At 41.8% G+C, this 288,358-nt stretch overlaps 4 protein-coding genes and 2 long non-coding RNA genes across 7 annotated transcripts in view; all 6 read left to right on the top strand.

The window, feature by feature from the left end:
• Window positions 1–706, top strand: part of LOC108902014 (PI-PLC X domain-containing protein 1) — a 2,464-nt gene extending 1,758 nt beyond the window's left edge. For both annotated transcript variants that reach the window (XM_018703726.2, XM_018703719.2), the window contains 2 exons: window positions 1–173; window positions 279–706. The exon at window positions 1–173 is cut by the window's left edge and continues 11 nt beyond it. In XM_018703726.2, the coding sequence (XP_018559242.1) occupies window positions 1–173; window positions 279–508 (403 nt within the window). In that variant the 3' untranslated portion in view covers window positions 509–706. The remainder of the gene's footprint in view (window positions 174–278) is intronic.
• Window positions 707–37,794, top strand: spata20 (spermatogenesis associated 20). The gene is given in 17 exon segments (XM_018703694.2): window positions 707–990; window positions 2,213–2,341; window positions 2,420–2,484; window positions 2,697–2,851; window positions 2,946–3,089; window positions 3,470–3,671; window positions 3,772–3,902; window positions 4,467–4,571; window positions 5,265–5,339; window positions 6,721–6,933; window positions 7,158–7,350; window positions 8,647–8,815; window positions 13,851–13,923; window positions 13,925–14,060; window positions 19,724–19,923; window positions 21,988–22,068; window positions 36,796–37,794. Coding segments are annotated over 17 exon segments (2,460 nt in total). The 5' UTR covers window positions 707–793; the 3' UTR covers window positions 36,988–37,794.
• A 14,478-nt stretch (window positions 37,795–52,272) lies between these two features.
• LOC127139181 (uncharacterized) lies at window positions 52,273–56,954 on the top strand. Its single transcript, XR_007809179.1, has 3 exons — window positions 52,273–52,349; window positions 54,958–55,075; window positions 56,660–56,954. It is a non-coding gene; the product is annotated as an uncharacterized LOC127139181 (long non-coding RNA).
• Window positions 56,955–61,881: 4,927 nt separating this feature from the next.
• Window positions 61,882–63,797, top strand: LOC127139186 (voltage-dependent T-type calcium channel subunit alpha-1G). The gene is made up of 2 exons (XM_051066269.1): window positions 61,882–62,659; window positions 63,287–63,797. Exon 2 carries the CDS (start codon window positions 63,294–63,296, stop codon window positions 63,624–63,626), a length of 333 nt encoding a protein of 110 aa, XP_050922226.1. The 5' UTR covers window positions 61,882–62,659; window positions 63,287–63,293; the 3' UTR covers window positions 63,627–63,797.
• Window positions 63,798–139,816: 76,019 nt separating this feature from the next.
• On the top strand, window positions 139,817–274,840 carry cacna1g (calcium channel, voltage-dependent, T type, alpha 1G subunit). The gene is given in 37 exon segments (XM_051066268.1): window positions 139,817–139,923; window positions 152,687–152,820; window positions 168,491–168,588; window positions 181,659–181,818; window positions 184,084–184,378; window positions 184,933–185,025; window positions 185,157–186,060; window positions 186,860–187,260; window positions 198,420–198,571; window positions 199,603–199,788; window positions 202,312–202,426; window positions 203,445–203,600; window positions 206,514–206,579; window positions 213,990–214,083; window positions 215,211–215,392; window positions 215,929–216,018; window positions 216,020–216,265; window positions 216,764–216,943; window positions 217,183–217,283; window positions 221,706–221,829; window positions 225,432–225,470; window positions 225,472–225,501; window positions 227,789–227,973; window positions 234,086–234,212; window positions 235,057–235,182; window positions 235,285–235,374; window positions 235,578–235,791; window positions 253,096–253,247; window positions 255,466–255,575; window positions 257,740–257,873; window positions 259,222–259,292; window positions 260,636–260,714; window positions 261,105–261,226; window positions 261,609–262,040; window positions 268,204–268,411; window positions 268,644–268,813; window positions 272,404–274,840. Coding segments are annotated over 37 exon segments (7,170 nt in total). The 5' UTR covers window positions 139,817–139,830; the 3' UTR covers window positions 273,415–274,840.
• A 3,428-nt stretch (window positions 274,841–278,268) lies between these two features.
• The window catches only part of LOC108901981 (uncharacterized), a 14,309-nt gene continuing 4,219 nt past the window's right edge, over window positions 278,269–288,358 (top strand). The window contains exons 1-4 of the long non-coding RNA XR_001963989.2: window positions 278,269–278,438; window positions 278,923–279,076; window positions 279,326–279,364; window positions 283,999–284,027. This is a non-coding gene — a long non-coding RNA (uncharacterized LOC108901981). The remainder of the gene's footprint in view (window positions 278,439–278,922; window positions 279,077–279,325; window positions 279,365–283,998; window positions 284,028–288,358) is intronic.

Below are 288,358 nucleotides of genomic sequence, written 5' to 3'. Positions count from 1 at the left end.
CCTGAAGCGCTGCTGGGACCAAGGCAGAAATGTCATAGTTTCATATGATTATCCTGCAAATCAGCACCCTGAGATATGGGGTAAAATAAAATATTACTATGGCAAAAGTATGGACCCTGCAAAAGTTGAATCAGAGCTCTGCTGGGTTTTGGAGACACCAAGGCCTAATCCGTGTGAGTTAACTCTTTTCCATCATCTCACTGGGTTGAATGTGCTGCTAACAAAGACAGAATGATGATTTCTGAGCTTTACTTGTGCCCCATCCCCTTGACCTGCAGCTTTCTTCGTGTGTGGCTTGAACCTGACTCTGCCAGATGATGCCAGGATACTCAAGTACATCCTTCGCCTCTGTGACAGGTTCACCAACGTTGTGCTGAGGAGTCTCCCAAAGCTGCTGAACTGGGTGAAACAGCAAGCTTGCAAAACACCGATGAACATTGTTGCCTCAGATGTAGTGACTCGTGACAACTTTATCCCAACAATTGTCCAGCTCAATATTTCCAAATAAGTGGAAAAGGGTGGAAAGGGACCTGATTTGTGATTTATTCTGCTACTTTAAAAAAAAGTCTGTTTATTCTCTTGATCTCTCTTACTCCTCTGGTGTATTTATTACAAGATCTAACACAAGCGATTGTTTAGTATTCCAGTTCCTGTTGATGCGCCATCATGTGTCAGTTTGTGATATTGCAATAAAGTGTTCACCTCACGCCTGGAAGTTTTGGCTGCTCTGTGTCAACAAAGTAGCTAACGTTAGCTTGCTGTTGTAACTAAGCCACACATTTGGTGGATTAGGATGTTAAGACTAGCGTGGCGTCGGTCGGCGTCCAGAAATAGCCCCGTTGAGCCCGCACGCCTTTTAACTACAGCTATTTTGGGAGCAGACAATTCACAGCAGAACCCAGGGGGCAACATAAGGTGTTTTAGACTTACTCCCCTCCCACCAAGCGACAAATCAGCGCTCCTCCATCCCCAGCCGGCCTGCTATCACAGGTAAAGCCACCTCGGCTAATAGGTTGCTAACGCTAACGCTAGCTGTGCATTACTTGCACAAGTCGCAGTAAACGAGTCTAATTTAGCAACAGAATTCATGACATGTCGGGTGTTATGTTGCTTGCCGCATGGTAGTTGCTGTGAAGATTGTGAACATGCTCTCGGACGAATAGCAGAGCTTACGCGGAACTCCTATACAAAACATACAATTTAACATGTCCCTATCGTTAAATATTGCCACCAGACACCTCTCTGTGAACTAAGACATTTAACGAAGGTCTAAATGCTTCGTATTTCAATTCGGCATAGCTACTTAACCTACCAAGTGTCAGTGATTTTCAATAATTTGACGGATTTTCTCTCTGGTTTGCTTGGTGCTCCTACATCCATCCTCTGCTAACGTTGTAATTTAGCTAACTCCTTGTGGGTTTTATGTAAAAAAAATAAGTTAGCTATGTGTCAGTTTGATATATCTATTCAGCCGAATTAAAAGGAATGTTCTAATATGTCGGAAACGTGTTCAGTCATGTTTTCTCGCGCACAAATATTTGCCTAGAAGTAAAGTCACTTAAAATCGAGTAATACTGACATGGAGTTCGACATGTCCAATGGCTAATAGCTACAGTGCTTGACTGTTAGTGCAGCTGTAGTAGAGAAGTGCTGAACAAGCTTCTGCAGTATCAGCTGACAGGCAGTGATGACACTTTGTTTTGATAGTATGCATGCTGGTTAAAGCAACTTCAGGCAGACAAATGTATTGTAGTAAGGTTAACGTTAGCTCTCTCAGTTTTTTCGAGTATGATAGCACGAAGATACACCTGTTTGACAGCAGACATTGTGACTAGGCATGGCAGGAAAACATACAGCTGTGTAAATAACATTAATCAGCAATGGCTCTGTTACATTTAATTGTAGACAGCTACATCAATGAGCAAATATACATAACAGCAACTCCATTTATTACATTAATTATTACATTTGCTGCTATGACAGCAGGTCTGTTAAGTGATGTATTAGTGCATGGACTTAACAGCTGTCTTTTTCAGTATTCAGAATTGCAACAGTAGTTCAGTCAATGACAGGTGACAAACAATAATACAGCCATTTCTAAAAACATGTATGAAAGCACTAAGATAATGAATTGCTGAGCCAACTGAAGGCCCACAAAAATGAAACCAACAAAAAGAGATTCAGACTCTGTGTGTGTTGTTTGTGTGTCCAGTCCATCTGTCTTCATGAGTATGGCATCGGGGGGTGAAGGTCCATCCTCCACCCCTCACAGACACACCAACAGGTTAGCTAAGGAGAGGTCGCCCTACCTGCTACAACATGCACACAACCCTGTTGACTGGTGAGTGACTTTAACGACCTACAGATATGCACGTTCTGAAATCTGATATCACACAGATTAATGTGATCTTTGTATTAGGTATCCATGGGGACAAGAAGCTTTTGACAAAGCCAAGAATGAAGATAAACCCATCTTTTTATCAGGTAAGAAGCTGCTTTTACTCCGGGTGCTAAGAGTTCTTTCTGTTTCAATTTGGGGCCACTTCAATCTGAAGTTTCTCATGTTTCAGTGGGAGAATTTATTACATGTTAACATATGTAAATCATACCTAGACACACCTCTGATATGAGATGACACTCACATGACTGCATACTGACTTATCTCCTGTGAATCTCTGTCTCTCCCTGACCACCAGTGGGTTACTCAACGTGCCACTGGTGCCATGTTATGGAGAGGGAGTCTTTCGAGGATGAGGAAATAGGCAGAATCCTTAGCGACAACTTTGTCTGCATCAAAGTAGACCGAGAAGAGAGACCTGATGTGGACAAGGTCTACATGACCTTTGTACAGGTATGCTTAAATTTATCATTTCTTATTCAGGTCTCTTTAGTTTACTTTTTTCGGTCAGTACTGTCTAATGACTTTTGGTTGCTCATGTCTGTAGGCAACAAGTGGAGGTGGAGGATGGCCCATGAGTGTTTGGTTGACCCCTGACCTTAGACCTTTCATAGGAGGCACCTATTTCCCTCCTAGAGACTATGGAAGTAGACCTGGACTCAAGACAGTCCTCAACAGAATCATGGAACAGGTAAAAAAAAAAGAAGCTTTTTTGTGTGCATCAACTTCATTCCTTTACTCGCCAAATGCTGTCTCCAGCAGTGGAAAGCAACACTGTTAAACAACTAACTGTTAAACAGGCTAACTGTTTCCTGGCTGCATATTTTACAGACAGAATTGACAGTGGATTCAATCTTTTCATGTAACGCTCAGCAGGAGAATAAATACACATATTTCCTGAAATGAAGTGAACAAATCCAAATCTATGTCATCTTCAAGTGTGTGCATGTTTATGATGCACTCAGTGTTTACAGTAATCATTTTTAATAATAGAATTATGTATTTTACTGTGAGCCTCGTCTACCATCTTTCTTATCCTTACATATGACAAGTATGACTTATGTTCTTCAGTGGCAGAATAACCGTCCTGCATTGGAGTCCAGCGGGGAGAGGATCCTTGATGCTCTAAAGAAAGGCACAGCTATCGCTGCAGACTCAGGAGACAGTCCTCCTCTGGCCCCAGACGTTGCTAACCGCTGCTTCCAGCAGTTGGCCCATTCTTATGAGGAGGAGTACGGAGGCTTCAGAGACGCTCCTAAGTTCCCAACACCAGGTAGACACAACAAAAGTCTGAATGTTCATCTCACCTGTTGAAACCTCGCTGTACCTCACTCTTTTTTCTCTGTCTTGGTCTCTCTTCCTCACTCCTGTAGTAAATCTGATGTTCCTCATGTCTTACTGGTCTGTGAATCGCTCCACCTCTGAAGGGGTCGAGGCTCTTCAGATGGCCTTACACACACTCCGCATGATGGCACTGGGAGGCATTCATGACCATGTGGCACAGGTTCATACATGTTTGTTCTAGAACTGAGATTATTAGTTGTTTAATTGATTAACTACTTTGATTATCAATTAAAATGTTAATTTAAAAAATGTGTGTCCAGCTTCTCCAATGTGAGAATTTGCTTGTTTTCTTCGACATGTATGATAGTAGATAACAATGATAGACATATACTTTGGATATGCAGTGTTAACTAGATAAAACAACATAATTTGAAGGCATTATTATCAGATAAATCAATATTATTGGTAATACTGCAAATAATTATATGTTGCAGCTCTATTTTGTTCATGCACAGACTGCAGATGAACAAACAGAACTGACTGACTCCACCACAGACACAGATAGATGTACTGTATGACTCTTCCTTTGACCATAAACATGAACTTTAGTGATCAGTTCATTTGTTCTGTTCAGGTTAGATATGCTCAAGTCACACAACAAGAGAGATGGTTATGTTTCCAGGGCAATATAGTACTGGCTTTTGTAATATAGATGAGCTAATAGACAGTATATACAGTATCTCTTTAATTGCTCTCTTTATGTCTCTCTCTCTCTCTCTCTCAGGGTTTTCATCGTTACTCTACAGATTCCTCCTGGCACGTTCCCCACTTTGAAAAGATGTTGTACGACCAGGCTCAGCTGGCTGTAGCCTACATAACTGCCTCCCAGGTGTGTGTTTGTGTGTGAGTGAGAGAGATTGTCTTTATATCTGTGGCTGTGTGTGTGTTCTTTGCCTGTCTTGACAAAGTAATTATCCTTCCATCATTCTGACGCTCTTTCATCCAAGTAATTTATCGCCATACTACCCTGTCAGCAAAAACCATTGGTGTACAACCTGGCAAGCGATTTGTTTTGCTTCAGACTACAATACAAATTCTCATAATGACAGTGAAGTTGCTGTTACACACACATATTACAGTTGGGTCATTTTTAAGGATCTTTGATTTCCATTTCTACCAGTTTTCACAGAAAAAACACTGACGTCTCTAAAAGGAGTAGATCGATTCAGTTTGAGTTCCCACTACCTGTGGACAGTGGTGAATTAAGATGCAGTGAGAAACTGTAATCTAGATGCTAAGGTTTGTAGTTTTCTCAGGAGTGTAGGCTGGGCTGCCCTGCTTTTCAGTGGACAGAGGCTGAGATACAAAAAGTTAATTAGGACACAAGCATGAAGGCATACTCGAACTCAGACACACATGCTGTACATTCTCGTGTTTAATGAGGGTATAGATGCTACCTCAGCACTCTCATTGAATGCTGCAGGTAATATCCTGTATATAAATCACATGATGTTATCTTTAAGGTTATGTTGAGGTTGAATCATGACTCTTAGCAGGTGTGTGCTATGTGTTTCTTTTTCAGATATCAGGTGAGCAGCTCTTTGCAGATGTGGCTAAGGACATACTGCTCTACGTCTCCAGAGACCTGAGTGATAAGGTGAATCATCTACAACCTTGTCACCACTTCTTAGTGTGTACATGAGCATTTTCTGTCTTACTGATTTTTCGGGAACCATGTGTCCTCCTTACTGCACCAAGGTCTAATCTAAAGCAAGCATTAAGAAAATATATGGAATGGAAGTCAGGCTAATGTTTAGTTTGGTGTTCATATGTGGGTTAGTGTTAATGTAGTGTTTGGGAATGCATGTTGGCAATGGCAAGTCATTAAAAATAGAGCAGTACAAAGTGTGGGCTGCTGTCACACTGTCTGTTTTCGCTGCTGAAAATGCACAAACATTAGCTGTACATCCCACCGGGAAATACTAAGTGTGCGTATTGTGCGTGTTTGTGAGCGTGCACTGTGTGAACACATCCTCGAGGGGAAGGGCTAGGACCCCGCTGACAAATAGCCTCTTAAACCCTTGCTCTCTTCTAAGGGTCAACCCTTTTTTTCCTTTTGATTAATGAGTCGACAGCAGCGAACGGGGCACACAATTAAAACCGCACTCGTTGTAATCATTATATATTCCCCAAGATTTATTATGTAATTATAGGTTAATGAATTAATGCTGCAAAGGTAATTTACTATAGACTCCATGTTTTCTTTGTGGTACAGTGGCTGGGATCTTCCCTCGGTGAGGAAGTTCTCATCATGACTGTAAAGATATTTCAATTCTTAAATGACAGTTTAGTTCTTTTTCAGGGCCTACATAAATGCTATTGTGTGCACAGTACAGTAATCAGACTCATGAAAGGTGATGGTTCAATTCAATACAGTCAGTTTTGGCTTTCCACTGTGAAAATTCAGTTCACTCAACACACTTGTGACGAGTAAAAATTGATGTTGCAAGATGGGGCATTTTTCAACATGTTGGCCTTAGTGGAGGTATGCACCCTACTGAGTGTTTTTGAGCTTCATCCATACTGTGGACTCAAAGTTTGAATATTTTAGACTCTGCTGCACTGAGTTTGACCAATATTTTTAGGCCTTTCTCTTGCAAGTACTTCAGCTTTGTGTCCGAGTAAATTGCTGGAGTATGCCCTTACTTTTAGATTTAGATTTAGATGGTTTCTCATGAGCTGTTTGGTGAAAAAGCAGTCCAATAATGAAGACTTATGGTCTTGATGTCCTGAAGTTGTTTTTATTTCTTTGATTTCAGCTGTAAAATGCTTCATGTGTTGCATTTTTAACTAGCTCCCTGAAGCTGGATTTCACCCATAAACATTTCAGAGCCTCAGTCAGAGGGCTTTTTCTCATTCATTTTATTTACTTGCCATTAACCAGCCATTTATTTGTTTCATGTCAAATCATTTTGCTATGAACCAGCAGCTCTAACTCTCCTTTCACCTCCTCCTTTCCTGTCTGTTGTCTGAAACAGTCGGGGGGCTTCTACAGTGCAGAGGACGCAGACTCTGTCCCAGCATCGGGGGGACCAGAAAAGCGAGAGGGGGCTTTCTGTGTCTGGACAGCCTCAGAAATTCGGGAGCTGTTGCCAGATGTGGTGGAAGGTGCCACTGGAGCTGCCACTCTGGCAGACATCTTCATGCACCACTATGGGGTCAAGGAGCAGGGCAATGTTGCCCCAGAGCAGGTACTTTTCATTTTTATTATGTCATCTGTAGCAACTGCAGCCTTTGCTTGGATTCAAAGATGTGATCATATACATGAAAACAGTAACACATAATAACACATTATTCAGACAACATTTTAAGGTGTTAAAGCTGGCCCATTAAGGCATTATCATGACAGCTGTTGCAGTCAGTGTGAGTTCATTCCTGTGAACACCCTCTCATCTCCTGTACTGTGCGTTGCCAGGACCCCCACGGGGAGCTGCAAGGCCAGAATGTGCTGATTGTGCGTTATTCAGTGGAGTTAACGGCTGCTCGCTTTGGCATCAGTGTCGAGAAAGTCAATGAGCTCCTGGCCTCTGCCAGAGCCAAAATGGCAGAAGTGAGGAAGAGTCGTCCACGCCCACATCTGGACACCAAGATGCTGGCCTCATGGAATGGTAAATGTCTACACAGGTTTACACTGTACTGGAGTGTTATTTTAACGTCCACTTTTACAAATTTACTTTACAAACTGAATAGCATTCAACACCCTCTATCCTACATTTGGATGAGGAAAAACTCCCCAAACTGTCTCAGACAAACTGTCAGCCATTGGGATTTGTTGCTGTTTGACAGATGATACACAAAACATCTAAACATCCCATCTGAATCAAAAAAAAGAAAACAGAGCAAAAGTTAGAATTTAAAGTAAAACTGAAAATTGAAATATGTTGAGTTTTTCTGGAATATGTATTTAAAGGTGTTATATGTAAGGTTTTGCTGTCGCTACCTTAATGTTAGCATTAACACCTGTTTACCTACCAGTCTTGAAGAAACGTTGCAAGTTCAGCGAACTTCATTCCTTATTCGCACAGAGCTGTCTTCAGTGATAGAAAGCAATGTCAGTGTTGATTCTTGTTTTGCTCCTTTTTCTATTCACTTTTTTCCTACTGACGTTAGCATGCTAACCAGCCAGCTCCTGCCCATTCTGTCTCATAGTACCACTTTGTGATGGTGAGTCACTGTAGTGTCCAGTCTGTCCTTAGTCTAACATTAAAGCCGTCATAACCCAGGCTCACTGTACTCTGTATGTGTAAGTCTGACTGTCGACTTCCAAAGAGTTATACACATATTTATCGTCAGCAGTGTGAAAATGTGTGTAGAGTATTACAGAGACACTCGTTGTCACTTTGCATTAGTGTGATGCCAATTTGGACAACATTGTTTGTCCAGCACATTGTCTCAGATGTGATTAAATACAAGAACAGAGAGCACACCACACACACATAAACACACACTCGCTCACACAAATTTCGCTCCCAGGGTTGATGTCTCAAGACAGTGTGTTAGTGAGGTAATGAGGCTCTGCGATCCCGAGAACTTCCCAATTAGACACAAGACTCTCCTTCTCCTCTCTAATGAAGAAACTCCTCCATTAATCACCTGTCCTCGGCTGCAACACTTTGAAGACCAGGCTGTGCTCTCACTGGGCTTTGATACGCTACATGAAAGAAAATTGGAGGGAAAAAGGGAGGAAGGAATGAATCTAGAGGGGAGAGAGAAGGAATGAGTGAGAACAAGGAAAGTTCACAGTGTGGAGAAAATAACTAAGCTGGGACTGAGGTGCGGCCACACACTGGTGCCTCAGTGGAGGGAGGACATGTGGTTTTAGGACATGTTGCTGAATAACAGTCATTTTTTACCTAATCATCCCACCACAATCACCAACACCTTCTCTTCCACTTCCTTCTCAGGTCTGATGCTTTCGGCCTACGCTCGTGTTGGAGCTGTGCTGGGGGACAAAGCCCTGCTGGAGAGGGCTATGCAAGCTGGCAGCTTCCTCAAGGAGCACCTGTGGGATGCTGAACAACAGACCATTCTCCGATCTTGTTACCGTGGAGACCAGATGGAGGTGCAACAGATGTAAGAGCCTGATAAATTTTGGTATGAGTGCAGTGTGTCTGCACTGGTCGATGTGCTGCTCTGGCTTCCCACCATTGTTGTGGTGAGAGAAGACTGGATTGCATGCTATAGTATGCAAATGCACCAACATGTCAACATGCTGCTCTATTGTAAACTTTTTTTCATGTACATATTGGTACCATATTATCGTGAACAATATGATATGGCACAGCACTACCTTGATGTCCTTTAAAAAAAGAAGGCTTTTGAAGTTTTTGAAAAAAGACAGAAATGGACATTGGTCATTGAAAGTGCTTGGATTTATATATTGTGCAAAAATAGGGATTGATTTTCACTTTTAGCAAATCAATAAAGGTTAAACATTTGAGAGGTGTTTATACATTTAAGCCTCTCGTTCTCTGTAAAGCATGCTAATGCTCATTATAAAAGATCTTGGTGTTGTAAGAGTAATTAACCTTGTGCTGGGTCTCAAACTAAGCTGCGGTGGGTCATTGAATTCATTGAATTCAATCCTTGAGATGCCCTTGAATTTGATGTTTAAGAAGGTGTGGGAACCTTGGTAAAAGCTGTCTTGATGATCTTATCCACCAATTTACTCACATGCTCATATATATATATATATATAACACTGAAAGGTGTATTCATTCTGTGATTGTTCCCTTTGTCGACACTTGGTACACATTGTATGTTAAACCCCATAATTGAGTTTTGTTTTGATAAATACTGCTGCAGATTCTGTGAGGACGAGTTTGACTCTTAGTGCAGGAGCAATAAGCAGTTGTTGTACTGTGCAAGGATGACTGGCCATTTATATGCCAATAGGAAATGAGGCTTTCGGGATGAATGAGGTTACAGCAGGAAATCAGAGAAGACGTTGACATGTGCTGTGGTAACCTGGTTACTGTAAAACTGTGTTTGCATGCACAAGTCTGTAATTAGATTTCTCCTCTTCACTCTATCATATATTTGAAGCAAGATTGTCCATATTTTAAGTGGATTATAGGTGCCTGTTTTCCTGGTCAAACCTTTTGGACTGACGGCACAATGAGAGAGAATATGCAGTTTTTTCTTGCTTGGTGCCTTTGTTTGAATTTTAGCCTTCTCGTAATAGCCTACTTATCAACTAAGGAGTCTAAATTATGATTATGTGTATTATTAACATACACATTCACATAAATACACACACTCCTGTTGATTGTCCAGGTGTCCCTGTTCTGTTGGCCAGCCCTGCGCCCCACTTACAGTGAATGAGTGAGTGTGAAATGCCACAGAATCAGCAGAAAAATATGCCAGGAGTCCCACAACACGCATGATGAAATGCATACAGTTTTAAACACACGCATGAACAGAAAACACACTTGGCCTTGTTCCATAGCTTCTGTCTCATTCATAATTGTCTAATTCAGGATGGTGTCAGCACTGAGAATGCTTACCAGGGTCCTTTTCTCAGGCTTGGTTTAGTTTTCACACGTGGGTAAATCACTCTGTCATGCCAGGCACATATGGGCCATGGACTAATTTGCCAGGAGGAATGGTAGGTGCTGAGACTAACTGGGTTAATAGGCTGTGGAGTGTTGAGGAGCTGATGCCATAGATTTTCAGTGGCCCTCACCTGGCACAGTGTGATTGAGACTCTTACTAGTGTCTTCGGGGAGCAGAGGGAGGCCTGAGAATGGGCCGACTCAGGCAGGAACACTGCAGATGTTGACTCACTCTTAACTTGATTTATCAACATTTTTGGTCATACGCAGTCTGTTTTTACCAGAGATTATATATCAATGAGTTCTTTCTTCTGCAGATTCTTTAGTAATGATGTGTGAGTGTCTACAGGTTGTGTGCTTCTGTTTTGTCCACTTATTTTATTTATATTAAACAAACCTTTGTTTCTGCTAGAAACACATAACTTGGCTGTTGAAACTTAAATGAATTCTGTAGGTTGAATTCATGTCACATATCTACATTACATGGCCGAAAGGTTATACACACTTGAACAAAGTATGTGGTAGTTTGAACTCTGGGCATTATTATGCTGCTGCACATATGGCTGTTGGTTTCTTAAATCATCCACACCAAACTGGGAAAACCATTTCTTTGTTTGCCCATGTTCATGATGAAGCAACATTTCACCCAGTGCAACAGTGTCCCTGCCTCATGCTTACACTTTAATACAAAAATACAAAGTCAGTCATAACATTGCCTTTAGAGTGTATCCTGTGGTCATTAGGGAGATGTAGTGAGCATTTTGAGAGAAGACATTTGTCAACAGAAGGCAGAAGATAAAGTATTAGGTGTCACTGCTTGGCTTGGTGCACAAAGAGCAATTAGATGAGAAATACAAGAATGTGAGACGAATTCCAAGGGTCTCCAGGTTGTCAGAGGAAAACAAACACCAGCTACGTTTTCTGATTAATGGGGGAAATATATTTAGATGTTATGGCACCGCGTAATGCTTTAACAGTACATTCTGTAGCACAAGCAAGCGTATTAAATTATTCTCTAACATAAAGGTCTCAGCTGTTGTAAAAATGATGGGACTCAAGGTGTCTATGTGATCCATATCGTGCCAATAGGCTTTTCCTTCTAAGGCTTACTCAAGAGGAAGTGAAGTAGTTGGTATATGAGAGAACCATTATGAAGCTATTATTATATAAGTGTTATAAAAGTTCTATGATACAGTAGACGGTGACAAGGCGTTTTATCTTTGCTCTCAGGAAAATGATTCATTTAACACGCACTATTTAAGGTGTGAATGAAAAGGCTGTAGAGTATTTGTAAAAAGCTTTGACATTTTTGTGTTTGTGTGTCACTGAGGCCCTCTTGAAGTCTTGTCTCAGGTTGCCATTCCTGTGGTTGGAGTCACTTCAGCCAGATGACATGTCATCCTGTGAATGAGGAGGTGTCCTTTGGGAGGGGAGAGTTGTCAGGAGCGGTGAGGATCATGCAGGTTAGAAAAACCCAGGTTTATATATTTGGAAGAGAAAGTAAAGGTGAAAAAGATTCAGCTTTGTCCTACTGCACTTTTTCAGTGTAAAAGGTTATTGCCTGCATTTCAGGTGTACTTACTTTCAGGTTTACTTCCAAGTAAACAGCTGGTTTATTTACAACCACATTGTTGTTTCCCTGTTTGGCCTCATAACAGTGATGTTACTGTGTTGTCAGATCTCATGAATTACCTTGGTGAGTACAGTGGTATTGCAGAAACTATGTAATGATGAAAATAAGAACCACATTCTAATAAACCAGAATTTTCCTTTCAGATTACTGTCTTAAGCTACTGTGATTTTTCGCACTGTGATGGGATCTCCCCACAGTAAAGAACTGCTTTATTCACTGTGTGGTCTCAGACAGTTCCCATAGAAAGCTTCAGTGAAACTGCTACTCTCTGTCTGAGGTGGGAAAGCCGTGCATTTTCCAAACTGGGTTTTTTCTGCTCTCCAGCCATTTGGGGGCGGTAATCAGTCCATTACGGGTTGGCAGACCAGAATGAGAGATCTCTTTCTTGGTTTTGGTTTAGGAAGAACCGAGGATGAGGACTAACTGGTTGGTTTTGTTAATCAGCCAGTTAGTGTGGTTCACTTGCCCACCTCAGATAAAGACCCCCACACTTGTGTGTTAGTGGGGCTAGTGATCTGACTTTTCACTTTGTACCATCATCAGCTTGTGTTACACTTGATGGATCTGCCAATACGCGAGGGCCTGTGTGATGTGAATTTTATCAGAGGATGTACGTGAGGCTCTGTGTGGATGTCTGTGTACCCTCTAATTTGCTGGGCCAGTTTGTGTGGCCACAACTCCACAAGGACACCAACTGTGAACACACATGTCCAAGTTCCTCCAAACAGAGTAGAAATATTAATAAGAACAACTACACATCCATGATATGTGCAAGGGATAATGTGGATTTACATAAAACTGACAATGTCCTGTTCTATGCAAGAGTGCTTGCTGTCTCCTTTCAACTTATGACTCCAGCACCTCTGTCCGTCTGGGAAAGATAGGCCCAGTTATGACTCCTCATCTCTTCATGACCTCCTCGTGCACTTCATCTCCTCTAAAGCCTCATCCTTTTTTCAGCCTCTTGACCACCAGCCACCAGCCTCACTTGACACAGCACTATCTGGCTTCCTGTCACTGTCCGTTCCCCTGCACTCACCTAGATTGGGTGCCATTGTGGGAACTGAAGGGGGAGAAGAGGCCCTGAGGGGGCTTGTTGTTTGGCATTAGAGTTTAGAAACTGAGTCAGAGTTAGGGGGAGAGTTTGGTGATACAATACTGACACTTGTCTTGGTGCTGTGTGTCAGTCATGTCAGTCACTCTCAACTGAACAATAAATCCCATAAATCACATACCAGTGACAGAGAACAGGTTAGAAGATTGGTGTAGACAACACTGCAGGTGCAGAGAGGACTTCAAGGAGAAAAAGAACAAGTAGAAATGAAAATATGATGTTGGATAAAAATTGAAGAAATGACACAGGGGTGAGACAGATGAAGGGAGAGGTAGCACAGTGACACTAGAGGGAGCTGGGATAGTGTAACTGCAGTTAGATTTGTCTAATTACCATCCTGCATCACTTGAAGCTTAAAATACTGTTTATGCGCAGTTATGTGTAAACATAAATGTCTAATGCCTTCGATGACAAGCACAGAGAAGGCAGATAAGTAATTTCACACAAAGAAAAATGCTTGAGGGAGAGATTACACTCAGTGTTCTGTGTGTATCGTAATGTAGCCAAGTACTGTCCCAAATAAATCCTTCAGGCTTTTTGTTGTCTCACTTTAAAGTGAATTCTTCTGGGTTTCTCTACTGTCTAGATAGAAAACATAGCTTGATCTTCTTCAGGGTTCATAAAGAAGCATTTGGTTTATAAAACATGAGCAAAAAAAACAAGAAGCTGAACTAGTTCACCAACAGTCACACCATCTCGACAGTTCTCTCATTTATCCAATGTTTAATTCTTAATGAAAATGTCCTCATTCTGGCATTTCTCCCACTTCTCTGATTCTCATTTCCCCTCTTCCTCTCTGTTCTCTAGATCTCCACCTATCTCCGGCTTCCTGGATGACTATGCCTTCATCATTTGTGGCTTGTTGGACCTGTATGAGGCCATCGCTGCAGGCAGAGTGGCTGCAGTGGGCTGAGGAGTTGCAGCTCCGGCAGGACACGCTGTTCTGGGATGACCAGGGGGGAGGCTACTTCTGCAGCGATCCCAGCGACAGCACTGTACTGCTGCAACTCAAAGAGGGTGAGGGATCATAGAGTGACATTGTCATATCAGCAGTCTAGGTCTATTCCCTTTATGCTAATCAGATTAACTACCTCAGTAGTGAAATCTCATATGAGACAGCATATTTTTGTTCCTTCCCTGCTCTTACCACAGCAGTACCAAATTTTGACACCCAACCCTCTGCGTTACAGGCATTGACATCGTGCCACAGTCTGGTCTGTGGGGGAGTGACAAAAAATCTATTCCAGTAAGAATTACGATTCTAATTGGAATATGCAAACACACAAACTGCTTCACACACACACACACACGGAAAATAGGACTTAATAAACAAAGTGAGAGTGCATTACTTGATAAAACACAGCACGAGAGACGAGCCAAAATGAAACAAAGAAAAACATAAACAGGGATAGAGGTCTATAAAGAGGATTGTCTATAAAAATCTGTTTTTAGAAGCTGTTAAAGCAAGTATACAGTAAACATGAGTTTTTTCTTCATTCTCAAAGAAGACAAGGGTTTTGTAATTAGCTTTGCTAATGAACTGAGGTATTGTTAAAATGTCATATCACCTATAGAATACACTGCACTGAACTCTAGCACTAACAGATGAGCTGGCTGACCACCACGCTCTGCAGCAAAGACTCCCACCCTGCTGGTTTGGCCAGTGGGTGAAATTTCATATATTTTTACATAGTCAGCCATAGTTTTTTTTTTTTCTTGAGCTAAATGCTAACTTCAGCACGCTAAGAGGTGTGCAATGCTAACACTCCCATGCTGTCATTCAGTCAGTATAATATTTACAATGTTCACAGTCTTATTTTTCTGTGTCAGTGTTTGTCACACTTGCTAATAAGCACTAAATGCAATGTGCAGCTGAGGCTGATGGGAATGTCATTAGTTTTGCAGATGTTTAGACAGCACTAGGAAAAAAGTCAACAGATCACCAGAAGTATTGCAGGTCATCCTGAGGGGAACACGAACATTTAAACCAAATTTAATGGCACTCCATCCAACAGTAGTCTGGTTAAGATGTCTGCTTAAAATAACAAATGTTAACTTATGGTGGTGCTTTTATGAAAAGTCAGGGGCTCAACAAAGTCATTAGGATTCATTCTGTGGGAACAACAAATGTCCATGCAGATAGTAAGAACTTGGACCTGCTTGTAGTAAGTTAGTAAGATTCATCCTTTGGAGACCATGAATGTCTGTGCAACATTTTGTAGCAATCCAACCAATAACTATTGAGATATTTCAGTCTGGAAGTGGTGGACCATCAGATCAAGTAGGAAACAGTAAGGTATTGATGCTACTGCTGCTGGCTCTAATAAGTTGAGAAATGCAGGGAAGGATTGATGGACAACTGAAGGATTAACAGTATCGCTGCAGCATTCCTCTGTGGCTTAGACAAGTTCAAAGATGGATGGATAGCTCAGACAGATGAATAAATACAGACTTTAAGGCGTCCACTGCACACAGTCAGATAATATCAACACATCGACGTAATTTGACCACAGGAACAAAAAAAGCATGAATAAATGGTTGTAATTTATTTGAACAACAGGAATGTTAATGGATGGGTGTAATCATTCATTCATTCATCTATTCATCCATCTCTGTCTCACCTGCCTCTATCCTTCACCTCATTGATTGATCCTGAGCTTAACAAGATGGAAGGTTCTGCTGTAATTTTGGTGCCAGTTTCACTCCATTGCTACGCTTCAACCACAGGAGAGAAGGGAGGCAAGGATAGGTGGATGGATGGATAGATGAGTAGCTTCAGGATAAAAGAGGAGAGCAGAGGAATATTGACCTCCAGTAATCAACCCTCACTCACTCAAGTCGAACTCCTCCAGCATGAAAGAACTCAGACATGACTCTCCGATTCTTCAGCTACTTTGATCACCAGACCTGTCAAATCTGTCTCCATTCTGTCTCTCGGTCCATCTGCATCTGACAGATTGAGACAGGGCACACAAGGTACAGTAGGAATCTGAAATCCTCTGTCTGCCTCTGGCTCATCTCATTAACATTTTTACTTCATATTTCATCAATTTTTTTTTTATTCACTGCATTTTCTTTCTTTGTGTGTTGCCCTCAAATGTTGCCTTTCAGTTCAGTTCTAAGCTGCACCACTGCCATAAAATACAGTGAATTTCGATACCCTTCTTGCTTCCTTCTTGGAATGAATACAATCTAGAGCTGTAGTTCATGTTGGCCTAAACTGTTCTCTTCTCTTTGAGGATGAAGAACAAACATCAGAATGGGGAAAAACGATTGTTACGCCAGATGAGCTGGTTTTCTGATACTGCTGATCCCAGGTTTGATTTCTGCTAAGGCACAAAGATGGTAGGGTCAGAACCGGGCGTCGACAGACTGAATCTATGAACCCAACTAGAACAAGAACAAGCTGCTGGTGGTGTAATGATTGTGGAGCATTTTTTCTTGCCACACTTGGGGCTCCTTAATACCAATCAATCATGGTTTGAATGCTCAGTCTATCTGAGTGTTGTTGCTGACCATGTGAATCCCTATGATCACAGTTCACCATCTTCTCATGACTGACCCTACCCAGTATTAGTGTGGTGTTGCTTGCAGAGTGTATATACTATGACAGATATAACGAATAGAGGTCAGCATCATCAATCTACCGTACATCTCTTTTCTAATGTATGATGATGTACAGACAGTCTGCTGTCTTTACAAATAAGTACGTCTTTTATTCAGTATGTAGTTTAACATTGCAAAGCTGCATTACCTCACAGTGCCTGTGGCTGGATGAGAGTTTTTGTAGCAAAAGATTGATGGGATATAAATATAAATGGGTCTGACCTCAACATGCACTGCAGCCCTTCTTCAGCTGCCAGTCCACTCCTCCAACTGATGGCTGCTGGCAGTTCAGAGAAGCTGACACATTGTAGACATGCAGACATTTACCTTTGATCTGTCAGACCAAAGTTTCCAATCTGGATTTAGTTGCCTGTTTCTTTTTGTTTTTACTCTCGAGTTACTCTGTCTGACAGTAACCATCTATTTTAATGGCTTGTTTCTCCCACTTGTATTTGTATTCTTTTTCTCTTGTCACCTCTACTCAGCTTAATATCTTTCTCATAATACAGTATGTACTGGCAGTAGACTGGTCTTTTCCCCATCCTAATGGATCACATACTGTGTCTTTTCTATTCTCTTGCCATTGTTATTGTATTTCTGCCAGTTGGAAAGTAAGAATCATTTTTTGTACAGCCAAACAGGAATAAAAAATCCATTGTATCCAGAGCTGCACTTCATGGTTCACCCCTTTTGAGACTAAAATTATACTTCCTTTTTGTGGTTTGTATAAGATAAGTTTTGTATGTGTTAACATATAATCTCTGCATAAAGATGTAACTTGAAATTGAGAATTTTATCTGGAACATTGTCAGTTTTAATGTTCCAGGTGCCACAGCTCTATATTTTTTTCACCCCAAAAAAAAGAATGACACACGCAAACTCATGTGCCTGTGACAGAGAGCTTAGTGCAACTAGTTCAGACAGAAGCAAGATACCACGGATGGGAGGGGGGAACAGCGAAAAAGCTAATAGTTATTCTTGTTAAGAACTGTTGACAGATCAGAGATGACGGTTGCGTGTGTGTGTGTGTGTGTGTCCGTGTGTGGCAGTTTCTGTCCCATCACACCTGCGTCTGTGTGTGTTTATCAGAGCTGACGTGTGAGAGGTTTCTCATCTGAGAGGATTGACTGTGCCATTATGGTGGCGGCGCTGTGTAGGGTTGAAGCCCATTAGTGATGCTACAGCCGCTGCAGTGTGGATGCCTGTCCCAGCAGCGCAGGCTGTCACCGCAAGACGGATTACCCCACCACACAGCCACTCCACATCTTACAGCCCTGCTACACTCCCCTGTGTGTATTTGTTTTGGAGGAGTAAGGTTAAAATGATATACTGTATCTGTTCTGCTTTTATTTAAAAAATCAGCTCTGTTTGGTAAAATCCTTTTTTGCCTCCTGTGGCTAAGATGCTCATTCAGCTGTATTCCCATTTGGCAGAAGGTGAAAAATTTAGGATACGTCAGCTCGAGGCTACTTCACTTCAGAAACATCGGTATTAGTTTAGACTTTAAAAAAGTGGTGTTTTAGTGCAGTGAGTGTGTTTCTGGGCTAACTGCTTTGTGGCTCAGTCTTTGTGTGTGTGTGTTTCTGAGACAGTGTGGGTATATGTGTATGTAGTGGCAGGTCTGTCACGGCTTGAAATGTGTGTATGACCTCCTTCCGTAGGGCTCTTTAAGAGGGGAGATATGTGAAATGAGGGAGGTGTACAGATTTACTCGGTCAGCCTCTGTGTGTGTGTGAGTGTGCGTGTGTGTGTGTGTGCGTATGGTGAAGCATTATTGCCACGGGACTCGGGAAGAACTGTAACATAATGCAGGATAAAATGACATTATTTCTCCAGTTCAGTCATGCATGGCTGTTCATGTGCGTCTGTATGTAATTACAAATTCATGCTTGTCGTATGAAATATCGCATATGTAGTGTACAGCACAGTTTGCGATTTGTGTGTATGTATGTGTGTGTGTAATTGATGTCACACACACACACACACATTCAGGAAAAGGCATCAGGGTAATGTTAAGCAGCAGACATGTAGCGAGGTCATAGGTCATGAGAAGATCACCTCCAGGCTCTCCCTGGACACTGATAAGACATAAGGACCAATCACTTAACAGGGCTAAGTCATGAGGTCATCTGTTAGTCCCATCACATCACACCACACATTGTGATACTGTGATTATTGTTTACTGGGGGAAGTGATAGGATTGCATAGAGTGTATATCTTAATTTACTAGTGTGCTATCTTTCCTGTTAGTTCGATCAATTGTAACAGAAAGTCTAACAATTTGGACCAGATGCATCACATTTGTTACAAGATTTATTACTTGTGTCTCATGAAAGAGTAGAGACCTAATATCTGTTGTGCACCCATCCTGTTTAACACATACATCTTCCTTTTGGCTCTGTACCATCATCTTATTTTATCATTATTTATAACACAACTCTCTTTTGTTGTGTAGACTCAGTTGCTTTTTGAAATGTTTTGCCTCTACAGTATGTACAGACATTAAAAAAAACCCTACAGCAGTGTAGGTGCAGACAGTTGAAGCTTCACCAATCAATATTTTTTTACTTTTAACAATAGATCAAAGAATTCTCTCCGCCCGGTCCAGCTTACTCGCCTCTTTTAGCTCGTTGTTTTGGATGTAAGGTCTGTTTCCAGCTGTTTTCAGAAAACTGACTACCTATGCAGCATCATAGTGCACACATGAAAATGAAATACCGACAGGCTGCTGAACACACTGGTGCAATTAAGAGATAACATGCAGATATTGATTCATGAGGACTAAAACATAGAGAGAGAATATCGATGACCAGAAACAAAGAAAAGAATGATTCTGTGTATCTGCTAGAGTTTTACTGTTAGTTGACAAGTCTTTGCCAACACAGTAGCCAGAACAATTTTATAAGGGTAATATACACTGATGAGCTGAAGCATTATGACTGTTCTGGGATATATAAGACAGTAAATGAGCAGTCAGTTATCATAGTCAATGTGCTGGACACAGGAGAAATGGGCAGTAAAGACGATAACTGTTGAAGCCTGATGAAAACGTTGTGAATCTTTGTGTCTCTCAGATCAGGACGGAGCTGAGCCCAGTGCTAACTCAGTGTCGGCGTCCAATCTCCTGCGTCTGTCCCACTACACCGGAAGACAGGAGTGGCTTCAGAGGTCCCAACAACTGCTGACGGCATTCTCTGACCGTCTGACCAGGGTTCCCATAGCTCTGCCTGAAATGGTCCGGTCTCTTATGGCCCAGCACTACACTCTGAAACAGGTTATTATGGGTACTCTATGTGCGGGTTCAGGCACCAGAAGGATTTCATTTGTCCTCTGTGTTCACACCTTAAGCCTCTAGTTCCTTCAGGTATTTTTCGAGCATTTTGAGTGTTTTAATAAATAGGTAGGATAGAAATAAAACCATTCCAGCTAATTCTATAGACACGTAGTCTACTTGTGGACTGTGGTGACCATCTGAATATCTCTATTTGGAGCTAAATGGGCATCTACTACTGTACTGTTTGTCTGTGTTAACCCAGGGGTTAATCAAAAGCATTTAATCCAATTGTTGGACTGGGACAACTGAACAACCATTATTGTGAAGCTCTAGCTTTCTATGGTGAGCCCTGAAGGCCACCTTAGCCTGGGGAGTGGGTGTGTTTACCTGGCTGTTAGCCTAAACTCATTTTCATGTCCGCCCACTGGAAACAAGTGTTTCTGCTTGCCTGACAAATTGTGTGAGAACAATAGACATTCCATTTACCAACAAGAAGTGAACCAAATAATACACAGCAGCTGAACAAGAGGCTGGTGAAACAATGAACATCCCCATATTGGCTGTGCTGACTCAATACCAGTATGTATTGAAGGGGAAATCAGTGCAAGTAAACTAGGCTGCTACAGCAGAGGACTGTTTCTTTAACAGTAAGAATATTACTTATTTGTCAGTAAATGTTTCAGATTTTTTTCTGGTTCCTATATTATTGCTGCAACTACAACATTTTTCAGTAGTGATGATGAAGTAAATATTTATAATTAACCAAATGTGGCCCCTTATTGATATGGTGTCAGAATGGTGACAAATACTGGTCATAATTCAATCAGAGCGTATCTTGGATTATATATAAATGGATTATATATAAAACAAAGGTGCTTAGTTTTAAGTATCTTTTTTTACCTCTATTTTGACTTTCATGCTTCCATACTTCTGTGAGATTCACAGCAGATTGAACATACTATAGGTTTGAAATTTCTCTTACTACTGAGAAAAGAAAGCAGCAACATTCAACATGAGATTCACAAATGTGTTACAGATTTTGGTGTTTTAGTTATTTTTTATGTTATTAAAATAAAATAAAAATATTCTCACTGTGCACGCCTGATAACAATTGCAGGAAGTCAATAGTCACCACTCTTGGACACTTCTTACTGAGACCCAGCATCCTGTAAAGACTTCAACAGATAGACAGATAGTCACATGCCAGAATATTGTTATTATTAAGTATGTCTCAAGATAAAATTGGCATTTTAACCTTTAATAATCTCTATTCACTTATATGCTTTTTCTACCAGAGTTGCTGCATCTCAATGAATAATTCTCATCCAACTATAACTATGGTTGGAGGCTCAAAGCTCCGTGATATAAACCCTGCTCAGATGAACCTCTGCTTGCAAAGATCTCTCCTTAGACTCTGTAATATGTTAACTTTTTTTTAACCTCAGCTGAACTGCTATAGGTCATTCGAGGACAGTCGACAGCTCTATCTCAGCTCTTTACATATACGCACACTTAATCCCTGGACATACTGACTCCCAGAATCTTTTTTTCCCTGTTTTAACAGCCATCATGCATCTAATGGGCTCTATGAGCTGTTGAGCCTCAGTTATATAAGCTGTTTTGAAATATTAACACAGTTAGCCCGAAACCACTGAAACCAGCAGATACTAGCAGAGCACAGCAGTTACCCCAAAGTTTCTTGGTCACCCTAAGAAAACTTTTAGCTTGAAAGCTTGTGCAATCAAAGGAACAAAGAAGGAGATCAAGGAGGGGGACAGTTAGCCTTCTGTCCATCATATATGACCTGCAGAGGATGAGTCGAGGCAATGAGGCGAGGCTAACGAGCTCAGGGGCGAGGCAAGGTGAGGCAGTCCCAGAGAAAACACCTGCCTCCCTTGTTACTGCTACAAATCCAGTACTGACCTCTATCACTTCCTCTCCCTCTCCTCTGCAACCTTTCCCCTCTTATTTCACTCTATCTATACTTTTTCATCTCGTTATCTCTCTCTCCTCCTCTGTTCCATTTTCCTCACTTTTTCCCTCCTCCACTTGTATTTTTTTCAGATCGTGATCTGTGGCCAGAGGGATGCCCCAGACACCACAAGCCTTCTAGCAGCAGTCGACTCACTCTTCTTACCACATAAGGTAAGTGTTTGAGATCCTGTGTGTGTGTTTGTGTGAAAGAGTGATGCATCATCTTGACAAACTCGTCATCAGGACAAACATGTCATCAATCCCTAAAGCAACCCTGACAAGAAAAGATGAACTTAGAGCACATAGACACACACTGATTTACTTCAACATCAGTACCTTTATAGTGGCAGCAGATTCACACTAACCTTTGAAACATGCACACACACAAACGTGCACACACAGATGCAGAGTGGGACTGACCTAGAACAGTGCCTGGGGTGTTGGCTGGTTTAAGTGTGGTTCTTTAAAGGTCAAGCTGAGCTCCTCTCTTTCCTCTCCTCTCTCTCCTCTCTCCTCTCCTTCCTCTCCTCTCCTCTCCTCTCTCCTCTCCTCTCTCCTCTCCTTTCCTCTCTCCTCTCCTCTCCTCTCCTCTCCTCTCTCCTCTCCTCTCCTCTCTCCTCTCTCCTCTCCTCTCCTCTCTCCTCTCCTCTCCTCTCCTCTCCTCTCCTAGGCATTAGTTGATCTTAAGCCCTTTTCTAACATCTAAATGCCTAGTGGCTCTGCAGTTGCAGAGATTCTGAGTGTGTGCTTGTATGTGTGTGTGTGAGTCTTCCTGCCAGCCCTGACACAGGCTTTTGGTTATGAATTGGACAGCTGTCAGTCTGAGTCAGACTTACATTCTGTATGGATGCCCAACATTTATGTTTCCTATGACTAGCAGTTAGCCTAGCTCAGCATAAAGACTGAAAGACCAAAACTTCTTGTTCTTACACTTCAGTGTTTTAATGTTAATTAGTAAACTTTACAGGTGCTAACAGGTGGGTTTATTTTAACCTTTGGACAGAGCCTGGCTAAGCTAATCGGCAGTAGACTGTAGTCTCATTACTTAACATACACATATGGAAGTGGCATCAGTCTAATCATCTTTCAATGCATATTATTTATTTTATATTAAATTTTGTAATGCATCTTACATTTTGAAATACTGTGTAGGTTATAAACTCATGATTACATTCTTTAAGTGTGTAACCCTGTGAAAAGGTTGTTTGATGAAGTGGACCTCCTCTGCTATACTAAGCACTTTCTTCACTTTTATTTGTTTTGAATGCAGTTTGACTATATTGATTACCTTATATTGGATCCTCTGTAATGTGATTTTGACTCCATTGTGGCTTTATTCTTTGTTTAGTTGGTCTGCAGGTTGCAATTTTGGCTTCTGCTGATTGTAGTGGATCACAAAGAGTAGCAGGAAAAAAGCAAATCATGTCCACTCAGATTGAGATTTATTTTGCTTTTATAGACATTTCTGCACAGGAAGTGAGACATGAGGATGAGATCTGCATCCAGAGTGAAAAGGATCTTCAGTATTCTGAATGTGTGAGACTGCTCACTGAGTTCTGTTTATTCCACTGACCCATAACTGAAATTAGATCAGTAAATTAAAGCAGTGATTGTCCAGTAACACACTGCATCTCTCTCCCCCTCTCTCTTTTTCTCACACACACACACACACACTCAACAGGGCCCTATTGAAATATAGATGAGTATTGCAGTATCAGGCGATGGCTGCAGTAACATTAAGCCATTGCAGATCCCTGCAGAGAGACAGAGACCAAGACTGAGCCAGATAGAGCCATTATCAGGATGGATCTATTATTAAGCAAGTTGTACATTATATACTGTCGCATCCAGCCTGCACTGAAATAACAGAAATAACACAAATAGTCGGGGTCGGTAAGGGTCTTTATTTTTTGTTGAAGCCTTCTGAAACCTGCACTTACCTTGTACAGGCAAGTATATTAGGTTCAACAACCTTTCTCAGTGAAATTAACAGAATGTAAAAAGTTATTTTATGCATTAAGTTCAAACCAAAAAGAGCCCAGCCTGATGGAAGGCTTTGCCCTCTGTCTGTTAATGGTAGAGCTGAAGACACAAGAGGAGTGGATTTAAGACCTGATACAGTGAAGGAGGAGGTGATAGTAACCACAAGAAAACATTTGGTCTTCACCAGCAGGAAGAAGAAGAGATACACACTTAAAGTAGGATGAGAGTCGGTGTTACTCCCAGCTGGAGAATGCCATTTCTTTATTACTCCAGATAACTTTACTATTAACTTTATTAATGGACTGTGAGAGAGAGAGAGAGAGAGAGAGAGTGAGAGAGCGTATGCACTTATGATGTGCGCACATGTGTCTTTGTGTGCAGAATCCAAAAAAAAAAGAAAAGACTGTTCTGCACAGATTTGTTAGAATGGCACAACAGATCTAGATTTTCCTCTAATGAGCCTTCATTGAGCCTCAGAGTGAGATGCGGGGAAGCTGGGGAAGTCATATACAAGACAGGAGGGAGTGTGTGTGTGTGTGTCTCTGTCTCCAGATGTTGTGAGAACAGCCGGCCATTAGTGGCAGTAGCAGCTATCTTGGCTAGGCTGAGATGTAACACACACACACACGTGCGGGCGTGCACTCATTCTCAGGGATGAGATACCATCCTCCCAGAGGAATAGCAGCACTGCCTTCAGCAGCTGTGAGACACTATCAAAAACACACACTAGCAGGCAAACACACTTTCTGATGTATGTAGGTCCACAAGCACATATCCACATACCAACAGATCCAACACATACACATATTCTGGTACATATGCACATATGCATATTCATATCACCACACATGTAAACAGAAGATGTCACGTGTATGCTGTGAACACATACAGACATTACTGATGAGGGTAGAATGCAGACAGAGAAAAGAAAGGTTGCACAATCAGTAATGATTAGTTGATTGCCAGGACCTTTAGTCTGCATCAGTTTTTATCATCGGTTAATTGACCTTTTGTTTGTTTGCCGCCAGACTTCTTATCTGTTGGTAGACACACGATTCATACACAGTTCACGCTAACAGTTGCTGTTAACCATGGCAGTCATAGTCAGTCACACGATGGATCCTTTATTTCAGACAGAGGTATTTTTGAGTTGTAGCTAGGTAGCTAATTTAGCTAACTATAGCTCCATGTGCTAATTGAAAACACTATTACCAGCTGATTTTTTTAACGTTTCTAGCTTATATAAAGTTTCTTGGATAAGAAGCGCTGGAATGAACCCCACAATGACCAGGACTGAGCTGTTAACATAATGCTAGACATTTTTTAAACATGATCTAGAATCGCACAAGCTAATGTAGCCTAACCAGCTAATGATCAAGTTGTTCTTTGGTCTTTGAAGTAGCATTTGGTTATTGCTGGGTTAGTCAGACATGCAAACTGCTAACAAAATGCAGCTTAAGGTAAAGCAGACAAACACACTGTTTAATCTATTCCTTAAAAATATGAGATTTAGGTTGAACAGAACAAGTTTTTGAAGACATCACCTTCCCTGGCCTTATGGAAATTGTGGTTGGGACTTTCCATCATTTTCTTACATTTTCTACAGTAAAAGATTAATTTAGTTATCCAATATACTTAAGAGTTAATTCCTGGTAGTAATCAAAAAGGTACTAAAGATACCCAGAGAGCCACAGCAAAAATAGATAAGATAAATTGGAATAAAACCAATTATACTGGTGGAGAATGGGAATCTATGAGAAAGATGAAGGATAAAGTGTATGATGAAGTCAAGAGGGTGAATTATATAAGCACTAAGGGTGGGAAGAGATGGGAGGATGTTAACTGAGATAAACGGAAGCGGTATAAGGAAGAGTGAGTGAGGGGATCGTGCTCCATGTTACATTAAGTAGCTATGAGCAGAGAACATGTCTAATTTAAATCCAATTACTCCTCGCCTGTTTACCTGGTTTGAGGCTGGTGTGTGCTAATTGTGCTGAATGAGGTGCTCAGAGCCCAACTTATGCTAATCCACACACACACACACACACACACACACACACACTGAGATCCTCATTTAATTTATTTACTATTGTAATTCACCATGAGACTCTGTGCTTCTCAGTTCTCTCACCCCTCAGAGCTTCTGCTGCACTTTTTGCTTGTTGTAATCAATTAAGGCCCTAACAGTCATGCTGAAACATCTTGATTGTAATTGCTGCAATAAATTGTGGTTAATTTTTCTATTACACAGAAATATAGCTTGATTAGAGCTGGGTCGAGGTTTGTTGATTGCAGAGGTTCTGAAATTTTAAGAGGTTGGGAGTTGGAACACAACTAGAGAAGCAGTCGCAATTATTCCCCTCCCCTTCTCACACTCACTGTGCCTGTTTCTCTGCTCTCTGTGTGTGTTTCTGTTCTTTCTGGCACTGGAGTCTCTCTTTTTTTTTTTTTTGCTCTCTGTCTCCCTCATATGGAAGTGTGAAATGATATATGAAAGGTATCATAGAGGGGAAACAGTCAAGGATGTGGGAACAGCCAGGTAAGAGTGCTGTGGTACAATTTATCACCTTATCTCTGGATATATTCAGCACTCAGTAATGTTGCTGAATGATAATAAGTTACTAATTTAGAGATACATTTGTATGGAAAGCTCAGTTGATTTTTTTTTTTTTCCTCATCAGTGTCACATGATAAATGACAGTTGATGGCTCTCACTAACACGACGTGGACTTCCAGTGAGAAATGGCAGCTAAATGACAGTCGAAAACAGTAACCTGGACTGTCACAGTAACTGTGTCTACTTGGGTCTTTATTGGGCCTCAGCTGGTTGTATTAGCTCTTTCTCATGATAGTGAATTTAATCATTTTTAGATTAACACTGGATTTTTTTTTTTGGTGATGGTGGTGAAGTGCTAAAATACTGTGAGAGAAACAAGCCCCTACTGTTTCTGTGACACGCTCTGCTAAGCTCACTTCTTGCTTTCTTCCTGTGTGATTTTTTTTTTCTTGTGTGTGCGTGTGTGTGTATACACAATATTTTACACTCCAGGATCATCCAGGTCAGTGCCATAATCTTGGACAGATGTTCGCTAAAAGTGTGTGAAGATAAAGGTCTGTCAAAGATTGAGACTTGGGTCTGCTTCAACTGTGGAGATTAGTGTAAAAAGTACTGTGTACCACCAGATTACCCCCAATATGTATATGAATATAGTATCTAGAACATTGAACAGACAGGACAGGACAGATTTTTCTCCTGGGATTAAACCTAAAGTCAACATCCTGCTGCTGTTAATGATATCTGCATTAAAAATAAGCTGCTGTTTACTGACTCAGGGTAGATCTTGGTAGAAAATAGCATCATATTCTCAAAACCTTCAAGGTGTCTCTCTGGTTTTCTCCTTGGAACACATTTACACAGAATGGAAACCATCCAGCATTAAACATGATGGCTTACATTAATAGAGCATATTTTTCCTGTGTCCTCAAGGTTGTTCTGGTAATAAAGCAACAAAGCGTTTGGCAGTAGCATTGACAGTGGTTCAAAGTATGAATTCATGTCAGTGCAAGATTTACGTGTGTGGTCTTTTATGAGTTGAATAATGTTTTACAAGGACTGTAATTCCCATTGTGAATTCCCATTGTTGTTAGGCTGAATGCCTCTTGTCAGTGCTGCTTATTAATCAGTCTCAACTGTGCTTTAGCCCCAAAAACCATTCCAAGTAAGTCTTTGTTAGACAGACCACCCTCTCTCTCTGGAGTGTACTTAAAGAAGGAAACTGAGTGGATGCGAAAGGGAAAGGTGACAGTGTCTGTGGCAAGTGTTAAGAAGGACCACGAGATACTGGTGTTAGTGAAAGATGCAGAAGGATCTAAAGGTATTACAGGGATTTTATGGGATTTAAGAAATTCCTGTAAGTAGACAAGTTTCCTGTTTATTCCTGCTTCCCTGCCCCCTCTGCTTCTCTGCTTTCCGTAGATGGATGGAAGGGAGTAAGACAGTGGGGAATACAGGAAGAGAATGAAGGAAGGGCTGTGGCCTTTAACAGGAGCGAGGGTCCTTTTTGAAAGAGTCTGTCGGGGGAAACGACTGGGAATCACTAACAAGACCTCAGAGACACAGGGAAGAGTTGACAGGGAGGGCAGTCGGAGGAAGGGAGTGAAGGAGATGGATGTAGCCTACTCAGAGGCTAACCAGCACTGGTAACAATGCAGTTCAGAGGAGGATTAGAGATGGGAAGTCTCAGGGTCCTCCTCCGTGACCTCTGACCTTGCTCACTTCAATCTGCTGCTTTTTTTTTAACACCTCCGCTCCTTTCTCCTCTCCATTACAATCCCTCTCTCGGCTCATCAAAGGCTGCATGTGTGTGTATTTGTGCGTATAGAGTATTGTGCACTAGGAATTGATTCTCCTGTTCTCAGTTAATGACCTGTGAAGCCCAGTAACCAGTCAGAGAGCAGAACCCAGGCTGACTGACAGCTGTGGGAAAGGTCCCAGATGGTTCCTGTCGCAGGAGAGTGCTTTCCAGGCAGACTATAATGCACTCAGATAGCTCAGGCAGCTCTTTTTCTAGTCCTCCTATTTTGCACGCCATCACACTTTAAAATTCACTTTCACACAGACAACACTTATCTCGCTCTATTCTTCCTATACCTGCTAATCTGAAATGTTGCATATCCCGTCATTGAGTGATATTTCCCCCCCTCTGTCCCTCTATCTAGTAATTCCACCATGTGCCAGTACATCCATAAAGCTGGGGGAGGTGCGTGTACACTCAGGATCCAGCAGAGAGTAGGACAGCTTTAGTGGTGTTGTTTGAGATATAATCCTTTCCCCATGGTTGTATCTTGCCTGCGCGTCTGCTGCAGTCGTCCTACGCTTATCCACAGCTCAGCTTGGTAAATAAAACACACGCTGAACAGATAAGACGCCGTGTGCACACATGCATTTACACACACACAGTGTTGCAGATGCCCACGTGTTTGGCTTCACTCTGTCGCTCTTTCTTTATCTTTATAGGCTGTAAATGTTTTCCTCTGATAGAATCAGGGATGTAGTCAGGGTTAATGCAGTTCCAGTCAAGTTTAACCATTGTTTTATTTGTGAAGGAGACTTGGTTGGGCTAAGGGATTGGGGATGGGTAGACATTATGTTGTGTTATGCATTTTCAAAATTTGACATTTTAAAGTTTGTATCACCCAGGATATGTTTCCCATTCAGATTTGGAACAGTGAGTGAAATGAAGTAGCATTTGTAACTTTTTAAGGTTGTGAAACATAATGAATAAGCATAAACATAAGACTGTAAAACCTTCATGTTAACTTTTAGAACCAGCTCTAACTTAACAGTCTGTGTGGCCAGAAATAGTGGAAACACACTAAACTCATCCAATATCTCACTGGCAGGCGAAGGTAAGGAAAGCAGTTCTGAGCAGTTTGTTCACTGACAGTGCCAGGACTCAGTTTGGGTTTACATATTTTCTTATACTGGGAGAGTGTCCATTGAAGAACATCCTGCAGTAACATTTCTCTGAAAATACACACATATACTATACATGCAGTTCTCACTTCTTAAAATAACAGTCTGTATTTCTATCCGTGTTTTGTATACTCACATTTACTTATATATGCTGTGTTAATGTGTCCATCATTATTACCAGTAGTGGCTCTGCTGCTGCTGCTGCTGTGTTTACTGCTCTCTCTCTCTCTCTCTCTCTCTCCTGCTGCATAAAGCTCATCCTGTGCATCTTCCTCGCTTGTTCTCTCATCTGAATCTGAGGAAAAACTATCTCATCCTTTAAAAAAGAAAAGATTCAGGCATTCATAATGTACCAATCAACTGATCATTTATCTAAAATCAACTTACACATAAACTTTCAATAAAATATAAAGACTTAACTGAGAATAAAATAACGAGTACAGCAGTATTTCAGCTTTAGGTTATATTGATTTTCTTGTTGCAAAAGACCTAAAACATTTACACCCATTTATAGTACAGTATGACTCATTGGTTGTACTGTTCTATACAGTTTACCCTTTGATCATACTGAACTATAATTTGGGATACATAAATATTTTTGATTGTTAGTTAAGGCCCACTGGTTTATTTTTGAATCAAATTTATGATTTAAGAATTCAGTCCCCTAATTACAGAAGTTACAGTATTAATTATGCCATAACTCACATTTTAATCACTGTGTGAACAAACTACAGCAGGTTATTATTCGGGATCCCACAATTATGCTGGCAATTATGACAACTTTTGCTGAAAAATTTAGTGGGCTAATTAACGTTAATTCAGTGAATAATTGAATGTAATGAATGAATTATTGGCTGTTTTCTAGATAATAATGACCTACAGCTGGCAGCTAATGAATAGTTGCTGGAATATTTCAGTTAAACTTTAAAGCACCTCATATCATTGTTTTACATTTGTTAGCCTGATAGTTATGTAAGATTTAGGTCTAACATTGATGTCAGCTGCAATTATAATATTGGTCAGAAAATATAACAAATTATTATATTTAATGTCCTAACATGTCCTTATAATAGGGCATAAATGAATGTTTTTCAAAAAACAAACAAAAAAAGTATAGATCACGTTGCTAGTGTCATTAAAATACAGCATATGTCTCAGCACATATTCTGTACATTACTGTAGCTAGTGCACAGATGACCTCCTCCACAGTGTGATGTAACAGCCCTTATGTCCTGGCTGCAGATACTTTCACACATGACATAAGACTCAATTTCTCTACACCTGCCTAAGTTTCCTGTGATGAGTCGGAGAGAAAGCTGAGTTTTTGATCTTATTTGTAATTTAAGCCTGCTGTGTGTGTGAGAGCTAATGAAACACCTCTCATGGAGTCCAGCAGGCTTTAATCTCACACATACAGACAGTCACTAGTGGTTCTCAGGGGTCATCACTGTTCATCGGCCTTTCAGCAGAGTGACCCTGACTATATAACTATGACCAACTGGAACAGGAGCCAAGCCCTGTGGCTCTATGCTGTTTATGACAAAAATTATTTTGCCCTATTTTATTTTCAAGAATGTGATGAAAATATGTACGACAAAAGAAAACATTGCTAACATTTTAAAAAAACTGTTTCATAGCTTAACTGTATGAAAATTAATTTGGATTAAATCCAAACAATGCTGTATTTTCAAGGCTGATAACAGTTTAACATTAAGCACAATTTTTTCCCTTTCACTACACAACACATAATGTTTCATAAGGAGTCCTTCAATTTGTACAATATGTACTAGGTGGGAAGTTTTCTTGTCAGTGCTTTCTGAATGGTTTCTAAACTGTCTCAAATACATCTTCGGCGTTTCTCCTCTGCAGTTTCATGTTACTTACTGGCAATAGTGGTAGAAGAACTTAGATCCTTCACTTAAGTAAAAGTTGCTGGACTTATGACAGAATACACTGTTACAAGTAAAAACATTACCAGCAACTCTGTTAGGCAACTACAGTAAAAGTATCCCTGCAAAATGGCCTCTGTCAGTGTTACATCATGGAGGTCCCCACACACAAGTTATTACCTCATTCAGCAATGTCAATGTAATTTTTCAGGGCTCTCCTGTTAGTTTTGTTGCAGGAGTTTTTCCCTTGTTGTTAGTACATGATGACAGTTTGAGAGAACTGTGTGAAAGATATAGAAAGAATAGCTGTAGGTGTTTTGAAAGGTGGAGCACTGGGAGCTAAACAATTCAAAATCAAGCTGCTCAAACCCCCAGATATTACGACTGCATAGTAACCAGAGATTGGTCAACCTTTTGCGAGGTTGCCTAGGCGATGGTGTCCTGAAATATCAATGTCCTTTATAGCAAGTGAATCAGAAGATGTATTTATAAAAATACCTGCAGACACATTCTTCTGTTGTAATACTCAAGGGCCACTGTAGCACTGTGCCTGATGACACGATACTTGCTCTTTTCTATCCGGGATATTTCCAGACATCTGGCTTAGTCTTCGTAACACTCATATGTCAGATTTGATCTCCTTAACATTTTGAACTAGGCATGACTTTTACGACTTTACCAAATGAGAATTTCCTTTCATCTTAAACGCAACATAAGCTGATGAAGTATGTCGTAGGTGTCAGGGCCTGATTGAGGAGAGGGGCTGTTAATTCTGCTCAGACACTAAGGCGTCCTCACATCTCGCAACAGACGCTGGTGATTTAGTGGAGAGGGTCCTGTAGAGACTGTCAGCAGCTGAAAACTGATGCCTGGTGTGACAAAGGACAGAGCACACCGCCGGAACAGACTCACCAACTCACTCTAACTCAGGGGCAGACAAAAGGCAGAACAGTAACATACACAAGTGCTTCTCCAGTGCACATGACCATAGAAGTTAAGTCATGGATAATAACAGAAAACATTAATTACATTCACGGTTAAAAATAGATTTATTATTATTGATTATTCCCATTTAGAATAGGGTTTATCCCATCAATGCAATAGAGGATTTTATCTTGAGATTTTTTATTCAAGTACCAGTACGATAGAGAGCTGGGCAGAGTAGAGTTTTTGCTGCAGTAACTTCCACCTCCTGTCAAATACTAAATCCCATTGGATGCACATTGTGGAGTTCAATTTGACTTAAATTGAGCTTTGGCCGTTAACCTGGTGGAAAATCAGTGTAGTATGAACTGAGTGTGCAGCTGCTCTCTCCACTGGAAATAATGGCCCAGCTCTGCACAATGTTGAACTAACTGAGCTTTTAGTGTGAAAGCGCTGTTAAATGCCACTCCACAATCTGTAACAAGTACCCTGTGTAGGAGCATTAGTTGAGTTTCTCAACTCGTTTATTCAGTTTTCCTTTAACTTGTCATCTACCAGCACAGTAACATCAAATGTTGCCAAAGTATTGTGAGGTTGTGTTGCTGTCACACATTAGTCTGGGCAAGAAGCTGGTTAGATGTATGGGACTCCTCACTAGTCAGTCAGAAGCCCAGTGGATGAGAGGTAAAGGAAGTCCACTTCCCTTTAGCTTAGCACCTCTAGATGTACAATGATGTATATCACTAAGAGTTAATATACCTGACTGGAAGTTTTCTGATTTCTAATAAGAGGGCTGTTTCAGTCAGATCAGTGTAACACTCAAATGATGTTGTGATATAAACCTGTCTCTGCTCCTGGTGAAAATTCAGACAAGTAAATGAAGCTGATGGTGAGGCTGATGGTGAAGCAGGTCTCAACGGATCTGGCCCGGCTGCTCTGTCGCCCATTTTAGCATCCAAGTGTGAATGTGTGTGTTTGTTTTTGTCCTGGGCCGGTGGTCCAGATGCCAGGTTCTTATGATGACTGAGCAGGTCCCTTCATGTTAGTGTGTGTGTGTGAGTGTGTGTGGAAGACAACACAGCAGAGCGAGTGGGATGAGGAAGTAAATCTCCTCTTGCCTGGCTGCACACGGCGCCGTTCGCAGCCACTGTCATCACTCTTCCTCAGGTATGACAGCGGCTCTCAGAGGTGTGCGTTGGGTGTTTTCCTCGTGTTTCTTTGGCACTACTGCGCTGACAGAGGTCGGCCTGCGAGTCGTGTGCGTACTAGAAACCGAGGAGGGAGAAAACATTAAAATGGCTCCTGAAAATGTGTGTGTGTGTTTGTGTGCGACTGTCAGCACAGGTACACTGTGTTCTTTTAAAGTGTCTGAGCTCGACTGGTTTGGCAGAGTGAGAGAGGGAGAGTGGGAGGGAGCTGTCAGTGTAGGGACATTTAACGGGTGGGAGTTGTGTGTGTGTGTGCGTGTTGATGTGTGTTGGTGTTTGTTTCAGGGTTGCCCAGTGTATGAAGGGATTAACCCTGTGGGAGTTTGACTGTGCTCTCATGTGTATCCAACTGTTCTGTCTGCTCCAGCTTCACACACACACACACACACACACACACACATATTTTGCAGTGCACAGCATCCAAGACCACACACTCTGCACTCACCGCATCACTTTCACAAAACTTGTATATACATTCACACATAATGTGTCTCCCTATCTCTCTCTCTGCTGCTCTCTTTCTCCATCACTCACACAAACACACACACACACACACACTCTCATCCTGTCCAGTCCCCAGGGGGTGTGTATAGATAGTGTTGTTGTGACACAGACAGGCTACAGCGTGACCTTTAAGTTGAGGGCGTGTGGCTGGATGTGGTCTGGACCCTGGGAGAGACTGCATGAAGCTGACAAGCAAGAGGAAGAGTCAAGACGGAGAGGAAAAGGGTTCAGCTTGGCAGGGAAATCCTCCTCCTGTCTCCATAGCAACGGTCACACCATTATGACCACATTCCATCACACTCTTTACCAGTCTTCCCCGTCTGCATGAGTGTGTGTTTTAAAGCCTAAAAAATGTGTACAGGCAAACCTCTGCAGCGTTCTGTGTGAATCCATAGTCTCCTGTGTTTCAGGAATGCTGTTATTTATGCCCTGAGCTGTGTCTAACAGGTGTTTTTAGCATCACTGCAGAGAATAAGATCAGATAGAACAGTATCACTTCATCATCCCCTAAGGAGGAATTATATTTACCACACAGCACATTTAGTAATAGAAGCAGAAATACCTCACCGCCACCTAGACCATCTTCAATGACAGGAGACGGCCACTGAGAGGTTCTTGGCATTAGAAGTGCAGATGGTTAGCGGCACAAATGAGCGTCTAAATGCCTGAGTGGAGCACTTGGGGCGCTTCGAGACGGCTGTTGAATGAGAACACGAGACTCTTTGAGACAGGATGGAAACAGCTCTGCGTGATGGCCTGATGGTGAACGCTGGCTGGCAGGCCTGCAGGGGACAGAGGAGACGCGTCGACTCTAATGGCCAAGGCGAGAGTGAGAGTGAGGGCAGGAACATGCAGAATTAGTGGTACCTGAGATGCCTCTGGGCTCTTTTAGCTTCCAAGACTAGTGCTGCTATGATATGAGTTTTGGCACTAATATCAAAATTCTACTGTTTCAGTACTTTATTTAGATAAATCAGATAATAACAAGACTAATGGCATGTCTTCACACTAGCATGGCTAAAAAAAAAAAGATAAATTAAAAATTAATGACAGTTAACACTTGCCTGAGCTTTCATCCATATTACATGGTCATCCTCAGTAGATTTAGTTTTTAGTTAAGATGATCCAACTTTGCATGATTCTGAACAACCTGTTGGGCTTGACAGTTACAAAACAGCTGTCAACTCGAGGTCCATTAGATACGTCCCCAGCATCAGCCAAGCCTGCAGTCATCAGTATTTGCGTACCATTTAATGCAATTACATTGACATTGACATTCAGTCTATCATACTCTGACGTACATGTCATGTCGTCTTTGGCAGAGCTTCGCCTGGGATGACATGTATCACCGGACCTTTCTCCTCATTCTGTCTTTCTCTCTCCTCCTCCTCTTCCTCCTTTTATCACTCTGTCTGCGCTCGTTGTTTACGTTGTCATTTTTCGCTCCGTTGTGAACCAGGGGTGGTGTGAGGCCAGGAGGAAATGACATGTGTTTGACAGGAAGCCTCTGCAGGGATGGACAGGGCAGCCCTCTTTAACTTCGCTCTGCTGCCTGTCCAAGAGCACCAACACACACACATCCTTGTACACCTGTCTTTGTGGGGACTCCTTACCTTAACCTTAACCGTAACAACTGAGTGCCTAACCCTTACCCTAACCCTAATTTTAACCTAATTCTAAAACCAAGTCTTAACCCTCACACAGCAATTTAAACTTCAGCATTTTGGTCCCTATGAGGCTGTTGGACCCCGACAAGTATAGTGGGCTCCCTTTCTTCAGACCCCACAAATCCAGTAAACAAGCCCACACATACAAACCGATGTAAACACAGGCTATCTCGTTCCATCCCCTTTTCTTGTCACCCTGAGCCACATTCACACACTTGTCAATAAATTCATACATTTAAATGATTCATGTGTTTATTTTTTGGGGGGGTGGGTTATGACAGGGCAACACTGGTGTTGTGTCAGTGGAATTTAGGGTCTATTTGCAAACCACTTGTGCTTCAGGCAGGACATGTGAACCACATATCCGTCCACACACACTATTGTCTTTCCCCTGTTGTGGGCATGAGACCATGGCAGCCGCTGACCCACGACTCAATGTGTTATTTTTAGTGGGTTTATTTTGGTTTTGGATGAGTATGTGTGTTTGTATGAAATTATATGGCTGTGTTACTGAAAAATAGAAAGTGATCACTTTAAAACTGGGGTCTTTCCCCTGATGAGATGCTATACTTATACTACTACTAAAAAATATTTTAAAGACCTGAACAAACTGACTACCTTGCCCATTACATTAACATTCATCCTTGGTGACTGGACCACTGCCATACAGAGACAAGAAACATAAAACTGACAATCCAATCTCTCAAACCATTTCCAAAGATAGTCACAGACCCATTTGGCTTATTAAAAATAAAGTTAAATATTGCTTCTCCTTTCTACTTATAGAAAGTATGTAAATGAAAGCATATAAATCAGTCACATCGTACAACAAATAACTATAGAAGGTAAAATTAATGTTATATGGAGTCCCAAAACTGACAAGCAAAACACTTGATAAAATAAATTAGTTTTACTCATGTATCCATCTCATTTTATTTTTCAACTGCTAGCTAATGCTAATTTCCTACTTTGTTCCTGTACTGCATACTGCTATAACATTACTGTACTGTCTTCTTCAAGGACCTCAGTGGTTTATTTTATCAACTGATAGGTGGTCTAGAAAAAGTATAAACAGTATACATTTATCTATTTATTTAACTAGCAGCATTATTTATTAATGTAATGTAATTGCTACTTTTGCCAGTTTTGGGCTTCCATATTGGAGATTGTAAAAAGGTGAAATAAGAAATGCATATTCTTGACATATTAAACTGACACCTTTTTTCCTGCATGTCACCTTTGGTCAGGTCTTGATGCTCATTGACAGCGATGAGAATTTCCTGTGCCAGCGTCAGCCCGTCCTCTCCTCCATGTCACAGCAGGGTGGTGTCGCCACAGCCTACGTCTGCCAGGACTTTACCTGTTCTCTGCCAGTCACTGACCCCCAGGAACTACGTCGGCTCCTGCTGGATGGGACCATGGAGATGGGGACAGAATGATTTCAGGAGGGGTGTGATCCTCAAAATCTGCAGCCCCAGCTTAGCTTCTTTTTTGCTGTTTTTGGCTAGTGAGTCTGGCTTTGCCATAAAAGACCACCAATGCTTAAAAAGGTTGATATGCTACATTAGTAGGAGTATTTACCACAGGGTGACTGGGGCCAGACCTGTAACCAGCCTATCTTTTGTTCGCAATACCAGCTAAGTATTACCTCAAATATCAACTCAAGTTTCTTCTTAGCAGGCTTTCTGAGATAGTCGATCAATGGAGCCATTTTGAAATTCAGGTGTACAAATATGCACAGCAGCAGTGCAGCATACTGACAATATTTAGCACTTGTACAAAATGTCCTGTCTTGACTGTTAGCCCAGAAGTAAACTACAGACCTTTAATAGACCATAACCAAGAGCACTTGGATGAATTGAACCAACAGTATTTTACAGATGAACCAATCTGCACTGTTGTCCTTTCCTAGCCCCGTGTTCCAGCTCATCACATGGATCTGATAGTGGAGTCCTGCATGCTTTGGTTGTGTGTGTGCTTGAGCATATAAAGAAGGTTGGTTTGCAGGTTTGTATGTATCCATGTACATAAATTTGAAAAGTTTATCCTCGCAGTGAAGGAGCTGCTCTCTAACAAGCCTCCACTGACCATCTGCTCTCGCCCTCGTTTATTTGTCTGTTGTCTCGGATTCTTTTCCGCTGGTGCAGATACTCGTGTCTCCTGACTTTTGTCTTGAGGTTTAGACGACAACAATGCACAGCATGTACACGCACAATCCTGAATAATAAAGGTATTTCTCTTATAAACAGTGTCCATTTCATTTTTGGATGCTTTGGTTTCTGTTTGATATTGTTGGCGGCTTCTGTCTTGAGACAAGGCTTTATAAGTGAATCACTCAACGCCATTGAAGAGGCTCCTTTTTTTAGCTTTAAGATTTGGGGAATACTAGAATAAACGACAGAGTAAATTGTGTCATTTTTATGATGTGTTCTTTCTCTCAGTCCAGGACGGGAAATCTCCAGCAGGAACACAGTGAATATGTCTCAGCAGTCTGCCTTTCTCTTCTTTTGTACTATAAATAATCATCATACAGCGAGAAACCCACTGTTGTGTATTCTTTTCCTTGTCTTCTCCCTTGCCCCAGCGGGCTGGATGAAGGTAATGTAAACTCTGTGTGACTGTGTTGTAGCGAGAAGGGGCACATGAGAGAGCGAGAGACAGATGGACTGCTATTGTTGAGGCGAGGGAGTTTGTCTCGGAGGGTCCCGCTCTGGGCTGTGGAAGCGAAGAAGAGGCAACGGGAGGAGGGACGGCGTAAACGTGATGCTTCCATCGTGACACAACGGCAGCTTCGCATCCCTCACCTTGCCATCCCATCCACCAACGTACTGCAAGAACCTAGACCATCTGCACTTGTTTACTTCTCTCTCTCTCTCCCTCTTTCTCTTTACTTTTGTATGCAAGCCCTCCTCCCCTCCTCTCCCTTTCAGATTTGGCGAGGGCCTTGTCGCCTCAAGAATGAGGGAAGTCATTTTGGCAGACGGCTGCTTCTGTGGAAGAACAAAAAATTACCAAGAGAGACAGAGAGGAAAACAGAATGAGGAGAAGGAAAGTGAGGAGGAGAGAGAGAGAGAGAGAAAGGCAAGAGGGATTATCCTGTTCCATTTTAGCATCGTCATGTCCCGACCTCACTTTTCTTGACCTGTCAGATTGGGACCATCACGGTTTGTGTCCTTTTTCATGTATCCCCATCAAATGGCTCCATCCTCCCCTTCCCTCCCTTGGTGTCTCACCCTATCATCTCCCACCAGGTTGGGACCCGTCTATCTTCGGCTACAGACACACTCTTGTCTCTGCTCCTCAATTCCTCTGCATTTAAGCATGTTGGAACAGCTGTCTTCTGATTTATTCAATCGTTTTTCTCAACACACACACACACATGTACACACACCATTTGTTATCCCCCTCCCCTCTGGAATTCCATCACTCCTCTCCTCATTGTTCCGCGCTAATTGTTTTGATGAGCTGCGCAAGCTAAATTTTAATTAGCACTGATATTAGCGTTGACCCCAGCTAACCTTTTGGCCCGCTAATTATTGAGCTGTAATCTGCATGCCACAGATCAGTGATGACACTGATGACAACTTAACTGTCATAGAAACATACAAATAGCATCATTTCCCAGTTTAAGAAGGTGTGATCTTAGACACTTAACAATCAGAACAGAAGTGGCAGTGAATGATGTGTGTTTCTACAGTTTACATGCCATGATTCATGCTGACCATTGGTTTCCAACCGAGGAAGTGCTGCAAATGCTGTCTCTGCTGAGCTAAGTGTTTGCCCTTGAATAGGTTGAAGTAGGTTGGAGCCACTTCATATAACATTTATTCTATTTATCACTATAAATGATAAGTAGAATTTTGAACTGTCCTCTGGAAGCAATTAGAAGCCAATGAAGGGATGCTGACTTTGAGATTGTGTGTCTGCAAATTAAAAGCTCAGCAGCTGCATTATGGACCAATAAAAGATTATTTAGTGCTTTACTGAGAATATAGAGTTCCAATAATCAAAATGGGATGGAATGCATGAAAAACTGCAGATTAGGTGCAGATGGGCCCATCGCTAAGAGGGCGGTGTTGGGGTGTTATTGTGATTATGATTATTATTACTATCATTAGCTGTTTGTAGTGTTATTTCACTGTTGTGTTACACCCCACTCTCCTGGTCTCCGTCACCCACATTAGGCCTATCGTTTTTGATATTATTGTGAGCAGCATGAGTTTTCCAGATGGTTTCTGTAGTAATCTGTTTGTAGGCCTGGTGATCTGTTGTGTCAGAAGGTTTGGATCAGGTTCAGCGTCTCCAGCACGGACAAAATAAATTTCAAGTGCAGCTTTGAACTCTTTGAACTTGTTAAATTTAAATGACCCATGTGTTCTATTGCATATTCATGACTATAGAATAGAATAGAATAGAATAGAATAGAATAGTCTTTATTGTCACTGTTTCAAAACAATCAAATACTATGTATCTTCATCTAAAGCCATTTAACAAGAAGGCAAAACAAATACAAGTTGAGGAGTTGAGGAGTTGAGGTAGCAGTCATCGTGTTATCCTCTAATTCTGCTGACTCAGACTGTAATTTGTTTTCCTTAATTAGCGAATCCACAAAATACAGTGTTGAATGAGCTTGAGCTTTAAGGTCAAGCAGGACTAAGATAAAGCAAAAGACAGAACCCCGCCCCACACCCAGCTCTAAAACCAGATTGGAAATATTCAACAGGCTGTTGGAATTCAAAGCAAAGATATTTTTTTTTTTTTTACGTTTGTGCATCATAATTGTGTTCCCTGTTTTAAACTGGCATCAGGTTTGTGATGTTCCAAATGTGTGTGTGAGCGTGCACATGCTAGATTTAAGAAAATAGGCCCTTTCTATAGTGTTTGCAGGTTTGTGGGTATGTATGATGTAATCTCATTATTTCCTGTGTGCGTGTTTATTTCATGATTCTGTCCTGGTTTTGGATGGAAACGTTATTGAGTCATGCCAGTGTGTGTGTCTATTGTGCTTGCTATCAGATATAGCTGCTGTGTTTCAGTCTGTCTGTGTGATAATGAGGCCACAGGGGGCTGAGAACAGCGACACACTAACTTGGAGAGAGGAGAACATTCAGAGGCAGAGAGTGGCTGTGGGGGGAAACACGGATGCTCTTACTCTCATCTGTTGTCTCTGAGCTAGAAACCAGAAACATCTTTAAAATTTCTCTCTAGTCTGATGTTATTTTTCAGAACGCTGCGCAGCTTCGCGACTTCATTTAGGACATTTAGATGTTAAGTTTCTCTTCAGTGAAAAGTTTTCTGTTACCTGTAAAAACTGGAGGTGCAAAACTGTCCCTGTGTGTATGTGCACTGATGTGAAAACAGTTAATATATCTAAGGTAAGTAATCACCGCTCTGAGTGTGTGTTTGTGGGTGTGTGTGTGGTAGTGTGTGAGATAAGAATAGGTATCCCACCACCAGTGACTGTCTGATAAGCCCAAGAAACTCCACAAAGAAAATCAATACCTCTGCTCATCAACCCAGGCTTGGTGCCATCCTGACAACACACAAATCCAGACACACACTCACACATACACCCCCATAAAACAGAGAGGAGGGAGATGTGGAGTCCAGTGGAATCCAAATGTCTTGATGTACCATATATCCTCAATGTAAATGAAGCTGTTGATCTGGTGTGGTTGCAGAGTGGTTTCTTTTAGCACCAACTGCTTTATGCACGGCACAATATCAGTCCACTTTCAAAGAAGTGGGGCCTCTGGAAGAAAAATTTGCATCAGACAACACAATTTTTAGTTTTATCCTGTGCAGTATCTCATAGTGTGAGACAACCAATTCCACATCTAAGAGGCTTCACAAGACCATGACGAGAATATCATGTCAGAGCCTGTCTCTCAACTTTAAGACAATGTCCCCCTCCATGTTAGCAGCTGGGACATGGGCCAGAGGTTTGGTTTTAGGTATTTAATGGTATTAAAAAGGGGGTCTGACATCATGATTGATTGCTGTGATTGACTCATCATTGGGTTGGGTGTATGGGCAGAACCTTGGTACTTTGGCTCCACACAATCTCAACTGTGCTCCAAATGACAGCACCAGCAGAAGATGGCAGTGAGAGCAAGTGGAGATGCATCATCCATCTTTATATTAAGTCACTGGTTCATCACTACAAACGACCCCTTTGACATTACACATTGTGATACAATCCATCATTAGTAGAGGAATATTGATTAGTGCAGCTTTAAAGCTAATACCAAATTTGACCACTCCATTTTTTGCTGTCATCCTGCATTGAGGCTCATATGAAGCATGGTTTGTCAGAATGCCCAGGGTGATGCTGGGAATGATCGATTGGAGGCTACTGTTGTGGGAGGTGGTGATGGAAGTGAAGAAAGATCTGTCTATTCACATCCATCATCACTGTCTCTGGAGTCAGCGAGAGGGGTAGAAAGATGGAAGCAGACACAGCGTCATGACAAACAGCTATAAATCCACACATTTCCTCTTCACAGCACCGTACAGTTCATGGCACTAAAACAGTGTGATGGTGAATTTATATGTCTGTCACCCTATTTCTCACTTTCCTAACTTCTCTGTATCTCTCCCAGCTTGTCTTGTTCTCTCTCTTGTGACATTTTGCAGCAGTATTTGATCATGGCTCAGGCTCTATCAGAAGCAGCAGCATGTCAAAAGCAGTCGAGCAGCGGAGCGCATCCAGCCACACAATGTGGAGCCGGCTGATGGCCAGGGTGGAGGTAATAGAGTTATCGTCACAGTCTAGATGAACATGAACATCAGTAAGCAGAAGGTAATAATATCTGCGTGTTATACACTGTGTGTGTTCTGTATGTCTTTCCAACACTATGATCTCATCTGTACTCTGGTTTATACGGATTAATATGTCAGCTGTGGTCTTTTCACGTGGTTGTGTGAAGTCTGTGGTCTGGCTGGAATCTCTAGGCTAGCAGCAGCTGGCTAGTAGTCAATTGTCACATAATTAGCCAATTATATTGGCTGTAGTGGCTCCAAAGACACTGATTAGTTAGAAGTTGAATGTCTTCCTCCTCTCCCTCGCACAAAGCTCTGGTTACAAAACTTGACTGCACACTAAACCTGTCATAAGTCCATGAACGCCCACACCCAATTTTTTTCCCCTGTCATAGCTTGAAATGTACAAGCTTACAGAATTAAGATGACAGATACAAAATCTTGTTTTCAAGGAAACTTTTTCTGGATATATCTCATATTTCCATGAGATTTTTAGTCTCTAGAGGACTTGATATCTAGCACTGCAGCTAGTGAAAATGTCCACTTTGCAGTGAAATAATGTAGCTCTACGTTTCCCAGATGGACTGGTACAAACTTTTCCAGCATCACCAGGTCAAAATTTCACTCTTTCCAATACTTTGGCTTCTGACCAAAGACCTGCAAAGCTGCTGGTGACAGATAACAGGCTAATGAGGAGGCTGGTAAACATTACATCCACTAAACCTCAGCATGGATTTTGAATTTAAAGGTGAAGGAATCCTCTTTTTAAAATGTCTGTGGACAGAGTGTGTACTTTTGCTTTTCCTCTCTCATGAGCTAATACTGTATTAGACAGTTCATTACAGCTGAATATTAGCAGCTCAGCTCACTTGGTCTCTCTCAGCACTGTGTGCAGGTGACACCCACGAGAGAAGTGATAATATATATGTGAGAGGACACAGTAGCAGATGGGACAGAGTGAGGAGAATGGTGCAAATGAAAGAAGGAAGAGTCACCAGGTCATTTATTTAGAGTGACACCGGCAGAGAGGAATATAAGGTGGGTTGCCAAAGAAAACACTGTATGGAATTTTATTACTGTACCTCAGATTATTATAGTTTCAGTGCTGTGTAGAATACTGGCTGTCTCCCTTTTGAGGTGGGATCTTTTATTGCTCCCGTTCAGTCACTTTGTGTGAATGTTATCACTGCCCTTCTGTTGTTGTGTTGCCTTTTTCCAGCTGCTACGCTGCACCATAAAGCTGCCCAGTGGATATAAACTACTCCGGCAGAGATATTATTAAACAATGTGAGCAGAGATTCCTTTTCCCTCATGAGAGCAAGAAAAACCATTTCAGAGCCACTACACCAGTCTATAAATTATACCATGAAACCTAATGTTTCTCACACAGGTGTATTTTTTAAACACATACAGCTTGGGCCTGTATGGAAGCCCATTTCTGCCAAAAAAAAAAAAAAAAAGAAATTTCTTTAAAAGCTAAAGAAGTAGTTTGAATTTGTATTTTTATTTGGCCTCTTGCTGAGAGGTAGATGACAAAATAGCTCACAAAATTTATCTCATGTCAGTATCTAAATTTTTTTTGTGAACCAATATCAGAATCAGAATCAGACTTTATTGCCAAGTAAGTTTGCACATCCGAGGAATTTGTCTTGGTATATTGGTGCTAAAGGACAGTTATAGTAAAAGAAAAGAGCGAAGAGCAAGAACTATATTTACAAGGAACGTAATAGTTTTTAAAGTTTAACTGTACACAGCACAATGTAATGTGAGAAATAAAGAGCAAAATAAACTACGAAAAATAATATGACAATATGAATAAAATTATAGACACATCTTAAACAGATGTATACAAGCAAACAAGCAAGCAAGGGGGGAAAAAAGATAACATCTTGTTGCAGAAATAACGCAGCAATCTACAAAGTTGAGACCAAACATTGAATCTCCAGTACAGCTATGTTAACTTTCATTTTCACACAGACTGCAGTTCATACTTTTTGGGCAATTTCACATGAGCATACCAGGTATCCTAAATATGAAGGTACAGCCAGTTAGCTTGTAGCTGTTGATCAGTTTTTCTTTTCTTTTCCTTGCTGTAACGGGCTTCTGTTGGTTTGCCACTTGTCTTTTGTGCAGTGTCTTAGAAACAGACTTGCATTTGGCATTTGAGGTCATAGACACTAAAGCCATGTGGCATCAAGTTTCTTCAAGGTCATTCAGCTAGAGTAACTCGATCACCATCAAATGGCTCTGTGCATTCAACTCCAGCCAAGTTTAATTAGAGCTGCTATTGATTAGAGTTTGCTCCCATTGAGAACCTAAGTTAACAATGTTTATAGAAGTTAAATTAATGTAACTTGCCTGCATTTTACTGCAAGTCACTTTTGAAATGTGTGTTATGAAATTTTAACACAGACATCATCAAGAGAGGAAATTGATCTCATATTTTCTCATTTGCCTTGGAACAGAAGTGCATCAATCTTTGTGTTTTATTTTTACTGGATGAAAAACAAATTCCTAAAAGGCCTCGACCGGAATAGCAATTAAGGTACTCCAGCTGTATCTGTGAGTCAAGCATGTTGCGATTCACTTTTCTTTTAATGGACAGTAAAAACAGATGTCACTTATATCCACTTGTAGCTGCTGATGGGATGAGATGAAAAGAAAGAAAGAAGGTGAAGAAGAAACATGAAAGAACTAATCAGCATTTTATCAGCGAAACAGAGTGAACATGCTCTCTCCATCTCCCCGTCTCCTGCTTCTTGCCGTAGATTTATCATGCGTTGCCAGGCCCGTTTGTGTGGTGGGTAGGGAGGTAACTAGAGCAATGGAGGCTGAGGGGGAACAGGGCGACTAGTTCATCATGTTAGCCTAGTTAGATGAAAGCAGAGAGAAAAAGATGCTCATTAAATCCTTCCTTCCCCTCTGCCCAACTCCACATTTCCCCATTTTCCTCCCCAGTTCCTTCCTCTTCCCTCTTACTCAGTGTCACAGTTTTGCGTCATGCTTGGGCAGAGAAATATACGCAGTTGCACAAGACAACTGGGTAATTATATGTTTCCTGCTGCTCATTTCGTCCCCTAAATTGGAATCAATGTCACTCCTGGTGAAAGGTAAAATCTGCCATCACTCATGTCCTTTGTGGTCAGTACTGGTTTCCCCATTCACTGAGGTTGTCTTGGATTTTTCATGTTATCTGTTTTGTATTTAACTGATATATTGCTGTTGTTATGCCAAACATATCTCCCTTAAATCAAGATTTTCTCTTTCAAAATAACTTTTATCCCCCAGTCTTATAGTTTTACATGCACTGGATTGCACACACACACACAAACACACAGGCTCAAGTATCATGTCCATGCCCTTGACATTTGCTCGACATTTGATGACATTTGTGGACACATGTAAACTGCAGGATTTGAGAGTTTATCAAAAATGGAAGGGAGAATAGTGATGGGCAAATGTCAACAGGCTCCAGCCATCTGCTGTTATGGCTCCAGCACTGAGGTGGACTGCACTGTGGGACAGTGTGACGCTGGTCGCTTGTGCTGAGTCATGACTCAGAGTCAGGGTGCTGCTTTGGGGGTCAGTCTGTGTCTTCTAATTCCAGTTTATTTTAGTTTATTTGGCCATCATTTCTATCAGATGTGATAATATTCTCTATTCTCACCAAAGTAATTGAGGTCTGGGAACGTAATTTCTCATTGTACAGGAATTCTGTAAGACCTTAAAACTGTGGCAAGTATAATGGATCAAAGTTGGAAAGGGAAGTTTGTCTGTAAACAATCACTGGTAATGAGGCTTTGGCAAAAGTTCAATAAGGAAGATCTTTTCTCTCACGCTCTGGCTTTATTTCCCTATGGGTAGATTTCAGCTTTTTCTTCTGTTCTAATCTTCTCTGTCACCTCTGCATTATCCTGTTGTCAAAGTCTTTACATTCATAATTCATAATTCTGATGTCATCACAATACAATACAGTTCTGTCCTTCTGTCTGTCAGACAACCATCAACCATCTGCTGGCTTCACTCCACCACCAGAATAGAAGATGAAAAATAACCAGAAGAGAAGTAAATGTGCCACAGCGGAGACTAAATATTTAACTGTAGTTTGGTCTAAAGATGATATCAATAGTCAACTTGGAGAAAAAAAAGGTAAACAATACTTAAAATGTATAAATTATTTTCTGAGAGGATGATCGAGAGGGTAGCGAATTGACAATGTGCCTGATGTCAGATGCATGCCTATCTATAAACCAATCATTGTCAAGTACAGGGTGACGCAGCGTGCAAAGGTAATGACGACAGGACATAGATATGTAATCCAAAGATCTGTGGTGAGCTCACAAAATTTCAATGTGAAACCAAAACTAACAAACTAACAAAAACGTGAACATTCAGCTGTGAAAACACCCTACAATGCAGGTTATAATGGACTGAAATGCACCTGGTAACACCTTAAAGTGGCATGGCGTATTTCATTTGTGTCATTGTGAAATAGGTGGCGTTGGAAAGTTTGTTGCTGGATTTGTAGGTCCTGCAGTAGCTTTTGTTGGCTGTGGCTTGTCTCATTTGTTGCACATTGACACAAAGGGAAAAAAACTCTATTGGCACTGCTTTTCATTTGGCATGGCAGGGTTAGATAAAATTGGATGGTGTGATGCTCAGAGCTTACTTCCCTCTATTTGGGTTCCAGTCCTCTCTGTTCCCACAGCAATAACCACAGTTGAGCACCAAAACACAAAAGCAAAGCATAAGCATAGCAAACACTTGCTGCTTGAGTAAGGAGAAAAGAGAGATGGAATGGTTCATGAAATGAATAAATATTCAATGGAACAATCGAAAGGATTTTCAGTAATGTTTAGAGAAATACAACCACTGTTACATGTATACACACACATGTGGTCTGGCATCATTTTTAACTTTTGATTGCTGAAATAATTTTAATTGTAGAGAAGTTAATGTACCATAGCCTTGCATGCAAGCCCCATACAAGATTCCTTATCAGCAGCAAATCACCTCAAAGTGACATTCCTTTTAGAAGTTCCTCCTACACTGTCAGTGAAATTGCAACCAGCTAGACCCCTCTGATGGAAACGATATTAAGAGATTTTGTATGACAGATGCCGAGACAGACGATTATTGCTAACATATGGTGCTTCATGATTCAGTCCCACTGTAACTGAAAGACCAATATAGACATGCAGCGTGGCCAAATTCTTTAAACAGTCTCACACCCACTCATCAGGGGAAGGATTAAAGCTTAGATACGATGAGGAGTGCTGACGTTGTGACAAAGAGATGGGCTGCCAGGAAGAGAGCAACCATCAGATATACTGTGGTTTCTTTTAAGCCACACTAGGGGTGTAGCTCCAGAGATGGCAATGGCAGCCTGTTGGTCAGCCACCACTTTGGTCCTGTCTAAAATATCTCAACAACTGTTGGACAGATTGACATGAAATTTGGTGCAGACATTCATGGTTCCCAGAGGATGAATCCTAATGATTTTGGTGATCTCCTTACTTTTCATGCAGTGCCACCATAAGGTCATGTTTTATGGCTCTGAATGAAATGTTGGCTAGTGGTTGGACTGCTGTGAAACTTGGTGCAGATATTACCCTCAGGATAAGTTGTAATTCTGGACTGATTTGTCCAGTATTCTGGAGAGAGCTAATGATTTTCCCATCAACCTCAGCTCTGTTTTGGGTTTAATGCTAAATCAACACACTAAATAAGGTGGTGAACATATTAAACATGTTCACCATCCAATCTCAATACCCACCAAACATCAGCAGTGTTAATGAGCAAATGTTTGCATACTAATGTAAAACTATACAGTGAACATTACACCTGCTAAACATCAGCATAGAAGCATTGTAATTGTCACGCTGATGTTAGCATTTGGCTGGAAGCACCATTGTGCCGATGTACAGCCTCACAGAGCTGCTAGCATGGCTGTAGGCTCTAAGATAGGGAGGGAAAGGATAGATGGATGATTACAGACTGAATAAGAAGAGATGGACAACATTATTACACTCAAATTGTCTTCTGCTTTGGAAGATACTTGCCTATGAATGATGGTAATGAGCGGCTAGATAATGTGGATAAACTAAAACTGTATGATCTTTACAATCAAAGTTGCTGTTGATGATTAAACATCCTGTAAAGTAAATATTAACACCGAGCAGTATGCAGTATGATCCATCTGTAAGTGCAAGTCATTTTGCTAGCTTTGATCTGTCTTTGTAGGAATAGGTGGCCTTGCAGTGCCCAGAATGCAAACAAATAGCTTCTCATTAAATCTGAACTCCTCTGTGATTTACTGCGTTAATTTTTGCACATGCATACGCAGATAACAACTTTGATATTCTGTGAGCCGTGCGGGGTGTATTGATGATTTGATTACTGCTGCATTTCCATTGACTGGCTGTCATGCTTTACAGCTGGAATGGTTCCTGTAATGAGAAGACACATGCTGTACTGTGCACAGATGAATTCTCTTCACTGCCTAGGATTCTCTGGAGGTTTGTTTCTCAGCATCGACAGGATGCAATAATTCAGATTTTATTGAAAGTATCAATTTGACTGTATACATGGGAGATGTGCTACAGTATGGTTAAGCAAAAGTCGCCTGCAGTGGGTTTAACAAAGCTTTTTTAAAGTTGCCTGACAAACAAAACAATGAGCTGAAAGATGCTAAAAGTTTTCTTTGTGGATTTGTTAACTGTGCTAATTAAGCTTTAAAGGCATGTTCCGGGAATGTCTGTGCGACTTTTGTCATACTCTTGCCCAGAAGAGTAAATTTCCACACTGGCCTGCATATATGTTTCTTGTTTTTGGGTCAACATCCCATAAATCTTTTCTTGCATGAAACATGAAATACTTCCACTGAAGTATAAAGTAAATCACAATTTTCTGGACCTTGTCTCATTCTCATACTCTCACACTATCTGGCTCTTTGACATATGACATTCATTGACAGAGGCTACTTTAGAAGTTGGACAGATGATTTAATCCCTGGTTCATTTCTGCAGTGAGGACATCAGGAGAATTGTTCATTTGTCACAGATGAACCCATAAAACCCATAATGCTATATTCTATGCAGGTGTCAGCGCTGGAACAGGACTCTCCTTTCAAAAAGCATATCTGATGTTATGAATATGTAAATGTCTGGTTCTTTTTCAAATGTATTTTCCAGATACCAGTAAGAAAATATGGGGTAAAGAAACTGCCAAAAATAAATTGGAATTACCCTTTCAATTCTTGTGGGTAAATGGGTGTTTCCATTGTTCTACCAAGTTACACAAACTCTTAATTTCACCCATAACCCATTACATAATATCTGCTATATTTAATGACGGAACTGAGGCTTAAACCTCAGCAGGCATGTCACATCTGCAAGCTACTTCACAGGCTCCCAGCTCCTTGAAATAAGATTGATAAAGTGGAAGTGGAATTCCTTTTTGATGAGACATCTAAACTCTAAACAGCGCTGTGACCACAAAGAACATGGATAAAAGCTGCAGATCATTTTTCTTCTGGACATTTTGCAGCAGAGAGCAAACACTTGCGTGGCTTCTTGCTATTGTGGCCGTAACTCTCTCCAGACCGTTGAAAAAGAAGCCGAAGGCTAGCCAAAGTGTGGAAACACAGACACACACACCATTCCTGCCTCCCTCTCTCTCCTCCTCTCAGGTTGATGAAGTGTGACTGCTCTGACAGGAGAGACCTGCTCAGAAAACTCACTGAGGAGCAGGTTACACCCTCCATACTTCCAAAGAAAACACACACACTCAGACATCCAGGAATACCTCAACTTCATCTCATGGCATCAGTGCTCTGTGTGTGTGTGTGTGTGTGTGTGTGTGTGTGTGTGTGTGTGTGTGCGCGCACGCTCCAAGCCTGAGTTTTCAGTGGCTTATGGAAATGTTCTCCCACCTACGATACCACATCTGTTCCCCTGGTACCACTGCCCTCCTTCCCTCTGATCTGTGTCCAGATGGCATTCCTATGTGGTCAGTTTCATCACAGTCCCATGATGAATGAGACGGCGTCATTTACATAATAAACTGCTGGAGACACAGGAACGAAAGGAAACCCACTTGAACTCTGGACGCCCATCTGAACTCAGTGAGACACCCTTTGTTCCTCTTTGGGGTGAAAAAGACACATTTCCTGTGCTATTCAACAAACTATGTCAAGAGAAATAGAGTTTAGCACTATTAAATACAGTGAGACAGACATGTATGTATTAGTGAAAGTAAGCTTGACATCGCATTGTATGTGTAAAATAAAGTTTATACACAATGTACTAGTGAAATTAGAGTTCTCTCCACTTTCTTTGTGAACTAGATCATTTCTAAATCCCTAAATTAATGTTTGCCAGGTAGTTTCGCCATCTTTTTTTGTTCTTTTATGAAACAGTACCTTTTTTGTTAGAGTGAGACCTAGGAATGGCACGAGTCCAATGGTAAATATAGGTTTGTATATAGGTTTGTCGACAAGATAGTACCATTTGCCAAGAAACTTCATGTGCATATTTATGGCCCTCACAGGATGATTCTTAACAAGTCTAAAGCTGCCTTTATACTCTGTCCAACTGCTCGTCAGATACTGGATTGGAAGGTCCCTCGTTCCTGACAGGTCCTTTGTTGGATGGGGGAGGCCAGCTGTGCACAGGTAAGAAAGTAAGCCATATCTATTTGTATCAGTTTCATATGAACAATTGAGTGCAACATTATGAGTGTCTTCTTGGAGAAACTGTCTGAAAAAGCACACCATTATTCCTGTTTTTAAACAGTTTAGCATCTCTCCCCTCTGACATTCGGCTTTTAACACTGGGAACCATGGCTGTCTGTGCAGAAATTTGTTCTAATCCATCCAGTAGCAAGTCAGATTTTTTCCCATTGATCAGCACATGGTTTATGAGAAGATATCTTGAATTCAACAGGCCATTTACAGTGTATATTCCCTCAGCCCCATCAGATAAGATTTCAACTTGAACACAAGAAATTCCTAAACCTAACAGGCCAGGCACTGCAACAGCATTAGTGTTCACTTTTACTCCAATGCCACTTAGTAAAAACTCCTTATTTTTAAACTTGCAACTGATTTTTACCAAATATCCACCTGTTGGCATGTGTTTTTTTATATAATGGAGTGCCGTGAACATTACAGCGCCCAGAGGCTGCCAGTTGCCTTATTATAAAACCTGATGAAACGATCTGTCTGTAGTTCTAAATTGGTCTGTTGCAGTGATCAATGCAGTCATTATATATTTAGGAGGTGAGTAAATCAGGGTTATTTCAGTAGAGACGACCAACAACAACATTACTTACCATCATTATGCAGCTGCATACACATATGTCCCAGATCAGGTAGTCATGTATAAGTCATATGGGTCTAATATGACACATGTACAGTAAGGTGGGTTTTGAGTTTTACCTTGTTGCCACGATACAGTACGCTAGTTTCAGGGTTAGTTGCAGTGTGTTGCATACAGGTCAGGTGTGACCTAGACAGCATACTGCTTTGTGGTTAAGTTTGGCCTGTTTGTTTTTGGGCCATGTACAAGTGTTACTCAGCAAGACAGCTTTCGAGTTAATTTCAGCTTAAAGCATGCGTGCTAGATGTGGTTATACGCCAAAACCTGGTCAGAGGGTGATTCATGATTACATTACAACACGCTGTCTATGAACCAAAAATTGCTCGTTTATAGCCCTGTCACAGACAGAAAACATGTCACAGTACTCTCATTAGTTTGATATCAGGCTACTGTTTAGAACTCTTGTTTTGATTTTTAACTACTACTACATGATCTAATGTTTTGGTATCACTGTACACTGATCCAGTGTTAAATTTCAATCATTATATATTTGAGGTGATTGATAGGGGTAGATTAATAAGAAATATCAAGCTGAGTTGCTATTAGTAACCAAAAAGATGACTGATGGCCCTTGCTGGTTGAACCTGTGCATCTGAGGACTGCCTGCCTGTGAGGTTCTCTCTCAGAGGCTGGACTGAGAGGATTCAGCTAGCCAACTGGTAAATAAATACCACTTTTAAATCTTAGTAAGTGATATGTTTCATTAAAACGATAAGGAAATCACATAGTACTTTTGCAGTTAGCAGAGCCTCGTAACGTGGCTAACTGGAAAGCTTATCAAAGCGGGTAGTGTAGCGTTTTAGCGTCAGTTTGGTTTGGTTAGGTAACGTAGCGTTATTAGTTAGTAAGCTAACACACGGAACAGCGCTAATGCTAAGCTTAGCCTGACCACAAGCTTAAGCCTGATTCATTGTTTTGTTGTTTACTAAGAATAAATGTTGAAATTATGAAAAATATCGAACTTGTTTAAAGGTTCATAGTAGATATAACAAGCTAGTAGATATGTAGATATAGTAGATATAACAAGCTAGCGGCTAAAGTGTAATCACTCTAGCAAGTAAACATAAATACTGTCTCTTAACAGTTAACATATGTGGTAGTTGCTGGGAGTAAATGTTAATTATCTATATAAGAACGAGTTTGTGTGGTGCAACCCATAGTAATTTAGTGGTGTGTAAATATTAAATTTATGAACTTGTGAATTTTAAGTAAGCTACATTTTAACTTATGAACAGCTGGTGCAACTAGCTCCAGAACAGCTTTAAAGCTTCCACATCTCTGCAAACTCTACTGGAGGGATGAACAGCAGTCTCCCAAAAGAGATTTCCTCATTTGATGATTTAATGATGGTAGGGGAGAGTGCTGTCTATCCAAACACTCCAGTAACTGTTGAATTGAGATGACATCTGGTGACTATGAAGGTCATAGCATGTGATATATGTCATTTTCAAACAACTCTCTTACTTTACCTCTCTGTGTATTCAAAGTGTACTACTTAGCTATGTAGTAGTTATGATATGTATGGAGCTCATAGTTTCCTTCTTTTATTAACACTAAATCAAGTGGGCAGACAAGGGGAATGTACAGATTACAATATGGCAAAAAGGACAGGATCTGGTGAACCATAATGGTGGCACATATGGAAACTGAATTACTTGGAAATGTATACATGTCCGCAGACAGAAAGGATGCAAGCAGTCTCTCCCTCTTACCCCAAGTTTTTTCTTTCTCCTCTCTCTCTCTCTCTCTCTCTCTCTCTCTCTCACACACACATACACATACTACTCCTTTAGCTCCAACACTTTTCCATCATTCAGATAATTCAAAACACCCACCCGAGCCATCACGCAAATGGAAATATTGATCTCCTTTCCAGTCGCTCATTTAGGTTGGGGAAATGGCTTGAGACAAATGTGAGGGCCCCAGTCTTTTATTTAATCTCCACTGGGTAGCATACAGTATATACAGTCAAAACGCTGTCTGCTATTTGTGACGTGCGGGATGGAAATGCAAGGGTTTGGTCAAACTAAGCACTGCGGGGATGGTTGCCTAGAGGCCTTTCAATCATGTACAGGACATAAACACTTTCATCTGTTTTTCTCTTATGATGAAGAGGCTGAGGTTAAGGAGGGAAATTACACTCAGATGATTACTGAGTGTTTTTTCTTTTTTTTTTTTGTTAGTTCTAGATTTTTGTGTGTTTATGTGAGTGGCTTGTAATGTTTTTCTTTATTGTCCTATTGTGTGCCTGAATGCATTCCTCAGTCTGTATTGTGTTTATCTGTGTGTGTGTGTGTGTGTATGTATTTGTGTCTGATTAGTGTGTCTGTGTGTATTTATGTATCTGCTTACTGTGTGGGTGTTTGCAGACATGTGATAGGCAGGTGAACAGACTGCTTGTCAGATGCAATTGGCAGGTAGCAGCTGTAGATCATTTCTGAGGTCAGAGGTGTAGAACACACACATGCCCCACACACACACACAGACAGTGTCAGACTTATTAGTACGTGTCCCTGTAATGAGGGAATCCAAAAGGAACTCCCTTTGGACAGGTGTCTCGATAAAACTAGACAACTACATGGTGGAAAGTTTGAGTTCTAAAAGTTTGAACACTTATATGAAAGACAGAAAGGAGGCAGAAGTTTCAAAAAGTCATTTTCTTTTCTCCTTAAAGACAGTATTCATGAAATATAAGAAGTTGCTAAGCAAGAATGTGTGTGTGTCACTGTGTGTGTTTTCATTGTATATGAAAAATGTGTGTCAATGGTTAGTCTACCAGTCAATACGTTCACCCTGTGGGAGTGATCAATAGCCGTGATTGCTTTTCCTTTTCCTGTGTGAATAGGCACAGCCAGCTTTTAACCCATATAACCAGACTGCGAGCATCAGTCTGAACGACTGACACTTGCACTGTGATTTCTCACACTTCCTGTCAGACAACATCAGTTAGCAGCTGGTCAGCTGAGGACAAGAAAGCTCTTTCCTGGATTACATAATTCTCCCATTAGATATGATTCAGTTTGTTAATATTTCTTTTGATGTACTATAGTGTCAGTGTGCTTTATACAATAGACTGGATAAGCTATTAGCCTGGATTAGCTACTAAACCAATTATGTGAAACTAGATAAATTAGAGAACATGAATGGCATTAGTTTTCCATTTGGGAAATGTCTCAACAGCTACTGGTAGCCATGAGATTTAGTATGGACATTCATGATCCCCAGGGGATGACTATGACTTTGCTAATCTCCTATGCTTTCCTTTAGTGCTACCATGGGTTTGACATTTCTGATGACAGCCGACCTGAGAGACGGAGACCAGACCTCTGGACCAGAGCAAAGAGTGTGCTGGGTAAAATGTGGAGTAAAGAGGCGACATAAAAAGGTATGTATTCTTTTTTTACAATTGGCCTTAGTATTTTGTAATATTATTTAAAAAACAGATTTCTATAGGTCTGGTCTCTGTCTCTTGGGTCAATGTTCAAGCTCTTCCACTTAGCACTCCTCCTTTAGGCCTGGGAAACTTCTGTTGACAGGATATGGTGAGCATGGTAAATACTGCAGTCAAAACATCAACATGTTAGCATCATAGTGTTAGCAATTAGCTCAAAGCACTACTGTGCCTAAATACAGTCTCATAGAGCTGCTCGTCATGATATATCCACAACACACTTAAACATACATTATGAATTTGCATAGGCATGATACACACACACTTGAACTTGAAGAACTTGATTAAGAGACACGCACAGTTTTAGTGTTGTTTTGTAGTGAAAGTGTGGGACTGTCTCCACATACTCTTATAAAACCCTCTCTGCTCTGAGCTATTAGGAGCACAGGCTCCAAGGCAGGGGCCCCACATAGCCCTGCCTCACCCCAGGGACAACAGCACGTCCTGGGTTGACTCGCTAAGACCCCCAGTGGGAGTGCGGAGCTCTGTGGGAGGCGACGCTGACAGAGCTGGAGGTCGCTCAAAGAGGAAAGAGATGAAAGGCAGAGGCAAGGAGGGAAGCGCTGAGGGCCCCCGTCTGTTTCTCCCTCTCCTTTGTCTCAACTTTTTCCTCAGTTCTCTCTCTGTTTTGTCATGTCGCAATAGCAACTTCTTGTTATCAATTTATGTTTGTACAAAAAAAAGCATATTTAATTAGACTCAGAAAGGGGAAGAGGGAGGGAATCAAAGAGAAAACAAAAGTAGAGTGTGGATTTCCCGTCTCCAGCATCTATCTATTAGTCATCATCGCACAGCTTTGCTGAACTACCTCTTGTTCGACTGCATCTACTTCATCTTAAAGTCATTCTTCTTCTGCTTGTACTCCTCCTGGTCCTCCTCCATCTGCTTCTCCATCCTACATCCTCATCTTCATCGGCTCCCTCTTTCATCTTCCTTTCCCTTTTTTTCCTTTGATGCCTTTTCCTCCTACCACTCCTCTTTTCACTTCCTTTTCCTTTGTTTCTACTTTGGATATCTTCTCTTTCTTCTCCTCTTACCTTTTACACCTTTATTTCCCCTCTTGTTCTAGTCCATCTCCTATTCTTCACCTTACCCTCGGCCCTCCAGTCTCCTTTTTTTTCCTCCATGTCATCACATGCATATAATTTATGAAGTGTTGAAAATGTTCCTTTCCAAGCTGCTCTGCTCTGTAACCAAGGTTACCAACATGTGAATCAGTATCACTGAAATCACATGTGATTTTTTTAGGTGGGCAAGCAGGGGTGGAAAAGCTTCAGAGTCACAGCTTTGTATAGTCTGGAGTCTTGTGTTTAACATATTTCAATTAAAAGTGATTTTTGTTTCTAAATGACAGATATTGTTGTTGACCCTCTTCGGGCTTCCATAACACACCCGCACACACACATGGACACACTACATGAGTCACACAGGAGTGCAGTGTATTACTGTATTGTTTTGGATTGCATGTGGGCTAAAATAAACTGACATGCTCGTTTTCTTCTATTTATCTTTCAACAGATAAATAGAAAAGTGAGACTAGAGGCAATCACCTCTTCCGTCTGGTTGCCAGCCCTGTCCTGCCCAGCAGCTTTGTCCAGCCATGTGAATGTGTGTTTGGTAAGTGTGTGTCCTTGTGTATTGACTGCTTTCAAGAAGCAGTCAGGCCACAGTCAAGCCATATCCCTCAAATACTATACAGGATGTTCTTGATGTACTTACTGCTATTCTCATATTTCTTACTTGTAATAATTTACCATTTATTGTAACTGATGCCATATCCCAGTAAAATGTTCACACACAGTGTAGTTGTTTTCCTGCCAAACTATTTGATTTTTCAGTACATTACCTACTTTTGTGGTTATGTTTATGAACTCACAGCACTTGGTTAATGTGAGGGAAAGATCAAGGTCCAATTTAATGAGGAAAAAATTCAGACACTACGTTTTTATTTTACACTTAAACAAAACCACCATCTTTCCCTAACCTTAACCAAAGTGCTTTTGTTGCCGTAACCTAACCGGGATTTTGAATTATTGTGAGAGCTGTGCATTTTATAGGCTGCCATCCACCCAAACCACCTCCCGGTGATTCTGCTGGTGGATAATAAATGTAGTGCTTCTTTCATTCAAGAAATATGTTGCCTCAGAACATCTAATCTAGCCAGCAAGTATGTTTCCTACAAAACATTTTTTGCTTTTTCAGTTTTGCTGTATAGAAATGTAATCTTTAGGAGACAGGGTTTGAAAAGTGTACCTGTTCTGTCAGATGTGCATGAGATGAATAAATGAAAAACATGTCTAGAATACAGCGGACATAGATTCTTCTTGTTGGCATTTAAGGCTTGATATGTCCTTGATCTCTGCTGGAGATCCACTTCATATAATCCTTCTGTTGCAAAAGTCCCCTGAGAGTCGTAACTATCCATGTTAGCTAAAAGTGAATGATGAGATAGTGATGGTCAATGTGTCATTTTGGTTCTGTCCCTTGCTCTCCAGTACCTGACCCCTCCCGCATCATTATATACTATCTCGCCAAGGCTCTATGAATCAGTTTGCCCCCACCGGGCCTCCATACCCCATATTTCATTTTTAAAATGTTCTGTATGGGAGAAGCCAGGCAGAAATCAAGACTTTAGATACCCTTTAAAGGCACTGAAAACCTACTTTTAATCTCAGTCAATGATGGGGTCAGTTTTGGTCAATTCACATGAGAGATTTACGTATTTGTGTTTATGACCTTGGTTTTCTCATTGGTTTGAAGTGGGCTGGACTCAGTTGGAAAAAGGTGATGTCACATATTTCCATGCACTACTCAGAGTTGGGTAACATTTGAATTAAAATCTGACAACAGTTGTGTGGTTGAAAGCTTACTGGATGTTGCCAGCACTATCAGTCAAATCTGATCAAACCACACCTTCAGAGTTCTTGTTAAAGCAGATTAGCTGAGTTTGTGAGTATAAAACTCTCAATAAATAGTAACCAAAGATGTTTTTATCTGATTCTTAACTTTGATCATGAAAATAATGTTAAAGAAAAACAGATATGATTTGAAACTGTATTTTCAGGGGCTTTAATGTCTAAATCAAAATATTATCAATTGCTAGCTGTAAATGATTGCAGGTTTGCTGGCAGTAAATAGGAATAGGCTGTTTGTCCAGAGAATGAATACCACAAAGCTAAACAGCATATGTGAATAACAACTTCCTGGATTTCACAGCAACCACAAAAATCATATTCCACTTCTGATGATTTTATTGATTAAAAGGAACCAGCTTGACATATTTCAACATGCTGTCAGTTGAATTAAACTGTTTTTGTCCTTATTTCCATTATGGTTTATTGACATCTTCCCTTGGTTAGGAAGGTGTAGTTGCTAGATTTCTAGAGACAGAACAGAGCACATAAACTCCTGTATAACATGTGTTTCCCATCAATACTCTTTGCTTTATCAGTTTTTAATTGTGGTAGTACATGAACATCCTAGTTACTGAGAGGTTACACAAGCGAAACATGCTGAAATATAACCAATAAATGTCCTGTGGCACCTTTGAGAGAACAACTCTGATTATCATGTCAGTCAGGAATCCCAATTTCATATTAAATAAACATGTTGCAATGGACAGAGGATTGATCTTTGTGTGATATTAAACTTGACCCAACTGCTGCATCAAATCAAAAAGCAGAGGTCTGCTCCTAATTCTTCTTTTATGGATTGTGACTTTTCATGAAAACAACAGCAATCATTTGCTTTTAATGTCCCTGTGTGATTGAATGAAAAGAAAGGATGCTCGGCTGCAAAAGGAACTCATAAGGGCCTGTTTGTAGCAGAGGTACAATAAAGTATAGAGTGATTGGACAGCCTCTTGTCCTATAGTGTGTAGAGTTAACTGTAAGAACAATATGGGACCAAGGAGAGATAGGATGACTAAATGATCAATATAGTAATTACCTCTTCTGGACAAACCTCACTCCTAGGAGTCTGTAGGGGAGAGGACTGATGAGGGTTGAGCACACACATCACACACACAATCAACGATTATCAGGATGTATCACATAATTGACATAGTGATGGATTTATAGTTACATTAAAGTGGTAATGTACAGATATATATTCCTGTAGACAACATCTCTTCCTCTGTCCCATCTCAGGGGAGGTCAGAGGTCAGAGATTCTGGAGCTGGAAGGGATTCGGTGACATGAATACAGGTCATCTTTCTAAGATGGGGTAGAAGGGTAACACTGCTGCTTCCAGAACAGATATTATGTCTAAAAGATCAATGACACTGATTTTGTGAAAGCTCCAGTGTCATATGAAGTTTGGGATATCCAAGAGTTTGATTTGATTTTCTGCTGATGATGCTAGACTTACCAAGTGAATACAAATCTGTTGGGAAGATGAATGTCTGTACCAAATTTCATGACAATCAATCTAATAGTTGTCAAGAGACACTAAAAATACAAATGACAATATCATGATGATGCTGAAGGAGAAGTCAGAGAATTGTAAAGTGACCATTTTTGCCTTAGGGTTGTACTAAAGGGAAAAAGTCATGAGGTTCTGGGGATATGACTGTATTGTATTTGTTCAGTGCTTTAAACAAAATCATCGGCTCAGTGAAAATATGTAAATGGCAATGCAGTCAATCCAGTAGCTGTTGAGATATTTCAGCTAGACCTGCCAATAAGACACTAGACTGACTTTGCATCCCTGGAGCCTCACTACTTGCATAGCTAAGTGCAAAAGGTAATAGCAGCAACCAATATACCTACAGTACTTAAACTGAGGATATGGATAGGTGCCTCCCATCAGTGGAGGAACTTAGACTTTCTCAGTGAGGTCTGTCGTTGCAGTCAGCTGAAGGTGAGCAGTAAAGAATGAGCTGTGTCTCTGTGTAAACAGTGCTGCCGGTCAGCAGGCCTGTGGAGTAGCCATGAGAGAAACTTTTCCCCTGGAGAGCTGAGATCAGTCACTCTGATAAATTGGGGTCTTAGCTCGAACTGGCCAGCACTAACAAACATCATTCATCAACCCCTCATAAACACTCGCCTTGGGAAGTGTTCATGGGCACTCAGTGTTGAAATGCTGATGCTTTCTTACATTTTATTAATAATAAATGCATAATTGTATTGCTTATTATTAATGAATGTTGTATTTGTACTTATCGGTGTGCTTTACCTAGAACCTGGTCTTAATTGTATTCTACTTTTTCTCTTCTGTATTCAGAGCAGCGCCTCATTCCTGCCTAACAGGTACAAGCAGTGTTCAATCAATATGTTTTCATGGGTACCATGTTAAGATTGTGCACAATTAAGTAATCAGTCCAAACAAGATCTATCGACAGGATAGTCACGCCCTTCTTCTCGCTGCCTCTTCCTGTGTTCACATGCAGGTGTTTTTTAGGTCATGTGTGCACGTGTGATTCTCAGTCTTCATGCTTTCACAATGAGCAATGTGTAAGCAGGCCAGTTGATTAATATTTGCTACTGCACAGGAGCGCAAGCTGCGACACATGCAACAAAAAAAGAAATTGGTCCTCCTCATTGATTTACTCCTGCTCTCAGATCAATGATCGTACACTGTAATGAAAACAGAGTATGCTGCTGCTATGTTGTGAGTAATGTGTTGAGACTGTGTGTGAGTGTGTCAGAGAGTCTTTAAAACACAAAAGATAGTGGACAGCATTGGAATTCAGAGACACCATGCCACTTAAAAACTACACAGTACAACTATTTGCTCTGCCTCAGGCTGTATCACTCCCTAAACCAGCTTTATGTACTATGTGTGTGTGTGTGTGTGTGTGTGTGTGTGTGTGCGCGCGTGCGAGAGAAGAGAGAGAGAGAGGAAGAGAGGGAGAGATGGCTTGGGGAAACATCTTCCCCTAGTGGCCACCACTATACATGTCAGAGCACTCCTTCAGAGCCCTGCATCCCCCAAATACGTCAAATAAATAAATAAAGAATCTCACTATTATTATTATTATTAGTAGTAGTAGTAGTATTAGTAGTATTAGTATAAGTATTTTCCATTTCACGTTTTACACAGGTGAAAAGTTTTAGTTTTACTTTTGTTGAATTTCTATAATGAATAACAGCCAGTGCTAAGGGTTCATTCTCTGCAGATGTGATCATCTGCTGAAGTGCTCCCAGACTGGACTTCAGGGGCCTCCTGGGGTCCCTGAGGCTAGTCTGGGAACCCTCTCTGTACAGTGTGGGATAGTTTAGCTTTATAGTAACTTTTCTTACCACACATCTTGCACAATAAGTACATTTATGACTGCTGAATTCATATTTTGCTGTAGCTTATTATTTAATCAACAGTCACGTAAAACTTATGTCAATAGAAATCTATTGATCAGGTTTGAGGTCTTTGGTTTAGCTGGGATTGACAGGTTCCAACTCCATCATATACATGCATGTATATGATGGAGTTACATTGCACCATGTGGTAACTTTTTCCCCTCAAAATTCCCCATAATAAAGCTCTGGACCAATCACACAGCAATGTTGCTAGATGCAATCACTCCCTTGCTTCTTATTGGCTGACAGTTGACAATAAGATTCCAGCTGTTTCCCCCCCTCCTCTCCGATGTACAACTTAGACTGACGTCTACCTCAGCCAGTGAGAAGGGCTCTCTAAGTCAGGACGCGCTGCGATTGGCGCAGAGCGGGCTCTCGTTGGGCGGGGAATGAGAAGTTAGGATCCCCCATCCAGCTGTGTGAGCTTTGCTGATGGACGGAACCGACCGAATACAGTCTGGAGGAGACAAGAGTGAGAGCAGGAGCGGCCGGCTGGTCATATGTGCAACAGTGGAGAGGGAAGCTGTTGGTGAAATTTAGAAAATATCATGTCAATGTCTTTTTGACGCCTGTTTGTTGTTCTGCGACAGGATGTGCAGCAGCATCTCCATGGATCTTTAAAACACTGATGCGGGATATTCACTTCAAACCGCCTGTGGATGCAACGGAAAGTGCTGGATTCTTAATTTAAAGGAGCAAAAGCAGCGGAGGAAAAACGCGGGGAAACGAGTTAATTTTCGTCATTTCTCATTTTTTGGGGTTTGTCCATCAGCGCTGTGGAGGAGGAGAGAATCATAAAGAAGTTTGTGCGGGGCGTTAATATTTTAACAAAGGCTGAACGCTGCTGAAGTAGACACCTCACCGTTCCTTATTTTATTTCCAACGGGGAGATGATTATGAAGTGTTTCTGAAGCCCCTGGAGAGGCTTGTTGGACACCGGAGACCGGAGCTCGGGCGCACCGCGTCTGTTGAGACGGACCCGCGCGGCAACGCACCACCTGGAAACTATACGGTCCACCAGACGCACCAAACCCACAAGACCCTCTCCTCTCTCCTCTGCCCCCTGCTCCTCTCTCCTCTCTTCTTTATCTCTCCCCCTCCTCATTTCTCCTTCTTACCAACCGGATTTTTTTCCTTCAGGCTGGTGACTTTATAGCCACGACAAAAACTGATCATGCGATGACTGAGCGCGCTTTGGGCACATCTACCGAATCCAATACAGGTAAATAAAAATGTAACGGAAAGATGCTCCTGCACTCTCAGAAAAGCAAATCACTTCTAAAAGGACTGTGTTGTTGGGAGATGATTGATGCTGCTGAAGTTTGGAAACGAATGATAACCATCGCAGGCTGTTGTTGCTGAGGAGAGAGAGATCTTGGCATTGTTTTTGATGAAAAGAAATGCGAGCCCCTCTTGAATTTTGGGGGGGCTCATTAGGAGCTCTATTCTGTTTTCCAGCTTATGACGGCAAATATATACTCAGTCGATCTGTAGCCATAAAAAACAATCTGCTTTGTATTATATTCAGTCTTTGAAATAATTTTTCGATGAGGTGTGCGCATATTTTCCTAAAATAAACCTTCCATCCTCACCACTGTTTCATCCAATATTTAGATTTAATTGTGAGCCTATGTGTTGCAGCAGAGTGTTTTTCACTATATGCAAAGTTGGTAGATGTTGTGATAAAATAAAAATCTGCAGATTTTAGTGCTTATGTTTTCTAAATCTTAATGACTTTGCTGCCATAACGCGCCCTGCTCATGGTGCTGCAGACACGTGAACATTCCCATGGTTGTCAGCTCTATTTACTGTATCTAATCATATGTTTGTGGTCGCCTATTGCCTGCAGGAGGTGAATGATGGCCGAGGATGGGGGAAATCTCTCCGGGGTCCCCGACGCCAGGGGCTCGGAGGGTCGCTCCTCTCTGCCGAGGACTTTCATCCGGCTCAACGACCTGTCCGGGGTCGGGACAGGAGGCGGGGAGAGCGGCGAGGCGGTGGTGGTGGAGCCGGCGTCCCCGGCGCCCGACGGGATCTCTACAGGCGGGGAGGAAGCGTCGGCGAGCGGCGGAGAGAGCCTGCCCTACCCCACCCTGGCCCCCGTGGTCTTCTTCTACATGAAACAAACCACCCGGCCTCGGAGCTGGTGTCTCAAGATGGTCTGCAACCCATATCCTTTTACTTTATGAGACAGGAGTCTGCTCATGTTCATGCGCACATGCGCGCGAGACTTCCACCTGTAGCAGGTAAGAAAACACCTGCTTGGCTATGCAGCTTTTCCAGTTGACCTCGAAGAGAAAGCACGAGACCTGCTTAGACATACCGGTTTAAACATATATCTGTGTGTGTGTTGATTTACCCGATTTTAACAAGCCTCATGACTTAATATTTTTACAAAAAGATTGCATTTGAGTTGTGTTTGTGTGACACAGATGTGTGCAGCTGCATCCACAGGCACCTGACAGAACGTGTGTGTGTGTGTGTGTGAGAGAGAGAGTGACAGTCCTCAAGTCCACGCTCCCCAGCTTCACTTTTCCCTCATCGCGCTCTGATTCCTCTGAGCTGGTGTTTTCCTCAGATCAATTTTTCATAACGACTGTGAGTGATGAAAATCTATTGACCTCACATGACTGGGCCTGGCCTACAGTGAGAGGCTGCGCGTCGTAATTAGTTTATTGATACACACCTGGAGTGGCTGTTAATCGAGTGGTGGCCTTTGCTTTGGGGGGTGAATGGCAAGGGAGGGGTGGAGTCTATTCATGTCACAGAGCCTTATTGAATCTTTCCTGCCACCTGAAGTGTATTATTGTGTGTTATTGATTCATAAGTGTACAGACCCGCACTGATTCAGTTCTCTGGAGAGGGAGGAAAAAGGAGGCACTGGTGACTGTTTTCTAACTCTCAGTGTCTGTCTTGCTCTCTCTGTGTGTAGGCAACGTACATGTGTGTGTGTGTGTGTGTGTGTGTGTGTGAGGTCTTGGTGGTTGGATGTGAGACAGCTATGGGAAGGAATGTCTCCTTGGCTGATGGTGCTCTGCTCTGGAGGTTTCAGACAGCCTTTTGTTTTTTCTCTTAGGTGCTCTGTGTGTGTGTGTGTGTGTGTGTGTGTGTGTGTGTGTGTGTGTGTGTTTTAATGTCATTCGGATTACCTCTGTTCCTTCCTCCCTTGTCTGCCTCCCTCCCATGCCTCCTCCTCGCTCTCCCCATCCATCCCTTCTGCCTTGTCTGTTGCTTCACATCCTACACTTCTTCCTTTTCCTCATTAGTCACTGTTTTAATTGAGATGCTAAGTCGGTCAGTATCTCCGCCACTCCCTGTCCTCTTCCCCACGATCGTTGTCTGAGATGCCTCTCGCACTTGCTGCTCTTTTTTTTAGCCCCCCTCCCCTCATCTTCCTCTGTTGTTCTCCATCCATCTTTCTTTCCCTTCTTTATTCTGTCCCAGTCTCCCAGCGATCACAGCTGATTTCCATGTCTGTAAATGTCAAATCTTTAAAGGTCTTACAAATAGACTTTTTTAGCAGCAGGGGTACATAAGTCCCCTGTGGCTCCTCAGGGAGCAAAGGCGATCCTTGATACTATTATCCAAGTCAGGGGCTCTTAAACATTTTCATTTTACAGACCCCCCATTTCAATCCCCACATTAGGGTAGCACATTCCCATTTGATAAAAAAAATGACTTATTTGGTTTGACCATTATTTATTTATTTTTTATAGTGTATAAGGTTTCATTAAGTGACTGTAATATATCTTATCTTAAGTCTAGAGGTTTTGCCATTGACAGTGATGGATGATGAGGTAGCCCAGCTGCTCACTTTCATTAACCTGGTTAAGAAGTTGCTGAAGTTGTGTGATAAATCCTAAACCAGTCAGATTGGAACAGTTAAATTTTGCCGTTTTTCATCCACCTGAAATTTTCGCATTAGTATCCATGTAAATTTTTGCTCATACATTTACACAACTCCTAAACTGTACCGTATGCCAAGTTTATGATAATTATTGTATGTTTGCTGTAATGAGACCCTATGTATGATGGATGATGAATAGCGATAAATCAATAAATGTGGAATAATTCAGTGTATTTTGCAGCAATGAAACGAGAAGAGCAGCTGTCAGTTATTTTCCTAATTAATGGAGTTAATTGGAGTGGATAGTTTGGTCTATAAAATGTTATGAAAAGATGAAAAATGGCCGTCACAGTTTTCCTAAAGTCCAAGGTAACATCTTCTCTTTTCCGACTAACATTATGGAGACATTATGCGATTATTTGGTTTTCAACACCTGGTGATGCTGAAGTTGTACCTGACATCAAGGTTTTTTGTGATGGTGGCTAATTCTCTTTAATTAAATCAGGTCTGTGATCGAACGTGGATCTGTGTGGCAAAGTTATGCAGCCTCTGCTTGGAAATGTAAGATGGATCTGAAAAGAGCGCAGGGTGAATTTATGAATGTGTTTGAATGTTCTTCTATATTTGTTTGTACATGTGTCTCTGGGGCTGTGAGGATTGTATTTAGATGTTCTCTGTCTTCTCGTTTGCCCTTTAATGTGTATCTGTACTGATTCAGGGAAAGGTCAGCGCTTCTGTAATACATTGTGACGTTACTGAGATCGATCTCTCTCTGTGCCCCCTGTGTGTGCGTGCATGTGTGTGTGTGTGCGCTCCACTGCGTGAATCTGTGTTTACTGTGTGTCTCCAAGAGAGCAGATGTACAGTATCTTTAGCTGTATTTTTAACTCTTCGTCTCTTGATCTGTGGTCCTCCTCTGCTGCTGCCTCTCCACACCACGTCTCTCCCTCTCTGCTCTCCGGTTCGAGAATTAATCCTGCAGTAGTCTCTCTTTCTCCTGCTATAAATACATCCACAGCACACCACCCAGAAGCCAGCTCTGCCTCAGCTCTGATGCACAGAGACTGCTTCCTCCGTCTGATGCTGTAGAACAACAACACAGGAAAACCCGACTGATCTCAGGGGCCAGAATCTATTCTAAACAGGCATATCCTCGGTAAGCCCTTGGCCTCATGCGGCCCGCGGCCATTTTCAACAGTCTGAAGTAATTAGGACCCCTGGATACTCGCTGAGGTATTTAGGGTCTAATTGAAGACCCCTGGGGTGTACGCTCTGAGTGATGTTTTGCCCGGCACATTGCCTGTGTGAAATTCCCTCTGCTGGTTTTGCTAATGATTCCTCCAGAATCTGTGTATGATAGAGAGTGAGAGCTTTTGTGTGTGAGTGAGTGAGGTTGTGTAAGCAGCACACACACACACACACGCACACACACACACACTTCCCTAGGACTCCCGTAGGTGTCTCCTCTCTGGCGGGGAGCTGGATGTTGTGCCAAGACGGAGGAGGAGGAGGGGAGTTTGGGAACTCGTCCAGTGCTCTCTATCCTTTGCTCACACTGATTTAAGCAGAGGATTACACGGCCCAGAACAGTAAGGGAGGACACCTGGCCAGGCTAGGTGTTTGTCATCACGTTGAAATAGTCTCATTGGAAGGCCGACAAAACCACTCGTGCTCGAGGGAGTGCAGGGATTTTGGCGAAATATGCTACTGATTTGTTTTTTCCTCCTGTTTCGCTCTCTTGCTCTGTATTTCAGCATAGTGGGCTTTCACATTTGTTGCTCGTTGCTCTGATGCGTCTGTCAAATAATGGAAGCCGAAGCGAACACTTACTTAATCAGCAGAAAATGTCTCCTGCCCTCCCCGTCGCCTATTTTCCCCTCTCCCCTCCTCCTCCTTCTCCTCTTCTGCTTCTCTTTTCTCCCGGACCCCTCGATTTTTTTTTCCTCCTTCTGGAGTTAAAAGCCTCACGTTGGCTGGAGAGCGAGGAGGGGTGTGTGTGCCATCTCTGACGGCCTCCAAAACCAGTAGAAGTAGAAGAAGAAGGAAAAAAGTAAAGAGAAAGAACGGGGTCTCAGTTGGAGAGCCGAGTGGGATTTCAGAGAGCATTTTTTAAGAGGTGAAAAAATAGGTCTGTACCCGCCAACAACTTTACTTTCATATTTTCTCCCTCTGCTCCCCCATCCCATCCACCCCACCCCCGTCTCCCGGTTCCTTGGAGAATTTCAGACATTTTCCAACTTCTTGCGGTTTGATCTTCATTGCAAATTCTATCAGAACTCCTATCATAGGTGTTAGAGGATACATACCATGCGTGCGTATGAGTGCATTTTCTGTATTCTCTACTGGAACTGAATCTGTATGTTCTCCTTAACTCACTGGGAGGCTGACATGAACTCTGCTTATACACTGAGAGATCACGTTTGATGAAGAATTCATTCACTTTACTGCGCAAGGCCTTTTTAGTGTGTGTTTGTGTGTGTAACAGCGTGTGTGTGTGGGTGTATGTGTGTGTATGAGAGAGGAGACATAAGCCTGTGATTCATGTGTCTCGCTGAGCATGTGATGTGACTTGCATGTATTTTGCATGTAAAGTGCTTGCCACAAGGGATGAGTGTCTGTGGTGGTGGTGGTGTGTGTGTGTGTGTGTGTGTGTGTATTTGTGTGTATATTTAGAGTTCCACACACGATCATATTAAAATGTAACTGGTGAATCTAACATATGCTTATCCTGAATTTCTAAAAGGAGGTTCTTATGTAAAACTCAGCTAGTGACACAGATGAATCAGCTGGCAGTGTCCATGCACACCAAGCGTAATATAGATACTGGCTGCTTTATATGTATTCCTTTTTGGTTGGCTTTTGATTAGTTGTTATCAAATCAAAAATAGTGAGTTGTTGATCAATCAGAGGACACTTCTGTTATTTCTTTACATATCCAGTAGGCACACAGCAACATCATCCCTTATTTGGAGTTGGGTTTTTGGCCACCTGATGAATTGACTAGATGTCAGTGTTCACCAGTGTGTCTGTTGTGTGTGGCAGGTAGTATAAAATGACTTTTGTTTCTTTTTTGGCAGAAAACATTTCCCTGATGCTCTTGGAGATGAGATTGATGAAAGCTGTGAGAGTCAACCAAAGAAACAAAATAAGCAAAACAATGGGCTGAAAGGTGCAAAAACACTCCATACACCTGAGGGAAACTTTTCATTTGTCACTACTAGTGATACACATGGTTATTTGATTCATTGTTAACATAGAAATATTAATCGTTGCAGCTTTAAATTAAGTTTTCACATATCTAAAACATGAAAGGTGTGAGTCAGTGAATCATTAAACAAAGGGGCTATTTTTAGAACTGGCACAAGTGGTGCATCATATAGGTTAAAATCCATCTTAGAAGAAGCAGAGACAGAAAGGCCACTTTCCTCACCAGGATGCAATGCAGCAGGTTTTTCTCATTTGAAAACCTCTCACTCTGCCATTACTGTTCCTCTCTGCAACAAAAGCCCATTGGCAAAATACTGTGGTGTATTCTCTGGGGGTTGACCATAAGTCATTTTGAGCAATGTAGGAAATCATTAAGAAGTTTAGATGTCATGAGGGAAAACAGTCTAAGAAATATGTAGCTATCCTGTGGCACCTTTCACTGAGCTCACTGTTACATTTGTTGAATGACTGGACAGCTAGAGAATGAGACCCTTCTGTCTCACTTTGCATTTTTCCTTTCAAGATGGAAACTAAGTGGTAGAATGAAAACTTTGATAACTGCCAACCAAAGAACTAATGAGAACACAGCTACGGGCTAAAACATTCAGCACTGACTGTAGCTGGTATTCATGTAGGCGCGTGTGTGTGGGTGTAGGGCTTTGTTATTGTGCTAGAAAATCTTTGTTACATTCAGAATTTAATGTTAGCTGGTAGGGATTTATCGCCGTTAGTCACAGAGCCTTTGCTCTTGGCTTCAGCTGAAGGAAATGACTGAGTGTTTATCATATCCCAATCCAAATATCAGTTGCAATATTTACCAGAATAATTGCAATGATGTTTTGTTTCCCATATCGTGCAGCCCTACTGTGTGTGCTTTAAACCTAACTAACATCTGTTTTATACACACTCAACACACGCTCTCAGGCACCAAGGGTGTTTGAAGAAAGTGAAGGTTCTTTTAGCATAATGTGTTGAAACAAATCCAGACACTGATTCACTGACAACAGTGATAGATCAGTTTACTGGCAAAGACAAACTCCTGACACACTATACAGTATGTGTGTGAAATTCAGTGATTCAGCCACCGCCACGTTGAAAGTGCCAATTATTGATGAATAACAGCACTGACAATCAGAAAGAGATGGCAGGAGAGCGAGAGTGAGGCGGTGAACAGGAACGAGGCCGAGGCAGAGCTCAGACTGCAGTAAGGTGTGAGTAGACGACTCAGTATGAGGTCTGTTCTTAATGAGGAGCTTTGTTTAAGCTGTTAAACTGCAAACAGACTGAGCACAAAGAAGGGTTTTCTTTCTCTGCTTAGCCTGCTACTCATTTTTCTACTCTCTAGTGCTGATTGCTGCAGTGCTATAGTTTCAACCTATAGTCAGCTCATTAAAGCATTTACATCTTCTGTTGTGCACACCTGGCTGTTTTCTTGGGAAAAACCCTCTTTGAAAGAGATCCATTATTATGTTTTACAGTAAAAACGACAGGGTATGATTCAGCTCAGCCAAAACATTTCTCTTTTGAACAAAAATGATGGCTGCATTTAGCTTCCTGTTGCAAATCTTTGCTACTAGTTCCTAATGGGCTCGTCTTCAAGGAACTATCAAGGCAGAAATCAGAGGTTTAAGCAAATGTTTCTATATGTTACTGCTCCATTCAGCTCTCACTATGGATGTATTGATTTTCAGCAAGTATTCAGCTTCATTGACTGTAGCTAAACATTAACTGTGAAAAAGGCGAAGTAGAAAGACTGGAATTAATTAGTGAATAGAGGAATTGAGAGCAGCATTTAATATGACATGACTCTCTGTTATAAGGATAGAATTAATCCAGTGGATGTGTGCAGTATGAGTTATAAAACATTTAACATTTGAGACATTGTAGTAGGCAACAGGTAATTCCACCTGTCCGATATTCATGTCTGCCTGTCTAACTTTTACATCTGGTGAAAAACATTAGGAGTCCAGTCTTAACACTGAGAAAAGAATGATTCTTGAGTATTTTAGAATCACTTTCTGTTCATTGGTAAAGCCACTGTGGATTTTCTGATTACCCGCGTAACCTGGTTTCTCTGAGTAACCAGGTTACTTAAGTGCATGTAAATGCACTGACTGTGTTTGTGGGCTGGGCCCAGCAGCTGCCTCTGACTGTGTGTATGTGTGTGTGTTGGCAGGGGAGGACTTGCTAACCTGATACACACCCGGTGAGACTCCGACCACAGTGATTCAGGGGCAAACCGCAAACTCCACTGTAGTCTGCCAGACAGCAGCGGGAAGCACTCTCACTGTCTCTCTGTATGTTGTGTGTGTGTTTGGATGTGTGCATGTTTTTGGTGTTTCTGAATGTTTTTTGCTCACATTTTGATTAATTTATGTACGAACATTGATGACATTGTGTGCCTGTTTGCCTGTGTGTATGTGTGGCAGACAGAACTGAGTAGAAATGGCTATTGGTGAACTGGCTATTTGTGGAGGTTCAGTGTTTTCTGTCTGTTCTTAACTGTTTTTACACACTTGAGTTTTGTTGCGTTGCTTCATTTTTCTTGTCAGACATGTGTTGTGCTCTTTCCACCCCCATGACTCTGGTGGCCTAGTTAACAAATTAATGTGAATCCTGTAAAAACCACAGGCTAGCTCCCCAACGGAGGAAACAGAAGGAGAGTGAGAGGAAAAGAACAGCGGCAGAGGAGTCTGATGACAGGAGGTAGTGAAATTGAGAGGGAGGTAGGGATGGATTGTAGACTTTTACAGATGTGCTGTCTTCAAGAACTCATCTGTGGCCCTCTAAAAATCACTTCACAGTTTGTGTGTGTGTGTGTGTGTGTGCGCCTCACCCGCTCATAATCTTTGTTTTCGCCTCCAGCTCCAGTTTCAAGCCTCTCATATTGTCTGTGCTTTTAGATGCACAGTCACGTGTGTGTGTGTGTGTGTTTGTCTCCAGACAGCAAATTTGTCACTGATTTTCAATCAATTATTTGTACAGGGAGAACAATTAGTGCAGATAAAACTCGGCAGATAATTACTGCTGCTTCAAAAAACAGCTTTGTGTGATTAAGATGCATGAAAGAACAAAACAATTCTGTCACTGTCATCTGATGTTAATTGTCAGGAATGGCGGTTTGGTTAGATGACTGGTCCAGTTGATTGTTAGAAGGTTAGCTGTTTGGTTAGGTGACTAGTTGGATGGCTGGGTGTTTGACTAGTTGGGTATTTAGATGGGTAAATGTTTGTTTTTTTGCTTAGTGTTTAGCTAGTTTGATGTTTGGGCAGTTGGTTGGGTGGTTGGCTAACTGGATGGATAGGTGACTGGTTCAATTACTTGGGTGGATGGGCATTTGACTGGTTGGGTTGTTCATTGCTTACTTGACTGGTAGATTTGTAGGTTGGCTGAGTATTTGATTGGTGAATTGTTTGAATGCTTGGTGGATGCTTTGCCCGTCAGGTGGTTGAGTGATTGGATAGGTGTTTGACTGGTTTGGTGGTTGGTTGGTTCCCTGATGCTTAGTAGATTTGTGGGTTGACTTGTTGAGTTTTTGATTGGTTGGATGTTTCGGGTGGGTAGATTGTGGGTTGGTTGCTTGGCTGATGGTGCGTTTACTGGTTGGCTATTTGATTGGTTGCTTGTTTGACTGGTTAGCAGGTTGGTTGACTGCTTGCATAGCTAGTTGCTCAACTGGTTGGGTGTTTTGTTGGTTGGTTAATTGACTAGATGGTAGATTGATCAATTTGATCTACTTTTCCATAGGAGGTGAAGTTGGCAGGCTACAATTTATAGCTAAAATCATTGAAATAGTTTGATGAATAAATATACAGACCATGAAATAGTTTTTCATTTCTAAAAGATTAGTCTTGCAGCTTTTGATAATGCTAATCACCTGCCTTCACTGAACTTGGAACGTCTAGATCTCAAGTTTAGTCCTAGAAACAAGTGTTTCCATTTGATATGTAACTATAAAGATGAACACATATAGATGGATACACTCCACAGTCTATGCACATATATAGCGTACTCAGAGGAATGATGAGATGACCTTTCTAAATTTGCCTTATTTTTACTCTCTTCAATGTGTTTTTTTTCTTCCTCCTCAGCCTCTCTCTCCTTGGGCTGTTCCGTGAGATGGCTGTAAGTTTATGTAGGACCCAGTCCAGGATTTTCCTACCAGCTTTTTCTCATTAGGGTATTGTAGAAGACTTGAGCTTGGCTGCACAGAATGGCAACAGAAGGGGGGTTGGGGTACAGAAGACAGAGGAGGATGGGGGTGGGCTTGCTATACACTTACTCTTACACAGCAAAATCTCATTGGCCACCTGAATCGAGTTATCTTTAACTGTCTTACCACTGCTGCATCGGTCCAGTGTCATAGCCAGTACCTCAGTCTCTCTCCTTCCTCCTTTACTTCTCCTTCATCCCTACTCTCCTTCTGATTCTCTCTATCCTGCTGCCCAGTTCAGTCTTCTCATACTGTAGATCCTATTTCCAGACATAGTCAGTCTTTGACTTCTTCATTCACTCATTCTCTTTTTTACAGCTAGGGGAATTGTTTTTACAGTCCTCATCTGTCTTTCTTTTCCATTTTTACACATTCTTACTCCACCCTCTGCTCATAGTTCCTGTGATAACTACATCTCCCCCTCTGCAGCCCCTCTTTTCCTCAGACAGATTGATAAGTCAGTGACCAGCACAGCAGGGGATACCATGTCTGACAGAAGTACCCTTTTTAGGCTACGTTACTAGCTAGGGACTCAGGTGGCATTGACACACACCAGACCTTACCACTGGCCTTATCTCCATACCAGCACACACACACACACACACATACACACACACACACACTTCTCAAGGGACAAACATGGCAAGCATCACATCAGATCAGCTCACTGTGGAGTTGCCAGTATTGACAATAATTCAGACACGTACATCTTTCTTGTCACCTTCTGTCCTTTTTTGTCTCCTGCTCCACCTCTCCCCTCCTCTCTCTCTAGCTCTGTGTCTCTATCTCAATCGCTCTCTGTCAAGTCATCAGGACACTAATCAGGATTTTCCCGCAGCAGGACCGGGTAGTCTGGGGAAGGAGCGAGAAAAAAAGAGAGATGTCTTATTATAGATAACAAACGAGGGATATAAATACCTCTGGGGGCGGGAAACTTATATAAGAGTCATGATATGTCCATTGGCCTCTCAGCTCGCCTGTGCACGAGATCCTGTGTGTGTGTCTGCATCTGTGGCCTGTCCATAGCCTTTTTTATTCATATCTTCTATATGTCCGCTGCTTGTCTCCACCAACAGCTAGAGCCTTAATAAAAATCTCCTGTTAATTTAAATGCAGTGTATTATACAACAGCAGATTGCATGATAGTCATACACTCAATTAGAGTTCACATTCTACAACGTGCCTGAAGCCTCGCTGCATCATTTAGCACAACATGTGCAGTAAGCCTGGTTTGTTCCAGTTAATATAGATACAGTAGATGATGAGTGGAAGCCAGTGAACCTCACCAGCTATGTCTGCACAGTGGACTGACCACCAGAGGGGACGTGTGTATGTGTGTGTATAAGAATGTATGTTTGTGTTTTCAGTCATTATAGACGGGTTGTTGTGTCTAATCCTCCAGTGCTGTGGTGAGTGTAATTAAGAAATGGCCTACAGAAAGAAGGAGGCACTGGTTTTTAAAGCCATGTATCGATGAACATATGGGATGTGTGAGCATGAGTGAGTGCTCGGTCATCACAGTCGACTGCTACGACCCTTGCCTGATCAGCGATTGTCCTGTCACAGCGTAGCAACTGTAATCAGGCACAGGACAGGTTGAGGGTGAAGTCTTTAGTCCAAATCTAAAAAAAGACGAGCAAATGTGTAAGCAAACCTGTGTGTGATCTTCCATTTTCTTCATTATATCTACTATAAACAGACGAACACTGCAACACGCAACACAAAAACAATGCCATTTCTTTATTTCTGTGTCTTCTGAAATGGGTGAGGATGTTGATTTTTTTTGCCTCAGTCTTTTAGCATGGTATTATGTGTGCAGCCATCAAGTGCATAATAAAGGCTCTTTTACTGGATTCCTATTTTAGAATGACTCAGCTGGAAACTTTAAAAAGTCTGCTGGTAACAGGGCTTTCAACCAACTTATGGAGCTAATGTTACAGCTGATAACATCTGGCAGTTGTCATTTCAGCTGGCAAAATGATGGTCACTGGCTAGAACCGAGAAGCCTGCTTTTGTCTGCTTCTGTCTGAAATCAAAGACCCATTGTTTCATTATGTGGTAAATCTGCCTCGATTATTTCTGTCAACTGTATGTTCTGTGTGAGAACAGAAAGCTTATACAACAACTAAAGAGGCAGAGGGCTTAAAGAGTGGTCTGTAATCCTTGTACATTTAACTACAGGGGTGACCCACGGCCTTGCATACGAAGCTTAACTGTACATACAAATGTAGGTTAAGTGTGTGTATGTATATTTTCTATATGAAGCTGTCTTGTGTTCAGCTATGTATGGGAAAGTCTGTGTGTGTGTGTGGATGTTGTCTGTGTACTTACTTTTGTCATACTGTAATTACTCTGCTTCACTTCAGTGCCCTTTCACTGCGATCCGTTTTGCTCAGGCAGTGCCTCTGACATGACAATAGACTGTCTCTCTCTCTCTCTTTCTCTCTCTCTCTCACACACACACACACACACACTATCAGGCTCTCTCCCCTCGGTGCTTGGCCCAAATCACTGTGACATTTACAGTTTCGCAGCCATTAGAGCTTAATGTCCCTGGGGTGACTGTGTGATAGTAGCTGCTCCAGAATCAGATCACAGCATTTTGTGAAAGTGCCAAGCCTCGGCATCCTTGTAAGAGCTACACCTGCGCTGGGATCAGCTAAGGAGGGAATGGGATCAAGTCCCATGAGTCTGGAGCTTACCAGATTTAAAGGCGGTTACAAGGTCAGGTGAAACAGGTGTAATCTGTTAGACTGGCAAATAGAAAACTGTCACAGATCAGTGAATTAGCACCTGATGATAGAGTCATTCTTCTGAAGGGGCTCAACAGCAGCTGTGTTTTGCCACTATTATGAACGTCATGTGCGTACTGGAAGAAAATAAGATGGGTTTGTATGTGGCTGGTGTATCAGCTGCATTTTTTAATGTCAGAAAAATGGAAAAGTTATTTTAAGTGTGTTATTTTCAGTATAATTTATGGTTTTGTTATTTTGTGTCCAAAGAGGTTAACAAAAGATTTTTTGGTACATGTACAAGTATTGAGGCTAGAGTTTGCTGACAAAGCAGGAGAAGCACAGATGTAATTAATAACATTAATATTGGCTGCACTCTTTTATGTGCTCCAGTTTCAGGGCCCTGGTATTGAGCATGCTGGTTCACTTGCTTGGCTTACTGGGACGTTAAATAGAACAGAGGCATTGTTATGTTATTAGTTACATCCGTGCTTTACTGCTGTGATAAGTCAAACTGTCTGCTGCGAAGATGCTCTTATGCAGGTAATTATGATAAAACTGAAAATGCAAAATCAAACAGAAAAATTCCAGCATAACTGAGTAGTTTTTTAGGCCATTTCCACCCACTGAAGTGCTGTGCTGACCTTTTTTTTTTAGATTAACTTGCACAGGACTATATCGAGAGCTTGCTGAGGTTACCAAACTCCATATACTTAACTTTTACAGTTGTTACAACAAAGTGTGTCAGTAAACCTTGCCTATTTTACACACCCAGCAGACAGAGAGTAACGTTAACTTTCATTTGAAGTCTGGGTTCTGGCTGCCTGATGAATCTCTTTGCTCTGTTTTGCTCTCAATCAACTTGCTAAGGGAAATATTCAGCTGTTTAGCTGCTACTTTCTTAATTATGTTTCGAGCTAGCTGCTAACTCTGTCTGCCTGTTGGCTGGTGTTGGGCAGGTTGACAGTGGGTTTGAATATGTATTTAATGACAGTGTTAAAGCTAAACCAACGGTACATATGTATGTGCAGGAAACCCTGAGCAGAAAGACGCCTTTTGCAAAATACGTCCTTTAACAACTCCTTACTGGCTTTAATTAAATAATCATCTCAACATATGTTAAATATATTATGTAATATATGTTGTACATGTTATATTCTAAAACAGAATTCACCTTACATTTCATACACTGTACTATGTCAACACTGCTTGGCTTTATTGCTTTATATGAAGTCATGCTAGTTTAGTAACTCAATTGTGAAGCGAGACATAATGAAAAAAGTTGGAGAGGGTAATAAGAAAATATCTATATATCTTCACAACACTCACACAGCTAAAAGAGCTCAATAGAATATGCCAAAATCTACAATACCTGCATCCCACACAGATACAAATGATACCTAAATGCAAACAGTTTGACCATCTTCCTCCATCACACGTATTGCTTTCTGAGGCTCCCACACATTCATAAATGTGACAATATCATTTCTGGGAGGAAAAATGCATGTGCTCCACCCGAGGGTGCAGACCAGCCCACATGCAGGATGAGAAAGAGAGCGAGATCTGCTTTTTGTCTTGATTAATATTTTCTCTTAGTCACCACTATATCATCCTCCCTGTTCCCTCATTTCCACCCTCCCCTGTGTGTGTGTGTGTGTGTGTGTGTGTATAACAAGTGTGCATGCTGTTGCGTACCACTCTGTAAGATCTGGTCTTTATTAGTCTTCATAGTACCATAGGCTAACACAGCATAGCTTGGCCTGATATACAAGCACATGGGGAGGTCTCATTGCTCTGCTGCATGTGTGCATGTGTGCGTGTGTGCATGTTTATGTGTGAGTTTTGCAATCATCCCTGGGTAACTACATAGAATTTGCAGATGTAGACTTAGAGGGAAACCCTGTCTGATCCTTGGAGAGGTGTGTGTGTCTGTTAGTCATGTGAAACAAGCCAGTGCTGTAGGTTTGTTTGTGCAATATGTAATCCTGTGTGAGTGTGTGTTTACCTGTATTTATGCATTGCGTACTTGCCAGTCCTTGCCATATGTGTGATTGTGCGTGTACAGTGAGCCTGTGTTTTTTCATCATGTGTTTCTCAGTAGTGGCTCAGTGGGCACATGTAGTCTAGCTGAGGGTGTGTAGTATAATTTCTACACACACACATATACACACAAAGTGGAGGGAGGGGGAGCCTCGGCACTCGTGGTGTCGGTGTCCCTCGTTAACATGCTCTGTTCAGGATTTCCTACAAGATGTGGCTACAGAAACCAGTTCCAGACTCCTCTGTCTCTCTCTTCTTTCCTCTCCCTTCGCTTCCTCCTTGTCTCTTTTGTCTTTTGAAAAAAAGAGAGACACAGAGAGGGAAAGAAAGAGAGAGAGAGAAGTCTGCTTCTAATTTAACTTGCTCCCTGGCTGTCCTCCTCTGGGTCCTAACTCCCCTCTGTGTCGAGGCAGGCTGCCAAGTGCCTCTTTAAGAAAAACACAAATTAAATTCATAAATAAAACCGTGTGCCTGTGGCTCACAGGGGAGCTCTGGCTGTTTGCTTTTATCCATCTCTGTTCTCGTGCTCTTGTTTCTTAATGTATCCAAATATACTTATTGTTCACTTTTGCTGCTCATCACACTCTTACATTAGTGTGTTACATCTTTATAATGAAGTTATACATATCAGTGTTTATTATGAAAGACGATGGTCATTATAGATAAAATCCTTTATTATGGTACATGTAATTTCATATTGCTTGATATCATGATGGTATAGTGTTTAGAGATAAAATAACAAATGGAACTGAATGCCTAACAAATTCAGGTACTTCATTATATTGATGCCAAAATCTATTAAATCAAATACTGGCATACTACTTATTGATTTATACTATTGCCTGTAATGACTTAATACAGCCAAAGCTATTACACAGATACTGTGTGTTTACATGTACTTTCTCCGTAAACTGATTTTTTAAATATCATGAAAACGAGAATCCTTGTGACCGTAAACAGGGTAGGGGGAAACCTGATTTTCCATCCAGTTTCTACCCAGGTAACCAGGTTTCTAACTAATATTTTACAAGTATGCCTAAAGCTGAAATGAACATAAAGTTGCTTGTAGAAAACTAAATAACTTGATTTCCACCTCTGAATTCGCACACATTTGTGCCGTGAAGTTAATATCGGTGTGAAGTTGTGTGAACTTAATCTTGGGGGAGGAAACGTTTTTAATGAAAGTCGCAAAATTTCATCTGCAAAATGTTGTTTGTTTTCTTATAATATCCGCTCTTGCAATACAATATCCCCTTATATTCACTGGTATGGCAAGTATCATGTTATATTGTTATATTTCCCAAACCAACCACCAACATTTCTTTGTCTCATTAATTGAAACACCTAATATTCACCACTGTCTCACACCTTAGAACACATTTTTTTGTCCCAAGTCCCATTTGCTTGCTGTCAGACATTTCAGCTGGATAAGCTCATCCAGTCAAAGCTTTTCTGTTTGGCTTTGTTAAATGAGCATGCATGGATAAACATGTTGTTTCTGTCTGCCTTTTGCAACTTAATCCAGGATGCCTGTCAACTATTCTTGTAGCAATATTACATATTTTTATTTGACAGAGTGGCTTTGCTCCCGTGGTACTCCAGAATAAATTTGCATGGGCACGTCACAGAGAGCCCAGAGAGCTGAATCTGTAATACACAACTATTACATGAACATGAGGTCAGATAAATGAGCATGCATGCAGTGAGTGAATATGCTGAGGCTGCATTCCTGATGCTAATACAGGAGAAGGCCAGGGAGGTTTTGCAAAGACGCTGGCAACAAAGGTAGCAGGCAAGATATGGTGTTGTGCAATGGGTGACAATGGGAGAGCCTGTTTGATTGACATGGTTCTATATAGCCTACTTGGAAGGTTTATGAAAGATTAGACTTAAAAAGCTACATTTCCCCTATCAGAGCAAAAACCTCTCAAAGCAAACTGCTGCTCCTTCAATGGTACCTGTCCCTCAGACATATGGCTTTTGTTTCTACCAGTCTCTTGGGGTATCTTCATCTATCACACTCTCATTACTTTATCCTCTTCCTCCCTTTTTGCTCATATGTTGTTTCAACTAGCATGGCTGGAGTCTGAATTGCTTTGATTGAAACTTCTGAAGGAGATTGAGAGAGACTGAAAGTCAACCATGCGGAAAACATCATCTGCTCAGCCTTTTTTTTTCAACTCTATTGGTGAAAAAAATCATGCTTTTGGCAGATTTTGACACTTGAGGAAAACAATTTAAGTGAGGAAGAGAAAGAAGATGGATTGTGTTGAGGGAACAGAGAGCAGAGATGAACAGGAGGCAGAGAACAATTTATATGAATTTAATATTTGTGTTGTTCCTTCAAGGGCCTGGAGATCATTTCTGATTTCTGGTTTGGTTCAGTGGAGCAGCTCATTGGTCATTTCTCTATTAGGGCATTGGAGAGTTTATCTTCCAGCTTTCAGTGAGGCCTCTGCTGTATCTTCATGGCATGGACTTGGTGGGATCATGTTCACAGCTTGTCTGTATTAGCAAAGCTAATGATAACACTGACCATCAACAGACTGTCAGCATCTGTGTCAGTGCTTGCATTATTGAGGACACCAACCCCATTAAAGCAGGCCATAATTGGACATGTTACATATCATCCCTTGAGAGTAAAGGGAGTCTGTTATCCCTGGAAGTATCATCTTTGACACCTGACACCTGATCCAAGCTGCCTGTTGTCCCTGGACTGAACATGATACTTCGACCTTAGAACTCTGACCTGCTGACCTGACCCACTAGACACACACACACATTTACAGTACATTTTGAAAAGTTATTTTTCATGCCTTTAATGGACAGGATAGTGAAGAAAGACAGACTCACTGCTCAGGGCGCTAACGGCCCATGTGGTACCCGCCCTAACCATTCAGCTGTTGGGCTGCCCCCACATTTACAGTACACACATCTTACCCGACACCACTCAGAACACTAGCATTACTTAACAGCTGGGTAATGATATAACAGTTCAAAGGTCATGTAGCTGGAGTTTATAGGTTCTGTTTCCATTTTGGTTTTAGCTTGGCTGAAGACTGAGAAAACTAGTTTTGTCCAGTTTAAACAACACATAGCATGCTGATGAATCAAATTTATATTTGTTGGCAGAACCAGGTTAGCTGTTTTCTCCTGCTTCTATATCTTTATGCTAAGTTAACTGTCTCCTGGCTGGAGCTTCATATTTAGTGTGCAGAAATTAGAGTGGTGGTGAAGTCTATTTCTCTGTTTCCATAAAGAATTACTCCAATATTTTTGAACCTATTTTTTCCCATGTTTTTGGGTAATGGGGCCAGAAATCAAGAGCGGTGGCAACTGGCAACTATGAACAGCTGCTGCACTGCAATCCAATGGGCAACTGTCCACTTCAAAATACAACAATCTGAGAGACTCAGATTGTTTTACAACATTGTGAATATGAATGCACTTCAACTTTAAACTTTTGAAGTGAGACCTCTTCAGTATTTGGATCATGCAGCACATGAAAAATACGGGCAGGCCAACAATTTTCAGGTTGCTGCCACAGGCTGTGACAATTCATTTGGCCACCATTTAAAACATTTGTGTTTCTGCTATCTCAGACAACAAAAGGTGATTACAAAATGAATGAACTGTGGAGTTTTATTATTTGAGTTTCTACCTAATGTTGAAAGCTAAACCTAACCTGATTTAATGAGGGGTTGGAAAGGATTCAGCCATGAAAAGTGGAATCAATTCTGGATTCAGGTTTGATAAAATTCAGATCTACCCTCAACTCTCCTTATCAGGTTTTGTCAGATTGTCTGCTCATGTGTGATAGCTGAATGTAATTATTCATCATGCAGGTATGTATATATTTAATTCTACCTACTGTTTGTTATCAAGGTTGGCAGTTCTTTTGTTAGTGGCTCTCAGAGTCCTGGGATTCTCAGGGGTCCTTGAGGGGAAACCCCAGTATAATGAGGAATTGTTCAATTTCCTTATACTTCAATTAAATCCAAATTATCCCATTTAATGAGAGCATAAGAATGGCTATTGTAATCATAAGTTTCCCTCCCACCACTATTATCTCCCCCTGTACAGTGCAGACAGTTACAACTCAACAACACAAATTTTCCCATATGAGTGTTCCCTAGGGCAAAACTCTATCAAATGGCAGACTGTAATACATGTCTATTTTGGGGTTCAGATGAAGTGGGCTTGTGATTGGAACACTGCTTGTTCTGATCTACAGAGCAGCTGGGAAAATGAAATGGGTAATGCTCCCTCCTCCCATGTCGATGCGGTTCATAGCATGAATGGTTACATTTTCTCAACCTACACAAAGACCACCATCAATCAACACTTCTGTCATCAAACCTGGAGTTAGGATATTTTTTTTACATGATAATAGTAAGGTATTTATTTCCCTGAGACGGACCATGCCTGGCTGTTTGACTGCGATAACATATGAAGAGTTAGATCACGGCCCGTCATTCGCTGCCAAGCCACAACTGCTTATCACCAGTGCATTTGAAACACACTGTGCTGATGTTGTACACCAGTTTGGGAACAGCGGCGTGTCATTGGAGATTAGGCCGCCGTGCCGTTCTTTGGCCATAATGAGCTGCCAGACTGATGAGCGAGACTGAGACGTCTGGGCACTACAAGCACTCTTATAAATCAGGCCCCGCTCTGAATTATTCAGTACATCTTTACCCCAAGGAGATTGAGAGGGGGAGGGATAAAAGGGGGAAAGAAGGGGATAAGATACAGTATGACCACCAGGGAAGAAGCAGAATGAAGAGAAGATGAGAGAGGAGGGAAAGAGGAAAGGGCAGAGGTGAGAAATTGCAAGGCGAAGAAGCGCTGGAGGCTAGGACAGGATGAAGGGAAGATGAGGAGAGATGGAGGGAGGTGTTTGGTACTCTCAGCATGGGTGAAAGGTTTCTAAATTTGGTGGCGTTTTTTGAAGCAGAATAAACCTCACTGGCTCTTTATATGTTCTTTTTTAGCCACACTAGCAGTAGGCTCTAAAGACAGTCCACAACTCACTTTTAACCACTGGATGCATTGCCATGAAATGAAATGATGAGTGCCATACATACAGAATTGGAAACATATAATACCTAAATTTCAACATTTCACAAGAAAAATAGAATTGAAATCAGTGACCGCTGTGAGAAATTGCTTTGGTACAATTGCTCAACATGCCTTTAGGAGGATAAAATGATGCAGCAGAAGAGATATTGAATATTGTAGAGATATTGAATGATTCTTTTTCCTTTGTCACAATCTGGCGCCTGCATTACCCACAGTGCAACTTGACAGCCAACAGTTGGAGATTTTGAGGTTTCGCTAGTAGTGACATCACATTAGCATTAGCATTGTACAGCTTCCTTTGGAGCCACAAAAGGATTGATACAACTTTTTTGACATATGCAGCAGTATTCCCCCACACCTGTAAACTGCCTCTTACATCTCTTAACACTCTCATGCTCCTGACATGAGAAAGACTTATTACACTGACTTTACTGTGACTGCTGAAGAATAAAAGCACATTTAACGTTTTGTTTTCTCTTCGATGAGGATTACAGCCTCACAGAGCTGCTGGCGAGGCATTAACTCATAGCTTGTTATTAATAAGCTGCAAACTGGTCTTTTGTTGAATTCAGTAACCTTTCAGCTGCAGCCTCTGACCACTTCAGCCTTTTTGACCTTTGCTGACAAGCCTTACTTTTTCTCCATTCATCAATCTTTCAATATTTGATCCTCTATCAATCCCTTCTTTCCGGGCACTCTTATTTTCCTCTCTCTCCCTCCCCTCTTCTCTCTCTCAGTAGCTTTTTTCCATCTTTCTGGTATGCTACCTTCCCTCCTCAGCCAGGGTTGCTATGGTGATGTGAGTTTTTTTATATACTGGGAGCTTCTTCCAATTTTTTTTTTCTCCCTCTTTTTACTGGTTTTTCTTTTGTCTTTTGTTTCTGACTGGCTGCTTTCCTATGCAGAGGATGCGGCCATTGTTAAGCCTCAGAGGGCTGAGGTGTTTCACAGCTATGTGTGTTTATTAGCTGTCTTTTTCTCTGAAAGAGCCTGAGGGTGGGTGTGGTTGGGAATAGAAAGGACAGGTGTCTCTCTCTCTCTGATGTGTTCTAAACGCTCCCATCACCTCCACACGTTCCTCTCCTCCTTCTTTTTCTGTTCTGCCATCTCTTTTTTCCAATTTCAAGTGGTACTGTCCTCCCTTCATTTAGCTCTCCTTACCTGTCCTCCGCTCTTTCTCTCTCCTTACCGTCTACCTCAGATCTTCTCATGCATCCACCCACCTAACACCAGCATTCTCTCAGCCAGCCAGCTCATTGAAATATACAGTATGTGTATGTGAAATTCACCAGCGTGCATGCACAGTGGTCTGGCACTCGGTGCAGTGTGTGAAGCTATCTGTGTATCTGTCAGGGTTTTGTGGGCGCAGCACACTGCCACACAGGGAGGCAGGGATGGAGCGAGGAGGAGCAGCGAAGGGAAAAGGGGAGAATGCTTTTTAAGAGGGTGAAAAAGCATTTAGGAAAAGAGGGGAAACCCCGTCTATAGGGAGAAATGTGGGAAACGAGGTTTGGCACAGAGAAGCTAAAATGAACTGAAGTGAGCTGAGTCATATGAGATAAGATTAAGATGAAACTTAGTTGTTCCCTTTGGGGAGATTTGGTTTGCCGGCAGCAGCGCAATTCATTTTACAGCATGGAAACAGCAGACAAATAATACAATCACAAAAGCAAGAGCAGAATATAAACAGTTTGGTAGATGTAAGAGAGTCACATGTATTGTTTTAATTAATGCACATCTGACTCAAACACAGTGCATGATCTAGGATCTTCAACTCATGTTTAACTAGACTTCACTGACCACCTCCCTTAGTTACTGTTGCTATGCCTGTCCAACCCTGTCTTCTACAATTATGTTTATGTACAACTAATTTGCAAAAGCAAATACGTTTTGAAAGAAACATACACTGATCAGCCACAACATCAAAACAGACTGACCTGCTGGGGCCTGGACACTGGACCTTCAGGGATGTCCTGTGGTGCCTGACACCAGGACATTGGCAGTGGATCCTTTGGGTCCTGTGGGTTGAAGGGTGGATGCTAAGACTCAAGATTTCCCAGCAGAGCACTGCAGATTAAATTTTCTGTTACCGTATGCAGCGAGGAAATATTGTTAATTTACATATTCGTATAGTTGCATCTACATTGAAACTTGTGTCAGTGAAATGTTTTCCACCAGAATATCTAATCCTCTGCTACAACATCCACATGTTGTAACTGGATTATTAAACCTTTAATGGTTATGTTTAGATTCTCACAGCACTCGGTTAAGGTTAGGTCTGGTTTGGTCTTGGTCTGGTTTAATACAGAAAAGCTTCACAGTAACTTCAGACACAATGTGTTTATTTGCATTTAACCAAAACCAACATCTTTCCCTAACCTTAACCAAAGTGTTTTTGTTGCCTTAACCACAGATGGGACTGTGGATACGAGCCTTAGTCTCGGTACTGACTGTCAGGTTTGCCAGCTGGATTTGTCAGCTGTAACTAGTTAGCTAATTAAGCTAATGTTAGTTCCATGAATCGGTTGAATAAGCTGTATCCAGCTGTCTTGTCAATGTTCCCAGCCGACGGATTTTTAAAACATGAAAAGGGATCTTAAATATGGACTTAATGACTACATACATGATGTCGTGCTAATGCTAAAGCCACATTAGGCAAAATGTCAGCATTCTCACTGATGATAAAGAAGACATAGAAATAAAGAAGCAAAACTAATGTTGTGTTGCTGTGTAGTGCTCAGCCTGTACTCGACAGAAAAGGCTTTCAGGATGAGAACTAACTGATGGGTTTGGCAAAACAGCTGCTCGTCTTACTGCTGAATCAAATGAGTCGAATATGTTGGTCAAGTTGTCACCTAAAATGGAAGGTCACCAAGACACACTTATTCGTACACACATAATCACACACACTGCAACAGTACAAGCTGTAAGAGATGGACACTGATGTATGAAAAGGCTACTCAACACCTAGGAAGAAACCTTGACATGAAATCAATAAGCTTTAGGGTGTAAGGAGATACTACCACTAAATGGAAGATCTTATGTTGGAGTGTATATATGGTAATACCTGTGCAGGGATTAGATATCAGTCCAATGTCAGAAACTAGAGTATTTACAGGCTTTATACACATTAAAATGATGTTTTTTGGGGGATAATTGATCCCAAACCATTGTGCTGGATATTTTGAGATCATTTTTAGCGCTTGGAATTTTCTCACACCAGTGTTCCAACTGATTTTAGCCCAAATCTTTTGCTTTTTAATACATTTATTGCCATTAAAATGAAGACTGAAAAAAGAATGAATGACTAAAGAGAAGAAAAGCTGTCAGAGTGATGATAAAAAGCATTCTGACAAAAGTAGAGAAAAAAGAAAAGGTAGAGGTCGGCACACAAAATGGAAGAATTGATGAAGTAGAGAAATACCTGCGTGTGTTTGTTTTCTGTGTGAGGGAGCAGCGTGGTTTGACCTGCCCTGAGGAAATCTTACAGTAGACTCGTACACTTGTTCAATCAATAAAAACATACACAAAGCTTCACTGTATGCAGCTAAAAAATGATTCCTTCAAATTTTATTGACTTTCTAATTGAATCTTAAATTCTCTAAATTGAACTGTGTGTCTGACATGTGTTCTCACCTCTGAATTGTGTGCTGATGTGCTCTGATGGTAAAGAATCTTCCCTCTGAGATTATTTTTCTTGCATGATATTTTTCCCCCTCACTATATTTATCTCGGCTGCTGCTCCACTATGCAGACAGCCGAACAACATGAAAGGCCTTTGCCCATCAGACGAACACGTGCACGCACCCACGCAAGCACGTGTATACACAAACACTCACACACACACAGAGGGGAAGCATTAGCTAGCCTTGGGCTTTTGATCAAAGCCTCATGGTAGCCTTCTCTTACACGTGCAAACACGGACTGGAGGTATAAAGTGTAAGATTGTGGCAGGTATGGGACGTGTATATTCATGTGAGCCTTTAGGTGATGCTTGGTTAACATATCCATCTGTATGCTTGTGTGTGTGTAAATGAGTGTGTGTGTTTCTCTTATATGAGCCTATTCAGCAACACTAAAGGCCTTTAACCCCCTCAGAGGCCTGAGTCAGCAACATCACTGTCAGTGAGGTTGAAGAATATTAGAGCATGTGTGTGGGTGGGTAGTGTGTTTGTGTGTGTGCGTGATGTGGGGAGCACATGTTTCATGAAATATGCATCATTGTCATGCGAGCGCAGGAATGATTGAGTACATGCTTGGTGGTATTACTGTGTGTGTATGTGTCTGTGTGTGAGGGATTTTCTTCTTTTGTTTCTGTATTAGTGATTATGCTTATTATTTGCTCTGCTTCCTTCCGCCTCCCACGGGCACACACACACACACACACACACACACACACACGTAGCATCACAGCAGTGACAGACGTAGCAGCATCTGTTTTGGCATAAATGATCATTCATGAGAGACAGATAAAGAGATGGAGGTGTAGAGATGGATGGGAAGAGCTTTGTGTTAAACAAATAGGAGGATTTGTGTTAAATGGGTGGCCACACATTGATTTTAATGAACTACTCTTGCAGGGGAACACAGCCTGAATGCTGTTTTACCGTCAGCCCCCCTTCCTGGCTTGGGGTTGAGAAAAGCCAAAGATTAGCAAAGACGCCAACTCCTTGACATTTTTTGATGATGAAGTCAGACGTGAGAAGAGGGAGCAGCCTTTTCCTGATATACTGTAATTATTATATTCTTATATAACGAGAAGCCCAGCAACTTGCCTGCTTTAGTTAAAGAGTTGGTTCAGCTAAATTACAAAGAAAACATATTTTCTCACTTACCTCAAGGGGTTTGTAGCCACGGCAGATAGTTTTGGTTTTATTTCCCCAAGTTTTTAGAGATCGGTCTCTAAAATTCTGCCTCCACATCAGTAAAACGGAGGTGAATGGTGAATGGGTCCATTCTGTGTGGATTATCAGGGTGACATTGCTTCAGACATAGGCCTGGATATCATAACCTCAGTACTTTTTTGGCACCACAACAGAATGTGTCTGAAGCCAAGTATTGAAAGATGCTAAGATATCACAAGATGATGTGATTAAATAAAGATGATATCAAATGCTACAAATTGGTATAAAATGTCTGGTCAAACTCGTAATCGTTGTTACATTCCTGACATTTCCTGATTTAAATCCTGTTTTGGGCTATTTTACCGAGACTGATTTTCTTTTCTCTCAGGGCTGCTTGAGTTTAAACAGCATTTAACATTTGAGAGCTTTGTCTTTTTTTGTTAAGTGTAATTTGAAAAAAAACTTTTGTGTAAAGCAATTTTACAAAAGTATCGACAAAAATTTGTTGTATGATCATCATTTTGTATCAGCACTGGTATTGAAAAATTTCAAATGATATTCAGCCATAATGTTAATGTTGGAGCTGGTCAAAGTGGGGCTAGTCTTAGAACTCATCAGACTGATTATATCATTTGAATAAAAAATTAGAATCTGCAAAGTAATAAGTAATTATCATTGTTAAATATGTAATAGTAATGAAGCAAAAACTACAGTATTTCCCCCTGAAATGTAGTAGAAGTATAAGATAGCATGAAGTGATCAAACACATTTCATAGATAGTGAGAAGAAGATTATAAAGAAGGTCATTCATGTTTATTTTTTATATGATTTCATTTCAATATATAGGATATTGATAAGTGTATGAAAAAGATATATCAGTCCAGCTTAAAGCTCTGTGAAGCTTTACCATGTGTGTGAATGATTGCTTGTGTGAGGGGACACCATCAGTAACTGCCACTGAAAATCTGACATAACCCTGCTGTTCCACTGACAAACTGTATGGCACTGTTCTATATGGATGAGTAACTATGTAGTCAGTTCAGTTCTTTGCCTTTGTGTGTGTGTGTGTATGTGTGTGTGCTCAAAGGAGTATAATGTATGGCGCTTGTGTTGCTCATGGAGAGTGTGTGTTGTATGTGCGCCCTGTCTTTACACCCTTCCTCCCTTGCGTAATGACAGGAGTGTGTCTGTGAGGCGGGTTTGCCTTGCTAAGTATACCTGAGGGATCTCTGCTCTGTGCAGCCTCGCTTTATCATGGATGACATGCTACTATATGTGTTGGGAGAGAGAGAGCGTGTGTATCACCAGCAGACGGCCTTGGTTGACCCATAACACACTCACCAGCTCAGCGTTCAGCGCTACTCCTGAGACACAGTCATCAATCACTTTCTTACACACAAACACACTCTCATCCATACATACTGTGCACATGTACGAGTTGAGGGAAACATATATATTATAATGTAGACTATGCAAACACCTTAAAATGTTGTTTAAAAATCTATTTGCAAGCATAAATCAGGCTGATATTAACAGCATCCATGCACCTGGGAACAGTGCTGGGCTGTGAGGTAACTTTGGTGTAGCGGCTCACAAGACTCACACTGGCCTAAAAAGACTTTTTCCCATGCACATTACAAAAGATCCATTAGGTCCATTAACATTTTAAAAATTCACATCAGTTGTTTTCATGCTGTTTAGACTGTATGTGCGGGGAACCACGATCTTTGCTTGACCTCAATTAAGTGTTTTAGTATTTCTTTACATCACATGGGACACAGGATGTGAACCTGGTCTCCGGTATCAAAGTCCTGTGCTTTGTACGCCCAATCATCCACACTGACCTCCTGTGACTTCCTTTACTGGAAAAAAAAATCTTGCCAACATGATCTAGGCAGCAATTACTGTAGGTTTCCTCCAAAATGTGTTTGGCAAAGCAAATTTGTAGGAGGCAGGGTTGTAGAAGGACATGAGTACAAAAGTGGAAAGGTGGATGTGAGGACAGTAGAGATGGAGATAGCTCAGGGAGAAAGCAGAAATAAAAGTAAAAGAGAGCAGAAAGCTTTAAATGTGGTGAGATGGAGATAGTTGCTGCTGGTAGCCCACCGCTGCTCCGTGTAAAACAATAAAAGCCGATTCATGTCTACATTCCTCAGCTGCCTGTAAAACCTGCTCGCTCGCTTTAAACCAGGGCTCTGCCAGTCTCTTTCCCTACATAGGCCTCTTCTTCTTCTTCCTCCTTCTCTTCTTTGTGCTCTTTTGTCTTCTTTTAGGGCCACTTTACAGATGTACAAACTCATAAACACACACACACACGCACACACACACACACACACACACACACACACACACACACGTAATCTGATCGAATCATACCCTGATATCAGGAAATACCTCTGAGCCCAGAACATTCCTTTGATAAAGTTAGACTGTATATGACTGTTCATGTTTTGCTTTGTGTGTATTTGAGTGCATGTACAGTGGTTTGACACACACATTTAAAGCCAATCTGAGACCCCGCTGTGATATGTGAAAGTCGGGAAAGAAAGATCATAGTCTAAAATCAGAGACACTGAGCGGTTTCTGGCTGTGGCGCAAGAATAACAAGTCATTTTGGTGTTTCCTTGGCTCGGGGGCAGAACAAAGCAGAGGGGATCTAATCAGCCTCATTTCAGCTTCATTCATGGCCTGGACTGACTCGTTTAACATTCCTCGCCTCTCTGCTAGCATGAGAGTCCTGTCGTGGTATTGGCTATAGCTTCAGAATCTGATAGGAGCCACTGAAGTCACATCCCTGTACAGGATTAGGACTTGCCTAGATTGGGAATTGAAGACTTTTATAGGTTTTCTGCAGTTTGTTGCATAACACTGCTTTACACTGTACTAAAATCGATTAAAAATGGATACATTTACTTTGACACACTTGGTCTATATGGTAGCCATGTGGTGTAGATTGGTTGTAAATAATTAGTGAAGTTGGTTTTCTAGAATTTAGATAGTCCATTAAAAGGACACTCTTACATGTCATAGTCACTCTATTAGCCATGGCAAGTACATTAAACAGTCATATGATGTCTTCTGTGGCTCTGGAGAAGCTTTCCAAGCAGTTTCTCATCTTGAGCTTGGAGATGATGAATTTTTAACAGAAAGCCTGTTTTACAAACTGAGGATGTAGAGTTTGAAACCAGGCAAGGAGGATCTAATAACATGCTATACCAAGCCATTCTTCAGCTGTTATGTAACCATGTTACAAAGTACAGTTGAGGCTGATGCTAATGTTAATTTGGAGAAAAAAGTTAGAATTTTTACCTACAGGCTGCTAAATGAAAAGTCAGAGGATCACCAAAGTCATTAGGATTCATCCTGTGGGCACCATGAGCACCTGTACTCAGTTTCATGAAGTCCATGTATGGGCAATACAGTGTAAATGGAGTCCAAAAGTCAGGATATCTTGACCTTTGCTGTATCAGTTTTGACCATTGTTTTTTGTTCTTTCATTTCTTGCAACCCCTGACTTCTTGGAAGTACAGTCTTAAATCATTGGTGTACTCTTGTAACACTGGTGCTCAGAATAGGCAGTCGTCCAGCCCGACAGAAAGGACAGACCCATAAAAGATAAAAATCTATCACTGCAGAAAACAGAAATCCACTTTTGGCGTTTTGAGTAGTGAAGCTGTTCCCTTCTCTTAGCTAAAGTTTGACTCCCTAATGGTCAGTAGTCGCTCTCTTTTTCTCTCTCTCTGTTATCGTCTTCTGCATCGCTGCTTATGCAAACTCCAGCTCTGCAGATCATTTTCCCCAAACATTTGGTTCATAAAACCTTTAATGTGCACGTTTTAATAAACTGTCCATGTTTGAATCACTTTTAAATGGTGTTACTTGGCAATATACCATAGCAGCAGAATTATTCTATCTTGCCTGTGAGGTTCAGTTATGTCATCTGTGTGATAGAGCCAGTCTTGCAGAGTCTTGGCCGTTGTTGTATCCTGTGCCTGGATTCACTTCCTGGTTGACTGGTGGGGAGAGGCTGCGCTTTGTCTGAGTGCAGAGTGCAGCTCTGCCTTGGATCACTCTGTTTTTATTATGAGTGAAAAGCATAGTCTACTCTGTCTATGTGTATATGTATGCTTATTTTTGCAGCATACACCCTCCACCTCCACCTCCTCTCCCTTTCTTTCTCCCCTGTGACCACCCTTAAATTACTGTCTTCCAATATTCTCATCCTCCCCTCCCTCCAACCTCCCTCCACAATTTACTCTTTCATCATATTTTCTTGCGTTTTCCCTGACCGTGCTCGATCCTTTCCCTTCATTCAACGCTCCCTCCTTCTAATTTGTCCTCCCCGTATTTCACTCTTTTTTTCCTCTCTGAAGGTCCATGGCTGTACAGGAATTTCTCCCCAGCTCCAGTCCACTAATCAATTCCCCCCTGAGCCAGTTGCTTCTCTTTCTTTTTTTTCCCCCCTCACCTCCCATCTCTTCTTCTCTTTCTTTCTCTACCCCCACATCTATTTGATGTGCTTCATCTTCCCATTTTTACACAGCTTTGCAGCACAATCCATGCCTCTCACCTCAGCTGTTTTTTTTAACCTGTCATTGCTTCCGCTCCCTGTCCACCTCCTGTATTTGCTCTCCTGCTATCTCTCTCATTTTCTCTCATTATGTCAGTGTTATCTGCCGATTTGTTCCCTCCCAAACCTCCCACTCCCTCCCTGTCCTCATCCCTCTCCTCCTCTCTTCTCCATTGGCTGTCTCTTTTATGGGAACTGGTGGGAGGCTGCGGTGGTCCATCTTGAGTTATAGTTTGTTTTGATGTGCTGGTATAGATAAAGATAGAGGCTGAAGGACTGGGAGGGAAGAGGAGGGTGAAAAAGCACAGAAGAGGACAGCAGTAGATACATTTGTCCAGAAGAGAATGACAGAGCAGACAAAGGGAGAAGAGGAAGTGAAGAAGAGGAGGTGAATGAGTGATGGCTCACTTCATGAGGGCTCATTTTACCTCCCAGTTGGCCCTTAGGACCACAGGTCTGAATGAATTAAAGCTACGCAAACCTCCAGAGATGATCTTCCTGCATGAAGGGATACAGTGATGGAGAGAAGAGGAGAGGGAGGTAGTGCCCCGTGTTGGGGAGACAGGAAACCCCAGAGAGGTCCCTGTGTGGCGTGCGAACCACGTTAAAGCTACAGATGGCAGCCTGTGAGGATTATGCAAAGAAGGCAAAAAGCAGATGACTGAGCACACTAAACATGCTTTGTTCCAAGGCTTTCGAGGGAATATCTGTGGATTTTGTCCCCCTACTTTTTGCCATTGATTCATCTAGAGTGTTTAAAGTTGTGTGTGCATTCTGAGATCTGAGATCTGAGAGCTGACTTTTCAGCTTTTGATCATACGATCAGCTACTGCTGCAAGATCGAGTTTAGCCAACAAGTCCCTCAAAATAAATGATAAAATAGGTTGTTTATCAGTGCTCTCCAAACCATCTCATAATGTCTCCAATTTTTGTTTCAGTGCCTCTATCATTAGGACAACAGTGCTTTCCGACAAAGTTCTAAATGACAAAGATAATTCATATTTGTTCTGTCACTGCTGTGCTTATGGTTACCTTTTAGGGAATTAACTAGATGTTTTTGGATATTCAGGTACAGCTAACAAGGTGTTACTGGCTTTATAATGTGCACCTGCTAGTTGTTAGCTTTGTTATCTGTCATTTGGTGCTGGGCAGGGAGTGCACAGTTGGTTCATCAGAGCTTTTTCTGTCTGCTGTGCCTGGACATCATTATTCAATAAATATGAATAAAAACATGACAGTTTAGGGCCATTAAAAGCCAAAAGAATGAGTTAAAAGACTAAATAAAAACGCTCTGGTCAGTGGAGACCAACATGAACTATCAGTAGCAAATGGGATGCAAAGAGTTTTTAGTGCAAAGTCGTGGTGCTACAACAACTTTACGTTACTTACACCCTTGTTTTTCAGACAGAAATGTCTCTGTTTGCATGGCCACAAAAAGTCCTTGTCCACAGGTTGTTCAGTCATTGTTGTTTTTCTTGTATCAGCATTCTCACCTTATCTCACTGCACAAACCATGTGCCCTTAAAGTAATCTTATTCCCCTTAATGACAAATACATTGGATTTTCTGCTGCTGCTTCACAATAAAAGCCACCCTGTGGTTCGCCATTTGAATACATTTAATGTGAGGCAGCTGCAGTAGGAAATGTTCAGTTTGCCTTAGCAGTAACTTAATATAGCTCTGATATGGCTGCAGAGAGATATCAGTATCATACAGTTATGAACAGTAACCTTGTATATGTGTGTGTAGGCAATTTGAATGCCGTGCAGGAATGGCGGACTCCGCCAGTCACAAAGCACAACCTTTGTTTGTTAACAGTATTTGTACAAACAACCAATATTCCTATTTTCCCATGAATACAACCTCGAATTAGTGCAGTGCTCAAACCTGGAGCCTTTAAAGGAATGTTATTTCCCACAATTACACATAAGTACACTATAATAACTTATTTTCACTTGAATAATGGTCTGATCCTCTTCCACATCTTCCCAGGTCACTAGTCACTAGAATGTCTCTTCAAGAGTAGAGGTAACTCATTTCACTCTCTCCTGTTCCCGTAGCTTGGGTAGCATTTGTGTGCACTGAGTCACTAACTTAATTAAGATTTTATTGACATAATGTACTTCACTCAGATCACATTGGGTAATTAATACAAGTGTTGATGGCTTTCCACAAGCATCAAAATTTTGGCATCAAAGTTTTGGAGCTATTACCAGTGAACAGTTAGTCAGCCAAGAACAAAAATCTGGCTTTACTTTGTGCGTTTTGTAATTTCCAATTTTTCCACTTAAAACAATATGGTTTGAACTCTGTCCTTTTAGCTTTTTGAAGTCGTAAAAATCATTTCCAACAATGTTCTTTTTCTATTAATTAACTCAGTATGTTTTTTTTCTCTGAGAACATTGTGGAATCTCCTTTTTACTTTAACTCTTGTAGAACCTTAAAACAAATTTCCCCTCTATTTAAGTGTAATATAAGTAACAACATTTTTACTTTGGTATGACACTCTTTCCACCAGTGCCTCTTTTTCCTCTGCTTGCCCTTCTTACTCTCCCTCCTTTTTTTGATTTGTACAGTATTCCTTCCCTCTCTGCCTTAACCCCTTCTCCTCTCCCATACTCCTTCTCTCTTGGGCCCTGGGCAGTTATGTGACCTATCTCTACCACCCTCTTTCTCTCCTCTCCTCCCGCTCTTTCTCTTCACCACTGCTCAAACTTTTTCTTACATTTTCATAGCCCATATTGCAGCGATTTGCGCCAGCTCTCATGATCAAAGTGGAAGCGCTAAGTTCAGTCGCATTCACGTCCCCTAAGAGGGTCAATTGAATCATAGCCACTTTCTCTTTCATCTTCTGATCCTCCCACCTCTTTTCCATTCTCTGTCTGGCTATTTGGCTCTGTCGCGCTGCTATTTGTCAGTGAATTTACATTTTTGCACGACGATCCATTTCGTTGCTCATCTTTTTCTTTCGCCTCGCTTCCATTTGCCGGCTCTGTCTCCAGTCAGTCAGCTGAGTAAACACAGTCAGTTTATCTAGATTTTTTGACGTCAGAGAGCCGTCCCACAACCTCCATCATCTGCCTCTGAGGTCACAGGTCATTATTTCTGGTTCTCCCCCTCCCCGGGAGACCACTGAGAAGAGACCAATGAATTGTGGCCCGATGGGAACAGCCCCTGCCCACGCAAAAGTAAAACAGACAGCTTTCAAATAAAGATACTGCACGAGGTGCCAAACTAGTGTCCAGTTCTACTCTAGCACGTCAAGTCATGCAATGCAATTTGAAACTGAAGCCTCTTGAATATGAGAAGATAGGACATTGCTTTGTTGCTGACAGAGAAATCTGTGATCTGACATGACTTGATGTATGAAAGGTGAACACTTTCTTTGATCAATCCTGTCAGGACCACCGAGGGGAGACATTGCAGAGAACAGCTTGATTTATAACCTGGGAGTCTCTGGATATAGAGGGGGGATATTTTAGTCCAGTTGAAATGTTACCTGTTCTTTCACTATGACTGTTGAGTTTAAAATGCCTTGTCTGTTGTACAGTGCATCTAAAGGGAAAAAAAGGTCTGCGTTTATCTCCTCTCCAAACAAATTATTGTTGCCACAGAAGTGGGCTGTAAGTCATTTTAAAGCAGTTATGGGTTTATTTTCTGTTGATGTAAAATCTAAACTCCACTTACAACCTTTGACCTTACCAGCACATAAAAATTAGTTACTGCTGTTAAAGTGTGTGTTGAGAGCTACGTTAGATGCTGTGGAACAGACTGGGAAAGCGTGTGAACGTTAGCCTTCCCTGGCTGAATAAGGTGTATGTTCTGCTGTTGTGCGTCTCTTGGCTGCTGCTGTTTATCTCCTCCTAATCACAGCAGCCTCAACTTCAGTACTTCATTTCCAGACACACCACACTCTCCAGGCCTGAGAGGATCCGCAGCAGCCCTGATAACACAAACACACACTCACATACATGCACATATGCACTTAAGTATAAGTATTTGTGTACATGGATACACAAATATGCGCACACACACACTTAGGTGCACACACATGCACAAATGTAAAAATGCTCACACAACATATGCATACAGTGATACACGTGGCTAGACACGTGCACGCACAAGTGGCTGAGAGGCCGAGAGAGGCTAATAAACTAACCTCCTGCTATCTGAGCAGAAGTGTGTCTGTCCGTCTTTGTTTTGGTGTGTGTGCGTGCGTGTGTGTGATAAGTGAAGTAGAGTAGAGGTTCAACCCTAATCAGTGGCTGTCTTTCTCTAATGGCTCTCTTCACTGTCCACTCTGAGCACCGGCACATCTCCACAACAAACACACACCCTCTCCACAGCAGCAGGCAGACACACATGCACAGGTTATGCTCTCTGGTCAGACATGGCCACTCATGAACATAGACACAGAGATGATGAGATATATCCCAGAGGGGCAGCGCTTGGTCAACACCACTGCGTTTAATGTTTTTTGTCATCAAAGACAGAAGTTTAAACGCTGATTCAGGCTGAGTGGCATTTTTATGACACACTCCCACGTGGTGCATGGCTAAGCTGATGTATATGTCTTTATAGGCAGTAGGTCAGTTTTAACCATATGAACTATAGGTTATGTTTGCTCAGTTGTTAACCCTTCTATATAGAGGCTGATGAACAGTCACTACGTGTGTTAGGTGTCTCAGAATTTGCCTGTGCTGCAAAAGTCCACTCTGGAGTGCACCTCTGTTAAAAACCATCTTTTATTAATAAAAAAAATATTTTTGCCAGTATGTCCAAAACTTTCCAACACAAACAGCAAATATTGGTATAAGAATAGATAGGGGTAATATAATAATTGCTCCTGAGTTTTCCTTTTTCTTTTGGTACAACAAATCCCATCATGCTTTGGATGTCACTGAGCCTTGTTATTAAACACCTTAATCTGATGACATTTTGACAAATCTCCCCCCATGGAAAGTCATGCTGTAATAGCTACTAGTTCTTCCTGTTTGCACTGTTACCATGGATATACAGACAACGGGACTGACTTTATTTTCTGAGAGAAAAGTTTAAAGTCCATTATATATCACTGTCTGACTGATTTATGACTCTGACAAGAAGCTCAGAGGGTGGTATTTAGTGGATGTAAAAGGGTTGAAAGAGCTATTTGTAAGTTTTACTATATCACTACATAACCAACATTAGCATTAACAGCTGTTTACTTACTAGTCTGGAAGAAATGTTGTGAGTTCAGCATCAAACTTTATTCCTTTACTCACCAAGAGCTGTGAGCAGTGGAAAGCAACACCAGTGTTTTGCTTCTAGTCCACTTCACTTCTTTTCTTCTACTCGAGTTAACACGCTAAGTAGCTATCCCTGACCTAACCGGCCTGTCTCGTCACTTTCCAATAGTGACTCACTGTAGCATCCAGACTGTCCTGCCATAGCACCGCTCACAGGATGTATTCTAACCTCTTGTATTGTAAACGCAACAATGGCTGAAGCTCTTGGCAAGTGACCAGCGCCACCACCGGCTCCCAGCAGGAAACCACAGTCAGCGGTAGAGAAAACGTACAAAGAGAGAAGCAAAACAAAGTTTGGCTATAAGTAAAATTTCTATGTAACAGTTTTTTTGCCTTGTGGCCACTTTAAATAAGACTTAAACAATACTCATCTGACTGTAACAAATACTTCTAGAATTTTCACTGAAAACACACAGAAAAACAAACCAAGTTATTTTGGTTCCTTCCCAATATTTAGAGTGATGGAGAGGAGATTCTGCCGGGTGAAAACAGCATTAGATAGTCCCTGAAGCAAACCCAAACTGTAACAATAACAGAACTATCATCTCCAAAACTATTTGCTACACACTCTCACGCCACACACACACACAGAGGCAAATCCGTAAATGCGCTCAAGTCCCCATCCACAGTCAGATCAGTGTGGGAATGTTTGTGCCAGCACCAAGCGTCTTGAGCTGTGTTGATGTTGTGATTATAGGGGGTGTTTAAGGTTGAGGATGACTCATCTCACATACACACACACGCTCACGTACACACACCGCGCACCCACAGTAATCTAGATAAAGATCATCACTCACTCGGCCTCTCCTCCTCCCTCTTGTCCTCTGACAATGCTTACAGCTTACCAGGATTTATACTCACCATTTCACTGGTTTAAACATCTTTAATCCTAAATGCTGCTCAGGGAGGAGGAATAACATTAATAGCAAAAAGTCAAATTAATTGAAATTGTTATCAGCCACAGTTTCAAAGTGGTATTTTATCTCCACGCTATATATGCATTTTATTAAAACAAGCTAAATTCATGACTTGCTGAGGGTGAATCTAAGTTGGTCCACCCAGCATAAAGCAAATTTTCCCGTTCTGTTTTTGTCCCCACACGTCTGCCTTGTTTAGTTTTCGATCCTGGGAGGGATATTATTCACAGACATGCCTAAACTCTGTCAGATGACTGTGCTCAAGAAGATTTATCGTTCCTTGTGCTTGGCGTTTCCATTTTTCTAAGGCTCTTGTTTTGCTTTGCGCCTCACATTTTCGCTTGTTGGGGATCACGTATTTATGTAGGCATGTGTACACACTCTATATCACACCTCAGCCCTCAAGCTCGGCTAAAGCCCTTGGCGGTAAAATCAAGTTACAGTATAAAGTCTGTCTCCATGACTGATTTCACATCTTTTTAACATGTTGACTTCCGCTGAGGCCAACCATTAGTTAATCTTCACAAATTCAGGTAGTGCAGACAAACAACATTAAAACCTTAAGCTAAACTTTATTTTAAAGCTGCAGTACTACTCTTTGGCCACTTTGGGGCAGTGGAACAAGCTAAAAACAGAAAATCTGGCATAATTACCTTTTAAAATGGCTATAGTCAAAAAATATTTATTGGCGCAGCTTTAAATTAGTAAATAAGTTTTCATGGCACCAGATATTTCAGTTTGACTTTTAGATAAACATGTATGAAATGAAACAGAGGACATCCAGAACATATCCACTCAATGTAATGGAGCAATCGCACAATGAATGTAAATTGGTTTGAATATTAACATCACATGGCTTTGATGATGTGATGAAAAGTAAATAAAAAGTAAACTGAGGGCGTGTCCCAAAATAATCTAAACTCAAGCTTCACTGGACCTTTAGAAATTGAGTAGACAAGTGTCTGTCTGAAGACTAAAGTTGTCTGAAGGCTAAATTGAAGAAGTATGCATTTACTGCACCAATAGCAACAATGTAATCCAAAGTTAGACCATGTGTGTATTTGGGTCCCATTCGGTCATAGCTTTAGAGAAGACAACATCTACTGTATATGGTGTACCTCTTTGCCAGCTAGAGAGGCTAGGTACCATAGCACACAGGCTGTGTTGTGATGCTGGAGAAGTTGTTGTAATCTTTCTCTTCAGCCTTTCTCTTCTACCTTATTAGCATGAAATACTCAGTTGGATTCCCAGATTTGGTCTCTGTTCCAGCCTTGTCTTCTAGTCCCTACTCCTACCCAAAGCTGCAGCCCAGGCCCCACAAGTCCAGTGCGCTTCACTGTCAAGTGCTAAATCAGTTGTGTTGCTCTTTAGATCCAAACAGGCAAGGAAAGGCTGTGGAGGAATGAAGGAAAGGATGATAGGCATCTGAGGTAGACAGATGGAGGGAACGCGCCACCGAGTCCCAAACAGTGGGAAAGTCCTAAGGGAGAGATTTGTTCTGCTCTCCTCTGCTACGCTTCACTGTCCCTCTTTCTCACTCCTTCTCTGTCTACTTTTATCCCTCCTCTCTCCCTCCTTCTCTCTCTGTTTGACTTCCCTGGCTGGGCTGTGATTTGTTTTGTTCTCTTCTAATGCTATCTGTTGCTATTCTCAGAGGCTTGCCGTCTACAAGGATGGACAGTATGTATACACTAGCCTCGAGTGCGCCATCACATCAACACTGCCATGGATGACTGTGTGTGTATGTGTGCAGTAGGCAGAGAGGAGGGGGTCTTTGAGAAAAAGAAAGGGCCGGAGAGCTGGCATGTAGACAAGCATGGCTTCACTTCGCATTCACAAGACAATTTTACTATCTGCTTGTTGACAGAAACTCTCAAGGCACACTGGGAGTAAAAGTCGGACTTGGAAAACTCTCAGTGAAAATCCCTCCACTAGAAATGTAGTTTCTAGCTCAGAAAGGGAATGTCATTTTTCAGCATAAAGACAGTGCGGCTCGGAGCAGTAATCTTTCTGGTGGCAGCCATTTTAGAGCCTCCTCTCTACATGGTGGCATTGTGGTGCAGTCCCAGTTGATTAACATGTAGGCAGTAGCTGTGGCTGAGTCTCCCCACTCTCTGTAAGCCACTGTGCAAAGACAAGACACAAAATTGGGTAATATATGACTTTGGAGACCTGCGATTGGTTAGAACGCGGGACTTTATTGCATGTTGTGAATACAGTGCATATGGTTCTGATTTGGGCTACATGTTTTTTTCCGGGCTGGAGCGCAGACACAGACATTCAGCCACACACATGCAGATGTAAGCGGACAAACGTGGAGAAATATGCACGCAAAACATGCACACACACACACACACACACACACACACACACACACAGAGTCATACATGCTCAGATGCAGATACTGTACACACACTTCAAATCAGCCCTTCCTGAGCAGTATGTTTTCCTTTAAGATCACTATATTCACTGATCCCTGCCCTTTGGCTTTCTGACCCCACTATGGTTTATTCCTAATGGCTGCTCTTGCAGTTAATTGCCAGTCATGGTCAGTGTGCCCTTATTGAGCTGCCTTGATTATATATCCTGTGCTGGTCATGGACTCATTACTTTAATAGGCCTGCACTGTCAACAATACATTACAACTGGGAAACCAGGATCTAAATGCCTTTTTAAATAGCTCTGACACCTCTTTGTTGCTGTAATCCAAACTGAAAGAGGACTGCGCTGAGCTGAGGTTATGGAACCTGGAGAAAATTGTTTTATAAGTAGAAATAAGCTTGTTGTGGTTAATCAAATGAAGTGCAGACATTGTTTTTAAATGTTTTTATTGTATAAAAAAGGTCAACGCCAGTATTGAACAATTCTGCTTTGTGTTCAATGACAGTTGCTCGCTTTCTGCAGTATCTGTGCAAGACAAATACAGTATGACAGTAGCAAATAAACTATGGTTCAGGTAAGGTCATGATTAGGTAACTAAAACAGGTGGTTATTGTTCAGGAAAGACTGTGGTTACAGTCAACAGAAAGGAGAAAATATGTGTAATTGTCTAATACAGATGAAAATCAGAGGGATACTGTGGTGAGTAACGATAAGCACCACGAATTGGCTTCTGCTTCCCCTTTGTTTGTGTATAGAATGGACTTTCCTTCACTACACAGGAACAGAGACCATATATATCACTTTTAAGCTAAAACAAATGTAGGTTTTCATGCTTAGTAATGTGTGGAAATGGAGACAAACAGTTCTACAGAGGCAAGACCAAACCATGGTGGAGGATTGTTCAAGAACATCCTCTGGCTATGACACAAGGAGCTCTAGTGATGGTGTTGAAAGACAAAAACACAAAGCAGACACCGCTGCCTGAGTCACTGAATAGTCACTGTCCTTTAAAAAAAGAAAAGCCAGTGGTGGGGGGACATTACACGCCATAACTGTGTATGTACGTAAAGACATGGTGCCCACCCAAACTGTTAAGAGAGATAGCTCTAAGGCAATGGTAAAAACACTACATTCACAGTATGTAATGCCAAGCCGCAAACATTTCACACAAAACAAAATCCCGAACTTGTACAGCAGCTGTCGTGAGAAAGAGGAGCAAATGGCACAAACACACACTCACGCATAGCGTCAGCTGTGCAGTGTGATAACTTCCACCAACTTGAAACTGCCTCCACAACCACTGTAAAGTATATTAATAATTAATTGATAATAACCTTAACTGAAAGCAATAAATAATTACTTTCACAGAGTCTTGTATGTATGCATCTCAATCTCATTGTATTGGATTATACAAGCAAAGAATTATATACCATTGTATATAGTTTTACTGTAGAATAAGAGGTTGATTCTGAGCACTAGGATCTTGGATTTTTGGCATAAAACATCTCCTTGATCTACTGTGTCTTGTATTGTACTTCATTTGTACATCATCATAATACTCCTTACTGCACCAAGCAGACATACGTGTAAGAGATGAATGTATTGTAAAAGAAATGAACATACTAAACAGTTCCAGTAGCCATCTGAACGTCTGATGAGTGGTTGAAAAACCTAGCTGAAAGTAATGGATTCAGAGATAACATTACGAGCTAAAAATAATGGATAAATGGTAGAAATGGTAATTGACAAGCAGATATAAAAGTAATAGACAAATGACTGAAACATCTGTCACTAACAGTATGAACAGGTTCGCCACTGTTGAACAAGATGGAGAAAAAAATCATTCTAACAACATACTCTTATATAGCTAATAGAGTTAAATAACATCCAGTTTAAAATCAGTGTAAATGACAACATGATGGGAGATGTTGATGAAGGGGTGCTGTTAGTTCACCTGACAGGACTATGGGGTATGTCAGGGGAAAAAAAAGGTTGGAACCACTGATGTACAACATCAAACCACCGCACCAGAGCACACACTCAAGAGAAAGTTCAGATGTTGGGAGAGTACTTAACACCACCTCTTTGAAAACAACAGTGGGAGGTAACTAGGTCAACAATACACACACATGCAAACACCTTATTCCATGAATTATTCATCTCTACCTCTCATATTTAAAAGGAAAGTTTTTGTTTACTCTACACCTGATTAGCCACAGTGGGGCTGAAATATTGGCAGGGGAAACTGTCACTGCGCTCATTTAATAATGTCTCACACAACTATGTTCCTGCAGCTGATCATTTCCTGTCAAATATCATACCTTTATTCCTGCACCAAAGTCAGTGCAATCTTCTCCTCTTTTAAAGCCTACATTTGTGTTTGGATAGATTAGATTGTTCCAAAGTCTGCTCACAGAGTTTTCTTTACAGTAAATCTCACCAAGAAACCTGTGAATCATACAGAAGCATGAGTGTGTATAAAGAAGCCAGAAATAACCACAAACATCACAATGATTAACAGTTTGTTTATGCAACGTACTGTATGTCTGTTTTTCTTGTGATGGATGCAGAGCCTCTGACCTCAGAGTTGAACCCTCAGGTCTATTATAGAACACACAGCCAAGCACAGTCATGGCTTAATGCATAATGCATAAAGCTGGTAATATTTTGGCCTCTGCCCAACATTACTTGCTTTCTTTCACAACTGTTTGTTGACTTGGGGATAGGGATTTAGACGATAGGACTGCCCTCGGATAATAGAACATAGAGGAGTCTGGAAAACACTGTCTGTTTGTCATTGTGTGGTTGTTATCCACATTTCATTAAAAAACGGAAATAGGCATTTTGGATAGATATCATCTCTTTTTTTCATCATCAACACTAAGGACCAACGGTGAAAGTCTGCTCTTTAATCATTCTGCACATTTCAGCACAGGGTGTTTGAAAGAATGGGTGAAGGTGTAGTCTAAAGAGGCTTCTCTATCAGGGACATGGGCCCAGATCAGAGTACACTTGACCCCAAAGTCCAGTTCATTTGATTACTGTGAACATTATGTACTATACCTGCGCACAGATCAACGAACCATGTGAGTATGGTTTGCGGCCGATTTGGAAGAGGTGGTCTTGAGGACTGTGTACTTGTGTACTCGGGCACGATTTGTTGTGCTATTTAGAATGTGTAGCGTACTCATCTTCTTTGTGTTTATTGACGGATTGTATGGGAGTGTGTAGATCCGCAGGTATACGCCGGCTGACTGCCGGGGGAGTGGAAAGGGTGGGCAACAGTACTCAGGCACAGTATTAGGGAATCATACCCGATGTGAAAGCACCTGGAATGACCTGACTTCTTCGAACTTTTAGAATAAAAGTACATGACAAAAGCATTACATAAAGCATGCTCTTCTTGTAATCACTCAGAGTTGCTTAGTTATTTCTCACCTGTAAGTTCTGAAGGGAAACAATATTAAATGCAGGGATGTTTTTATGTTTTATAGTCTAATGAATTCCTTCCTTTGTTGTTAGGCAGCTAGCTGTTCATTAAGGGAAGTGTTTATGTTGGAGGGCAGCCTCAGTGCAGCAGACCACAGAGGGAGCTACATAGACAGTTTTATCCCTACCTGCTGCACCTCAGAAATCCTCTGTCCCCAATTCATCCAGTACAATCTTCATAACCAGTCTCACGTGGCTCAACACAACACATCCACCTCCACCCTCCCTTATTCTTATTCTTCCTCACCACTCTGTTGTTTACTCTCTCCTTTACTCTCCACCCTGCCTCCCTCCAACCTTTCCCTTTGCTTTCCACTCTGCCTCCTTGCCCTCCCTCTGATCTCTGTGCTGTACCACCCCACAGCCAAAGCACCGTTCGAGCTCCGGTGCTTTCTTAAATATTAAAAATGCTCATGAAACACTGTCGTTACAAAATGCTGCTCCTCAAGTAGTAGGCAAAAAAGACAAAGAATAGCTAGAATTAGCTCAACCCCGGGGCAGAAAATTTTGCTTTGCGTTGAGAAAATATGTGATTTTAAGACTTACCATGCTAAAATAAATGATTGTATAAGATGCATATTATTCCCAGTGGGAGGCTGCTGCATTCACGTCAGCGCTCATAGTTGTTCCGGCTTCAAAAAAACATGTATCAGTGGTTTTGTCGGGGTGGGTGGCAGCAATAAAAGGCGCCAGTATTGTTGTGTATTTGTTTGCATTTGTTAGCCGACAGGGTTGAAGGGGAAATCAGATGAATAAATAGCTGTTGTTTGTTCATACAGTAAAGGCTGGGGTGGCAGACAAAGCCATGGGCTGCCAATGGTTGAATGTTCCTGCTTTTAATTCCTCTTTTGTTTTCAGTGGAAAAAAAACTAAAAACACTCAACTGTGTTAGAGAATCAGCCTGCAGCAGGAAAATGCTCTCTCTCTCTCACACACACACACACACACACACACACACACACACTCCTCTCCATCCTCAGGTTCTTCAGCTCTTCACATTCAGAAGCACCCCGCATATTTTAGCATGTATATGAATCTCATGATTTTTAATGGCTCTAATTGGCTATAGCTCATCGCTCTGGAGTGGGCTTTAATCTTTTGTGTGTCAAGGTCTCGCCTCACTTGCTGAACCAAAACAAATGAATCAGTACTTGTCTCCATTTAACTCATCCATGTTCATCCACCTCCCCTCTTCTCTCTCTGCAAGCGGCCTCACACGTAGAGGACCATTTTGAAAAATAAATGCAGTGTGAAAAATGGTATGGTCATATTGGAAAGAGTGGAAATAATGAATTACCTGCTCCTATCACTGTGACTGAGGGGCTTTTTGTGTCATTTTTGAATAGCTGGAGTCAGGAATTTTACTTTTATTCAAGTACATTTTGACTCAACTGTTTAACTGTGGAACATTTTATGTGCAGTTTTTTGCATTGGATGCAGGGTACTGATTTTAGAGGCTGACCATCAGCATTTTACCTGAAAGTGTCTCTCTCCTTTTCCCTTAATACAGCATGTAGAGGAAATGTTAATTTTAACAGGTAGATACAAAAGCTGTCCAGAAGCTATGTGACTACATCTCAATGTAAAGTCGATGGTGGATTCAGGGAACCAGACTAACACACATGTACACAGACTGACTGACATAGGCAGAACACTGTATACAAACAGTGAAGTTGAGAAAAAAGAATTTTAAGTTTGATAGCTCCTAACTAAACCGTGTAACAGATATAAAAGTTTTAAAACTTAATTTCAGGTCTTCTGAGGCTGATTTTCAACCACTGGTCTTGTTTCTTCAGCTTCCCTGTCCAGTTGAACCAATGAGCTACTTAGCTAGAATTTAAGTCATGTGAATATATGATTTAATGGGAGCTAAATCACATAAAATCAGGTGAGGCTAGTCATCTTTTAAGTTCAGTCTAGCCCAATTAGTTGTATTGCTGAACTAGCTAGGCTAGGACCAGTTTATCAGTTGATTATCAGTTGATTATATTATGATTATATTTAGAGTCTGCCTTATGAGTTATGACAAACTCAGTTACTTAGATGTCAGAGCATTGAGAAGTTTCATATACTCAAACTATTTCATGTTCACTTTGAAAGTGAAAAGAAGTTCAGTCAAAGCTGCATTATTGTGATGCTGATTGGTGCATTCATCGCTGCTTTTTCTTGTAAACAATCTTGTTTTTGATTCAGACATCAGTCGGCCCTGCTCTCTACTGTACGTGTGCCTGTGAAGCCCAGGTGTGGCTGGGGAAGTGAGACCATTAGCATGTTCACACCATGTCAGAGCTGCTCCCCTCTGGGGCAGATGAATGAGAGTGATGCCTTGTTCTTTCTCCAAGAACAAAGTGAGTGTTGTTGGCCAAAAACACCATTAGTTTCTGGTAGAAAAACTCAACTTGTCTCTGTAAATTATTTTTTTACAGGCTGTAAGGACATTGGTGCTGTTATAGAAAGATTTTTTACAACCAATAATGGATTCCCTAATGAATCTTTTTCAATTCACCTGACAATACTCAACCTGCAAACTGCAAACCTCTTTCAGCCAGTGATTTCTGAAGTTATTTATATCCCAGAAAACTCCTGTCTTTGTTTCCATTGTTTGTTTTTTATAGTAGCCATTATTAGTTTCTTTTATGATCTACAATTGTCTGCTGCCTTTGTGTCCAATTTCCCCTGAGTGATCAATAATTCATCTTACTTCACCTCTCTGTTGAGATAAATGTTGTAGTGGCAGACACCAGACTGGCTGCTAGAAATATGGTCTGTTGCAGCCACCACTGACCTCTCACTGTTAACCATTTGACAATTCACTAACCTACTGGATTGAGGTCACATGGGTGTGATGTGTGTCAAATGCACGGTCATGCTCACAGCCCATCTGCCATATGAATCATGGATTGGGTGGTAGAATATAGGGCAGTGCGATGGGTCACGTTACATCACCGCTATGAGATATGTCTATGTATGACAGAGAGAGACAGCGTGGGAGGAGACCTGTGTTTCAGTATGGGAAAAGGGGATATACTCACATATGCTTGGCTGCAGAAACATGGACATGTCTGCATCCATAAGGGGACATTTGTGTGTAAAAATACCACATGCACTCAAAACACAAGAGCACACGACAGCAACTTCCTGTGAAAAATCGAAATAAACCCAAGTACGACTCGTCATGCTCCAACGCTGGAGTTTTATGTAAATCCAACCGGGTAGAACACAGAGCTCCAGCTAGTTATTTCTGTTCTAAGAATGCATTATCCAAAATGATGAGGACAGTTTTTGAGGTCGCTCCTGCTGGAAAATACTCAAGACGCCTATGTGTGTGTGTGTGTGTGTGTGTGTGTGTGTGTGTGTGTGTGTGTGTGTGTGTGTTCCTTCCCCTGAAAAGTCTCTTTTCTCTTCTAATTGCTGCTTCCCAAAAAGCTGCTCGCTGACAGTTTTACACAGAGTTTGACAAAAGCAGTAGGGAGAAGGGAGGAAGTGAGGTATGAATGGGTGAGAAGAAAGGAAGGAGGGTGGGTGGAAAAACGAAGGTAAGGTTGAGTCGCACAGACTGAATGTCAATATCCTTTGCTTCCCTGCTAGTGCTGTTAGCTGCAGCGTTTCCCTGAATCTCCCCGTGCTTTAGCTTCATTTCCATAATCGAGAACTCTGCAGCGCCCTCCTGCATGAACTACTACTATGTGCATTCACCTTATTGATCCCCATTGTTTTATACACCTCCCCTACACTGCACCCTCTGTTTTACTGTATTAACCAGGAGAGTGACACTCCTACAGTGAAGTCAGTAAAGGAATAGTCCACCAAAATGATATCTTTTGAGTATTACATACACATTGCCTGCTGTGTTAGAGGAACCATTCCTGGAAGGTAATTCATGTTCCAAACAATCCAGGCTTTGCCATTGATTTACAAAATTTCCCCCTTCAGCTGCAGGGAGGAAGGATGATTTTAAAAATCATCTTTCATCATCTTTTTCCCCATGTCTTCACTGGAATCCAAATGTTCTGTTTGGGCTCCTGGAGCACAGGAAACATGCTTAAAATGTATTTATCAACCTCATATTTCATACATTTTCCTAAATGTGTGTGAGTTACTTACAAATATGGTATTATATACACATATATTGTATATGTGCTCTGTATCTATAATAGTGATGTACGTTTTATGCAGCACTGTCCTCCCAAACTCCAAATAAGTCTATATGGAGCTTTAGAACAGTAACAGCTCTCTGGGGCCTAACTGACCCAGCATATATGAAACATCACTACTGTTGTTCATGCAAAACCCATATAGCTAATGAAAATAAAAGATGTCCTTTTATGGTGTAATATGAGGTGATTTATGATTTATGATCGTAGAGGATCAGCATCAGTGACAAAGTGAAGCTCATGACAAGAAAATTCAAGGGTTAAATACTCAAAAGATAGATTTTATTGTTCAACATTCTTTAATACTCCTGTCACGTACAGTATTCTCTGGTCTTGTTTAGTGCTCTGAGCAGATCAATTTCTAATCTTAATGGTACTCTTCATCTAAGCAATACCTTCTTTACTTTCTATATTTTTATATTTCTTTCTTGCTTGTGTTCCCTCTTTGTCCTTTTCGTTGTTACAGGCAAAAACACACTGATCTCTTTGACACACAACTCATGTAGCCTATCAATGTTTTTTGTTTTGTTTTGTTTTAGGGATTATGTAGTCCTCAGAGTATTAAGACAACACAAAGCCTTGTATTGCAGAAACACTACACAAACACTTGGCTGTTTTTTTTCTTTTTTTAATCTTTGAGAGTGAAAGTTCTTTCCTGACCCTGGTGGTAGTTTGACAAGGTCGTTTGCTAGCTTTTTGCTGAGTCACGTCGGACTCTCTTAATCACACGTACATCATCGTACTATATGCCACGCAATTGAGCATACTCTTAGCTGGTGAAGACCATGAGATGTGACTGAAAGTCCTGGGAAAAAAATCTTGTTAGTGGACTTTGAGTTAAGACTATTCTCTTAAATAGTAAATTCTGTTTGGATGGTACCACACACTTGAAATGAATAAGCACAAATCAGCTGTCGCACTCCACTGATTAATGGAAACACAGCTCCGTCTGACCACAAACTGCAGGGTTTCAGCCCAGCGATCAGTCTCTATGTGTGGGCAGCTTTTATCAATACATCCCATGTTTTTAGGCCTAGCTGGTGACTCCCACCTGCACTCTCCCACTCTAACAAACAATGTGTAAATACCCTTTTAAAACTACTTAGGGGACCAAAGCAGAATCAGTGAGTAAGTAATGCGATTTGTGGGTGGTTTATTTGCTGTGTATATTTGCATGCATAGTTTTATTGAAAGAACAAACAGTACTAAGCAAAGGATCTATTACTGTGGTTTATGAATCATATACTGATCTTAATTTCAAGCCTCAGTAACTAAAGACAGACTTATCGGTTTTTTTAACTTCCATTCTGATTTCGATTTTCTGTCCATAGCATGCACTAACATGCCAGTGTATTAAAACATGGAGCCACATGTTTTTTATGATTGTTGTTTTCCCCATCATCGAGCATTTTAGGAACAAATTGTACATTACTGCTGAGAGATCGTGTTTGTGGAGAGAGGGTCTGCAGAAAAGGTTCAGAACGCTGCGGGTAACTGACGCGTGTGTGCAGTTCAGAGTCGGCAATCATTCGGCCGGCGTGTGATGGGAGCAGCTGATGTGGTATTTAGCTCCCTATTATGTGTGAATGAATTTGTCAGTCATGATAACGTTACAATGAGCTCAGGGCTGCAATTTAAAGACCCACTCAAAGGTTAGCTACAGTAGAGCAGGCAGAAATCGAAGCAAAAGATTTTTTTGTCACAAACTCACCTGTCAGACTGACTCAAAAATACCAGCTGCAGGAGGAGAGGTGTTGATGAAAGACGAGGCAGTAAAAAAAAGAAAAGGAGGACTGTGAAGGGGGAGGAGGAGGAGTGGGTGCTGTTTTGCGGTAGCTGGTGACTGATTGCAAATTATCTTAATTATCTTCAGTCCCTTGCGATACATTAGATTTCATGTAAACAGCACCACTGGGAATTATCGTCTGTTCCCTCCCTGTCACCTCTACCATCCTGAATCTTTAACCTCTGTGTTCCTCCTTCCTTTACTGGCTCCTATCCTCTCCTCTCATCTCCTTCCCCTTTCACTCCTTTCCTCTCCTCTCCTTCCCCTTTCACTCTTTTCCTCTCCTCTCCTTTCCCTTTCATTCTTTTTTCTTTCCTTCTTCACTCAATATATTTCCTTTCTTTTCCATTACTTTCCTTTCTCATCCTTTCCTGTCCGTCCCCTTTCTCTGCTTTACCTTTTCTCCCCTACTCTCTTTTCCTCTTCTCCTCTTTTCTTTCCCTTTCTTTCCTCCCCTCCCCTTCCCTCTTTTTTCTCTTTCTCTTCTTTCCTTCCATCTCCTCCTGCCAGATTTCCCTCTTCTCCTCTTTCTTTTTCTACCCCTCCTCTTCTTTCCTTTCCTTTCATGTTTATGAGCACACCGTTATCTCCTGCATCTGTTGTTTTATATCATTCTGGTGACTGTGTGTGTGTGTGTGTGTGTGTGTTGTGTGTGTGTGTGTGTGTGTGTGTACAAGTGTCATAAAGTTCGAGGAAGCGTTTGATTGACGGTGACACACAGTGACAGCACCACCAAGTTCAACCAGGCGTCCACTATCATGGCCGCGAGCTGAAGCCAATTTGGAACGATGACTTCTACACCCTGACTAGAAGACAAATGTCAGACTGCGAAGGATTCCCTTCAAAAAATCCCAACTTCTCTATTAAAATACAGATTGAAGCATGTTTTTTTTTCCATATTACCCTTATCTTCCATCTTTTAATGAGCATTTTGTTGATGAATATACAGTAGATTAGGCCAACATGAAGTGTCTTAGTCCACCACAAGACTACAGAACACAGTGTTCCTTGGCATAAAGCAGGGATTTTCAAATTCTGTTTACAGTGTGTTTTTGGCAAATTGGCACCATTAAAAGTACACCGAACTAGTTATTTGCAGTCCTTGTTCACAGTGTAGCAATAGATAAGCAACTTTTACTGAATTACTTTGATACTGAAGAAAAATGAGATGATTCTCGGGTAAGTTCTGCTATTATAAGGAGTGTCCATGCGTGTATTTGTGATGTACATCAGAGATCTTCAGACTTACAGCTGAGAAAGGAAAGCTGTCTTATTTCAGTGCTATGTAAGTGTGAACATGCCTAATTGATTTTTCACAGAGATCAGGGTGTTTCCTGCAGGTGTGCTAATAAGATCACTCTGCACTAATAAGCTGGAGTAGAACTGTGTGAGGTCCTGCGAGTGTGATTTATACTGTTTCAAATAGATTCTCTCCCTTAATACTAAAACTGTGTGTTTTTGTTGAGCACCATGAAACAATATTTTTGTGTGAATTTGAATAAGGACAGTGGTTGAATTTGTGCGCTGAGGGAGGCCAGTCCAGAGTGCCAAAGGGGAAGTAATGTGGTGGCCGCACACACACACATAGCACAGATAGAGCAGGGTGAAGACAGAGGCAGCAACACACCGGAGCGTCCAGTGAATGATGGTCCAGTTAGCAGCAGTCTGAGTCATTCCTGCTTCCTGTTCAAAGGCAAACACAGTGTGTCTGTTTGTCTCTGGTGTTGCTTTGGTTTGTATTAGCTCAAACTCTTCTTCTATTAATATTTTATGTGCTACTTCTAATGCACTCTGCTCTCAGTCCCACTCGCTGGGATGTATGATTGTCATACTTTCCATCTTTTTTGCATTAGTGTTATGGTTCTGACCGTATGACGAGATGGTTGGATTTTGCCAAGTTTGTGGCTGTAGTTTGAGAATGTGTGTGTGTGTGTGTGTGTGTGTGTGTGTACACGTCAGTATCAATGTGTTTTATTCCTAAAGTTTGATTGCCCATATTTGTGGCTTTATAGATGATCTCAGCATTGCGTGCTTCGTGGGCTTGTGTTGATGTTGTGTGTGAGAGTGTGTGTGTGTGTGTGCGGTGTGTATGCGGTGTGTGTGTGTGGGGGTGTTTGGAGCAGACATGAGGTAGGTTTGGGGGCCAGCATGTTGTGGTGTAGCATGGCCTTCCTCCAAAGCCCTGTGGCTGTTGAACTTTTATGGAGAGTCAAGCGCTGCACAGACCTTTCAGTCTACCCGGTGCACATCACACACACACACACACACACACACACTTCAGCAGCAGCCCAGCCTTCATTAGAAGTGCCACCAGTAGCCAAGCCTGCAGCCTGACACTTCAAAGAGCTCTCTCTCCCTCTCTCTCTGTTTCCTCTCTCTACCCTGTGCTCATTCTTTCATTTTTTTGGAGCTTGTTTTCTTCCTCTGTCCCTCTATGGCTTTCTTTATAATTCCCTTCTTTCTTCTTCTATTTTTTTCCTGCTTATTTTCTTTAAAGACGTTTTATTCACTTGTTCAAACCTGAGGGAAAACACCTCAAATCTGCTGCGTGTCATCTTTTACGCCAGTGAAAATCTTTCTGTTGTGTTTTAAAGACGCACCTGTATTTATCTGAAAAGGTAGATCTTAAAACTTTGTAGAACAGTGGCTGCAGTCAGCTTGGATTCACAGCTGGTCACACCAACAACTGGCACAACAAATTCATTTGCACATCCTCATAATAGAATACTTAGACTTTGGAAACTGTAATTGGCTTTTTTTTTCCACTTTTTTCACTATTATCTCACATTTAATAAACCAACCAGTTATTCAAGAGAATATTGGTAGATTTATTGAGAAGGATTTGCGCATACCAATGTCATGTGTGTCCAGTAAATATGAAGTTACAGCCAGGAGATTGTTAGTTTAGCTTAGCACAAAGACTGGAAACAGGGAGAAACTGCTAGCCTGTCTTTGTCCAAAGGTAATAATATATGCCTACCAGTGCTTCTGAAACTCACTACTTAACATGTTATGTCTCAGTTTATTAAATCTGAACACAAAGTGTTCAAACTACAAGTTGGGAGTTATGATCTAAATTTATTTTTTGACTTCCATTGATCTTTGGTGGAATATTTTTTCATGGAATCTCCTGGCTGGTAGCAAGGTGTCCACCGTGTGATGGATTGTCATATCAGAGGGTAGAATAGACAGAACAACTGTAGGAGGAGGGAAGCACATGGCTAGAATTACTTCTGTTCAGCTCCAGCCAAGCATTATAATATCCTGCACTACAAAATCACACAAAACTACTTTGGGAATAGAGTTTTCTCATATTCTCTTCCTTTTCTAATCTCTGTTATGTCTTTCTCTGATTTCTCCAGTTTATACAGTTACAGTACACATGCAAGCACACACACACACACAGAAGAGAGAGGCTCCACTCTATATATCTCTTTCTGAGGGGATGCAGTGGGGTAACTGATCCCTACTTGGCTGCAGACCAGAGCGCAGATATTGATTGATCCTCTTGTGGATTGTTCCCAGAGAAATACAGCCGCACAGACAAGTGCTGCAGCTGTATATGATACTCTAAGTGTTATTCAGCTGAGGGAAAGTTTCGCTAGGAGTGTATAAACTAGTGGACAGATTATGCGTGTCATGATTCAGCATGTGCTGGGTATTTCTGATGGATTTCTGGGCTTGATTCACTCTGCAATGAATCACAGTTGTGCATGATAACAAGCCTGGCAAGGCAAAAACAGGCATCCCCGGGATGTGTAGAGATGAAGATGAAATGATTTGCGTATGATCCTGGTTCAGAGTTTAGCCAGTCGACATGTGGTCTCCAACTGTGTGTATTCCAGACCACAGGAAAAAAAGTCTGTCTGGCTTTGACTCAGGGAGACCCCAAATTAATGTGTGTGTGTGTGTGTGTGTGTATGTATACATGTATGGGTGTGTGTGTGTAAGTGTATCTAACAGGGGTTTAACCCTGTGATATGTTAAACTTTGTTCTTTCATTGCAGGAAACAGTACTCACTTATTTTTTGCCCACTTTTACCCCTTCTCACACATACACACACCTTGGCATATTAATAGTTCTGTTAACTGTGCAGAATGATTTAGTCAAACTTGTGTGTATGTGAGTGAGAGAAGGAGGAGAAAATGGCTTCCAATTAGCTCAACTTTGAAAGTTTGGCCACTATTCCCCCTTTTTTCTAGAATGTTCCCCCTTGCAGCCCCTAGCTAGGGGTGTGTGTGTGTGTATGTGTGTTTGTGTTGGTGTGTATGCGAGCATGAGCTTGAGGGTCTGGCACTAAGACGACCAATTAAAACCAGTGCCGGCAGCAAAGGACCAATGGGAGCAGGGCGCCAATGCACTTCCCCACCGTCGACGTGGTAACGCAAACCAGATGCAGTTGGGCAGTGTGTGTGTGTGTGTGTGTGTTTGTGTGTGTACGTTTGTGTTTGGTAAAGTCTACTGTATGTGTTTTTGCAAATACCTCTTTGCTGATACACACTTTCAGCTTTGTGCATGTAATGAACATTTTTACCTTTCTGGATAAAGAGATGCAGAGCTTGCAGTTTTCTTTATGTGAGAACCGAGGAGTGTAAGAGAGGCTCGGATAACAAAAATGTGGTAAAAGAAAGAGAGATATCCCTTCTTCCATTCAGAGCTATCCTAAAAGCCACAACAGCCCCTCATGCACCCACTTCTGAAATATCACACACTCATGCTGTACTCACTGAGCATTGTCCTCAACTTATGCAGACAATCTCTTCTGACATTCTCTGTCAAAACACATCATCCTGCTGTCATCCTAAAATGTGATGGTTCTGAGAGGTAACATTATGTACATTGGATTCTTGTTATTGCTTTCTTTTGAGTGTTTTCTCCTTTCATGCAGTTAGATCCGTTTGAAGCCCAAGTGCACAGAATGGAAGCTTGAGCTCTAAAAGCCAACAACATTTCACATAGTATTCCACATTGACTACATGCTTGCTGCAGTATAGAGGGAAATACTCAACAGAGGCAAAATGCTGCATTCTGTGTATTTTAAGCTGAAGCATGTTATTGGCGCAAAATCTCATCCTTTCTTCTCAGAATCATAACTCAGTCAAACAAGAACACACACGTCATAAACACTGTTGGACACACACTGTTGGAATCAGTGGAAAGTACACTTTCCAGATAATATCCACAGAGGATTAGCCCGCTGAGGATACATTTCCATAAATCTGATTAGAACTCGGCACAACACTACAAATGCTTTCTCATGACTATCAAAAGTAATCCAGGTTACTGGCCACACTGCACCTTGACCACAGCTCAGATAAGACAAACAAAAAACCAACTGACCGATCAAACAACCAATAAACAACACAAAATAAAAAACAGGACAGTCAAGCTGAAGCTAGCTACTTACTTGGTAGTATTACTATTCCTGCCACCAGGGTTTGTTCTCGTGGCAGCAAAAAACTTCAAATCATATAAACAGAAAAGAATAAGAACAACAAAATCCCTGAAAATCAGCCTTTTTTTTCTTATTATTTTAATGAATAATTCTGTCCAAATACCTGAAAAACTATTGCCCTTCTCATCAGCCTCAGCTTTACTTTGTGTTCATGCTAACACAAAAAACTGGGAGTAAAAGGTACAGCTTGCAACTTACAACAGCTTGCTTCTATTTTATATATAAAAAGATAAAAAAAAACACAGCAAAAGGCCTATGAATGCTGATGAAACGATACACACTCAAACGCTGAACTCTCATTTTTAGTAGCACTGCTGCTCTGCTCTGCTGAGAAAGTATTGGACACCTGGAGAAAATATCTGACCTCCCCTCCAGACTTGCATTTTGAACCAAGATGGTGTCTGGAGGTGCTTTCAGCGCTGGCGTACTTTGGGGATGATTAAACTCTCTGTCTTCCACAGACACACACACAGCAGCTGTATACTATATGATGGATCTTAAGAATCCCACAGGGCAGCTGAAGTTGAGATAAAGTGGATCAATCTGTGCATGTGCCAGTGTGTTTGTGTGGGTGTTTTGTGGATGTGTTTGGCTCTTTTCTCTCTGTCGGTCATATTGCAGCCTGACTGCGGCTCTCAGGAAAACAGGGAGCTGTTTCTGATTATATCTGCAATGATAATCACGTTGTTTGATTGTCTTTTCTTTCAACATGTAAGCACAGATTTTCCACAAATACACAAAAAAGAACGGCAACTTCTAACACAGCTTTGCAGTCATCCATTCACAGATATCTCACTCTAGTGATGAAAAACAGAAACCTCACGGGTCTAAGCTGCTCTGTATGTCAACTGATTCACCTCGTTTAGAGGGTTTGACTGATTGTGGCAGATTTCATCAGATGATCGATGGTTTGGGAGTTCTAGGCGGAGGAAGAAGTCTGAGGTGGAGCGAGGGAATAGAGCATGCATGGAAATAAGCGGCGACCTCTCCTGTGATCGCAGGGAGGACTTGTGCAGGGAGGATGATGCAGAGAGGGATGGACAGAAAGAGACAGGCGTTGAAAAGGAGGGAGAGGGATGAATAGAGATGGAGATAGAAAGTGACAGTCAGACAAAGGGGCGGAGTGACTTTAGACTTCGTCGTCCGTCTGTGGTTGCTCATGATGGATACGAGATGGAGACAAGAATTCATGACCTGTGAGGGTGCGAAAATTGTGTTTGTTTGCAGTATTATTGCTTTTGCTGTGTCTTCAGGAACCTCAGTGTCCTGAATTTAGAACTGTTCTTTTGTGAGCACCTGTAAAAGTTTCTTTTGCATCCTGACCTTTTCTACATCCATTTCTACATTCCCAAAGGAATGGTGTCCATCTGTCCATTACATTACAGTAGATTGGATATTGATCACTGGGTGCCATAACTCCATCAAGGTGTGTCGTGATATTGGCTTTGTATCAGGATCCCATCCAGCTTAAGAGATTTGCCTGCATTCATATGAGGCAGTAGCCTGGATATAAGAGTATGTAGAGTATAAATCCAGGCTGTATGTTCTTCCACCATCTTCATCTGACTAGAGCCTGTGTAGTGGGCAGGAAGACCACCACGCTGTCTATAGTACAAGAAGGGTAGCTTCACTCTGATGTACAAAGAGCTGTGATGGTGAAGTAAACATGCTACCTGTTGTGGTGGCATCTCATTTGTGAACTTTATGCTGAATTGTCTGCAAAGAACGTAAAGCTGCTAAAACCTTGAAAACGGTTTTAATTAACACTTCATTTTCATGACTAGATAGAAGACACATTAAAGGCCGGTTATATATTATTTATGAAAAGTTTAACACTCTCAAAGAAAAAAAAATTCTTTCATCACATTGTATTTAAATATTGTTACAATGTGCAAAGAAGAGTATGACATGAACGATTAATTAAAAATCATACTCTCTGCTTAGTAATGTTTTGTGTTGTTTTTTAATTAAATACAGTATATCTGTTAAATTGAATTAATTTCTTCTGATTACGTTGCAAGAAGTTATGGTTGAGAAAGAACTTCAAAGTTCATCCAGAACAAACCTCTTTCAGTGACACTGGATTAAAAAACTCTTCTTGTAACATTCAACATTGTAAATGTTGTCAGTACCAGTGATGGACAGTGTGCAGGAGTTCTTGGTTGGACTGTGGATTGCAGGTCTGTTGATGGATTATCATAGTCTAACGAGTTCTAGAAAGTAACTGCTACACAGCACTCTCACACTCATTTGTGTCCGTTAATGTCCCTCCAGTGTTTTGAGGCTGAATAATATCCACATTCACAAAAACTACCTTGATCCCTGACCATGATCTGTCCAAACATTTGCAGGCAGTGGTTTGGCTAGCCTGTACCACTGCAGCAATTGCGGCATTGCTAGAGAGCACAACACATAAATAAGCCAACAGATTAATCCGTAGAGATCCAGGCAGGAGTTGTAACTCTCAGTGTCATCCAGGTCTGGAGAAGGTCCCCCATAAGAGAGGATTCTGATGTTGTTCCTCCATGAGTTTCTGAGCTTTGGATCTTCTCACTAGTTCAATAAACTGCACATGTTCAGTAATAAGAAGTGACAACCGTAGCCTTATTACTTGGAGAAGCTTTCACTTACGATTCCAAGCCTTAGTTTTCCCAGCAACAGAAAGAAGGCCTCTTGTGGTTTTGAGCCGATTTTAAAAAACAAAACAAACTGCAACAACAGAAAGAAAGATTATATTCCACTGTCCTCCCCTCTTCCTGTCACATGCTGCCCTCTCCTTTCAGCTTATTAGCCAGCGCAGTTTCAGAGTTTCCGACAAGCCTGACGGTAAATCCCAAAGCTTTATGGGAATCCTCTGTTAATTAGGATTCACCTTGTGCGAGGCGGATTCTTTGTCGGAATCTGGCGTCGCGGTGTGGAAACAAATGCTTGTTGAGCTAATGGAACAGAGAGAGTTTTAGTCTCTAAGCACGTTTCATCCCTGCAGTGGAAGTGCGCTGTACGCCTCGGGCCCCCGTGGCTTTATACCTGCTGCCTCCACATTGCTGCTCCCAGGTAGCTGCCCACACACATTTACTACTTGTGTAGAAAAGACAGAAGACTGATTGTAGTGGTGTAGCGGTACATATAAATGTTGGCAGGCAGCGACTACAATCAAACAGTTGTAATCCATAAGCCTTTCAGTTTGGCCCCAGCTCTATTAAAGCTGCCTTGATGTTGTATGAAAGAATTATTGATCAAACATGGAGTGCATGCTGATAATTTAATGGACCAATAGAGAGGTGATAAGTAGATGTGCATAAATGTTGGCGTTTTGTATCATAGTAGGTGGGTGGTAAAGGAAATAACACTTTCCACACTGTATATAGCATACACACACACACACACCATTTATTTCCTAAAATAGCTATTGCTGTATGGAACAAGTGTGTGTGTGTATGAGTGTGTGCAGATCAATAGCTTCCCCCTCCTCTAAATGAAACGACGCAGGGATTAAACTACTTCTCCTCCTTCCTAACCAGAGAAAGGAGTGTGATAGAGAGATATAAAGTCCCAGAGGAGAAAAAGTGGACCAGCAGTTTAATGAGAGCCCTGGCTCTAATGCAAATGGGAATGGATTACTGCTGCCGTCATGTCAGGAGATACTTAACTCTGACAGGAGGAGAATGTGTGTGCATGGGCATGGATGTGTGTTTATCTTTTGTCTGTCTTATGGTCAATACACTGTCTCTTCCATCTTCTTTACTTGTCATTTTATGAACAAGCTGTAATTATACTTTTGTCACTGGTGATGGATTTTTGATGCCTTTGCCTGTATACACATGTATTTTTTTTAAGTTCCTCCCACATTGAGAGCCACCAGGAAAGAATGAGTATGTGTAGTATTTGCGTGAGGCCCGGTTAGGTTAGCTTTGTCGTCTCGTGTTAGCAGAAGCTAGCTGTCGCTCCTTAGGGACCCATGCCTGACATTCAGACAAGGCTTTGGAGCAAGGCTCCTGCTGATCAATCTGCTTCATTGTGCCACTGCAAATTAATGGATCTTTGCCCTTTGACCATGACAGTACACCAAGAGGCCTCCATTAGAGAAAAGCTTTGATAAATGTAACTATGCATATAATTGGATGTACACAGCTATGATACCAAAAATGGACAAAATATCTGCACTAATAAGGCAGAAATGTTAAAAATGATAAGTCACAGTGAAGGTCATGGCCCAGAGCTTTAGTTAACACCAACACGACCTTTTAATGATTCGTAAAATTGATCTTTATGGAACATCCTCAGTGGAATAACAACCTACCACTCAGTCAAAGCCTGTCCTCTTGCCTCCTTTTTTTCTCAAAGCCAACAGCCCTTTAAAAGTTAACAAAGTGGCCTTCAGCTCTCATTTGTGGATGGATCACTCATTAGAAGCTCCATTAGTGTCTTGTGTTGTGTGATCGCAGTGAATTAGCTGCAATCAAGCCGTTTTACTGATGCTAATCTGAAACAACTTAACGGGGTTAGCCTAGCTGCTGCTGGCACTCCAATTAAGAGCCGCGTGAGTCACTTAAACAGCCCCCGCCTTTGGAAACTGCAATTCAAAAGACAATCGCTGGGTTACATTAGGAAACTGGTGACTTGGATGTTTTCACGTTGCTATGCTACTGTACCTCGCTGTCTGGACAGAGGGAGATTTGCATGTGGCCAGCTGTGCTTTTCACATGTCCTGATTTCAACCAGACTGTTGTGTTTTCATTAGGACTATGTACAGCAGATGTTTAAATGTCCAGTCAAGATTATCCTCTGAATAATATTCCAGCATGGAATATATTTTCCTAGTCCTGTCAGTATTTGTTGCTCCACAGCCATTTAGATGTAGATGAGTAGATGAGCTGGGTCATTTCCAACAGGCACCTGTACTGTTAAGAGGAGGGGATATACAGATTGTAAAAAATAAAAAGGAATTTAGAAACGTGTCTCAGGAAGCAGTAACATGAACACAGAGGTAGCCACATGTGGTAAAGCCAGTGAGTGAATTCAGGAAGTGCAGAGAGGTAAGAACTGGTCCTCTTTAGGAGTGCTCACATTTGTTTATTTCTGTGTATTGTTTAATGCCTTTTGTAGAAGACTCACACTGTGTAATTAGACCACAAAATAATCACAGAGACTTACTTTATTCACAGAAAATGACTTTTTTCCCTGAGAAAATTGATGTGATTTTTCTGTTCCACCACATTTAATTGACTAAGCAATGTTTTGGTCTAACTATACAGCCATTGCTCATTCCACTCACTTTCATTTAGCTACACACAGCATTGACATAAAGTGTACTTCCTGTTGAGTTAAATCATACAAGAAGGCAAAGACTTGAGGGTTTAAAGTAATGTCAAATGTAGTAATGAACAAGCACAGAACTCTTGAATGAACAGTTACGCTTGAAGGCTAACTTAAAGAGTAACTTAAAGGAATAATTTCACATTTTGGAAATATGCCATTCACTTTCTTGCCAAGAGTTAGCTCAGAAGACTGATACGTCTTTCATATTTCTTGTTTGTACACAGAACAAGGACTGTGGATTTTGCCAACCCGTTTCCTGTAAACAGGTTGGAGAGCAGCGATGATTACAGTAACTAATAACTCTCTCAACATACAGACTTAAAAATAAAAAATATTCAAAGTCCTTTAAGTAGAGTAACCAATCGTCAGGCCTGTTTGAACAAATCCATGCATACATACAAACAATGTACCAATTATACCAACTTGAAAACCTTTACTTTCTAAATAAACCTCTTACTGATGCTCAACACACACACACACACACACACACACACACTGGATTTGTACACTTTTTAGTTCTATGTTTACCTTAAACTGGCCCCTTCCAGACAGATGACTTGCAGAAAGGCCTCACAATGTTTCCTCTCATCATGGTTGAGAGGATGTTTGGTCCTCAGGAGGACAAAAACACATTAACACACAAACACACACACAAACGTCCAAATAATAGTGTGATGCTGCAGTTATCTGGCTCTCTTGTAGGACATTAATGGCTATTAGCCAACCGCTGGTATTTACTCAGCACCCATTAGGTCTGATTGTTAGCCTATGTGGCTAATTAGCATTCCCCAGCTGGCTCTTTCACTCTGTTATTAGGCTCTCTTATCCACCAGCCGCAATGCTAACAAATGTATCTGTAATGTGCATCAAACCCACTCTATGTTTAGCTCCACGCCAATTAGCAGCATTGCTAATAATGTTTCACACAAGCTTGGACATTTTGTCTCAAGGCTGGTTTTGATCAGTCCTCGTCACTTACCATTAGGTTGCATCTGTCATGAAATTGTAGCTTCTGTTTGCAAGATACATTAAAGAGCATCAAGAGAGACAAAAATGCATAAAATCCAGGTGTTCTGCATCACCCACACCAGCTCTGGCAGCGGTTAGAGCTATTGTTTGCCGCATTAACAGGTGCCAATGCCACAGGTCTCAAATCCTCACATAAACACTGCCGAAATAGATCACACCAAGATCAAACCGATGCAAATCAAACAGGTGGTACACAGTCTGAATAATAGCACTCTTGCGGAAAATAGATTGCAATCATGGATGTGACGAGAAACATCTGAAACAGAGTGTTTACTGTCTTTGTTCAAAGGATGTGAGTGCCATTTGAGGTGGTGATGTGCTCCTTTGGCAAGAATCTGTTTCAGTGTTTGTATGAGAGGCACATTGGAGCAGAAGTTTTAATTGAAACTCAGCTAAATCACATCCAGAGACTACCAGGTGATGAGAAGTCACCAGAGGGAACTGTGTTTGTTTCCTTGCAAGCATGATGCAGACTCATTACACCACCGTATGAAAAATGGATGTTTTGTCGTTCTTCGTCAAGTAACTGACTGAATGAACAAAGTGGATAGATAACAAAACATATGACTCCATGTGTTTTTATTTCTGTCTGTGTAAAAGTGCTATTTGATTGCTCTGGAAAACAGGGACTATTGGCTCCCTGGTGCTCGTCAGAGCAGCAGAGAAACACAGATCTGCTGTGCTGTAATTGTGTTGTAGAGCTGCCTCTCTGTCTCTCTCCCCTCTTGCTGGTCTTTGTTTCTGTGTGAAAGGCATATTGTTTGTGCCATGTGCACCTGGGAAGGCATCGGCCACTTCACACGGCGCAGCTCAGGGGCCCCCAGAGAGCTGACTGCTCCTCGTGACTCCTGAACCTTTTATTCCCCTGCTCCCCTGTTTACTGATGAGCCTCACCCATTCTGTCTGATGATCTCTTATCTCTCCTTTATTTCTTTTTACCCAATGTATCTTTTCTAAATCTGTTGAACCCTAATTTGAGTTTACATGGTAATTACACTTACTAATATTTGTACCAGTGTACTTCTGACAATGAAAGAAGTGGAGTCTATTCTTGCCCTTGCAAAACATTTTAACTCAAAGATCCACTTAATCAGTGCCTCTGGGGCTTTCGACTGCATTTCCTTGACTTTATTCAGTCCATGAAAGTTTCAGAAACTTGTAGGTGGATCTGAGATGTAGCATTACAGGCAGATGGACAGTTTAGTTATATTACCTTTGGGTGGTGATGCGGATGAAAGCGGGAGACAGATCCTCCTTACTGGAAGTCATGTGCTTGAATGCACCGCTTGGAAAATTTCACCTGGAAAATTTGGGGTTGGATTTGGGCGCGGGTGCCTGAAAACAGTGCATTAGAAACAGATATTCAATATGAGAACAAAATATCATTCTGGCAGTTTCATTGCACAAATATTGATTTCACTAACTGCATTAAAAACTCATACTGGTCCAATTTGACTCCCTCTGATCTTCACCCTTTTTTTTCCTTCAGCCTTTTTCTGTCCATCTCTCAACAGAGCTGTTGTGTTTTGAGTCTCCCTTCTTGTTTGTTTCCTATTGTTTGGATTTTCCTCTGTCGCTCTCAGCTCTCTCCATCCATCTCTCTTTCCATCCGCTTCTTTTTTCCCCTGGCGCTTACTGGTGTTCCCTCATTACAGGGGCTCGCCGACAGCTACTTCCCGCTGCACTCTTGTGTGAAGGCCGCACATGGATTAGATGTGTGTGTGTGTGTGTGTGTGTGTGTGTGTGTGTGAGAGTATTTGTCTGATTGGGTGTGCATTTGATTTTTTCATGGCTCCTTTTGCTCAAAAAACGAATGTGAATACTACACTATTTCCAGCTTTTTTCTTATTCTTTCTCATGTAAGGAGATGCATTTTAAAGAGATTCATCTTAACTTAAAAAGAAGAGTGTTTTGCCGTCTAAGACAAATGTAACTACTCAGATAAGAGCATACACACCATCTAGGCATGTTATTAAATCCCATCCCTGTCTTGGAAGAACACTCTCTAGAATGAAAACAGCCTCTTTAAAGGGGACCTATTATGCCTTTCCTCATTTTCTGTCATATATATAATGTTACAGTGTCATGTTCATGTCGTCATATTCCATATTTCATATTCTCACAAGCACTGGGTTACTATAGTTTGTTTATGTTGCACCAGAAACAGAGGAAGCTTCTGGAAATTAACCAGGGCTCACTAGGAGGTAACACAGTCTGTTTCAGACTGCGGCTGAACCGAGGGGTTGCATAAAGGGCTCGTACAAGAATAGATGAATAAGGATTCTTTTTAAAACCTTGATACAAAGCTACTGTAGAGGAGTCTGAGAATGAAAATGTAGAGCTGGAAAATGAGCACAATAGATCCCCTTTAAAGAAAAACCACTGGTCAAACTCCCAATTTTGAGACACATGATATTCCTGCTGCATCTCTGCATGTGTGTGTTTGTGTAATCACAGCCATATGTGTACACATTCCTGTACTGTACATAACATCAACACACACACACACACAGCTCACGATGCCCCAAACACAGAGATGCCGACTCCATTGCCATAGAAACCGGATCCTGGCCAATAAGAAGGAGCTGCCTTCGCTGGAGTGTAAACATTTTCTTTGTTGTCATGGAGAGGTGGACACTGTTTGCATGCCATGTATTTGTTCTGATTTTTATACTGTGTGTGTGTGTGTGTGTGTGAGTGACCTTAGATGTGTTGCCCATGGGTGCGTGAGAGAGAGCAAGAGAAGGTCTGGGGCTTGGTAGCGTATTAATACCAGCAACAGTTTATGGCACTCACAGTGTGGTGCACTTTTAGGTGGAGGAATGCTCCATCAGACTCCACACGCTCTGGACTGTGGAGGTTGTGGTTTGGGAGCATATTAGATGATGGCTTTGTATTGGCGCAGAGGTCTGGGAGAGGTTATTTAGGGTTGCTGTTCAATAACTGTTTGTTCTTGTTTGGGTTTTTGCCGCACGTTTGAACTTCATCACAAAGACATCTAAGCTGCAGTTAGGTGAAGGCTGTCAAAAGAAGCTTATGCTTGAAGATTTAAATTTGCTGTTGTTGCATTTGCAAGGCCTTCTTAGAGATCGTTTTTAGAAGTCGTCCTCTCTTCCTTCTTTTCTTTCTCCTTCTTTCTGATGTCGGAGCGAGCCAAACAACACAGACCTGGGATTTTTATAAAGCTACAGAGAAAGTTTTGAGTCATCCAACACTTAATATCCACAAGGCATTCTTTGAGATTGGCAAAGCTTTTAGAGTCACTGAGGTTTATGGGCTCTTTCTCTCTCTCACACACACTCTTTGCTTACCTCTCTCTCCCTTTCTGAGAAGCTATTGGAGCCTATAGCCATGGCTTATTTGCTTTGTATAATGGGCTGCTCAGTGCCAGAGGATTGGCTTGGCTTGGAGAGGAGACCAGAGGAGAGAAGAAAGTGGAGTCAGGGGAGGGAGGCAAAGCAGAGTTCTGCTCAGTGAAGACTGCTGGTTTGGGCCTACGGTTCCCCAGGTCTCTATTGTAATGACTCTGTGTTAGTGTGTGTGTGTGTGTGTGTGTGTGTGTGTGTGTGTATGCATGAAGTGGTGGTCACAAGTGGCAGCCAAGCGGAGATTGAGGGATACTTTGAGCGCACTGAGAACCAGACAAAACGCAGAACACACCAGACATTACACCACCCTCACTGGCCCACTTATTATTCACTATAAGACTTAAAGAGAGAGAGAGTGTGTGTGTACTTGTAGAACCTACATTGTGGGGACAAATATAAAATAAATAAATAAATAAATATCCCATAAAAATGCACTGCAGACAGAAACACAGATGCCTGTATATAATTGTATGTTTATGAAAGTGTGTATATGAACTGTGGTAACATATCTACCTAAGTTTTATCTCTCTCTCAACAGATGAAATCGAAATGTATTTTAGTAGCAGTAATAAAAACAAACCACTTCACTATCTCTCTCCAGCGTCTGCAGTCTGAGAAATGTCTCCTCATGCTACACCAGCCAATCAGCCTTTAACTCTCAGGCACATCACTGCCAGCGTAGCCGAAACCCCCTCCCAAAAAAACCCAACCCACTACTGTTCGTGATTTAGGACGGAGCGTTCAAATACGCTTTTATTTCTTTCTTATCCAGAACAGGACGGGAAAAGACAGCGAGAACAGGCCGTTCTGTGTTCTTTTCAAAATGTTCAGATGGGAAAAAGCCACAGACAGAAAGATTAGAGCTCGAGTGAACACAGTTGCTGTTCTGCAGGTGTAAGACTGACTTCAAGCTTGTCACAGAAACCCCAAATTTTTAGGATCAGAGTCACATTCTTTGTCAGGTTCAGCACAGGAAGTTGGGAAAACTAGTGCAGTACCACAGAATAAAGTATATTTGAGCAATGACACACTTGCTACTTATGTACTTTTACGACAGTTTGACAAAATAATCTCAACTCAAGGCTCACTTACTGGTCTTTTCCAGAGCTTCTAACCACAAGTGATAACATCTGAGCATTTCCCATTCATTGGAGAAGACTGTGAGATGTGGTTGAAAGCTCTGGAAAGATTGGAAGTGGGGCTACACTTAAAATAAGAGTACAAAAATCTGATCCATGTCATAATAAAACAGAATTGTTCTTTAATTAACAATATATGTTTTTTTTTTTAAACCTTTTCTTGTCCAACACTGACGGGTCACCATAACTTTGCATAAGCCTTTATTCTGCGGGTGTACATGAGCATGTCGTCATTGCAGGAGTTTAAATGTGCTTTCCCGTTGTTAGCGCTGATTGCTAATTAGCTTTTCAGAGTGCTCTAAATATTTGAACTGTATCTTGCACATGAATATCCTGTGTGTGTGTGTGTGTGAGAGCTTTCATGTGTGCTCATTTGTAGTGTGTGTGTGCGTGCAGACTACAGTAGCGTGCCTCCGCTAACTTCCCTAATATTAGCCTGTGTTGTGTTCCGGGGCCAGATTAGCTGCATTGATAAAACTGACCTCCTGTTAATCATGCTGATCCTGGCGCTGCGCCGCATTTTTCTCATATCGTAATTTCCCTCAATTTGCATATTTCTAGTTGGGGCATTCTTTTCACTTCCACTTTTATTTTTTTTCTAAAGCTTTTCTCTCATTCCGCTAGCTAGCTGACCTCTTGCTAACCTGACAATGCAGCACAAGGTGTGTTTTTCTCTTTCCTCTCCCTAAAGGATTAAGGGCCTATTTGTTTGCCGTGGCATTTAACTGGATTTCCTCAGGCACTCATAAACTGTGTCTGCACATTCAATGCTAATTCTGCTGAATGGAAGGAGGGCTCCAAATAGCTTTTGCTCATGAATGAAACGGCAGCGGTGGCAGACTGGAGACTGGGCAAGAGAGATAGACCGAATGACAACGAGAGAGCCATTCAGTCAATGCTTAATTAATGAGAAGCTACAGGGAATTGAAACACTGCCTGACCTCTGCCCTTGTTTAACTCTCTCTCTGTTGTTGATCACACACACTTTCTGACACAGCAGTTGCGCCCAAGACTTTTAGAGAGTGTGTGTATGTGTCAAGCCACAACAGGTCTATCAGCCAGTAGCAGCCATTAGCGGTGATATCATACTCTGGATTTGTGTGTAAAAATCACTCTGTCAGGGATTAAAGCCTCATGAGCACTTCAGATCAATTATTCATTCCTCATCTCTCTTTTTCTCCCTCGCTTTTTGCCTGTTTAATTTGCTCTTCATTTTCCTTTTCATCTCTGTTTACCTTGCATATCTTTTTTTTCTTGACTCGCCAAGAAATGGACATGAGATATGAGATGTGTGTGCGTGTGTGTTCAAAAAAAATGTGCAGATATTGGAGTGATTTCTGTAGGAGGTCAACTTCTCTTCAGACATCTAATATATATTCTTTCTGTTCCCCTGGGCTGATAAAGCTCTCACTCATGCTTACACATACTGTATAGCCAAGCACCTGTGCACACAAACACACACACACACACACACACACACATATACACACATACACACACTGGCCAGTACATCTCTGTCAATTAGGATGACAGATATGGTGCTGTATCCTGTCTGACAGCCACACATCTGCTAATTCAGAGCCTTGAGAGCACTTCCTGGCCGCAGGTGTTTCTGTGTGTGTGTGTGTGTGTGTGTGTGTGTGTGCGTGAGAGAGAGAGAGAGAGAGAGAGAGAGAGAGAGAGAGTGAGTGACTGTGTGTGTCTATGTTTCCCTGTGTTTTAATGTGTGTTTCTATATCGATCTGTTTGCATGTGTTAAAAGAAAAAAAATCTGTATGTATCTGTTTGTATTGGCATGTATTGATACTTCTTCCTGTGTGTATCTGTGTGTGTGTTTCTCTGTCAATAAACCGGATGTTTCCAAGCCACTGACAACTTAACTATGTGGCTTTAACCTTGTCTTCACTCACACTGGTGAGCACAATAACATAATCCCTCCTCATCAGCTTCCAGGCGATGAACAGCAAAGTAGTGTAATCACCACTGAGGAGAGCCATTACACTGGGTAATACAGATTCCAGCACTATAACATCTAGTGACATGCAAGAGGTTACTTTGCCCATACAAAGCTGCTGATTTGACATTCTCAGATGAGCGCAAAAAAGCCTTTTACTGAGCAAATAATGTCCGTCATAAAACTCTACTGCAAAAATTTGCATATTTGAAGCTCCAAATGGCAGCAGGAGCCACTCTGTCAGTGTATGATATACTGTAGTATAGTCTTCCCTTTCTACCTTCCCGCTGACTGTAGTGGAGAGAGTGATATTTCCTAATATTACGTCACCGAGCCAGCTTCAACAAAAGTGTGAAATCTCTTTCCTACTCCCTTTCTCTCTCTCTCCCTCTTCTCGCTATTCACATGTTGGCCGGCTTGTATTTAATAGGATAGTAGAGCGGTATTTTCTGCTATGAGTGTGGTAGATCTGAGCCTTTTTAGCCCTGCAGGTGTAAGATCAACTCTTCGGTCACGCTTTGCTCTTTCACACCAACGACCTCGTCAGTTTGAAATCCATGCCGAGAGCTAAGGATAATGTGTGAGTGAGCTGAGATGACGAAGCAGGAGTTCGGTCTTAGCAGATGGTTGAGGGTAGAAAAGAGAATTCTTCGTATTCGAGATGGTTTCCATGGTTGATGATGTCGCTGAAATAAATGTCAAACACATCACAGACTTTCAAACGCGTTGCTCAAAGTTCTGCTGCGTAGCTGCGACAACTCTGCCCCATCACCTCAGCTACAGACACCACAGCAATAGAGATGTGACTCCACAATACTTCTCAGTGAAAGCCCGCGTTGCTTAGCAACTCACAGTCCGCAGTGGCAAGATACAGGGGAGTTTCCAGGCTGATGAGAGAGATGTGTGTGTTTTGTGTGTGTATGTGGAGGAGCTGTTTGTGTGTTGGAGCCTATTAGGAACCCACCACCCCCTTCGGCGCATACATTTCATATGTAACACTCACTTATAAAAGCACAAGGCAGCAGTTCACGAGCTGACTGCGTCTGCAGCTGAAATGAAGTCAGCCTTTTCCTTCACCGCTCTCACATAAAAATTGATCTCTCCATATGGTTTCTCCTAAGAGTCCCCATTGTGTCAGTATAATAGTTGGTGTACTGTATGCATCCATATTCATGAGTGGGAAGCATGAAACAAAGTTGCAGGCTATTTAAATGGACAGCATCTTGGAGTGAAGGCTGGATTTATCAATAATGTAAGCTGGTAAAAGTTTAATGGTGTTTGCTGTCGCTGATGCCCCCCCCATGGGAAATCATTAGGTCAGTTATCTAACACCCCGCCCCAAACACACACATACCCACACATGATGGTGCAGCCACTGTGCTGAAATGTTTTGTAAGGACATTAAACTGATGTCTTCAGCTCTGTCTCTCTCACTTGCCTGTTCTTCTTCCCCCATCTTTCACGTTTTTCACATTTCTCCTGTCGCTCCTTTCCTTCATGTCATCTCTCACACATGCTCTGTCTCTCACATATTCCTCTTTTTCAGTCTTGCACCCCCCCACACACACTGTCTCTCTCCCATCCATCCGCTCCACCCCTCATATGGTAGGCACTGATACAGCTGGCGTAACAATATGCCGTTATTTCCCTCAACCTCCTAACTCCTCGGCTCCTGACTCAGGCTTCTGATAAGCCATGTCAGCGAGCGGTTGGGATTTACAGTGTTATACCAGCAGGATTTTCCAGTCGCTCCACTGTAACACGACGGCGAGTTGTGCCTCTCAGTTTGTCGCTGAGGCAGTTTATTTACAAGCTTAATGCTTATTTTAAGTGATATGTGTCAGAGCAAGATAGCCAGTATTTGTCAGGCCTTATAGGTGTTGATCATTTTCCCTTTCCCCCCTCTGAGTTATGGGAATATTGCAACAGTTCAACAGTTTATAGACACAGAATAAAAAGGATTTAACTAAAACCAGATTTCTTTTAAAGGAAAACCAACTAAGCCCTGTTTCAGCAGCTTCAAATTAATGTAGTCACTCACCAATAAGAAAGTTTACTCCCACATTTAATTCAAACTAGCATCTCTGAGGTCACAAGCATGCTTTGTGAACCTTCAGGCTACAACTGGCCCAGTGTTTTGAAACTGTCCTCATCATACAAGCAGCAGTGTTGTGTGATTGTTCAGTGCTATCCTGTCTATGTGTTTCCTTATAAGTAACCTCCTGTGGTTCTGGTATTAATGACTTTCCTCACCCATGATGTTTTTGTAGCCCTTCAAAACATGTTAAAGAGATCCGACACTGTTCACTTTCATTAATTTTGTATGTCCCTTATGCCCTATTAAGTCAGATCAATGGAAGTGGCCACTGTGGGTGCTGACACTGAACATAAATGCAAGACCCTGATACGTTTGGTTCCAATAAAGTTTTAGCTTGGATTGGAAGCTTGGATTATCCTCTGAGCATTCAGCACTGGCTGCTTTTGACCATGACCACAATTGTTGCCAAACCCTAACTAAGTAGTTATGTGGTTGTGGTTTTAGAGGTGGCAGATAAAGTACCTCTTTTGTCCTTTGGATATGAGGACTTGCTGAGAGTTTGCCTTTTGGGTAATTCTGTCAGCTGTTGAACATGTTTGATGACTTTTCCCAAGTGTTTGTAAAACCTGGCTTCACCAGCAGTCTGATCCCTCCTATTATATGTCTTAGGCTTTACAACCTACTGGCAAACAACAAGTGATAAACATGCACAGTAATGAAGCTAACTGGGTTCAGATGCTGCTTGGTGGCTTATTTGGGCCACTACTCTGTCTCCCAGGGGCAGACATTCTCAACTCTGCTGGAACCAAATTTTGGCAAATGGATTTAAAGCATATGCTGAAAAATAGATTAAGTAAAAGAGAAAGAGGTGAAGTAAGGATACCAAGCCTGATCAATAGAGGTTTAATGTTCACCTGTTCAGAACAAGAAGATAGTTAGACAACTGCCATCTGTTTTTCTGATAAAAATGGCATGTTGTCATGTGGGGGCTCAAAAACCCAGATAAATAACTTCTAAAGTGTGAATGCACAGTCATGCATGAGCACACATGCACACATTTATTCACAATGACAATGACGAATCACACATTACAAAGGGCTGCAGCAGTCGCCCTCAATATTTCATGAACATCCTTCCTCTTTCAGTCCTTTTTTTATTTTATTCTGGCATGTTCAGCACCTCTTCCTCCAAAAAAAAAAGTTCCATTCTTGTCAGTCTCCTCCCAGTAAATAGCTGGGGTAAGACGATACAGACAGAAAAGTGAAAGGAGAGGGGAAAGAAAGTGATCAGAGAGAAAAAAAAGCTTTGAGGGGTTTGGTGAAAGGAGGGATTGCTAGAAGATGAGCAGCAAAGGTGAGGCAGCAGCAGATGTCTCTGACTTGAGAGATAAACCTCACTTTTCACTCCGAGCTACCTTCCTTCCTGTTTTGCACACCCTCACAACACAGTTGCTGTGTTTTTTGGCTTTGAAAAGTTTGCTCTCTGAAGAGAAGGCATTGCACTCTTGCGAAAACAACGACATAGAAAGGGGCGGGTTGTCAAGAGTGGTAAAAGAAAGAAAAAGGTTTGTCAAATAAGTGAGGCCACTGAAGAGAAACAGAGCTAAGAAAGGGGAGAGTGATTTCAGTGTCAGCATTCCTCTTCACAGCATCCAATTTATAATCGTATCCCCAATGATTTCCTGTCGTTGGACTTGAAAAGTTTCAATTACTGTCCCTTTCTCAAACTAACTTCTGGCTGAGTCTAAATACAGATGTTCCCATACTTTGCAGACACAAAAAAGTTCACTCAAGAAAAATGACAGCCTTAGTCTTTTTAGCGAATGTGTAAAAACAACATATGTGTACATTCAAGTGACAAGCCCTCTAATGACCATGACTCTTGTCTGTCAGGAGCAAAAGAGGAAATAGTGTGATGTCACAGAGCCACAAAGTCCACAGATTGGTCAACAAAACGACACGAGAGATTGATGTTTGATCCCAATTTCCTGCATTGGTTCCTGAAATCCATGATCACCATCTTTTCCTAACTCTAACCAAGTTGTTTTTGTGCCTAAACCTAACCATGGAGAAAGTAGTTTTATTTTTCAGCTGTCATTTGTAACAGCTTTGGAAGGCACTGTCATGGCGCTGAATGGATATCGGCCTGCCAGTAGCAGTGGCAGAAAATCAGCCACCGCAAGCAACGTACCTCGTTGTTTCGTTTAGAACTGCCAAATCCACAATTCAAGACCACCAAGGGCATCAAATGCATTTTCTGTGGACTCTCTGCTCTTGCTGTAAGTGAGGCATGATATTTTGAATTGCTGATGTGAGTTTCATGCGGAGCTGCTCAGAAAAGCCCTCAACACCATGGATTGTCCTCATCATACAAGCAACAGTGTTGTGTGATTGTCAGAGACGAGGCTGGATCAGTGACCGGGCAACTGGCCAAGGTCCCCTTGGGTTTGGGGTCCTGGGAAAGTTACCTGCTTTCCCAGCAGCTGGTTTATTGTGTTTATAGCAATTAGATTAGTATCAGCAGGGACCCAAAGCTTAGTTTTGCTCTGGCAGGTTCATTTGGTCCTGGTTAGCGGAACTGGTCGTATCAGTGATAACGGCTTAGGTTTTCAGTCTTGTCATAGTCAGGGTAAATACAGAAGTCTGCAAGAGGCCAGTTCACGTCTGGGAGGTAGACTATACATCTTTTCTTTGGCCCCTCTATCTTTCTCATTACCCCCCTCATCTGGTAAACAATATCTATCAAAACACCCGAACCCCACATTTCACACCTGAACCCGTTCTCTGCCTTTATCCCTGCTTCTTATGTCCACTTACCTTATCTCTCTCAGAATCCATCTGTCCGTTTCCTCCTGCTGTGGCAGTCTGGCCTGCCCTTTCCTGCAAATCCCACGAACAGCTTTTAATAAGGGAACACACTCACACATACACACACACACACACACACTCACACACGCAGGTTTTGACGTATGGTTGAATGTCACTGCACCTGATACCCATCTCTGCTCAGTTCCCCAGCTGCTTCCCGAGCCAGGACACCTTGCATTCACCAGTACTCGGCCTTTGTCGTGTTTGAACTTCAGGGCAGAGTGAGTTTTAATCAAGAAGAGATGCCTGTGCACATCCTCTGTAAGAATCCTCTGAGCTTTGATCTGAATTCCTTTTATGAACATAATGGGGAGTTGTAAGCCCAGAATTTCAGCAGGTTGCATCAAGCAGTTACATACTGTACAAAGTAAGCAGTATTCATGGTCTTTTAAAATGGGCTCATATGTGTTTTGGAAATCCAGTGAGTATTTTTGGAGGGAAATGAAACCACCATTTGTTAAGTCATAGTATGGACCATGGAAAAATTGGAAATATTTGTATATATATTCAATATATATTCAGTAAATGTATTTTAGCTTTGGGATTCAATTTTACAGTAAATATTATCAACTGACAGTTCTTCTCAATCACTAGGAAGTTAATCGTCTTTGCATTTTCAGTCTGGAAAAAACATGATACTGTCAAATGTATCTCAGTCCATCCACCATTGTTTGTCTCTGAACAAAGTTAAGGTGTGATACAGGCTGTGCAGTTTCACAACCATGACTTATTACATATGTGCAACACCTAGATTGTATGAAGTATGAAGTGTTAACGAGATGTGGATAGGTGGCAACTCGTGCTATATTCACTGATGGTTCCAGTATCTACAGGTATCTGACAGGGAAAAGTTGATTCTCAAGTATATTTTCACATAAATCTGGTTTTAAAAGCTATAGTTTCTGGGATGCTTTTTGGCTTTGCAAGGCTCATGTGCAACAAGTGTAGGGTTGATCTATATCCTCATACATCTGCAACAGTTCTTGGTACAACTGTACTATCTTGTCAAGCTTTGCCCCTCAGTGGGAAATATAGATTTTGAGAAAGAGCAAACGAAGGCTGTGTGGTATGTGTGGAGACGGGGCAGAGCAGAGACGGATGCAGAACCACGTCCTGTGTGAGTTATAGTAAACACAATGAATAATATCTATTCAGAGAGACTCGTCCGTATTGATCGGCCTCGGACTGTGTGTGCACCTCATCTCTTCCTGCTGAGGATTCATTTCCCTGCTCTCATGAAAGAAATAAGAGCTTGAGAGAACTTAATGAAATGAGTTGAAACTTTTTTTTTTTGCACCAAACTTTTGCTCTTTTTAATCTGTTACCCTGTTTCTCCTTTCGTCTCCTAGCTCCCGCCCACCCCCCCACCCCGAACACACACACACACACACTCACACACCCATATACAGTACAAGAGCTACATACACGTGCATGCTAATACACACTCTTCTTTGTTGTTTGTGTCCTGGTGTCTGGTGTCAGATCATTAGTGGACAGAATCAGAGTGAATCAGCAGTGTGATGCAGGGAGGCAGGGGAGGACATAAGGCTTGAATATTGTTTTCCCTTCATTAGCCGAGAAGAAAGGGACTTTAAATGTGTGTGTGCATGTTTGCCTGTGAGAGAGAAAGAGTGTGAGAGAGAGTGTGAGGGCTGAAAAGAACCCATGAGAGCAGAGCACAGAGTACTTTTTGAGGTGTTGATGAGTTTGATAATGTTGCCTCTCTGATGAAAGCATTGTTCTGAGAGTTTGCGTGTGTGTGTGTACTTACATGTGCATGTGTGTCTGTGGTGTGGAGCAGGCTTCTTGCTTTCAGAGGTTTGACAGAGCATATCCTTGTGTATCTTTCCTCTAATTGAATCCATCCCTCAGGGCGTCACCGCTTGTTTATATGCTGACACCATGAAGGTGTGTGTGTGTGTGTGTGTGTGTTCATACTGAAGGCAGAACACTGCAAACACACTCCCCTTATTGTTTAATTATAGCCCACCAGCTGGGAGATGGAGGAAGAGAACGAGGGCAGGAGAGGAAGAGTTATTGATTAAATTAGTCAGATTATTCATATTTAATGTTTTGCTTTGTCTCCATCTCTCTGCCCAAGCCCTCTGCTGTTATCGCCTTGATTTCTTTCTGTTCATAAATTGTCTATAGTCTGTTGAAGGACCCCCGATAAACAACACATTTCATGCACTTCATCACTTGACAGGGTCTGAAGTGCGCCAGTAAAACTTGTCTGCCTTTTACACGTGTGCCAAGGGCAAGGACAGTGTTCACAAGACTTTACTGAACCACCTTAAAAAAAATGTTTCCTTACCTTATCAGCGGGAGAGAGAGATGAAAATCTACTTTCTTTGTAGATCTGAGTTCTCTCTCTGACCCTGATTTAAAAGAAAATAAAGATTTTTCCCTCTATTCCTTTTTGGTTTGCTAATGTTGTTTCTCAGCTTGTTTTGAGCTCATAAAACAGTCTGGTGTTTACTATCTAGTAGTTACAAGTTTTAAGTCCTACAAACTGTACTCTGTGGCAAATGCTCTAGTCCTGTGAAGTAGCACAAAGTACCCATTAATACATGTATGTCATATTCCATGATTTCTCATAATGAGCTGAAAGACGTGTAAGGAAATGTGTGTTTTATTGCCAGTAATTTATATTTATATTATATTTTATTTGTTGAATATGTGTCGTTTCTTATTTTAAAAGTTACATAGTCTCACTTTAACTGTTGGCTTGTTGTCTGCCAGTCGATCGGCTCACTAATAAATTGTCAATCTTCCAGTTTGTCCAGCTCTCCAAACCCCAGCCTGTGTGTTTCTGCTGATTATTACTGCAGCAAGCTAGCAGCCTTGCTAAATAACAGATCATGTAATGCCTTCAGTGAACCACTCTGTCCATAGCAGCAGACACTAATGATGCTCAGCAATCAGTATTTATGTTGACAGTTCACTGTGATGACTAGCTTTTGTACAATGGAAGAGAATGGCAAGTGCAAAAACATCCATCCAGTCATTCATAATGATTGTAGAGAGTTTTTGGCATTCATGTTCTTTTTTTGTCTAGATGCATGATTTCTACCTGCTGATAATAAATGCAGGTGGGGAGCATCAAATATCTGGTCCAAGGTCTTGGACAACTCTCTGACTTTAAATCAGCACACCATGGACTTATACAAACACTGAGTGCAGAGTACAGAGTGTTCCTAATCCTTAGTGCAAACACTTTGTGTATAAGTCATTCCACGTTCTACTCCTTTACTACCATTCTGTTTTATAGAAATGATGTTGCTATAAGGCTTACCTCTTTCTACTCTCTCCAGCTTACTCTGCATAATCTCAAAAATAATTGGCCTATCAAAAGATCTTTATACTATAGCAGTTTGAGTTACCATGCTCTTCTCCTACACCAGCTCCTGTCTCACTGCAGGTGCAGTCAGGGAAAGGCTTTGTGCAAATGGCCATCACATACTGTACCTCAGTATGTAGTCTCTCTATAGAGAACCACTGTAGACCAGGCTTGTACAATAGTACAAAGCACAAAGGAAGCTGACTCCTGCTGTAGTTCTAGGTTGCACATTGTTGTTGTGTTACTTACAGTACCTTGGATGTTATTGTGAAAGTTTTCATGCTGACCAGTGCAGACTCAGGAAGCTAATTTCTTTAATGAGGACAGCTATTGTGATACAGACGGCAGTAGAATCTACAGGTTTTGAATATATTTTCATTTTACAAACTCAAAGTTTTGCTTTGCTACGTTATAAAATTCTATTTGTAACATTGGCTATGTCAGCAGATTTTATCACCCTATTTAAATATGTGTGTTTTTTAGCTTCTGCTTCTGTTTCTGTGTTTAGCTTCTGCTAGTGCATCATCACCTGGCAAACAGATCTCTTCCCATTTATAAAGAAAATGTAGACAGATATTGATGCAGATATAACATCACAAGGTATTCAGTAGTCGAAAGATACGGTTTACAGTCAATAGAATTTAAAATTTCTTTATACTTTCCAAAGTTTTGGTTGATAAACTGAAAGTGAACATAGTGTTCTGCTTCTTTATGCTGAAATATTAACAGCCAACTATACAATTTATTCATCAGTTGGCTACAGGGTACTGGTACAGGGTAAACATACATTTTTCATGCAGAACTGTTGTATTGGAGAAAATATATTCTAGTTCCTTTTTAACACAGAAGTTCAACAGTCTATCAGAAATACCATATCTATGTATTATTTCTGATGGAGGAGGAAACAGAATACTCTAAATCAAGTCAGTGTGAAGTTGTGTTTCTCTCTCTCTGTCTTAGATTGGTACGGTCACATATGGTCAAGTGTGGAATTAGCATTGTCTGGAACCTGATGGGTCTCACTGATGTACTGAAATGACACCATACTCAGCTCTGATGAAGGTTGATGATGTCAGTAACTTAGAAAGGCAGCCAATACAGCTCATTATTTTTAATTAGCCGCACCTTCTCAGCCCTTTACTGTGAGCTTTTACAGATGCCACCTGTGTGTCAACAACAGTTTGCGCCCCCTTAAACTTTCAGTGCCACCACCCTCAAACTACAGTGTAAGTTTTTGTTTCCTGTTTAATGATCCTACACTCTCGTACTGACTGATCTTTTTAATTGCGTCCCTTTGGACTCGCAGAACTTTGTGTGCATCCTCGAGTGTGTGACGTAATCCTGTGCTGCCTTCCAGATGCAGCCACCTTTACCCAACCGATGCTGCTGAGGTTCCTTCCGGTCACAGACTCAAATGTCCCTCCAGTTTGCATCTATTATTCAATTCTCCTGTTCAGTACTGTATAGGAACTACCACTGGTCACATTCTGGCCCCTTGTCTCTTGGAATTACATTCAAATTAGATGATTCTGCAGCACATGATTTATGTCCGGTGCCAAGGAAGCAGCATGGCCTTTGTTTAGCGAAGGTATAAAATAAAGGTTTGGAGGTTGGCTTGGTGGATGAGCACTGATTTTCACAGAACAGACAGTAGTTCACTTACCATCACAGTCCAACAATTGAAGGAGAAAATCAAATCAAAATCAAAAGCAGCAGAAGCTGAGGTATCTTGGCTACTAATGGGTCAAGCACCATAAACCTGGATCTCACACTTCCCAATAATGCAGCTCTGTAGTCTCTTGTGTGAAACCCCGCTTTTTTCAAACCTGAGAGACTCACAAATACACTTTCTCAGCTCAGTCACAGACTAGCTTCTCCCCATGACTAGTACATTGAAATCCATCCATCCATCCATTTAAATATCCAAGTTGTTCCCAAGCAAACGAGATTCCTCAAAAGTGTTCATAGTCCACCTAAACTGAGCTGCCGTGTAAAATAGGTGGAGTGACCTTCAACATCGTATTACTTTTTTATTCCAGCAATATCCACAATATTTTCCAAACTCTTACCAAGTAAATTATGTCTTTGTTAGAGGGACAAGAGAGATAGAAGGGGGATGACATGCCTGACATGGATAAGGGACATTGTGATTCATGGTTCCCACCTTTAGCACCAGTCCACCAGGGTGACCCATAAATCGATCATTTTCGAAACATTCCTGCTGCTCTCCTGGGCTGCTGTGGCTGCTTTTACCTGGCATCAAAGAGAAAGATTTTGGGTTTAAATGTTGCTGTTTGTCCTGCACACATTTTTTTTTGTGTGTGGCGGCTGTGGGACCATGCTGACCCAGCTGCATTATGGGTCAGCGGGATGAATGAGCAAGTGGTGGCTAATGCGATAAAAGACGGACAGGTCGTTTGTCCTCACAGCCTGTGTTCACACTTTTACACACATACACAGATGAAAAGCACCATTTTGGCTCACGCATCACACACACATCACACACGCACACACACACACACACACACACACACACACAGAAACTTGGATGACAAACAGTCTATTCGGTCTAACATTGTTTACCAGCCTGGATACAGGGTGCTAACTGTGGATGCAGCCGCAATCTATAATATATGTGGGTGTGTGTTTGTGTGCATGCATGCAGCCCACATATCTGTGTCATAGCGTGTGTGTGTTTACTGAAGCAGCATCAGCCAAATTTGCGTTAAGTCTCATCATTGATTGGTGTCACATAACTCAAGCTGGTGTTTAGCCTAACCACATTAGGAATACCCACTTCGACCCTACGGTCAATAAAATTCATGCACTATGCATCAAGATGTCTTCACATTCACGAACTCTAAAGCTGGATGCTTCTTCCTCCTGTTAGTGAGTCCTCACAGTCTCTCAGCATCTTTTTCTGCTTCACGCTGTCTCTTTAAAGTGTCTATCCAGCACCCTTGCTAGCAATCTGAACATTTTCCAACAGGCCTTGCAAACAGATCCTTGGTTAACTGGGTGGAATGGGAGCAATGACTGCTACTCAGAGCAACCACAGGTGGGCTTCTCTACTTCCTGGGTTCCTCTGTGGCTCATTGTTCTTCTCAAAAGCTGTTTATGATGGTGAATTGCACTGGAAGAGATAAATGTGCATCACTTTGTCAGAGCAGTTTATAAATTTGAATGGGATAATGAGGTCACTGGAGAAAGCCTAGAGAAATGTTGTGAAATGAACAGAAATGTTGTTACTAACAATAGTCATTAGCTTGTAAGCCACTGTTTTCTGTCTGTTATATTCCTTAACTGTTGTCCACATGGTTTGAACGAGTGTCCATGTTGGTGATCCTGCTGAACTGTGTGACACTGGGCATGTTTCATCCCTGCGAGGACAGCAACTGTGACTCTGAGAGGTGCAGGATCCTGCAGGTAAGATCTGATTTATTGGTTTTGTTTATAGTGGATTAAATGTGTTTTCTTCTCATACTTTGTTTAAGACAGAGCAAAGCCTGTTTATATTTATCCAAGGCTGTCTGACAAACAGTTCTGAAGCAGTATACTGGCCCATTCAGCTCACATCTATGGATCATCAGGCTTCAGAGTTGGAGATTTGTGTAAATCCTGCAGCTTCACTGTGAAAGATTCAGTCAGATTGTTAAACCACAGCACTTTATTTTTTTGTTTCTAACACATTAAATACAGAAGATGTATTAATATGAGAAATGTAGGTTATTACTTTAGCAGTTCAATAGTTTTAAAAGTAATTTAAGCATTTTAAAGCTGGCTATGTAGCAATAGCAGTTACTATGCAGTCTCTTGTAGCTACATGGTGTTTACTACAGTCTAGAGGAAATGTTGTGAGTTCAGCATCATTCCTTTACGCCAATGTTTCCAGTGGTGGAAAGCAATGGCAATGTTTTGCTTTTACTTGTCTCACTTCTTTTCCTCTACTGAAGTTAGCATGCTAACCAGCTATCCCTGTCCAGGCCGGCCCTTCTCATTACTTTCTGATATCAACTCACTGTAGTGTTGAGTCTGCCCTGAACAAGCAGCACTGCTCAGAGGGTGTATTCTAAACTCCTGTTTTGTAAACACAGTGATGACCATCACTACTACCAGCTCCTGGCAAGAAACCATGTTCTGCAGCAGGAAAAACAGAGATATAGCTCCTTTATAGCAGTCTATGAAAACAATCAAAGATAAATTATGTTAAAAGAGTCATTTTCAGAAAACATTACACATCCTGTGTGGTAACACTCATCTCTCAAAATCAGTGGAGCGTCCCTTTAAAGCATGTTGGTAGTCATTGTTAGTTGCATAGTTAGGTCTTGACCTTTAGTTAATGAGTCAAGTATAACCCTGAAACACAAACACACATTACATAAACAACATTTACGCACATAGATGTGACACTAGCCGATGAGGACAGCAAGTAATGGCTGGAAAACAGCAGACATTAGTGTGGGGCAAAATCTCTTTTTGCATGTCAGAGCAGATACAGAGAGCAGGAGCACTGAAACACCAGGACAAATAGTAGAAATGTCTAAAAACAATGCTTTTGATAGAGCCTCTGAGAGGACGACTGAAACAATATTTCCCAGCATATCTGGCCTTTGCAGCTCCCTCCATTTGCATTATCTGAGATGGAAAATAAACAACAACACTGTGTGGAGGCGTTTCCATTAATTTATAGACCTCCTTTAACCCAGCAAACACTAATGGAAGAGCAACAACAACACAGAGGATATATAGAAAACATTAGTTTCTGCGTCAGATGAGGGAATCAAGTGGAGTGAGGTGCAGTAGAATAGATCTGTGTTATCTGGCACTGTTCATCTTGTGCAGTGGAGGGATAATCTGCTTGCAAAGTGGTTCCAAATAGATTGAATCAGAACAAAGTCCTCTTATTTTCTTGTCCACTGACTCAGTGAAATTGAGCAGTTTCACTCTAAAATGAGATATCTATGACTGTGTTCTTCCTGATATTAGAGTCAATTTATTGGCTTAGGCATTTACTGATCAGAAACTTTAGTTAGAAAGTAATCAAACTTTTAGTTTCTCTAAAATGGTTCCACACACCATCTTCTTCTAAGAAATTGAAACATTGCTGAAAGGAAAAGAGAGTGAAAAGAAAATGTGGAAAGGAATGGAAAGAAAAGGAGAGAAAATGAAATTAAAAGAAGGGAGAAGGGTGAAGGGAAATAGAGGAAAGGGAGAAAGAGGAAAAGAAAAAGGGAGAGGGAAGGAGGGGACAGGGAAGGAAAAAAAGACAAGGAATGGAATGTAAGGGCAATGAGAGGAGAAGAAAGGAGAGGAGAGGAAAGGTAAGAAGGAGAAGGAATGAAAGAAGAGAAAGTAAGAAGAAGGAATGAAAGGAGAGGAGAGGAAAGGTAAGAAGGAGAAGGAATGAAAGGAGAGGAGAGGAAGGGATAGAAGGTGAAAGGACAATAAAGAAGAGAAGATGGGGTGGAGGAGGAATGGAAAGGACAGGAAATAAGAGGAAGGAAAGAAAGGAGAAGAGAGCAAAGGGAGGAGGGGGGAATATGAAAGGTGAATTTGGAGAATAGAGGGTCTGAGATGAACAAAGAAGCGTGGAGAGCTGAGTGGAGGGTCTGAGTCTGCTGCAGGGCAGCCTGCACCCATCCACTCCTTCCATCTTCTCTGCTCAACAACATGGGATGTGATTTAATTCAGCAGCAGAGGAATGTACAGCCTCGAGGTTAAATGCATTCTCATTAATTACTCGCTTCCTCCATTTCAACCTCCACATCACTCTCCACATCCATATGTTCAGAGATGGTAAGGGCATATAACCATACATCTGTCTTTGATCTGTCTCACTCTGCCTGGAACGTACTGACTCTCCACTTTTCTCACTATTCACATGCTCTCACATCTTCCTCTCCTCTTTTTCACACTTTCACATTCCTGACATGCTGTGGCCTCAGTCCCTCCTCACAGCTCATCTTTTTCATTCTTAGCGAGAGCTTGGTTCGACTTCACGACCTTCTCAAGTAAGATATTTACCTCAACGCATGAAGGGTTTTGACACATGGTTACACAAGAACGTTTTTGTTACAACTGTGTGTAGCCATATGGTGAGAATTGTTCCATTTAGTATGTTTATGGTGTGTGCAGCACAGACAGAGCCTCAACTGAAACAAACATCGTACTTCTTTGTTCTGCTCCTTCCTCTTTTTGCACCAATCAGAGCTGAGCATTCTTTCATATGTCAAGTGCAACTCTTTTTTTTAGCCAGCTGGGTGTTGTTCAACGTAATGTAATGCGGGTTTCACTTAGCCTTAACTAGCTACTTATTGTGTTACGACTACCCACGGAACCCAGTGAAAAGTAATAGCAGCCTGGAGCTACTTCAGTGTAAACGGGTCCACTTAAATGAATTAAACTGAGAAACAATTAAAAATGCAGTATACTGTTTCATAGGACAAGATGGAAAACATAGCAATGGATACAGGACAGTTACAAGAACAACAGGATCAGAGGGATATAGGTTATCTCATGTTGTGAGCATCAAGATGGTGTTAGTTTATGAGAGTGTGTACTGAGGTTTTAAATCTCACGTTTTTCTTCAAACAACAGATGGACTTTGACTCCTGATGAGCTCAGCTTGTGTTGTGGGTGTAATAACTTTCCCCCCTGAAAAAAACCCTCCACTGTATTTTGCCTGGGTGTGTGATGAGAAACTTGGTGCAAGTAGAAATCACAATGTAGCAGTCTGAATATTTGACTTACTATTAAACATGGTTTATTGTCAGTATGGATTTAATGTTACATCATTTTCAAAAAGTGTTGTTTCACAAGTCATATACAGAGATAAAAATGATAACATACTTTTCTCATCATATTTAAAAACATATTTAAAAAATTAGATTATTCTACTCTCTTACCATTAATATTACACACTAGACCAAACAATTTAAATAATATACAAGGACTTTTTGTGTGACAAATGATGCTAAAATAACTCCTAGCACAACATTAATGCAGCTGTGCTAGTGCCTGAACTGTCAGATCCAGTCTGTGCTTAACGTAGCCATGCTAGCATCAGGGCTAATGAGGGAGCTCAGCCCGACTCTCCTCTCTCATGCAGGCCAAATGAGCTCTCATCTCCTGACACAGCTAATGGCCAACTGTAATGATCACAGGACACTGTTGCTGCGGGGTAGATAGGAAGATGACCCCTGCTCATCATGTCAGTATTGTTGCCCTGAGGCAGTTTTTACAGTTTGTTTTAATGACACTCGAAAGACATTTTAAATCCACTTGTTATCAGATTTATCACTGCACAGTTCGATAACATCAAATCTAATTGTTCAACTAATTATGAGAATTTCATTTAATGCAGTTTACCTTTTTTTTAACTTTCTTCTTTTTTTTTCTTCTTTTTTATTGTGTGACAACCTAAACAGTCGACCACTACCTACAAAAGGTCATTTTTCTGTAAACAGGATATTTTAAGCTTCTTATCCAGCTGAACAAACAACCAATTTTGTCATTTTTCTGATGACGACAGTTCCCTTACTCATGTCTCATTTACAGCACCACGGCCACAGTTACACATGGTAGTTGTCTGGCTTTAGGTATGTCAGTGTATGTCCGATTGTTGGTCCATCACTTTAGTCCAAACTGAAATGTCTTGACAGCTACTGGATGTATTGCCATGAAATGTTGTATTGACATTCATTGTGCCCAGAGGATGAAATATAATAACTAAACGTCAAAACATATTTCTGACATTTCTCTAATGCAATTCCTTGTTATCTACTGGCTGACATAAAGGCAGATACTAATATATCTGTGACCTGAATGTATATTTCTAACATCAAACTGTAACAGAAGATAGTATCGCTGAATATCGCCCTTCCAACACTTTATCCCAGTTGATAAACAAACCTGATTAGATGAGATACAGAGGAGAACACATCAGAGAGCACTTCAGATAAGACTGAAAAAATAAGGAATATGTGATGATTTAGCCAATGGAACGGTTTCAAAGAAATGTCAAACTCTAGCTTTAATGTTAAGGATTGTTTCTTTCTACCCTGAAGGAGAGATTTCATGATTTCACATTCTGCTCTGAATGCTACAGCACACACTTAACCTTCCATCGTCCCCCCGCAGCTACAGTACAAAACGATGTCTGTGGAAAGCTAATAAAATCATTGCCAGTACAATGGGAACACTGGGTTACAGAAGACAGAGGGAAGGAAGAAAGAAGCAGGCAGAGGTAGCTATACATATAGATTCCTTGCTGAGATGGAGCTTCTTATATTTATGTAGAGTGCTGCTGCCACATGGAACTACTGCAGGAGCTTTCAGGCCAGAGTAGAAAACACACACCTCACACACATGCACTGGTTCACCCCCACGTCAGCCTGGCATGTGCCTGGAGGATGAAAAGAAGTCAGGGCTTGTGTCTGCATGAGTGTTTGTGTGTGCCATTACCTCAGCTGCCATGAATGGTGGTGATTGAGCTGAAAAGTCTCTCTCACAATATTATCTCCCTCCACCTGTGAGCAGTGGATCTCAGCTGAATGGCAGATTACAGTTAGCCTGCCGTATTGTCCTCACCACGTGAGGCATGCACCGCCTTCATGGGCACGTATGGCTGTCCACCTGCTTGTCTGACTGCATCTGCATGTGTGTGTGAGCATGTAATGAAAGCATCTGACCCCTGTGATAATAGCATTCAGACTTGTGACAGGCGAAATTAGCATACATAGTGGCAGAGATTTATTTTTGGGAGAGGGTGCAGGGGAATGTTTTCACATTGATGGCACCTGTTTCTTGCATACACACACACACACACACACACACATATAACTTTCAATTCTATCTATTAAGATGCCCTTGGGTCAAGTGGGGGTATGAACACAGCAGCCACAGACGAGAGAGATTGTTTTTCTGGATTCAGGCTTCATCGGTTAGGTTCTGATGGACTACTATGTCTATGTTGCTTTCATGTAAATGCATGCACAGTTTGACATTCACATGATGATTCAAGAATGCAAGACACCCACTATATTTCTTGTTGTAAACACTGTGTATTTGATAAAAACAAAATCCTCTCCTGCAAAGAAAGTAATGCACTCACATCACTTGCAGCAGAGAGGGCAAATTATTAAAAATAATACAAAAATAAAAAATAAAAACAGCACAGAAGCTACATCCAAGAAAAAATGTCGCTGGACGCATGGTTAGATTGACCTCTGGGGTTTGCAGTTCAAATGCACCACGGCAAAGAGAAACAAAAGATGTCCCTAATGGTTTTAGACCATGTTCAGGGGGGACTCTCCCCTAAAAAATGACCCTTGCAAGCAGCTTATTATGACATACAGTTTACCCATCGCACATTGCAGCAGAGGCACCTCAACTGAAATAAATAGCACCGCCTCTAATTTTAGAATAAATGATGATTACATGTTAATGGACCAGCTCCATTAACGTGTAATCACCAGACCAGTTTGGCCATCACCTAGTAACTTCGTTTTTCACAAGATGAGGTGTGTCAGGGTCTGTCACATTCAGCTCAGCAGGTGACATTGTTTGACTGATCACCTCGTACATCATGTTTGCAGTAATTAATTAGGACAGCATGTCACAGTGTTGGGGACAAGAGAATACCTCCTGTGTTTTTACAGTGGGAAAAGTCCAGACGCAGTGGGTTCCTGTTTGCTGGTTAAAGTGACAAATGTCACCATCTGTAGCTAGTTCATGTTAAATCCAGTCAGACTTTTGGCTCTTGTTTGGTTAATGTGGTCTTAGCTAGCTGTCTGTAGTCAGCCACAACATGTACCCACATGTTATTGTAGCAGTATCTACAGAGATGAATCCCTGTTTACACCCAGTCCAGGGAAATCGAAGAGGTCAAAGATCAGGGTCAACTGCAGCACAGACACATGGAGCTGGTAGGCTTACAGCGTCTTGCTGAAAAGCACGTTAGCAGGGTGGATGCTTGCCATCTTCTGGACGTCCCTGGTGCAGTTTTCTGACTGATTGCTTATTGTTTACCCACAGCAATCGGAGCTGGCTTGGAAACACGTGGTGGCACTGAATCACATACAGGAATGTTTCTGATCTGCAGATCCTGATTGTTCGTCAAGAGCCACGACACTTCACACTTGGGCGCCATACTGTATCTAATAACCGCTCTGACACTTAAGGATTTGTGAGTGAGCCCTGTTGAGTCATTAGGGAGTGTTGTAAGTGCACTCAGCATTAGTGATAAAGTGCACTTAGGATATAAAGGCTCCGATCAGGAGGTGATGAGAGGGCGAGAAATGTTGGCACTCGCTTGATGCATTGATAACACGCAATACAGCCTGCAGTGCTTGCTGGTTTCTGTGTGTGTGTGTACGCCTGGTGGACACGTGTGTTTACACTTGTTCTCAGGCAATGTGAGAAGCAACATGGGTGTTCACACACAAGGCTGTTGAGATGGTGTGTGGTGTCACTGTTTAGGCTGGGAGGTTCACGCAGGACTTAATACACATGGAGAGTGTGAGGGATGTGTGTGTGTCCATGCAGTGTAATCGTGTGTGAGAGACAGGCACATACACACACACACACACACACGCGCGCAAATACACTTGAAATTTATTATAAACAATCACATGAAAAATGAAAAAACACACATCTGTACCATTACCTACACACTCACACTGCTGTGGGAGACATAATCACAGTAATAGGGGAGTGATACAACTTCAGTGGGAGAGAGAAGGAGGCAGTGGGAGAAAAGATAAGAGGGAGATAAAGATGAGAGACATGGAAGTCGGTGGTAGACGAGAGGAGGAGGAGGAGAAGGAGGAATGTCAGTAGCTTACATACAGCAGAGTCCCATCCAGCTGGATGTGAGCAGATAAGAATGCCAGACGCCAAACGACGTGTGTATCATACTTCTTCTTTTTCTTCATTGGTATAAAAGTTTACTTGTATCAAAAATAAAAAGAAAAAATGTCTGACTGGAGCCCCTCATGTAACACTCTCATCACGCAATACTTTGATTCGCACACCCAGGAATACAACTCAGTTAACAAAGAAAGTTTAGCTAACTTATATCATCGGCAGGGTTAGGCCAGTTAGTGTGTTTGACACTACTGGTAAGAAGATGTATAAATCAGGGTACTCAGAGAACACTGGCTGTCAGGGTCACATTGTGAGCTGCCTCTGGCAAGCTAAAAAAGTTTGACTGTTAAGTGGCAGCAACAACTTGTGATGCTTTTCACTCCTGTTGGCTACAAATCAATTGATGCAGCTTTATCGACTTGCACATTTGCAGCCAAGAGAATTAATTCTGGTAATGTAAACAACAAAATGCATAGGTCTACAGGCCGTTTTCTAGAGGGTCATTTTGACACGTTACAGAAGGAAAACTTCATCTGCTTCCGTCTCAGGTTCCTTGTGATGTTTGTGCTGGCTCACTGTCACACTGTCATGGTTTACTGGGACACTTACATAAAACAGAGCCATTGTTACTGTTAGCAGTAACACCTGTGCTTTTCCTACTATGACAAATAAAAACGTCCTCTGTGAAGAAAGCCTATGGAGTATAACATTTGGATATGTGTAAATACGTTTTATTACTTAGTAGTTACTTAATAGTGATTAATCCTGTGCCCATAGTTGCTATGAGGTTTGTGTAATTGCTGTTATAAACAGTCAGTGTCTGGTGGGATTTTACATGGTTCGTCTGGTGCACAGGAAGTGAAGGCTTTTCCATTTCTGGCAGCAGCAACAGTGGTTTGTTTGGAATAAATATAGAAGGATGAGCAGAGCTACCTGCCACCTACACAATATCAAAAGACAAAGGCTTTACAGTTCTGCCAACACTGTTTCATTGACAAATGATCTCTGGGAGATGGAACACAAAACCATCACAACAAAAAGCAGTGACTAATACAGCAACACATGCAAAACCTGAATGAGAGGTTGGCCCCTTTAAGCTGTTTTTGCATTATGATATACCCATTAAATGGTGTCAGTTTGCCAAAGAATATTTCTTTACCACCCATTCCATTATCTGATTCACTACTTAATTTTGCTTCAACAGTATTTTTGCACATTCATCCCTCGCTGTTTAAAGAGTTGAAGATTGGACTGACTCACCACACGTTCTCTGCTGTCATTTGTTGGCCTATTTCACACTTTTGTGACTGTCACGCCAAATGAAAGCCAATTTCGTGAGGCTCGTCTGAACCGGGATTAAACTGGATGATATGCCATAATTAACTTTTTTTGTTTTGTTTTCACATAATGCGAAAGTCTCATTATTCTTTGGAGATGCTCCAGAAGTTGCAGAAATTTTCCGGTGGAGTTAAGATATTCTGTCTCTCTGGAAGTCTCTTCACAGGGAGTGAATGCAGTGGAGGGTAGATATTAGGGAGTGTGTGCAGTGAGCTGTTCAGCACAGGTCACTGGTGTCTATTCCCTCGGAGGCAAGCATGTGTGTGTATGTGTGTGTGTGTGTTCGGCTTCTCTGATCTCCACATGGACGTACAGCCAGTGAACCATGGTGACAATATTCACGCACAGACACACACACATTTCCATTTTTGTAAATACTCAGCTTGGTATTATAAGTGTCTGGAAACCTTAGCAATCCTAGCCCGTGACTGACGTGGAATCTGCACAGCCTTTCCTGTATGTTTGGGTATCAGATCTGATGTATGTTCATCAGGATCATGCAACATGTTTCACGCTCCACTGATGTGTGATACAGGTTCAGGGGAATCAATATCCTGATTACACAGCCAGTATTACCATGTGCTGCTACACCGGTGTGCCCCTGTGGGAATGCCTCAGGCCAGCATGTCCTGTTGACTTCGATGAATTGGAAGTCCCAGCTGTGTGTGTGTGTGTGTGTGTGTGTGTGTGTGTGTGTGTGTTTGGAGTAAGAGCAGTAGAGCGGGTTGAGCTGGTTGACATTAGCTCAATGTCAATTTATCACAAGTCCCTGAAGGCTTGGTGTATGTTGTATGTGTTACAGTATGCACATGTGTGTATGTGCTCATGTATGTGTTGTGTAATCACTGTGCAGATACATGAGTGTATATGTGTCTAAGGTTGTGTGTGCATGTGACAGTAAAGATATTGTCCTGAACACCCTGAGTCTTAAGGGGGTTTCTTATATTGTAGGCTCTGCAGGCATGCAGGCTTTCGCTAATGCAAAATAGATGAGTAATTACTCCCCAGCAGAGACAAGAGAAATGCCTCCCTCATTAAACAAAAGAGAGCACAGATAGAGGGATGGGGTATTAGAGGAGAAGTCAATGCAGTCATTTTATGCTCAGCATGGTGGTAAACATCTCAGCTCTATTTCACACAACACTTGCTCTGTCACAGTCATGCATCTTTGGTTGCAACATCTGTCAATAGTTGGACTTTGTTGTCATTTTTCCAGCAGACTGTTGATGAGCCCTGTTATCTATCTTTCATAGTCCAATGTGCAAAGCATCTTTTGAAGAGATGATTACTAACAAGGGCCAGGGTGATTCCCTGTTTGTCCAGTGAGGCTTTTAGATCAAATCTCCCGACCTCTGATAGGAATATAGAAACCTGTGCTTTACAGAGAAGGCATATTAGACCTTGGTCGTCATGATTACAATAATAAACACATGAAGTGTACCAGCAGTGGACCTTTGTTGCCATGGTTACAATAATGAAAAATAGATGTTTCACAAAGGAACTGAACAGCGGTCTGCAGGTCTACAGGTGACCTATGGGATCAGTGAACACTACCTCTTGCAATAAAAGTCTTCATAGAAACTTGTGTGAAAACTGTGTAATTTTTTAAACCAAGTGCAGAAAAAAAAATGTGTGGAGAGTAACTATGTTTTGCTGGATGTGCTCCACACCAGTTTCAGTTAAACACATGTACACTTCAAGTGACAAGTGTCAATCTACAAGGAAGCAAGAGCAATCTAAGTTATTTTTTTTCTTTCCGAACACTTGTATGTCATCCAGAGTTGAATTATATATTATATTATAATATATATTATTATATTATATGTTGAATTATATCATATCCAAAGACAAAATATTCTGTTTAAAAATCAAAACCTGAAGATGAGGGATTGAGGTACCTTCTCACTAAAGGTTGGTGAGAGAGAATACTGAATATCCACTTACTGTATGTGTAATGTGGTTGAGTTAGGCTTTACTTACTGCATCCAGCCAATGCATTTAAACTATATTTTTGCATACATTGATTTAAGCCACTGGTTTAATATGTATTTATAGCAGTATTTTATACTGGAAACAATTGCACCATGACAGTGTATAACATTGATATTACTGTATCAGTTGTCATGTACTTTGCTGCTCTGGTGCCCTACATAGAAAAGTTGGTTCCAACACTCACACAGTTCAGATTAAATTTAGATCAAACACTGAGCACAATGTTTTTTCTTCTACCTTTTCTTTTGGGGGGATTCTGCATCACTGAGCAATCTGCTCTGAGGCTCCTCTGCCTCTTTGGAGTAAATGAGTAGTGTGTAAAACATCTGGAGCCATGTATGATCAGTATTAGGGAGTTAACCTGAGGCAGCTGTTTGCTAAAGAAACCTACTGTCAGCAAGGTGGTATGTCCTGGAAATAGCAGTGCAATCCCATGTGTTGAATTAAATCTTTTGGGTTTTCTAGGCAGACTACACAAATGCTGTCCAAAGTTAGGGCAGAGTTGTACACAGCCTCTCTCAACCACACACACAAACGTACATTCCCGTGTGAACTTCTACATTTTACTTCAAGTGAACTCCAGAGCACTGAGCAGAGAGACTAGCCTCTGCCTAAGCTAACAGGATTTGATATATTTATACATTTCTGTGTTCATGTTTGGATGACTCATCTATCAGTGGGTGTCCTGTGCCTTGATCTCCTTCCAGAATTTTTCTTTTATTTTTTGACTTTTTCCCTCCTCATCTCCAATTCCTTCTCTTCTGCCTTTTTCAATTTATTTATTGATTTTCATATTTCAAAAATTAAGGTTATGTTCTCTTTCATTCCTGTCCTCATTCTTGCCCTTGTTTTTGTCTTCAGTCCCGTCTGATAATGATTTGGAGAGCTGAAGCTCAGTCAGACAGCCAGACAGCCAGTAATGAGGGCAGGAATACTGATTGGTGCAATGAGGGGCTTGTTCCAGGTTATTACGTTATATACTCTAGATCGGAAGCCATTTGTCACACGAGTCTCTATTAAGGCAACAAGGTGGCAAAACCATTGTTAGGCCTGTGGACCTGTGTTGTCAGCAAGCATCTGGCTTGCTGAAGTGTCCTTGAGCCAAACACTAAATCCGTTGCAGCTGCAAGGAGGCTCTTATCTCTTTTCTTTTCTCTTTCCCATTTCCATGGAGAGCCTGACCTCCTGACAGCAGGGCAGAGAGAAAAGAGGATTCCTCTGCAGGAATTAATAAAGTGCCACACTGATGGCAAACATTCTCAGTGGGATATTTTTAAACATCAGATATGACTGATGTAAAAACCTGACTAATACAACGTCATAGGCTGATAAAATTGGTTGATCTCAAAGCTTGTCATACTCTAATCTGCCGATAATAAATGCAAAGACTGCAAAGTCCAGCTTAAATGTTCATTATTGACCTTGGAAATTGCAGTTTGACAAAAAAATCCACATCTCGTGGAAGCAGTTTTCCCACTTGTCTTGGAGCTGGCTCAGCTATTACCATGTAACCACAGTATAAAAATATGGTCACTTGATAATAGGTGGTTGTTTGTAGTGGTCACTTCCCTTCCAAATACATAAATACATATAAATTAGCATTGTCATTGTGAGCATATTAGCATTTAGCTCATGCCCATGTATAGCTTCACAGAGCTGCTAGCTTGCTTCAGACTCTTGATCTCGTTTCTTGGTCATTTTTTGAATAACTACATGTGAGTCCTAATGAAAATGTTTGTTTGTGTTATAAATGAGACTATGGTAAATAAAAATAACTGATAGTTTCCCTCTAATATCAAGGTTATATATTGGTATTAGTTAGTGGTTCTCGTGAGGTAGTCTACATAAAGGGTTTAGTACTATGCAGCAGTTTCTATACAGCAAAGTTTGCACTCTGAACTTCTTTTCAGCATCATCAACAGACAACAATCTTGCAGCCTCATTTACTTTACATCATAGTGATCACTTGTATTTTCTGTCTGTGTCTCTGCAGGATTTTGACGACTTCATCTTTGCGTTCTTTGCCATTGAGATGGTGATCAAGATGGTGGCTCTGGGGATTTTTGGCAAGAAGTGTTACCTTGGAGACACGTGGAACCGCTTGGACTTCTTCATAGTATTGGCTGGGTGAGTTATGCAATTACACACACACAAACACACAGGTGGCAAAGCATAACCATGCATAAACACTGGAGGCTTGCACAAGACGCAGTGGACACACACACATGCAACAAATTTCAGCAGTAATCAATCTGAAAGTCAGGGTTTGGAAGCGCAGGGACAGATTCGTGAACGAGGACAGAATCGAGACTGTAATAGATGTTTCCAGCTTGTAAAGGTAATTGTGTCACTAGATTTCAACAAGCTGCTGGGTTTTCTTTGCTTGCTGCCCCCAGAGCAGATCAGACGACACTGGATTTGAAGAATGAACCTGTTAGAACTGGCTAAATAAGTAACATCAGACTACTTTGCTGTGCGCTCCACTGGTTTGTCATTAAATGAATTTACCCTAAATGTCCTGTAAAAGCCTTTTAACTAGAAACTGGTAGCAAGTACCCTCTTAAATTCTTAAGAGCTCAGAATCTGTCAAACAGCTGGAGAGGGTGAGTTCAGATTTTAAGATGAGTGAATACAAATTTAGAGTTCTTTTTTTTAACTTAGTAACTTATAAATCTGTCCCTGTTCACTCTTTACCATGTACACACATAGGTACATAGAGTTTGTGAAAAACGAAAAAACACCAGGGCGCACAAACCCACTCACACACACATACACAGATGCGCACACAGCAATGCACACACACAGTAATTTGATTAAACATGTTACAGAACACAGCCTGCTGGTTTTGGTCTGACATTTTCATCACACTACATCCCCTGCTGGTTTTTAATGCCATCCTTCTGCCACAGCTTCTGTTGTCCATCAGTGGGAACAGGGCACATTTCCTTCTGTGCGTGTCTGTGACTGCGTACAAGTGTGTGTGTGCGCTGTGCCCTTCAGCAGCAGAGATGAGATACATTTCACCTACATCTTTTGCCTGTCACACACCTGCACTGTTAGGAGCAGTTTCCTACAGTCAGATGTTGCTGTCTTGGTTTTTTGTGTAATGGCAAACTTTAATTCCTTTACACTTTTCCTCTCTACCGGCATCATTATATCTTTTAGAATCATAGATAGTGAAAGCTGCCTCTCTATTGGTCGTTGTGACTCAGCCACTGATCCAATGCCAGAGCATGAGCAGGAACTAGACAGGAAATAACTTAATGTTTGGTATTCAAGCACTAATCCTCTGAATAATAGAAGGCCAATTAAAGGATCTTAAAATGTAGTACACGCAATGAAAACAGGCGTATACCTACAATGAATAATAATATGATGATAGAGACATTCTGTGTAGATGTATACGCATGAAACTGTTATGTATCTGTGGGGGAAACTGGGTCATTGCAGCAGCATGGAATAGGATATACTGTGCATAAGGAGCAGGCCTGAGTATTGTTATATCAGGTTTCATGATGCAGAATAATAGCTCTAGACAAACCCGAATATTTTACTGAACTTATCTGGATCAAATTATTCAAGTTTTACTTGATTTTTTATCTCACAGTCAATGAGTATAATAAAAATACAAAAGTTCCATTTGTGTTAGATTGATTTGATATTTCAGAATCTCTATCACATACTGATTAGGAGTTGGCACTAAGTATTTATTTCATATTATCTGAATATTGTCCATTATACATACTCATACTCAAATGATTGATAATAATTGATCAATAAAAGGTTTGTGTATTAGTAAGATAAGTGGGTGGAATCTGTTTTCAGTCAGAGAAGTTTATAATGATAATATTCCTTATTACTGCAGGATATCTTCCCTCAGTTCACACAGACAGAACCATGTGCTGATGAAGGCTGCAAATAAAGTAAAATTTAAACTGGGTGTACCGATCAGTGTGATCCTTGTCGCTGCCCACTTTTATCCACAGCCACACACAGCTCTGGTGCATTTGTCTGTGCAACAGTCGTGTACATTTTCTGCCATCTCAGTAATGTGCCTCTCAAAAGTTATTGCAGACTGAAGCATGTCTAATCCTCAGGATGATTGCGCCTTTGTCCATCAAACAAAACCTCTGAACTGTTGAGGAAAGCCTTCTGTATGTGCTCTCCGTTTGCAAAGCCTCCCATGTTTAACAGCACACTCCAGAATGTTATGGCTGCTCTCTGTGGCCTGCTACAGAGGTACAGTGTTTAAACTGAACTCTGATTCATATATGTCGACACTGCTCACTTGGTTGACTCACCTTTATCAAACTCATCAAGTGTTTCTTGATTAGTTTCAAAGTGATGTTTTACACTTGGTGTTCAGGCAGCAAAATGCACACACAGCTCAGTCTCCTCTTGTGCTCTATGGTCTGAAACTGGGCTGAAAAGGCCTGCTAGATTCACTTTTAATGTTGCTATTGCTGTGATCTTGTGCTTTTGTTTGTTGTAATGCAGATTGCATATCATCGTGTCAGTATCATTATTCATGATCTGTTTATTATTAATTTAGCAGTTTGCACACATGGGCCTACACTGATATTCAACAGAAATATTCGAGTATCTCAGCTCATGTAAAGCAGAAAATACTGTAAGTACATAAACATGCTTATGTCATGTTAATGGAGACCAAGTGAGGAAATCCTCTTACTACCTCTCACATGTCGACTTTGATCCCAGCTCCTGCTTGACTTCAGAGCGGCACTGCTCTGTCCTTTTTGACCGGCGGTCTGTGACATGCAGCTGTGATGGCTGGAGGTGAAACAAGCCAGGGACTGTTACATCCTCCTTACTTTCCCTCGCCATTTTCCCCCGTCACTCTCCTCTCTGTAATAACCGTGAAAAATGTTACAAAAATAATTGATGAAAAAGGTTGGTAAAGGTGGAGTGTGTGTGTGTGTATCAGTGCATGAACAATATGGAGCATGACAGAAAACATGTCACGAGAAATGAAATCATATTTGGTGATGCGAGCATGTGTGTTGTTGTGTACGTTAATATGTTTCATATGTTATACGGTGTTGCCATTTTTGAACAAATTAAAAAAAAATCTCATCTGTTCGGAGAGTCCCCAGCCACACGGAGACAATGGTAACCTAGGTAACGGCTGGTTGTCGAGCATTTGATACATCCTGGCAACAGTTGTTAAGTCTGCGGAGGAAGGCTCTGATGAACTGTTTGTTTCTTTCCGAGACGATAATTACAGCTAAGCTGCTTTTTCAGCAGGTCGGCTTCTCTCCCTCCTAATCACCTCTCTGTCAGGAGTGAGGCAGGAGGGAATGATGGAGGGATGGTTGTGTGAAACAGGTGGAGTGTGGAGAAGGAGATAGAAATGTGCAGGGAAAGAGTTTTTGGCAAGTGAACGGTGATATTGTGCTGTGTTCACATGATGAAGAGAAAATCAGTAGATGGGAGTTTCCATTTTGAAAAGAACGTTTCCTGGTGATGGATGAAACACCACTTGACAAAATGACATTTATCATTTCACAATCAATGTTTAACACATAAATCATGTTGCAGTTGCATCATCTGAAATGACCTATTTACTTGATCTTTGTCATTTGTGACTGACTTCTTGATTCCTGGTTTGCTCTCAGTCATTAACTCACTCTGTCACTCTAGTGCATGTGTGTGAGGTGTGAAAAAGCAGCACCAGTCAGGCTGCTTGGTGGATTCAGATGACTTGTGTTAGCACTTCTTAGTTTTTTTATTTTTATTTTACCTGTCAAGTTGTTCAGCTGTTCGTGCATGATGTGAACAAATTACTCATGATTTCCAAGACGCTGTCATAACTGTACCAGACCTCAAACATATTGTTTCCTTATAGCAATGTGCCTGTGACCTATCAGACGAAACTCTCTCAACCTAAACTCTGTACTGTGATGTTATAATAACTTATAGAAATGAAGCCAAGACTAAAACAATAAGATCCAATGTGTAATAAGCCAAAAATATCCTTAACACCTCGTCTTGCAAACTAAGTGCAGTCAGCTTAATGAATCTGGCACTATGAGCGTCTGTGAATGCAAATATAGCCAGAAGTAACTGTGCTTGGAGGTCAGTGTCCTGATTGAAGCCTCTGAATCAAACACAAGGAATGTATATATAACGTGACTTGATATATCGTGTCACAAATTTAAAGTGAAAATACTCTGCTACAGAGTCACAAAAATTGTATTTAAATTCCAGTGCAGTTCCATTCGGCACGGAGATTAGCAAATTTAAGAAGACTATTTTGAACTGAAGCTAAATAAGACAGATTGTTCTGTTCATATCAAATTGATTGATGATTGTACCCAAGTGTCAGTAAACTAACACACATTTTAAGACTCAGGTCTAGATTGAATGACTTGTTAAGAGAGTGTTTTTATTTATTTATGTATTTATTTATTGATCGGCACAGTGGAGCCCGAGTCGATAGCTGAGGGAGTCTGAAAAGCAGACTCTACTAGCACTTACTGTAGCAGCCAGGGGATCCTATCCTTCGTACATCGATCTGGCTCTACACTCTCTCTGCGGCTGGATTCCTCCTGGAGAGAGACAGAAAGGATAACTGAGGAGGAGGGGGAGTGAGGAGGAAGGGTGATAGATTGACAGAGAAAGGCAGAGAGAGGAAGAGAAGCTGAGGCAGGCGGGTCGATTGCTTCATGGACTCCCTCAATATTTAATCTGTTCTGAGGTTTGAGGACAGACACCACTGATGAAAATACTCATTTTGGTTGTATCAGCCAGTTTCGATAACTGACACTTTGCGGTGACTGTAGGTTATAAATCAGTGAAGAAATAGTGTGAGTTATCTTTGATTTATCTACAATGAGTCTAAAACTCTGTTTTGGTGAAATATCTCATATTGACGTAAAAAACCTTTAATCACCCCATGCTGCTGTAATTGCTGCCATTATACAGAATCATATGCAGGATCAACCAACATCCAATCATTTCCTTCATTCAGTACATACTATACTGTCTATCATACCTCTGTATAAACAATAGAATTGAACAGTGCTTCAAGGACCTTCATTAAAATAAAGTAGTGTTTCAACACAAGAGTTATGAACCATTCACAGACTGTTTCATTTGATTTCATTTGTTTGTGGCCTGAAGAGGTGAAATTATTCAGCTGTCACTAGAAAAAAGCAAAAATTCAGAGAAAAGCAAGAACTAATACTAATCTGGCACAGTGGTGCTTAGAGCTAAATGCTAACATTCTAATGTTTGGCAGATGTATGTTTACCATCTTCAGAATTATAGTTTAGTGTGTTAGCATGTTACCATTTGATGGCATGCAAATGCACTAAACACAAAGTAGAACTAAGGCTAATGAAAAGAAAAGAGATCACTGAAGTTACTGCAGTTCATTCTGAGGGGGGCAGTTGTTGTCTGTATATGAGGTACATGAGGAAAAGTCCAGGGATTACGAAAATCAGTAGAATTCATCCTCTGGGGACCATGAATATCTGTCCAAAACTTCATGGCAATTCAACCAATATTTGTTGAGATATTTCAGTCTAGACCAAAGTGGTGGACTGACTTTTTGTATGTCCTTAATGATACGGTGATACCTGACATTTTTCTTGGGACCTCTTTGATGGTTTTGAACCACAGGATATAGATGTACTGTATAAATGATGCAAATGCACAAAGACCTTGTACACCCCATTTCCCACACATAAACTGGCATTTATAGAAGAAGGATGTACGCACACGCCGAACGCGTACTTCAGACCAGTTGTACGCAATCAGTCAAAATAATAATTTATTTAATTGATTGATTAAATTACAATTATATGATTTTTTTTCCCATTTGAGCCATGATTTCCATCCGTCATTTGGTCTTTAAATTGAATCCTAAATTATGAAGCAGTCGTTTTAATCTGAGTGCTATGAACGATGATTTATTCACCACTGATGATGGTTAACAGGTACATGTAATAAATGACTAGTATGGGTGCTATAAACAGACACAGCTAGGTTTAATGACAGCTGCTCAGATGCTGTTGGAGAGGGCGGATGTTTACCGACTGTTTAACAGTATCTCCACATCCGGTTATGGTGAAATGTGGGAGTGGAAATGAGGCTGGTTCCAGCCAGTTCTACACTGATTGAGCTTTATATAACACAACTATAACCAATGGGCACCCTAACCCTAACAATGGACCACCAGGTCACCTCTTTGTTTGACATAAGTTAATTCTATTTTAAGTGTGAGACATTTGAGAAGATGCCACTACCCTCTGTGCTTCACCTTGTGTGCAACAAACAGGAAGACAAAGGATTTGTTTTTATTTCTGTGCCAACAAAGCTAAAGCTGTGAGATTAGAGAGAGGCAAAAATCAATCAGCCTACAGTGTGTTTGTCCCCTTCAATTACTTATGAGTAAGGTCTTAAATTTTGAGAAACATTAGAACAGTCTGGCACAAAGCAGAGACTATATGCTGTGTGCATCATCCTGACCATGGTCTCGATCACTCAAGGTAATTATATGAAGGTATCACTATTAATTTCATCATGATATATTGATTATTAAATTACAAGCTAAGAACTTTTAACTGGCTTTAAATATTCAACACATCCTCTTGGATTGCAGATCTGTGATTGAGTCACACTAAAGGAGGAGAGAGAGAAGCCCAGAACCTGATCCCTGAGCGTCGTCTCCTTTCTTCTCTTCATGATTTATTGATGACACTTTGGACCAGCTCCAGCCCAGTTTAGGGGAGAGCGGAAGGAAGAGAGAGAGTGAGGATGGAGGGGGAGAAAAGGCGAGGGTGAGAGAGACATCAAGATGAAGGGAGGGAGGGGGAGGAAGAGACCGAGTGGCTGAGACAAAAGGTGTGAGAGGGGAAAACAATCTGAGAGAGAAAAAAAGACAAGGTGAAAGAGAAAACAGGAAGAGAGGATGCTGTTAGGGAGGCAGATAGAAACAAGTATCGAGCTGCATACTTTTGCACCAGCCATCTGTAAGTTTACACCTGCTGTAGCTTGGTTGGAACAGAACTTTGAGAGACTACCAATAGATGAGCCAGAGAATTTATTACTATGACACTACATTTCATTACATCCATGATAACGCAGCTTTGAGCTCTAAGTTGCCATTACATGGAATAATACTGGCACAACTCTGATTTTATGCTGCGTTCCCATGGAGTTGGGAGTTGTAGCAATCACTCGACTTTGGCAGAATCTTTTAGGGTAAAATGGAAGAAACTTGTTGACATTGTCATCATATATGTCCACATTTATGTGTTCTATCCCCATCCCCACCCAGGCAATGGACAAATGCATGTTGTATTATATGTTAGCTAGTTTGCACATGATAGCATGTCTTACTTTATCCTTTCTGATAAAACAGTCTAAATTTCTGTCACTAGTAAGTAGTTACATTCTCTTCCATATTGTCCACAAGATGCACTGGGGGAACGTTGTGCTCTGTAACAATGTTTTGGTGAAAGTCGACTTAAGTGCCACTCAGACAGGATTAACATTACAGGGGTAGTGGTGAATGAAATATTCACTGTGCTCCTTGGTAATTTAACTCGTCGTTCTGGTGAGTTGTTATTTTTAAGCACCGGAAAATTACAGGATGTGGCCTGTAATAGACATGGACATGGACAAAGTCAAAAGAGAAAGCCAAAAGCCTCTGCTGGAAACTTGAAGGGGGAGGCAAAGATAATGTGTGAGGTGAATTTGAGTGTTATAGTTTCCTCTCCTGAGGATATCAGCATCTCTGATGTCCATCATGAAGAAACAACCTTAAATCTGCACAGAAATCTGAGATGAAAGATCCTTTAGAGTCACACAGTTCAAGTTCAAGGTTGTTGGTTTTTTTGGTATCATACAGCTGTTTGTACATCTATGGATATGTTGTAAACAGGAACTGCTGAAAGCTAATTCAGAATGCTTTTTATGGAGACAAATAGTGAGACAAAGTACCAAAGAAGAGCTCTCATGGTGTCTTGCTCTCCCAATGGCTTTAAAGCAACATTATGCAACTATTTTAACTTCAAATCATTTTGATGTTACACTGACTGGTAACAGGGAGAATGGTGCCTCCATCAGTTCCACTCCAGGCTTGTTCTTGATTCATAGTATATGGGCTGAGCGGGTACTGGCGGGTATGTCACACACAGAAGAAGCTAATTCTGTCTTTCATTTATCAGCTCTGTTGAGGAATTTTCTGTTTGTTGCCTGAGTGATTGATATGTTGTTGTTTATTTCTGTACATGAGCTGGAAAGTGGAAAAGTTTGGTATTACGGAGTTAGAACCTAGCAATTAGTCAAACTAGTTAGTTATAACTCTGCAGTTAGTGTTGACTTTACACTCAAACTTTAGTACAACATGCTGAGTCAGTACATGGCTAACGAAGCGTCACACAAAGACTCAGGAAGCAGAGGGAAACAGCATGGCTCTGTACAACGTGGATAAAACACACTGATTCGTATGTTCTCTGATGATTTCTTGGCGAACAAAGGCCGGGCAACATGACAACAGCCAGCTGCTTCAATACACATCTCTCACCTTTACATTTGTGCCCACAGAAAGCAAATAAAGTGAGTTTATTTGAATGATGAACTATTCCTTTAATTTAAATGCAGAGTCAGAGAGAGCGAGAGAGAGAGAGAGAGATTGTGATTGTTTCAGTCCAGAGGAGAGAGAGAGGACACAGACAAGGGTACAGCATCCATGAACAATGATGGCCATTAAACAAACTGTTCACTGTCAAGACTCCAACAGCAGGTATCTCAGCTTCCCACTCCACCCCCCCCCCTCCTCTCTGTAAGCATGCACCGTGCACCTGCTGTATTTGCTTGTCCTGGGTGTCCTGATCCACCTGGGTTCTCCTCCTTTAGTTAGATTACCCCCCCCACACACACTACAAGCAGGTCAGCAGATTGGCCATAGATTATCAGTCAGGGAAAGGGAGTGTAGGAGTGAGTGAGGGAGGGAAAGGGATGCTGGAGAGATAGAAAGAGGAAAGGTAAAGCTGGAAAAAGGTTGAGGAGGAAGTGTGAGCAGAAAGTTTAAAGTTTCCCAAGGATACATTTGTATGTAAAACTATGCCTCTATTATCAACCACAATTACAATGTAGTAATAGAGGCTGCATTCTGCAGCCTCTGTTGATTTACCCTGTGTTCCCAAATTAAATTAGTCATTGGTGAGAAACCCTCTCTGTGCACTGAAAGTAAATAATCTTAGAGCATAAAAGAGCTAAATAGCACTGAGACAGGACTCATCCAGAGAAAGGACTCACCTGCGTTATTTTATGCTTTTATCTGTTTGGTTATGAAGGACATAGGTTAAAATGAAATAATTAAATTGCTATACTTTAAAAATAATACCAGTGCCTTGTAAATTTCTGCTTTATGAATACACAAAACCTTTAACATGTTTAGAGATCAAGGTAGAGACCTTGACTGGTTTGTACCAGCTATCAGATGTGCTATAATCACAGGCTTTACCAGTTCTCTAGAAGCTAAGAAGTAACACAGAGGAATCATGAAAATCTTCATGGCTGTGTGTATTTTGTGAGCTTTTCAGTTTGAATGTTTTACACAGTAATAAACACTATTTACACAGATTTAGGCCATAGAGAAAACCTCATTCTGATTGAAGGATGTACATTACATCATATAGCATTCTCATGTATGGCTTCCTCTGCTTTAGCCCCAGTCAACGCTGACTCATCTGACATCACTTGAGATAATTTATTGTTTACAACTTTTCGCAAAGATGCAACAGTTCTCCTCAACACTTACAGACTTTGAAGTGTAAGATGATTGTGATGTGGCATTCCCTTTAAAGTGCATTTTACCCCAAGATGTAAATAAAACATTCTTGTATTCTGATTGATTGCAAATGGCCAAGGTATCAGCGGGATAGAAAGCTCTGCAGTAATCAGAAAATAACATGCTTGTAATTTTCAGATGACTGAGAGAAAATCCCTCAGGCGTTAGCAAATTCACAAGAAAACTGGTTTGTGGGGTTTGATTTTGCTTGACCTGGAACAGTGTGTTTGAAGTGGATTATTCCATACGCTTGAAAGTCAAAGCAACTGTCGCATTTTACAAGCATTTATGTAGACATAGTTTGCTACAGTTACAAAATAATGAGTTCCTGGAGGGAATGATAGCAAGCACATAATGTTATTACTGTTGTAGTGCCTTGTTTTCATTTGTTTTAATCAAACTGTAGCTGAATGCCCATCAGACCTTTAGCAGAAAGTGGAAGTGCATGCAACAATGGGGTGTAGTGGCTCTCATTTGCTCATGGGAACTCTGAAGTGTTCATTGGCAACGTACTTGAAGCCTCTCCTTACGTAGGAATGTAGTTTTGTAGATAAGACCTCTGACATTTCTGTTTGGGGGCAAAGAAAAGGAGAATTCCTTCACAGTATCTGATTGTTTCGAGAGAAAGTGAGATATTCAATAATCAACCATGACTGTGAAGAATAAGTTGGTTAACATTTGGGTTAGATAAGCAGCAGAGTGGGTTGATGACAGAAAGTGTTGCTGATGAAAGGGTTTCAGTCTGATTCAGCATGAAAACACTCCATCTGTCTGTTCTCTGGTTGTTCCTCTCTCCACTTCTCCCTAATGATACTACATGCACTTTCATATTATCACACTCTCATTATTAGCTGCTGTTTATGCACTGACCTGAACAGCAACTAATGTTTTAAAGTGGGTTGTCACATAAGTGTTGGTAAGAATTGCTTCTGTGGCACACGTAGCATTTCCACTTCAAAAACATCCTGTATCTAGACACACACACACACACGCCACAGTCAATAACACCCCACACACACACACTATCCATCACTCATAATTCATTTGCTGAGGAACATCCAGTGTGACAGCTTGCCTGTCACCGATGTGGAGGCGAATAGAAAGCAAACAATATGTGACCAAAAGAATATCAGAGGAGAGGACAGATGACTGGTTATTTCATAATAAGTGAGGAATGACAGGACAGAATATGATGGAGGAACATGCTGCTACAGTGGTGAGGCAGTGTAATCCACTAATCTAATAACAACGTCATTATTTAATGTAGTACGGTCAGTGGGGTTAAACAGGTGAAGCAGCCTGTTGACTCATGTCATTGGTTTTTTGTTTGTTTTTGAGCACTTGAGGGCAGATCTCCACAACAAGCTAAAATTCACACATACATTAGTTTAGCTAAGTTGATAGGGATAGTTTATTAGCAGACAGCAGACACTGGCAGTAATAGCATTGCATCTTGGAAGCTCTTACATGTTCTGTGGTGCTCACTTGCCAGTTGCTAACTTTGTCAAGTTGCACATTAGCATCAGTGTGCAGCAGAGTAACAGGCCAAATGACCAAAACAATGGACTAAAAGAAGCTGTCTTTGTAGAGTTGAGGAGCACAGAATTTGATTTCACCTTACACACATTTATTGATGATGTGATCATGTTCGTTATAATGATTTCATAAAAAAAGTAAGTTGTGAAAAGATGTATTTTTTTTCTCCACCTCCTCCTTCCAGTCTTTTTGCTGTTCAAGGCTAAACACATCCTGGATCTTTCAATGTACTTTAACTTCATATCTCTCCTGTTTTTTTACTCTGGGTACTAGGACAAATAATATTTATAGCCATTATCAGCCATCTACAGAGTGATCAGTGGGTATAGGAATTGATGTGCATAATGCCTGTTTTACACTTATTTGCTGTCATGCAGCTTTACATAAAGCATCTCAGAATATCCAAAGCCATTTTTCATTTTACTGTGCAGCCCAGCTCACCTCATCCGTTATTCAGCAAATGTGTTTCCAGCGTTATTTATCACATAATTTCTTCACTGATAAAACAAACTCCCCAGCCTCAAATCGAGCATGAAAACCAGGGAGACTCCATCAAAATTTGTCAATTCCATTCGGCTTTTCTCAGTATATCCATCATGATTTGCATAAAAATAGTCAAATAGAAACCCAGCCAGGGAAATGATGAAACAACATACACCAGTGAGGTTCCTTTTTATCTGTCTCACTATTGATGGAATTTAGCTTTTTGGTTCATCTAACAGTCATCTTTTCCTTTTTATCCATCTAGATGTGGGTCCAGTAGCTACTTAACATTAGAACAGTGCAGTAGCTGGAGGACAGATGGGTGGAGTGACTAAGATGGACAGACAGATAGTTACAGGCAGAAAGGCAGACAGATAAAGGTTAGATGAGGACGGGATGGGTTAAGTATTGGACACTGTCCTAGATTCCTGAGCTGTCTTTCGTAGTTTTCCTATTATAGGTCTTTCTGGGTGGCATTATGTCTAGTGTGTGTGTGTGTGTGTGCAAGGTGTTCCAAGCTGCTGTTGCCTTTGTTTTGGAGGCGGTGCAGCTGGAAAGCTGTATGTATACCATCCTTCATGTGGCTGTTTTGGCACAAACACACACACATTTACCCTCTGTGATAAGAGAGGACGAGCTAGGAAGCAGGCTGTCTGCACGCCCAGAAAAGTGTGTGTGTGCTTATGTGTGTGGTTTTGTGCAGGCTGCGTGTCTTTGGGTGCTTTTTACTGCGTGACTTACAGTATATGAATCCCATTACTTTGTCCTTGTAAGGATCTTTCCATATCAAGATGTGCACAAGTATCATATCTGAGTGTGTATGACAAGATGTAAAACTGTTTTTTGTCCTCGACACCGTCCCAGTGTGTAGATCTGCTTCGTGTGCTTTAGTTTGGGAATTCTCCTCACGCAAACTCCCCCTAAGGTTGGGCCTCCCCCGTCCTCTCCTCTGCTTCTCATTTCTTCGTCCTCCTCCCCGCTGCCCTTCCCTGTATCAGCATCATCAACACTGGCACGGACTCTGACGAAAACAGCGCACGACTTCCTGTCGTTTCCATCGTTTGTTTGATACACTCCATTTCTCCTCGGCTGTTTCTTCATTCCAGATGAGGGGAGATGGGTCAGTTTTCACTGAGCACACCAAACTTCATCTGGCTCTCATCAGGGGCAGCAAGTGTTTTTGCATGGACTATTTTTCAACAGACATCATTCATCATCTGCTTTTAAGTTTGTTTATATGACTCTGTCTGATGAAAAATTACCCTAATATTTGTATTGTATTGCTCTGGGGATTTATAGCGTGTCTGTGACACTCAAACATGAGTTCCCATTGGTATCCTGATAATGTTGCCATAAATTTCCCATAGGGACTCTACTACTCAACACTGACATTGTGCTCAATTGATTGTATATTCAGATTCAAATGCCGTTTTATTTTCATTTTGATCATGGTGTTTTCATTTCATTTCATGTCATTCATGACATTGTGTTCAGCCATTGCCATGTTGACCTGCCTAATCAGTAGTGTCTGTTGTGTTTGTCCTGCCAACATCGTCGATGTGGTTAGCAGTAGTAGTTGCTAGGAGCACTTGACACAGTAGTTAGATATTTAGAGAAATACGCTTATTCATGTTCTTGAGAGAACTGACATTTATATGGTAAATTAAGAGCTATAGCAACAGTTAGGTTAGCTTAGCACAAAGAATGGAAACAGAGGGAAACAGCTAGCCTGACTCTATATGAGCTTTAGAGCTCTTAAACACATTGTGTAGTGTTAGTGTTGGGGGTCGGGGACTATAGTTTGGCCAGATACAGAAATAGTCCATGGAGGTGACGAAATGATGGACTGCAGAAGAAGAAAACAAAGAAATGCATTAAAGAGTCATTGTCGGTTTACAACACCTCTCATCCACACTTGTTGTCATTTTTGTGGCTCTGGCACATAAAGATGATGTCCTCACTCACTCAGTATCTGATTGACCTGGTTATTTTTACAGCCAGAGAAACAACCATCAGTGAGCCCAACACTAAACTTTTCCTTATAGTATTTCTACAGTCTTTCTGTAGTGACGTGGAATGTTTCTTTTCACACCTCAAAAGTTGAGGTTGTAGTAATCTTAGGCAAGAAATAACAGTTATTTTCCTTGGTTTTCTGTACTTGACTTATCTGTCAATCACTGAATCATTTTAGCTTTGAATCTTTTAGATAACCATTAATCATCATGAGTCATCATCAAGTTATGGCTTTTCTCTGCTGTGTCACATAACTTCTCTTTGATTGTACTGCATCATTACTTAAAATTAACCAAGTCACTAATGGGGCTCTCCAGTGAATTATTATTGCACCTTGATAAAGCTGTGGGACAACAGTGTCTAAGCTGATGTAATAGACGCAGAGATATCCTAACTTTTAGCTGCTAGTATGGATCAGGCTCCAGACACTTCCCTGCTGATCCACAGAAGACATTATAATATGGTTTGTAATATTGGTGTTAATGTTATTCTTGATTTCTGGGTCAGGGTCAAGGGGTCAGATATTCTTGTTGGGTTTATTAGTTTTTGATGGGATATCTCTGTCGCTGTTTTCTGTGGTCTTGTAGCTGTATTTTCTCACTGCTTCATAAAAATGCCAGTTGATTCCTTTTGACCTGAATGTCCATGGCAGCCATTACACAGCTGCTGATGTGATGTACCTGCTCCCAGGGACTGCATGATACTGTTAGCTCTCTCCGCTGGTGACGGGAGGGCATCTCTGTGCTGTTCTGTTAACTGTTTACCCATTTACCTTCTCTCTCTGGCCTGCAGGCCATCTGTCAGCTCTGGGTATGTGTGTGTATACTTATGTGAGTATGTAAGAGTGTGTGTGTTCCTGTTTTAGTGGTGCTTTGGTGTAACAAACTGTAAAAGGGACGTCCTAAAATGTTAAAAGGGAACACACAAATTCGTACATTCATTAAAGGAGTTTCTTGCACTTAAGGTGACCGATAGGCTTGTGTGCACACATACACACACACATGCACACTTACACACGCATACACTGTCCAACATGTGTTGCAAATTTGTCAGACAGACAGACTTGGAGTCAATGCGAGGAGGGAATTCCTTCATCTGCACGCCCCTTCAAGCTGCACATGTGCTCTGCATCTGCTCCACACACACACACCACACACACCACACACATAAGCAAAGACAGCGAGTGTGAGAAGAGATGACGATAAACACTGATCAAGAAACAAGAAAAACGTTTTTTCAAGCATTCCACAGTCTCGCTCTCTCTAAGCGCTGTCCTCCTAACCTCCCATCACAGCCTTAGAAAGCCTCTAAAGAGCTGCTGGAGAGGCTGTTAAGAGCGTGCGCTGTCTCAAGGTTACGAGGCAGACTGATCTGATGCTGCTCTTTTATGTGCTGTGGATGCCACATCCACCTCTCAATGACGAGTGATTCACCCGCTCTTGATGTCTCAAAGGGGGTGCACATATGCCGGTTGTTCCTTTGAAGGTTGATAGTGCAAGGGTGCATTTGAATACACGCGTGTTTGTCAGGCACACAAACATTGCGTGTTTGCTGTGCTCCACATACAAGCACAAACACACGCACTGCAGTGTGTGTGTGTGTGTGTGTGTTTTTCTAACTTTCTGATCTTGTAGTTGCAGTCCAGTAGTTGTGGAATGAAAGCATATTGCTTGCCAGAACACATGCATTGCAGTCATCTCTAAAGACAAGAATGTAAATGTGATTCGGAACATTAGAGGATTAATTATCACTTGCCCAGAAAGAATGGGAGGGCATATAATACATGCAATATATAATTGGCTACATAATATTGACATAACATTATTATTTTTTATGTTTCTAATTCTGGGAGATGAAGCAGGTTCTGCAGTATGCACTGTGATAGCAGTGAAACTATGTATATGTTTACACGTTTTCCCTCTCTCTCTCCATATGTTGCAGGATGTTGGAGTACTCCCTCAACCTGCAGAATGTCAGTTTTTCAGCGGTGAGGACGGTTCGCGTGCTGAGACCACTGAGAGCCATCAACCGAGTGCCAAGTGAGTGCAGACCTACTGGCCCCTCACACTTCAGCTCTCTAACCAGACTCTGGATCTGAGAACACATTGTCCTCTGGTATCGCAACACTTTTGGCTTCCTCCAGAGTCTTCTTTTGATCTGAAACTAAAGCCAGGCTGTGTGCAACTTTTAAGTAGGCCATAGATATGTGAGCGATTCTAACAGAAATTAGATGTTCCAGATGTTTATACTCTTTACATTATATAGAAATGTTTGATATATAAAACTAAAATCTGATCAAGCCTTGCTCAACTGAATGTAGACTCACCAGTGAGACTTGAATGCTGAGGAAAAATAAAGTATGTGAAGTGATCTCCATGTTTAAGGGATTTCCACAGCTTTCAGTACTGGGCAGGTGAATGAGGTGCTTCTCAGATAAAGAACAGGGTTAGCACTGCTCTGTCTCTGTTAGAAACAAATGGGTCAAATGGACAATTAGCATCAGCCCAAAGGCATTTAAAATCCATGGGATAGGTTTTAGAAGCCAAAAATTTGGGAATTAGGAGACTTACTCTCCTTGCTGACAGTGGGATGAGAAGATTTCTATCATGGCTGGCTGGCTGTATGCTAAATATAAAGCTAGAGCCAGCTGTTTCCTCTTTATGCTAAGTTAAGCTAACGCACTGCTGGCTCTAGCTTCATAATTACTTTCTGCCAGGACAGTGGTATCCATACTCTCATTTCACTCGCTGCAGGAAAAGTGTTTTTCCCAAAGTATCAAACCGTTCTTATAAGATGCCTACAAAATTCATACATGGACCTTCAATTAAAAAGTACTACAGTGACAAAAGAGTTACAAACTGTCTGAGAAATTTAGTTCTTAATTAAGGCTTCACTCAGTTTATCTGTCTTCTTTTCCTGAAGTTAGCATGCTAACCTGGTCAGCCCATCTCGTCACTTACTGATAGCAACTCACTGTAGCATCCAGTCAGCCCTGAGGAAGTAGCGTTGCTCAGAGGGCGTATTATAACCTTTTGAATCTGAAATGCAATGATGGCTGAAGCTCTTGGCAAACCACCATCACCACCACCTACTCCTAGCAAGAAACCACATTCAGTGGCAGAGAAAACTTTCAAATAGCCCTTTTAATGAGGACCAAAAGGCTGCACTCCCTTAAAACTTTAATGAAGCTGTGGAGCCACACTTAGTCACATTTGTGTAAGAGGTTTCAGTTGTGCGTGTACGGTATTGTGAGTTCCTCAAATCCAATTTGTCCTTAGGGTTTGCATCTTTATGACACAGCACCTATCTGTCTGCACACACTGTTCCCAGATTAAGAAGCTTCAGTTTATTTGCCTGTTACTGTTCTTGTGTATGTGTGTGTTTTCTTTCATTTCCTCTTTGGTCATATACATCAAACTGACCTCTGAACTCAAATGTCACATTATTGGTATTTAATTCATCATTTGGCCCAAAAGAGCCAAAACCACAGGAGTCACTGCACATTAATTCAAAAGACTTATCTAAAAACTGACATTTAATAACTTATCATAGTGACCAACAAGTAATATCTTGCTTCTCATGATTAATCAGGCTTAGTAGCAGAAGATATGAGCTGCATAGTGTTACCTTATCTTAATTTAGGTGACTTCTATTCTACTCTCATGCTGCTTGCTGTAATTGGTGATCATGTAGGTAGACTGGATTCGTACTGAGTACAGGAATGTAGGTCAGGGACAAGCTGATCCACTCTTAGTATGCTGCCTTCACTGTGTCTCTGTGTTTTGGCTTTCCCCGGCCAGTCAGATTTATATGCAATTTTCCAACTCACTGCCTTTTATTAAAAGACTGCAGTTCATAGCTACACTCACACACACAGACTATCACGCTTGTTCATTACGATACCAACACACAAATCCCTAAGTCGCTTGCTCCATCTGTCATCCTCCACCCTCTTTCTCACACACACACACATATTATCGTAACTCCCAAAAAGTTCCATAGTGCTCGCTCCTTTTCTCCCATCAGTCTCCATTAGAGTTTAATCAGCACAGATTGAATTTCCAGTGCACACATTAATGATTAAATGAATCATAAGCATTTTTATACCCACCCAGCCGTCCACCCTGTGTGTTCATTCTTACCTTGATTCCACCCCCTGCAATGCTTACAGTTAAATACAGACCCTAATTATGTCATTAGCTTCTCAATTGCACAGAGAAGATTGCAGGCAAAGTGAGCAATGATCCCCAGGATGTGTGTGTGTTGTGTATGCATGCAGGTGTTTACCCCATGTAGGTGCATGAATGGGACATCAACCCCCTTCCCGTCTGTCCCATCCCTCTACCGGTGACACTCCCAACCCTCTTCTGTAATCCCAAGCTCTTGTCAATCAAAGCCTTCGTAGGGGTCCACCAATGCTCATTAGGCCACATACTCACACACACTCTGAGGGCTCACAGTCATGCACACTGACTCGCTCATTAGGCATCCAACCATTCCTCATCCTAATCACAGGACTAATAGCGGAATTAATGTGTGGATGATTTGGTCTGGTTCTGGCCCTGTGGGGAAAATGTCACTGGGGAGAGTTTGTGGTGGTGGTGGTGGAGGGAGGGTCCCCGTGCATTTGGTGGGGCTGCTATCTGTCTTCTACCCCCCTGGCATCCCTTCAGCTGCCTAATCAAATCCTACGGAGAAGCTCGCAGCATTCATCATGACTCTGGCAGAGGATGTTTGTTGTGGAGCTCTGCCTATTCTGAGGCACACTTAGCACACACTTTTATTTCCTACATGTTAGGCTGGATTTATACGACTGACTTGGGTGTTTTTTCTTGCTCTGTTATTAAGCTGTTGTTGGGTTGGTAAGAAACGAGGTGGGAAAAGGGCAAAGCCACAGTTTGCCTTCTGTAAGTGTGCCAGAACAAGAGATGACAAACAGTCAATGATGCAACGATAAAGTTTGATCCACGGTTGTATCAGTGCAGCAGCTACGCTAACACCGTTTACAGCTGGGGGGTTGGTTGAGTGGAAATTTTGAGCTGTTGGTGCTAAATGAGAGGTCAGGGGCATCCCCAAAGTCATTAGCAACTTTTTGAGCTATTATACTCTAAACCAACCTGCAGGCCCAACAGACCAACTGACTGACATTGCCATTGCCATTACCCACACCGTGTTGCTTGCAAAATGTGGAGTTGTAGTGGCTATGATTTATAAAAGGTGTCATTGGCTTGTGTGTGATTGTTTCTTCATGTCTTGTGTTGAGAAGTGTAGCAGCATTCTAAACTCCTATTCAGTGTGAATAGCATTTAAGAGTTACCATATGCATAAATGGTCCTAAGTGATTAGCTGGTACTCAGAGCTCAGGTGTAAACACTCTACAGGTTGACAGAGAGCCACTTGGCACATTAACAGCAATTACTGTGATGCAATGAGCAACCAGTCTATGTAATACAGCCCCTGTGTAATAAAAAGCACATCAATCAATCACACTGTCAGCATGGATAGATAGACATGTCCAGAGTGGATCTTCATTTTACTGCGCTGAATAGGGAGCTGTCAATTTTAAACAACATAAATTCTATAAGAGGAAGAAACATATAACTACAAGAAATGTATACTGAAGGTCTAGCCATATTTCAGTATCAAGTGTGAATGTTGTTCTCTAAGTCATAAATTGACATGGTCCAGATATCAGGTGCAGGGGAAAACAGAGCCAAGGCTGATATACAGCTGAGTATGAAGACGTGACAGTGCTGCACACCACAGCTGACACGTTATCAGTGTGCATTTACAGGTCATCAAGGGTTCATTCAAACTGTCAGTCCAAGGTGGTGTAAACTTTCCATCTCTAGCCTCTTAGTTGAGTTTCATGTTGATATTTGTCCACTGCTGCCAAAAATGTAAGTCATCTGAACCAGGATCAGCAGATGTATAAACTGTTAGTACTCACATCCCTCTGCCTCGCTGTCTACAGCCCTGCTCCCTCCTGACTCTCTGTCTCTGTCTTTTACCTCTTACCTCAAGTCTGTATTGGACCAGAAGGCTGGAGCTCAACCACACACACACACACACACACACACATCCTCAGACTTGCATTAACGAACACATTGTTCCTGGGACGGTGTCCACGTCCTGGGCTCTGGCATTGATTGATGCGCTAACATGGCATTCCTGCCAGTGGAAGTGACAGATACATTTCGCAGGCTTCATCCACCGACTGCCAACAAAACCAAAAATCACCACCCACCGTCTGCCACCTGATTGGCCATTACTCTCATGTCCTGGTACTGGCCCGCAGGGACCTTGTACCAGGCCTGTCATTGGCTACATCAAGGCAGACATGACAACTTGTGACATGGCTCTGTGTGGGTCTTAATATTCAAAGAGAGTGGCTGGCCACTGGTGTGTCTAGAATACAGTATGTTTTCCTGGATGACAGAGGATCCCCCTCTCTGGAAGGAAATAATCTTTTATTGGACATTGCTCATGGCATGGAAACAGATGGTGCTATGGTGAGGTTGTACTGTGAGTTTGAATGTGTATGTCTAGTGTATGAAGAGTTAAAGGAGAAAGATTTAGATCCGGGTTTGCTTAATTATTGAGAATCCAAACTGCTACTTTTTCTGCTTTTTTAAAGCAAACATTGCTTCTACCAAGTATTAAATAACTGCAAACTTTAACATTTAGAATATATTGTCAGCATTTGCTACTTTTGTAACCTTGATGCAGCTGCTAATATGCAAATAGAAGTGAAGAGCTGCCTTAATAGGTTTTAGTTTCAGGCCTCAAGGCGACGAAACCTAGAATACCAACTTTAATAAGCTGAAATAGAGTTTTTTAGTCTTGTGTGTGTAGCAGTAAAGGTGCCATTGTTACACACTGAGAGAGAAAATAACTTTTTCATCCTCAGGTTAAAGTGCCACATTTAGCAGACAAGCCAAACATATTTTTGGAAAAGAAAGGGACCTCAGGACGATGGTTGCTCACCTGCCAAGTGCCTGGCTTTGAGGCTGTACCAGCCAGCTGCAGTATGAATTTGCAATTCATTATTTTCCTCCTGAATAGCTTTAATGTATTATCCCACCCTGGTTATCAACAGTTCTTTAATGCCAAGACAGCTGGAGTTAAAGAGAAACTCCACTGGTTTCAGTCCTAAAGGTCAGTTTATGGGGAGGACTATCCAGCTCATGGCAACATCAGAGAAAGTAACCCTGATGATGCCATGCTATAGACTAAAAGTCAGAATATATCATCCTCTACTGTAAACCAGGCCCATACTCTGCTCATGACCCAATTATATATATTAGCTTCATTCATGACATCCTGGATGTCATGGCGCTGAGGGGAGGTGGTGGGTTGTGTGGTAGTAGATCTGAAAGACCTGAACGACAGAATCGCAGTGATATCTAAAAAACAGGGGAAAGAGGAGGAAAGATTATTGGTGTGGATTTTCCTCACTGAACCTTAGATTACCAACAAATAAAGGAAGGCAGTAATTCATGGGTAACTGACTGAAGAATGTTGATATGCTGCATGAGGCTGGAGGGCAATGGTGACATGATGCCCCAGGCCTGCAAATGAACAACAGATACACCAGGATAAAACATTAACATGGTTCTCTGACTCGATGACTGACTCGTAAGTCACATTTGAGCGCGGCAGCTCTGACTGATAAGCCAGAGGCAGCATTCAATAGGTGATTATCACAGGACACACACACACACATACACACATACACACAACACACTGACTCTTCTCTGTTTTAACGACACTGAGTCCAGCACAGTCCTTGCATGTTTCCTGATTGTTTAGTATGTGTCCTTTCCCCAAAACCTTATCAAACTGGAACACACAGAAGCAGCGCTCACACACACACACACACACACCACACACATCTTTCCTCACACTTTTATGTGCACACAGATCTGCAATGCTTGTGCGTTTGCATTATTATTTTCGCCCATGCATCAGTAATACAGTGTTTCATCCTGTTCTCCATGCTTTGTTAGCTTTGGTGTTTGAGTTCCTGGTTCATATTCACTGTTTTGTGCTTCTGCCCAGATAAGCACTAAACAACAACACAAACAAAAACACAACAACATCATCGACCTCCCAGCTTTCTGCGTGCTCGTGCCCTCCTCCTCCTCCGGTGTATTGTTTGCCTACCCTCAGTACTGTAATTAAACAGCTCGCAAGATCATCCCAGCTTCTGTTCTTCTCTAAGCTGTTAGGAGGAGCTGCAGGGTTTTATAGCAAGGCCTAAGTCACCTCTTGACTTCCACTGTTTTTTTGTGATGTGAGGACAAGGGTGAGAGCCTGGAGGAGTCAGGGGATGGGTTTGATCCCGGGGCTCCTTGTTTGTGAGCGGAGCAGAAGAAATAAAAGACCGACAAGGTTAGAACGGGTTCAGAGAAGGAAGCTGTTTGCCAGAGGATGAACGCTAAGAATGTCACAGAGTAATCCTTACTCTTCACTATCATTCTGTTCACAGCTAAAAACAAAAGATCTTGTTAGTCGAATCTCAGTATGACACGAACACCCCCAGCAGCTGTTGGCAGCCAAGTGATATGTCGTTGTTTCTACTTGTATTTGCAGTCCAAATCCATTTTCAGTTTAAGGTTTTAAGCTGCTGCAGTTTTTTAAGCTTTAAATGTAGTTCTTTGATCACTTGGAGTCGTGCTGTGGTACAGTATTCCCAGATAGCCTGAAGACAGGTAGGCAGCCATCTCCCCAACACAGCTGTGATTTGTCAAAGAGATTTGAGCTTAAGCAGCGGTAAGTGCTGTTTTTGGATGTCAAGATGCGTAAAGGTGGAAAATATGTTTCTTTTTAAAGTTTTTTCTATTGAGAGAATGATGTAGTGCAAGTGGGACATACAGATACAAAAAAATCAGTGATCTTTTCAGAGAAGCTTAAATTTCTTTTCGTTCTTTTTTTACAGTCTTGTTTATTGACACATGCTTAGAACGTGTTCCAAATATGTCTGTACACAAGAAAACAAAGAAACACCTCCATATATGGTCAACCAAAACCCTTTGAAAGTCCTGGGAAAGTTTCCCAGCATGCATCAGAGAAATGGACTTATGGACTCAATTGTAATTTTATGTGTTCCTACATTGTTGCTGGTGTTATTGTATTTAACATTGTGTTCTACAAAGCTTTCCACTCTTTTCATATTTTTGTTGTTCAATTCTTGTATTACACGCAAATGTGGTTAGACCCTAAGTAATGGGGCATGCACAGTTAGTCAGGGGCAGTAATAGAATTTGATTTAAATTATGCTCCATTCCAATGCAGATAACCCCCATTGAACCCTATAAATACACTTTATATCTTCAAACTTTCATTTTTGGTGAAGTTTTTTTGTAGTGGAGAACCCTATGTTGCCACAGTAAGAAATGAAATTCATTGTAGCTAAACTGTTAGATGTCACTCTTACCCAAGTGGCCTGTCTAAAGATAAATAAATCAAGTTTGGGAAAAGGTGAAACATGATTTCACTTTCACTTAAATTTAATGTACTGAAATTAGCATATACATGATTTACGTTCAAAACTGTATTAACACGTTAGATAAATACAGCCCACACCTAATTAGATCACTCTCTACCTGTAATTTCATACAAATTCATGAAGACGAAAATTGGTGAGCTCACTAGGGCGAATAAAACAGCAGGTAAACAGAGTTCAGGTGAGCTCTCTGTCCTCTGTTCTCTCCATCAGTCTTCATTTTCCTGCATGTACTTTCTCTTCGGGTCACATGGCTCACTTATGCAGAGGCACATTCCCATTTCAGAGACGTCTAGTCATCTCCGTCTGGAGTCTCTGACGTGGAGCTAGTTACCATCCACTCGGAGCAAATAAGAAGAGACGCAGGTGTACGCTGGCCCTCGACTCAGAAAGCCCATTAGTACACAGTACACAGATTACAAAGCTGGCTGGGCCGGAGCTGGACCTGGACAGGAGAGCAGAGGAAGCAGACCTAATCTGCCTGCTAACAGATGGCTCCCCCGATCACACACAGCCACCCGCCTGCCAGCCATGTTGGAATGGAGTAGCCGCCCACGGCGAGGTTGGAGAGGGCGCACAGACGGAGGAGGAGATGATTGTTATCGAATATGAAATGTCGATCACTTGGAATGAGCACGCTTTTCAGGCTGGGAGAAACCCAAAGGATTGATTCTCTTATCCAGGAGATAAACACAGGTTCTTTTCAAGACATTCAGATTAGCCTGCATCACTGAATAAAGACTTACTCGTACATGGCTCTGTTCCTGTTGATGTATTGCTTGATACATTGATTTATACCACCATCAAAATAACAGTACCAGCCTTGAAAAACTCATTTTTGCCACAGCAAATATTTTGTGCCCTCATATCTTGGGCTGATTTGCTCTCCAACTGCCATCACTCTTATTCCTCATATTCAGTTTTCTCCCAAAGAGCAGCCCTGTCCATTCTGTAGCTTTATAGGTGAAATTAGTTTAATAGAGGACACTGCTTTTCTTATTGTTACCAGACCTTCCACCATCAGTGATGTCAGTTCAAAATGAATTGTATGTACACAGCACACAATTTCAGAAAAGCAACAGAAAGACATTGTGGCTTTCCCCCTTCTCAGTAGATTTAGATTTGTATGTGTTATGTGTTTCCCCTTACCTCCACCTGAAAGTGAACAGTACAGTAAAAAGTATAACATTTTATAGACTTTGAACTGCAAGAGAAATACTTTCTTAAGCATTTTTTATATTCTCTGGTGCAGTTTACTGATTAAACTACAGGTCATTTGTCATCTGTTTCTTTTATTGATCTAAGTACACCGTTTACTAAAGATGATTATGAAAAAAGAGTCTCAATTCAGTCTCATAAAGAAACCAGGTTAAAATTACTACATGTTTTTCATTTCAGTCATAACTGAGACATTGGTATTTTTCAGATTCAGAGGACTGTCACATTCAAACCCTGTTCCTTTGTATGATGAATGAGCAAAGATGCAGAGCAAATGATTGGTTTTACGCTCTGCATGGGTGCAGCTGTCAGACGTGTGAAAACCAGCATGGGCATCTTTAGTTTTAAATTCTCATTGTGTGGCTGTATCTCAGCCCTGAATCGCAGCGTATGAAACCAGTCAGTGTGCCTGGGCCTGCAGCAGACACTAATCCCAGCTGCTGTCACTAACTCAGGCCGGCTAAGCAGCATCCTAACAGCTCAGCAAATCACACTCTGAGGGCAATCACTTGAAGAGAAGCTGCTGCTTAATGTGTGCTCTGTGTATGTGTGTGCATGCATTTTGTGTTTGGCTACAGCTGGGGAAGAGTGTGTGTGTGTGTGTGTGTGTGTGTGTGGTGTGTGTGTGTGTGCCTGTGCTGCTCATTAATGACCAGAGAAAGAAAGAGAGGGATAGGTTTGCGGTTGTAGGCAGTGACTCAGGTCTGTCAGAGCCTATGAGCCTACACCTCTGTGACAGCAGCAGAATGTATCATAATACTCATTCTTTGTGAGTTCAGGGCAATTATGCTAAACAGGTGTCTTACCAAAGGGCAAGCAGCAACAAATCGCAACAGGTAGTGACTCACAGTTTCATTTTTACATAACTCCCCACACTTGTCGTGAATCATGACAGGAAGTTTCTCTTGTAAACAGCGCCCTAACACAGCATTTAATAAGCTTTCCACAGTGTGATTATGAGAACCTCGGAGAGATACCTTCTTGATGACTCTTATCTCACTCTATGATTGTATACACTTGTAACCGAGAGCTGCATCTGATACATGAGGTGGCAGCTTTTACACAAATTGAAGTAACTTGAACAGTGTTTTTCATGAGTCTTGGATGCCATTCGAGAGTTTCTGTTTTCAAAACTGTCACTTTCTGCACAGCTGGGTTTCCATATTCACATCTTCCTCTTTGAGAGAATGGTGGCTATGAAAGACACAATCCAAACCTGCATGTTATCCCACAGATGCTCCTCCCTGTCACTCATTCTTCCGTCCTTCAGTAGTGCCTTTGCTGCTCTCCTCCCTTTATGTCCTCCCCGTCTCTCCTGGCTGTCTCCTCCTCATTTGTTCTCCATATCCGAGCAAATCTGCAAAATCCTCCTTGTTTTCTTTCCATCTGCAAACACCAAAAGTCTCTGCAAATATGAAAAGTTCCTCATGCAGTTTGGCATGTCGTTCCCAGATGGCGAAGTATAGATGAAAGGTGTTGGAATATGGATAGAATTTTATTTTGAATTATAAACATGCCCTGTAAATACATGTGTTTCATGTGAAGGAACAGTCCCAAAACCAGAGAGGGATGCAGTTCATACCACCACATGTAAAACCAAGTAAAACATTGTCTAATCTCACAGTCTGTTCAGAATCATGTTTGTAAATATACCCAATTCTGTGAAAAAAGCACACGCACAAAAAAAAAGATAACTGACCGACACTGCAAATACATACTTCCAGTTACGCAGAGGACATCAGTATAGTACATGGTTCCTCAGTGTAGGCCAAGACCCATACACATCGCTAAAAGAATGTGGCCAAATGTGGCCCCTTCACAGCTGAACTTAGACATGTTAGTGCCACGTACGGGGTCCAGAGATATTCCACTGTCAAACATTTATTTATTTATTTACATTTGACTTATTTTATCAAAAATAAATATTAGATCAGACTCAGTATCAGATACTCAGTATTAAATGATAAGGGGCAGGAAAACATGATCATGAGCTCTGGCTTCGGGGCCCCTTGGCCCCTGGACCTGTGCCCATTAGACCCATTCAGTAATCACTTTATTCTCTACACTGACAGGCATCAATCGGACCAGTTTTGGAAAGCATCTGACAGTTTCAAATCTCTGTTTTTCCAGTGGTGATGATACAGTATTACATATCCAAAACACCATGACCACCCTGTCTTCAGATCAGATTCTCCATCCCTCCCTCTCTCTCTGTTTTGTTCTCTCCATCCTCTCTCCATCCATTCTGCCGGCACTCCAACAGGGGCTGACCCGTCCTCTCCAGTTACCCAGAAAACCCCTGATCAGAAAAATGATCCTCGTTATCGACGCCTGACTCACCGGCTTACTGCTGGGAGGGCATCCTGCAGGAACAGAGGGAGAGAGAGAGAGAGAGAGATGGTCAGACAGAAAGAGGGATGTAGAGATGGGGAGACAGAAAGGACAGAGATAGAGAGATTGTTAGCAACATTACAAAAAAGAGATCCAAGGTAGGAGGAGGATAGATAGATAGATAGATAGATAGATAGATAGATAGATAGATAGATAGATAGATAGATAGATAGATAGATAGGAATGAAGAAAATCAGTGAGAATATAAGAGCAAAATCTGAGCTGCAACAGCAGAGGGACACAGCCAGATTTAGCAGAGGGAGTGTGTGGGCGGTAGGAAGTGTGTGTGTGTTGTCAGAAACTTGAGGGAACACTGTCCAGAGCAGACAGAATCAGGGATGTACTGTATGAAAGGCGAAAAAAGCAGGTCTTTTACTGTGGCATTAATTCAGAGCAAACTGTAGGAGTCCTGCTGACACACTCACAGACTGCTAACAAATCTCTGTTCTTCCGTTTGACTCAGGACTCTTGTGTCTTATCCAAATATATTTTTAACCTTTATTCATCCAAGGAGCAGTGATGCTAGGCGCACTTTCTCTTTTTCTGCAATGGCCTGCTTAATATGTATACAGTTACACACATTCACACCCACTAGCAAAGCAATTCACCAAGAGGCCTCTGCTGTAGGTACTGTTGGAGGAGCTTGTGTTTCCAGTGCCTTGCTTGAAAGCACTAACTTGCAGCAGTGCAGGCTGATGGTATGCCACAGTTGGTTTTTAATATGCAGTATGCCATTCATTGTTTTTAAAAATGAAGAATTCATGAAATGTTTAAATTGACAATTGGCAAAGGCCATGATGTCATTTATGTTTTTATTTAATGTAAGAAGTTGGATGTCAGCGGAGAATCATTAATATGCTGGGTGTTAGGCATAGCATTACCACAGCAGTGATATGTGTCAGTAATAATTATCATATGCCATCAGACTGTAGCATCTGCCAGTGATAAGCTGGTTTCATGTGGCACACAGGAATTGTCCTAAGCCGGTGGGGAGGGGTGTATGACAGACAGACACCAGTAACATATCATTTCATGTGCTATATTCTGGATAAACAGCAGCGACTTTACACAAATAAAAGTGGCAAACCACAAGTAATTGGCATGTGACACTTAAACACCACCAGTATGCCAGTGGACAGTGGTATCTGTCAAAGTGTGAGGGATAGGCCATTTATAAGTCACACACAGTGGTATAGCATAATCAACTGTGGCTTGTCAGTAAGAATGACTGTATGTCAGTGGGAAGCAGCATATGACAGTGGAACATGTGCGACTTACCATTTGTGTCATAAGCCAGTAGAACTGCAGCAGCATACCAAAAGTCAACAGTAATATACCACTGAGATTTGACACAAGCCACCAGAGTATGTCCATGTTTATTGGTAGCAGTTTGTTCATTTTAATGCTCTGAAATCCCACTGATATGGAATTTAGTCCTGACAAAATTAATTAATATTCTGAATCACAATGTGAGCCAGACCCCTCATTGTTTACAAGTAACCCACAGCACTGCTCTCTATCTGTTACAATGAATGGCCCTGTTTTGACAGTCGTTCATTAAGCTGTTTAACTAATATTAAACATAAAACACTGAGGGGCTACATTCACTAAAGTGTGATGTATAGCAGGCTCTTACTTCTGCCATTTATCATAATTATTAAATTTTCATTAAACTGTAAAAAGTGTTAAAACATCCACTGGAAAGTGTATAATTGGATCAAATGAATAAAGATGTGTGTTATAATAACTCACTACCAGGCAGCGTGAATGGCTGTAAATTGAGAGGTGCTTGGGCTGGTCCTCATATTGACTAGTCTTTTGAATAAAATACCCACTGCTCATATTAGCTCTGAAAAATCGGTTGCACAGCCACTTGTAGTAAAAGAGCTTTGATAATATGAGCCTAATCCTAACAACACATATCTCTGTTTGCTTTAGTGCACAGTTATGTGCTGCCCAGCTGTTTGACCTTGTCCTTGTGTCCTCTCTCAGGTATGCGTATCCTGGTGACCCTGCTGCTGGACACCCTGCCCATGCTGGGCAACGTGCTGCTGCTCTGCTTCTTTGTCTTCTTCATATTTGGCATAGTGGGCGTCCAGCTGTGGGCCGGCCTGCTCAGAAACCGCTGCTTCGTGGACGACAACTTCTCCTTGTGAGTTTCACGGTCACTATGTTGATATATTGTCTGTGTATTTTTGCCAATTGTGTTTAGAGTTAGTTTCTATTTTATTTATTTCTTTGAACAAGTACGGCATATACAAAAACATGTACTGTATATACACACACAGGGTCCCACCCTGATACACCCTCTGACATACAATAGAAAAACAGGTTGGCCAGGATGGCAAATATTTGTCCATACATGCCCAGATAAGCTGGATCCAGTGTCCAGAGCTACTGTGACAGGAAGGTCCACACAGGCTGGGTCTGTCTGAGTCCAGTTGATCTCCTCCAAATAAACATGTGGTTTAATAAACACTGGAATTTTAATTTATTACATTATCTATACAAACAAAATATGTATACAATTATGTAAGTGCTCTACTTGATTACAGTTCTAACATACTCCTACTTTACAAAATGATACATTTAATTTAAACAAATATTGACGATGGTATTGGCCTTTGAGAACACATATTGATTCATATTTACTTCAAGGGTGCACAAGGTGACAGGATTTATTTATTCATTTATTATTTTCCTAATAGAGCTCAGATGAACAGCTGAGATTGCTCAGATCTCAAGAAGGTGAAGGTAAAGCTATATAGTAAACCTTGACCCAGCACACTAAACTAGGTCATGCACTGAAGTCAATGAGGTTAGTGATTATAGAGTCTCATCACAGTGATGAATGGGAGACAGACGGGTGCTGGAATAATGAGAAAAACCCTGTGCAGCCCATGGTATATGGAACATGGGCACCCATGACTTATTCATGTTCCCTGTGTCATCCCGGCTTCATCACTCTCTATAGGATTTATGACATCTCACAGCTGTAATTTAAATTCATGCATAATGGCTTTGGTGAGCTGGCATATTTTTTTGTCATCATCATCAATTTTTAGACGTTCTCGGTGTATCTGGAGGATCTGTATTTCGGCATCAGATGAATGGCATTTAGGTCTGGCTCTGCTTTCATCCAAACCATGAACATATCTGTTTTAATGCCCGCTTCTGTTTCTCTTCAACTCTTATCACTGATATCATTCATCGTAGTGCTTTGGCAAAGTAACAGCTGTTAACTGTTCGCTGGGTTGACAGTGACTCTTTATTAGACTGATTGACAGTATGTTAGAGCACGCAGTAGGAACCACATTCCATGCGTCATGTTGGGGTGTGATAAATCCAACGGGGACCATACTGAGCTCATCAGACCAGTAAGTGTTTTTGTAGATCATCTCAAAGTGTGAAACAGCTTTAAAGAATGCGTGAATAAATAAATGAGTGAGGTGGTCCTGAAGTGGAGAAGGACTGGTCTGATCCCACAAAGTATTTGAGGCTACTATGCAATGAATACAGGCTGACAGCTGAATGTGTGTTGACAGAAAAGCCAGATATCACACAATCACCAGACACACAGCAGTTATTCCAGACAGAGGAGTGCTCAGTAACACATATGCCAAGAGGTGGTGTAGTCAGCAGCACACACTTGTCCATCCAGCTCACACAATACACACAGGGTCTCCCCAGCCATTTGGCCCCAGGTTTGTCAACACAATTACAGCTGGCTCTGCTGATTAGTTCCTCCTATCTGTTTGAAGGGGCGTTAATCAGTGAAATCAGCTGCTGGACTATTTGCATGAAATTAAAACCTGCAGACTTTGGGGCGTCAAAGTTGATCCATTTAAAATGCTGCCCAGTTTATGCCAAAATTCAACAGCAACCTGGCAACAACAGCAGGCTGCACAAGCAGTGATACAGCCTTACTTACCTCTGTTACCTAAGATTAGCAAACTTAAGATAGATGTTGCTGTGTGATGTTACCAAGTCAGTTCACTCTCTATGACTCTTCTCTATTTGCACTGCTGATATTGAGCAATATATAAGAGCGTGTCACAGCTAAGTCAGGGTGCTTAGTAACGATTCTGAGAATCATCAGAAATGACGTGTGCCATTATCCTGTAATCACTTGGTTCCACAGTGGTTGCTGTTAAAGTGAAGTTACACAGTCTTACTCGAGGGCAAGTGTGTTGTAAGGTACTGTATGTCTGGATCTGTAATTGATAGAAAAAGTGTGTTTTTGCTTCAGAGAGAGCATTATTTATTACAAAGGTCAGTCACACTAAAAAAAACCTCATGGCCAGTCTACTGACCTTTTCCAATGTAAAAATGAAGCATGTCAACTTTCAGAGCACCTCTCTATCACTTTACTCAAGCCAGTAATCTCTGCAATGTCCTCTCTTCTTCCTCCCCCAAGCCCTCTGTCTCTGAAGATGCCTGACTACTACCACACTGAAAACGATGATGAGAACCCCTTCATCTGCTCTCAGCGTCGAGACAACGGCATGAGAGACTGCAGCTCAGTGCCCAAGCGGTACGAGGAGGGAGGCCTGCAGTGCAACCTGGACATGTCCTCTTATAACAGTACTGACAACACCACTTGTGTCAACTGGAACCAGTACTACACCAAGTGCTCTGCTGGTCAGTATAACCCTTTCAAGGGAGCCATCAACTTTGACAACATCTGCTACGCCTGGATTGCTATCTTTCAGGTAAGATGGCTGATCATGCCTCCAGAACAGTACAATTTTCAAACATCAGATTAAATGAATAGTTTCCGTGAAGCACAGAAAGTATGGTTTGGGTGACGCAAGCCTGTAATAGAAGATGGAGAGAAATTGCCCCAGTGGCTGGTGTATCAGAGAAAAAGGGCTTACAGGATTAGCAAGTTACCACAGCCACACCACCAGACTCTAGCCTCATTTTTCCACACCATTTGTTTGCTATCTGCACGTCATCTGAAAACCCTTTTGTTGGAGTGCTCATTTATCGCTGTCTAGCTGAGGGGGGTAATTTTAGAGGACGAAAGCCAGATTGGAGATGAGTTCTCCCATAAGTCTGGCTGCTGCTCGGGTTTGCCTGCGTGGGGTAAAGCACACAAGAGAAATGTTGAGGATTAGTCTTCTGCTCAGTCTTGGCATTTGGACCACTGGATTATGAAATATGGTCTATTTTAATCTGTATTTCCACTCTCTGTTTACTTTCTTTCTTTTTGTGTTGATTTTTTTTTTCATCCCTTTTTTCCCCTCTTTTTGTTCCTCTTTAGGTGATCACTCTGGAGGGCTGGGTGGATATCATGTACTTTGTGATGGATGCTCACTCCTTCTACAACTTCATCTACTTCATCCTACTCATCATTGTAAGTGCCGCTTCATGGTGCCATCAGCTGTGTGCTGGTGATTGAACAAGTGGGTCAGTCGGGGGACGGGCGTGTGAGCAGCCATTGTGAGCGTGTGAATAACAATCTCATCTACTTCTCCTTGTCCTCAGATTGGCTCATTCTTCATGATCAATCTGTGCCTGGTGGTCATCGCCACTCAGTTCTCAGAGACCAAGCAGAGGGAGAGCCAGCTGATGAAGGAGCAGCGGGTGCGCTTCATGTCCAACGCCAGCACTCTGGCCTCCCTCTCCGAGCCGGGCTCCTGCTACGATGAGCTCCTCAAGTATCTGGTTCACATCATCCGCAAGGGAGCCAAACAAGTGGCCCACATCTGCAGGCTCTTGGCTCGCCGCGCCGGGCTCAACATCGCCGCCTCGCCCCCGGCCTCGGACCCCCAGCGTAGCCAGAGTCAGAGGAGGAGGAGGAAGTCCTCCAGGCAGGGATCTGTGTCTGTTCATCACATGGTGCACCATCATCATCACCACCACCACCACTACCACCTGGGAAATGGCAGTGTGAGGGGAGGAGGGGGCATCCGGTGTATGGAGGGTAGGGATCTGGACATCGGAGCTCATAATAACAACGGAGGGGCTCTTGTAGCAACTGGGAATCTTGCTTTGGCGCCGTCCTCCTCTGTCACCGCAGCAACCTCTGATTCAAACCTCGCCACTTTATCCAGTCCTACTGCAGGAGCTGCCGATTCAGCTTCAGTTCGCAGCATATTCAACATGGAAACTCTTCGCTGTACCCCTTCGCCCACACGCATGGGGCCATCTCCAGGCTCCTTCTCCCTGGCCCCAGTTCCCATGTCCAGGGCCATGAAGAGGAACTCAGTCCCCTTTGTTGCTCCGGGTCCTAAAAACTATCCCACCCTGCAGGCCCGAGCCCTAGCAGAGTCCAGACGAGGAAGTGTTGCAGCCAGCACTCTGACTAACATCAACTTCAACCTCAATATCCCACCCATGCCCCTGGAGAGACGGCCATCGAGCCTGGTGGACACACACACTCCCACAGGTAGACAGCTCACCACACACTGACAGGGATGAAGTCACAGATAAACTGCTGAAGATCATGATCATAGATCCAATCAAAAACTTGGAAAGTGTTTGATTAGTTCCATTAGCTACATTCCTTCAGAGTTAGCTGTGGTGGATAGGGTTTGCTTTGCTGAGCATTCCCATTAAGTAAAGAAACTGGAAGGCGTAATGGGGTTTGAAAATAACAAGAGTATCTCATTCACTCAGAATCAGAGTTTAATTTCCATATGAGTGTTAGAGTAAATCAAGTGACACACAACTGGAAGTATTCCGTTTTCAGTAATCGCCTATTTGGCGGAGCACGGTATCGGTTTGTCGTGATTAAGCTTCATACTATAACACAGTCCAGAGTGGAGTTTTTTTCGTGAGAGACAGAAAGAGTGTTAATTCCAGTCAATAAATGTTAATCCCTCATGTCCGAGCTTGCGGCCAGCTTCGCCTGCCTGTGGCCAAGTTCTAAAAGCCAGTGGGCTCAGCAAAAGTCAGGCCAGGTCTGTTCAGGTTGTCCAGACGGTGCAAACGATGGCTGGCAGCCAGACACGCCACAGCACAGGCTGCGGAGACAAGGCATTACTCATACAGCACACACTGCCCATCACCATCAAACACACTCCTGACACACGCAACTGTCCAAAAATGTTGTTGTTCACAAGAGATTTCTTTCATTGGATTTGACAATTTGTCTAAAGCACTTAATTGCTGCAACTTATCCCAATCATGCTGCTCCCCTCTCTTTGTCTTAGTTTCTGCATCTGACCTTTCTCACTCTGCTGCAGCCCAGCTCTCCTGCCAGCTGTCAGCGCGTGACCTCAGCACCACCAGCAGCGCCATGGACACGGCTGCTTTGACCCTGGACCCTGAGAGCTGCCCCTACTGCGCCAAGGCCCTGGCCAATGAATCAGAGGGTGGCACAGAGGGCAACGAGACGCCCGGTGATTCAGACAGCGAGGGTGTGTACGAGTTCACCCAGGACCTCCACCACAGAGACAGGAGAGACAGCCGGCAGCCCAAAAAGAAGCACCGCAGGCTGGGCAAGACAGCAGCGAAGGTTGTCCACTTCTGGAGGCTGGTGTGTGACACGTTCAGGAAGATCGTGGACAGCAAGTACTTTGGACGAGGGATTATGATCGCCATCCTGATCAATACGCTGAGCATGGGGATCGAGTACCATGAGCAGGTTAGTGGTGTCTTTCTGTGTGTCTCATTAGGAGGCATGTGAATGTGTGAAGCTGAATGCAGCTGTTGGATGATAGTAGTAAATTTGAATGACTACACAAAGTCCACAGTGGGAATATAGACTGATGCATAATGGGCAGTCAGATGAGACATAAAGAAAAATTGCAGTTAAGTATTAGTTTAACTCATAGATCCTCTGTGTACGTGTGTGTTATTCTGTGTGGTTGTGTAAGCTACACTGCTCCCACAGGCCCAACTGGAATTCCTGATGTCTCTCTCTGGTCTATTTTGTTTACACAAGCGTAATTACAGCCAGAGAGAGAGAGAGAGTATGAGAGACAGAGGATACAGAGAGAGACATAGAGAAAGAGAGAGAGAGAGAGGAACAGGGGTGATTTCACGGGTGAGGAAGGCCCCACAACATCTGACAGAGATTTTCTCTCTGTTTCTTTCATTTCAATCTGTTGTTTTTTTACTCCTGGATTTCTTTCTCTTTGACCCCATTTACACCTGATATTAACATGCAATCTGTATCAGGATAGCTTATCTGGATTAGGAAAAGGCATGTCAACGCAAGGTGTAAATGCATGCAGAACACATTGGGATCGGAATGCTATCAGATCAGCCAGACCACATCTGGAGGTCGTCTGACACTCACTGGGATCAGATCTCAACAATGCGTGAATATAAGCAGTACAGATCTTAAGATGGCCATCAAGACAACTACAGCTGACCTCTGTGGATAAGTATAGCCTATACAGCAGCAAACACATATACAGAAATACACCAAATTTAAGGGATGAAGTGAATGAAAATGAGGTTGATTTTTTGGTATGAAATTGCCATACTTGAGAGACTGTGATGTGTTGATGTCTGGTGGCAACAAGGGATACACCAGTCCAACTCATGACACCAACTACAGTATCTAAACAAAGGTTTTCTACAGAGTGCTGATCCAAAACACTTAACTCTTATTCCCCATGGAACTCATTTTTCAGTACAGAGAAACCAGCTAGCCCAGCCCCACCTGTCTGATCCATCTGGTTAGTTTCCGACCGCCCTGAGGAAGTAGCGCTGCTCACAAAGCGTTTTTTAACCTCTGGTAGTGTAAGCTCAATGTTGGCCAAAGGGCTTGGCAAGTGACGATCAGCGCCACCCGCCCCCGGCAAGAAACCACATTCCAAAACTTCCATATAGACTGAGAGAGACTGGATTACTTTCTATGAAATGTTCCTTTGTTAAAGTTATTACTCCGCAGTTAAATCATGTGTGTGGTGAATTCCCTCCAGTGTTAACACCTTACACTTTGATTTGCAAAAACATCCAGACTTCATGTTGTCACAGTTCACTTTTCTCCTCTGATCCTCTGATGAGACGAGTGTTTTTGCATTAAACATCTTACCAAATGCAGGATTAAGCTTTGATGTGCGTACTGTGTTTGAGGCTGTTGTGTTATATTTTTGGCACGTGTGTTTTTGTGTAAAGTTACGCAAGTAAAGTAAGTCACAAAAGTGCTGTGTTTGTTGTGCAGTGTGTGCGTGAGTGTGTGTGTGTGTGTAGGTGTGTAGTGGGAGATTGAAGCCTGGCCAGGTTTTATGGGGTTACTTTCGGTCCCTGACCCACTGCCTATAAACATATCCAGATGCCAAACATCCTCAGCACACACACACACACACACACACACACACACACACACTCAAGGGGTTTTATAGCTTTCTCGTCTCCACCTTTTTTCAGCCCTCTCTTTTTCTCCTTCCTTCTTTTTATTGTGGTTCTGTTCCTTCTTCCTCTTCTTCTCTTCCTATGTTGTCTCCTTCCTCCTTTTCCTTTTTCTACCACTGCTCTCTCCCCCTCTCACCCTCACTGTCCTTTCACCTTCATTTCTTCTACCATTCTTTCTACTTATACCCTCCTTCTTTTCCACACCTTCCTCCTCCTTTTTCTTCCGTCCCGAGTGTCCTTTTCCTAGTTTGGGTAACAAGGATCCCTCCAGTCTCCAGACAGGCTGATGAAAACTTTACTGAGACGCTTCATTGATTGCAAACCCATTGACATCCAGTAGACATGAGGATCACTAAGCCTCTGTTTGTCTCTGTAACTCTGTCCACATGGAGAAGAGACAGGGTTTCAATTTCCATACATCCTCCAGCCAAGTTTGCTGCTGGAATTTTTGCAGACAGTGTGTGCCCCTGTGCAGCTGCCACTTTACTGTAAAATCAGATGAAGACAGCAAAGTGTTTTGTAGTTTCACCTCCTATGATCAGCACTACACAGCTTCAAAACACATTACTTTCATGATTTGTCCATCAAATGTAGAATCCTTGCATCCTTTCCCAATCAGCCTCAGATACCAAAGGAGTCAGTCGCTAAATAGATTTTTAATTAAGTGCATATTGAGTTCCTTTAAACTGAGTTAATTTGATGCAACCCCCTATTCAGCACAGCAGTGTATGTGGTGAGGGAAGGATGTGATGTCCATGGATCTGCCAGATGGTGCTGCAGAACAGCACTGACTGAGCTGCCAGTCGATCCAGCGCTATGAGGAGTTCTGGTTTGGAGTGAAAGGGGATTAACCAAAGGTGATGCTGAGTACTTTAAGCCTCAAGTGGTGTTATGGTGACTGCAGACAAAAATGTTCTCTATGACTCTTTATTAGAGTATCAGTTCTAATTGTTTCAATTCTGAAGGGACCAAAGCAGTTCAGAGAATGTGCTGAGACCTAATGCGAGACAAGGACTTGATCCTTGGGGGTTTTATTATGAATCAGATGCAGAAAAAGATGGTTTTGTGAGTGTATATATATAAACAAAATGGAGTACATGATATCCTCAGTATCTATACTATAGTATAGTACACTTCATCCATGCAGTGTGATCAGAATATGTCTCCAACATTCCAAAAGTAAATGATACCTCTGCCCAGTTCTCACCCATCATCAAGGACGTGTGTAAAAACAAAATCTCCTGTTTATCCCTCTGTGGCATTTGGCCAGTGGATCAATGCCACTGTTGTTGCCATAATCTTTAATCCATACTTCTCTCTGATAGATAGAGATAAAGCTTTCCAGGTATCATCTGCTTAATCTGAGTCAAAGTTTGTGTTTGGGGAAAACTGTCCCTTTAAGAAATCTCAGCTCTGTTGAGTATGACAGCGTATCGATCAAGTTGACCCGTTTTCCAGTCCCCCCTCCTGTTCTGTAAATGGATGATACACACATGGCAGATCTGTTATTATACATTATTCAGCTGCAAATAAGGTTGTAGAGTTCTGACTGTGTCTTAAGGAGAATTTGACATGATAAAACATCCACCCTGAGGAGTAAATGATGGAGAGGGAGACGTGGAACATGCAAACATGGACCGACACAAGTACAAAACGAATCAAACTTCCAGCACAACCTGTTTGTTCAGGCCAATCGCTGTCTCTGCTGGCAGTAATTATATATAATATGCTTATTAATTGTGAATTATTCTGATTATGAACAGGATGGGTGTATCTGACAGAGCAGGATGTATGGTCAATTTGTCACGAAGGTAGAGTTTCTGCAGCTGTGTGTTAGCATGTGATTGAATTCTAATACTATTTTCACATGTAGCCAGGAAAAAGAAACTCTTTGAAACTGTAATTCACTTTAGTTTCTTGGTGTGTTGCTGCATTTCCATTTCTGTGCACTCAAACAGACACACACACACTCTCCTGTACAGTATACACTGCTGCGACTTGACCTCTGAGATACACACTGGCCCCTTGAGTAGACAGACCGTGACAGATACTATACATCCACACACGTGTCCCTCTAACACAGACATGTTGTTACCCTGCAACCCATCCGTACGTATGCAGCTACAGAGCCCAAACCCTCACTGTCCCTGACACATAACAGAGCCGTCCTGTCTGCTTCCCATCTCTTAAATGCACACACACAAACACTCCACACTGCATTGGAAACAGGGCGTACATGCTCCGGCCACGAGGACAGCAGAGGCAGTGCAGCAAATGTGAATGTGTGTGCGACACAGAGATGGAGGGATAAAAAGATGATTAAATAGAGTGTTGGATAGGGATGACAGAGTGTAAGGACTTGGAGGTGAAGGGATGGAGGGGGTGATTGGTGGAAGAGTGGAGGAGGACGGGTTGGACGAGTGAGGAGAGGGTGTCTGTTTTATCTCTCTGTGCAGTTTAAGAGCGTTACCATTTATGGTGCAGCTGATGGAATAGTTGTGTGTCTGCCAACTATGTGACACAGCCCATAGTCTATTTACTTGGGAAGGTCAACCTCTCTCTTGCTTTACATAAGAAACTTCCCCCTGTCTTTATGGCCACAGAGACAGCCTGCTCCTCTTCCCTGCCTCCTTTTTTCTGAGGCTCTCCTGTCAGCCTTTCCACTCCCTCGATGAACGCCACTGATGCCAAAATAACTTGAGGAGAAGTTAAGAGGCACAGAAAAGACAAGGGTGTCAAGGGAAGAGTGGGGTAAAATGCATGGTCCCTGTTTTGGAAATTGTTGTTGCTGTTATAGTGGAAGCTTTTTAGCACTGACATGAATATTGATTCAGTGTGTAGCTGTTATATGAGCACAAAGTGATCCCAAGTCACTTTTGGGTCACTTTGGTCTGCATCTCCCACAGGCGACGTTTTGACTTTATTAACCTTGAAAGGTACTCACTTGAAAAAGGAAGTACATACAGTTGATCTTTAAACTTCTGAGTGCTGCTCAACAGTGATACATGTTGGTGTTTGTCCAGTGTCAGCGTGTTTGATCTTGTTTTGTCACTTTGAGAACAGGAAGGGAAGGTTTACTTCGAGAGGGGCATATTTTATCGTCAAGAGCTTGAGATTGATGTTAATGGCAGAGGTATACACTCACCCTAAGTGCAGATGGTAGCTAAAGCACTCATTGACCCCATTTGAAATTAAAAAATACAAATTAAAAATGAGCATGCAGCTTTGGTTTGCAAAGCCCAACCATTTTAATTAGTAAAATGCTAAAGGTATATTATGCAATGTATAGACTCATATAAAAGTAATTACTCCCAGTCACCACTTATACCCACTCAAGTATGTGGCAGTGTATTTCTCTGCAGAGACTGTGCCTGTATTTTCTTATTTTCTCGTTTTGCTGTGTTCCAGATGTTTTTGGGCTGCGACCTTTAGCCCCCAGTCAATAACTGGACGCACAGGGTGTGAGGAAGTTCCATTAAAAAACACAGTGACGAGGTTACATTGCTGCCTCTGTCTCTTTCCCCTGCTCTCTGCTCTGTGTCATGCATGTATGAAGAGCTGCAGGTCTGTGTGTCTGTTTGACTGAGGGTGGAGCTGAGCAGAAAGACACGTACGCTTCAGCTGCATTCACACAAATTCATCAGCGTCGCACCTTTTGACAGTGGTTTGTACCATTCAAGAGACAGTTACAGTAGGTATTTCAGAGACTTTTTGCAATGGGATCATCTCAGCTGCAACACTCAACCACTGCTGCTCTCTCCAGGATGTACTAATAGGCACAGCAGTTTGAGCTAAACCAGCTGTTGCCAGAATGCTGACATGCTCAGAGAAAACCTGCCAGTGTTTAGCATGTATAACATTTACCATGTTCAACATCTTAGTTTGGTCCATTGCCGTACTAACATTTGCTAATCAGCAGAAAACAAAGCTTGGCTGAGGTGAGGCTCAGTAGTTTTGCAGGTATGCTTCTTAGTCATAAACCAAAGTCCTGGACAAACAGAAAGATCTTCAGAAGAGAGGTACATCAGGAGCTGTGGAAAAAGGCAGCAACGACAGAAAGCTTGAAAACCTGTTGTGAGGCAGAGGGAGCTGTGGGAGTGTAAATTAAAGATTTTAGAGCAGATTTGTCAGCGAGGTCGATATGGTTTGATTGAATGTTGTGAATGTGAATGGCTGTTTTCCTGTGGTTCAGCCAGTATTCCCTCTCTGTTTTTGTGTCTCCTTAAAATAAATGTAATTTGCGAGGCAGGATTAGTTCAGTTATTGTACTGATATTAACATTAGTTTAAAGATGTGATTTGTTTAATTTCCATAGGTTTTGGAATTAATGTGCAGTAGTCAGTGTGTTTATGTTTGTTTTAAGGCCTCTTGATGCATTCTCATGCTGTATTATGCACACACACACACACACACACACACACACATTATCTTCTCCTGTTGCCAAACCAAGAGAGACAGTGGAAAGAGCCATTCTCTGTGCGTCTTGCTTCAACCAGAGACAATATTTATTCAGCTTTTATCCTGCCCTGCCTGAGGAATGCAAAGTTGGCATCTAAAGACACTGGCCGCCCTCCAAGACAGGCCTAAGAAAAGTGTTTTTCTAATTTGTACAATGGTGAGACATAGACAGCGAAACAACAGCTCCTAATCCTGGTTTATGGAGGGAGGGCTTTTCCAGCCCTCAGGGCCATGAAATCAGAAAGAGAGAATCAATGAAGTGATCAAATGATAGATTCAGTTATTTCCTGGTTCAGTGAGATGTCAAATAACATGCTGCCTGTATTTAGCAAGTTCTCCTTTCTAGCTCCGGCTGAGTCAACCATTTCATTCCTTTTGAATTGTCCCTTTCAACTTTTCTGTCTCTGAAAGGATTGTCAGACGTGTTTCAGTATAAAATCTAACATCTGAGGAATCATGAGGACTCAGTTCCAAATCCTTGGCCTTCTGTTATATTTCTATAACTTATGAAAAAGAAATATGGTTTTTGTAATCAGTTATCTTCTATGTTTTATCCTATTCATGCTTAAATCCTATCAACACCGAAGAATCATGTTGGCTTTCTGAAAACAAAAATGATCTAAATTAACACTTTCATTGTTGACACTGAGTAAAATTTTAATTAGCAGTAGCCATTAGATACATGATTTACTTCATAAATAAAATGTCTGTTTATAAAGGTTTCTGTTGAATAAAAATGACAAATGTTGTCTGTAAATAAAATATTAAATACCAGTGTATTAACATTAGGCAGATCATATATGTAAATTACATACAGCAAGATACAATAACAAAGGCCCTAAAATTCAGCCCTGTGGACAATGTGTTAATTAATGAGCTTCAGAGGTGCTGGTAGGTGGGTTTTGTTCCCTTTGGATGGAGCCAGGCTAGCTGTTTCCCCCTGTATCCAGGCTTTGTACTTAGCTAAGCTAAACGCTTGCTTGGCAGAACCTCATATTTAACAGACGGAAGAGTTCCTCTCATGTGACTCTGGGCAAGAAAGGAAATGAGTGTATTTCCCAAAATGTCAAACTGCTCCTTTAATGTTAACAGGGGCTGAGTTAATTCCTTGGAAGGTGATAAACTAACCAAGAGAATTGTCAGAGAGCATTATTAGCCACACGTAGCCTCTGTAGCTTCTGTAGCATTATGGTCAACCCTGGAGAGATCCAAAGAGCCACATTTAAATCTTCAATATCATTCACTCAGAGTAAAGTTAAGGTGCTGATGCAGACCTTCAAATCATTCAGTCTGAGACAAATCATCCTCATCATTATTATTAAATCAGCCAACCAACCAACCATAATGGGGAGTGTATCATTCTCCATTTCATGCTTGAAATTTCCTCTTCTGTGGCGTGCCTAAGCAAACCGCTTGATTAAACTAACACACACACACGCATACCAGACATAGTGCTGCATCATTGACAGTCTGGAGCAGAGCAGAGCACAGCATCCCGTTTAGATTAGATCACATCAGATTAGGTGACATTACATTAGCGCTAACCAGATTACACTATTCCTCATCTAACACACTTTACCTCCTAATGCTCCCGCAGCCTCATTACCCAGGACACCGCCATCAGAGGAAGCAATTAGAAAAGCCAGAATGTCTTCCTCATTTACAAACTCGCACACGTGAACACATTCATTTCTCTCTAGGATGTGCGCACACCTCAGTGGTCATTAGTCAATTAAGGAATTTCTCCTGTTTGATAAGCTAATAGCTGCGAACCCTGTAATGATGCTAGCATGTGTGTGTGTGGTTGTGGGTGTGTTGTTCTTCCTCCATGTCTCTCGCGTGTTCCTGTGCGCTTTTCTACGTGTGAGAAAGGCTTTTATGGTCTCATTCTCTTGCAGTAATCTTGCATGATGTCTGAGGAATGTCTAATATACAAGCTGGAACAATAGCAGAGCAGAAACAGTGGGGGAAAAATAATGACCTGAACCTCAGTCTCAAGGCCAGATGTCTGCAGTCCAAGTCTCACCTCATAAAAACTGTACTTCTTGTTCTGGCTTATCAACTGCATCTATTATAGAGGCTCTATGTGTGCGTCTACATCCATGGTTACAAGTGTGAGTTGGTGCAGAGCTTTGTGCATACAGTATGTGTGCATACATGGTAATGAGTGTGGGAGTGGAGCTCACTGTGTGGGTTTATGTGTGTGGCCTGTGGATGTGTGAGTCCACAGACTTATTAGTGTAACTTTGGGCACGCCCCAGTGTGCATGTGTGGTGTGTGTGTGTGTGTGTTTCTACATAACTGTGTGTGAGGGCATTCATCTGAGAGAACACACAAACATCTAAGTGCCCCTGCATTTGTCTACCCTTTGAACTTTTCTTAATCGCACAATGTGTGTGCGCACGTATGAAGGATTTGCCGCCGCTGCGCTCGTCAGTGTACAAATGAATGGACACAATAAAGCTGTGGGATCAAACAAACACATTCGTCTGTGTCTGTGAACCCAGAGACAGACACAAGAGACGCAGACAATGACAAAGAGGTGAGATGAAACAGAGAAAAGCTTGTTTTTCAGCGAGCGGGGTTCATGGGCAGGAGCTGCGCTGCAGCCTGTTGGCAAATTATTCTTTTTTAACAAGGAGGCGGGAGGGAAAGATGTCGCCCTCTACTCTCCACATTTCCTTTACAATGCCTGTTTAACTGAGCAGATGCACTACATGATAGTGCTTTAAATTAAATCCATAACAAGTAATGTTATTATCAAGTTACTTCTCTGTTTCTCAGTTCACAACTTAGTTTAGATGAGAAGTCCTAACCATAACCAGGAAGTTTTAGTGCTGTAAAACAAACCTTAGATGTGGAAGTCATCTACGAAAAGCAATTTCAACCTCTTTTGTTGTTGAGGTATGAGGATTTAAAAATAGCAGTGATAACAAGTGGGGTATTTTATCAAAAGTCAGTTTTGAAGTTTCAGACTATAAGTTATGGTGTAATATTAGGCCTTAGCATTGCTGGACTCTTATCTTTGCCTCAGGGCCTAGAGCTAAATTCAGGTCTTATGGGAATAATGACTTAATACCAAGCAATGACTTGCAAGCGTTGACTTATTCAAACTCAGTTAAAACTGTCAAGATGCTCTTATTGAAGTTTTCTGAGGACGGTGGTTACTTTTGACAATCAAACACTGAGCACACATGGACTTTATGAATGACTCATCTCAACTTCCAACCACAAACTTTCAAAAAGTAGAACTGCCATGCTGCTGTTATGTAAATACTTTCTATTAGTTATGTTGGCTGAAGTAAAAAAGTAACTTAACACTAAGCTAAAAGTTTCAGGCAGCCAAGTTAAAGTTAGCCAGAGGAATTCCTTAAAATTTATGCTGATTCAGTTTCTGGTGGAGTGATAGGTAAGAAGGATGCTCTCATATCTGTCCATTAAACATGAAGCTACTCGAGCAGCCTGTTAGCCTAGCTTAGCAGAAAGACTGTGAACAGCTACCCTGTCCAACAGCAACAAAATCTTGCCAACCACCATCTCTAAAGCTCACTACAGAGGACAGAGACAGGCTACCCTTCCCTTGTTCCCACTCTTTATGCTAAGCTGGGCTATGCTACATGCTATAGCCTTACATGCCTTATATCTATGTCATCTAAATCTCCAAAAATTCATACTTTTTCTCTGTACCAGATGAAAGCTTATTTCTATTTTAGATATTCATTGTTTGAAAGCAGGAATGCTGCACCCACCATCTTTCCCATACGACCTGAGCACAGTGAAACAACACCAGCAGTAACAACACTTCATCGACTCTTCTGTCAGTGCTGCAGACAAACTGGTGCTGTAATGCAGCACAAGGAGCTGTTATTCAGCTGGTGATGTTAATCTCTGTGTTCCTTTCTCTATGTATCCATGCTAGTGTTGAGTAATCGCTGCTTAAACAGTCATGGTGTATAGTGATTAGTGGCAGCCCACCAGGACAGGCTTAATGACACACACTGTGTTTACATTACATTGCATTACTTCCTGGTTCAGCCAGGGGATAATGTCTCTGTCTCGGGATGACGTCTCTATTTATACACACACAGTGTGATACAGAGACTGTAAGACAGGCAGTCACACACACACACACACATATATGCACACATACGCTTACACATTTCTGATGGAGATCATGCAAACACAGTTCAGGGCCTTAACACCTTCCATCCACTGTCTCATGTCAGTGTAATGTGCGTGTGTGTGACACCATGTTTGAGTTGTATAAACTGTTTATTGCATAGAGATGAAAGGCCCCCTGAAGCCTGTCCGGGGTGTTCCACAGTCCACAGACACATAACAGCGTTCCCACCGGCTCTTTTCTCCTCGCCGATAATTACGGATCCTCGCTGTAGACGTCTGATTTACATACTGTGTCGTTTTTGGATGTTCCGCGCCTTTTATCTTTTGGATCGGGTTCTTTCTCTTGTCTGTCTGTTTGCACTCGTTGCCTGTTTTTCTCTCGCTCTTTTTTTTTTTATCCTGGCATGCATACACCCACGCTCAAATGCTCACACACACACACAGACACACACACACACAAACACCAGTTGTTTGATGTAGATGTGAGTGGCAGCCCAATTCTCTGATGAGCTTTGAGCAGACGTCCCAGGCACATTCAGCCATGGCATTGTGAGCGGTGTGTGTCCTGGTGCGAGATAAAGGTTGTGTGTATGTGTGTGTGTGTGTGTGTGTGTGTATTATATGTGAGAGAAAGTAGCTGTGTGTGAATAGACAGATTTGTCAGATTTGAATTGAATTTAATCACTGGCACATTTCTTTGTGCACATGTGACACTGCAGGTGTTGCTGCATCTTTTTACTCCAGCCTGGTGATTTCCAGGTTTTATCATCAGTGCAAATTACATGCACATCCTTCACTGTGTACAATGGTGCAATCATACATTAACAATCTCCTCCTTTTCTCTGTCTGTGTCTGCAGCCTGATGAGCTGACCAATGCGTTGGAGATCAGTAACATTGTGTTCACCAGCCTCTTCTCCCTGGAGATGCTGTTGAAGGTTTTGGTCTATGGGCCCTTTGGCTACATCAAGAACCCTTACAACATCTTTGATGGCATCATCGTGGTCATCAGGTGAGTTGTAGAGCAGGAATTTCCAACAACAGATTTTTTTCAGAAGGGCCTGAAATGATACAGGGATACTTTTCTCTCTGGTCTCTGTTTCTGTTTTTAAAATATTACCACTGGGAACACAAAACCTGAAGGCACTTTACATACCCATGGTTATTATTATACAAGAAAAACACAGTGCTGTAATAAACCCCAAGGGAAATCAGCCACAGAAGAGCATAAAGGTACAGTCACATTAACTTTCCATCCAACAAAATTTAACAATGTGATATCACCATTCTGATAGCAGAGTGGTCAAAGACAGTCTCTGAGAGTTTGTAGTCTGGTAGTGCCACGCTGAGGTAAACACACCACTAAAATAATGGCTTCTCCATTTCCAAAAAGTAATTTACTGCTGCTATTTTGGCAACAAAATTGAACAAAAGTGACCTGAGATCTCACTGAAACATGAAAATTATGCTCAATTGGCAATTGTAGAGGTTTCAAATGAAATGAATGGGAGGTGAAGGGAGTATTAGCTACTAGTTTCACATTGTTCTGCCAAATGCAACAAAGAAAGAAGCACTTAAGCTTGCTGTCAGGAGGTCGCCATCATGTCTTCTAGCACACGTTTGTAGCATGAGTAGAAGTGCATTTGTATCCATACGCAGTCCCTAGGCAGCTGAAAACCATGAACTAGCCTTAAGAATTGTTTGCTAAGCTTTGTCTCTTTTTTTAATCACATTTTAGATTTGTTTTATGATACCTCAATACCAAAACCTCAATGATTCACTGTGGTAAACTGTTCACCATTTATCATATATTTGTTATCAGTTAATTACACTAATTAGTTGTTAATTCTTGAAAAGTTACAGGAGGTAATGAGAGATGTTACCATAAAAAGTTTCTTAACTGTGATATTATTCAAATAACTGTGTTTAAGGTTGCAGTAGTTATTTGTTATGTGTATTGTGAAATGGGTTGCACAGATTTATCACCACACTCTCTCAGCTCTCATCAACTTCATCTCCTCAAATTTCTTCACATCTCCTCAGTGTGTGGGAGATCGTGGGTCAGCAGGGTGGCGGTCTGTCTGTGCTGAGGACCTTCCGGCTGATGCGGGTGCTGAAGCTGGTGCGTTTCATGCCGGCCCTGCAGAGGCAGCTGGTGGTGCTGATGAAGACCATGGACAACGTGGCCACCTTCTGCATGCTGCTCATGCTCTTTATCTTCATCTTCAGGTAGGCAGAAGGAGAGTGAGAGACTTCACATCCTGTCTTTCACTGCAAAAATATATATTGATTTCAGTCTCATGAAAAAATGTGTGAACTGTCTATTTCTTGTTGCTAATAGAGGAGCAACATCAAAAGCAGTCATAAAAAACACAGACGAGTTAAACTAAAAGGAGTTTGATCAGTGACCATGAAGCACATTCTGTAGGTGGAATTGAAAGCACGAAAGGCGTGGAATGAAAGTAAATTGGCAGATCAGTACATGGTAACTTCTGCATGAGAGGCAAGGAGCGGTGAGAGGCAGAGGTCTCTACAGACGTGTGACAGGAAGAATGAGATCAGCCGACGGGACGACAAGACTAAGTGATTCCCTCTTTTCGTCAGCATTCCCTCTTTTCTGCCTGGTTAAGCAGTGCGGCTGAGCTCAACAACATGAGAGTTACAGAGGTGATTCTCTGCACCCGTCTGATACACAAACTCACTAATATACGCACCAAGAGGAGACAACAATCTCACAGGTTACCACAGATGTAATGACGTTTTAGGTCTTTGTACATAATCCCAGCCTGTGTTCACCACAAACACTCTAGTTCAGTTGAAAAACAGATAAGTAATTTCCAGTGGTCAGAAGGTGCAGTAACTTGGCCTCATTTTTGTTTTATAAAATGATATTTAAAAATACATCAGACCAACAACAGACTGTTCAAAACAGTGTAGAACTTTAAAGTTTAGTGTGTTGTTGTAGTGTGTCTGTGTGGAGTGGTTGAGTCTGAATTTTAAAAAGGAGCTGTGAGAGATTGGAGGTCTGGCTCTCCTAAATCAAAGTATTATTTATTGCAGGACTGTTGTGTCAGGCTGTGTTAGTTTTAGCTTGGTGGACCTAATTAACTGGCAAATCTGATATATCCAATCACATTCTCAGGGGCAAACTCTTCAGTCTGAGAGTTGATCTGGTTTGAAATGGCATCAGTGTGAGCCACCTGACTGTCTAACATGCTCTCTGGTTGTATTTTGTTGTTCCTGTTTTTCCAGACTTTCCAGAGACTGACTCTGTTATACAGGTTACCATGTAAACTGTGTCGCAGCAGCTAAAAATAATATGTATGAAAGTAAATATATCGGTTTCATTGTACCCTGTTATTATGGGTGTGTGTATATGTGTGTTTGTGCTGCTTCATTTCAGCAGGTTGTTCAGCTGTTTGTGGAAACATGTATGCCCAACACACACTCACACACTCACACAGAGTTCCAAGGGCCTTGTATATGCATAGATAAACAGGCCTTGAATTGTGTGAAGAGTTGCCAAGTTGACACAGCAGAGGCCTGTTCATTGATCCCTGAGCTCCAGTCGAGCTTCAGTGTCTGTCTCTGAATAAAAGACAGACTGCAGTGCAGACTGACTGCTGGTTCATAATAATAACACCCCCGATTAGTTGTCTTATCTGGCATAACTTTTTCTAGTATGTCTGTCTCCCATTTTTCTTTCTGTCTCTCTTTCTTTCTTATTACCAGGCTACCTGCTAATTAGCTTGACAAGACTTTAATCACCACTTAGCATAATTCTAAAGACACATCATAATAAGTTTTCCAACTTTCTTTCTCTTTCTCCTCTATCGTCTTTGTTCCTCTTTCCTTTATTCTCATCCACCTCTTCTCTCAAATCCCTGTTTTTACATGTTAAACTACAAAAGCTGTCCACACTACCAGTCCACAGTAGTACAGTAGTAACATGGATATCTAGTATAGAATTGGCTTCAGAGGAAAAGTTCTGCACAATGTGAAATATGCTTATTTGCTTTCTTAGAGACTTAAATCAGAAGGTTGATGCCACTGATGAAGTATGGAACTAGAGCCAGAAGAATTACAGATATACAAAAATGGCAGTTTAAGTATTAGATATTTGTGTTAGAGACTTTTTTGGTGAGTGAAAGTCCAGCTCAGCTGTCTCACTCTGTTCCCAGTCTTTTATAGTTAGATTAGCTAATAGCTAATAAAAAGTAATGGAAATAACTTTCAGTTAGATTAAATTATCTCTGTTTCCACTGCCAGTGATCTTCATTCATTTGAGTGAAAAAACATAAGGTGTATGTCATTGCCATGGTGTGTGACGCTCTCCATGGTGCTGAACTTAACCTGGCACAAGCACGCCACTTCCACTCTGTTTGTTGGCAACATTTCTTCCTCAATGCATTGTGGGCCAACTGTTAATGAACCAATGATTGTCCATGGCCCCACTGACTCTACTCTTTACATGATGTTTTTGTTCTCTTTGCTACTTTTTTGGTCATAAAATGTTAAGTGAGTACTGCTATTTATCCTTTTGTATGACAGTTCTCTCGCAGTAATCACCATGTCTGTTCTGCCACAGCTGTTTCTGCAAGTATAATCAGTGTGGTACAGTCAAAACAGCAAGTCTTTGCAGCAAATAATTTCTGCTTATTTGTCCTGTATCTAATGGGTTTGCTTGATGTAAACATTTATCCCTCTTTTTCCTGTTTGTTTTTTCCTTCCCTCCCTCCTCCTCTCTGTCAGTATCCTGGGGATGCATCTGTTTGGTTGTAAATTTGGGTCGGAGAGGGATGAAGACACTCTGCCAGACAGGAAGAACTTTGACTCTCTTCTCTGGGCCATAGTGACTGTCTTCCAGGTGAGCACTGTCTCCCCTTCTCTCACTCCATTAAATATTCACATTTCACTGTGTTATGGCCAGTTTAGCTGTAGCTTCACAGTCTGAGTTGATAAAAATTTAGCAGCAGGATTACCTAAAGGTATGTAAGTTCATCCACCATCTGGTAACTTGAACTTCCTGGGTGATCAAACGGTATCTGCTGAAGTGCCCTCAAGCAACTGACTTAACATCTTCTTGCTTCATTGGTGCAGACTGAACCTGTCCCCATTCAGAGGCTGAAAAGACAATTTCCTCCTGAATAAATAAAATACATCAAATCAAATATTCCTCTTCACTCTTCCAGCCCCTCTCTCCCTCCCTGGTAGGCCTTTATCTATCCCCCTCATTTTCTTCCCATCATCCATTTTCCATTTCCAAGTATCTTAGGTGAGGAAGTCTTGCCTCTTAACTCTGTGGGCTCCAATCATCCATCCACTATCTCTGCATAAAGTACTGTATGGTATCTGTCATGCTTAATATAGTAACCATTCATAATTCAGTGAAACATTTGATCAGGGACTATGTAAAATGCCAGCTTGTCCTGACATGTCTGTTCTTACACACAGGAGAGTTTAATCTATCTTCACTGATTCAACATAAACATACAGTCATGAAAACGTTGCAGGTCTTCTACATAGATGATCCATGTCTTCTACATGGATTATTAACTGGTGGATACAAACTTTTTTGCCTGGGACATACTGCTTTAGCTTCAGCCTTTTGGCATGAGGCCATGTACAGCAGATATTCAGGTCTTCTTTCATTTTAAAGAATTGACAGCTATAGGTTAGAAGTGAGAAGCCAGGTTTTGTCTACCTTGGTCTGAAACCAAGGATATTGTTTTGTGTAATTTTGAGTGGTGTTGCAAGAATGGAAATCTCAACAGGTGAGGTGGTGTTGATGGGAGCAGGACTGGTCGACTATCAAACTAGTACTATGATCCAAAATTTGATATTCTTTTCAGCATTAATCCTTTTTCCTCTCTCCTCTCATCCAGATCCTGACCCAGGAGGACTGGAACAAGGTGTTATATAATGGCATGGCCTCCACCTCTCCTGTAGCAGCCCTCTACTTCATCGCACTCATGACCTTTGGAAACTATGTTCTCTTCAACTTGCTGGTGGCCATCTTGGTTGAGGGTTTCCAGGCGGAGGTATAATGTTGCCAGTCACACTTGCACAACACTGATACGAAAAACCGACAGAACTTAAATTATTGAGCTATTTGTCTGCCAAATTACTCAAATGACTTATTTTTTCAGTGTAGGCACACGCCACACTAATGGATGGATGTTCACGCCCACACATACATAATGAATTCATGAACACTGTAGGCATTAACCTGTACCTTTTCTTGCACTCTTTGCAGCGGGTTATGTGAGGACATGAGCTCACACTAGTTGCAGCGTTTCATTTTCTTCTCCTCTTCATCTTCATCTCGCTGTCAGCCTCTTCTCCTCCCACTCTTTCCCACTATCTCAGCAGTCATCCTCATTATTGTTCTGCTTATTTGCCAATGCAGTCATGCCATAAAGAACATCATACGAAAACTATGTCTGCTCAACTAGACTGTGCATCAGCCCACGTCACCCACATCCCCTGTTTCATCGGTCTCATGCTCAGATACCTTCTTTTCATGCCCCCCCCCCACTCGATCTTTCCCCTCCTTCGTACAACGTCATGTCATAAAACAAAGGTGATATGTTATCCACCACTGCACCATGTTTGTGATCTTTCTCCAAGACAGAAAAGACAGCAAAAAGAGCGAGAAGAAGGTGGATTAATGGCTTTTATTGTTTAGAAATGGGCAGCTGGGAAAACATTTCCCTGAGCATTTTTAAGGAAGTAAAGAAACTCATTGAGCGACCTTTCTTCACTTTTCAGCCAGCCCGTTTGACATATACAGGGCTTAATTTGAGACAGACGGAGTAACTGAGAGAAAGAATAGGCTGTGAGATGAGATGGAGATATAAATCACACGAGCATTCAGTCTGTCTCTGGGCTGTCTCCAGGTCTCCCCCTCTCTTTCTTTAAGGGGTGACAACACCTCTGCTTTGATCTCTGACGCTCTTTGGCTCTTCGCTTGAGAGGAGGGAGAATAGATGAGGGGTGGCAATGGGAGAGGTTGACAGTCTCATAAAATATGGATTAATTGGAATGGGCTTCTCCTGATATTGCATTATCTGCTGTACAAATATCAAGCACATGACTGGGGTGAATGGAATGACATGCCAGGTTGTACTGACCCAAGCTGCTTAAGATGGAGTTTTTACAGGGGGGCAAAGAACGAAAAAGAAATGCTAAAAATCATTCCGAACATTCTTTGCAAACTTCATATTCGTAATCATCTGGAGGGCTTAATGTTTTTAGCCGTTGCTTAGCCCTTTGTTATTACAAATCATGAACCATTTGCTGAGATTTTTAACAGTCTGGTCATTTGTCCATCACCACAACTGGAATGAGAAGAGACGGCTAATGCTAGCTACAACCTGTTGTTTCTAATAATGAGGGTCAAACATACAAAAAGAAACTAGTGGCAAACGATGCTAACATCAGTTCTGTGGTTTTAGAAATATGGTGTTAGCTAATGCTGCAGCTATTTTTGGCAAAAAAAAAGACAGTTAGCTACTAGCTAACGAATGTAGAGAAGCACTTAGCAACAAAAGAGACAGTAGTAAAGACCAAAAACAGAGCTAAAAAGAGAGTGAATGTTGGACTTAGATAAGATGTTAGTAGTGATATTATGTCACAGATTGTCTCTGCTGCCCCCAAGTGACCAAAAAGTTAATGTGGTGTAACAGCACAACAGGTCCTTCCAAATGTTGTCGACTGCTTACAGTGCTAAAGATTAATAGCTAATGCTATATGGGCAAAATGCTGTATCATCATAGTCTGTACAAATTTTAGTTTGAATGTTTGTTGCATCTTCTTTGTTTAAGTTTTACTTCTGTTAGGAGCCATGGGAGAGAGGAGAAAGAAATCTTCCAGAACACATACATACACACACTCACGACCAAATGTGGAAACCCCTAAGGTCTATTAGCTTGTGTTCTATTCTCCCCCTCTGTTCTCCTGTATCATCACAGAGCTGTCGGCTTAATTCTCCCTCTCCTTCTTCAACTTTACATCCTTTTCTGCAAACACTAAGTTTATTTTTAGTTGGCCAAACTTTCCCTGTGTCAGGGTTGCTAGGTAACGGGTGCTTGAATGACGTGAGCCAAGCCAGGAGAGACGTACGGCTGTGGAGCCACACACACACACACACACACACATAGCCATGTACACAAGGAGTATTACTTCTAATGTCCATGTTGCTTTGGACACAAGCTAAGGGGAAATCATCTTATGTAGGTGTTTTTCTTTCTTTCCTTTTTCCCTGCTTTTATTTTCTTGATTTAACTTCTTCCTCATCCGCTCCACACTTTTTCTTCTTGTCCTCTCCTATTATCCATCTCTTTCTCTGTCTGGTTGTGACAGTGTGTCCATGTGACAGAATCCAATATCCGCTGCAGAGAGTGCAACCAGACCAATCTGTTTCTTTATGGGGAGTTAACGGAGAAGAGACAAAAAGTTGTTATTCTTTTTTATTGAACCTCTCACCATGACAATAACCATACATTTCACATGTATGCAAACATGCACAATTCACACAGAAGGCGAATGCCTCCATGCTGAGTACAGTATGCCCTGAACGATGCATATCTGTTCTGCACTGTCATCAAATTTATGTCATTTCTGAATGATATTCGTACAACCTGTCAGTGGACCAGCTGGATAGTAAAACATGGCTGTGCTTCTCTTCTACTCTTTGCTGTCCTGACTTTTCATGCTTTCGACTAATTCAAGTTGCTGAAGTACACATGTGCACCTGTGCACACTGTGATCCAGGACAGTTGCTTTGATATGTTCTGTTGCACGGTAGAGTCCAAATGGTACAACAGGCTGAACCTCCTTTAACTTTCTCCTTCTGCTCTTGTCTACCGCTGTGGTTCCACCTCTCACCTCTGCCTCTTTTCCTGTCTGCGCCTCCCTCTCCTGTCCGGCTGCACCAATCACTTCCACTATAGGAAGTGTCCAAGCGGGAGGACTTGCATGCCCAGCTGAGCCTAATTCAGCTGCCTGTAGACTCAGGGGTATGTACAGCACTGCAGCTCTGCCTTCCCTCCCTCCATTTAATTGACTAACCGCCCTCCCCCATCATCCCCTCTGCCCTCCCCCACCTCCTGTTCTCCTCACCCGTTCCTATAGAGGCTTTGCAGTGATGTCACAGATCTCTCACTGGCTACAGCTTGGAGGTTCATAGCAGGAGTGCTTCTCATTAATGTCCGTGCTTGCTTTTTGACATCATATCTGCTTAGTTAACTGGCCAGTTCAATAATTTATCAGATAGATTACTGATAATATCATGCAGCTCCAAGCTATTGCTTGCGACTGGTGCATTAAATGGCCATTCCACGCAAATTACAAAAATGATCTACTATATTTTCTAACTTGTCCCAAGTGGTATTGAGCCGTGCAGATATTGTGTCAGTTTATCCACCCAATTCAATAGAGTGGTGACGTGGGAAATAAAAGCCCAGTTCATTGTCTGTATAAACAGTATCAGGTGATTTTCTGGAGTTTTTCCAAGGCTTGAATGGATGTTAAACTCTCCCGGGTGAAACATCAGTGCAAAAGATGAGCAGCTGTTAGAAAATATCTGGTTCTTTGATAAGAAGGCAAAGGTACAAGTCTTTGTGCATAAAAGTATCAGTAGAAAAATCAACTGCAGCTCCCAAGGTGCTTTTTAGCAAGAAACATTTAATCACCAGGCATAAAATTTTGTTGAGTGAGCCACTAATGCCAGAGGAAAGCTGTTAGTTCAGCCTTTGTTTAGCCTTTGTAGAAACCTAATAATACACTCATCACTTTAAACCAATTCTATTCTGGATTCAAACTTAGATGAATGAGGCAGCTATAGAGCAGTGCTCTCCACAGGCCGAGCCTCATGGGTGTCCTAGCATTTGAAAAACTATGACAATCCGAGTCCAATTTGAGGTGAAGTTCGAGTGGGAAAAGTAGTAAAGAAAAGTGTGAAGAGGAACAGGAAATAACATACATCAGTCTAATTCTAATTCACTCTTTGTGAATGATATGATGAAAACTATGAGAAAAATATAATTAAATACCAAATCACACTTTTGCACACTGTTACAAGCTAACTATGGAAGTCTGACATTATTTCACACATTTGTGCATCAAACCACGTGAAAAATGAAGATAACATGGAAAACATGGGAAAGAAAGACTATGGTTTATTAGCATGACCTGCACTTGTGAATTAGGAACAGAACAATGATGTGATATTAAAGAATTTGTGTCTCCATGGAAAACTGACAGATGACTAATGGCAGAGCAGCCTCTCCAGGCTACCACAAGTGCAGCCAGTTATGTTAGGCAGGAAAGTCATATAAATAAAATAGAGCCAACTGGACTTCGCCATAGCCAGTGACTTCAGTGAGTCCAGGCCAGTCCAACATAATACAGAACAACTTGAAATAACATTTTGACTTGAGACTCCAGTACTGCAGTGTAGGTATTTAGAGCCATCTGCCAGAACAAACTGATGTTAAAAAAACACAATAACCCAACATGAACCTTTATTATTTTCAGCATATTCTAATGACTCCCTTGTTGAGGATAGCATTATACAAAATCTTGAATCTACACTGGGGAAATATCATTTTATAAACAGAATTTGAGTGAACTGGCCCTTTAAAATGAGCACCTGTGGAAACAGTGATAATGTACTGTGAATGGTTTTAGTATTTGGAAACAGTCAGTCTCCTCTAAAGCAGTACAGAAATGAAAAGTGCAGAAAAGCAATTTGCGGTCACCCATGTTGCCAAAAACAGAAGACCTCCAACATGGCTGCCAGAGAATGTGTCACATCATCTCAAAGTCGTCTAAGCTGCATCCTGCATCCTGCATGCTGCCCTCGCTGCGGAGACTAACCGGGGCACCGAGTGACTGTTCACAGAGCTTTAGGAGAGACAACAGAGGACTTAAACACTTGCAACACTTTGCTGTGTGTGTGTTTTCTTTCTTTTCTTGTCCTCTTTAAAAGCAGACTCCACATCAAACCTCAGATTGAATGCTCACCTCCCACCAGCCCTCCACCCCTCTCTTTTTTCTTTCCAGCCTCGGGGTAAGAACGCCGCACCGGCGCTGCCAAAAATCTCCCTCTCTCAGTCTCTGTTTTATCTGGCTGGGGATAGAGATGAAGTGAAGGAAAGAGGGGGACGGGGTGGGGAGTGCCGGCTTTTTGGGAGGCCCCTGCCCAGCCAGATAAATCCAGCCAGACTAGAGGATGAGAGCTAATAAAGAGAGCGGGGGAGATCGACTCTGTTTGCATGACTCAGGCTCTTAAGACAAGGCCAGTACACTCTATGAAATGAGGCCTTTGAAAAACAGATGATTGTAACTCTTGTCCTCATGTCCTCTAATTTTACACTGTTGGATGCTATCCAGAACTGATCCAGGACTTTTCCAGTGGGCATATGTTCCAAATTCAGAGTCATTTTTTATCTGGTTGAAATACAGTGGGCCATTGGGAGCCTGAGCTTGAAGTGGGGATTTTCAGTGGAGTCTGCTGGTTGGTCTAATGGTTAAACCTGTTATTATAGTTTTATTCTCCTGTGTTATCTTTTATAACCATCTGCACACTGTATATTCTGTGTACAATGCATACAGGAGCCCACTGTGGAGGTCTAGGGCTGCCAATATTAAAATGAAATCAAATAGAAACTTGATAAAAAATCAATTTCCAGTTTATTCTCAGGTTTAGGGTATACATTATCAACCGATTTGAAAATGAAATCATCATTTAATTTCATCATCGTTATGAAATTGTTTGCCGCTTGAGTTTTAATTTAGATTTTTTAATTTTGACTATGCAACTATGCACTTTTTAGCTAGCAGTGTGGCTGAATCTCTGTCTGTCCACTTCATATTTATAAACTTTCTTATAAAGAAAAAAATATATTGCAGTGTTATGTTTTGTACATTTCTCAGTTTTCATATTAGTGGTTATTCTATCAAACTATCTCAATATGTGAAATTGATAATTGGGTTTTAAAAATGTAAATTAAATGGTGCTGTAGGCACACAGATGAAAAATAGGAAGTGCGTTTTGATTTGATTTATTTAAATATCGTCAGCCCTGGACTTCCACACGTACCTAGATTATTGTGGATTTCATTAATGCCTTGGTGTTAGTTTAGAGGTTTGCTGCTTACAGCACAGGTATCCAACCCAATTCTGGGAGTCTCAGATGCAGCTGTGGTAGGATACAATTTTGGTGGACACACACACTCACACTCATGCACACACACAATCAACCCCCCTTCCTCCTATCAACAGCCACCCTCCGTCTCCCATTTATACCCTTTCTGAAGCGATGTAATTGAGATCCCCCTGTTTGCTGCTGGTGTCTATTATTGTCTGGCTATCAGCAGCAGGCCTGGTCTGGCCCATCTCCTGCTCCCACCACCATGCCCAAATTGGGGTGGCAGAGTGTAAACAAGCTATCCAAACAACCCGGCTATTTCAGGATTAGGGATTTCCCTCGAGTCCAGCGCCCCCTCTGCTCCAAAGCTATCATCTCCACCTTTCCTTTCTCCAGTTAAACCTCCATTGTCTAATGCTTGGTGAAAACACTTCCTTCTACTCACCGATCTTGGCTGATTTCTCCCCCAAACTAGTGGTATACTCAACACCAACATACCTGAGAGCACACAGTCAGAAATGTAATCCTGTTAACATCTCTTTCCTTCCTAAGATTAGTAGAACTTCTCTTGTGATTGGTCCTCCTACCAGTCTTATTTAATTCCTTCTCCTCTCGAGATGCCTTAATCTGGGGGGAGAAAAAATGCAAAATTTCTTCTTGTCTTTTTTGTTGCTGTTCAAACTGCAGTTGTGCAGGGAAGTTTTTTTCAATTCACTCCGGCTGGATCTTTTTTTAGAGGATTTGTTTTCTGACAGGCACATTACGAATTAATCTCTGCCTGTGAAGATGTTGTACGAGAGGATGAAAAAGAGAAGATGATGCAGAAAAGAAAAGACAGAGAGGGAAGAGAAAGTGAGAGAGGACAGCAGCAGAGAGCAAGAGAAGGAAATTTGGCAGATCAAAATCAGGCCTAAGATGGATTAATCTCTCCCTTGCAGTCTGATGTAGTTTCACCGACTTTAGCTCTTCACCTCAGCAGCATGGTTGTCTGTGGGTTTCTAAATTGCACTGTGCACCCCTGACAGTCAAGGGATTAGGACTGAGCAGATCTCAGGTCAGCTTGATCTTTTGACACAGTCGGTCAGAAATGTACAATTTAAGCTACTCTGTCTGTATCGACTCGCGTGTGCCACCTGTATGTACTGTGTATCGAAGGTCATTACTACTGCTGCACAAGAAGCATGTCATCCAGTCCTACCTAATGAAGCAAGGACCAGTCTGTAAGCAAATGTTCTGATTGTAAAGATGTTCACTGTAAGCTAGCTAGCAACCGACCATGTGTGAGGTTAGTGTGTGCCTTTGTGCCCATGGATGTTTTAAGGAGAACTGGGTGCTGCATTAAAAGATGGAGCCCATCCAGCTCTGTAAAAGTTTCTCTGTGGGTGCACTTGCCACAAAAGCCTCTGCTGGCTTCCTCATGCTTCCCTGTTTCTGTGCTCATGGAGCATGAGTATTAAAGTCCTCCTCCAGCTGAGCCGGGTGAGAGCGTGTCAAAGACTTCCCATAGCCCAGCTGGCTGAATTCCTCTTCTCAGGGGGTTTGTGATGCTCACCATTGTTCAGCCTCTCCTTTCTCAGCGGTTGAGATGGGTAAAATGCTTTTTGTGCTGGTGTGTTTCACATGATGAACATGGAAGCTGCAACACCCCGAGCAGCCTCCAAACCAAAACAATCACCTCACAGTCCAGTGCTGTTTCTGGGGCCTTGTCTGAGCCTACGACTGATCTAGAACTCAGAACTCATCAGGAACTAACGACAGATTAAAGCACAGATCTTGCAGTCAAGCTGAAAACAGCTTTACACTGTTCGACCTGTTCCCTGAGAATCTGAGCTCCCAATCTGTAGGACACATGATGATGATAGTGTCAACCTTTCATCACTTGTTGTTCCGTAATCTGACAAATCTGTCAATTTGCAGATCAGTTCTGTTAAAGCAGTTGTTTTGTCTGTGTGCCTCAGAAAGGAGGAATGAGGGTAAAGTTGTGCCACTGGTCTTCACCTGGTCCTGTCAGGTCTGGTCCTTGTGTTTATACTGCAAGACCTTCACAACAAAGCCCCTGGCCTAGCTTTGATTTTTCTGTGAGTACACACACACCTCACCACACTGACCTTCACACTGACCAGAGGCTACGGCAGGTACAAGCTCCTAACTGACCACCGCTCAGCAGGAACCAAAACCAGGACCAAAAACACAACTGCTCTCCTCTCTTTCCCCCCTACCTGAACAAAGAGAGAGAGGGAGAGGAGATAAAGCTGAGCACCCACAATGCTTAGTGCTGATGCTCCACTGGGTTTGTCCTATCACAGCTGTCCCTCCTGATTGATTGTGTGTGGGTTGATGAGCCCTGTGGGAGAGGGGCTCTTGCTGTGGTTAAAACTTCTTTTTTTCTTTTTCAAATTTATGTCTGGTGATAAATTGTGGGTGTGTGCTGTGTGTTTGGTTAGTATGTGTGTGTGATGGTGGATGTGTGAACATTCTAAAACATTTCTAAATCAAATTGAAATCAACAAACAAGTAAATTAAATAATAATCAAATATCAATTAGATTGTATAATAATGCCAATGCTAATGTTAGCATAAACATTTCTTTCCTTTGTTTTACTTGAGTACGGTTGAAGGAAATGTTTAGACATCCAGTTTACATGTCAAATAGATCACCATAACAAGATCAATGGGCCTAACAGGTAAGTACAGCTGGGTTTCATCGACCATAGAGTGAAAAAAGATGCAGCATCTGCTACAACCACTACAGCTACACTAGACATTCAAATCGTTTGTTCCAGCCCTAATAACTATTGTTACAACAGGAAAATGAGGCACAAAGAAAGAGTTATGGGAGGCACTCGACAAGTTGACAGAAGAATCGCTCCTAGATATTTTTCATACCCCATTACTGGAAGGATCCAGGTATCCCCAGGTGCCTCATGCTTCCTGCAGTGAGCCAAGATTTTTAAAGAGAATGAGTCACTCTGATAAATAAGTAGATGCAGGAACGTGATGAGCACGGCAACTACAGCAGTCTCCAAGTAGCCCTTGACTTGATTGGGCTGCTAGTTCATTAGCATCCGCTCTCCTTACCTAATTTTCCCCTACTTCACAGGTCGGGGGGGGGAACAGTCTGGGGCATACAAATAGTCCCTTTAACTGTGAGAGAAAAATGCAAATTGGGCCTCAAAGATAGCCATACCCAACACGCCTCCAGTAAACAAATACAATATGCAGTGTGCCTGCACCCACTTTGTCTTTCCCTAACACTCATGGGAAGTATAGAGAAAGTCATTTGTTAGTTTAAAAAGCGGTACATGGTGATTAGGTCCTAAGGCTTCTCTGCACACAGTTTATTCACTTTGCTACCACCGAGGTCTGACTCACCAGGTCGGCATTCTATTAATCCAGCATCCACCTGGCACCCTCACACATATTAATGGAGTCTGCAGGCTCTGGCAAAGTGCAGCAAATACAAGCAGGAACTCTGAGGTTCACTGCAGTGGGTTTGTAAGTGGAAGGCAGCGTGAAGCAGAGGCTAGAAGAGAGTAATTAAGAGCTTGTGAAAACTGTGAAAGATAGTAAGCAGGAGTAGAAAGATATGTAAATGTGAGATAATGAAAGTCTAATTTTGACATCACTGTCTGGAACAACGATAGAGAGCAAAACAATCCATAAAGAGTTCTGCTGCTGTGACAGAAGTCAAACTGAGTTGCTGATTTACAGATTGCCCTACGCCACCGTGACGTTCGTTTAGAGTGTGTTGTGTGTTTGTGTGTAAGTGTGAAAACTGTAGACCCTAGCAACCACACTGAAGCTCTTTTGTAGCTGTTTATGGGTCACAGCGAGTAAAAAGAACTGCTGTATGGCCTGTGAGATTCTGTAGTCAGGCCAATATATCGGCCATGTTGTGTCTGAAAACTGCCCTGTTGCATTTTACAGATTGCATTTCAGTGTGGTTTCTCATGAACCTTCTCACTCTCCTTGCATGACAGCACTTTACATAGTTGATCTTTTTCTCCCTCTCTCTGTATCCTTTGACCTTTGAACTCTGGGATCAGGGAGACCACACCCTCACTCACCTGCTCACAGAGAGAGGTTGCCTCTAGTGACCGATCCTGGGTCAGATTTGAAGCGTGACTGGTGTGTGATATTTGAAGGGAGATACAGCTGAGCAGGGATCTGTGCTTAGAGGCAACTTCAGCCCACCTGCTTTCTGTTAACTCTACTCAGAAACAGACATTCTCACAGGTGTTTTCCTCTAACACTTTGCGTGTGTTTGTGTGTCAAGGGTGATGCTTCTAAATCGGGTTCGGAGATCGATTCCTTTGCACGAAGTATGGAGGATGTCAACGGCAGCAAAAAGGATTTATCGGCCTCTGCAGGTGGGGCGTGCACACACACCATATGTATACTCACACAACACATATTGCGTGGATGCACTGCTTTATTTTATTGATGGTAGAAGAGGAATGCAAAGGACTGAACTCAACTCTCTGTGATTTTCAAAGCCCCTGTTACAAACACTTGGCAAAACTTGTACCATCTGTGTTTGCACAGTTAACTGCCTGTATTTTCCCTCCCTGGTCTTTGTTAGATCCCTGCAGATTACACATCATGTTGTGTTTCTTTTAAAATGTATGTAAAAGTTTGTGAGACAGCAGCAAGTTAGGCCTCAGGCTTTTAAAGTAAATCCTGTGCAAACATCCCCCCCACCTGTTCTGTGTCTTCAGTCTCCTGAGTCTCGACCACACTCAGCGGGCACGTGTCTGTCTGTCTCCCTGCACAGCATCAAACCAATACAGCAGCCTCATCCATAATTCCTCATACACCAGTTCCCATCCCCTCTAATTACTGTTCGCGCAGACTGAAAAGCCCAGTGGAAACGCTACTGTATGGCGTACAGCTCCCAGACGTATGGTATCATCTCAGCCCCTTCAGATGTTCTGTATAAAACTGCTTACATAGCTGGAAGAGCCTAATATACATCTTCCAGGCCGTGGATAAAGGTTTGAAGACGGCAGAATTAGCGTTATTAAAGTTGCATTCCCCTCCGCGTGTCATTTATTTGTCCTGCTGCCAAACATAATATTCTCTCCCACGCATCCCATAAGATTAATGTCTTGCTGAAATATTCATGTTGCTCAATAACAGTGCGAGGCATCCATTTTTAAGTATGCTGTGCTGCGTTACTGAGGTTGTACCCGCGTGGCAGTCCTCCCTGTGCGCCACCTCTTCCTGCTCATCCTCCTGTTTTTATTCAATTCTTTGCTTTCATTTTTCTCTGTGATGCTTTTTTCATCAACTTTTTTTTGTTCTGTCCGTTTTATCTCTCACCTCTGTTGTTTTCTTTTCAACACCGGCCTCTTTAATCCGTTCGTCTCATTTATTTTCTCCTCTGTTCTTTACATTAAACCCCGGTCATCTTTAATCTTCTCTAACTCTCATCCCCTTTGCTCTTACCCACTCCTAACCCACATTTTGCTTCCTTCATCCCTCTTTCCTTTACTAGTAGTTCCTGTAAATGGTCATGTGGACCTGAAGACCAGCCTGACTCCACCTCTGATTACCCACACGGCTGCCACCCCCATGCCTGTACCCAAGCTGCCCGTTGGAGGTGACCCCATCCTGGGCTATGAGTCCCGTCGAGGCAGCAACGTCTCCATAGACCCAGCCTGCTATGACAAATCACCGGTTAGTGCATTTATTAGTTTTCTCACGTATACCAAAAGCATGTGGCAGTTCTTAAGTGTAATACCCCTGTTCCAGGATGTCACAAAACCAACATTAATACACATGTAAGGGGATAAGTGCTGCCACCTGGCTTTCCACTCTGAGTGTCTCTCTGAGTGCATCGTATGTGTCCTGCTGATGTGTGCAGGTCATTGTGATTGATGATGATTAATGTGGCGTGCCGGTCCAACGCTCTCCTTACTGCTGCCTCTGCCACTCCTTATTTGACAAACTGATTATCGGGATAAAGACCTGAGAAAATAAGCTCACATCTCTGCATCTGCTCCTGTCTCTCTGTCAGCCAGAACCTCACTTCAAGTCAGCTCACGTCAAGCCAAGTCAAACCGATTCAGCTTGGTTATTTGCATGAAAGAACAACATTACCAGAGTACTTAGACACAAGATCAACACTTTTAACACACAGTCCCTGTTGTAATTCTTTTTCTTTCTGCTGGTCTTTATCACTTTGTCCTCCATTTGCCATCCTCCTGCTCCAGACCAGTGCCCGGAGCTCTTCTCCCTATGCCCCGTGGAGCTCTGGAAGCGGCTGGACCAGCCGGCGATCCAGCTACAACAGCCAGGGTCGCTGCCCCATCGCTCAAACGCCAGAAGCGGCAGTCCGGGGAGCGGCGCTCGCTCCTCTCTGGGGAGGGCGGCTCCAGCTCGGAAGAAGGGGAGGGTGGAGGGGAAGGAGGTGGGTTGATGGAGGATGATGACACCTCTCTGGCCAGGACGGACTCCATGTCGCAGTCACAGAGAGGTCCCCGACATCGGAGGATGGAGTCAGTGGAGACTCGGAGCTCCATGGATTTGCCACCTGATGCTCTGCTACAGGTAGACCCCCTGCTCCCTCCACCAGTGTCTAACTCTGACTGATCTCTAGAGTATTGTTAAAAGTGTGACACTTGACTTGAAGCAGCAACAAAATTGTCTGGATTAACACCAAAGCTCTTCAAACTGCAGGTCCTGCTCTCTTGACAGTTGTAATTTTTAGAGTGCATCTTAAAATTATATTGTCGGTTTTTTATGGCATTCTTCTTTGTTGCCTTGACTGGAGTGTTATTCCTATTCACAGCTCTAAGCTATCAGAAAATGCAACAGTGAACTCAGCTTGCTACTCATGAAAGTGTGGGAAAAAACACAACACTGCCAAATACAACTGTAGAACTTTCATTCATACATATTTATACCCAGACTCAGTCCTCAGAAAAGTGGTATACTAGCACTGATCATGATCTAAGAAAGGCTATCTGGGAGGCAGATTTATTGATTTTATACTTAACATCAGTTAAGAGAAATAATGACGCTATAGCTTCCTTTTCACCTGTGTAGGTACCCTACCTGTACCGCTCAGCCAGTATGCACAGCTCCAGACCCCCCTCTCTGGGCCACTTGCGGCCCACAGAGCACAGCGACTGCAATGGAAAAGGCTCTCTATCAGTTTTGGGGCCAACACACGTCTCATTAGAAGACAACACCGAAGATGAAAATGCAGAGGAGGAGCCCAGCCTGGTCAGTCTGGAGTGCTTGCTTGTTGTTTTATATCTGTCTTTTTGAATGAACATTTCCTGCCAATTCCTAAAACGCCTGAGGATGACTAAGTTAATTAACCAGTTAATGTGCATGAACTGAGTATGTATCAATAAAACAGTGTCTTCTATCTGTGGAGAATGATTGTGTATCACAATATGAAACAGGAAATTGTGCACTTATGAATAATGAATGTACTATCCACCTCTTTCTCCCTGCAGGGTCGTTTTGCAAGATTGTTCCGCTGGCTGGAGAAGAAGCAGCCAGAGTGGTGTCGACAGAGAGACACCTGGTCACTCTACCTCTTCCCTCCAGACTCCAGGTAGTATTCACACCTCCACCCATCTCTATAACACAACATCTTCTCCTTGTGCTCAGTTTTGCAGTTCCTCTTTTTACAAAATGGGCATTTTTACATATTCATGAAAGTTCTTGTTACACAGCACCCAGAGAGTTTGTTGTTTCTTCCTCCTGTGGCTGTTAAATTAAGCTGTGTGTTTTAAAATGAAATAAAATATTCAGTCTAAGCAGCTACACAACACTTTTTAAATGATGGTTTTTGTTTTAAGTGTACAGGAAAAGACTGAGCCATCTTCTTTACAAGAAAAGGATTCTTAACTTTGCCTTTGACTGACATCCTGTAATGCTGACTGTAATGGCAAAGTGTTTTTCACCGCAATGTGAATGCAGCATTTTTTCCCCCTCCCTTTCTATATCAGCTATTCCCTCCCACATTCTCACTTCAGATGTCTCTTTTATCTGCACATTTCTGCCATGTCAGGGGTGAGTAAGCGGGAGCAGAGGGAGGAAGGGAGTTTCTCCTACTGAGTGCTGCGCGTTATCTCAGCCACGTGCCGAATCCATCGCTTCCCACCCTCCCTCGCCCCCTCCTCCTTCACTCCTCCTCCGCTTCTGGGGCTTTGATCCCTGCTGTCTGTTTGGAGGATGTGGCTGTGAAGGCAACACCGAGCAAAATGCTGGCCCCCAGCCTGCCGCCACAGCACCACAACATGCTAATTAAACATCAAACAGCTAGCCCCCCACCCACCCAATGGGAACTTAAGGAGCTATTTTGCTATTGCTACATAGCCAACATTAGCATTAACAGCTGTTTACTTACCAGTCTAGAGGGATGGTTGTGAGTTCAGCATCAAACTTCATTCCTGTCTCCATCAGTGGGAAGCAATGCTTTGCCTCTAGTGCTATCACCAGCTAGCCTGGCCCGGTCCACCAGTCTCTAACCACTGTAGAGCTCAGACTGAGTGAAACTGAAAATCATTGTTGTCTGTGTGTATATACCTCTAGGATGTGTTTTGACTCATCAGTTTTTTAATTGGCATAATGATGGTGATGCTGATAATTTGATTGGTGCAGTATCTGTGTGGGTGGGCACAGGCAGGCAGGTAACCAGCTGGTGGCCGATGTTGTTAGCCATTGCTAAATGAATTTGAGCCCTTTCAAAAGTTGCTGATGATTCTCCGTTCTGCTGGCCTTATTACATAATTTGGAAAAGGTTAATAGGAAAGCTCCCTGTAGTCTGTTATTGTCAGAGTATTAAGAAAACTGAAGGCGCTTGGCTCAAACCGGGCTTCTAGCTGGCTTTCAATCACAGCAGGCTACGAGGTTTGGCCGTCGCTGAGAGTGACACCGAGGACACAGGCTCTGCGTGGCTGCCCGTTCTGGCCTTGAACCACGACAGGCACCCGCCTGTGCTCACAATCACATCAAGAGACAGCAGCGTAGTGGGAGGCCGGAGTCCAGCGGCATTCACACGAACCTGAGTTCACCTCAACCTGCCTTTGTGCTCACTGTTGTTACCGCTGCTACTGCTGATTACTGCAGGGGAAGTTTTTAATGAGCGGCAGAGTGGGCCGGCTTTGTAGGCATACTGTGATCCAGTCACTGCGATTAGATACATTCGCCACGAGAATGGGCTGTGTAACAACAGTGGTCTCAACATGGGGACCAGGGCTGTACAGGGCTCGCTGGGGGTTGTGCATGTGCTCCCCTGTACAGTACATGAGTAGATTATGTGGAACTGGAGTCAAGTTTGAGCAGCAAATAATAAGATGGAGATAAGAATAGAACAAATAGACAGCAGGGAGAATGTTTCAGAATTACAGTAAATAGTGAACGTAATGATCTGTGACATCTTTATGTCTAAGTGTGTGTTGCTACTCTTTAAGCACATAGCCTATATTTGAAGAAAACATCAACTGTACTATGCATCTGTCGGCTCTTCCCTGGGTCCAGTCACCCATCACACAGGAAGTGATGCTGTTTGTGTCTCTGGTTGGTTTGCATGTACGGGAGGAGAACTGGGTAATTAGCGTGAGCAGCTCTCATCTTTTCTTTTCACTCTGCTCAAAGAGGTCGTGCCTGAGCTGCACCACCAACAGAAACACTTCAGCAGAGGATCCAAGCAAACATGTCGCCCTACTGCCTGCACTGCTGAAGTGACAGCTGATGTATTTTTTGTGGAGTGATTTCAAGATTCAAATTCAGAATGAGATGAGATGGATGGAACATACTGAGGAAAAATTGTCAAAATGTATAGATTTACAACTTTAAATGAGGGAATCTGTAGGTTAATTGTGTTTAGACACAGTTTGTGACATAGAAAAGTATAAAACTAAGAGTAATCAATATTTAAGTCAGTTATGTCAGCTGTCATTCAGCAGCATTTTAAGCACTGATGCCCGAAAACTCAAAAGGTCAGTAAATATCATCAGAGGGGAAAACTTCAAACACTTGTCAAAATCTTTTTCTATAAACATCTGTGCATCAAGATGTCAGTGATTTTTTTAAATCCCAGGTCTGACAGCGGGTGTTTTTGCTTTTTGCTTGAGCTTGTGCGGTGACAGATTTTTCCTGAGGTTTTAGTGCAGGAAGTGTTTGTGATTCTCGGGGGCCATTTGAACTTGACATTAAAAGTTCCCAGCCAGACATTGGCCCTTCAAACCTCGGAGGAGGAGCTGTCACTGGAGGTGTGTGTTTGCCATGTGTCCTCCCTCCCTCCCTCCCTCCCCCGCCGGCTTGAGGAAAACACATGAATTCTTGAGCATCGCAGCTCTGGCGTGCAGATATCAAAGAGGAATTAGCTCATACGCTCTGTGTACTGTAGGAATAACAATCACCACAGTCAGATGACACACACACACACACACACACATGCACAGAGACTCAGCAAGTGTTGACACAGTGGTGTCTGCATTGCCAAATAAAGCCAAAAATCCAGATCTAAGCCGCACAATATTGACCCCCCACTGTATACTTAGACTGATATGAGCCATCAAAGCAGATTTGATGCACAGTTTAATCCCTTCTTCTGCCGTATGTAACAAGCGTTCCCTCTTTCTTTCTCTCTGTTGTTGCGAGCTAAAAGCCTGAGAACCTTTTCATGTAGGGTAATGAAAGTCAGGCATAATTAATGACTTCTAATTCTACAGTGGTTCATTACAGAGTTACAGTATGTGAGACAAGCTCTCTTAAATTGAATGAGATCTTTCATTACTTGTAAAGAGTGTGTGTCAGTAAATGTTCCCGTACAGTATGTGATATTGCTTTAGGTTTTATACGACATGCCTGGACTGACCCTACTGAGTATTTCCATTACATGCTTCTTATACTCCACTTCAAGTGAGTGGGAGTAAAAGCTTTTAAGACGACTTTACAGATTAAGATTTTACATACAGAACATATGATGAGTTTATAAATATCGTTCACTGTTGTAGATTAAGCTGCTGCACAGTATATTAAATAGGTATAACTGGCTCCATCTCAACCAGCAGCAACAGTAGAAGCTTTATCATTTGAACACATTAGTACAACAATATGATATATCATGGTATATAGGTTACATTTTTCCATATTATGACTACTTTTATTTTACTTTAGGTACGTGTTGTTAATAGTACTTGAATACTTTTATTTAGGTGACGTTTTCAGTCCAGGACTTTGACTTGTACTTGAACCAACAGGTCTGACGTTATATCAAAGACATCTGTGTACACAACACAAGATGTCTCCTGCTCCATTCTCAGTGTGTGTGCACGTTAAAGTTTCCAGTGTTGGACCGTAGTTTGTCCTCTGAAGTAGCTGTGACAGAATCATGCACATACGTACGCACCTTAAACTGAGATTTACAGTGAGCACTGAGAAACTTTCCCTCTCAGCAGATGAATGTGGAAACAGTCTTCTGGTGTCAAACTGTGCTCATACTTCACTCTGCACGGTGAAGCTAACATCAAGAATTAACAATAGGGGAAACACAGTCTGACTGGAGGGGACTTTAAGTAAAGGATCTGAATACTTCCACCACTAATAATCAATATCCACACGAGGTATTTAGATTTTGTTTGTGTCCTTTTCTCTGGCTCATCACTGTCACCGTTGCCAGACTGCTCCTGTTTAATAATGTATCCCAGTTGTGTGTTTCCTGTTAGTTAGCTACAAGTGTTTTAACCATAGCTCACTCACTGTGACCCACCCCCCACCCACTCATTAGGCATGTGGGTTATAGACTGACAGCAGGGGCAGGGAGGGTTGTTCAGTTTGTCTTCTAGACAGCTCCTCTGCCCCGGCTCTGTGCCATTTCACAGGGGTACTTATGTTTTCTGGGAGGAGGCTTTGCTTCAAAGGCTAAAGTCGTCATACCAAAACACACACTTGTTGCAACACTTGCTTGTTTCAGCTGCATACCATATGTGAAGTCCCATTTCCAGTGTCACTTTTTCTCTCTCAGGTTTCGGATCCTGTGTAATAAGATCATCACCCACAAGATGTTTGACCACATTGTGCTGGTCATCATCTTCCTCAACTGCATCACTATCGCCATGGAGAGGCCTCGCATCGACCCCACCAGCGCTGTGAGTCTCAAATACAATCACTGACTCTTCCCTCTGTAAAGTCTGTAAAAATGCACTTCAGCGTGATGCCTTCACAGTCTTTAATGACAAACACAAATAGAAACTGGGAAAAAGGAAAGACAGGCAGGGAGACACACACCCATATAGACAAAGATATAGAAACAGAACTTCCTGAGATGTGTGTGTGTAGAATAAAGAAACTCGCTGCCGGCTCAAAAAAGTTCAAACGGAAATAGAGAAAAAAGGGAGAAAGTACCTGTCAGCAAATCCAACCTTGATGGCTCTTCAAACACACACTTGCACAAAAACAGAATTACTACAGTAGTTTGTTCTCCACAGAGAAATGGAGTGGAACACTGTGTAAGAAGGGAACCACTCCTGAGCCGGTAGCTTTGGCTAATGTGTGCTATACCTCAGTATCTACTGCACTGCATCATCCACACCATCACCTACAAAGCTGATGCACCATCCTGTCAGATAGAAGGAGCACTGGCTTGGTGCCTTACAGCAACACACCCTGCTTCTAGCAATAGCAGCAGAACACAGCCCAGCAGCTCCACGCATAAATACAATAATTATCACTGTTTGATTTTTTTTCTCACTGAGCGAGGTGCTCCGTGGTTGGGCCTAATTGCGGTTCGGTCTCACTGGAACGCTCCGTTCTGCTTGTTTTGCGACTGAAACACGGAGGAGACAGTGCTGTTGTAATTGATTCAATTATCTGTGGGCTGGCGTACGTGGCTAATGTCCAGGAAAGGAGATGTTTAACAAATGGAGGCCACCCCACAGGCCACCCTGTCTCATCAGGGCAGAGTGATCACACACACACACACACACACACACACAACCATACAATCGCAAGCAAAAGTACAAAATCCACGACAGCAGCCGCAGTAACTTTCAGATCAGAGAACAGTGTTTACAGATGCACATATATTGTGTCATCTTCCTGCCATGGCCGCCTTGTCCAGTCTGCACCCTGAGGCCATTACTGAAATGAGATGGAAATGTGTGACGCAGTAAGCAGCCCCAAACAAGCGAATGAGCAGTTTGGAGCTGTGACTGTCACTGCTCCAGATCTCATTTGCCCGGGTGGTCATCGCATGATGCTATTTGTTTGTCCGTGTGGGTTGTCTTGAATTAATGAAGCCGATTGTGAATCGATTTCCACTCGCTGATTCTGTTTTGGTCTGTGTATAACAACCGGACATGTATAATTTATCACTGCGCTGCTACTCGTTTGAAGTACCTGCTTTACATCACCCCGTGGTGCCAGCCTGACAGGAGACACATGTTATATTCCTTAAATAGAAATGTAGTCATTGTTACAGAGATAAAATGTTTTAGTCACAACATTTTAGTGTGGAATGCAGCCTGAATAATTAGTTTATTGTCCTGGAAGTTATGTCACACACTTTGAATTTGGCTCACAGTCCATGGCTGTTTTGGTTTGGTGCTGTAGGTTGCCTGGATACTGTCTTCCTGTAGCTCAGTGGAAATGATTGGGGATGATTATACCGCCTATTATGATTTATTATTTCTAATTGAGCTAAAGGACAATACATCACTGTCTAGAGTTCTAAATTAAATTATATCGACATCAACAGTATAAAATACCATTAATCTAAGTTTTCAGCAGCCACGTCATCTGCTCCAGACAACATTAAGATAGAGAGATGGCGCTACAGACTGGACAGTGATGGAAGCACTCCACAAGGTGTGGGTTGACTCTTGTTTTCTGTCAGTGCAGGAATACAGTAAGGGACTGTAATTGCAGAAATGGAAGATGCAATCATTATACAATTGTAGGATTGTAGTTTCTTAAAACTCAAGACAGACACTGACCCTTTCAGGTATGTGGGGCTTCCAGTGTACAATGCCTAATGGTGCTTTTGCCACTCAAGATTCCTACTGGAAGTGCCTGGTATTTGGTATTGTTTTCACTGGCGCGTAGCTAAGCAAAGTGCCTCTCAGTTTAAGTCATAGCTGGCCTCTGCCATCGCGCTCAGCATTACTTCAAAAGAGGCAGAGCTGGAATAAGCTCTTCAGGGTGGTGGCTTCTCTGAGCTGTGGTCAGACAAACTGGATGCCAGGCGCTGAACCGGGAATAATACCACCGCCATTACTGATGAGGAATGAGAGGCGAGAGGGAGGTTTTGTCCTCCTGCTGAGGGAGCTCTGGATTTCACTGACTGTCTGTTAAAATCTGTTTCTTTCAAACTTGCGCTAAAAATACACACGAGCTGTAAAGGAAGCACCCACTGCACACAAAGAGAGAATTCTGTTGGCTAGCAAGCTAAAATGTGAACAGCTATTTATAATATCTCAGCCTAGAAGAGTTTAAGTTAAGACAAAAAAATGTTCCCATAGGTCGTTCACAGCAGCCAAAATGTCTACAGCTGTTTGCATACAGTATTTCAGTTAGCAAGTCATTTTTCTTAGCATGCCAGAGCTAAGTTATAGGCTACAGCTGCTAATGTTATTGTTTACACTAAACTCAACAGCATATTATAGGAAACTAGTGAGTTTATGTCTCCTTCAGGCGTAGGCCTTCACTGTAAATTTTCAGTGGCAGCATCTACATCCTCTCCTCTTTCATTCCCTACCACATGCCTGTTAGTTTATAATGAATGAAAGCATGAAGAGCCGTTCACAGAGGCCAGGAATGGCTGCTGTCAAGCCTGGAATTTATAAACCCTCTCAACAGCAGCATTCCCAGTGATGTCATGCCTGACATTCCCAGAGACTTCACAAAAATCGCTGCAGGACTGCCATCTCTGTGTTTATGTGTGTGTGTGTGTGTGTTTTTGTGTTCCTCGGAGCATGTGTGATGGTAGTCGGAGGCCGTGGGAAAGGCAGCCACCTACACCCACTCACAGACGCACACACACGCACACACTCACACACATACATTACATAGAAAATCAGTGGCAGGACAGGGTCGTGTCTCCTCAGGCAGAGGGGAAGTAGGGTAAATAAGCAGTCGCTGAAGGGGATCTTATTCTTGCTAGCCTGCTTGTTTTCTCTCCTCAGCCCTTGTTTAGCTCAGTAAATAGGCTCCCATCCTCTCCTGCGAGGACACACACCACTGAGCCATGCTGCCTCAGGCAACAGCGAAGCATTGATGTACAGTGATGCGAATGTGTCGAATAGCTCGTTCCTGATGATGTTTGTGTTGTTGTGCAGTTGCAGTTTATCTCTGATGAAAAAATAATGGACATGCTCGCTTCATTGGAGAAAATGTCAATTTCAGCCTTAAATTCTTGTGTCCCACAGGTGATAATACATCACTTACTCCCAGTGCAGTGCATCTGCAGCACCAAAAAAAATAAATAAATAAAATCATATGCTTTGTTTAAATCTGTGGTGTAAACTTTATGATTGCCTGCCAGCCATCATTAGTGAGTGGAAGAGGGATGTTTGTTCAAAGATGTTTTCAGTATGAGGAAAAACAGCTCCCTCATACATCATTCATCTGTACACCACATCAGTTTAGAAGCATACAAAGAACAAACACAGTAGAAAAACATGCTTATAACTCATTAGAACCATTAGCATGTGCATTATCTCAGCCAGGTCTCTCTCCTCTTTTTGTTCGGCAGGAGCGGCTCTTCCTCACATTGTCCAACTACATCTTCACAGGCGATCTTCGTGGCTGAGATGACTGTAAAGGTAAGAGACTGTAGCTGTAAAAGGTGATCTTTTATAGAGCAGAAATTAGACTCAAAATTATCACAAATGCATGTTCCAATCCACACACAAACACCAAGCAATTTGAACACATGTAAAACAATTTTACAAATATACACATCACAGCCTGAAGGATTTTTTAACACAGATTTTTCACTTGAACTTGAATCCTATGGTCTGTTTCTTCTTATGATTATTCTTATACAGGTGTATGTATTTTGCATTCTTTCATGAAGTCATCACTGACCTCTGTTCTTACTAACTCAGCTGACATCAGCTCTTTTGCCCTGAAATGTTTGGTATCTGAGGATATTTTGGTACCATAAAAACACTGGTTGCCTCACATCCAGACCTCTCATTTCTCCCGAGCTTTGAAAGAAACAAGATGTGACACATCTGTGTTCACTCACAATGTAAAATTTTTGCATAAGATGGAGAAACCTGACCCAGACTCCAAAAACCAGCTCAGACACAAAGCTGCAGAGAAAATAGTGTCTGCCTGATACCCGTGTGTACTGTAAGCCCCCAAAACACAAAAGGAAACAGAGTTAAGAGGTAGGAAAGGGGGAGGAAGGGAGGAAGAGAATGAGAGAATGAGACTCAAGCAGACAGTTAACACACACAGTGCGCACACACACTCTCAGGGCTGTTTCATAATGCTAAGCGGAGGATTGTCTCGCCAGTATTCAAATGGGCCAGCTCTGAATGGAGGTCCGTGCAGGCGTGGGCAGGAGCGAGCGGAGGCAGAGGGGAGGAAAGTTCATGGGTGTCACTCATTCAAAGCCTCTGTCTCTATTTTTGGCCCCGGTGCAATTGCCGGACACACACACACACACACACACACACACACACACATACACACAGTACTGGTTGTATGTATAATTTGATTTCCAAATAATCTCTTTAGGAGAAGTGATGACTGGCTTCAAGTTCAACATTTATCATGTAATTAACATAATGTTCTACATAAGGAGTTGTGCCATGTTGGAAAAGGAACTAAGCACATGCACTCCAATACTCTACCTGAATTTATACTTTGTACTTTTAACTGCACCACATTTATTTGATCAGTCTTTTACTTTTCAAGTCACTTTTCATTTTCCAGTCTGCTTGGTGATGATTCACATGTCTTTATTTCCCCTCTAAACTTCTGAGATGGTTTTATTTAGATAACTGCTTCAGGCCCAAAGAGGTTAATGCTACAAATGAGGTGGAGTAAAAATAAAAGAGAACATTTCTGTAATTATTAAAGTAATTAAACAACAAGAATCAGGAGAATGAGATGAGTATAATCATAGGTTTTAGAAAACCCTTGGTCCTCAGCTGAGATTGAGTAATGACTAGCAGTGCCTCGGCGGAGGACTCCAGGTCAGAAGATCTCAGAGGAAGCCTTAAAAGTCATCAATAAAATCTTACAATGAATTCTAAAGTTTACCAATGAAGAGAAGCTTAAAATAGTGAGACGTCTTTACCGCTGCATCTTGGGCAAGCTGTAATTCATGTAGACTCTGTTGGCTCAGACATGTATAGAGATAGTTAGCAGTAGAGTAGCATGAATATTCAGGTAAAAGTTTCGATGTAACAAAGCGTGTGCAAAGTGAAGAGTCATTGAAGCTGTCTGGATTGTCACAGAGACCTGTCTGTGTTCGTATAGTTTGATGGAACTTTGATGATTCCCCAGACACATTATTCATATACAGTATCCACTGTTATGCATTTATTAGCATCAGCTAATGTAAATGATCTTCTATCTATCTATCTCCCTCTCTCTCATCTCCTCTGTTGCAGCAGGTGTTTAGAAATGCACGAAGCAAAAACTGGTGGTCTCTGCCTGATTTAATGAGTTTGTGCTAAAAAAACAAAGTCAGCCAGTCTCTATTATTTTCTAGAATGCAAATTGCTTTACAGGCAGAATAAATGATGAGTAGAACCTATAGAATTAGAAATGAGGTTTGGAAAGCTTGCAGCTTTTATGATCTTCGCTGCCAAGCTCCAAGTAAACAATCACTCTACAAAGTCAATAAGCTGTGCATGTGGGACACAAAGCATCAACTTCTAATAAATTCAAAAGATGCTTTGATTAAAAAACTCATCTGAAACTGCACAGACAAAAACAGATATTGAATCACCGATTCCTCTATTATTTTGATGTCATTTATATTTGTAGTTAATATTTAATGTACCAAACTAAATTGGTTCTGCAGCAGTTCACCCTCTGTGTTATTATGTCAATACCATTCATTCACTCTGGGTTCTTGTTTGTGTCCAGATCGTAGCTCTGGGCTGGTGTTTCGGGGACAAGGCCTATCTGAGGAGCAGCTGGAACATCCTGGATGGGATGTTGGTGATGATTTCTGTTATTGACATCCTGGTGTCGCTCATCTCCAACTCGGGCACCAAGATTCTGGGCATGCTCAGAGTGCTGAGGCTGCTGAGGACCCTGAGGCCGCTACGGTGAGTGACTCTCCCAGGGAGATGCTGAAAGACAGACAGGCCCTGAAACTGTTAATGAAATAAAGTCTTACCTTTATTATAATATGATCTTACACACTTCAGTAGTTGGACATACTTGGTTGGCAATGTTCTAAAGCCAATACCAACCCAACCCCATATACAGTATATGGGTTAGAATCTCTCTGTTTCCCAAACCCACGCGATGATAAAATCCCCCAACGTAGATATCTGTTTCAGATAGAGGTGGGAACAAACTGAGCTCAGCTTTGACATTTAGCTTTTGGGAAATGCGTGTGTATTTTTGTGCATGTGTGTGTAGGCATTTATTTTAAAGTCCATTCATGCGTGTGTTATTGTCAGCGTGTACACAATTGCACAGTTATGTTTATTTGAGCGGAAATAAGGCGGAAATCACCAATTTGGAGACTGTTTTTGTACTCATATCTCCAAATATGTCTGTGTGTGTGTGTGGGAGAGAGAGACAGAGAGAGAAAAGAACAATGTGTGTCTTTGTGTAATATTCAACGAGACTTTAAATGTGTGTGCAGTCCTTTAGTTTTATCCTCAGTGTGTGTGTGTGTGTGGCCATGTGTGTGGCTTCATGCGTGACTTGGCTCGCATGCTCGGTGTCTCATCTCATGAAGGGGAGCTCTCCGGGCTTTGCCCTCTCTTGAATATTTATCACAGCTCTCAGGAAGAGCACGAAAATCAAATATTCATTTTCATCCTGCCAACTTTACCCACTAAACACCGCTGATCTTCTTCCCTCTTCTTTTTGCTTTTTTAACTTTCACCTTTGACATGAAAGTGAAATCTGGTGCCGGCACTTCTTTTGCACTCTCTTACTTTCTTCTTTGAGCTCACACTGTAACGTTTGCTTATGTCAGGGAGGTAGTGGATTTGTACGTATCTGACATTGTGTTTATGTGTGTTTGTCGTATCATCATATTCTGTGTGTGCCTTTTTTAATCCAGCTAACTAAAAAAGTCTTATTCATGTTCCTGACCATCGTTCTGTCAATAATAACAACCAATGTAGATTCAAGTGTTTTACAACACATCAGCATCCCTCAGAGTTTGGTTCAGCTGCCATTGTGGTGATTAGTAGTTTAAAAACTAGTATTTTACATTAAACTGGCAAGTTCAATGTTAATGTGACATTTGAGAATAAACTTGCTGTAACACAAGAGGCTTTCTAATTAGATCTGGTGAAACTGTGACAAACAGAGCACTTGAAACGAGTACCTGATTCTCACTGCTGCTGAATTCTCTGTCTCTAAGTCATTCTGCTGTACACCCTGCCTTATTTAATCCCCAGAGGGCAGCAGGGCTGAGGCTGTATTAATGTCGAGTAGGGAAGGTTTTAAAGTCAGATTAGAAAATATGTAGCAATTACACTAGGAAATTGGACAAATTTTAAGTTTAGGGGAAATGTTCTCTGGAGCAAAGGGCAGCCATTTCTCCAGGGAGTGATGTCTTCAGTTTGAGGAAAATGCAAAATGGCAGAGGGAGAAATAGGATTAGGAAGACTGTATGAAAACAGGCAGAGAGTGAGTGAGGGAGAAACAGGAGAGGACTGGAAAAGAAAGAAAATAAAGGAAAGAGCTGAGCCTGGTAGGTTGGCTCTCTCCTCTGCTGAGGCTGCAGATGAGTTACAGGAAATCAATATTGTAAAATCAGTTTTTAAGGTAGTTAATAACTTTCAATCCAAAAGGAGGGGCACAGCATTAAAGGCTATAGCAATATTAAGCTTTTACTGTGCTGCTCTACAGTATGGCTGTTTTAGTGTGGACTGCTGGAGCTTGTAATCCTGGCGGAGATAATTGGGTCTGGTCAATATGGAGTGGAATTACTGCTCAGTTACAACAAACATACCTTTGGGGACCACAGCACTTTTAGAATCAGGCACATTAGTGCTACAAGTGTCTCTGCAAAACTTAACAACACACATCTAAATTAACTAGTAGAAATGTTGGATCTCTTTTTTTTTAATCTTTTTTTTTATCTGGATTCAATTTTAAGTAATGGCCTATTTGGAAATTTGTTCTGATATTTGTGAGAAGTAGGCAAAGAAATCTGTCACTACATAGTCAATATTTGATTTAACAGCTGTTTACTCACCAGTCTGGAAGAAATGTTGCGAGTTTAGCATCAAAATTTACTCCTTTATTTGCCCAGACCTGTCTCCAGTGGTGGAGAGCAACATCAAGTTTGGAACATCTTTATTTGACAGATAGAAATCTCAGCCAGCAGTCACCAGTGTGACGGTGCACACACTAACAAAATCCACCTGATTCTATGAAGACAGAGCTGAAATGATTGTTTCCTTCTGATTCATGAATCAGGAAACAAAATCTCAGTCTTCATGAATAGTGAAATCCATTACGATCCATTAGTGCCTGAGTAGGTTAAAGGCCCTGAAAACTATGAACATGTATTTTTCTGCCAAAGAGCAGTTTTAATTATTTGCGTTTTTCTCTGCTGAGGGTTGGGCTCAGTCAGGAAAAAGTGATGTCACGTAGCTCTCTGCAACAACACATTTAAGCAACATTAAAATTAGTTACTAGCTTGAAAAAATTGTAGTAGCTACAGAATCAGGCCATAATGTCTGTAGAGATATCTTTCTGCCATTTTAGTGAGTAAAACTAAAAAAAGTTAAAAACTTCTCTCCAAAATTGCAAAAAACAAAAAAAGTGTCCCTGTTACACACACCACAAGGCAGACGCAGCTTCGTCATCCATAAAGCCCCTGTGTTAGCTTCAGTATCAGCTTGTTGTCACCCGAGTTCGATTGTGGTAGACTCACACTCGCTGGGTGCTTGAATTAAATATGAGCTTGTCTGTGTTTTCCCCTCTGGCAGTTCAGCGCACGCGGGGTTCACACAGGCAGTGTCGGAGCTGCTGACGCTGACTCGGGAATAATAATCAATCAACAATCATTTATGTGCTCACAGGCTGAAATCCATGGCAGCTTGTCACTTAGGCAGCCGAGATTTGAACCATGTCTGTAGTTTATGCAGTGTGACAGGGTGACGAGTTTGCGCTGAACGATGGTGTGTTTTCTCGCGTTGGTTGCTACATGAGTTATGTGGGTGTTATTGCAACAAGCAGGTGACTTTGTATTTGTGAATGTGTTTGTGTGCACGTGTGAGTGATGCATCAGCTTTGTTTAACAGGGTACACTCACAAACACACACAAACACACACACACACACACACCTACCTGCAGTCATTCATCAAGCCCACAACCTGAGCTGAGGTCTGGCCTCAGGGAAGACCCAGAAGTTAGTACCTGATGTCACCAAATGGCACTTTTATGTCACCCAACACCACCTACACCTCATTGACAATTCAGCTGCAACCTAGAAACCCCCACCCCATCCCCTCCACCACCACCACCCCTCACTGTGTCCATTAATTGTACCTGCCACACTCCCTGGCTTCTTTGCAGGTGGACTGATCTAAACAGCTCTGTGGTGTTTGGGGGGGTCAGGGTCTGGCCAACAGGTCTGTTTATTGATGAATCCCTCCTGTGGTTGACCCCTGTCGGCGCCGCCTTTGAGCTCATCCATCACTTGATGATGATGTAATTACTCCGAGGCCTCCGTATTGGCTCCCTCCTAAGCTGTCTCACCAGTGTGTACGTTTTCTTGGCCCTGGTGTCTGACTGTATTGATGGTGGCCATTTAACTCAGCACATAATAATAATAATTACCATTCTACAAGACGTTTTGATTATGTTTGCGTGACACCTGAATTCACAGACGCACAGTTTACATTTCCTTCATTTAGTGGTGAGTAGTGAGCGGTAAAGTTTGACAGCTGGAGAGGAAGGACGGCTGTAGGTCGAAAAAGAGAAGCGCAGGAGGGAATTTATACAACAAGGTGGAGTGAGAAACAAAGTTTAGACTAAAAAGCAATATAGCAGCTGCCTCATTTTTTATTCCCTCTATATCCCTGCAACTCACCAGCCCTCCTCTCCTCCCTCTATTCCCTATTTCTATCTCCCAGCGTCGCTTAATTACACCCAGTGTTTGCACTGTGGGAACACGCCTGCCACTTATTGCCCTACTTGTTGTTCTCTTTCCACAGTGTGAGGGATATGTTGGTGGAAGAGAGAGACGGGTGGTGCGTGTGTGCAGGTGTTGCGCGTCACAGCACACTTCTTCGCGCTTTGTATAGCACACAAAACAAGGACACGCTGTGAACTGCTGTGAAATTATGCAGAGAGGTAGATTAGAAGAAGAAGAAGAAGAAGAAGCAGGCGCTAACTTTTTCTCCCCCTGGCTCCATCCATTCCAGCTCCTCCTCATCCTCCTTTTCGTGTCATATGCAAATAGACATTATGGAGAGGAGCCCATCGCGGTGTGTGTCCTTCACGTACGGCATCATCAGAGTGTATTGACTCATAATAAGAGGCTCGTCTCTCCTTCGTTCCCCTCCTTAATAAGCCTTTTCACTTCAGCGCATTTGTCAGAGTGGAGCTCAAAAGGAGAACATGATGTAAAGAGGAAGAGAGGCTGGCTCGGAGTTTTCATATGCAAAGCAGAAATGTGTGGAAACATCTTTTTTTGCAGGTAATGTGTGATCTAAGGAGGGGAGCCGGAGAAGAAGTGCTTCTGTCCTTGATGGACTTTGCAAGCTCAATGATTTTCCCCAACAAATTGTGCTTTTTCTTTTCTGTTCCCTCATCATATTTCTGCCTCTTATTCTTTGGTCAAGCTAGTTTTACTTTTCACTGTTTTAACTTTTGGAAATTGCAGTGACAGACAGTTTTTTAATTAGAGGCATGACCAATTGACTTGACACTGATCAGCCCCAACATTAAAATCACCTGCGTTATATTGTGTAGGTCCTTCTTGTGCTACCAAAACAGCTCTGACCCGTCAGGGAATGGACACAGGACCTCTCGGGGTGTCCTGTGGTGTCTGGCACTGGGATAGTGATAGAGGATCTGGTGGGTCTTGTGGATTAATGGGTGGGGGCTCCATGGATCTGGCTTGTTCTGGCGCATCCTACAGATGCTGGTGAAGAGAAGAGAAGAGAAGAGAAGAGGGCAGACACAAGCAGATGCCGTTCTTGAACACTAGCACCCTCTATAGGTCAGAGGCAGCAATGCACTCCCAACCTGGTTTTCAACCAGTATCAGGAGAGGCAGTGAGGTGCAGAGTGATGAGGTGTCGCCACACGCTCGTTATTCTCTGATCAGGGCTATTGATCAGTGGCCTTGGTTGCTCCTGGCTTCTTATTATCTCATGTCTGCTCTTAATGTGCTATTGACTCTTCCTTCACTCAACTGTCTGCTCAGGGGAAAACATACAATGCAGAAAAAGACAAATAGACAAAGGCTGAGCAGATTATCACCCCGACAGCCTCACTGACTGTGGTGCTTTTTGTTTTTCCCTTTCAATCCTTTTCACGTGTCATCTTATCTGTCACTTCATATCGACTTTGGTGTGTGTGTGTTGTAGTCTCATGCTGTGTGTATGCACCCATGCATGTACACCTGCGTTTTCTGTGTGAAAAGCCTGTGCAGATAAGTGTGTGTGCATTGGTTAGTTTTTATGTACTGTAGTACGTGTGTGTATGTGTTATGTTTTTTGTTTTTTGCCAGAGAAGCTCAGCTGCAGTGCATCACAGTGCCGGGTGCCATGCCGGCACTAATTAAACATCCTCATCAGTCCATTGGCTTAATTAGATGTGTCTGTTTCTTAGACTGCAAAAATGAAAGGAAGCAGAAAGAGGTGTGAAAGAGGGGGAAGAGATGTTTTTAAAGAAGAGCGGGAGTGAGTGAAAGAGAAGTTAATTTGTCTGTGAGCCAACAAGTGTTTTGGTTTGAAAAGTTTGTGAAAAAAGAATTTCCGACTGTGGTAAACAAAGGAAATCAAGAAGAGGAGAAAAGAAAATGTGTGTGAATGTATGTGAAGACAGGGTGAGGGCCTGGGGGCCTGGGGGGGGGGTTTGAGGGGGTTGTGGGTTGTAACGCTGCAGGCATCCCTGCTCCATCTGCTCTGAGCTACACAGTGAGTGACCCAAGAGTGCCCTGCATACACACACACTCACACACAGACACACATACAGTGTGCTAATACCCTGTTATGTACTGTGTTCCAGTGTGATCAGCAGAGCCCCGGGGCTGAAGCTGGTGGTGGAGACCCTGATGTCATCACTGAAGCCCATCGGCAACATTGTGGTCATCTGCTGCGCCTTCTTCATTATCTTTGGCATCCTGGGAGTACAGGTGAGAGGGGAGGGTGAGGAGAGGGTGAGGGGGAGGGAGGATACAGAGAGAAAGTAAGGCAGCTGTCTACACATGTTATAACTCACATGCCAGGACACTTGTGTATGCTGATCTGGTTGCAGTGGAGATTTCATGGCAAACAGCCCAAGGACCAATCTATAGCAACGAGCTCTGTGGCCTTGGAGCAGTTCAGGCTCTTGTCTATCTTCCATTAGCATGTTTATGTCCATAGACCATCTGTACGAGTAAAGTAGTGTCACGAAGGGTTAATGGCTTTAACCTCCGGTGTGAAATACATTCAAATGTTGGCGACACAGTGTTCCTTCAGATACAGTTTTCAATAGAATACATTTCTATATTTAGTACTCTAGTTCTCAAGTACTATTTTTTGCAAACACTAATTCCAGCAAATGTCCTAGCCCTAATTTTTACTGTAACCTGCTCCTGGGGAAGTCACACAGCAATGTTCTGCACAAAAGACACTTTTCACTGCTCATTTTCAGCCTTTGACATATCTGTTTAAAAAGCTTCATACAATATGTACACAGTTGAGTTCATCTTGTTAGCTTAAGGTCCTTTCAGAAGAAATTCACTTTCCTTCCACTACAGCTTTGAAACAGTCTGAAGAAAGACAAAGATAGTATTTTGAATGATTACAGTGATGTATATTACAAGTATTATGAGTGTTACTGTGTATTAGGAAAGACCTTTGACTTCTGAAGACTTCCAACTGAGTTTACATATTACCGAAGCCAAACTTAGCATAGCATAACTTAGTTTTTAAGAATTGTTCTGTTGAGGTTCACTCTAAAATAAAGGGCATGTGTGTGTTTTCTTTCCAAAGCTCTTCAAGGGGAAGTTCTTCAAATGTCAAGGAGAGAATGTCACGCATATCAACAACAAGTCAGACTGCTTACAGGCCAACTACAAATGGGTCAGACACAAGTACAACTTTGACAACCTGGGACAGGTACGATCTCAGGGAGATTTCTGATCAATAAATACATCAACTAATGGTTTGATGAACTGCTTGAATGTAAAGTTTTTACATTCTTCTGTTTCTCTGTCTCAGGCCTTGATGTCTCTTTTTGTCCTGGCGTCAAAAGACGGCTGGGTGGACATTATGTATGACGGACTGGATGCTGTAGGAGTCGACCAACAGGTGACCAACAAATGTAAAATAAGTCCAAGGCAGATGTCGTGGCAGATCACTTGGCTACAGTTGAAGAAAATCACAGCGCAATCCCCTTAAAAATATTTACCGATAATCTCCGTTAGCACTTATTTATTATTTAGAACTCAGTACCTACAGAAACAAAAGTCTGAATATCTACAAAATCCTCTGTTCTGCTCTGTATGTTTCAGCCAGTAATGAACTACAACCCATGGATGCTGCTGTACTTCATCTCTTTCCTGCTGATTGTGGCCTTCTTCGTGCTCAACATGTTCGTGGGCGTGGTGGTGGAGAACTTCCACAAGTGCCGGCGCCACCAGGAGGCCGAGGAGGCCAAGCGCAGGGAGGAGAAGAAGCGGAAACGCAAGGAGAAAAAGAGACGGAGTAAGGAGAAGGAGCTGGCTGGTCGGTAGTCTTTCCACATCTTTCTGAGTCCTGCTTGATTTGAGCCTGAGCCTTTTTTTTTCTTTTTGCTTTTTGATTTGGTTTGGCCGAATCCGGAAGAACGCAATTAGTGAGCTAGTACCAACAATAGTCGCTACTCTGCGGTAGAACCCTCCCTTTCCCCTCGACCATTTCTCCTTTCCTCATTAGCCCTCTGGCTAGTTCTTGTTGCAGTCCTGTGGTCACCTGCTTGGCTCTGTAGACTCTCCTACAGACTGTGGAGGCTCTCCTTCAACACCAGCACCAAATTGACTAAGTTGGATGTTAAGAAAAGCTTCCAGGCTTGGTCGGTTTGCAGAGCCAGGACAGCTGACCGCTGGCGTTAGCCCCCTCCCTTCCCCCTCTCCCTTACCTTGCCTGGTCTACCGTAGACGCCGTGCTTGGGATGGCCCCTTGGAGCATGCCCAGTGAGTGCTGACAGACGGGGCTTGCATGGTGGTGGGTATACAGAGCTAGAGGGAGGGGGAGTTGTTGATCATTTATCGCCTGTGATCGAAAAGGAGATAACCCCCCTCCCTTCCCCTCTTCTGCATGTGGTTTAGTACAGCCGCAGGGGCAGGGATAGACCCAAATCTGGAAGAAAATCAGGAAGAGTTTCCCTGTAGTTTTCCCCTTCGCTAAGATCTGAGATCACTTTGGGTGAGATTTGTAGGAGTTAGAGCTAATTCCATGCCTGTCCCCCCTCCCCTCCGGCTGTATAGGAGTTGGTGACAAACTGCTTGGTTTGGTTTTTATTCTTTCCACTGCCTCCTACACCTCAAAAATACGAGCGCTAGCATCTGCTGGCATTAACCGTCTTGAGAATTTGGTGCCTGTACTTACAGTATTTTACCCTCTTATTCCAAAGGCACTTTCTTTTTTTATATTTGTACGAGGAGCAGTGGACACTACTGGTTTCGTAAAGCCGAAAGAAAATTCTCTTTGATTTTCTTCCTATATCATAATTTAATTATATAACCGGAATGTTTCCGTCCAGCTCTTGAGAAATACAGATGGAGATTGATTTTCCTTTTTCAGGACGCATCTGCCAAGTGTATCTGACCTATCGAGAAACTCCCCCAGACCCTCGCACACTCTAACACATGTTCACTTTATACTTCAAGAGGCCCTTCCCTTTTTCTTGAAATCACACAAGCCCTTCCATATTTCTACGTTCATTTCCCTGTTTTTGCTTTTCTTATCTGATTTTTTATTTTTTTCAAATCTTTTTGGCCAGTGTTATTTAAAGTGGAAAAAAGCACTAGATGTTGGTTTATTAGTAGAATATCACCAGAGAAAGGCAAGGTTGCTTACAGAAAGAGAAGGCTTACTGGTGTATAGAATACAGTTTGTATGATGGTTGTAAATGTCTGCTTTGGTTTGAGAGGTTTGGTTTGAGAGGCAGCGGCTTCTTGATCGTTACGAAACAAAAAGTAAAAGTGTTAATCCAAAGAACTGGACTCAGAATCACTGGAAAGACAAAATATAGGAACATAAACCAGCTTAATCTTTCATCGCTTCCTTCTGGTCTTACTCCATCCCTCTTTCTTCTTTCTCTCTCTTTGACTCTCCTGTTTCTAACTCTCAGCCATCCTTCCTTCCTTGCTTTCTTCTGCTTCTTCCTGACTAACACGGTCTCATTCCTCTAGATTTATTGGTTCCGGGGGTGAGTTGGGCCCTCTCTGACGGCACATTGAAAGGTACAGAGTTTCTAGCATGTTCTGTGTGTCCCTTTAAACCCCCCCACCACCACCGACCACGACCACCCACCATGGTGGCTAGGGTTCTAAGTTCAATGATCACGGGAGGTAGGGCCCCATCCCGCGTCCCCGCCCCCCTGCCTCTCTCCCATCAGCCCTCAGTTCGCTGGACATGCTGTTACCTGTTTTCTCTGTCGTGGCTTTGTCTTTCACAGCTCTTCCACACCGTCCGCGATCCATCCACTGTCCACAGCACTGCACCGCTGCACCACCACCACAACAGAAGGTTTAATTAGTTTGGCAGGTTAGCTGAGATGGTCGTCTTTTTCATCATAAACCAGGGGAACTGTAGTCCTTTTTAATGACATGATGACGTTGTTACAGCAAAGTGTGAAATGGTAAGAAACATGGGGAGTAAGATTATTAGAGATGACAAAATGGCATCAACAGGTTAAGATGCTGATGTCTAGCAGGTGCTATATTTACTGTGCTGAAGATCTTAGTTTAGCATGATAGCATGCTAACATTTTCTAATCAGCACTAATGCATTAATTAGCGCTCAATTTTGTCAACAAGCGATGACAAAATTCATTAGGATTTATTCTCTAGGAACATTTTATCATTTGCAAATTACAGGATATAGTCTGAAATAGATATGGACAAAGCCTAATGCCTCCTCAGGGGGACATTGCAGAGCTGAGGGGAAGGCATGGAGAGAGAGATGTGAGGGGAATACAGTGTGAGGTGAAAATGAATCATGACTCCTTCATGAAAAGCAATGCAGTGTGACTTACACGTACCGTGGATGTCAGTATCTCCAATGTCCATCACAAATAAACTTTCATAAATCTGCTTAGAAATCACAGAACTACTGGAGAATCATCTGATGTTTAAGTTTTCCTCAGTATCAAAATAATCCAGTAATAGCAGTCTGTATATTCATGGGTTCACTGCAAACAGGAACTGCTAATACGTTAACTTGGTATGACTTTTAAAAAAAGTCTGTAGCTTACTTAACAACAACACAATTGATGAGCGATCAATGTCCTGACAGCTGACAGTCCAGTAGATGCTGAGATATTTTACTCAAAACCACAAACGTCCACCTCATGGTGGCACTAGATGAAAAGAGGAGCACCAAAGTCAGTATGATTCATCTTCAGGGACTATAAATGTCTGTGCTAGTTTGAATGGCAAGCCATCCAATAGTTGTTATCATATTTCAATCTCAATCAAAATAGGCTGACTAACTGACAGTCTGACATTGCCATCAGTCAACAGTCAGCTGTTGGTAATAATGCACAGTGTGCACTAACAAGTATGGTAAGTGCAAAGTACAAACTTGAACCAGAGAGGTCTGTAAACAGCTGTGGATGTTGACGATGAACAGTTTAAGTAATACATTTACTGTTGCCCTTAGTTTTCTCATCCAATAAGTCTGATCATCTGACGCCTGTGTTTCTTTCCTGTCAAACTTTTAGCAGTGTCACTGTGTTAATTTGCTGAGCACAGTGTTATAATTACCAATCAGAATGATGGCCAAAGCTGCAATAATAAGGACCATGTTTTGATAACTCTGAATGATCCTTTAAACTTGACTAATATGATCCGTCTCTCTCATTGTGCCTTGTAATTTCAGCTCACTGCTGTTACTGTAGATCAGAGCCAGAGCGAACACAGGGGTTGAGCAGGTTGTACAAAGGCTGCCATCTTGGATGAACAGCTTCTCTCTGTTGCTAACATCCTCTAATAACGTCCTTTATTAAAGGTCACTGGCTTCCATTAAAAGGCATTAGACCACAGAAATTCAATCAAGAATATTCTGTTATTTTCCCGTTGAGTCTGTGTGGACTTAAAAGCTTAATTTAAAACACCCAGTGCCAAAATATGTAAATGTAATCACAGTAAATTAAACAGCAACAAACTGTCAGAGAAGAACTGCAGTCTCCACAGCTCAAGCTTCAAATGGCTTGTTTTACTTATGAAGAGGGTTGAAATAGTTTCTTCGGTGGAAAACAATCTATTTCTAGTTTATCAGATGTGCATCAGTGGGATACTATTATTAAATCATCATCTAAAATAGAATTACAGCTCTTGCCAAACCGCATAAATTTATCTCGACCCATTGGCTGATTTTCTGCAGCACACTGTGAACAAAGGTTACAGCAGTACAAGTTGTCGCTAAGCGAGACCACAGCAGTTTGTTAACAGCAGTTGGCTCTTGTTGGGCATGGAGATTGTCTCAGGGCTGTCTGACCACTCTGACTGGTTTGCTGGCACACACGTTTGAATTGTCGCAACCAGTTTCCATGGCAATCTGGTTAAGGTATTATAGATGGGTGGGAGCTGGTGAGAGGGGTGTTACATAATGAAGACCCCCTCGCTAACTCTGCATCATGGAAGTTTGTGTGTGTGTGTGTGCTTTGTCTTTGTTTGTACATATATTATCAGGTGCAATGTGTGTTAAATAGGGGCACATTCCTGGAAGGCAGACTTGACTGTGGTGGATTGTATCGTTGTGTGTGTGTGCATATGTGAGTGTGTCAGGCAGCAGATGGTTGCAGAACAGGTTGTAAAATATGCAGGAGCAGCTCTCATCCCCAAATCCCTTCCTCCTCTCAGTCCGGATGGCTGTCTGAGAGGGGAGCGGGACCCCCACGCCCCTCTGTTGATCCTATGCGGCATTTTGCCTCAGGACACGAGGGCTTGCACTATTTTGATATTTTTTTATACCCAAAGGTAATTACAGAAGTGGCAAGAACACAAAACACACACATAAAATAAAGCATCCACACAGTGTGGTACTTTTATATTTGTGTTAGGGGGATCAGCACTCATAGAGGGAGATGTCTGTGTGTGTGTGTGGGGGGGGGTGCATGTCACGTACAGTGTGTTTGTGTGTGAGCGTGCGGACTCTTATCTCCAGCTTGCACTGCGCTGGAGCAGCTGCTGGTGAAGGATAGGAGGAGGAGAGGAACAAAGAGAGGAGATGATGGAGGAGGCGCATTAAGATTTTGACTGTGGATGGAAGGAGGAGAAGGGTGGAGGTGAGAGGTGGTAGAATTACACAGATGTTCACATGCAGTCAGTAAAACGTTGGATCCAATTGTAACTTGCACAGATTAGAAACACACGTAATCGCACCAGAGCTGTGGACTTGTCATATTTGGTTTGATTCCCCTCTCTCCACTCCTCCGCCAGTCAGCTTTCACATTCGTACTGTTGTATCACATGCTCCTGCCCTCACAAAACCTTTGACATGAGATGTGACCTGGACTTAGTTCTTCTGAGAACTGATTATTTGAGACTCGACTCTGTTGTTCTGTCTTTATGCTTTGGGCTGAAAGCTAAGGCTCACAATGACAGTGTTAGCATGCTAATGTTTAGCACAAGTAATGTTTACTTTGCAGACCTTCGTTAGACAAATTATATGTGACCAGATGATGGCACGAGATGCGAAGGGGTGCATGAGTGTCTGTACCAATCCATCCAAAAGCTGTTGAGATATTTCACTCAAACCCAGAGTAAAAACCAAGAGGCTGAAGAAAGTGGCTGGAAATCACGGAGACATGTAAAGAAAATCCCACCCATACACTGAGGTAGACATGCATGCACTCTGACACACAACGAGCTACACTCTCTCACACAGTCACAAGCGCACGCATCCAGGACGGCCTACTTCCCCTCAGGGTCAGTGTGAAGCGTCTCCCCGTTTGAGTTGACTTGTTGTGTTGAGTCATGCGTTGTGTAGTCAGAGTCAGCTGGTTGTGACAGACACATCGGGAGAAGCTACAGTACACTGCACATGATGTATGCTGCAAATTGTAAATATAGTTTCATATTATTTTCTCCCTGTTCCGCCCTCAGTGAGCTATCAGAGAGATGGCATGCTGGATATTTTGACAGACAGCAGCTTGTATCAGGGTAATGATGCTCTCAGTGTTTCTGCACTAGTCCATAGGCTGCTGGCTGCTGTGTGCAGCAGTAGCAGTGTAAGTAGTAGCACTTATTTAGAAGTGTATCACTCTGAACTCTATGTAACTCTTACAACTGGAACCTTTACAGCCTGAGTATAGACATTCCCATAGCTGAAGTAACCAATTAATTATTCAAATGGAAAACCATTATGGCTGTGCCTTTAGTGCTGCAACTAAGAACTGTTTTCATTATTGATTGCTTTTTATTTTCTCAATAAGCTGAACTAATTGTATGTAAATGTGTTGCCAGTTTATTGCCTTCACATTGTACCTTTAAGTCTTTGGGCAGCTCTATGAACACGTGATATTATTTCACTCCATGATTCACATTCTGTGTTTCATATGTGTGACGTGATTTAGGCAGCAAAAGTGTTTTGGCTAAACTCCGTGTTGTGTGTTTTTATTCAAACTTCAGACTTTCACTTAAGTGCAGGAAAAAAATAAAATATTCAAACTGTAATGAGGTGTTCAAATTCAATATTTGCAGTCTGTAAAAGCAACAGACCGTTTGAAATCGTTTGCCTTGCAAATTTATTTGCAAAGATTTATATGCAAGTATATGAGGCCCACTGGCATTGTTTTGGAAGAAGGTTTTCAGGATAATGACAGAACTGGAGCCACCATATAAAATTCCAACACACGCTGCAGAACAGTTAATGCAGCTGTGACAGCACACATGAAAACAAGGGACAAATTACATGTTAATTCAAATTCTTTTTATCTTAACTGACGGCCCTATTGTATGTTGACTTTTTTCATTATTAAACCAGACTACAGTGTTTATCTAACCTTTACCAAGTGCCTTCGGTTCCTCAACCACTTTGAAAAACCTGCTTCTAGTTAGAAGCAGATATTCTATCGCAAGTGGAAAAACAAAAGAAAAATGTCACAGAACATTTTGCATCAGATATGTTCAGTATCCACATGTTGCAACTTGCCACGTCAAATAAGAGTGTTTCTTTATTTTGCTGATAAAAGACATAATCCAGGCAGAATTACAACTATTTCAAGATGTATTTGCTGTTATTGTGGTGCAGTAAGTTGTGTAACAGGGACACACTAGCGATGCAACCATAATTTAGAGGTTAAAGCATCAGCTGTTAGCATTAATTTGGGGGTGATTTGAGTTAGAGCCATGTGATACACTGTAATAATAACTGAATTTAAGAACAGAGAGGAGAAGCAGCCAGAGTATAGTCTGAGTATCCGTATTATATTATATCATATGTTGCTTTGTGTGCTTTGGATGTGAGTTTGAATTGCAGGTTTGTCATGTGCATGTGTGTGTTGTGCTACGCTGGTGTTCCTCCGAGAAGTCAGTCTGAAAGAATTGTGGCTCTGCCATGTTAACAGATGGCCCTCGACTTCCCAGACAGGCTGAACAGATCAACACTGTAGCCCGAGCAGCTCTGCCTGGGTCAGCCCCCACATGAATTCACTCACTCACAACACTCTGTCACCATCTCACCCCAAACAGTCATCTTATCAAGACGTACAAGGCCTGGACAAAATAATGTATACACCTTAAACACTGTGAACACAAACAGGGGAGGGTTACTGTGTTTGTCACATTGACTTCGTTATTATTGTGACTGTTCCATTTTGCACTTTCTCTGTGTTTGATATAAGCTGTCCAGATTTTCAGGACGTTACACTTGAATTGAATCATTTTGTTATTGTTGGCCACAGATGTTTTGACCCTCTTTCCACCTCTGTTGGTGGTCTCTTGTTGCTCTGGAAACTCACATATTTAAAAGCCGATTGCCAGCAGTGCCAACCAAAATAGTAAGACCGCCTCTTTTGTGCTAACTCATTTTCAAGTGCAGCACACACTGGACCAGCAGTGATTCCTACAGCTTTTTGTAAATCAGCCTCCCACTCTGAGTCCAGCAACGGCTCTTCCCTGCTGTTTTTCCACTCATGGTTTCTATATGTTACCAAGCTAACTGCAATCGAAGCACAACCTCAAAAGTATCCTGTGGAGTTTTTTTTATAAACAAACAAACAAATGCATTTTCTTCCTTGTGACATATTCACAAAACCAATTATGGGAAGAATTTGAATCTAATGTGCATACTCAAGATACCAATGAAACAAGAATCTAGTCTGGTTGAATTCTCCCCAAAGCACCTTTAATTCAGTTTTAAAAACTTAAACTACAACAATGAAAAAGCTGAGAAAACATAAAGTAATGACAATAAGTGAAAAGTCTTTTGGACTTTGCCCAACTTTACAACCAGTTAGTTCTGTCAACTTGCAGCAGTAACAAGTTGTTTAATCTAAAATCTATATTTGGTTTATTAAACTTAAAATTATGACTTCTGTTAGTTTGTCATTTTTACATTGAAGACAGTGAAGAGGGAGACTGCAGGGAAGACTGATGTAAACATATCACAATTTATTTTTTAAATGTGGTTTCACATATGTTTTCTGTGGAAGGAAATACATTCAGTGAGTTTGGTAGACTTAAAGGATACACACACACTCTTTGCAGTGATGTTTTTTTTTTTTTTTTTTTTTTGAGATAATAAATATTTTTCTGTGAGGCGTTTGCATTATTTTGGATTCCCTCCGCAGGTTAATTCATTCCCACACACAGGTTAGTGAGTTAAGACGCATCACCTCACACAGCGCTGACTTCAGCAATGATAGCTTGATCTGTTGCCCACTTTCAAATAATAAGCTGCTTTCAGTTCTAACAAGCATACTATATATATTACATAACATACTTACCAGGGGCTTTCAGGGAGGAATCACATTTATCTCTGAAACACTTGATACATTTTCCTCCTTAATGCAAATCACAAATATGTAAATTGAACCATGTGAAGTAATAAAACGGTTGATGAACAGAGTAATTCATCGACTGTTAAACCTCATTTTTTAAAAACTTCACTCTCATATTTAGAACTGTTCTTTTTGAAACTTTAATGACACTGAATGCAGGTCACATTTAGTTTGAGGTTTTTTAGCTTTTTTAAATCCATCAAAATACATGGCAAATCTCATGCTAAGCGGTCACATAATGGAAGTCCTATTATCTTAGGTCAGGTACGTCTGTTTCATATGTCATAGTTTTCACATTTGCAAAACTTGAGCTGACAAATGTGCAGATAATGGCGTCAGTAACGGATGTTGACAGTGTGACTGTATTCTCCATGTAGATCCATAAATCCTCATCACCTTGTGGTGGATAAACAAAGTCGTTTCCTGTGTTGTGGTGTTAATCTTTGTTGTCAGTACATGGCCAGCAGAGGATAATAGGATCAGCCCCTCACACATGGTTTACCAAACACATACACACATGGCATCCAAAAACATAAGTGTGGGTATACGCAAAACAGCCTGACATTCCATGAATAGCTGTTCTTCATCTATTAGCTAACACACACAAGGAGACACACAAAGCAGCAGCCGATGCCAGTCCCTGGCTGTATCTGGGTCAGCGCTAACAGAGATGAATCTAACGGAAGTTTCACATTGCTCCTCTTTCTTTCTTCCATTCCTCTGTTGTAGAGATGTAATTAATAACGCTGATCCTTTAGGGAGAGGGCGAATAAGAGCAGGGGGGTGAGTGGGAATGGAAAAGTCTCAGAGGGGAGGGGAATACAGAGGTAAGATGTGAGGGTAACAGAAGAAGAGTGAGAGATGGTGAGTGGCACACCTTGGCAGGAAGTCTCAGAGATGCAGCTTGGGGGTGTAAAAATTTGATGCCACGAGGTGTAGGTAGCAGTGTTAAGTGAAGTGTTAAATGTGATGAATCTTTCAGAACGTTTGGGGCCTAGCAGCAACAGGATGCTATGTTACTGCAACTGCTTGGGGGTGTGCCAGGAGGTGTGTGTCTAAGGCTCCTGATGTTACATACTCTACTTGATTGTGTCAGACTCAATCACATGATGAATTAATGTTCCCTCATCCTGTAAACTAGCTAATGAAGCTCATTTGCCTCCTGGAAACATTAGATATATTAACTCATCCATAAATCTGGAGGCATGAATGACTGATGATGGATATGTACTGAATAGGTGACAACAGAAACTGATGGATTGTTGATATGCCCGAGAAAGAAAATCAAAAGTAATATAATGAGTAATAGAGCTCATTAATTTCCAAAGAAGGCAATGTTGTAACATTAATAATTGCTTTAACTGCTGTGAAGGAACATACTGTAATTACTTAGTTTGACTGAAAAGCTGTAAGTGATTTGTGGGAGGAAAAACTGGCCCAACAACACTCACTATGAATGTTTCATGTTGGAAACTTTCTCGATGAATATTTCATCTACAGAAATGTCAAGAAGAGAACAGCATGGAGCAGAGTGGCAGACAGTCTCATACTGTAGCGCTGCCCCGCTGCACTGAATGTAATGATGAAAGAGACATGAGGTGTACTTTTTCTTCTGCTAACCAGAGGAGCTCTCTATGCAGGGGTCCAAAAGAAAAAGCGGTGTCTTAACCTTTGCGTGACTGTGCATATGTGGTATATCCAAGGACGGGCATACAGCACAAATGCCAAAGTAGCAACTGAGCTGATGAACTCTGCATGAGATTGAATCAGGCTGGACAGCACACACACAATTACCAGAGCTGATCAACATCAGGTAGCAGAAGGACTGAATGCCATGCTAGAGCCTGTTTAAGGCTGTAATGAGGCACAGTGGCGCTCTGAGCGAAATGATAACATCAGCATGCAAAAAGCTCATAATGAAAATGGTAACATGGTGATGTTTAGCAGGTTCAGAGTTTATGTTCATGTTCATGTTCCCAGTTTAGTGTGTTTTGTTAGCCAACATTTGCTAATTAGCAAACACAGATTATAGCTAATGGGAATGTCGGTAGCTTTGCAGGTATTTGTAGAGAAGTTAATTTTGTGTGTGTGTGTGTGTGTGTGTGTGTGTGTCCCAAAAACACAAATGTCAACAGTCAGGGAATCAAGCCATTAGGATTCATCATTCGAGAAGCAATGAATGTTTGTACAAAAGTACAAAATATTTGACTGGATGAGTGAAGACTTTGACCTGCTGGTAGCACTAGATAAAAAGTCAGGGAATCACCAAAGTCACTGGGGTACATCCTCTGGGGACCATGAATTCATGGTAATGCAGCCAATAATTGCTGAGATATTTCAGTCTGAGCCAAAGAGGTGGATCAGCCGGCTGCCAATGGCAACCCTAGAGCCATGCTGCTGGCATGGCTGAAGAGTGGTAGTGTTATGAACAGTTCACCAGGTTTCACTCACCAAACATGTCTGTGCAGAGTTTATAGTCCTTGTCGTTGACGATGTAATTTCCGCTGTTTTTTTTTTTTCCTATTCCACACAAATACCTGCATGAATTAGAAAGATAAAGTATTTCTGTCGCTGTGTTTAAACAGGAACAGGTGAGAATTCATGTTCTCACAGGATTTCAGAGGTTGCTTCTCAAAATGTCTGTAATTATAGTCTAAGAGTGTGTTGTCTCTGTATTTACTCAGCTGTTCAGTTTGTGCTCCTTCCTGGCTGTCAAGGCTAGAAAAAAATGTGCATGTTGTACTGAACAGAGTGAAACAGTCATCAAGGTTGATTATAGTTATTTTATGTGTAGTTTGCAGCAGTGTGGTGAAGGGTTTCAGCTGAAAAAGTCGTATGAAGGTGCAGAACAGACAGAAAGGAAATATTATGATTGAGAGTGCTTGAATGCTTTTAACCAAGGAAAGCTAAGGCTTTAAAATCATCAGCTCATCTTCCTGTTGTGTGTAGTCGACTGGGACTGTGCTAATTTGCGGCTCTGGGTATTAATATGGATTTAACAAAGGGAGAAAGGTTAAAAACGCTGTGTCATTCTGCTGTTAAAAAGCTTCCCATCGGTCTGTACCTGTCATCACTGTTATCCCTGTTACTCCGCCCTCCACTCACCCCGTCCAATCGCTTGCCTTCACCATTCAGTCCCCCATTTCAATTGGTCCATCCTGCTCAAGTATGACTCAGAAAGAGGTGTGTCAGTCTACCATGTGAACCAGCACAATGTGTGTGTGTGTGTGTGTGTGTGTGTCAAAGGGTGTTGATGAGTGTGTGTTATCATGCCCTGTCATTTTGAATGATGTCATGTTTTCTTATTTCTTCGCCTTTTTTCCTCTGGACTCCTCAAGTTGCTCTGCTGCTTCTTCTCTCTTATTCCCCAATTTGATTTATTTCTCTCTTTTTATCGTTTGTGTGTTTTTTCTCCTTTTATCTGTGTCTCTTTCTCTCTTTGATATTTAAGCAAGGCAGCAGAGCATTCGGGAATTCCAGTAAAATCTTTTTTTGATTGTTTTACAGTAACTGTTTATGTTGACAGTTGTTTTTTTTTATTTTTTAGACTCAGTGTTTGCTGGATTTCAAAATTGAACATCCAGTCCCTGACATTGAGGGTTGACACATTTTTCCTGGCAGACGCTGAGTCTCAAGGTTTAATACTGAGCCATTCACCATGAAGGACAGGGGCATAAAAGCAGCCGCCGCATTCAACCAAACTGCTGCTTCAGAGAAGTGAAAATATAAATGTTTCTCACTGACATTTTACTCATTTCCATTCAGAGTGCACTGTTGCTGCTTTTACAGCCCGTGCCCTGCTTTTCCTTTCACAGTCATTCCTTTTATCATCCAGGATCCAAACGTTAAGTCTCCTTTAGTCCCTACATCACATCCATTACCTTCACCCGTATCAATCAACTCTTCATTTCCCAATATTCCAATCATCTGTAAATCTCTGATGGAGCCACTACACCCACAGAGCCTTCAGACATATTCAGAGGAGATCCTGCAAAAAGCAGCCATTGCACCAGTAACTCAAAGCCATAGCAGTGTCTCGTGTTGTTTTGAGATTCACGGTCAGGCCTCCTTTTCATCGGAGTAGCCGGCACAACATCCTTTCCACTCCACAACCTTCCCTAGGCACCCTCACTTGATCACCACATTGGTGTGGGTCCACTGTGTTCCAGACCCATACGCAACATATCCAGTCCAACCCAACCTGCGCTCACCCACACGGTCACAGTATACCCATAGTGCTGTGCTGTGGTGTTCTTACTCATCGGTCCACAAGCCAAGGACCCTTACTGTGTCTGTATTTCCCAACAAAGACCGCCTCGGAAATGTATGGATTATGTTTTTGAGCGTGGCCGCGTCCAAAAGCAGCTCCCAGGCCAAATCCTCAGCCTTCAAAGCTGTCACACACAAAGGGGAGTTAAGGGTGGGTGTTGATGAAGGGGAGAGTGAGAGCAGTGGAAGGCAAAAGGAGGAATTAGGCTCTTGGGGGTTGTTTTTGGACAGGGAATTCTTTACATCTCTCAGGGGTTTTAGATCTCCTTATGGTCAGTGAAGTCACTCAGTAAATCTAAAGCTAAATGTCCACAGGATGTGGCTGCAGTTAGCTGTGCTACAGCTCAGTCATGGCTCAGTGTCTGTTCCTCAGCAGTCACATTCCTAACATAGTGTAGAGGTGTTTAATGTTGCATAAGCACAAACACATTGTGGCTGTACTTTAATGTGTATAAGTACCCGAGCTTGAATAGTGTATATAGAGTGGCCTGCATCGATATTATTCTCTTCGTTTTCAACCCTGCAGTGCAGCCTGGGAACGACTGCTGGTTAACAAGCAGTAGTATTTATGAGCTGTGAATAAATCACTGTTTCCTACATGTTTTGTTGTCTAACAACAAAAACAGGAAAATATGTAAATGAGAACAACTACCTTATTGGCCTGACTGTTAAACAACCCTGATAATCAACACCCTTTTAGACATTTGTGGATTGGACACACTTAGACCCATCCTGTTGGAGAAGTTTCCCTTAATCCAAGGAGAAAAGAGTCCTCACCCACATTTGTGGATCAGTCAGACTCACACTGTCTCCTGTCAAGCTCTTGAAGCAGTCAGAATCAGTTAGCATTTCTCAGACCGTCTTTTTAAGGTCATCTGTGACAGCTGTAATTTCTTGGCTGTTTGACAAATTTTCTCCCTGATTCATTTCAGCAGGAAAGACGTCAGGAGACGAACTTGATGAAGTCAAATTTACACATCATGAATTTATTTCATCCGTGGCAGCAAACAGTTAATCACACCTTCAGAAAACCCTGCAGGTCAAACCAGGCTAATGAAACACTTTAGGGCTGATTAACTCTGAAAGACTCACCATGAACTGACTTGAAATCACTCACTATTTTAGCAACATAAAGACTGTTACACTGCTACTCTGTCCATTCAAAAAGAATATCTGATGTCATGAACACATAATTGTCCCATTCTCAAATGTAAGTTGACCCCCACTTTTTTAAACCAGGAATTTCCAGGAAAAGATATGTTCAGGCCAATATGGTATATTGTGACTTCTTTAAAAATTCTTTGTAGTGCAGTTACACACAATAACAAACAATGAGATCTAAGTCCCCATGAGATGATTGTTCTGCTTGGTCTGTTTAATGTACGAAGAATTTGTGTCAAAGTGAGGATGGAGATGCAGAGAGAAGGCATCGTGACCTATGAGGAGAGGTCTGTGCCTTTGTTCCCATCCTTGTTCCTGTTCAGAGTGATGTCAGAGCTGAGAGAGGAGGCTGCACCTGCCACATCAGTGAAGGATGGCAGAGAAACATGGAGAGAAAGGAGAGTGGAGGCAGAGAAAGTGGAAGCAAGAGCCCAATAATTTCCTCATTTATGTACTAGATGTCTTGCCCATCTGTTGCCACCTTACTCAAAAAAATTTCTTGTCCCTGTATTTGAATGTATTTTACTGTATAGGAACGTAAATAGGACAGTAGATATACCACACTAGGAAAAGAAAAAGTTGTCTTCGGCAGCATATTTAGATGAAAGAGGGAGTATAGAGAGGAGGTGAAACAAAGGGAGTGCCGCCTGTCTGCCTCAGCTTGCACCTGCAGATAGTAAGTAGAACAGAGTAAAAATAATGTTTGCTCATCCAAAGATGATGGAGGATCTCATAAACAGGAACTCCCAGTGAATGAACTGAGTTGGTGCATCCCACAAGGGCTATACCTCGATTCAAAGACATGTGCCCAGACTTACCCAAGACACTCTAAACCCACTTTATCACTGTCTATTCAGTGGGCCATATGGTGAAATGTCCAAAAGCATAGCCTCATTTATTAAAGGCCGCTGATAAGAGGGAGTGTAGTGCAGAGACGATTCCAGGACCTGAGGTGCTTAAAAGAAAATCAGGTGACTGAGGATGTCAACATGTTTTAGTGCATTTATTTGAAAAAGCCAGACCAGGCCCACTAGAGGCCACATTATTTTCACTTTCTGGCACGCACATCTCCGTAGGAGTTCAGGAGCAGACTCCAACACTGGCTGCCCTGTGGTTCAGCCAACACCACCTGCATTCAGGTTCATCTCCCCTGTTGTCAATATCAATAATTACCAGCAGGCACAAAATTAGCAAAGATGACCTTAAGCACAAATATGGAACAATTAACTTGAAGGCACTCAGCAGAGTGCAGACCTCTGCCAAACCTCAACAACTCTCCAACTGACAGCGCTGTAGACAGGGCCATTATTTAACTTCATAGCAGAGAAAACCAAAGCTTTATTTTAAACAGGACTTTATTCAAATTGCTGCCTGATTTATAAAGATATTTTAGCAGATTTTAAGATTATAAGACTTCTCCTTCTAATTTTTTAATCTGCTCACATTTCATTTATTTTGTATGCTACTAATGCAAAATCAACATTTCCTCTATTTTTATCTTGATAAATTCGGGATAATGTACATTTACACAGCTCCAACTCCATCTGTACACATCATGTCATAAACAGTCTCAAGTCATGTCATGATCACTACTCTGTTTTTTGTCTTCAACAAAAACTGTGTTCCTTCTAATTAACTTCAATTCCCTTAACTTTACAGTGTAATTCCACCCTTACTTTTATTTTGAAACATTAACTGGAAATGTTTAGTTTCATTGACTCTGGGTAAATAAAACTAATGAATAAATGTGTTTCAGTTTAAAAGAGAAACTGTAGCGTCAGACTGGTGAGAATGACATGATGTTGGTTGTAGTGCTGGAAATCATATGGTGATAATGTACATTAAGCTAAATTTATCATGTGAGCCATTACAGCACAGGTATTTTCACCTACCTCAGTGCATTTTATCTGGCCTTTATTTGTTTGTTGCGTGCTGTTAATTGAGACTGGGCCATTCTTTGAATGTCCTCTTTTACCATAGCAATAGCATACTTGGATTTTTATCTCTCAGATTCTGTTTCACTGAGGAAAAAAACCTCAAGGATCCAAATTAAAGTCTCTCCCAGCAGTATCTGAGCACATTATGATTTATTCTAACTAAATAATAACTGTATACAGATAATGTGGATAATTTATCCACAGATAAATAGCAGTAGTATTGATGTGGTATCTACAGGGTAGCCAATATTATTAATTGATAAAAAAGCTCTACAGCTGCTGAATGTTAACACACCATAGGAAACTTTAAGAATACTCTCTGCCCCACATTTGTGTGGACCTAGCAGGGTCCCAAAAGGTGCATATATTGTATATTTAACATCAAGGATGGATGGGTATATTTATTCCGTTATCTGTCTCTGCTAACTCAGCTCTCCTGTCTTAGTGCCTGATCTATGAGTGGAGTTTCTCCAGTACGATAGGGAAACCACTAGGCACACGCCAGGAGCTGCACACACATATACACACTCCTGGGAATCATCCAAGCCCAGCACAGCTGCAGCCGCAACATTACACCTGGACTAATTGGACAGAGAGGACGAGCTCACAACACCCAAAGGATTTTGCTTTTGGGTGTGTGCATGTGTGTGTCGTTACCTTTACCATGTGACCTAGAGCCTCTCCTTCACTGATGGAGTGATAAGGTGATAGATAAAGCGAGCCTCCTCTCTCCTCTTCTCAGCCCATCCATCCTTCCTCCCTAGATGGAGGAAAGAGGTGAGGAACTAAGTGATGGATGAGTGTGGAAAACTTCTCCTATGTTACATTCTTTTCCTGAGATGAGGGAGGTGAAAGAGATAAGAGGAGGCTGAGTCACATGACGATCAGGGAGACAGAGGGAGAGATGGCCAAATCTCTAGACCGAAATATCCTGACAGCAGTGTCCTCCATGGAATCTCTCTCTCACACACACACAGACACATTTAGCAGTGCTTTTTATCTCCCATCACTCTCACTCAGGGGGGAGTCAATTTAAATAATTGTTCATTAGAGGAGAGGAGATTTGATTTGATTAGTCATGACTGCAAACCACAGGAGGGCTTGGCTAGAGTCTGTCTTTCTCCCTGTCCATTACCTGATCTGCCTTCCTCTTTTGTAATCTCTTCATATCTCTCTTTACATATTTTTTTATTCTTACTGTGAGTCAACTATTGTGAGTAGTTATAACACGTTCATGTGCCCAGGAAGGTGTTGTCATGTTTCACTAACCGCTTCTTTTTAAAGCAGCTTCGGTGGCTCCACTCGTCAATACATCAGGTCTACTGTACAGTGTCCCAGTATATTACCTCCTATCTCACTTTTCGAACACCACCTCCCCCTCCTCCTTCTTCTCCTCCTCCTCCTTCCCCATTCTCCCTGCACCCCAACCCCCCTACCAAATCCCCCTTCCAACAGAAGCTCAGAGTAAGCCCTACTACTCCGATTACTCCCCCACCCGTCTGCTCATCCACAAGATGTGCACTAGCCACTACCTGGACCTGTTCATCACCATCGTCATAGGGCTCAATGTCATCACCATGTCCATGGAGCACTACCAGCAGCCCAAGGTGAGATGTGGGGGGTGGAAGGAAGGGACATTATGGGTTCTTTGCTTCAAATGTTAATTCCTGGGCTTAAATAATTATTGCAAATGATTCCTAGAGTTTGTCCGATCCTCACTGCAATCACATAACAGTGACTTGGTGACATCTACATCTGGTATGATTGACATGATGCAATTTGTTCGTATACTTGGTCAGTCCTACTCCAACATCCCATGTTACAAGCAATACATTCTGGCAAATGTTTTAAGAATTTTTGGGGGAATGCCAATATTCTGTTAAGAAATACAGAAAATTGGCACAGACTATTGACTTTTAAAGGCTTCATTCTGAGAAATATCGGCATGGGTCTATAAAAAATGAATATCATTGGAATATTTGTTTTAATCTTCCTGGAACACCAGGTTTATGATTCTAGGAAGCTTTGGATAGTGTGGGGTATGCAGGTTGTTCCAATAAAAATAAAATACAAGTAATAATAAAAATCAATCAATCAAAACCTTACTTGTTACTCAAACGGGTAAGAGGAACTAGGTCATCAGAAAAAGAAATTAAAGTAAGATGAGAACTGTAAAATCCTGGAAAGAAAGGCAACTGTGAATTATGAAAGAGAGGTCAAACAATAGATATGAGATTATTATATAGTCAATAAAAGAGAGAAAGTCTTTCTAAATTGGTTGGAAATAATGCTTCAACTGTAACAAGTTTAGTTAGCCTGGGGTGCTGCAAATCTCACCCAGCTGGTGCACCCAGGAAATAACACAACTTGTATGTTTCCATCTGCTTAATCAGAAGCCCGAGGTGGAGGTAGAACAAAAGATAGCCGAGGGAGGTAGAGGGAGCAGTTTATATGTATTTAGCAACATTCCACAAGAGTAAAAGAGGCAAACAGATGCAGGATAAAAGAGAGAGGAGGCGTAGAAAAACTGAGGAGGATACAAGGAGGGGTTGTAGAACATATCAGGGTAATAAGGCATGGTAGATGAAATGGGGGCTAAGTATAATGTTGTTGGACATTGAATACCTAAATAGGATATTATTGCGAAGTTAAACAGAGGGTACTTGGGCAGAAAAGAAGGTTGATGAGTAGAATAGGTCCTCGGGTAGAAGCAGAAGGTTGTTGGACACAGTAAAAGTCAGAGATGTCATGGAATGCAAAGCAAATGGTAATGCAGTTGGATTAGTTAGATTTAGGAAAAGTTGAAGGTGTGAGGGTAGAAAAGAATGTCACTGGGTAGGATTGAAGGTCTCTGAGTAGAGTAGGACGTGCTTGTAGAGTGGAAGGTTGTTGGGTAGAACAGATAGTTGTTGGTAGATTACAAGGTTGTTTGGTAGAAGGTAATGTCTGACAGGATAGAATGTCAGTGGGTAGAATAGAAGGTTTTTACACAGACTAGATGAATTGGTAGTGTCTCAGTCTCGGTTTCATTAGGTAGATGTAGGAGTGTCTGGACTAGGATAGAATGTCAGTGGGTAGAATAGAAGGTCTTTAGGTAGAACAGGTCTTTGCGTTAAGTAGAATGCTGCTGGGTTGAATGGAAGGTTGTTGGATAGAACAGATGGCTGCTGGGAAGAACAGAAGGTTTTTGGGTGGAATAGAAGATCTTTGGTAGAGTAGAAGGTCTTTGGGTAGAGGAGAATGACGTCGGTAGAATGGAAGGATGTTGACTTGAACAGATGGTTGTGGGGAAAAATAGAAGGTTGCGTTCTCTGCTTGTTTCTCTGGTAAAGGTCAGTTTTTACATGCAGATGGGCACTGTGAATTCTCCCACAGGCAAAAATGGACACTTTGATTCTAATGGCCTTTTCATAGAGAATGAGGAAGGGTGGAGTGGAGGGTGCGAGTGATCTATTAATGGAATAGCTACTTCTGGAGAAGAGGACAAAGTTTACAATATGGACTCTTTGGTATTTCATGTGAAGACTAAATGCAGGAAATTTGTATATTTACACAGCAACAGTATCCATCATAGCAAGCCATTTAGTGTAACTGAGTCAAGTTGAAAATGTGTTCCATTTGAAATATGAAAAAACAATATGGCCATATCATTCCATTGGTGCACTTACAGCACATTCTAATAAAAGACTGAATGGTAAAAGCCGTAATTCACTCCGGTAGAATATTTAATGCTGGGGTTATTGACTTGTTAAGATGGATACTTGTGCAGTTATTGTGCAGCTTATTCATCTAACATTGTATCATTGCTCTCCCTGACATTCTCAGGAGTTGGATGAGGCACTGAAGATCTGTAACTACATCTTCACCCTCATCTTTGTTCTGGAGTCCGTCTTCAAGCTGGTGGCCTTCGGTTTTCGACGATTCTTCAAGGACAAGTCAGTATTTAAATAGCTGCTTCCCAAAGTGACATTCTGACCTTTTCTAAACATCTCTGACCCAGATCAAACAGAGATCCTGAATAAACATTTACTTCCCAGTTTAGAGTTTTGACATTTTAGGGGGCATGATATTCTAATAGATTGGTGGTTAAAGGTACCGTTCTTTAACCTCTGAGTCATGTGGAAAATCTGAGGCACTGTTCAGAGAGCTTAAATGAGCTTTTTCCAAGGTGCTCCAGTGTATGCTTCTCAGCGAGACCTGTATGAATACAAACGGCCTCATTAAACACCCATAAAACATGCTGCCTTAGATGATTTCATAGCTTTGAAATCTTTGGCTTCCTGCTGAAAACCACACAATGCACAAACGCAATCACAACAGCACAAATGTATACTAGCACACATCACTTAGCATGAATACACATACAAATACACGCACCTCATAGTTTTTGGACCAAAGCTGACCACCAATGGCTCCATGATGTCCATTCTCCTTACCAAAGTAGACCATTATCCTTTTTGTATTTGGCAGTGGTCCAGTTTGATATTACCTCAATACACACTCACAAACAGGTACACACAAACAGATAAACACAATATTTAGCCAAGACCCCACAGGACACATTAGGAGTCTCATTGAATTTAAAGTTAATTTTCTTGTCTTGACTTGTGCACTCCGAGTATCTAAATGAAGACGTGAGGGATATATTATGGAGTGGACTCTAACTCAGAGAGAGAGAGAAAGAAAGCTGCACATAGAACTGAAACAATGGAGGTAGACAAACCTGATTATTATGACCACCTACAACTATCTCCAGTTTTTACACATCCAACATTTTGTTCAGTCCACATTTATTGCACAGAGTTTGGTCCCAACTCAAGTCAAGTTACAGTACCTAGGAAAAAAAGTAAGCCTGCTTCTCGATCTGAGCGTACCATGTCTATCTTTACGATACACTCAGATGAAACGATGCCATTGCTGCTTTGTTAATCTGCCTCATAACACTGAAATAGTCTGCACACTCCCTTGCACTGTCATCCAGAAAATGATCAGTCTCCAGGCTTGTGCGTTTACGTCATTAGTTAACTGCGTATGACTAAAGTTTTTGGCTTAATTCTGTAATCACTGGACCATTAAAGTGATACTTCTCTCAGATCTATCTTTTGACTGTCAAACACTTACCCCCTTTAGGCTTGAAAGGTTGTAAAAAGGTTTGTAGTCTGCTTCTTCATGAGGCACTGCAGCTGTTTGCAGCTTTGATTCTTGTCAGTTACATTAAGTTCCACTGGCACTAACTTTTCATGAGAGAGAAATGTATCCTAATGTCCTAATGTCCTTATCCTATGTGCATCTGTATGCTCAGTATGTTTCACAGTCATACTCACACTAAATTATATGTCACAGGACACATCTTGCACATAGCAGCTTTAATAGTATGAGTATTTTACACCTAAGTCTTAAAACCAAAATTTATCCCAAAGTTGTGTAAGTACAGGTGATCAGCTTTACTGAAACGCCTTGTGTCCTTCCATTTACAGTTGGAACTGAGAACAACATGTGCTAAACCTTTCTGCCATAAAGAAACATACTGATATTGCCCTTGGATCTTCAACAATTTGATGCAACACAATGTATATTTTATTGTAGATATTATATTATACATCTTCTTTTCCTGGTAAACACCCACATCTCTCAAACTTGTAACCCATTTTTTACACTTAAACATTTGTCTCCAAGCCTCAGTCAATGATATCACTATGACATCATTGCGGGGTAATTTCCTCAAACTTGACAAAGCTCTTCCAGATCCTAAAAAGAAAATATACAATTGTTTTCACATGCTGATGAGTACTAACACTGACTCGTAAACTCACTTTGATGTGTGAAGTGTTTAGATTGTCTCTTTAAAATCATATTAAGTCGCAAGTCTTTTTGATTTTGATGAGTCTAAGGTCATTGGATCTGTGAATCCATTCCAACTCCTGTCCAAGCAAGTCATGTGACTCAAGTGCAGACCTCTAAAGGAAATGACTCACGAAGGAGAAATGGATGATATCAATGATTTGTCTGGATTAGTTTCTGTAGCCAGTTCCATTCATTGGGGGTTTCAGTGAAAAGAGGTGATCTAAGTCAGGGACTGATGAGTGTGTGTGTGTGTAGGTGGAACCAGCTGGATCTGGCCATCGTGCTGCTGTCTATCATGGGCATCACTCTGGAGGAGATTGAGGTCAACGCTTCACTGCCCATCAACCCCACCATTATCCGCATCATGAGAGTGCTGAGAATCGCACGAGGTATGAACCCCTCACCCCTCCCTCCGTGGATCAATCCATCCACCCCATCCCCTCCCTGACACACTCTCACACAGACACGTACACACTTCAGTCTCGTTCACGGTGCTGTACTTTTAAGATGCCTTGTAAAACAGCCACATCCCCGGGACTCCCCTCTTTGTCATTTTTGCATGGCAGGTCTCAGCAGGGTTCGGGCAGGGTGTGAGCCGACCAGATGGCATAGAGAAACACAGTCAGCTGACAAACACAGCACAGCGAGAGAGAGGGAATATAGAGACAGAGAAAGGAGAGAGGAAGAAGGTGAGGAAAGATAGCCGAGGGTGAGGGAGAGCCAAGACACATGACAGTAAGTGAATTAAGCTGCATGAAACTGAGACTAGGTATGGAGGGAATAAATGAGAGGAGAGAGGGAAGAGAGGAGAAACAAAAGGAGGAGCAGGAATGATGAATAACTTCTGACTCCAAAATAGATTATAAGAAGATGGAGAGAAAGTCAGAAAGAGGAGCAATTGATGTTAGAGTGAAAAACGTTGTGATGAAGTGAATGAGGAGGAGATAAATGAACAGGGGAAAGGTGTGTAGGTGGGTGAGAGGTAGAGAGAGCATGCAGTGTATCTGGAGAGATCATAAATGGTGGGGAAGGGAGGAGGAGGTTCAGAATTAGGAAGGTCGAGGGAGCGGGGAGGAAGAGGAGATAAGACAGGCAGGAGAGAAGCTCGTCTGTTTTGTCTGATTACTGAATGTGTAATAAAAGACGTAGCAAGAAAGTCGTTACTGATTACTGTCGCACAGCAGACTAGGCACACACATACTCTTGTGTAATGTGGATGTCTGACTCTGTGCTTTGGGTGGGTGCAATATTTGGCTCCCTTTCCATTTGGCATCAATATACATCTCATATCTAGACTGTATGTAAATGTATTTAGATGGATCACATTTATACACTGGCTCCATATATATGGATATATGCTACCAGACTAGTTTGCATGAACTTCCTTGTATTCCCAGCATTCTGTGTGCATCTCTGCTATTGCATTTGTTATTGTACATAGTCCATCAACCTTGGTAAACCTCCATTGGTGTCCCATCACCTTACGAGTGATCTCATCAAACTGCAACTCCACTCAGGAGGATATGACCTCAGTCAGGCAATCTGACAGTGTAATGTTGCTCAAGACCAGGAAATCTGTGACTACACTAACAGAGTAGGATTGGACTGTAAGTGAAATGTTGTGTCCTTTCCATTTCACAGAAGGCGTGATGGCACAAGTCCCAGTTCTGTTATGTAAGACTGAAAAATCTTACTATGGGTGAGACACTTTTTCACTTTCTGTGTGTGTCCCCACAGTATTGAAGCTCTTGAAGATGGCAGTGGGGATGAGAGCTTTACTGGACACCGTTATGCAAGCCCTGCCTCAGGTACGCAGTCAACTATGTTAAATAACCTCCACCAAAACCACTGAATCCTCTGTTCCTTCCTCATCTATATTTTGTCTCCATGGACCATTTCACATCCTAACATGTCCCAGAGAAGCTGTCCCTAAAATTATCCCAGAAGCGTTTCTTTTTTTGGTACATTTTCTTCTGTTTCGGGGCGTCGTCTTTTCCCTAGAGCTTTGTCCCAGCTCTAGAGACCCTTATTTGCATTATCAGCTCCCTGCAGAGATTCAGAAGTGAATGTAGCTTGAGATTTTGTTTTGAATGGTGGTGGTGGGTGGGTGGATTTGGGTAGGGTGGAGTTGGTAAATTAGAACAACTTCTGCAGTATTTGGATTGAGTGAAAAAATAACAGGGAGTCCTGTGTTCGCAGCATTCTTTGATACCACCTGTCGGTCTCATTCAGAGAGAGACACAGAGATTGAACGTTGTTCCAGGCTAATTTCTCCTAGAGCTTGTCAGAGGTGTTCATAATTAATAAATCCAATAATAGCGAGTGGAAGGGGTGTGTGTAGGTTGAGACATGTTGATTAGCACTGACAGCAGGAGCAACAGCAAACCCTAAAGCATTTCATTACCTAATCCACATTTGTGTTAAAGCTGATATTCCATATTGTTTTTTTCACTATTGTCCAGCTGCAGTATTTGAGCTCCTGACATTTTCATTCGGGTTTTGCTTCTTTCAGTCCTTTGTGCCAGTCACTCATTCACTGCATTTCCTCATGGCACATATAGCAGTTTACAAATGATGATGAAAACAGTGGCAGAGTTTCGTAATGTCTCAAACACTAGATCCTTTATTTTAAGACAGGTCGACAAAAGCAGCTCCTTGTTTCACGTTGATGACCATTGATTTTGTCATCTGAAGTGATAACTGTCTTGGCAGATTTTATCAGCTGTAGCTGGCTAGCTAATGAACTAATTACATTAGCTTAATGAGTTAGCTTTACGAGTTGGTTGCAAACCCTGTCTCCTGTCTCCTGTTAAAACACACACTCAATGGCTGCATACATGATATTGTGCTAAACAACAGAAGCTAAGGGTGCATGTCCAAAAAGTCAGAATCCAGACCGCTTCAATATGCAGAGAAATCCAGAGCTGTCCTTGTTATGCATTTTAATCTACGTCTGGACAGTTACCATTCAGGGGAGGGGTTTAGCAAACAGTCAGTTGCCAAAGCATGTTTTCCCCTTGTTGCTTTGTCACAGCCTTTCATTTGTTTTCTCTCTGGTATGAGCTGTTTGTTGTCCCTTGTTATTGGTTTATTTTGCCTGGGATTTCTCTCCTCTGACTAATCCCTCTCTCTTCCTGTTGTCTCTCTGCAGGTGGGGAATCTGGGTCTTCTCTTCATGCTTCTCTTCTTTATCTTTGCAGCGCTGGGAGTGGAGCTGTTTGGTGACTTGAGTAAGCACACATGCCCTGTGCATAAAGGCAATCAGGCAAACCAGAGAAAGCTCATACACAGATTCAGACACACACACACACACTGCTCAGGCCATGTACAATCATGCACAGAGTGGTTAATTCTCCTCTCTGTGGATTTAATCTATCTAATGTTAATTGCTTTCTAGAATCCTTTGTTGAAATACCGTATTGATCCCTCTAATTGTAGCTTGTAGCTTTCAGTTATAAAATAGTATTACAGTTACATATTACCCGTTCATTGCAAAGCCCTATGTTGTGACACCAGAAAAGCCATCAAAGTCTCTATCTCTCTATACTTGTATGTCTCTCGTTCACTGTCTGGCTGTTCCTCTCTCTTCATCCCCTCCCTTCTCCTTCTTGTCTCAACAGTTTGTGATGAGCTCCACCCATGCGAGGGTTTGGGGCGCTATGCCACATTTAAAAACTTTGGGATGGCATTTCTGCTGCTTTTCAGAGTTTCCACTGGAGACAACTGGAATGGCATAATGAAGGTGAAACTGACTCCTAAATCCATACATACGCACAAACTGCACATTCATTCGTTGATATGTGCACATACATTCAGCAGGAGTACAAGAGGCAGATTTGGTGGTGATGTGTTCCCTGGGGGCTGCCTACCCCCCTTGTTGCACATGACTACAAATCAGTACGAGGTAGATGAGATAATCCTCTGGGGACCATGAATATCTGCACCAAATTTCATGGCAATCCTTTGCAATAGTTGTTGAAATAATTCTGGACTGTGACCACCATAACTAGAGCCATGGTGCATTCAGAACTTTCAGTGCTGAATGTAGTAGTTTTGCAGAATGGCCCAGTATCCGTCTGTAAAGGTTTAGCTTATGTGCCCGTGTGTTTTCATTCTTCTTTCAGGACACATTAAGAGACTGCGCCCATGACACCAGCAGCACCTGCTACAACACCGTGGTCTCTCCCATCTACTTCGTCTCCTTCGTCTTGACTGCCCAGTTTGTCCTGGTCAATGTTGTCATCGCAGTCCTGATGAAGCATCTGGAGGAGAGCAACAAGGAGGCCAAGGAGGCAGAGATGGAGATGGAGGCTCAAGAGTTGGAACTGGAGCTCCAGATGGACGGTGGAGACATGGCAACGAGATCGCCCCAGCTAAACCCTCTGGCACTGGGCATGGACAGGTCAAGTTCTGGTGGGTCACCTTGGAGGTCCACTGGAGGAGGGGACAGGGAGCAAGAAAGGGATGGTCCTATGGACTCGCCCACTGCTGACATAACCAGAGACTCTGTAAACATCAGAGCAGATGCCCCTTCATGCCTGGACCCCCCACTGGAGGTAGAGAATTTTTATGTTTTGTATGTTTTGTGTATGCCTTAGACAATGATTTAAAGGCACATTAAGGCTTTTTTCCCTCATCAACCATGTTTACATGTTTTCAAAAAGCATAATTTTGGTTATGTTTGTACTTAATGACATTAATATTGGAGTTTACTCAAATCCAAAGAGAACAGTCAGAATGAATGGGAGCAGCTGAGTTAAGCTTAAGCTTCTTGCATTAATCACATGTCATATGTAGGTCTGAGTGCATATATTGCTAAGATCAGATCATTGTATATGATAAAAGGAACAGACATTCAGATAACGTCTAGGTCAGATGATCAGATTGTCCAGGGACCCTGCAGCATCCTGCATGATATGACAGATGCTCTGTGGTCACTTCCTGGGGGCTGGGGGCCAGGCTGCGAGGCTGGTCAGATGACCCCCATGTCTTTGGTCATTACTGACTCAGGTCCAAACCATTAGTTAACTCTCTGGCTCATGCTGAGGGACACTGAGCATGCCGGATGGTATCTGAAATAACAGTTTCTTTGGAGGAATGTCTGCTCTTCACTGTTTATACTGTATCCATACGTACACAAACTGACCATTTTAGAAAATACTCATTGGACACTCTGGCATATAATCTTGTTAGTCAAGATGTACTTAAATACTGTCAAATGTATTTCAACAACAACACAACACATAGAAGAGACAGTTTTTTCAATACTGACATATTCTCTTCACATTTTAGATAAATGGGTTGTTATTGTTTATGTCAAGTCAATAATGTGTTCAGAAAATGTACTGACCCATATCAGGTTGGCTTACAGTTGTATGTTGTGTATGTGTTCATGACTGTGTGTGTGTGTGTGTGTGTGTGTGTGTGTGTGTATGGCTGGTCCCTGTAGAGGACATGCCAGTCATAGATAGGTCACAGTGCCATGGGAAAGCTGGACCACAGGGCCTTGTTGTTCACTTCAACAGCTATTTCCAGACAGCGGGGAACTTTCAGAGGATAGGAAATAGAGGCCTTGCTATCGTTATGTTTCCCCTCTAAGATGTTATCCGTCTTCTTCGAGCTGCTCTTCCAAAATGTGCGGTTAAGCCACAACCTCTTCTCCAGCCGTGTGGGGGTTCAGCTCTACCGCAGTGTTGTAGTGCCCCCTTGTGGGTTTGAATGGTAACACGTGAGCTTGTAATGGATGTTGATCAGGGGTTGCTGTGCACTGTTTTAACAAGTCATTCAGTAGAACACTTATAAATTTGGATACTAACTAACATAAGTTAATGTATAATCTAGTCCTGTTTGAATGTGTTTCTTTTGTCTTGTTTCTGTTTGTATATCTGTTTGTTTCTGCCTGATCGACTATCTTTTCCCTCCTTTTCTTTTCTTTGTGATCCATTCTTTCTATCCACATTTATTCTTGTGTCTCTGTCTGGACTTCTGTCTTTCTTTTACCCTCTGCTTTTCTTTTTCTACCTCTTCTGCTGTCCCTCTATTTCTCTCTCTCCGTCACCCTTATCTCTCTGCATTATCCAAGTTTGTCCAGCGGAGAGCGCTGTTTGACTCGGTCTCCCTGGTCATCCAGGGTTCAATGGAGGGAGAGTTGAGTCTGATGGACAACCTGTCCGGCTCTATCTGCCACTTCTACGCGCTACCCCCCAAGCCCAGCAAGCACAGCAGCGACAAGAAGGTCAATAATCACCAGTAACACCACTGATGACTCACCTCCTCCATTTCATACATCCAGTGGGTGTTATCTCTCTCCAATATGTAGGGCTGCACAAGTAATCACAAGACAATGAACAGTGAAATAAGATCAGTTGCTGCTGTACCTTCTGATTATATCTATTAAAACTCAAAGAGGCTACAGATAGTCTTGTCTTCCTTTAAAAATACAAGGCAAGATGCATTCACATCACCTGTTTCTGATGGAAGTAACATGGATTAGCAATAAGGCTTTCAAAGGGTCTGTTCACCTAAAGTAAAAGAAAAGAAAAAAAGACACATTTTCTCCCTCAATGGTATCTACAGTGTCTGTGCAACTGGTTTTGGTTTTATTTGTCCAGGGTGTGAGATCTGAGCTGAATGGAGGGTCACAAAATGAATGGAAGAGGTCAGGAAATGGAGTAAGAAATGACAAGAAATGAAATCACATCACTCAGAATTGTTTATTCTCTAAACCTTTCACTTATCTATAGTAGTTCAAGGAGCACAGGAGACTGCTGCTCATTTCCAATGTCAAACTCATAATCAGCGTTGTTTCCTTTAACCATGATCATTCTATAACTTTAATGACATGTTGGTCCTCTAGCCGCAATGAAGTACTTGTTTTAACCCAAACCACAATCTTTCCCTAAATCTAACCAAGTTGTTTTCATGCCTAAACCAAACCTTTATCAAAGCACTGTCATAACCTAAAATAGTTATTTTTCAGTTGCTGCTATAAAGGCACTAACTGAGAAAACACTTACATGGGTTGGAAAACTTTTGGACTTTGGATTTTGTAATGGATCTTAGGCACAAGAGGTGTGGAAACAAAGCATTGAATGTAAATAAGAAAATTACCTTTTGTAACTTGGGTGAACTGTCCCTTTAAGCACTTCACAATGATGGAGATGAGCTTTGTTGACTCTTGTAACAGTTTACTTTTACTGGAAACAGGTGAAATTATCTCACCACTATTGGAAGAATTTACTGTCTGTTTTAATGAAAATAAAACTTTATGACTCTGTACCAGAGTAAATTTCTTAAAGATGGATAAGTTTTGTAGTCTACAGGATCTGTGGCCTATAAACGAGGCAGTAGGACCGTACATACTGTCCGCAGAACTTCATTTCATCATTCAGTGAAAAAGCATGCAATGTGATGTTTGTTAAATATCCTGCAGCCCTACAGCCATTACCATTTTTGTACTGGCATTCCTCCACATTGAATATTTTTCCCTTTCTAACCAGCCCTGTTGCCCACCACAGTGCAGTGCGTCATATCCCGCCTCAGCTATGATCTCATCCCCTCGCTCACTTATACTCATTCATGCTTGGCAGGTTTTTGGTCTGCTTCAGCAGCCTCAGTGACATGGTTTAGAGTTCGCTCTGTCTCCCCCTCACAACTCTCTGTCTGTTTGTGTCTGTATGTGGGTGTGACATGTTTGATGTGTTTATGTGAATACCTATTTTGCCAATCAGTCACAGCAAAGTGATGACCCACCAAAGGCATTCCTGAAGCAAGTAGCTCACAGTCTTGCACTCAAGTCTGCAAAGTAATGGTTCAATCAATAAGCCATGGATCACCAAGTCACTGAATAATGCATCTGGGTGCTTCTTTTCCTCATTTGAAAGCAAATTTTGGCCAATTACATTAGAATTGCAAAACCTTGTTCTCTAAAAGCTTTAAATTGGTTTGAGATGTCATTATTAGGCGCCAAAGGCCTCTTCCTCTCTGTAGCTCCTTCAGATACGTTAGCAGAAATGTTTTCCATTGAGTTTTAGCCCCCGCCCCTCTCTGCACTGATGGCCCATTTGCCTGTCAGAGAGCATTTCCCCTGTTAAACCGGCACAGGGGCAAATACACAGCAGCTAGAAATGCTCAAGGCTTGTAAATACTCCAGGACTGAAGCAGCACTGCAGAGGTCTAGGATGTAGAATTCTGGTGATAGGATAAATTCCAAACTAGCATCTTGGACTCAGCTACTTTAGCCATGTTGGCACTGAGAGGTGCTCTGTTTAACATTTAGCACATTACTGCACATTTACATACAGTATATATGAATCCTTTTCCTGTCCGCTTGTTTGTTCCTGTGAATCTAAGGCCCTGTTTTACCTGACGTTAATATGAGTCTTGGGCGATCTGATAAGACCAGGTGCACCCTGCCAGTTAAAAACAACAATACAGTTTTGGTCTTTGCAAAAGGAAATGATGAATATGTTTATTTACAGTGCAGTGTGATCACATGTGTTGTTGTTAACTTGTGATTGGATTACCCAAGACACATGTTGATGCCAGGTATGAACAGGACTTAAGGGTCTGACTGTCACATTTGCATCATGTTAAACAGTCTGTTGTTCATCAGGCTGTACGTTTGACTGTCTGTACCATGTCATTATATTGCTGTTGGTCCAAAATACAGGCTAAAAATCTAATGGTGGGAGAAACTGTTCTAATACAGTTCCCAGCCTAAAAATTTGCTTTGTCTTTTCTTCTTGCTGCTTTCGCTCTACTACATTATTCCGTTTTTTATATGTTGTTTCAAATATGTATCTTCCTGTTAGCTACAGGTCTTACCTGTGCATAGTGTCCTTATTTTTGTGTTGCACGGAGTGTGTGTTTGTTTTCTCTGCTCACCAGCCGTTGTCTCTTCCTGCCTAGATCCCTCTAGCGGAGATGGAAGCTCTGTCTCTGGCCTCTGAGAAATCCTGGTCCCTAGCTCTGACAGACGACTCGGCCCCCGACGATTTTAACCCCCTCTTTCTAACCAGTCTGGAATGCAATGTACTGACAGTTCCTCTCTTTCTCTTTCTCCATCCCTCTTCCTTCTCCTGCCCTCTGCAATATCTCGTAGTGTCTCCTTTCCCAGGGCGCTTCCAAAGCCACTTGTCCTCCCAACTACACTCACACACTGCGGTGTGACAGGTTAGCAGGGGAAAACCAACAGGTTGCTAAATTAGCTAAACAGCTACTTTGCTCCTGTATATCCAGCACAACTAGAAACATTATTCAAATTCAAATTTATAATTTGGTTTCACACTCAAAGTTTCTCACCAAAGTTCTAACAAACATGGTTCATGCCTCTTAATATTTAAATACCTGTATACATTCACTGCATACACATTATTTACTTTATGTAAAACACATCCAGCCAGTCGTATTAATTGGTCATGGTATTAGCACAGTAATGTACTTGGAATGTCTTCATCTAGAAAATAATGAACATGCTGGGAGAAATGCTCCTGCTTCATTGAGTTCTGTGACACCACCTCATCCATTAATTTCTCGTGCCAGAACACTTCGTTGTGCATTGAGGTTTATGTATGCCTCCTCACCAGACTGAATCTATACATTCCCCTGTGAAATCTCATCCCACAGGGCTCTGTCATTGAGGGGAAGGACATCTTCACTCTAAATTGAAAATGAATTGACTGTCATCAGGGTGTCAGGGTATAATTAACCACCAATTCGGCTCCTTAATGATCACATTACTTCCCATTCCACATGTCTTCCCCACAGAGGGTCACTGTAACCTTGGCTCATGCTGCAGATCCAGGCCAATGATGCAGAGGGATCGATCCATACATCATCAGTCTCCGAAACAGAACCGCGGCCAACACATGACATGAAATCACTGTTAATCTGATTGTGCTGGCAGAGATACAGGGGAAAAAAGCAAGTCAGTGAAGAGGTAGAGGAGTACACGTGGCATTGAAAGACCCTGGTGAATCTAATCATGTGCCCTCCAACTTTCTCTTCTCTTTCTCATTCCACTTTTCCAGCCTGGTGTGTGTTACTCTCCAGTCCAGTCCAGTCCAGTCCAGTAGAGTAGTGCACCTCCTCACCTGCCAGTTTGCAGTTTTCTCTCCTTCGTCTCTGCTGTTATTTTTCTTTCTCCTCTCTCTAACTTTCTCTGTCCTTTTCCTCTCCTTCTTCTTTTCCTCAGTTGTCTGTGTTTTACCTATGTGCTTTCCATGTGAGTCCACGTCTTTTCTCACAGTCCTTTCCTATCAGTCTTGTCTTCTGGTGTAGTGGTTTTTACTCTTCTCTGACTTGTCGTGTGTTTGCTTCGGGGTTGTAACGTGTGCTGGAGCTCCAGTAGCTCTGAGATGAATGTGAACTGGTTCTATAGTGGGTCAGGGTGCAGGACACTGCCCTAGCTGACACACAATCACGGAGCAGGCTTATGTAAAGTCACATGACTGTGGGGGTAAATGCAAGACGCAGAGTGTCTTACGCTTAAAAAATGAAAGTGCTTGGAAATTAGAACCGTTTCTGTGATCTGTGGCAGCTCTGTGCCAGTCAACTCCAACATGCAGAGATCCTGTCTGTTCTCCATGTATGCTGATGATCACTGCCTCTTTGTTCACATTGTGTCTTAGAGAGATATCAACTGTGAATGTGTGTGAGAGTGCTTGAGTTAAAGGGTAGCTCCAGAGGGACCCTGACTCTTTCCTGTCTTCCCCCCAGCCGGAGCAGCTCGATCCCGGGGAGCCACTGGGGGACAACCTGCTGAGCGTCAGGAAACCCACAGTGGGACGCACACACTCCCTGCCCAACGACAGCTACATGTTCTTCCCCCTGCAGCCCTTTGGCCCCACAGCCCCAGCTCCAGCACAGCTTCTAGCACAGACACAGGGGCCCCAGCACATACTGGGTACTCATAGGTCCCAATCAGGTAATGTAGGAAATGTATCTCATAAATATAGAAACCAGCACTGCAGGAACACTCTAGACACCACGGTTGCAGCCTCAGAGCTTTTATCTCTCATTATGATGGAACAGATTTTTAATATAATGCAGGTTGACATCAGCTCAGGAAGATACAGGTCATTCCCTCTGAGATCAACACAGCTGCTGTTCTGTCAGTGTGTTATTTACCTGTCTGCGATGCCTCTGTTTGTGTGCAGGCTCCAGTGCCTCGGTGCGTTCACAACCGGAGGAGTTTTCCCAGCAGCTGACCATTCCCACAGACCTCCTCAGACCCATCAGCCCCCACAGCCACTCAGACTCGGAGAGTATACCACAACTACCCCTTCCCAGACGCACACACACACTAAGCCGCACGCTCCGCAGACAGGTGACTAAATCGTACTGTTTTAGATTTCCACTGTATTCCAAAATCACTTCTCCAGTCTTATCATACTGTATGTGATGAGAACTGTGCTCTGTGTCAGTGCTTCTCAAACAAGTGATTAGGAGGATAACTCTGGGATTTTTCAGCCTGTATGTGATTGATAGAGACAAAAACCTTTGCAGCAAGAGTGGTATACCCAGCATCGCAGACAGCTGCTTAAATTCCTACAGGGACAAACCTTTTTGTTCAAGAGCAGGATCCTTTTTGTCTAATCAGATAACAGCTGTTATATTGCTACCAGCCATCAGACTCTGTTGACAAAAACACTGAACTAACTGATGGTGGCAGAGGTATTTCAGCAAACTCCATCTGTGTCTGGTTAAACAAGGATCTTACTCTTTCATAAAAGGTCTATCGCTGTAGGAATCCTATCCATCATGTTGTCAGACTCTGATAAATGTCACTCAGTGGCAAAACAACCGCTTTATTGGACAGACTTTGACATGGGCAAATGTCCAGTTGAATTACATTGCAGCTGTTTCATGGTTGCTGGATACACTGTTACTGCTCAGTAGTCCACCTTTTGCAAATCAATCATTCACACCCAAAAACATGGGACAATAAGGCCCAGATTCAAAAATCTTTGTTCAGTTCAGTATAAGGCTTCAACCTGCATCCAGTTAGCTTAACTTAGCATCAGCTGGAAACAGGGACAAACTGAGAGGCTGGCTCTTTCCGAAGGTAACTAAATACACCTACCAGCACCTCTTTAATTAACGCCTTTTATCTAATTGAGTTCATCTTTAGAGAAGAAGTGTAAAAATATCAGACTGTGGATTTACATTAAGCTGACGTGGTGGTTCCACCTTCATACTAAATGGCCCGATACAGATACAGTTGAATCAGTTTTCTCATCTGACTTCTTCATTTTATTATACTCTCATAACAAGAAGGCATTTAAATGTTGAAATTCTGACTTCATATTTATGTCACTTGTTCATAAAAGTCCAGCTTTATCCTCTCAGATCTTAGATTTATTTTGGCCTAAAAACTCCATGGTAGAGAATCATTGATTTAAATCTTTCCATGTTGCATGTTCTAAACAATTTCACTTCTCTCCTTCCTTCTTCCTCCCCTTCTTCCTGGTTCTTCCTGTCTGTTACTAACTGATCTGCTATCTCATTCTCCATGTTGTATCTGTTATCCTCTGATCTCAGCTTAGTTGGGCCCAAAAGCCCCCCGATCCTGAGACACTGCTCAAACACAGATACTCCTGTTTCTGAAACAGCGAACAGCAGACTTTAGCTACCCCTGGGCCCATTCAGAAACACTGGACTCCATGTTCATCTTCAGAGAGACAGACTAACACACACACACACAGGCTTCCCTCCTTTTTTCCCTCCTTTGTCTCTCATTTGTCCAGATGTTTGTCTTCTGCTAACCATCAGCCACAAAGCATCTTAAACCTCTGTGAGAGGCAGCTTTGCCTGTAGAAAATGTTAATGGGACTTAGAGGTTATTAATTGTCCTGTATCCCTGTACAAGCAGCAGGAGCTGTGTTCAACATCACGTCAGTGGATTATTCAGTAGCTGAATGATAGAATGTATTCAAGCCAGACAAAGACGTTATTTGGCTGAAAATTTTACCCACAATTCAGTGCACTTACTACACCACAAACTATACAACTCAGGGAAGTGCTGTCCATATGCATTTGGCCATTTTGTACACACAGTACCATGATGATAGAGCACTTGGGCATTTTATATTGAATAGTTTAGTGCTTGAAGGTACATAATTGTTAACCAGTGTATGGTAGTTATTGTACTTGACACAGCTTCGCTTAAAAACTCTGACAGGGTTTTCGTTTTTTAGTATTGTTCCAGTATGCACTGTTGTTATCCGTTACTCGGTGTTGTATTGCCGTGGCTGGTGATTGGCCTGGCCTGGTTGTGATCTCTTTGACCACTAGGTGGCTCTGTGGTCACACCATTCAGGCTCATGCAGGGAGAACCCATGCTTCTAAACATTTATCAAAGTGCTGTGCTCTAAAACTCATGCATGCCTTGTTTCTCCCTCTCCACAGATTCCAGATTTTACCTTAATTGACCCAGTTTAACACAATTATATTCAAGTACTATGAATTCCCTTTCTCCAGTTTGTGGTCTGTGAGGAACAAGTCATGAGTTCATGAGGACATTTTATGAGTTTTAGCAACCATTGTGCTCACTAACCCTTCCTCTCCTACAGTACATGTTGTGTTTACCCTCTACCTCTTGGCCTCACACCCTGTAGATGGTTTGTACTGAGGTAAGGATGAAGGCATGGAAACACTGATCAGAATCTGGTCGTAAATTCAACCGACTTCAACTCTAATGCTGATGGTTTACAGGGTTTTGTGTGAATGGTCAAAGGTTTAGAGGGTCAGGTGGTCTGGCTCAGGGTTCACTGTGTCAGCCAGCACTCGATCAGCTGAGTCCTTCTGTGCACACTCTCCTGGGCCACATGCTGCATTGAAAAACAGAAAGAGATTTGAGCCTCTTACTTGGAAATATCATTCACATCAGGTCTCGTACTTGGAAACCAACTCTGGTGTGTTGGGTTGCAACATAGCTCACAGGAAGAATTTCTAGGCGAGAGATTTAAAGATCATCTCATCATGATGTTAAGATTTTCTTTTTTCCAGTCATTTTAAAGACCCCCCCTCCATGTATATTTTAGACAGTCATCAACACTCAGTCTTGAATTAAAATTTATGTCTGATAGGATTTTTCAACAAATAAAGTTTAATTGCCTAGTTAAGACTTCTTTAAAATCTTTAAAATCTATAATCTATGAATAAGTTGTGTAATATTCATTTTAAAAGTTTAGGTGCTGGACACAAGATGCCTCCTGCTTCACTGAAAAGTCATTACTCAGTGTGTGTGTGTGCTGGACGCTTCAGGTTTCCACATCACACTGGTGCAAGTTGCACACTGAAACATGATTGGCTTCTATTACCAGGTGTGATGCCACAAAGTCCTGCTGGTACATGTGTACACATTAAACCCAGATTTAAAGTGAACACAGGAAAAAAAACTTTCCACCTTCAGCAGATGAATGTGAAAACAGCCCTTTAGTGCCACAGTTTGCACATATGTTATTCTGCAGAGTGACGCTCAAACATCCAGTGAAGGAACAATGATAAGATTCTTTGATTGGAGGCTTTAAATGAATAAAATGAAACCAAAGAATGATCCAGCGATGTCAGGAGTTGTTTACACCACTTACTCTTGACAAATCTTAATCTGGACTCCTGCCATTGAGCAATGCAGTGTGGCCTCTGTGTTTCCATGTTATGAGTGTTGTAAATCCACACTCGCCTGTGATGACAAACAGAGGACTCTGCTGGCCAGACTGTGAACTTTGACCCAAACTACTGCTTCTCATCCTCATCACCTCACACTAACTAGTCTCCCCTCTCATCTTCTCTCATCCCCCTTCATTGGCTTCCCCCCATCTCCTCCTCCCCTCCTCTCATCGCTCATTTACCTCCATCTCCTCCCCTCCTAAATATTTCAACCCCCTGCCCTCCCCTCCATCCCCCGTCTTCCAGGTTGCAGTGTCTACTGATTCTCAGGAGGCCCTGTGTTCAGACGGAGGGGAGAGCAGTGAAGGACTTGTGAATGTGGCCTCTCTGGGTCTCCCTCCATCTCCCTCCTCCACCCCCTCCCCAACCCCTCCCTCACCCTGCTCCCATCATCATCAGCAGCCTGCTCTCTGCCTGGTCCCCGCCACTCCAGGTGCCTCCCCTAAGCCCTCGCGCCCTGGCAGCGTGCACACCCAGCACCACGACCAGCACTGTCTCGCCTCCTACTTCCCTTCCTCCTCCTCCTCCTCCTCCTCCTGCTCACCCTCCTCACCTCCCCCACCCTTACCAGCCAGGCCACACCAACAGGAGGAGGCCTCAGTGGATCAGGAAGTGTCCCTCATTACCTGTGTGGGATTGGCTGGCAGTGATGATGTCATGGCAGAGGACAGTGGGGATTTTAATGAGGGTTACAGCTCCTACGCAGGCTGCCAGGAGAGTCGGAGTCCGTATCTGAGGCAGCTGAAGAGGTTCCACAGTGCTGACACCCAGGGCCGCAGCACCCTCCTGCCCCGCCCCCGTCCTTCCTCCTGGTTGGACGACCCTCGACGCCACTCTGTAGAAGTATGCCCCTCGGTGGAGTCCAGCCCCCAGCGCAGCACCACCTCCACCTCCTCCGGTTTTGTGTCGCAGGCCGACAGCCTGCAGATCCACACTCAGACCTCGCTGCCCTCACCTCGACGCAAGAAGAAGATGAGCCCGCCCTGCATCTCTGTAGACCCCCCTGACGGACTGGAGCCTCAGTCTGGCCTCTACCCGGGCCTGGGTGGGCTTGGGGGGTTAGGCATGCCCCCTCCTCTGCCCAGCCGGGACACCTGCCTGAGGAGGAGAGCGCCCTCCAGTGACTCCAAGGACTCCTTTGACCTGGGAGTTGGAGAGGGTTCGGGACAGGACGGAGGCTCGCCAAACCCCAACACCAACCCCAAGCTATTGACTCTTCCCAGTTTCTCCTTTGAGAAGACAAGCTCTGAGCACTGAACACTGATACTCCAACACACACAGACACACACACGCACACAGCCGGACGAACCCTCCACACACACAAACACACGATGCACTCTGTGTGTCTGTGATGGTGATAGTTCTAGTAATAATGCTGTAGAGAGTAATAATGGTAAAACTACAACAAACAGTAAAAACATCCTTGGTTTCATAAGGAGTGCAGTACTGTAGTAGTGTGACCATCCCTTGTCTTTGTATTGTTACTGCCAAAACAACCAGAGAAGAAGAGAACATCGTGAAACAACAAACCTGACTGTCTCTCTTCTGCTATGCCTGCATGCCACTGGCTGCAGCTCGACCCCGTAACCTCTGGAGTGACATCAGCACCTGAGATTTGGCGCCCTCTGTGGTCGCCATCTGAACTGCCTGGTGTTGCACAGGGTGGACTTTGCCCAGTCAGTGGAGGTACAAAGCAATATGAACGTTTTAGAGACACTATTTTCTTAAATTATTGGGCCATAGTGTTTGTACAGGATGTTGTTTTTTAATTTCATTTGATTGTTATTTTCATGTCTTTTTTGTGATTTTCTTTTTTTGTCAGAAATAGTTTGTCTTTGTCTTTTTTTTCACTGTAGGATATTTCTAGCTTTCTTGGTTTACTGAGGAAAGTGAACGTTTTTCAAAGTGCTGAAAACCATGTATTTGTAGGAATAATATATAAATATATATATAAAAAACAAGTCATTAAAATGAGTTTGGATTTTTAAGCACACGCATTAGACCGTGGTGAGTTGATTGTTAGAGGAAAAAGGAAGCTGCACTTGAAGTTTTTTCATGGATTGCTTGATTCTCTTGTGTGTCCCACACAGCCCCAGAACCCGGTCATGCAGGTTATGAAGAACTATTTGAGAAAAACAACAATTTAAAATCGATCATTCACTTGTTTTTTTTTGCCTGACTTTAGTCTGACTTCTGACTAGAATGTGACAACTTTTCACGTTCAAGTGCGTGTGTGTGTGTGTGTGTGTGCAAGCATGTGTGTGTGCGTGCGTGCATGTATATGTGTGAACAACCAGGCAGCAGCAGAGTTACATCCCTCTGGACAGAGATTGATGTCCATCTCTCACATTTCATCTCTGAGTGAAGAGTGGACGCTGCAGGCACATGACACTAAGGTCGCTCAGACACACAGGCGTAATAAATCTGTCCTCATGAGACAGAGCTGATCTTTCCACCAACATCTGAGTAAAGTTAAGTAAAGTGTAAGAATGAAGTGTAAAGGTAAGTAAAATGTTAATGGTTTGCATTACACAGCCATTAACAGTCATGTTAATACAATGACAACACATAAGTAGCAAAGCCATCTCTGCTGCACACTTCCTGCTCACCATGATCACTGTCGCAGTGAAAGTGAGGTGAAACAGTTACTGTGGGGAATATATATATATATATATATATATATATATATATTATATATATATATATATATGAAACTCCACCAGTTTTACACATCAAAGTCTGTCAGGTGTTGGGGAATACTACTGCCTATGTGAAAAAGTTTTCTAAAGCCTTCTGTGTCTCCAGAGAGAGCTGTGTGAGGTCTGATAATTGTCCTCAAGTGATGTGGGTTGGAGCTGAAAACCACATATCTGAAAATGAAAAAAATCTGAGGGTGTGGAGCTTACCAGAAACCTACAGAGTGCTGCAGGAATGAAAATAAGTTCCTGACCCATCCCAAAGTTAATGGGTTTTGAAAAATCCCATTGGTTTTTTTGTCGAGCGAACCAGGGTGATGCTAACCTCCAGGATGGTCTACAAAAATATGTCATCCCTGCAGCACTCTATAGCCCGCTTCTCATCTCTGCCTGAGGCTAAAGGCTAAAGGCTACAGGCTACATTAGCTGCTACTAGCAGTTGCATTCTGGGTGATGTAGACGCCATGTTTTGACAAGGAAGAAGAATGCGTGAAATAAAAAAAGACAATATCTGTGGTTCTGCTGCTTGCTTTTGATCCTTTTTTTTTTTTTTTGAATGCTCTGCTAAATCAGTGGAGCAGTCTTTTAAAGCAGGGATGCCATTGTTGGGTGAAATCCAACACTGAACTACAAATGAAAACCTACAGCATAGATATCTTCACTGGGAAACCTGTTAACATTTGGTATCATATGTAAATTTAGCTTCATAGATGGAGACCATCCTTCTGCAGAGAAGCTGCTGCCAAGTTCACCTCCTGTGGAAACAATAAAGACAGTAGCCCCTGCGAGTTCAAAACATTAAGATATATTAGTATCAGTCTCTAACTCCAGAAATTTAGCTGTCTGAGGAGAAACTGTAGCAGTTTGTTCTCTCTACAAATTGTTTGTGGCAGTGTAGAAACTACTTCAGCAGGATAAATCTCTGTTCTTATCATTCAGCAGTGACAAAGAAGCCGCCCTTTCCTAAAATCTGCTGTATTCCTTTAGGATCACTTAGTGGAGATAAATGAAGCCCATAAAGACTCTGAGATTTATTGTTTTAAAACATCTGTGCCTTTTGTCAGTTATGATCAGTGGTTCAGTGATAGCAGCAAGTAAGAGTTTCACTTGTATATCAGATCAGTGTAAGAAAAGACAAATATTGCAAGAGCTGTATACTTGCTCCTCCATTTGGAACACAATCATCATCATTGAGCAATAGTAAAGGTTATTTATAACCTCTTTCTCTTGTTTTTCAATTTGAACTGTCTAATGCACAGTTGCATAAGTGCATGGCAGTAAGAAAGATGTAACAATTGTTGCACTCTGAGCTATTGCTCTGTGAGTTACAGCACCAGTGTTGTGACATTCATAACCAGGAGATAAATGTGGTTGCAGCTTAAAATATCTTCTCTGCTTTTAGCCCAGGCAAACAACAGCACACAGAGAGGAGATGCTGGAAACACTGACTGAACAGAAGGCAATGTATCAAATGAGCCACTAGAACATTATTATACAACATAGTTTGTGCTGCATGACCCCTGTAGGTCATCATGGGCAACCAACAAACATCACTGCATCACATTTTATTTCTACATTTCATTTATTGTATTCTCACTTTGGCAGGAAACGTTACAGTGTCTACAGAGTCTAAAGACACAAACCAAAGTTGTATAAGAAAAATAAGACTTATCCACAGTCTGCAGGGGCCTGTTGTATAATTACTACTGTTCTTTAAAGTTTAAATATTTGGTCCGACTTTTATTCATAAGAATAAATGATGTCATTAATTATATGTAATTATTAAAGTGCAGAGCTCTGCAGGAATAAAACTCTCGAGGCTGTTTGTGTTTCATCAACAACTGCCTTTGGAAATTTATCTAATGATGTGAAAATAAAACAGAGAAACAAAGCAGCTTTAAACAGCGATAATCACACATTTATACCATTTAGAGGGTTCCCACTGTGAAAAAGTTTAGAGAGGATAAACCCACAGAGGAGACAGCAGATTAACAGATTAAACCACTGTTATATTAGTTCTCACTGATATTTCCTTTGGCTCAGTGAGTTCTCAGTCACACTGACGAGAATTTCTCCAAACTGCCAAATTTTGAGATGAAGATGTGTTGCTCTTGTTTAATTGTCTTTGTTTACAGTATATATTGTATATTTCCAGGGTATAGTGATCATAATAATAACTGTATTTAAAACAATATATAGTACCAGTTAAGTAAAAGCTATAAGATCAAAGTGAGGTTTAAGAAGAGAAAGAGGATGATGAGATACCCTGGTTAAATCCTCAGACAGTGGGTTCCACAGATGAGGGGCCCAGACAGCAAAGTGACAAGTGGAGATTTTGGAACTGTTAGTAAGGCCCTGCCATGTTCATATGGAGTTAGAGTTAGTACATCACAGATATAAGCAGGCAGGAGCCTGATAGCTCTTTAAAATCCATTCTAAAACTCACAGGTAACCAGTGAAGTGCAGCAAGGACTGGTCTGATGTGGTCTCATCTCTTTGAGAGTGTTAAAAGCCTGGCAGCCGCTTTTTGTATCAGTGGTCTTTGGATGTTTTGCCCACTGATACCACAGTAAAAGGGCATTGCAGTAGTTGAGTCTGGAGGAGATAAAAGCAGGGACGACCTTTTCTAGATCTGCTGATGAAAGGAATGACCTGATCTTGGTTAAATACCTCAGTTGGAGAAAACAGGATTGTGCAACTGTGAAAAGGACAACTCATGGTCGAAAAACACCCACACAACAAGACTCTTTTTTTTTTAACATTATGACAGCCAGACTAGATGAGATGATAATGCTGCCTGTGCCAGGACCAGGTGGTGTAATTATTAATAATTAATATAATTATTTCTGATTTGGAGAATTCAGCTGCAGGAACATTGGACACCCAGTACTCAATTCATAATTAATAATTAATTCCAGTACTTAAAACATTCAGGTATCTGATTAAAGACATTGTCCACTGTGTCAAAAGGAATTAGAGTGCAGGCTTACATCAGCAGTCATTGGTATCTGTGACCAGAGCAGTCTCACTGCTGTGCCCAGTGAAAGTAGGTTGAATTTTCTCTAAAAAAAAAAAATCTGTTTAAGATATTGTTCATTGGAGAAATAATTTGCTGGACACATTTTTTCTCAAATTGGATAAAAATTAACACAACAGGATTCAGAGAGAGCTTTTTTAAGATGGGGTTAAATGCCTCTGGGGTCGTTCGTCAAATTTTGTGTGTAACAAACCGATGATTGGTGGTAGTTTAATTTCCATCATTCAGACCATTATCAATATCTTACCTTCTCCGTGGATATAGACCAATCAGAAGTGGTTGCTAGGCGGAACAGAGTCAGCTGGCCAATTGGCGGTTTTTCCGGCTTGCATGTGTTGTCATTGGTCACAAACTTCTGGGAGGAGCTTAGAGAGGCGGAGAAACGAAGTGGGAAAACATAAAACCCATGTCTGAACGGTCGCCTCGGTTTGTTCGTACTGTGAGAAAACCTTATAACCGAAGAAGCCTGGACGCTAAAACAAGCTTGGGAGCTGCTCTGTTGTTGAACAGGAGTGAGGCTGGATACTGACTATACCTGCGGCGCAAAGGTAAGACTAAGGAGCGAACTAGCTAGCGGCTAGCGTTAGCGTCGAGCGTTAGCATTTGCGTTAGCGGCGAGCGTTAGCATTAGCCTTCTCTGTTAATGTCTTCGTTTTTATCGCGTGGGTGAGAGATGTGTTTATGTTTCCATGTCTGAGGCGTCCCTGACATGAGTTGTGGACCCCCAACGTCGACGGGTGAAAGCACAACGAGCTCTTGATAGTCTGTTTAAATCCCTGTTGTAACTGTTTACAGTCACTGTTACTTTGTGTTTTGTATTTCATTGTGGCTATTGACCCGCAGCTGTATATATTAGTGATGAGAAAATTGTTTGTGGTGTCTTAATACTTGATTGAGCTTAGTTATATGTTAAATTCAAGTTTGAAATGAGCTCATTGTTGAGTTGTTTTATGCTCTGATAAATTTAGTTGATCAATAGGTAGTAGTGTATCGATCATTTTCCTCTGTATGTTTCTCTTTGATCTCCTCAAGGTGTAACCACTTCGTCCACAATTACCGAGACTTTGTTCACAATCAGAGAGACATTGTTCACAATCAGAGAGACATGTCCACGATCAGAGAGACATTGTTTACAATCACAGAGTCCTCATACAATAAATAAGAAGACCAGGACTTTGGCCTCCAGGTAATTCACAAACAGCTTTACATCAATGAAGACAGAGCACTGACATTAAACTGTTTATGTTCTGTATTCCGATCTTCAGTCTGAATATTTCACAATTTGTCAAAAGTTTAAGGATTTAAGGATAAAGTGACTGTTACTGTAAAGTATTGGAAAGATAATGATCAGTTATGCTTTGTTAGTATTAATTATTTTTTGTTAAAGTTGTGTTTGGAAAAACCTGGTTTTAAACAAATGTTCTGTATGTTTCAGCTGAATTCACAGAAACAACAAGATCCACCAAAGGTGAAGGTAGGAAAATATTTTTATTTCTATAAATAACACAGATCAGCATTTTCTGAAACTTCGCATCAACAAACAATTTATTCAGTTATTAAAATAAAATAAGGAAAGAGAAACTTGAACAGTGCTAAACAAAAACCATGTAACAGAAGTAATAATAAGATAATAAGATAGGCTTCATTCTTCAGCCCTAATAATAATAAACAAAGCGATTCCAGTAGGTTAGGGCCCTAATAATAGAGTTTGAGCAAAGTTTGACTATTTAACATTTACTGGACTCAGCAGCATTTCAGGCAGGGTGTGAGAGGTTAAAAAAAGCTGGAGAAAGAATATTTGTGGTTCAGTCAGTCGTGTTTGTTTAATTAAAATATAGGAAAGCTAAAAGATGGAGGGAGGTTCCAGCAGTCGTGATACTTGTGCCCCTGTGTGTGTGTGTGTGTCTGATGAGCTGGTAAAAGGTTAATGGTAGGTCAGCTGAGAGACAATTGATCTCTCATAATCTTCAGTATGCTGAGTGGAACACAACTTCAGCATTGTGACTATTTCTGAGGTTGTGTCCCAGAGGGAACATGAGTGTACATGAGTGAGTGTGAGAGGTTGTTTGTCATCTTGATGTCTCGTACTAAATGTAACCTTGTAAAACATGGAGGACCTTAAATCTCTTTTATTGCCTTCTATCCACACAGAAGCGTATACACACACAAATCTCAGTGTTTTGAGATTTTTTTGATTTGGACGTCATCACTATACTGAGTCACAGTGGATTTAGAGTTTATGGCAGTTCCAGGTCACACACACCTTAAATTACCATAAAATCATTAATTTACCAGCATTCTTAGAGATATAATATTAAGTTTGAAATAAAAAATAATACACAGTAATCGTATGTAGATGTGTGTGTCACCAAGCTGCCTCATTCCCTTCACTTTGTGCTGTAGTGTTCCAGCAGCCACACACAGTAGTGACTGTATGCTATCTCCTCCATCTGTTGTCCTTGTTGGGGTGTGTGAAGGGCCAAACAAGGATGGAGGCAATGTGAAGAACAACCATTAAGGAAGGAGAGATAAAATCAGATGAGAGGCAGGGCCACACCCGAGCACACACAGATCGTGAGAGAGTTGTTGTTTAAAAACATGGTTTGTGGGTATGGTTACTGCAGTTTAATCTTGAACACACTGGAGTAGGGCTGTCCACACTATGGGCAATAAGTTATGTTAAAATTAAATCTGACCCGCTGATTCTGTTCAGATGTAGTTCCTATTGTGTGCACTAGGTGTCACTGTGGCTATATGTCACAACCTAGGTTTCCATCCAGATGATTAGATTTTAACCAAATTTTGATAAAATTGGCCAAAATAAAATATAAATTAATGCAAATTATCATCCACTGCCGAGTTAAATAGGTGGATATGCTCATTGTCCAGTCGGGTGCCATTAAACCACTGCAGAAGAGGACAGTGCAACAAGATGATAACCAATCACAAGCCTTCATTCAGTGTACCTTCAGTAGCTAGTGCAGCATAACAGTGCTAGGTAATGACTGATATGCTTGATGTGATTGTGGTTTTGGAAACAGTCACTGTTACACCTGCCCCAGCTGCGACATCCAACCTAGCTTGAAATCCATACAACCAGCCTGAAAATGACAAAAATCTGAAATGATTGCACAGGAGTGTTTAGAGCACAGCCAGATAGTTGTCAGACCCTGGTTGGGGCTGGCCAATGCTATGCTATAACACACATTCTTTATATATGTTGTGAATTATTCTTCAGTCTCCCAGTCATCAACAGTTCTGTGTTTAAAGCAAAGTCCAGATTTCATCAGGCACCATGTTAAGAGGATGCACAGTTTATTTGGCTCTACATACATATGTGAGCAAACATTTTCTGAACAAGAGCAGACCGATAACCAAGATGACAAAATTTCCACTACGAGGGTTACACCCACATAGAGTGATTCTTCAGTCCAAGGCTCAGGGTCACTGTTCCTGTGAGGAGTGATATTTACTGCTGAGTGAAATTCAGTAGTGATAAAAATCGGCCAACTGCAGTTCAAGTGTACCTGAGGAAGTTCTTAAAACCAAACGCAAAACTAAAGGCCTAATGTGGTCAGAGACATAAATACAATTACAAGAGGCAACTAAAATCCTCAGCATTTTACTTTGTGTTTCGCTGGGTTTTTATTGCCACATCTTGCATCAATAGTTTGAACTCAAGTTGAATTGCCTCAGTTGTATTTCTGATTTAAATTCAGATTTGATCAGTGCTGTTAGTTGCTTGTAATAATATCTGAATTAAATAAATTAATTATGTTGGGCTTCGATTTGACAGTAAACAAGGACAAGCCTCACAAAGAAGTGATTTATTTTTTGGAAGTGTTTTCTAACACCATGTTTCTGTTTCAAGGATAAAGACCAACAGGCTGGTTAATTTTCCTATGTCCATCAAAGATGAATACACCGCCGCTCCCCCGTACTTTTGTATGAGAAGCATCTGGGACTGTCTCCCACACAGTGGATAAGTTACTCCCAAATGGGGCTGTAAGGAAATATGACATAAATTGGTCGTGACCGTAGCTGAACTGCAGCATACAGTTTCTCATAGTCATTGCCAAATATTATGACTGTTATATATTTTGTTGGAGGGGTACAACTGGGGTGGTGAAATTCTGGATTCTTCAGGGGGGTCCTAGCTGAATGGGGGAGGTAAATACAGATAGGAGACGCTATTAGAAGAAAAAACAACAAAGTTTATCAGTAAGGTGTTTGAAGTGTCTTGGCACAGATCTTCAAATAAGAGATACAGCACCAGTCTCCCACAACATACTCCCTCATTTGGTGTTTTGATGATAACACACGGGTTCATAATCAGTCATAGGTGTTCTGCTCAGATGAGATCTAGGTCTTCGTTACATGATTCTCACATTTGCCACATTTCATACTCATCAAACCATTCAGTGAGCCCTCATGCATGCACTGCATAGAAAAATGGTGACTGTCTCACTCATTTACTCATCTTCTCACCTGTTTGTATTTACCCAGTCACAGGTTTTGTTCTGCTGTTGTCCCTAAATTTCTGTCCCCCCTTTTTCTAACTGTATATTGCTGGGAGTAATTTAATCCGTGATGAGAAGGATTTGAAACTTTGTGGCTTTGGTGTAGAGGTAGGATTAAAAATGATCAGTGGCAAAGAAGGGGATTATGCTACAGCAGTGACTGGAGAATGTTAGGTGAGGTATTTCTTTAAGCAATATTATGTAAGCAACATTATGTAACTATGTCACCTTAAAATATCAGCTTCGGAATTATTTTGATGGCACATTGACATGTAATAGTGAGAGTTGTGTCGCTTTCATTCCCACTCTATGACCTAAACACCTGTTCTTGCACTATGCACAGTCTCATGCAGGAAGTGTGTAACTAAGTGATAGTCACCGGCTTAAACTGCTGGAATCAGGCCTAGCAATTTCAAGGGTAATGCTGAACTGTAGATCAGTTAATATTTACATTTCAAAGTGTTGTTTTTCTTGTAGTATCTTGGAAACCAAATAAAAGTGGTCTCCCTGGCACTGTACACATGCATTAACATGTGAATACATGCATTTGACACATGTTAACCTTTAAACAGAACACACATATCATGAAATTACACACTGTAACACACACACACTCACTCACTTGAGTCTGAGATTGCTGTTAGAGCTGCAGATATAAACCCTCTGACATTTACAAAAGCTAGTTCTGCTGAACTCTGACAAACTCTGAGTAATCTCAGGAAAATGATGGCAGTAAGATGGTTTTAATTAGTGTTTTTCTTGAGCTAACACACAAAAAATGACAACTTAGTAGTGTATTGCATGAACTGAGCTCTGGGGGACGTGCCTGCAGGCAGGTCTGCTTATGTCCCTTGTTTCTCTTTAAGTTGTCGATCCGAGAAAGATATGAGGTTTCCCTCAACCGGAGATACACTCTGTGACCAGGAACAGACTGATGACCTAAAGTGGGCGTCACTCATTAGAATGATAATCTTCACATTCCTTCACACAAGAATGTCAACATCTCCACAAAAAATTGACATCTTGGTAAACTGAAAGCTTGGCTGCTCATTCTGCATGGAAGGACCTAATTGGAGAATACACAGCTTGATGTCTGAATATCTGTGTTAATTATTTAGAGACAGAATGCAAAAGCTATAGAAATCCCTTATTCTGCTGCAGTTTTATATGCGCAAAGCTTAATAATTCAGTTGTGAATTCACGGTAAAGCTCTGCCTTACAGAAATGTGCTGAAAAGGAGAAAAAAATAGACGTGGCACTAAATCAGCAAGGTTCTGAACACCCTGTAGATTCAGTGATGGACTGTGGTAGAAACCTGGAGTAGAAAAGAAAGCTGTGCATGGACAGATGAACCTTCTGTCAGTCAGGCTGTAGCCTTCAGAGTTTTGACAGCTCGAGGCAAAGGCACCAGAGACATCGTTTTTATAATTACAGAGGTGTGTTTGGCGTCACCTGGCATGCCTTGGAGTGGTTTCTAATTTCAGGAGTGCCTGTTTGTCTGCCACTGTGCTGCACCATTGACCTCAATCTCAGCTGAGATAACTGTCCAGTTTAAACATGGCAGCTAACCTGTTTTTGTCCTCTGCAGGACGACCCCAGTGCAAGAGAGGACAGTGGGTAAGATGACAAAATTCCATCTGCATTAACATTATTGGATTGACTTTTCTCATTAAAGCAAGACAACATCTTTGAAAACCAAATCTGGCTGTACCTTCTCAGTAAGGTACACACTGTGATGTCTCATTTGTTTGTACTGTCAAAGCCACTTTATACAAACTCAGTTTAATTGCATGAGCCATCAGTTTTCTTTCAGTGATACAATGCAGAACGTCCATGAAACAACTCTCTGGAAACTGCATTAAAAGTTGAACTTGGCCTAAGAGAAAGCAGTCACAGCACTTTGTCAGTCATCTAATCTGCTGAATATCAGTGGGCTGTAGTAAGACAAATGTCACTGTCTCTGTTTTTGCCTCTGTGTGACTGTATTTCAATATTACGACATTAAACTGGTCTAAATGAAGTAATGACTAGAGCTGATAAAAAGTTTGTGGTCCTGAATAATTTGCCCTGAGACTTCCTGACTTCAAGCAGTGAATGGCATAAATAGAGAAACATTAAGCTATTCAGGTCCAGCTGTCTGAGTTTCAGTAAAGTTAAACATTACATAGCTGCAAAGGTGAAACTCGCACTGACTACATTACAATACTCTGCAGCCACACACTGATACGCATAGTGACTCAACCATAACTCAAATGTCAAGGCTGTTAATATTCTGTATTTTTCCTATTGTCATTAGATCCCATGAAAAGTCAGAACCAACAATGAAGTGAAGATTGTGTGTTTATCTACATCCTGATATATCGCTCCTTTCTCAGACACGATTAAAAACACATCACTGAGCCACACTGTTGCACTGGGTGACATGCTCCAAACAATAACGACAATAACACCGGCCTCATCCTTTAAACAGATGCTGCATAATCAGGACTGCTTCCTGTTTTAGAAATCTGTCTGTGGCTCAGCAGGTACAACAGGCTGACCACTACTCACAAGGTTGGCAGTTTGACCCCCAGGTCCTCCTGTTCACATGTCAAAGTGTCCAGCTCCAGATGGTCATGCCAGTACCTTGCATGTAAGTGTTAATGTCACTGGCATTAGTGTGTTTGCATGTGAATGAGGACCAAATGTTAAAGCAGAATATAAATGTACTAAAATGTTAAAAGATAATTCTGGTTGATTTGAACTGCCATCGTAATTGCCAAGATCGCAGTGATATTGCTACCAATAGATACTATCTTGTCTTTGGCTGATGTTCAAGTCCAACCCCAACAACCTTCACCAATAAGGTTTGGCAACCTGTATGTAGCCTGAGAGTCTGATCATGTCATTACCATGCAATGTTCTGCTGGGAAACCTTGGGTCCTGATATTCATCTGGATGATATGTGACACATACCACCCGCCTAAACATTGATGCGGCCTCACCCCACAACCCACAGGATCCGCTGCCAATGTCCCGAGACACCACAGGAGTCTTGTGTCGATGCCCCAGCAGCTTGATCCCAACAGAGCATTACATTGTAAGGAGCTGATCAATGTTCTTCATTTAATTTGTCAGTGGTTTTAATGTTGTTACTTAGCAGTGTATATTTGCTTGACAACAGAGTGGTTATTTTCATTTCAAGATTCACAGTTGTGAAAGGTTTCACCTCAGAGGACAGTTAGAGAGGACATGGCATTTAGCTCTCTGGTACCTCTGTTCCACCTACATGGAATGGGTTCTGTTCCAGTTCTGGCATCTAATTTTGAAGCTTCCGTTCTCAGTTGGAACTCAATAATAGCAGGTTTTCAAGTACAGGTTGGAAAGAGAGGCTAGAGAAGGCAACGAATGGAGAGGGTATATGTGAAATCATCAGTTGTGCATTATGCAAAACACATTATTGATTACTATAGTTCTCTTCAAAACTGGTGGAAATGTAGGCTGGTTTGCAGGATAGCACTAAGGTTCCAAGAATCCTGAAGTGCAGAAATGTGCACACAGTTAACAATCTATCAGATATTTTCCTGTTTCAAAAGTGGAATCAAATAAGACTCTGACTTTACACATCCACCATATCGGAGCTTAAGACTCTACAGTCCGACATCAATTATAAACACTGGTTGATTTCAGATGAAAGATTCAAACCACAACCTCATGTGGGCTTATATATTTTAATGGGGTTCATTTCACCTTAATGGGAATCAATAGAGAAAATATCACAACTGGTTGATTGGATGCTGAAGGAACAAAGTTCGAAATGTTGGTATTTCAAAGAGCCGAGCTGTTGAAGGTGGCACCACATCAGATCAAAGTCAGGGTGAAAAACAGTTCTGCATTGGGTTTTGCTGCGTCATACACTCAGTCATCATCACAGTTTTTATTGGGCATCAAAGTAACTTTGATCATTATTTAAGAGGATTTCACAAAATGTTCTGCGATGTTTCTTAGAGGGTCTCAAGAACTGTTCATTATGTGCTCTTATTTCATAGCAAGGCCTTCCATTCCAGATATTAATATGAGGTGATACAAATATACTCTCACTAGAGTGTAAGAGGTTTGCAACAAGACTCTCCCCAGTGAGTTTCAATCATAATGTGGGAACCACTGACAACTCTTAAATTAAATCTTAATCACAGCTCATACAGTTGAAAAAGATTGGGTTCAGTGCTGCCACTGGTGGCTAGAGGCAACATTGCAGCTACACCATTGGTTAAAAAGGCAGGATGCATCCCAATTTTGACACTTGCAGTACTTGCAAGTTGTCAAGTGTCTTGTGTGATATGTATCTAGTAACTGCCACAGTGCCTGAGTGCCTGAAGTGTGCAGAGGTTTGTCAGAGTTCATTAATTTGATGGAATACCATTCCAGACAGAGACCTTACTTCAATACAGCCAATTAGTTTTGCATAAAACAGTAAGATCAGTGTTGTATCATAGGCAGAGCAAACAGTCACACTGAATCAGAGAGCAGCTGCTGCACCAGAGCCACAGACCACATTAGCTTTCAGTACATTAGTCTTGTCCTGCACCTTAGCTTGTTGAATAAGCCACCAAACATTTACATAGATAAATATTTAGCTGCTGAGCTGCAGCACATTAACCAGCAGGTAAATGTGCCGTCCAATGTCATTTGGGTCTGATGAGATGCTGGTGTGCTCCGTACTCTTCAATATGTTTTTTCCTGTTTTTAATAACAAAAAACTGAATATCAATACATTTATAAACCACATTGACATTGTTCCAGATGACAAAAAGTGATGACTAAATGTGATTTCAGTTGCACCTCATTTAGAACATTTATTTATCTTTATTTGCTCGTTTATTTCTTCAGAAAATGAAACATTAACATTTCCTATAGTGTTTCTTGGCTCTGGGAATGTGGAGTAGATTTCAGGTCACACCTTGCTCTCAATACCACAACAATTCATATGACAAGAGCAGGAGGAAAGTAGAGATTTAGTCTTCCTGCATTAGCAAGGATCTTTGCTTGACAATTCAGACAGCAGTGGTGTCTCTGTGAAGGTGGCTCTGAATTAATTAATGAATTAATTCTTTGCACACACCGCATGTTGCAAATTGAATTTGTTGGCTATTTATAAACTTAATTACACATTTAACCCGTATTTGACTTATGTATTAAATTGTATTTCATAATCTAATGTAGAATGCAGAATCTGGTTCAATCAGGTAATTAAATCCAAATCATTCGGTCTTCAGGCAGCAGCCTGGGAGGAGAAGCCATACAGTCCTCTGATCTGATCTTCTTACTCTGCTCCATCTATTGTGGCTGACGTCCCAGAAAGCCTCTGCCAAACACTGACTAACACTGAATGTCCTGTGCTAGTCTTCTGTTTTTCCATGTGTTGTATTTTGTCACTAATTTCCAACGCCGCCGACCAGGAGAGAGATGGTTATTTTGAGCCCATCAGACAACTTAATTTGGTTTATTGAGGCTGATGGAGTGTTATTCTGTCTGCTCTGTGGGTGCAGGGGGTTCAGACAACTAAAGCATGGATGGAAATTTGACATCAGATATAGACAGGAGAGCTCTAATCATACAGACCTACAGCGTTCAAATACAAACATGATACAGGAGCTCAGAGTATTCCAGCCCTGCTGTCAGCTGTTAAGAATGAGAATTTAAAAGGACCAAGACAGGTGAGAGAGAAAGCAGCAGGGGATATAACAGAAGATAAAAAGAGTAGAAACTGTGAGAAGGAAGAAACATGTAGGAGAATCAGTGACTGTGAATGAAATTGTGTTTGAAATGGGGTTTTCTGTGTGTGTTCAGTCTGGACCATTATTTGCTATATTCACTGACACCTGAAATTTGTTACTTGTGTTCACAGATTTCAGACTACAAAACAAAGTGAGAACTTTAAAGTGTGAGTGAATCTAATTTCTTAGAAA

This window comes from Lates calcarifer, linkage group LG23 (genome assembly GCF_001640805.2).
Source record: "Lates calcarifer isolate ASB-BC8 linkage group LG23, TLL_Latcal_v3, whole genome shotgun sequence".
Lineage (NCBI taxonomy): Eukaryota > Metazoa > Chordata > Actinopteri > Centropomidae > Lates > Lates calcarifer.
The sequence above is the reverse complement of the archived record's forward strand: the minus strand, read 5'-3'. Positions and strand labels throughout refer to the sequence as shown.

What these genes read in the sequence shown, in the direction of transcription:
- LOC127139186 (XM_051066269.1), top strand. Translation starts at nt 63,294, where the DNA reads ATGATGGCCGAGGATGGGGGAAATCTCTCCGGGGTCCCCGACGCCAGG.